Source organism: Chlorocebus sabaeus, chromosome 14 (genome assembly GCF_047675955.1).
Source record: "Chlorocebus sabaeus isolate Y175 chromosome 14, mChlSab1.0.hap1, whole genome shotgun sequence".
Classification (NCBI taxonomy): domain Eukaryota; kingdom Metazoa; phylum Chordata; class Mammalia; order Primates; family Cercopithecidae; genus Chlorocebus; species Chlorocebus sabaeus.
The window spans coordinates 61,733,637-61,977,429 of record NC_132917.1 but is presented as its reverse complement, the minus strand read 5'-3'; the positions used below and the strand labels follow the sequence as shown (position 1 = coordinate 61,977,429).

At 41.1% G+C, this 243,793-nt stretch overlaps 1 protein-coding gene and 1 long non-coding RNA gene across 5 annotated transcripts; one reads left to right on the top strand and one right to left on the bottom strand.

The window, feature by feature from the left end:
- Positions 1-2,355: 2,355 nt before the first annotated feature.
- COMMD1 (copper metabolism domain containing 1) lies at positions 2,356-231,818 on the bottom strand. 2 transcript variants are annotated; one of them, XM_007970491.3, is made up of 3 exons: positions 231,603-231,818; positions 135,460-135,741; positions 2,356-2,581 (listed from the first exon to the last, which is right to left on the bottom strand). In XM_007970491.3, exons 1-3 carry the CDS (start codon positions 231,780-231,782, stop codon positions 2,471-2,473), a joined length of 573 nt encoding a protein of 190 aa, XP_007968682.1. In that variant the 5' UTR covers positions 231,783-231,818; the 3' UTR covers positions 2,356-2,470. The 2 variants fall into 2 exon arrangements, with proteins under 2 accessions (XP_007968682.1, XP_072879134.1); XM_073023033.1 differs by lacking the exon at positions 231,603-231,818 and adding an exon at positions 212,343-212,423.
- On the top strand, positions 171,268-201,400 carry LOC119627245 (uncharacterized). Of its 3 annotated transcripts, none has more exons than XR_012095301.1 (5): positions 171,268-171,652; positions 185,042-185,148; positions 188,720-193,907; positions 196,005-196,092; positions 199,976-201,400. It is a non-coding gene; the product is annotated as an uncharacterized lncRNA (long non-coding RNA). The 3 variants fall into 3 exon arrangements; XR_012095300.1 differs by lacking the exon at positions 171,268-171,652 and having other exon boundaries at positions 182,850-185,148; positions 188,720-191,623; positions 193,740-193,907; XR_012095299.1 differs by lacking the exon at positions 171,268-171,652 and having other exon boundaries at positions 182,850-185,148.
- Positions 231,819-243,793: the final 11,975 nt, after the last annotated feature.

The window sequence follows — 243,793 nt, the reverse complement described above, 5'->3', positions numbered from 1 at the left end:
ACATTAGATTGATGGGCCATTAACTGTTCTTAGTAGGTTTCTGTATTTTCATAATAGACTATAATAAACATATATACCTTTGATAATAAAAAATTAAAAATCATCAGTAAATATAAAATATACCCTGTTAGAAACAACTTGCATTCAGAAGTGCTTAGTGTTAAATGTGGGGACCACCTTCAACAACCAGTTTTTTGGTTTTCTTTTTAATCCTTGAAAACGCAGTATAGATTAACTATAGTTCTTCCAATGACCTAGGGTTTGGGAATACAATTTTAAAAGCCCATGGCCACTCTTGTAGCTATTACTTTCATGGGATGACCTAAACAGAGCTTCAGACTATGACAATGATTTCCTCTCCTTGTGGCCCATGTGCTGTTCCTTCACACTTCCACAGACTTCCATGGGATATGTGAGTCAATCCTAAGGTGGTAGCTCTAGTTATTCCATCCAAGGACATCTGGAATCCGATTATCTGATGAGATATTCTATTGCTGCATTTACAGCAGGAGACCTTATCAAAATTCTCCTAGATTACATGACAGCAGCCCTGGGAACAGAAGGCAAGTTGAAAATAGTTTTCTTTTTTTTTCCAAACCACATTCCTTTCTTGAAACTATTTACAGTACTGTTTCAAGATGTTTTCTGAAGGGTCCACAGGGGCCACATTGAAAACCTTCTGGTTATTGTTTGCTAACTGCTGGGATGGTTTTAATCAGAGAAGAAGTCAATAATTTCAGCTTGGATGTTGGAAGAGCTTCTGAAATGTCTCCAAACTGATTTAGGAGAAACTGCTTAACAGAAGAGGACTTATTCCTGTCCTGAAACAAACTCATTAGCATGGACATATGCTGTAACCACAGACCAAGAGAACCACATTTTTTGAACATATTATACCCCAAAGGCATCTTAGATTTCTAAATATTATCAGTATCAGATGACAAAACCTGTTCAACAAGGACCATAGCCTCAATATGCTGGTTGACAGCCTCCTCCTTTGGAATATTCTTGGTGTTTGGTAACTTCTCTAGTAGGACCTAGTTTTTATTATACTAGTTTTTCTTAAAGAAATTTTTTGAAAGGGGTTTTATTTTAATGACTCAGGTAAAATTTTCTGAGGTAAAAGACCTCACGTCAATCTCAGCAGACATCTGCCCCTTCCCACGATCCTGACTTGAGGCAAGTGAAGGGAGTCCCTTTGTTGTGAGACCAATTTAGTTCTAGGTTCCAGAAAAACCTGAGTCTCAGTAGTTCAGATCAAATCAGCTGCCCCAGATTTAAGCAGAACTAATTCAAATGCCCAAATCAGTTTCAGAAGCATCTCAGGTTTTAACTGGGGTCAGGTATATCTTTTCTAGGTTAGGTAGGTGCTCCTATGCCTCAGCTAAGGACATAGCACTTTGAGCAGCCCTATATTACATGATAAAAGCTTTTTTTCTACTTTAAAAATAATTCCTGCATGATTTATCATGTATAAATTCTTAAAACCCCACCCAGGACAAACCACTATATCAAGGATTTCCACTGTTGATCCCTCTCGCCCCAATCCTATTGAATCCAAGTCTCTGGGGATAGGGCCCTGGAAGCCTGCCTTTTTTTTTTTTTTTAATGTAAATACTTTTCTCACACCTGTAATCCCAGCACTTTGGGCTTTGGGAAGCCAAGGTGGGAGGATCGCTTGAGCCCAGGAGTTCCAGACCAGCCTAGACAACATGGTGAAACCCCATTTCTACAAAAAATACAAAAATTAGGCCGGGCGTGGTGGCTCACGCTTGTAATTCCAGCACTTTGGGAGGCCGAGGCGGGCGGATCACCTGAAGTCAGGAGTTCGAGACCAGCCTCAACATGGAGAAACTCCGTCTCTACTAAAAATACAAAATTAGCCGGACATGGTGGTGCATGCCTGTAATTCCAGCTACTCAGGAGGCTGAGGCAGGAGAATTGCTTGAACTTGGGAGGCGGAGGTTGCAGTGAGCCAAGATTGTGCCATTGCACTCCAGCCTGGGCAACAAGAGTGAAACTCTGTCTCAAAAAAAAAAAAAAAAAAAAAAAAATTTCCCGAGAGTGGTGGCATGGACCTATAGTCCCAGCTACTTGAGAGGCTGAGATGATGGGAGGCTCGCTTGAGTCCAGGAGCTTGAGGCTGCAGTGAGCCATGACTGCACCACTGCACTCCAGCCTGGGTGACAGAGCAAGTCTCTGAATTTAACAATAACAACAAAAAAGTGAATGCTTTTACAAATACCCCTTATAACATTTATGCACAATGAAAAGTGAGAACCTCTGCACTGGAACAACTGTAAGAGTAAATGAAGGCTAGAAAAAAAGAAATCTCAGCAAGCAGAGGCGGGAAGATTGAATGCGAGGATTTAATACCAATGCAGGCACAAGAATTTTTTTAAAAAAGGTCAGCGGGGAGGGATCATGAACACCTTGGTTTCAACAACTCCAACTGCTTCATACGTCATCTTCAGTTAGGCTGGCTGATCAGTGTGCTGATACTTTCTTCTACCTCTGACAGCGTCTTCAGAATTTGGTTGACTTTGACCTCATCAAATTCCAAACACAGAAATTCAGATTCCTGGAAAACATAAAAGGATATTTTAGAGGGAAACCACAAGATAGCCAAGGCCATCTGGCATGACCAAACTCAAAATACCGAGGGTCCCAAACCAGCAAGCCCAGCTCAGACCTTAATATCGAAGTGATATTTTACCCAGCAAAGCATATCCACATAATGCTCTAAATAAAAGTGCTTTTATGATGGTGTTTCGTATTAATAAATAAGAGGCGTACAAATATCAGATGTTCTCACTAGGAGACATATGAGAAGCTCTTTCTCTTTGTCATCTCATTTGATCCTCCAATAATTTTTAAGGTAAGAACTTGAGTAGTTTTAAAAATGAGGACCCTGAGGCACAAGTAGTTTTAAAAATGAGGACCCTGAGGCACAAAGAGGTTAACCTGTACCAAAAATAAATGCCATAAAAAGGCAGAATCAGATGGTGAACTCTCAGCTCTGGATGACTCCGAAGTCTTTACTGTCTCCACAGCACTTTGGGTTACAAAAATGAAGAGAATTTTGACTGACTCTGATGGACTCTGAGTTAGTCTGGGAAGTGAGCTAACTTGGATTTAGTGGTTATGCTGGAAATTGTGACAAGTTGCTTGGGAAACATGAGCCAGATAACTGAGAGATAACCAGATCTTGAACTAGCAACAAACATTTCTGGGGCCCTTCCACTTGCTGCAAGCCAACCCTCCTCACAGCTCCCTTAAATACATTCCCTCTGTGAGGCTTCGTCAGTCAATCTGACGAAGTTAGGTAGATGGTAGATACCAAAAAATAAGATTTTGTTTTTCCCCTCTATTACTTTCCCCCTCCATACTGGAGTGCAGTGGCATGACCATAGCTCACTGTAGCCTCAAACTCCTGGGCTAAAGCGATCCTCCCACCTCAGCCTCCTGAGTAGCTAGGACTACAGGTATGCACAACCACACCCAGCTAATTAAAAAAAAAATTTTTTTTTTTTTTGTAGAGACGGTGGAGGGGCAGGGCTCAGTATGTTGCCCAGTCGTAAGATCTCTGAGTTATGGTAGCAGGAATTTCATGTACACTGGACAAATTCTACATCTGCATTATCTTGAGAGATAAGGATATATTTTATGTATCTAAGAGCAACTACATTCAAAATCCTTAAGAACAATAATCAAGTAATTTTAGAGCAGTATGAATCCTTACAGAGCATATAATCCAATTGCCTTGTTTTCTAGATAATTAAATTAAGCCCCAGGCATGATAAATGATGTGGCTAATTAATGTACCTCTGTTGATGACAGTCACCAAGTCAATGTTCTTTTCTCTGTATTTTCCTCTCTAACTACTGAAAAGTATCAGAATATACCAGCCCCAACTATGCCACTCTGGCATATAGGTTATTTTGCACTGAAGGCAATCGAGACTTAACAGATGGAAAAAGAAGTCTTGAGTTTCCCTTATCTGGCCAAGAGCAGAAACTTCTAAAAAATGAGAACTGCCAGGCCAGGCATGGTAGCTCATGCCCGTAATCCCAGCACTTTGGGAGGCTGCGGCAGGTGGATCACTTGAAGCCAGGAGTTCAATACCAGCCTGGGCAATAATAATGAAACCCTATCTCTAAAAATAAAAAATAAAATAAAATAAAGTCTGACATGGTGGTGTGCACCTGTAGTCCTAGCTACTTGGGAGGCTGAGGTTGGAGAATTGTTTGAACCCAAGAGGTGGAGTGAGCCTAGCAACCTGGGTGAGACCTTATCTCAAAAAAAAAAAAAAAAAAAAAAGAGTGAGAACTGCCATAAATCCCTCTCTGGGGAAGTTTTATGGGCATGAAAAAGATGGAAAGCTGACACCATGATGAGTCTGCACAAACCTTAGTAAAATAACTCTTTATCTACCATTAGATTCACCATATATTTAATTCCCATAATTTACCACCTTTAGAAGACCAAACCCTTTTTCCTTTGTCTAGTCATAGTCACTTCTCTCCACAATTTATCTTCCTTTGTTAAAATGGTATGCAAGCTTTCAAGTCTAACTGCCTCTTTGGGTTTTCTTTTTTTTTTTTTTTCTGTTAAGCTTGTGTGCATACAAAATTAAAAATACTGACATCAGTAAAATTTGTAATTTTTTTTTCTCCTGTGAAACTTTTGTCAGTTTAACTTGCAGGCCTTATACACGAACCTAAGAAGGCAGCGAAAAAGTTTTTCCTCCCCTACAATACCATGGCATTTCCTACCCCCATCTCCAAAGTGATGGGGGTAGGAAAGGAAAGCCAACAAGCTTCTTCAGAAGGAGGGTGTCACTTTGCCATCAGCTAGAATAATATTCAGGAGTTGATTTTGCTGTTGCTAAGCTGCTAAGCTGAGTCTACACGGATGGCAGTGAATATCCCCCAGGGAGAAGTAAGTACAAAGGGAAAGAAGGGGCCTCTCGGATGAAAGGCTTCCAACGAGAGGGAAGGCAGCTCTCCTTGCCTACAGGTGTCCTGTCCTCAAACATGTATTTGGATAGGAGAGAAGTGCAGTCTCATATGTGAGCTTAGAAACTTTGACGAGTTTTCATTTGGTCCAAAGCAAAAACCAAGTTTAAACAAAGAAAGAATACTGATAAGTGTTCAAGCTGTAGGAGGGGTTATCTCCTTTGGGAAAGAAAAGCAAATTTATGACAAATTAGGCTGTTCAGTTGGCAAAATTCAGAACAGGTCTCAGATGTGAAAGCCTGTTCTTCGTTCATTTTCACTGAGGCCTTTAGTTTGACTTTAAAACAATATTTTTTTTTTTTTTTTTTTTTTTTTTTTTTGAGATAGAGTCTTCCTCTGTCACCCAGGTTGGAATACAGTGGCCCGATCTGCAACCTCTGTCTCCCAGGTTCAAGCGATTCTCCTGCCTCAGCCTTCTGAGTGGCTGGGATTACAGGCGTGCACTACCACACCTGGCTAATTTTTGTATTTTTTTTTTTTTCAGTAGAGACAGGGTGTCGTCATGTTGCCAGGCTGGTCTCGAACTCCTGACCTCAAGTGATCCGCCTGCCTCGGCCTTCCAAAGAGCTGGGATTACAGGCGTTAGCCACTGCATCTGGCCTAAAACAATTTTTTAAACATCTGGCCTTGGACACAATAGTCTAGAAATTAGTGATTACCAGTAAGTAACATATATATTAAGGACATGGATAAAAAAGATGATGTAGCTTATATTTCACCTCAGTGAAAGTAAGTTACAGTAATAAATCACCTGGTTTTCTATTTATAGGCAAAGAGATTACCAGGAACAATATTCATAGAGATAGGAGCAACTGAGTAAAGCTTGTTTATAAATAGCCAGGATCTTTTCTGACTAAGGGATTATTAGTTTGTTATAGGTTTCAGGACTCATTTGTGATTGGACCTCTATGTATGAATGAAGCTCAGTTTATTTTTGAGGGATGCCAAATACTAGAGAGAAAGAGTGGGCTAAATAAAGAAGTCCAAAGTTAAACAGATGTATTTGCCATCCCAATCTTCACCTTTCTCCCCTTGAAATAATAACACATTAACAGCCTTCAAAAGTGACACATAAACATACATGACACATACATGACACTTGAAATTGTTTACTTACAACTGTATTACACCAAGGCCTACTTTCATCTAGTTATGCTATCAAAATATCTTATAAGGAATTCGAGAGCCTTTAAACTGGGGCTTAACATGTAGACATTTCTTCACATTTTGCATTTGGCTGCGGTACCCTACGGAGAATACATCTGATGCACTTGAAAATATATTTAGAGGCCGGACGCGGTGGCTCACGCTTGTAATCCCAGCACTTTGGGAAGCCGAGGCGGGCGGATCAGGAGATCAGGAGTTCGAGACTAGCCTGAACAACATGGTGAAACCCCGTCTTTACTAAAAATACAAAAATTAGCCAGGCGTGGAGGTGGGTACCTGTAATCCTAGCTACTCAGGAGGCTGAGGCAGGAGAATTGCTTGAACCTAGGAGGCCTCTGTTCATTTGCAGTGAACTGAGATCGTACTATTGCACTCCAGCCTGGCGACAGAGTAAGACTCAGTCTCAAAAAAAAATACACACATACACACACACACACACACATATATATACATGTGTATACATATCTTTACAAATGCAGATGTGGGCTAGGGGTGGTGGCTCATGCCTGTAATCCCAACACTTTGGGAGGCTGAGGCAGGTGAATTGCTTGAGCCAGGAGTTTCAGACCAGCCTGGGCTACATGGTGAAACCCCATCTCTACAAAAAGTATAAAAATAAGCTGGGCATGGTGGCATGTGCCTGTAGTCCCAACTACTTAGGAGGCTGAGGTAGGAGGATCGCTTGAGCCCAGAAGGTCAAGGCTGCAGTGAGCCGAGATCATGCCACTGGACTCCAGCCTTGGCAACAGAGTAAGACCCTATCTCAAGAAAGAAAGGGAAAGGGAAAGGGAAAGGGAAAGGAAAAGGAAAAGGAAAAGGAAAAAGAAAAGGAAAAGGAAAAGGAAAAGGAAAGGAAAGGAAAAGAAAAGAAAAGAAAAGAAAAAATGATGCCTATCAAGCCAGAGGCAGAAGGTACAAGAGCAATCTGAAACACTTGTTACTTTTTTCATGGTCATCTTGGGCTTAAATGGTGATAAAAATAAGAGATGATTCGACTAAAATTCCTGTATTTAAGTATCTGAGTCAATAATCAAACTTGTTTCTTTTCAGTAAAGGATGCAGTATGGAGTAGAGTCAGAATGTGGTTAGCAGATAAGCAAGCACATCATTATCAAGAACATGTACTTTGTGATCCTGGGGAGTACAGCAGTATATTAAACTCAACAGTTTAAATAGCCATTCCAAATTACAATGGAAAGCAAAGGCAAAATATTCAAATTTTTGTCTCTCCAAGTGGAAATTTTAAAAAGTCACAAAATCCTATGACAAAACCCTTGAGAAGATTCTCTCTCCAAACCAACAAAAAAACTGAGCCAGCTCTAACACTTCCTGAGAAGGCCATCTCACATATTCCTAAGCAACTCCTTCCCTGATAACCACTCAACACTCCTCAGGGAACTCTTACTGGTCAAGCCTAAATCTTTAATGCTTTAGTTTAAACTCACTTGCTAGCAAGGTTAGAGAGTAGAATTGATTATTAGTCTACAGAATAACTGAAGGCTGTTAGTAAGCAAATGTTTGGTTTTATCCATCTACACACCATAACCTCTTTGTGTATAATTGTCCATTTTAAAAACTTCCTTATCTAGGTCCTGAGCAACTCTTCTGCAAAACAATACTACAGTGACAAAATGCTTAAAACAGAAAATAAAAAAGACTTATCACATATTAAATATTTAAATAGAACCATTTAGAACAAATTCAACATAAAATAAACAGTCCTGTATTTTCTGCAGTAATACTACTTTCCATGCAAAATTTTCACAAAGCTTTATCCCCTAATTTATGGATCATATTTAGGATTATAATATAACATTGGCAATGTTGGCTCTAATGTCTTGTGTTTTCTTTCAAAAATGATAAAAGTTGGGGGTAAAAGTCGGGGGATGGAGGGTGAGAGTGGGAACGGATGCCTTAGAATTTCACTAACCAATACTGATTCAAAAAGGCCACATAAGTGTGCACCTGTAATCCCAGCTACTTGGGAGGCTGACATAGGAGAATCGCTTGAACCTGGGAGAGGGAGGTTGCAGTGAGCCGAGATTGCGCCAATGCACTCCAGCCTGGGCGACAGAATGAGACTCGATCTCAAAAAAAAAAAAACAAAACCAAAAAAACACATAAAGCTGGCTATGTTTCATAAAGCTTATTACCCCAGATTTTTCTTTTAATTTCATTTGTTGACATAAAGGGACTCTTTACTGAGCACAAACTTTGGCCATAAAGTCTATCTGGACTGTCCTTCCATATGCTTAAAATAACCCTTTGACCCACAACTCTGCAACTGTCTTCTGTGTTTAACCACAGCGGAAGGAGGGGAGAGAAAGAGAAAGAGGAAGAGGGAGAGCAAGCGCCCAAGAAAGAACACATATGGCAGACATTAAAATTGGCAATGGCTCCTTGAAGGGCAATTATATAATAAATAAGAAACCCAGTAGCACTGAACATTGCCTGCCAGAGAAGTTCAAAACATCTTCATAAGTAAACCTGTGTTCACCACTCATTCCCACACTTCTGTGGCTTTCTCACAACTATCATTGATACTGCTCCTTTACTTCAAGAGACAATGAATCCCAGAAATAGCGTCTCTGTAGCAAAAGATCATCCAACTTCCTTCCTAAGGAACCACTGGCCCCAATTAAAATTTCATATTTTCCTGAAAACTGTGCTGATTATTCTCCATTTGTCCTTTCATATTCATTATCTTCCCGTCTCTGTCTTATTCCATGTCCTGTGAGGCTGTTCTCAAAAAATTGTGTCACCCCTTACAGTTGGGTTCAGGCAAGAGGAGAGAGAGGTTATTATATTAATTCCTCTGATATTTCCAATATTTTCTATGTAGGGTATCGTTTCTTCATTTCCTATTTTATTTACTGGTCTCAATCACTATTTCTTCTGGTTCACAAAGCCAACAGTACACACAAAGCTAAGTCTCTTTAGACTGCTGAAACATAGAATCACCAAGTACAAACTCCAAGGTTGAGCACAGCAAGGATTGTCATCATGCCTAGGTTGGTAAGAAGGTTGCCCTCCAAGTATTAAATAATAGGATAAGCTAGAACCAATATTTGATTTTTTCTATTATCATTTGATACTGAAAAATTTTTTTTTTAGTTGGAGTCTTGCTGTCACTCAGGCTGGAGTGCAGTGGCATGATCTCGGCTCACTACATCCTCTGCCTCCCAGGTTCAAGCGATTCTCCTCCCTCAGCCTCCCAAGTAGCTGGGACTACAGGTGTGTGCCACCATGCCCAGCTAATTTTTTGTATTTTTAGTAAAGACGGGGTTTCACCATGTAGGCCAGGATGGTCTTGATCGTGATCCACCTGCCTCAGTCTCCCAAAGTGCTGGGATTACAGGCATGAGCCACTGTGCCCGGCCTTGAAATATCTAATATGGTAGCACTTTGATATCTAAAGAATGAAAGGAAGGAAAGGAGGGAAGGAGGGAGGCAGGCAGAAGAGTAGGAGAAGGAGGAGGAGAACAACAACATCACAACTAAGATGAGATTTCATTAAGAATTTGCTCTTTAGTTTAATCAATCCTGCTTGTCAATTTTTACTTTCGTTTCAATTGCTTTTGGTGATTTCGTCATGAAATCTTTGCCTGTGACCATGTCCTGAATGGTAATGCCTAGATTTTCTTCTAGAGTTTTTATAGTTTTGGGTTTTACAGTCTTTAAGCCATCTTGAGAATTTTTTTTTCTTTCTTTTTTTTAGACAGAGTCTCACACTGTTGCTCGTGCTGGTGTGAAGTGGCACCATCTCAGCTCACAGCAACCTCTACCTGCTGTGTTCAAGCAGTTATCATGCCTTAGCCTCCCAAGTAGTTGGGACTACAAGGCGCATGTCACCATGCCTGGCTAAGTTTTGTACTTCTAGTAGAGATGGGGTTTCACCATTTTGGCCAGGCTAGTCTCGAATTTCTGATCTCAAGTGATCTGCCTCCCTCAGCTTCCCAAAGTGCTGGGATTACAGGCATGAACCACCATGCTCAGCCTCATTTTTTTTTTTTTTTTTTTTTTTTTTTGAGATGGAGTCTCACTCTGTCTCCCAGGCTGGAGTGCAGTGGCACAATCTTGGCTCACTGCAACCTCTGTCTCCCGGGTTCAAGCAATTCTCCTTCCTCAGCCTCCTGAGTAGCTGGGACTACAGGCATGTGCCACCACACCTGGCTATTTTTTTTTGTATTTTTAGTAGAGATGGGATTTCACCATGTTGGTCAGGCTGGTCTCAAACTCCTGACCTCAAATGATCTGCCTGCCTTGGCCTCCCAAAGTGTTGGGATTACAGGCGTGAGCCACTACACCTGGCCCCCTGGCCTCCTCTTGAGTTAGTTTTTATATAAGGCATAAGGAAGGGGTACAGTTTCAATTTTCTGCATATGGCTAGTCAGTTCTCCCAGCACCATTTATTAAATATGGAATCCTTACCCCATTGCTTGTTTTTGTCAGGTCTGTTGAAAATCAGATGGTTGTGGATGTGCAGTCTTATTTCTGGGTTCTCTATTCTATTCCATTCATCTATGTGTCTTTTCTTGTGCCAGTACCATGCTGTTTTGATTATTGTAGCCTTGTAGTATAGTTTGAAATCTGGTAGCATGATGCCTTCAGCTTTATTCTTTTTGCTTAAGATTGTACTGGTTATACAAACTCTTTTTTGGTTCCATATGAATTTTAAAATACTTTCTTCTAATTCCGTGAAGAATGTCAATAGTAGTTTAACAGCAATAGTATTGAATCTATAAATTACTTTGGGCAATATGGCTGTTTTCATGATATTGATTCTTCCTATCCATGAGCATGGAATGTTTTTCCATTTGTTTGTGTCCTCTCTGATTTCCTTGAGCAGTGGTCTCCAGTTCTCCTTGAAGAGGTCCTTCACTTCCCTTGTTAGCTGTACTCGTACATATTTTATTCTCTTTGTAGCAATTGTGAATGGGAGTTCATTCTTGACTTAGCTCTCTGCTTGCCTGTTGTTGGTGTACAGGAATGCTTGTGACTTCTGCACACTGATTTTGTATCCTAAGCCTTTGCTGAAGTTGCTTCAGCTTAAGAAGCTTTTGGGTTGAGACGATAGGGTTTTCTAAATATAGGATCATGTCATCTGCAAACAGAGATAATTTGACTTCCTCTCTTCCTATTTGAATACTCTTTATTTCTTTCTCTTTCCTGATTGCCCTGGCCAGAACTTCCAATACTATGTCGAATAGGAATGGTGAGTGAGGGCATCCTTGTTTTATGCCGGTTTTCAAGGGGAATGCTTCCAGCTTTTGCCCATTCAGTATGATATTGGCTGTGGGTTTGTCATAAATAGCTCTCATAAATGAAACTATCATCAGAGCAAACAGGCAACCTACAGAGTTGGAGAAAATTTTTGCCATCTATCCATCTGACAAAGGCCTAATATCTAGAATCTACAAGGAACTTAACTTTACAATAAAAAAAAAACCATTAAAAAGTGGGCAAAGCGCCGGGCGCGGTGGCTCAAGCCTGTAATCCCAGCACTTTGGGAGGCCGAGATGGGCGGATTACGAGGTCAGGAGATCGAGACCATCCTGGCTAACACGGTGAAACCCTGTCTCTACTAAAAAATACAAAAAACTAGCCGGGCGAGGTGGCGGGTGCCTGTAGTCCCAGCTACTCGGGAGGCTGAGGCAGGAGAATGGCGTAAACCCAGGAGGCGGAGCTTGCAGTGAGTTGAGATCCGGCCACTGCACTCCAGCCTGGGTGACAGAGCGAGACTCCGTCTCAAAAAAAAAAAAAAAAAAAGTGGGCAAAGGACATGAACAGACACTTCTCAAAAGAAGACATTCATGTAGCCAACAAACATGAAAAAAAGCTCAACATCACTGATCATTAGAGAAGTGCAAATCAAAACCACAATGAGATACCATCTCATGCCAGTCAGAATGGCAATTATTAAAACGTCAAGAAACAACAGATGCTAGCAAGGTTGTGGAGAAATAGGAATGCTTTTACACTGTTGGTGGGAATGCAAAATTAGTCCAACCATTGAGGAATATGGTGTGGCGATTCATCAAAGATCTAGAACCAGAAATACCATTTGACCCAGCAATCCCATTACTGGGTATATACCCAAAGGAATATAAATAATTCTATTACAAAGATACATGTATGTATATGTTCACTGCAGCACTATTCACAATAGCAAAGACATGGAATCAACCCAAATGCCCATCAATGATAGGCTGGATAAAGAAAATGTGGTACATACACACCATGGAATACTACGTAGCAATAAAAAGAAACAAGATAATGTCCTTTGCAGGGGACATAGATGGAGCTCAAAGCCATTATCTTCAGCAAACTAATGCAGGAACAGAAAATGAAGCCATTATCCTCAGCAAACTAATCCAAGAACAGAAAACCAAACACTGCATGTTCTCACTTATAAGTGGGAGCTGAACAATGAGAACACGTGGACACAGGGAGGGAACAATACACACTGGGGCCTGTCAGGGGTGAGGTGGGAGGAGGGAGAGCATTAGGAAAAATAGCTAATGCATGCTGGGCTTAATATGTAGGTGATGGGTTGATAGGTGCAGCAAACAACCATGGCACACGTTTACCTATGTAACAAACCTGCACATCCTGCACATGTACCTCAGAACTTAAAATAAAAATTTAAAAAAACAGAGAATTTGCATCAAAAGTCCTGGATAACTGAAACATGGCCTTGTTGCTATAACCTGTTTTTATACAATGGATAGCTTATGCTGTATCTTAAAACAATACTTAACAAAAAGAAAATGTGTGACATAATATTTTTTCTTTGGTCTTTGACAAAGTTTCTTTTAACCAATAAATATTACTACCAATGGTCCTTATTCAGGCCATTTTTATCTAGATGCATTCTCATTTCAAACACAACAGCCAATAAGTCCCACATCTACTATGTTCAGAGAGCATGCTAACAAAAGAGAAAAAAATCATACTGCAAATCACAATGCAAGTCATCCTACTGAGGCTGAAAAAGGACTGACATCAGTCAGTCTAGGACTGCAACTTAATTACTGAGCAATTAAATTAAAATAACTCACCCCCAAACTCAATAGATACCCACATGATGTTGAGAGCCATGTGGGACTAAGATAGAGTCTGCAGGAAGTAACAGAATTTACTCTAATAAATGAACAGAGCAGTGCCTCAGCACCTACCAGGTGCTTTCAGAGCCACAGAATCTTCTGGAGGAAGTGTTTATCCGTATTCTCACAATCTCCCAGAAAAGGGCTAAGTATTACAGTATTAGTGTAATACAAAAACATTAATCATCACTGGAAAATTACTGATTTTTCTGGAGATGTCATACAGGCATTTCAAAGGATTTTTGTCAGGACAGCTGATGACAGTGTTAGAATACTTAAAAACTAAAAAGACTGCATTCCCATAAATTCTTTTATTCAAAAATAAACTTTACAAGAAACATGAACTTTCAAATGACTTACTAGAAACTCAAGGAAGAGACATTTGGTATCTAGGAAATTTCAGATCTATTACTGATGTAAGTTACTGCTAAACAAATCTAAATGATCAGCTTTCCAAGGGACACACACAAGTTTAATATAAAATGGCAAAACTGGGAGGCCAAGGCAGGTGGATTGCTTGAGGCCAGGAGTTTGAGACCAGCCTGGGCCACATGGTAAAACCCCATCTCCACTAAAAATACAAAAATTAGCTGGGCTTGGTGGCACAAACCTGTAATCCCAGCTACTCATGTGGATGAAGCACGAGAATCACCTGAACCCAGGAGGCAGAGGTTGCAGTGAGCTGAGATGGTGCCACTACACTCCAGCCTGGGCAACAGAGTGAGACTCTGTCTCAAAAACAAACAAACAAAAGGCATTTTTAAAAAAAAATAACATCAGATCTTAATTATTCAGCAATTAGCCAGGTCCTCTGCTGCTTGTCTTCCCCCTCCTTTGTTGGTCCATCTTTTAGATATTTCCACAAGATGGAAAAACAAAGTGAACTTAAACTGGTTAATCTGACCATATCACAGCAGCTCTGCAAAACATTTTCCAGAAAAGGAGATAGGAGCTATTGGGAGGAACTTGATTTTGTATTTTTAGTAAAGACAGGGTTTGACCATGTTGGCCAGGCTGGTCTCAAACTCCTGACCTTGTGATCCGCCTGCCTTGGCCTCCCAAAGTGCTGGGATTACAGGTGTGAGCCACCGTGCCCAGCTGGGAGGAACTTTAACCGTGACTTCACACTACTTTGGAAAATCATACCTTATGGTGCAATTAAGGCAGAAAAATATTTTAATTCCCAAATATTCTCCTTCCTTCGATGACTAGGACTACTGTTAGTAGTCCTTGTCAGCCTAGATTATGTTTTTAAAACATAAGTACTCTCAGGAGAGGTCATTAACACCTTTCTATTACTTAAAAATCAAGAGATTTATTTTATCCCAGGAAGAATGAACCATGAAGTCTGCCTTAAAGCATTAAGAGGGACTGGGGCTAGGGGGTGTAGGACCAAACCCCGCAAAGCACAAGATACAAAATAATCAGGAAAGTAACAAAGGCAAATCCCTCTCCTTACTCTATAATTCCTATCAGATACATACACAGATCCATAGGTAAAATATTTTCAGTTACTCAGATTCTCTGATCCATACGCTCCATGCCTGCCTTCTTTCCTTTCTTTCTCTCCTTCTCTTCCCTTCCTTTCCTTTCCCCTTTCCTTTCCTTTTTTTTTTTTTTTCCTTTTTTTTTTTTTTTTTTTTTTTTGACACGTCTCACTTTGTTGCCCAGGCTGGAGTGCAGTGGTACAATCTTGGCTCACTGCACCCTACGTCTCCCGGGTTCCAGCGATTCTCCTGCCTCAGCCTCCCAAGTAGCTGGTACTACAGGTGTGAGCCACCATGCCCAGCTAGTTACTGTATTTTTTAGTAGAGAAGGGGTTTCTCCATATTGGCCAGGCTGGTCTTGAACTCCTGACCTTGTGATCTGCATGCCTCAGCCTCCCAAAGTGCTGGGATTACAGGTGTGAGCCATCGTGCCCGGCCCATGCCTTTCTTTTTTAAAAATATTTTTTTTCTTAAGGGGTCTTGGTATGTTGCCCAGGCTAGTCTTGAATTCTTTGGGTCAAGCAATCCTCCTGGCTTGGCCTCCCGAGTAGCTGGGATTATAGGTGCATGCCAACACACCTGGCTTCCATGCCTTTCTAATCACTCAGTTACCAAGGCTGCTAGGCATCAAGAAAACCTAGGGAACCTTACAAAGGGGGCATTAGCAAGATAATCTCAATAAAAACCAAAGTCTGAATTTACACATACACACACATACCCTACTGCTGCTGTGCTTCCATTTTTATCTGCAGGCTCAGGGCCTGTGCGCTAACAAGGCAATGAGACTCTAAAAACACTATCCATTCAAAGTTGTTTAAATTTCCAAGAAGAGAGAAAGTGGGACTGTGCCAAGAATAGGACCCAGAGGTTCTTCTTTTGGTTTGAGATTTCTTGGTTAGAAAAAAGCTAGAGCCATAATTAAGCTAGATAGATATTCCTGTCCTGCCAATATGTGGTCAAAAGGAACATGTATTTTGGCCCAGGCCACCCTGCCTTGTTTCTGAAAGGGAGAAAATAGTTTTGATCTTGCAAGAATGAGTGGTTCTTTGGTTGGATGAATTATGTACAGCTAAACCAAGAGTAATCACTATTCTTTTTCCCCTAGAGATTTCAAAGCAGTCTGACATACACTCTGTTCCCTGTTATAGGCCAGTGGATAAAAAAAGGTAAAGGTACCACCAATCTTTGTTTCACTACTAGAAAAACAAAAAAGAAAAAAGAAACCTAGAGATTTTCCCCAATTATGTGAAGCCCAGAATTTCCCACCTCTTTGATTCAACCTGTCACCACCTAACTCCTGACTCACATCTGACTCCTGAGTTTTGATACTTTCAAACCCAATTGGTATACATTTAACAGGGTAGAATGGGAACTAATTAGAAATACCTGATTCCATATTGATTTACATAAGCACCAGGACTTAAGCATTTACAAAGGGATTTTAGAAACATCCAACAAAATAAAACAAAATGTAGCCAAGTTATATAAATACTAAAAGTTAAATACAATTAAATAACTGGCTAATTTCTCATGCATTAAAGGGCTGTAAAAAATTAAATATGGCCAGGTGTGGTGGTTCATGCCTATATTTCCTAGCACTTTGGGAGGCCTATGCAGGCGGATCACTTGAGCCCAGGAGTTTGAGACCAGCCTGGGCAACATGGCAACCCCATCTCTACAAAAAATACAAAAAAATTAGCTGGGCAGGGTGGTGGGTACCTGAAGTCCTAGCCAACCAGGAGGCTGAGGTGGGAGGATCACCTGAGCCCAGGAGATCGAGGCGGCAGTGAGCTGTGATTGTGCCACTGCACTCCAATCTGGGTGAGAGAGTGAGATCCCGTCTCAAAATAAATAAATAAACAAATGGCTAATTTCTATGTTTTTTCTTTTTTTTTTTGAGATGAAGTCTCACTCCTGTTGCCCAGGCTGGAGTGCAGTGGCACAATCTTGGCTCACTACAACATCCATCTCCCTGGTTCCAGCAATTCTCCTACCTCAGCCTCCCAAGTAGCTGGGACTACAGGTGCATACCACCACGCCTGGCTAATTTTTGTATTTTTAGTAGAGACAGGGTTTCACCACGTTGTCCAGGCTGGTCTCAAACTCCTGACCTCAAGTGATCCACCCACCTTGGCCTCCCAAAGTGTTAGGATTACAGGCATGAGCCAACACACCCAGTCCTATGTTTTTTCAAAACATCACGTCCTAGTTCATTTTACAACTTCTCATTCTAGGCAGGGTTTTTTTTTTTTTTTTTTTTTTTTTTTTTGAGAAACAGTCTCACTCTGTTGCCCAGGCTGGAGTATAGTGGCATGATCTTGGCTGACTGCAACCTCCGCCTCCCAGGTAGGTTCAGGTGATTCTCCTGCCTCAGACTCCAAAGTGGCTGGGATTACAGGCAAATGCCATCCCACCCAGTTAATTTTTGTATTTTTAGTAGAGATGGGGTTTCACCTCATTGGCCAGGCTGGTCTTGAACTCCTGAACTCAAGTGATCTGCCTGCCTCGGCCTCCCAAAGTCCTGGAATTACAGGTGTGAGCCACTGTGCCTGGCCTTTAGGGAGTGTTTAATGATTACCTGTTAAGATTTTCTGTATTTTGCTGGGCGTGGTGGCTCATACCTGTAATCTCAGTACTTTGGGAGGCCAAGGTATGTGGATTGCCCAAGCTCAGGAGTTCACGACCAGCCTGGGCAACATGACAAAACCCTGTCTCTTAAAAAAAAAAAAAGGGCCGGGCGTGGTGGCTCAAGCCTGTAATCCCAGCACTTTGGGACGCCGAGACGGGCGGATCACGAGGTCAGAAGATCAAGATCATCCTGGCTAATACGGTGAAACCCGTCTCCCCAGCTACTTGGGAGGCTGAGGCAGGAGAATGGCGTAAGCCCGGGAGGCGGAGCTTGCAGTGAGCTGAGATCCGGCCACTGCACTCCAGCCTGGGCGACAGAGCGAGACTCCGTCTCAAAAAAAAAAAAAAAAAAAACAAAAATTAGCCAGATGTGGTGGCGCATGCCTGTAGTCCTAGCTACTTGGGAGGCTGAGGCAGAAGGGCTGCTTGAGCACAGGTCAAGACTGCACTGAGCTGTGTCTGCGCCACTACACTCCAGCCTGGCTGACAGGGCAAGACTCCATCTCTAAAAAAAAAGAAAGAAAAGAAAAAAGAATTTTCTGTATTTTGAAAAACTTTGGCCGAAAGACATTTGGTTAAAAAATTATTTTTAGGTGCTCTGGTTTGTGTGTGGGAACTCATCTTATTTTTGGCTAAGTAGAACTAGTTCCCATATGACAATGGACAGCATACCTGAAGAACAACCACTGAAGAGCTGAAAGGCAAATCACACTGAACGAGAAATAAATTTCACTTAAATCTCAAAGAAACCAAAATGACAAAACTCTTAGCACATTAAAAAGAGAGTGCTGTTGATTTTAGTCTGAAGTTCAGATTAGGGTCCCTCATCATTCCTGATGAGGTTCATTCTATTTGCAACAACTCATTTGCAAACAACTTTGATAAACAAACTACAATATATTTACATGAAAGAAACGAGAGGAATTGAAGAAAAAAAAAAATCCACAGCTGCGTGCAGCGGCTCACGTCTGCAATCCCAGCACTTTGGGAGGCCAAGGTAGGTGTATCACTTCAGTCTGGGGAGTTCAAGACCAGCCTGGGCTACATGGTGAAACCCAGTCTCTACTAAAAATACAAAAATTAGCCAGTGTGGTGGCACACGCCTGTAATCCCAGCTCTTCAGGAGGCTGAGTGAGGCAGGACGACTGCTTGAGCCCAGAGGTCAAGGCTGTAGTGAGCTGTGATCGGGCCACTGTACTCCAGTTTGGGCAACAGAGTGAGACACTGTCTCGAAAGGAAATAAAAAAAGAAAAAATAATAATAATAAAAAAATAAACAATGTCATCCAGAGCTGCCTGAACAGATGCACATCACTATAGGCTGAACAAAATATGCAATAGTACTTGCTTTCTAAGGATGATAATCTACAGATTAAGTCGGGGAAACATCATAATACATCTAATATGAAAACAGGAACACAGCATCAGCGATGAATTTGAAACTCCTTGGCAGAGGAGGAAAGCAGAAGTGGTACTAATCAAACCAATTCTGGGATTGCAGTTCTTCTCCAACAAAACGGAACACCAACTTGTTCTGCCATCTATCTATTCCTGGTTTTCTCAGTGTGGTTTCTCGAAGTTAACTCATGACAGCACCATTAGGCGGAAAGAGGCATAGTCAGAAAGTAGCCTTTCTCTTGACCCTTCTCTAAAGAAAGCAAATAAAGCTATGTAAGGAGGGCAAATGTTGAAATGACCAAGGATAAGAGGACTTTCAAATTCAGAAAATGCTGATTTGGGGAAAAAAAGTTTTGGATTTTGTTTTTGTTTTTGTTTTTTTTTTTTTTGGCTGGGGTGGAGTTGTATGGGTTGTGAGCATTAATTTTATTGGGTTTCCCACTGCAAAACCTCTTCCTATCTGTTTATATCTCTGTTTATATATGAGGCAAGGTGGCCTCTTATTCTCTGTATTAGTTTGCCAGGATTGCCACAGCAAAATATCACAGGCTGGGTGGCTCATGCAACAGAAATTTTATTTCTCATAGATCTGGAGGCTAGAAGTTCAAGATCAAGGTGTCAGCAGGTGTGGTTTCTCCTGAGGCCTCTCCTTGGCTTGTAGATACCTTTTTTCTCTCATGGCCTTTTCTTTGTGTGCAGGTACAGCTGGTGTCTTGTGTGTGTGTGTGTGTGTTTAAGGACACAAGTCATTTTGGATTTGAGCCTCTCTCCCCCTGCCCCACAGTCTCATTGTAACTTAACTGCCTTTTTATGTGTTTATCTCCAAATACAGTTACATTCTGAGGTACTGGGAGCTGGAATTTCAATATATGAATTTTGGGGGGATGCAACAAAATATTCCCCAGTGCTTAGAGGGTCCTGTGCTTATCAAGCATCTAGTGTTTGTGGTTGATGGTGATGATCTCACACCTATTTCCTGATTTGCTGCCCATATGATACAAATAATAATTTCTGGTATTTAGTCCAGAAATAAGAAAAACACACACAGACCAAAGCTATCTGCTTAACTGCCCAGGTCTGACAGCCCAGTTTGGCAGAAGCCATATCTGGTCTCACCCTCATTGAACTTGATTTTGAAATGTAATTTAATTTACGGGGACTGCCAGGATAAAACCTGTGAGGAAGGGGATTAGAAAATGGCACAAAAGAAATCTCTCCTAATCCCTACAACGAGATCCTATTAAGTGCCTTGACTGCCATACTATATCCCAAAGTCTAGCCCTGAAGACTAACTTAGGATCTGGCACAGCATCCTGAGAGAGAATAATATGGGAATGAGGGATTAGGAGAAAGGATTGTAGTCATTGCATGAAGTTAGTCACCAATCTCTCTAGCTCAAATAGCTTCATGCAAACTTCTGGAGGTGGTGTTAGGCAGACAGGAAGATAGGAGGTTGCTTTATTATCTAAAGTTGAATTCTGACATCACTTGGGTTGCTGGGGCCTTTGTTCAAATGCAATAATCATCCCTCACATTAACAATGTGCCTCACAGTTTAGAAAGCCCTTTCACATGCATGATCTCATTTGATCCTTAGAACAGAACTGTTAAACAGGAAGAGATCAAGCCAGAAGGTAAGGCACTTTGAATAACTGTAAAAATGACAGAATTTGCCCATCTAACCCAAAGCACATTCTTTCAGTCATATTTGGCAGAAAGGTTTTAACAGAAAATGCAATGGACTTTAAGGGCTTTGATATACTTCTAATCTAAGTTAGGGAGGAAAAGAAAGTAAGACCACATTTACTTAAAATTGCACACAATTCTATAAACTTGGTTTAAAAGTTCCATCCTTTACAAAAGACAGAGTAGGTAGTCAGGTCCCAACTAAGGAAGAAACAGACTTTCTTACTTGGACACCACTCATTCTTTGAAAGCAGTGGAGAGAATAGAAAAGTTGGGGGCAGGAGTAGGGGGCAGGGTACAGGAATCATTTCTGGACCCTTGGGAAAAACGAAATGCCTAAAAAATGAAAAGCCACTAAAGAAAAATCAGCACGGAATACAGAAGTAGGAGAGATTTTGGAAAAGTCTGACAAATTGGAAGACATTAGCAAATTCAGGGGGAGCCAGAAATCACACAAAATAACAAAAAATAATGATAATGATAACTAACAATGGTTAACATTTATTCAACACATATAAAATGTCAAGCATTATGTGAAGTGCTGTACATGTGTTATTTCAGTTAGTGAGAATAATTTTATCCTACTTTACAGATGAGGAAAGTGAGGAAAGATAAGGAGTAATTTGTTCAAAGCCACACAAGTCGTAAGTAGCAGAGCTGGTTTTAAACCCAGATCTATCTGGCTTCAGGACCTGAGCGCTTAACTGTTTCACAATCCTGACTCACATCCATATAGAACATAAACGCCATCATTAATAGTCACTAAGTATACACATGTAAATGTTATTCTAAGATTCAGTTAACTTTAAGAAAGACTCAAAGGAAAGCAGGGTATTGCCAGTCTAACACTCACAGTCAACCTTAAGTAGCCTATAAAAACCACTTTATGGACAGGCAACGAGTACATCCATTTTGGTAGATTTCTAGCATCAATGTAGCAGTGTGATGGCAGCAGCCCGGCTGAGTTAATATGTGCATGAGACCCAGGCAGAGAAGCATGTTATAAAGACACTCAGTTCCTATTATGAGGCAAGGTGGTCTCTTATTCCTTCTTTCTGTGGGTATGTGTGGGGGCAAAGAGGAAGGCAGGGAGGATCCAGTATATAGCTACTTATTACCATCAGCAGCAGAACTGGAGGCAAGGTTCATTTTTGTCGTTCTTTTTTTTTTTTTTTTTTTTGAGACAAAGTTTTCGCTCTTGTTGCCCAGGCTGGAGTGCAGTGGTATGATCTCGGCTCACGGCAACCTCCGCCTCCTGGGTTCAAGCGATTCTTCTGCCTGGGCGTTCTGAGTAACTGGGATTACAGGCATGTGCCACCACACCTGGCTAGTTTTGTATTTTTAGCAGAGATGGGGTTTCTCCATGTTGCTCAGGTTCGTCAGGCTGATCTGGAACTCCCAACTTCAGGTGATCCGCCTGCCTCAGCTTCCCAGAGTGCTGGGATTTAGAGGCGTGAGCCATCACATCTGGCCCTTTTTTTTTTTTTTTTTTAAATGAGACAGAGCCTCGCTCTGTTGCCCAGGCTGGAGTGCAGTGGCGCTATCTTCACTCACTGCAACCTCCGCCTTCTGGGTTTAAGCAATTCTCCTGCCTCAGCCTCTCGAGTAGCTGGGATTACACGCGCATGCCTCCATGCTCGGCTAATTTTTGTATTTTTAGTAGAGATGGGGTTTCGCCATGTTGGCCAGGCTGGTCTTGAACTCCTGACCTCAGGTGATCCACCTGCCTCAGCCTCCCAAAGTGCTGGGATTACCGGCATAAGCCACCGCACCCAGCCAAGAAAAACATCTTAACTACAACTTAACATAGTTTCTCTGTAAAATTATAGTCTCTGTTTATCTCACCAACTTGGTTTGGCAACTTCTTTACCAATGGAGGAAGCAAGAACAGAATATAGTCCTAGCTGAGATGCCTTAGTTGAGTTTTGCTGGTTTCTGAAGAATTTTAGCCACACTTATAAAGTGTAACACTTCTGAAATACTGTTGTTATATAATTTCAAGCACATAAAAAATACAACAGGGCCGGGTGCAGTGGCTATGCCTGTAATCCCAGCACTGAGGAAGGCCAAGGCAGACGGACTGCTTGAGCCCAGGAGTTCAAAACCAGTCTGGCAACACGGCAAACCCCATCTCTACAAAAAAACACAAAAATTAGCTAGGCATGGTGCCTCACGCCTGCAGCTACTTGGGAGGCTGAGGTGAGAGAATCAATTGAACCCAGGAGGCAGAGGTTGCAGTGAGCTAAGATCACGCACTCCTGTCTGGGTGATAGCAAGATCCTATCTCAAAACAACAACAACAACAACAACAACAACAACAACAACCCCCCCCCCAAAAAAAACCCACCAAAATTATGACTCTCCTATATTCTACCCAGATTCACCAATTGCTCAATTGTTTATATTTTACTTTGCTTTATCAGTCGTTCTCTCACACACAACCACTTGGAAGTACATGATGTTATGCCCCTTTATCTCTAATTAGCTTAGTATATATGTCCTAACTTACATAGCCACAGTTATATAATATTGACAAATACTATCTAATCCAGTCTATATTCAAATTTTATCAAATGCCCCAGTAATACCCTAAATAAACTTTTTCCCAGAATCAAATCTATAATCACACACTGGATTTAGATGTCATAACTCTTTTATCTTTTACTCACACTATTAGTCCCACATTGAATGTCCTCACTACTTCTTTATCTTTCAAGGCCTAGATTAAGTTCCATTTTCTTAATGAAGATTTTCCTGATACTCCAGTCAAACAGGCCTCTCCCTCCTCTGAAAACTAGTGGAAAATTTAATGATCTTATAAACGTGAGAAATATTGCACACTATGTGTGTGTGTGCCTAATCTATTGACTAGCTCCTCTTCCCAGTGATTAGTGAACATAGGCTTTGAAATCGTACAGACCTAAACGGAAATCTAAATAAAGACTCCACCGCTTTCTAGCTGTGTGGTTGGCTAGGTTTTAGTTTCCTAATCTGCAAAAGAGTGGTTTTAACTGATTTAACAAATAAGGTTGTTGTGAGAATTTAATGATAATGCATTTAAAGCAACTTCACAGTTTTTTTGGTGGTAAAACTGTGTCTTACACCTCTGATTTTTTTTACCATAGTATCTCATACTCAACAATATTAAAAAATATTGGCCAATTAAGCACTATCTCTGTTTACTTTCCCAAAGGGAAAAATAAGTGCTTCACTCTGACACTAATGCACTGCACCCCTGGCAATCTAGTCTGACCAAGGAACCTCACCGCCAGTCTGAAATCTGCAGCAGTATCCTGCTTCCTGGATGTTCCTAATGGCTACCTCCTGATACCCTGCTGCTGCCTGTACAACACATGCATTGGCTAGTGGAAGAATACCAGAGGCATCAGAGTCAAGTGTGTTCCTTTCCTCCAAGCTCTGGGCATGACGCTGGCCAGTGTAGCAGAGTGGAGAGTATGACAGGGCACCAAACACAAACAAGACTCCAGTCTGGAGCAGCTGAGAACGTGAGCCTGCTTAGGGGACTGCTAATGAGCACTGACTAAAAGCAGGGTCCAGAGCTCAGGTGCAAACTCTGTCTTTCCTATCTACCCATCACTGGCAATCCTAAGAAAGAAGAGGAGAGTATTCAAATCAAGCAATTTTCTTATAATCAAACTGGGAGATAATTTTAATATTCAAAAATAACACTGAAAAACCAGGAAGTCCACAGTTAAAACACCACTCACAGTTCATTTCCATAATTCCCCTGCCCTCTTGATAACAGCCCGGGAGGTGGTATGCAGAACATTTCCAATCTATTGTTTTAGTATAATAATCTCATCCTCTCCACCTCTGAGAAAATACCAATAAAATTATTCTACTTATGTTCAGTCAATCCTCTATGTAAGAGATTAGAACACAACAAAACAAGAATTACAGCAGCTGCATCAATTCTTCAAAGTACAGAAGTATAAACCCACCTCGAGATTTGGGATCAAATATAATTTGGGGTTTTCTATGTTATTACTCAAGTATTCTATCATTTTGCTGTTTTTCCTTCTGTCAATCAGGACTTCAAATGAAAGTAAAATGCTACCTAGGGATAAAAATATAACATGAAACAAACCAGAAAAATCCCTGAATCCTTCACTTCAAACTGAGAGGACAGGCCTCCAGCAAAGCTAATGGAAAATTATATCCTCATAAATGGGCTGTAATGAGGGTTTACATTTGCCATCTGAAAAGAGAAAAGAAAATTCTAAAGCAAAGCCTTTATATTTCTCTTCATTAATGAAGAGTAAAAATACTGTAACACAAATATAAAATGAAACTTCCAATAATTCTGCCATTTATAGAGCAAAGGCCCTAAGTCTGAGTCTGCCCCTGAGAAATACTTATTAAACAACTGCAGGCTAAATCAACATGACGACGATGAACATACTATACCCTGAAGGATGTTAGCATCTATTTCTTAGAATATAATGTCTCAGGCCAGGCGAGCACAGTGGCTTATGCCTGTAATCCCAGCACTTTGGGAGGCCAAGGCAGGTGGATCACCTGAGGTCAGGAGTTTGAGACCAGCCTGGCCAACACGGTGAAACCCCAACTCTACTAAAAATACAAAAATTAGCTGGGTGTGGTAGTGGGTGCCTGTGATCCCAGATACTCAGGAGGCTGAGGCAGGGGAATCGCTTGAACCCAGGAGGCGAAGGTTGCAGTGAGCCTGGGTGACAGAGAGAGACTCTGTCTCAAAAATAAAAATAAAATAAAAATAAAAACCATAATGGCTCTATCGGAAATTTCCAGAAAATCATATATACTTTTTTTTTTTTTTTTTTTTTTTTTTTTGAGACAGTGTCTTGCTTTGCTGCCCAGGCTGGAGTACAGTGGCACAATCATAGCTCATCATAATCTTGATCTCCTGAGCTCAAGTAATCCTCCTGCCTCAGTCTCTTGAGTAGCTAGTACTACAGGCACTCACCACGACATCCAGCTAATTTTTTTATTTTTTATTTTTTTGTAGTGATAGAGTCTTGCTATGTTGCCCAGGCTAGTCTTGAATTCCTGGCCTCATGTGACCCTCCCACCTCTGCCTCCCAAAGTAGGGGGACTATAGGCATGGGCTGCCCAGCCCATATATTCTTTTGTAGACATTGTTAATTCAAGGAGAAAAATCTCTTCTCAGTTCACTTCACTGCATCACTCACGAGATCTTAATATAATGCTTAAAAGTTCAGTATATTTAGAGCATTTTGAAGATTAGGGTTAGAAAAGAGTCTTTGCATGTAAATGCTGTTCTGCTAAACATTTTAACTACCAGCTCTGTTTTCTTCAAAACAGGTACTTGGCTCTTAATAGTGACAAACAGTCATGTGAAAGACTCCTGGGGCGTGACATTGTTCTGGAGAAACAAAAAAGTTCTCACGTTAGGGAACAGCACCAACTGCTTCAGGCTATGACAAGCCCCAAAACATAAATCCCTTCCTGCATGTTTTTACAGTGTTACTTAACATCCTGAGAGCTTTGTGCTCTTCCAAGAGTCTTTTTCTCTCTGTAAGGAGGAGGCACACTGTTTGCCCTCTTTTCCCGTCTTAAGAGAGGTCTTTATTCAACATGACCACCCACTGCACTCAAATATTTGGAATCAGAAAAGGCCAGGTTCAACCATGAAGAAACTGGCAAAGTCTCAGGACTAAACAGTAAGCCCTTCTTAACTTTTTAAAATCTGGATTTCTGCACTTGCTTTTCTTGAAAATAGTAGACTTGCTGATGTACTGGTTCAAACACATCAGTGTATCTTCCTCACCTACATTACCAAAGAACTTACCATGTAGAAGGCTTCTTACTGAAGTCCTGAATCTGACTATGAATACAATTTAATAAAGCAGTGCTTCCCAACCTCTCTCACTTCATGGTACACACAGATCTTGAAAAATGGCACCTCTTTGAAAGCTCTGAACTAAAGGGACTTGAAAGTATTGATGACTACTAATGGGACTATTGGGGCTCAACACCACCCCGCCAAAGCATGGCACTTTGGCATGCTGAGTACTTTTAACTAAAAGAGACTGGATGGCCCCAGAAGTAGCCTCAGAAGCCAAGCCTCTGACTTTCTCCTGCCCTCCTGTCTCCCTCCCCTCTTTCCCGTTTCAAGCATAGAAACCAGAATTCTTCTTCCCCAGGGTGGGTCACAGAAACTAGAACCCCTCTCCCTCAAAGCAAGCCATAAAACCTAAAAAGGTCACTCTCTCCCTTCTAAACCCTTATTCCAGAGGGTCCTGCCCCATATCTGGGAGGAAGGAATGCTACACAGACAGGCCAATAAGAATCTGAACAGAAAGGCCTTGCTGAGTTTCCCCCCTCAGTCTATTACCATTAGAATATACCCTACGTACATTTCTACGCAACTGTCCATTCTTTATCATACCTAAGCATAAAAACAGACAGTTTTCCCTATGTCTTGGGATCTTCATTCTGAAGCCTCCCCTGTCACATAAAGCTTTGATGAAATAAATTTATTACGCTTTTCTCTTGTTAACCTGTCCTTGTTGGAGTGTCAGCTGTGACCCTTATGATGGGTGAGAAAAGGTATTATACTTTTTCCATCTTTACAAGGCTCAGGATATGCCACCCCAAAATGTGCCTCATTAGCATAAGGATTATTTTGAGAAATTTGTAAGTGAAATGCACATCTATAGAGGAAATCTCCATTCGTAAAGGTGTCTCCCTCTCTGCACCAGGAAAAGAAAGATGACTAAATCACTAGAGAATCAATAGAGAATACACAGACTTAAATCTGCATTAATAAACCTTACCTTTGTTTTATGGTGCTTTTTGTGGCCATCTTAGCTGGGCCTTTCCTCACTCTTTTTTTGTTTCAGAGAATGACAGTATTTAAGCCTGATGTTTACCCCTTTGAGATCTACCCTAAAGATTTACTCATCTCTCTGGGTTATTTATCATATATACAAGAGGTATATGCTAGTAAATTTCCATTTGTTTTTCTCTTGTTAATCTGTATTTTTTGAAGGGTGTCCCAGATAAGAACTCGTGAATGGTGGAGGAGAAAATTATTTTTCCTCCCCATACTACAAAAGGTTAAAGTACAAGCAGAATTGAGAGAAAGGTATACAAAGATAAACATATTTGCCATTTAACACGGAGACTTTAATCACATAAACATAATTGTCTCAACTTCATGTGGCTCAGGGTCAATGTCCACATTGCCTCACAGGGCTGATCACTCTTCACTTCCGTCAGACCTCAAGGAGAAAGGGGATGTCAGAATAGCAGCCAGCATTTGACTTGGGGCAGTCAGTTGTCAATGTTAAGAATCACAAAACTGTAAGTCAGTGAATTAGGCATAAAAAACTAAGTGTCCTATACCTGCCAGGCATAGTCGTAGACAATGGGGATTCAGCTTTAAATAATAGTGTCTGCCCTTCAGCCAGCTGTGGTGGCTCATGCCTGTAATCCCAACACTTTGGAGGCTGAGGCAGGAAGATTGTTTGAGCCTAGGAGTAGATGACCAGACTGGGCTATATAGTGAGACCCCATCCCTATAAAAAAATCAAAAATGAGCCAGGCATGTTGGTATACCCCTGTAGTCCCAGATACGCAAGAGGCTGAGGTGGGAGACTGACCCCAGGAGGTCAAGGCTGCAGTGAGCTGTGATTGTGCCACTGCACTCAGTCTGGGCAACAGAGACCCTGTCTCCCACCCCCGCCAGAAAAGGGCAATTTCAATAGATTATGTAGGGCTAGATGTGGTGGCTCACACCTATAATCCCAACACCTTGGGAGGCAGGAGGATCACTTGAGGTCAGGAGTTTAAGACCAGCCTAGGCATGTGATAGCAAGACCTCATCATCTCTACCAAAAAAAAAAGATCAAGATCATGTAGATTAATACTTTTCATGTCATGAGAAAACTATTAGCCACCTCCCAGGCAGTTTATTCAAGGGAATAAAGACAACGGAATAAATTACAGATAGAGGCTAACCCAGTTCCAAAATTCAATTCTCACATTCTTATCTAGTTGTTAGGGTTAGTGGAGTCACCTCTGTCCTTTGATAACATACAAAAACAGGATGACATCATTTATAGGGAGATCATGAAGACCTAGACAGTATAAAATTACAAAGCACAAGACCAGAAATCAGAAGACTGAAGTTATAGGATCTACTTCCAATTCTATCACCTAATACTCATGGGAATTTACATAATTAACTTAAAACTCTTGGAGCCTGACTTTCTTCATTTATTCTATCCCACTTCATAGGGTTTTTAGAAAGTTTTAAGAAGGCAATAGAATAAAAGCACCTGAAAATATTTAAAGCATTGGACAAATGCTAACTATAACTGACTAATCAAAATGTTTATAAGAAGACTCAAATGAGAAGAGATGGGCATAGCTACATTTAAGACCAAAATGAGTTCCTGCTCCTGTATATTAGCTGTTTTAAAACCTTAGCTTCCATTCTATTGTCCCCAAGAGCTTTGGAGGAAATGGATCCCAAAAAATGATATCAGGGCTTACAGAATGCTTTTTGGTGATTACCCTCAACCTCACCAAGCCAGATCAGAAAATTACTTTCTGAAAGGTTTTTCATTTCTTGGTATGCTAATTACTTTCAATTAAGAGATAGGAAATAAGTATGAAGTCACTTCTCTTAGCTATTAAGTCATTATCAAGCACCTTGATAATCTCTGTTCTTCTTGGAATACTGCCCTTTTGGGTATCTCTATCTTAAATTCAATTGCCTGTGGGACAGACAGGCCAAGTAGAGAGTTAAAGCTGGCTGGGGCAATATGGGGAGAGTGAGGAGTGGTGGGACTGAAGTGCTGAGTACAGTATCATCTAGAAGGATAATAACTTCTCAGCTCTAGCCTGTTATTTACAGAAAAGTGGGCCCAGTGTTGCCAGATCTTTGTTATTTCAAAAGATTACGGAAATTACATTTTGTGACACACACCCAATTTTATTTTATTTGCACAATGTTTACAGTTATCTAGGTTTACTACAAATGGAAGGATATAAGAGCATACCACTCCAAAATATGCCACCTTCGCAGAATGATTTTTTTGAATTGAAGGCAATTGATAAACAGGAGAAATGCTTTGCCTAAAAGCAGAACATAAATCTCCTTTGTGGAAATGTCCCTACTTTTTATACAGGAAGGGCAAAATGACTCTTAATCACCTGAGATGATTCTAGAGTCTTCTTATTATTAGCTCATAGATGGCAAGAGAGAAATCTGCCTAACAAACCTCCCTAAAACAACCCCTATATTTACCTTCCCTAGAAAGATCAAACCCCTTTTTTGTCTTGTACATCTCCACAATTTACCACTTTTTGTTAAAAATGGTACATAAGATCTCAGGCCTAACCACTTTAGGTCTTCATTTTTTTTCTATGAAGTCCTCCACATGCACATGTAATAAACTGTTTCTCCTGTTAATCTGTCTTCTGTCCGTTTAATTGGCAGGACCCCAGACACTGAAACTACAGGGCCGAGAAACATTTTCTCCTCTCCTACAAAAATTATAGTGCAGAATTCTCTGGCTGTGAAAGGATGAGTTATGTATTTAAAAAGTATTTTGCCTAAAATACTTTTAGGCATTGTGATGCCAGTATATGTAATGCCAATGTATACTTTATCATTCTGATATGGGGAAGTAAATATTAAGCAGGGCTTTGCAAGCTAGAGATGGGAGACAGTTCAGGCTGGGCAAACATAATATGCAAAAATACTGAGGTAAGAAATATGGCTGGCATGCTAGGGGGATAAACAGACTCGTTTTGCTGAAAGATAGGATTCCTTTTGAGAAGGAATAGGGCATAGGTGGGAAAAAATGTGAAAGACATTGAATTCTAGAGTTTTTTATAACCTTTAAAGGAAAGTCTGTAGATAATGGAGAGCCATTATGAGGAAGGGATCACTATATTTCATATCTTGTCGAGGGTTATGTGTTACTGTTCTTTCCATTTTTTCAAAAATAGAAGATAAAGCTGAATGTTGACACATAAAACTTAGAGTTCTAAAAAATTCCCAAATGAATGCCAGTTTAACCAACCACATTATAAGTAAATACTGTTGGCAATGTGGTAGTCAAGGCTTTCAAAGCAAAAATTAAATGATCTCAAAGAGGCTATTTCTTTCTAATCAATAAAAACATTTAGAATTTAAAACCCAAAGAAAAGACTACTGGACAGTTTGGCATTTTGTCAGGTTCATCATCGGGCAGAGCTCTCTTCAACCTGCCTGAAAGTTGTCAAGAAGCTGGATGGAGAAGACTGGCCTCATAAAAGTCTTCAACCAGGTACAACAGCCCCAGAATGCATTGCCATCCATATTCACCACGTAGAGACATGCCTCCAGCAGCTCATGTTTCAACCTCAGAGCCACTTTTGTTTTCTTCTGCAACAAATGATTCCGGGGCTACCAGTCGATACTCTCAGTAAAAATTCCTAGAGACAAATGGCCAGGAGAATAGAGCTACTGACCCTCACCTTTACCTGCAACACTAAAATACCAAATTAAATGAACTTTGTTCTTTTACAGAAAAATCCTGGAGGACAGAGTTGAAAAAGCAATATACACACTGCTAAATCACTTAAACTTTCCTATAAGACAATGAGGGAACCATTAATGAATTTTGCCTAGGTAAATAACATGATCCTTAAAATTTTAAGGATTTTAAGGAACACTAACCTGGTGGTAATATTCAATATGGCTTGAAGTGGTGAGAAAGATCAGAAGCAAGCAGGAAGACCAGCATAAGCAGATGTAGAGCTGGCAATGAATGAGCATGGTAGACCTGCAGAATAGTGAGGAGGCAAGTCTGGGTCTCACAGGGCCTAGGGACCCACCAGGAACTGTTGCTACTCTTGTAAGCATGTAGATTAATATTTTTCTCCACCCTTCCTTGTTTCTTGATTTACAGTCTCTCATACACACGAATGTGCACTTTCCACGTAGTCTTGCTTCTACTTACCAATTCTTTTCTTTTCTCCCTTCCAGAAAACTTCTGCAGTATACAGATGGCCAATAATTAATACCTTAACTCAAATTCTATGTGACCTCTGTTTTGGTGCTCATCACCACCTGGCAGCTTCCCTAAGTCTATAAGTTGAAAATCGTGAGATGACTCTATGTGTCAAAAACTATTCTCTCTGTCTGAGAGAAACTCATCACACCAAACCATGAAATACGTGTTTAGAGTGTGGACAGGTCACCCCCTATTCAGGGTCTCCTCTGATCTAATTAGCTGAGGCCAGTAGTAGGGTTGAAAAGCTGGCATGCGCTACCATTCACACAGCAAGGGTATAGGGAAAGTAGCTTCCTGTAGGTCAGCTGAAAGGGTAGGACAGACAAAGATACATATCTTTTGCTATAGCTCAGAAAAAGCAGAAAATAGAGCTACCCTGAGTAGAACACAGAGAATGTTAAAAACCAAGAATGTTAGAAGTGATGGCCATTTAAGGTTAGCAAATACATATATAAGATTAAATGGTACTGATAGAAACAAATTGACTATTTGACTAAAAATGATGTATATGTGCCCCTTGGTCCAAGCAAAGTGCCATATATAAAGAATTAGTTTCACCCAAGTGAAAATTGTTCATTTTCTGCCAGGCACGATGGCTCATGCCTGTAATATCAGCACATTGGAAGTCTGAGGTTAACAGCATCGCTTGAGTACAGGATTTTGAGGCTGGACGTAAGCTGTGTTCACACCACTGCACTCCAGCCTGGGTGAAAGAGCCAGACCCTGTCTCAAAAGAAAAAAAAAAAAAGTTCATTCTCTAACGTATTTCAAAGGTATTTTAAATATAATCCCTGACATAGTTTGGACATGTGTCCCTGCCCAAATCTCATGTTGAATTGTAATCCCCAGTGCTGGAGGGTTGATGCTGTCTTTGCAGCAGTAAATGAGTTATTGAGAGATCTGGTCATTTATTATTTTATTTTGAGACAGAGTTTCACTCTTGTCGCCCAGGCTGGAATGCAGTGGCACAATCTCAACTCATTGCAACCTCTGCCTTCCAGGTTCAAGCGATTCTCCTGCCTCAACTTCCCGAGTAGCTGGGATTACAAGAGCCTGCCACCACGCCCAGCTAATTTTTGTATTTTTAGTAAAGACAGGGTTTTGCCATGTTGGCCAGGCTTGTCTTGAACTTCTGACCTCAGGTGATCCACCTGCCTCGGCCTCCTAAAGTGCTGGGATTACGGGCGTGAGCCACTGCACCCGGCCCAATCTGGTCATTTAAAAGCGGCAATCCCTCCCCTTCCCTCTCGCTCATAAAAATTGAAGTTTCAGAGATCTGATGTTCTTATGATTTTCTAAGAACTTACATATTATGTAGCATTAATAACACATTTTAATAAATCATATTTAAGTTTAATAAATGCTATTTACTTTTAATAATTATATATAGCTAAATAATCTGAAACCCAAAATACAAACCCCAAAAATTAGTATAGGCAAGGAAGGTGACAGACAAGCAAGGATTTCAATAGAAATTAAAACTCATAGCAAGCAATTAAGCCCAGATTCTGACAACCATAATAAGAGATTTTTCTGTTTTCTTAGAATTTTTTTACAATTCAATCTACTATTATGTTATATAAATTTGCTTTTTTTTCCTTTCTTTTTTTTTTTTGAGACAGAGTTTTGCTCTTGTTGCCCAGGCTGGAGTGCAATGGTGCGATCTCAGCTCACCGCAACCTCCACCTCCCAGGTTCAAGCAATTCTCCTGCCTCAACCTCCCAAGTAGCTGGGATTACAGGCATGCGCCATTATGCCTGGCTAATTTTGTATTTTTAGTGGAGACGGGGTTTCTCCATGTTGGCCAGGCTGGTCTCAAACTCTTGACCTCAGGTGATCTGCTCACTGAGTCCAGTCATAAATTTGCTTTCTTTACATGGCTGTTTCTTGAACCTAGAAGACAGATTCTGTTTTGTTTACAGTTTTATCTCTAGCACCTAGCATTGTGCCTGGCACATAGCAGGCACTTCTAAATGATGACTGACTGGCTTGTGGGAAGAACATAAGAATGGAACAAAGTAAGGGATGTGTTTGTTGTTGTTGCTTTTTTTGAGACGGAGTCTCACTCTGTTGCCCAGGCGAGAGTATAGTGGCGTGATCTTGACTCACTGCAGCCTCTGCCTCCCGGATTCAAGCGATTCTCCTGCCTCAGCTTCCTGAGTAGCTGGGATTACAGGTGCCCACCACCACGTCCAGCTAATTTTTGCATTTTTAGTAGAGATGGGGTTTTACCATGTTGGTCAGGCTGGTCTTGAACTCCTGACCTCAGGTGATCCACCCTTTTCGGCCTCCCAAGGTGCTGGGATTACAGGCATGAGCCACCACACCTGGCCTGTTGTTTTCTTCTAAACTTGTTGTAGAGATGGGGTCTCACTATGTTGCCCAGGCTCACTGTGAGCTCCTGGCCTCAAGTGATCCTCTGCTCTGGTCTCCCAAAGTGTTGGAATTACAAGCGTAAGTCACTGTGCCCAGCCTAATGGATGCAGTGAATATTGCTAACCCATATTATTATCCTGTAACAAGCTTCATCAAAAAGAATTCTGATGGGCTGGGCAGTGGCTCATGCCTGTAATCTTAGCACTTTGGGAGGCTGAAGCGAGTGGATCCCTTGAGCTTAGGAGTACAAGACCAGCCTGGGCAACAAAGTGAGACCCTGCCTATACAAAAAATACAAATATTAGCTGAGTGTGGTGGCATGTGTGTGCAGTCCCAGCTACTTGGGAGGCTGAGGTGACAGAATCGCTTAAACCTGGGAGGCAGAGGTCGCAGTAAGCCGAGATCATGCCACTGCACTCCAGCCTGGGTGAGAGAGCCAGACCCTGTCTTGGGAAAAAAGAAATACTGATGGCACACATTACAATTGTAATTATTGAGAATAATTTACTATAGATGATACAAGGTTCCATTTCTGTTTATGTTGCTGATTTCAGGAAACATGTATAAAGAAGCAAATTTTTCAAAAATTTTTGAAATTGCTCAACTGGTCTGCCCAGTGAATTATAAAATTTAACTAAAAGTTGAAAGCAAAGATGACTACATGCTAAGTTCTATATATGGTGTACACCCAAAACAAACAAACTCATGATAGCGTGGAAGAGATGTATACACTGCAGGGGCCAAGAGCCCTCTGAAAGTTCACTGAAAAAAACCACTGACATGGGGCAGATTAATAGAAGAAAAGACAGACAAATCTATTTAACCTGTATTCACAGAAGCCTTTACAATGGAGAGCCAAAGATACAGGGGAAATTTTCCATTTTTATGCGTAGGTTCAACAAAGTATGGAAGAGGTATAGAAATATGATTGGACAAAAAGGGTCTAACACCAAAGAATCTAAAACTAATTGAGTGGAGAAACCCAGCAAGGCCTGTCTGTCTAAATTCTTCTCGGCCTCTCTGAGTATGCATTCCTTCCTTCTGGGTGTGGGACAGGACTCTCTGTGGAACCAGGGTCTTATGGCCTACAGTCAAATAAGGGAGGTCAGATAATTTCTTTATGGCCAGTTTTTACATAGAAAGGCAGAGGGAATGTTAGAGTAATACTTTTAGGTTTTATGGCTGGCTTTGGGGACAAGGAGTTCTGGTTTCTATGACTCGCCTTGGGGAAGAGGGATTCTAGATGCCATGGTCAGCCTTAGGGTAGAACGGGACTGAGAGACAGGAGAGCAGGGGGGCAGGAGGTCAGAAAAACTTCTGCTTTTGAAGCTTTCATTTTGGGGTATTGTTTTCTGAGACCCAGCAATACACAATGAACTACAATTTGAAGTAAAAGGTCGAAGATATAATAGAAAAGTTCTAGTTCAGACAGTCCAAGTGATACAGAAAAAAGGGAAAAGGTTTAGTTTATGTATTTGAGTGCGTATTAAGTCTGACTGGAGGAATTAAGAGTTTCATGAAAGAAATGGCATCTGTACTAGGATTTTCATAAGAAATATAGGAATATTTTGAAGCAGAGGGAATATCAAAAGTACAAAAATAGTACAGAGGGTGTTTATATAAATTTTTAAAGTCTAGTCTCATGGAAGAGGAGTTCAGGTGATTTATAGTCAACGTGAGATATCATTAGGCATTAGGACTTCATACTCCAGGTGATGGGAAGCTATGATACAATAGGAAATATATATGGTCTTTGTTTTATGGCTCCTAAAATCCTTGGAATCTCATGATAAGAGTATCTTTCGTACGCTAATGAGATGAGTGGTGGCTGGAGGCCCCTAGATAGCTTCAAGATGGGGCTGGTAGTCAGAAAGGCCAAAGCATGATTTGAGGGTTAGAAATTTCAGTCCTATAGGCTGACCTTCAGGGAGAGGAGAGGAGATGGAGATTAAGTCAATCACCACTGGCCAATGATTTAATCAATGGTGCCTACATAAGAGAGACTCCATAAAAACCCTAAACAACAGGGTTTAGAGAGTTACCAAGGTGGTGAGCACACTGAGGTGCTGGAAGGGTGGTGTACCTGGAGAGGGCATGGAAGTTTTGAGTTCCTCCTCCATACCTTGGTAAGTAAAGAACTTTACTTCATGAGCTATTCTAGCATATTACTGAACTGGGGGTAGGGATCATGAGAATGCCCAATTTGTAGCTAGATACAAGTGTGGGTAACCTGGGGACCATATATATTTATATATAGAGAGAGGCAGGGTCTTGTTCTGTCACCCAGGGTGGAGTGCAGTGGTGCAATCAGGGATCACTGCAGCCTAGACCTTCTGAGCTCAAGTGATTCTCCTGTCTCAGCCTCCTGAATAGCTAGAACTACAGGTGCCTGCCACTATGCCCAGCTAATTTTTTAAGTTTTTTGTACAGATGGGGTCTTGCTATGTTGCCCAGGCTGGTCTTGACTTTTGGGCTGAAGTGATCCTCCCATCTTGGCCTTCCAAAGTGCTAGGATTACAGGTGTGAGCCACCATGCCTGGCAGGAACTCAATACTTTTGACTGGCATCCAAAATGGGGTTAAGACCTGTGGGGTCTCCACTAACTCTGGGTAGTATCAGAATTTAATTGTAGAACACCCAGTTGGTATTCAGAAAATTTGAGAATTGGTTGGCATGCAGGGGAGAAAAAACCTATACTTTTGGTGTCAGAGGTGTTGTGAATAAAAGCCAAGAAAAGCCAATGAGGACTAAGCTCTCATTTTTTTTTATCTTGCCCAAATTCCTATCTAAGAGATCTGGGGAGTCATGTCTTACAAACCATAAATTCTTATCAGATGGGTTTTATTTAACCCTATATGTCATGACTTACTTTCCAATCTGACTCTGGCATAATGTATGAGACAGGTAAAAAAATCAAAATATTTAACCCCAAAACATGTTTCTCTGCCGTATCTTGAAAATGTCCCTGCAAAGCCATCCTTTGTGGGGGAAAAAACCTGCATCTGTAAAGAATCTCTATTAACACAGCTAGATCTTTTTCTTCCAGGCCCTCCCAATCCTGAAGAGATTAGCTAAAGTCTAGTACCTTTTAAAGATCTGAATAGGAAACATTTTTCATCTATTGTCTCTAAGGACAGCTACTCTAAGACTTCAAAGGAACCTTGGTCTCCACAATCTTTTATCTTAACCTGAACATTTCCTTTCTATGGATCCTAGGTCCTTAGATAAACTCAACCAATTATCAACCAGAAAATGTTTAAATTTACCTACAGCCTGGAAGTACCTCCCTGAGCCCCCTGCCCTTCTCCCCGCCCCCTGCCTTTAAGTTGCCCCGCCTTTCTGAACCAAACCAAAGTATTTCTTAAATGCATTTGATTGATGTCTCATGCCTCCCTAAAATGTATAAAACCAAGCTGTGCCCTGATCACTTTGGGCACATGTTCTCAGGACCTCCTGAGGGCTGTGTCATGGGCCATGGTCACTCATATTTGGCTCAGAATAAATCTCTTCAAATATTTTACAGTGTTTGACTCTTTTGTTGACAATAATCTGGTGCCCAAACACGTGGGGCCACAGAGAAGACTCAGGACCCTGAAGGAGTTGCCTGAAACCGGAGCGAAGGTACTAGCAGGGGCCCACTGAAGCCTCACCGAGTTCTAGCTTCTCCTCTGGTGAAACTGTTAAGTCCTCCTGAGTCCTGGACCTCCCATTTTTGTTGATGCTCCTTGATTTATTCTGAGCTGTTTTTTTGTTGTTTTGTTTTGTTTTTTTTTCTCTCTCTCTCTCTTTTCTCCTAGGAAGTTGGTTAAAATCTTAATTTTGGTTTCAGAGATGTATTCAAAACAGTCTTTCTTCATTGCCTTTTCTCTCAAAATTAATCTCAATTGGCTTGTCTGTGCACACTTTGCTGAGGAACTGAACTGATACTTCTCGTAAGTAAATGAGAGAGTGAGTTCCTCAGCTTCGAAGAGAAAGGGCATTTTGCTCCTCCCAGCCAAAAGGTGCCCCTGGGTGACCGGGGACCTCGTGGGAGTGTCTGGGGCATGCAGCAGTCCTATAGGAAACTCCCCAACAAATATTAATTTAAGAAGGCTTGTCCAGGAAACGCATGTAAGGGCTAGTCAGCCAGTGTTTTGAGCCCTCTCAGAGGTGACAGACCTCTGAAGAGAGAAACTGAGACACGTAAGAGGGTAGAAACGACCCAGTGTTGAAACACTGTAAAGTGCTGCCCACAAGCAGCACATATCATCCACCACACAAAAGCCTTAGGCCACAGGTCAGTTGCTCTTAAAAAAAAAAAAAAAAAAAAAGAGAGATGGCAAATAAACCCACCAAAAGAGAGGAAAGGCAAGGAGAGCAGTCTCCAGCAGGCACCCCAGCTGGGTTTATGTTTAATAATTATGGTGCCTTGACTTGCAAGTATTTATGTAAATGGGAAGATCTTACTAAAGATGACCTAGGTCTAAGGTTTCCAAAATGGGGAACTTTTGATCTCCCTAAATTGGTTTTCGTGTGTGCTAGATTAGAAACATTGGCTCCCAAATCAAAGTAAATGAATGGGAATCATACTTAGCTGGCACCTAGAATCATCAAAAAGAGGAAACGATAAGCTTGCCTCCCTTCAGGAAGTTAACAAAAAAAAATTTTGAAACTGTCTCGCCACTTCTGAAATCAGGAAGGCTCCAGAAACTGTCTCCCTTTCTGCTCCTCCTGACTCTCCGCTCTCTCAGAACTTCCTTGTCCAGACAATTTCATTTTTCCTTCTCCCTCCCCTACTCCCTTGCCTCAAGCCACAGGGGGGCCAGAAATAGCTGGAGAAAATAATATAGTAGTTGCTCCTTTTAGGGGAAAACCTATAGGCAGAGGGGATCCTAGCATAATGTACGCCCCCTGGACGAAATCAGAGTTAAAGGCCTTGGTACCTGGATTCCCCGATCGGACTAAAGATCCATTTGGGTTTGCTAAGAAATTCCAATTAACACTTAAGACTTATGATCCAGGGTTCTCTGACCTGTATCAGCTGATTGAGTTACTGGTCCCCAGAACAAAGCCGAAGAATGGTTTAGAGTAGCAGATTGGAAACAGCCTTTAGAAGATTTTGACAAAACAGATGTTGCTGGAAGACAGAAATGCAGCGAGCTTTGCAATCGCCTCTGTGAAACTGTACCACAGGTACTCCCCAAGGTTATAGATTGGGCAAAGGTGAAACAATGTAAAATACACCCAAACAAAATCGTGCCTGACTTTTATATCAGGTTTGAAAAGACATTCAAACAGTTTTCAGGAATACCCCTGGGGAAAGTAAGTTACACCTCACTAAATTCTGGGTTTATGCAGAGTTTAGATAAGGAGTTAGCAAACCTAAAAAAGAGGAATAAATGTGGCTTGGGCTTCCTTGCCCACCGGCCACCTAGTCAACCCTAGCTGAGCTAGCTGTCACAATTGTTAAGAAAGAAAAGGAGGCCAGGCATGGTGGCTCATGCCTGTAATCCCAGCACTTTGGGAGGCTGAGGCGGGTGGATCACTTGAGGCCAGGAGTTCGAGACCAGCCTGGCCAATATGGTGAAACCCTGTCTCTACTAAAAATAAAAAATTAGCTGCGTGTGGTGGTGCATGCCTATAATCCCAGCTACTCGGGAGGCTGAGGCAGGAGAATCTTGCTTGAACACAGGAGGCAGAGGTGGCGGTGAGCCAAGATCGCGCCATTGCACTCCAGCCTGGGCAACAGAGTGAGACTCTGTCTCAAAAAAAAAGAAAAAAGAAAAAGAAAAGGAAAGAGTCTCTAAAATCATGAGTTTACAACTAAAACAACTTAGCAACCAAGTTGGGAGTTTGCAAGGGTCCCATGGTCCCCAGAGATCTAAGCAACCTCCAAGAGGAAGCAATTTGCCACTATTGCAAAAAGAAAGAATATTTTAAAAAAGAATGCAAAAAACTTAAATGGGCTCTTGCATAAAGAGAGCTAAGAGCCCCAGAGGAAGGCACCAGAACAACTCAAAAACCAGAAGAGGGATGCTCTGAGGGAATAGAGAGGGTTTCCCCCCTACTTCTAACTAATACTTTAGGAGAAGTAGAAATAGCCATAAATGGGGAAAATACCAGAGCCCTTGTCGACACCAGCGCTACACTGTCGGTCCTCAAGCCTACCTTGAGTAAAATCCCTCTCCCTCGGAGTAAAGAAAAAGTCCAAATGGTAGAGTTTTCAAACTCTTATTATAGCCTTTAAATCAAATCCCCTTCAATCTTAATTAGGAGAACTAGTGGGGCATCACCTTTTTCTTATAGTAGATAGTGCCCCCATACACATACTAGGATGGGATTTCCTAGAGACCCATAATGCTCACATCTCATTTTCACAGAAGGGAGAAATGATTCTCAACTTGGGAGATGCAGAAGACTTTACAAAAGCCCACATGTATATTATGCTTGTGAAAGTTAATCAAGATTCTGGACAGGAAGAATTAGAGCCTTTCTTATCTAAGGTACCAGACTCCCTATGGGCAAACTCTTCCATAGATACTGGGAGAATTCAGTCAGCAATCCCTATAGAGATAACCCTAAGTAAATCCAAACCCCGGCCAAACATAAGGCAATATCCCCGAAGACCTGAAGCCTTACTAGGAATCAAACCAAGCATTCAGGACGATTTAGACAAAGGACTCATAATACCCTGCACCAGCCCTTGCAATACACCAATTCTCCCAGTTAAAAAGCCAAATGGGAAAGGCTGGAGATTTGTTCAAGACCTAAGAGCTATAAATAAAACAATAATTCCTAGACACCCTGTTGTTCCTACCCCCTACACCTTATTGTCCAATATTCCTATCACTGCCAGCCACTTCTCTGTTATTGATTTATGTAGTGCATTCTTCAGCATACCTGTAGAGCAAAATAGCCAGTATCATTTTGCTTTCACTTGGGAAAATCACCAATACACGTGGACAGTCTTACCCCAGGGCTACTCAGAAAGTCCTACTTATTTTTCTCAAATACTAAAGCCAGATTTAGATGACACTAAATTTCCAAATGAATCTAGTATGTGATTTATTGTTACGCTCATCCTCCCTACCAAAATGCAGAGAAGATACTGTCCACCAATTACAATGGCTTGGTTTTAGGGGACACAAAGTGTCAAAAGATAAATTACAATTTTACCTCCCCAAGTTAAATATTTGGGACATATGATTTCCCCAAGGGGGCTATTAATAAACGCTGAGGGAATCTCTGCTATTATGACCTTTCCCCTGCCCAAAACTAAAAAACAATTAAGAGGATTCTTAGGGTTAACAGGCGATTGCAGGAGTTGGATTCCAAACTACTCCTTAATGGCCCAACCCCTATATAAAAATCTAAAACAGACCCAGGTGGACCCAATCCACTGGGAAGAGGGGGAAAAAAACAACACATAGAAGATCTAAAACAGGCTCTCACCCAAGCACCTGCTCTAGGTCACCCCAATTACAGTCTTCTTTTTACCCTCTTTGAACATGAAATAAATGAGAATGCTCTAGGAATATTAACTCAAAAACATGGTGACTTCTTGTTGAGAGCTGTTCATTCTAAAATGTAGTGAAATTCAATCTAGTTCTGCTGATAAAGATCATCAGTTTTGAAAGGTTGCTGATTTTTCTCTTCCCTCTTAGTTTTTTGCCCAATATATGGAGAAGAGTAACAGTCGATCTTTTTTTTTCTTTTTCTTTTTTGAGATGGAGTCCCGCTCTGTCGCCCAGGCTGGGGAGCAGTGGCACGCCCGGGTTCATGCCATTCTCCTGCCTCAGCCTCCCGAGGAGCTGGGACTACAGACGCCCACCACCACGCCCAGCTAATTTTTTGTATTTTTAGTAGAGACTGGGTTTCACTGTGTTAGCCAGGATGGTCTCGATTTCCTGACCTCGTCATCCGCCCACCTCGGCCTCCCAAAGTGCCGGGATTACAGGCGTGAGCCACCGCGCCCGGCCCAGTAACAGTCAATCTTAACATTTTGTTTTTATTGTTTTTTAATAAAGCTGCTAGGCAGTGGTGCAGCATTCCTACCTAGTGTCATAAAAACAAAATACTTACATAGTTTTCTTAAAATGTAGGAATGACATTACATTTTTAGGAGACAGTTGCTTTGCACTACTTAACTCTTTTCCATATATTGTGATACAAACTTTTGAATATGGAATCTTACTATTTGAATAGAAATGTGCATGTATGATACACATACTTAAGCATATGTGTGTGTGTGTATATATACATATATATATGCATGCTGTGAAACTTGACTACACAACATAAATCATTTTTTAAAATTCCAGGAATGGGTAGTCTGATCCGGTGATTATCCTTTTGAGGCTAAATAGATTATTATCTTGTTATTTAGGTTTTTACTCCCAGTAGCAAGGCATTCTGAGTCAGTCGCACTCATATGATTATTGTTATTTAAAACTAAAAATAAAGGCTGCATTTTCAAAGATAAATTGGAGATTGCTATTGGTGAAACAGAGCCAAAATACTGAATCTGATATACATATAGGTTTCTATAGGAAGATATAGAGTAATTTAGAATTTGGAGATTTAATAACCAGGGCTACCCAAAAAAGTGACTTGATAACATGGTACCAATAAGTAAGGGATGCTCTCTCGGTTTGAGTTTGCTACTTTCAAGATTTTAACTTCTTAGGTCATTAATCAAAATTACTGTGTAAGTTAGCCAATAGAATTTTTAGGTTAAAACAACAGATGAGGGGTTTGTGGAGTGTTTAATGTCATGGGCATTTTTAGTAGCATAGACCCTTTGTTCTGCATTTGAATGTCGCATATTTTTGTCACAGCTAATCTTCCCTCCCAAGTTTGCTATTCAAATCAAATGCCTGAATGACATTTCTGGTAGTTTGATGTATTTTTTGAGGAAGTTTGTGATTCCAATGCAGGTGTCTTCATTACCATTTCCTCTACACTGCAGAAGAAGCAAAACTCCTTTGTGAGAATTACTGCACATGTGTATGGGGAAAATAGTTCTGAAAGGCTAGAATGATACAGGTGAGCAAAAGAAGTTGGTCAGCTTGACTATGGAGTGGTGGCAATAATCTCTAAACATTCCAAAAGACCATGAGCTGAACCTAAATTCCCTTGGAATCTGAAGAGAAAAGGAATATCAAATTGCCATTTGAAAACTGACCAGCTAATCTGGACCTCAGAGACAGATCAGCCAGTGGCCCAAAGCCATTTCAAGTACAGAAATTGTATTGAGACTACAGCTAAATAAATTTGAACATTAAGTATAATTTTTCCACTTTTCCTCTTTATAAGCATATTTGTAAACTCAAAGCTGAGCAGAAGTGATTTTATTCTCTCAAGTTCGATACTGAGTTGATTGACTGCTCCCTTACCCCTCACTCTTCCCCTTCCCTTTCCTAAGGTAATAGTGCACAATTTAGGTTAATTTTGCTTCCGAATTTGAATAAAAAACCTAATGCCATGGATTTTTTTTCTTTTGCAACACACCTGTTTATCACCTTGTTTAAATGTAAATGTCCCCTCATGCTTTTTTTTTTTTTTTTTTTTGAGACGGAGTTGTCGCTCTGTCGCCCAGGCTGGAGTGCTGTGGCCAGATCTCAGCTCACTGCAAGCTCCGCCTCCCGGGTTTACGCCATTCTCCTGCCTCAGCCTCCCGAGTAGCTGGGACTACAGACTGAAATAAGCTTCCTTTTGTAAAACAACCACAACCACAACAACAAAATATGGTGACAATCACGGCCCAACTTGTTATTTCAGTCAACGGTTAGATCCAGTTGCAAGGGGGCACCCTCCTTGCCTGAGGGCTATACTGGCTGCAGCCACCTTATGCAAAAACATCAAAGAATTTGTCCTAGGGTCCCCTCTGACCCTAGGGTGCCCCCAACTCTGTGAAATCTCTTCTAAGCTCTCACTACAGTCAACACTATTCTGTTAGCTGCTTTGCCTCTTATGAGGTACTCCTGCTTTCTGCCCCCAACATCATTTTGAAGCACTGTAACACTCTTAACCCTGCTACCTGGCTCCTGCTTCCAGGTGAACACCAAGAGGAAGAGGAACATGACTGCAATCTACTAACCAATATCTTACTCTCCCCTAGGGAAAAATTAGAGGAAACTCCCATAGAGAATGCCGAATTAATGTGGTTCACGGATGGTTCCTATTTAAGGGACAACCAGGGGCATTACCAGGCAGGATACGCCATCACTTCCATAACAGACATAATCAAAAGTGCCCAACTCGAAGGAATCAAATCAGCCCAGATGGCTGAATTAATAGCATTAACTAGAGCTTGTAAATTAGCTAAAGGAAAAGTGGCAAATATATATACTGACAGTCAATATGCTTTCGGAGTAGTCCATGATTTTGGCATGCTATGGAAACAGGATTTCTGACCTCATTCGAATAGCCCATATGAAATGGGCACCAAGTCTCGGAGTTACTAGAAGCAATTCAGATGCCAAAACAACTTGCAATCATAAAAATTTCTGGGCACTCAAAGGATAACACTCAAGAAGCAAAACGAAATAATCTACCTGATGCTGCAGCAAAGAATGCTGCCCTAGGAAAGATGGCCTGTCCTGTATGGCAATGTAATTTTCATCCTACAAATACCCTCACTACAATTCTTTTACAATATCAATAAGCATCTACCCCTCAAGAGAAATGGAAGGGAGGTATGTTTGACCCAAGTAAAAAATTATAGATAGGGCCTAACAAAAAACCCATAATTCCCATAGGTGCACAGTTGCCTTTCCTTCATTTTATTCACAAAATGACTGATTGGGCCTCTGAAAAAATAGTATCATGGGAACACAATACTTTTGGAAACCATCCCCCATGGTAGCCCAAAAAGTATACTCTTGATGTACTATATGCCCAAAACCGAACCCTAGCAAGCCCTTACATGGCTCCCAAGGTCATTTTCCTTTGCCAATAGGACTTTTTGAAGTATGGCAGTTGGAGTTTATCCAGATGCCACCATTGCAAAATTTCAAATATATGATGGTTTTAGTTTGTATGTTTTCTCATTGGGCAGAAAGATTTCCTTGTTGGAGGGCTACCACCTTAACAGTAGGGAAAATTTTGTTAGAATCATTCCAGTTTGGGGAATTCCTTCTGAACTGCACAGTGATCATGGGACTCATTTTACTGGACAAGTTGTTCCATCCATTTGCAAAATCTGGCCGATAACACAACATTTCCATTGTGCCTACCATCCCCAAACCTCTGGGTTGGTAAAACGGACAAATAGCACAATAAAAACTCAATTAGCTAAGCTGACAGAGGCTTTCAACCGCCCTTGGCCAAAACCCCTCCCACTCATCTTGCTTAATCTTAGATCAACTCCTTTTCAAAAACATTGTTTATGGCTCTGTGAAATCGTAACAGGGAGACCTAACAAATAAAACAAAGCTGGTAACAGAATCTTTCCACAGTGAGCTCCCGGGGGCTGATGACCCCAAAGACCACGGATTACAGCCAGGTGACTTTGTATATTGAAAAAGACTCCAACTGAAGGATTCCCCACAACCCCACTGGAAAGGACCTTATCAGGGACTTTCAACTCTCGCACTGCAAAGTTAAAGGGAGTCACTTCTTGGATTCACATTTCACTCCTAAAACCAGCACCTCATTCCTGACCACCCCTGGACTTCTGAACCAGTCTCTGACACCTGCCTGCGAATCAAGAGAATACTGGAGGCTCAGCCAGTCTCTAGAGCTACAATGAAAGCAGACACACTTCCAGAGACGCTGGACCACGCCAGTCCTCATGAACCCTAAAATAACTCTCATTCTTACTTTCCTTGCTATAGAATATTGCTAAAACCCTGAATGTTTTAACTGAGACCCCTAAGAAGCTGTTTGGGATCGATGCACTCTCTTCCTTGGTATAACTTTCTAAATGGGTGCAGCTATACATTCCCTTGCTAAAGCCTTGTTCATTCTCATTCCCACAATCTCCTCTGTCTGCCTACCCCACACTCCTTCTCTCTTCAGACCTGAAAATTTCTCCTGGTCCTCTGTAACCTCAGCAATCTCCCTGCAGGCAAAGCCCACATCATTTGGTATGATATAGATCAGGATGCAGTGAAGAGTGTTATACAGAACAGCACCATTCTAAACATTCCCCAAGGTGTCCAGTTTTTAGGGTACCTCTATTATAGGGCTGCAACCAAATATGACGCCCTGCAGGAATACTTGCCTAACAATGCCTCAGGACGATCACTGAGAGGGTCTAACCAGGTAGAACACTGCATAACAATAGATATTGGGGATTATCAGTTGAGGCAATTGCCTGGTTACAATGGGAAAAATCTAGCTGCCTCCTGTATAAACTGCCATAGCATGGCCTGCCCAAATAACCAACAGCCCTGTGCTTGTGGCTGGATCCTCCTATCCAGCACCAACCACACTGACCCTACCCTTAAAGAACTATTTATGGTCAAGTGGTGGACAGAGGTCCCTGACAGCACAAATTCCACCCTAAGGCCAGGGTGCCTCTGGGAAGCATTATGGAATACCCAGACATGGGCTTACTTAGGTGTAACCTCCACTCACCTAACAATTGTTTGGGATACCCAGCAGTTCTGGATTGACTCCATTTATCCAAATTGTACAAATGCCATCAGTATACAATGGCAACAACATCCTGGTGGATACACCAAAATTGGCCACCCAAAAAACTAAAGTGCGACCTCACTGGAGGAGTTGGAGCTGGGCTAGGTATATTGGGGCAAGCCGAATTCATGACTAATGAAAAGAGACATTCTTTAGAAAAAAATTCCCTATCAAAAATAGGCCACATTGAAGGAATGCTATTCCAAGAAGGAGGAAAAGGATGGGAAGCTGCTTTAAAAGATAATACAGACTCATCAAATGGATAGAAGAAACCAGACAAACCATGAAAACATACTTCCAAACTCAAAGATGGGAACAAGCATGTACTCTTACCCACCAGGGGCTCATGTCTATTTTACTACAAATGGAATCTGAGGTGGCTATGAAGCAATGGCCTACAATCCTCAGTTCTGAGGCACAATCCAAACACCTGTGGAAAACATATGGTCCACCAAACTTATGGAGATTTTTGGACGGTAAATGTGACCTTAAACATTGTATTCTCAGAGCACAGGCACCAAAGTTAAATGAGGGTCAAAGGTACTCTGTTGTCCAACTGGCAGGCGTTGGGACTATTATAAACAATACAAGAATACTCCCCCTGGGAAATAGGTGGGCTATTTTAGCTGGTAATAACACATGGCATCCCATCTCCCTTTCAGATTGTGAAAACAGAAAAGGAGAATGGCTATGCCCTCAAACTACTTGGAACCCTGATTTTTCCCAAACTTGGCCTCTAATATCCACCCCAATGGGACATAACATCTGGTATATGGGGAAGGGCCACTTCTGTTGGGAGGGACAAAAAAACAACATTGTAGAATTATATGACTTCTCCTGTAACAAAACTTCCTTTTCTCTTCCAAGTACCAGTATATGGTGCAATACAAAAGTGGTTGGAAAAACAGACTTGTCCACTGTTAACAAGTCCTATGACAATTTAGACATTGAGGACCAGGTGTTCCTTGCATTTGATTTATACCCTCCTCAGGATGTTATATCTATGGAGACAAATTGGCCAGAAGAGACATTAAATTTATTAGATTCTGATTTAGTGTCAGTCCTACAACCCTCAAATAAGATCTATCATAAGGTTCAAATGACCCTTGATAAGGAGGGTAAACACATTGTGAGCCTGATCAAAGAATATGATAATGCATGCAGTGGTTTTTTTGGCTGGTTAGGTTGTTTACTGCCCTCTGACTCTACCTATAACCTTCTTGGACGCCTAATCTTTGCTATCTTTATGGTATTTGTCACTGTATTAGGATTAAATATCTCTTGTAAATGTTATGCCAGATACAGCAAAAGGAAAAGGCATAATTAAAGAACTGGATCATGATAGCTCACTAAATAAACATGACCTGGGATTTTTTTTTAGACTAAACCCTAGGCCTGACCCATCTCACCCCTTAAACTATTGGCTATTACATCAGGTTAGACTGTGTGATCCCCCAGTGATCCAAATCACAGGTATTTTAAAACTACTGCTACCAACCAGACTACTCTAGGAATGAGCCTTCCTAGTGCCGTGGGACCTTGCCAAATGACCAAATCAGACAACTCTAGTTTGTTGGCCTGCATATGCATTCTCAGGAACACTTTTTGGCCAAGAAGAGGGACTGAGGACAAAGCTCTCATTTTTTACCTTGCCCAAACTCCTTTCTGGGGGGCCTACAACCAGAAATTCTCATCAGATGGGTTTTATTTAACCCTATATATTGTGACTTAATTTCCAATCTGACTCTGGCATAACAAGAGACGAGGAAAAAAAAAAAAAAATTTAACCCCAAGACATGTTTCCCTGCCATATCTTGAAAACGGCCCTGCAGGCCAGGTGCGGTGGCTCACGCCTGTAATCCCAGCACTTTGGGAGTCCAAGGCAGGTGATCACCTAAGGTCAGGAGTTCGAGACCACCCTGGCCAACATGGCAAAACCCCGTCTTTACTAAAAATACAAAAATTAGCTGGGCGTGGTAGCATGCTTGTAATCCCAGCTACTTGGGAGGCTGAGGCAGGAGAATCGCTTGAACCTAGGAGGGTTAGGTTGCAACGAGCCAAGATCACGCCACTGCACTCCAGCCTGGGTAACAGAGTGAGACTCATCTTTAAAAAAAAAAAAAAAAAAAAAAAAAAGAGAAAATGGCCCTACAAAGTCATCCTTGTAAGGGAAAATCTGCATCTGTAAAGAATCTCTATTAACACAGCTAGATCTTTTTCTTCCAAGCCCTCCCAATCCTGAAGAGATTAGCTAAAAGTCTAGTACCTTTTGGAAACATTTTTCATCTATTGTCTCTAAGGGCAGCAACTATGAGACTTCAAAGGAACCTTGGTCTCCACAATCTTTTATCATAACCTGAACATTTCCTTTTCATGGATCCTAGATCCTTAAACTCAACCAATTGTCAACCATAAAAATGTTAAAATTTGCCTATAGCCTGCAACCTCCTCCTCCCCCACTCCTTTGAGTTGTCCTGCCTTTCTGAACCAAACCAATGTACTTCTTAAATGTATTTGATTGATGTCTCATGCCTCCCCTAAAATACATAAAACTAAGCTGTACCCCCACCACCTTGGGCACATGTTCTCAGGACCTCCTGAGGGCTGTGTCACAGGCCATGATCACTCATATTTGGCTCAGAATAAATCTCTTCAAATATTTTACAGAGTTTGGCTCTTTTTGTGGACATCATTAAAGAGTTGTCAAATGGTCAGGTGTATATTTCAGAAAGCAATATGTAGGACTAGAGGTAAATGAGTAGAAACCAGAAAAAGAGGACTTGATCTAGGGTAGTGGCCATGGGAGTAAATGGGTTGGTACACAAAATACTGTAGACATATAGGACTAGGTAACCAAATGAACTATAGATGAGGGAGAGAGAAGTAATGAAGACCATTTATATTTCCAGCCTGGGTTATAAGTTTGATGGCAATGCCATTAACTGAAACAAGAAACGGGGAAAAACATATTTGAAGTAAAAATGTCATATTGAGCTAAAAGTGCCCACAGTACATTTATGTATCAGTGCTTACGATGCAGTTAAAACATGTAGATCTGAGTTTTTGAGAAAAAGGGAGAGCTAAAGACATGAATGTGGAAGCAGCTCACAAGGAACTGAAAGCAAAGATAGTGGGGCGTGGAGGGTGGATATGATTTTCAAGTGAAAGCCCAGAGAGACAAGAAGAAAGCTAAGGCTGGAAGAGTATTTATAAGACAAGTAATGAAGTACCGAGGAAGACATCAGTGAAGAAGACAGAAAAAAGAAAGGAAGGGGAAACAGGAGAGAGCAGTGTCAAAGCCAAAGGAGGAAGGAGAGATCAAAGTTTCAAATATAAGTGAATTAGAATGAGAAATAAAAGAGGATGTGGGCTCTGGTAGTTAAAATGTTACTCATGACTTTTGCCAGAACAGTTCAAGAAAAACAGTGCAAGGAAGAAGATGGTTACCCCTGAGACTCAGGAGTGAATGGGAAGTGAAAAAGTAGAGACAGTGAGTATAGACTATATTTTAATGAATTTTGAGAGTAAGGCAAAGGGTCTCCAATTTCTCATTAGAAAACACGGATATTATCTCCCTACTAACATATGGTGGATGCATCAGAAGGCATTTTTATGAAATTTATCAAGGTTTTTTTTGTTGTTGTTGTTGTTTGAGATGGAGTTTCACTCTTGTTGCCCAGGCTGGAGTGCAATAGCAGGATCTCAGCTCACTGCAATCTCCGCCTCCCAGGTTCAAGTGATTCTTCTGCCTCAGCCTCCCGGGTAGCTGGGATTACCGGCTCCTGCCACCATGCCCAGCTAATTTTTGTACTTTTAGTAGAGACAGGTTTTGTCATGTTGGCCAGGCTGGTCTCAAACTCCTGACCTCAGGTGATCCACCTGCCTTAGCCTCCCGAAGTGCTGGGATTACAGGCATGAGCCACTGCACCCTGCTTATCAAGGTTTTTAATAGGAAAATACTTTTATCTCAGAAGAGTGTTTGAAAATAACATTGGGTCCTGTTTTTCTACAAGTATGCCAAGTAGAGTTTTCTAATATAAGGATTTATTATCTACCCTCCATTTGCATTCAGTCCTTTCTTTGATAAATCCTGAAGCAGCCATGACCCTGACAGACTCTACCTCCAAATCATTAAAACGTTAGGGCATGTGAACAATAATTATGAAGAATTTCAGAAAGACTGACATATATTTTCATTCAGTAATTTTGTTGAAGCTTTAAAAACACATTTTGCTGTTTGGAGAACATTATTCAGAAATTCTTCTAATATTAGGCCGCGTGCAGTGGCTCACACCTGTAATTCAGCACTTTGGGAGGCCAAAGCAGGCGAATCACTTGAGGTCAGGAGTTTGAGACCAGTCTGGCCTACATGGTGAAACCCTGTCTCTACCAAAAATACAAAAATTAGCTGGGCATGGTGGCACATGCTTGTAATCCCAGCTACTTGAGAGGCAGAGGCTGCAGTGAGCTCAGATCGCATCATTGCACTCCAGCCTGGGCAACAGAGGGAGACTCCGTCTCAAATTTAAAAAAAAGCAAAAACAAAAAAGAAATTCTTCCAATATTAGATTGCTGTTTTACATACAGAAATTATCTTTATAAAGAGTTAACAATGTAAGCAACCTGTACCCAAAATAAGTTTTGGATCCTAGGTTCACTGTCTAGTTCTGGGGAACATTTAAGAACAAAGCACTATTCACATTGAGGACATTTAGTTTATAAATAATAAATGGTAGTGTGTACATTTTTTTTTGTAAAGTCTTAAATATTTTTGATGAGACGGGCCCATTATCATTAAGTATTTATCAAGCATCTACCAGAAATGCTTAGTCAAACATGAAGGGCACTAACAGGAACAGAAGGGAATTTTTTTTTTTTCCCTTGAGAAGGAGTCTCGCTCTGTCGCCCAGGCTGGAGTGCAGTGGTGCGATCTCGGCTCACTGCAAGCTCCGCCTCCCGGGTTAACGCCATTCTCCTGCCTCAGCCTCCCGAGTAGCTGGGACTACAGGCGCCCACCACCACGCCCAGCTAATTTTTTCTATTTTTAGTAGAGCTGCGGTTTCGCCGTGTTAGCCAGGATGGTGTCGATCTCCTGACCTGGTGATCCGCCCATCTCAGCCTCCCAAAGTGCTGGGATTACAGGCGTGAGCCACCGCACCAGGCAACAGTCCTTATAGTTCTAAGAACAGCAACTGTGAACTTAGAGAGGGCTAGAAAGATTCAGAAAGTTTTTAAAATTTGTCCCCACCTTTGCTTTTAACTCTATGTGAAGGAGCTTCTAACCTCTTAAAGACCACAAACTACTTCTGTAATTAGGGTTATAGTTATTTGCCTGCTCACTTCAGAGGGCCATTTGAGAATTATGAGATAATATTTTTATAGCTCTTTTAACTCCACAGATGAAAGGCCCTAATTATTAATGACCAGTAGACTTATTCCCTTTCCTTTTGTTTTCTGGCAGGTGACTAGTGGAATTATTCCGATGTCATTTTTCCTACTTAGGTTTCCCTAAAGTCTGTGCTTGGAAAAGGATACCAAAAGAACAACCCTTTAAATATAAGTCTCAGTTTGTCTAATCTAGATGTAGGCCAGTTAGAACAGTCATGGAGCCTATGTAAAGCATTTAAAAGAATACTACCAAGACAAGACATGTTATAAAAATAATAGTCCTCATGTAGAGAACAAAAAACCATTCAGAAAGCAACTGATGGTGACATATTTTTACCTCATTACAAAAAAAGACCAAATGAGCCTTTTTGAGAAGTCACAAAATGAAATACAGTTGACCCTTTAACAATATGAGTGTGAACTGCATGGGTTCATTTATACGCAAGTTTTCTTACCCCTCTGCCACCCCTACAACAGTAAGATCAACCCTTCTTCCTCCTCAATGTGAAGGATGAGGATAAAAAGCTTTATGACGATCTACTTCTACTTAATCAATAGTAAATATATTTTCTCCTTTTTTTTTTTTTTTGAGTCTTGCTCTATCACCCAGGCTGGAGTGCAGTGGGTGCAAATCTCAGTTCACTGCAAGCTCCGCCTCCCGGGTTCACAGCATTCTCCTGCCTCAGCCTCCCGAGTAGCTGGGACTACAGGCGCCCACCACCACGCCCGGCTAATTTTTTGTATTTTTGGTAGAGACAGGGTTTCACCGTGTTAGCCAGGATGGTCTCGACCTCCTGACCTTATGATACGCCCGCCTCAGCCTCCCAAAGTGCTGGGATTACAGGCATGAGCCACCGCGCCCGGCCTCCTTATGATTTTCTAAATAACATTTTCTTTAGTTCACTTTATTATAGTATATATAATACATAACACATAAAAGATAAGTGTTAATCATCTGTTATGTAAGGCTTCTGGTTAGAACTTAACTACTTCTGGCTATTAGTAGTTAAGTAGCAGTAGTAGTTAAGTTTTTGAGTAGTCAAAATTATATGTAGATTTTTGACTATGCTGGGGGTGGGGGAGTTGGTGTCCCTTAACCCCTTTGTTGCTTAAAGGTCAACTGTATTTAATAATGAATTGAGAAGTCATTGTGTAAGCCATGTGCTCCCCTGACTTACGACAATGGAAGTTGTGTTTAGAGCTGACCCTATGAAGAAAAACAAAACAGTACAAAAACAACCCAGGAACCAAAGTTTTAAGAATTGCTTTAATTAGGAGAAAACAGAAAGATGTTTAATTAAATTTTTTAGAAGCCAGAATTTCAGTAGCCAATCAGACTGAGTACTCTGCAATGTGTTCATTGATGAGTGGTCAACAGACAGGAATAGCTCCATGAAAACTAAAATTCTTCTAGTCTCTAGGACCTAAGAATATTTTCTGTCACTCCCTCTGTTTTGGTCACACCTTTCTCAGATGCTGGATCCCTTATACACTTGAGTATCATCCATAAATCTCTATACTCTAAAAATCTCTCCTTCTTCCCCTTGGGCAAAACTTGTTTAAAAATTCACCCACAAACAATTCTTGACAACAATGTTTAATGTGAATCTAATAAAATCTCTAGACTTACCTTTCATCTTACAGGAAACAGAGGAACAAAAAAAAGTTGAATGACAAAATGAATAAGTAGGAAGTAAGGCATTCTATAACAACACTGACTTAGACACTTCAAGAGAGACAGAGAGAAAGAGAGAGACAGAGAAAAGACTACTGTAGATGAGTAGGATTATTCTAGATCAGAAGTTTGTGGCAAACTTCAGCTCATGGGCAAGTCTGGCTTGCTCCTATCTTCTTCTTCATTAAAGTTTTATCAGAATATGGCAAGGCTCATTCATCTTCACATAATCTGTGGCTGCTTTTAGGCTACAATGGCAAAGTTGCATAGCTGCGACAGAGGCAATGTGGCACAAAAGCCTGAAATATTTATTACCCAGGATTTTTTTTTTTTTTTTTTTAAATTGAGACAGGGTCTTATTCTGTCACCCAGGCTGGAGTGCAGTGGCACAATCATGGCTCACTGCAACCTCAACCTCCTAGGCTCAAGCAAACCTCCCACCTTAGGTGCTGCCTCGAGTAGATGGGACTACAGGCATGTGCTAGCACACCTAGCTAATTTTTAAATATTTTGTAGAGATGGGGTCTCAGTATGTTGCCCAGGCTGGTCTCAAACACCCGGGCTCAAGCCATCTTCCTGCTTCAGCCTCTCAAAGTGCTGGAATTACAGGTGTGAGCCACCGTGCCTGGCCAAATTTAACAAAGATGTCTCCTAAAAATGGGGATGCTAAAAAGGGGAATTGGATAGCTGATATCAAGGAAGGGAAGGAAACTTGTTTCTTTTTTTTTTTTACTGTATATGGTTTTCTAATTGTTGATTTTTTTACATGTGCATATATGTTACCTATTTAAAAAGCTAAAGCTTAAAACCAACCAACCTATGTTCAAAATCAAAACAAAAAAATTCTTCTGCCTCAGGCTCCTGAGTAGCCAGGACTACAGGCATGCACCACCACACCCAGCTAATTTTTGTATTTTTAGTAGAGACGAGGTTTCACCATGTTGGTCAGGCTGGTCTTGAACTCCTGACCTTGTGATCCACCCGCCTCGGCCTCCCAAAGTGCTGGGATTACAGGCATGAGCCACCGCACCCAGCCAATAGAGCCTAAAAATTTTAAACTGTTGTGGTTACACATGATCACAAAGCTGGACAGGGACAGAAAGCGAAGAAATGAAAGCTTCCAACTTGACTGGGAGAGCCAGTCCACTGCCCACAGACCACGGGGCATGTCATCTAAAGGAAAGACAGAGGTGTGGGAGACAACCTAGCTCCAGGTCCTCCAGCAGCTCCTAGTTCCTGCTGGTGCCAGGATTACCACTCGAGTGTTCTAAGGTCTCCCCGCTTCAAATTAACAGAGATTAAAGGGATACAGAAACAATGCAGTATGAGAACATTTATGAGATTCTGGTTCAGGTATCAGCAAAGTATGTATGCCTTTAGAACTGGAAAAAGTCTATGTTCTGTTCTTCAACATCACAGAGACATAAAAAATTCAGCATTGCAAATCAGAAATGTATACAAGCTTTTGTAATTTGGTCACTTTTCAGGTGAGAGACGTCCTATATCTAATTCCTAACCCTCCATCCAGTGATAAATATCAAATTAATGGATACAAGGTTAACTTTGTGGTCCAAGCATAAATGTAGTATATACATTTCAGTGACATTTTCTAACTACCAAAAACGGGAAATTAGATTCCTGACTTATACTCTATACAAATTCCTAGTAGGTTACAAATTTAATGTTAATGCCAAAAACAAACAGAAAAACCCAAAACAGAATGGTTTTAGAGATCTAAAAAGAATCAGGAAACCTCAAATAAAAGCCTAAGATTGACATATTTGAATATCTAAAAATTGAAATTTTTTCTGAAGAAAAATCATTAACAAAGTAAAAAAAGCAATAAACTATAATACATAATAGATTTTAAATTCCTATAATTCAAAAAGCTTTTATAAATCGATAAGAAAATCATAAATCATCCAAGAGAAAAAGGAGGTATAGGATGTGCACAGGCAATTCGTAAGAGGAAATCTAGATAGCTAGTAGACATGACAACAGACTCAATCTCACTGGTGGACAAGGAAATGTAGAGCAAAGCAACAAGGGATAGAATTTTAAAAAAAATTCTAGATTGGGCCGGGCGCAGTAGCTCACACCTGTAATCCCAGCACTTTGGTAGGCTGAGGCAGGCAGATTACCTGGGTCGGGAGTTTAAGACCAGCCTGACCAACATGGAGAAACCCAGTCTCTACTAAAAATACAAAATTAGCCAGGTGTGGTGACACATGCCTATAATTCTAGCTACATGGGAGGCTGAGGAAGGAGAATTGCTTGAACCCAGGAGGCAGAGGTTGCAGTGAGCCGAGATGGCACCATTGCACTCCAGTCTGGGCGACAGTGAGACTGTCTCAAAAAAAAAAAAAAATCTAGATTCAGAAAAACTAGAGCATAACATTCAGGGATGGTAGAGATGTAGGCAAAGGAACAATCTGATATGTTGCTGGCAGAAGTGTGAACTATTACAACCTTCTGAAAAGTGATCCAGCAGTAGCTATTAAAATTAACACATGTATACCTTTGCAACAGAAATCCTAATCCTAAAATCAGAAAACAAAAGCACCAGTATATAAGGGTATATATACATATATAAGACTTTTTTTTTTCTGGTTTGTAGTAGCAAAAACACCAATAAAAACAACAAGGTAGAAACATCTTAAATGTCATTAACATCTTGCCCAGAACATGGAATAAGTATTATGCAGCTATTAAAAAAGAAACAATGTTATACTTGTATGTACTGAATTGGAGAGTTGCCCATGATCTATTCAGTAAAGCAACTTGCCTCAGTAATATATATAATACAGCCAATTTTAGTAAAAAAAAAAAATCCAACTATCATCCAAAACTCTGTAAGTATGATTATGTTTGTATTTGCAGCAGAAATGATGTCAAAGAATACTAATATTGGTAGAACTGGGGATATCTTATTTAAATTTTGTGTATTTTTGTATTTTTCAGTAGTTTTATGAATATGTATTCTTTTGTAATTTTTGAAAAGGAGCTTGACAAATAAAATTTACTGAAGAGTTCTTTATCCCATTTAGTGACTATTTAAAGAGAATTGGGACTATGAACTCCTGTTCCTCTGCTGGAAGTCAATTCCATTCAACAACTTCCCCAGTGATTTCTCCCCTGACCACAACATGGCCCAAATGTACATCTCAGGCACCAATTAACAAATATCAAGTATACAGGTTATCCATTTACTCAAAGTATACTTATTTTCAGCCAACTCTACTGGGTACTAGGGACAGGGCAGTGAATAAGGCAGGTACAGTGCTAGTATTCATCTTTTTTATTTTTTATTTTTATAGAGACAGAGTCTCCCTATGTTGTCCAAGCTGGTCTCAAACTCTCAGGCTCAAACCATTCTCCTGCCTCAGCCTCCCAAAGTACTGGGATTACAGGCATGAGCCACTATTCCTGGTCCAAGTCTTCATCTTCATTCTGGTTTCCTTTATGGACATTCTTTGGAAGCATATTGTTTATATGATTCATACCATAGGTAGGTACAAGAGCAAACCACATAGATGCCAGCCATTACTACAGGAGGAAATCTGAGGTGCAAAACTATTCACATTTTCCAGGAAGTATAATTCTTTGAGGTGCTAACTTTTGGAAAGATTATATTCAGACCTTTTGGAAAGATTATATTCAGATATAATACTTTCCAGTGCTTCACATTCCACCTCTCCCTATTTATTTAAAAGCTATATAAAAGCCCTATATAGCAATTCTCAGTGAATTTCCAGTTCAATTCATTTTTTTCTGTTGACATCTGACAGACACCAGCAGAGAGAATTTTGCCTTAAGCTTGGAAAGTTCTTGCTTAAAGTGATGTCTCCAGGAATAAAGTCTGAGGAAAAGTGGTTTGTTTCTAAGTATGTACTATGTCCATTCACTATGCTACCTAAAAAACACAAAAAATGTAAACCCAAGATAAAATTCGAACACCCCTCTAACCATCTGAATGGATTTCCTCCTCAGTCAGGGTGTCAGAGGTGTTCAAACCAGAGCAACTCCATCTTGAGTGAGGGCTAAGAAAATGAGGCTGGGACTTGCTGGGCTGCCTTCCTAGCATCTAGCCTCCAGATGTTTCCGGTTAAGGGAACAGATTGATAATATTCGCTAAACAGACCCAGACTTGGGAGTGTTCTAATATCCCAATATATGGGGAGCAAAGGCATTCCTAATTTTGCTTTAAAGATGATAATATTGATTCTTGCAATTATCACAAACCCTTGTAGCAAGATCACATCCCCCCACGATCTTTTTATCCTGTCTATAAACAAGCACTGTGCCCAGGGTGGATGCATTCCTTCTCTTTCAGGAACACCCTACTCTGTTTATGGAGTAGCTGTACTTTCACTACTTTACTTTCTTAATAAACTTGTTTTTACTTTGCACTGTGAACTCACCCTGAATTCTTTCTTGCGTGAGATCCAAGAACCCTCTCTTGGGGTCTGAATCAGGACCCCTTTCCTGTAACAAGGGCACTTGTAAAATTTAACCTGAAAGACTGGTTCAGGACATGATGGGAGGTGGGGGTCAGACATGCCTCATTATACCTCCTGGCATTAACATCAACACAGACTTTAAGTCTGAAAAGAAACATTTTACAATCTGTTCTCTCTAAACTCCACCACCTGAAGGCTTCCTCTGCAAATAAGAACTTTGGTCTCCACAATTCTTTTTTTTTTTTTTTTTTTTTTGAGACAGAGTCTCGCTCTGTTGCCCAGGCTGCCTCAGCCTCCCGAGTAGCTGGGACTACAGGTGCGTGCCACCATGCCCAGCTTTTTCTTTTTTTCTTTTTTTTTTGTATTTTTAGTAGAGACAGAGTTTCACCATGCTGGCCAGGCTGGTCTCGAACTCCTGACCTTGTGATCCACCCACCTCAGCCTCTCAAAGTGCTGGGATTACAGGCGTGAGCCACTGTGCCTGGCTCCCCCTTTTTTTTTTTTTTTTTTTTTTTTTGAGACGGAGTCTCACTCTGTAGCCCAGGCTGGAGCGCAGTGGCGCGATCTCAGCTCACTGCAAGCTCCACCTCCCGGGTTCACGCCATTCTCCTGCCTCAGCCTCCCAAGTATCTAGGACTACAGGTGCCTGCCTCCATGCCCGGCTAATTTTTTGTATTTTTAGTACAGAGGGGGTTTCACCGTGTTAGTCAGCATGGTCTTGATCTCCTGACCTTATGATCCACCTGCTTCAGCCTCCCAAAGTGCTGGGATTATAGGCCTGAGCCACCGCGCCCAGCCCCACAATTCTTTATCTTAAGCCAGATATTCCTTTCTGTTGATCCCAGGTCTTTATATAAACTCAACCAATTGTCAAACAGAAGAATTTTAAATCTACCTCTAAGCTGGAAGCCCCACCCCACTTCAAGTTGTCCCATCTTTCTGTACCAAACAATGTATTTCTGAAATGTATTGCATTGAAGCTTCATGTCTCCCTAAAATGTATAAAACCAAGTTGCACCCCAACCACTGTGGGTTCTCAGGACCTCCTGAAGGCTGTGTCATGGGCCATGACCACTCTCATTTGGCTCAGAATAAATATATTTATTTATTTATAAATCTCTTATAATATTTTACAGAGTTTGGCTCTTTTTGTTACAAAGATTAGGTCCCTGTCCTGGAATTTGCAATCCCACAGAAAAGAGAGAAATATAAATAGATCCTGTCCATAATGTGAAGTAAAGTATGACAATAGGGATGTGTGGGAGGCTATGCAAGTTGCCTATGACATGCATAACAATGTCAATGCTGTTTGGTTGGCAGACTCTAGAAAAAGAAAATCCTAATTTGAGAGATAAAAATACCTTCAACTGAAGTGTTTTTCCCTTCCACCTGTCACTTCTCAAAATAGAAAGAGGAAACTAATTTGGTTAACCCTGTGTTTAATCTTCACTATTTGTTCCTTTTATAATATTAATTCTAACAAGTATACCTAACAAAATAAATGTGCAATTTTATTACAAATTGGAATAAATAATATTTCTTCCTTCTCTTAAACCAAATTAAACAGAGCAAATCTGTTTACAGTAAATAACTGAACACCTTCCATTTGATTCTGCCAAGTTACATCAATCTTTCCCTTCTAATAATTTTCTTTTTTAAGACAGGGTCTCACTCTGTCACCCAGGCTGGAGGGCAGTGGTGCAATCATAGCACACTGCAGCCTCAATCTCCTGGGCTCAAACGGTCTTGCCACCTCAGCCTCCCAAGTAGCTCGGACCACAGGAATGAGCCACTATGCCAGGCTAACTTTTTAATTTTTATGGAGACAGGGTCTTGCCATGTTGCTCAGGCTGGTCTCAAACCCCTCCCGGGCTCAAATGATTCTCCCGCCTTGGCCTCCCAAAGTGCTGGGATTACCAGTGGGAACCACTGTGCCCCGCCTAAATACTCTTAATAAATACTCAACAAGTCACTCGTTTGTCTCGGTATATGCCCCTGCTTTCTCATTCCTTTCCTTTGGTTTTACTACTTTTTTTTTTTTTTTTTTTTTTTTTTTGAGACAGAGTCTTGCTCTTTCACTCTGGCTGGAGTGCACTGGTGTGATCTTAGCTCACTGCAACCTCTGCCTCCCGGGTTCAAGTGATTCTCGTGCCTCAGCCTCCTGAGTAGCTGGGATTACAGGTGCACGCCACCATGCCCGGCTAGTTTTTGTGTTTTTAGTAGAGACGGGGTTTCACCATGTTGCCCAGGCTGGTCTCGAACTCCAGGGCTCAAGTGATCCACCTGCTTTGGCCTCCCAAAGTGCTGGGATTACAGGCATGAGCCACTGCACCCGGCCACTGTTTTTACTACTCTTTCAACTTGACCTCTTCCCCAACTCTGTTGTCTCCTATCTACCTATTCTTCAAGGCTTAGGCCAAAGACATCCTCTTTTACGCATCCCTCTCAGATGCCAATCTCACCACCTCTTGCCTCATCTTGGTCCCTCTCAGCATTTTATCTGTCCACTCTCCTGGCAATCATCCTTTCCCAACAAAGGCAACATTATGTACATCACAGCTCTTTTCCACCAACAGGAATCTGATTCATTATTGCATCTACACAGTATTGTGAACATAGTAAGCATTCAACAAATTATTGATCTGTTAAGGGATAAAAAGATGACACTTTGTACCACAGTCAGACAGAGTCAGAGAAAATGAGAGAAGCCGAGTCCTTTTGCAAAGCTTGCAGATGCAGCCAGGGTGGCTAAGACACTGGGAAAGGAATATTGCAGCAGCAAGGTCTTTTCCATTCCCTTTATTATATTCTCCCCCTATAGAATTCAGAGAAAAAGGTCTAGAGAACTTACAACAGAGTGGTCTCAGACTGAGATATTCTAGCAATTCTGCTGGAAAACCTCTTTCTCTAAGACTTCCAAACCATTATCTCTAAGACTTCCAAACCACATTGCCATGTGACAACATATGGTTCATACAAATCAGATGTCAAGAAATTTGCTTAGTTTTTATGTCAGTTAGCATTTACTGAGCTGCTACACTAAGAAGTTCTGCCACACACTTAAAACATGTGTGTTAGTGTCTGAATCGTGAGTTGTAGCTCTCAGAATGGGGTGGGAGCCAGAGGTCTGGGGCCAGGGTAGCAGAACTATGAATGGAATTTGAGTTCTAGTTCCTCACGAATTATGAAGCCTTCGGAAATTCATTTGGGAAACTCATGAATCCAGTTTCATTCTGTTCAACTACAAAAGAGGAGTTACAATGCCTACCTCATATGATTATATCCAGAGATAATTGAGACAGCATAAATAAGAGGCTCTAGCCAGAGGATGATACATTATAGATGGGCTTTTAAAATTTTTCTCGTAAACTCAGATTCCTTAACGATCAAGTTGCAGGATGGGAGTGAGGAAGTGGGGGTAGTGACTGTGATAAACTGGAGACATTCTAAACTGCATTTAAAACGGAACAGCCACTATTCCATCTTAGCCAATTACTGCTATAGAGGAACACGGGCCCAGTGATGTTTTTATTTTTTTTTAAAGAGAAGTTGGAAAGTTCACATTAATGTGAATTCTGTTTTTTTGAACACTGACATGTAATTGAAATTTTTGAAAAACATGTGCACCAGGCCAGGCATGGTGGCTCACTCCTGTAATCCTAGCACTTTGGGAGGCCAAGGTAGGTGGATCACCTGAGGTCAGGAGTTTGAGACCAGCCTGGTCTATGTGGTGAAACCCTGTCTCTACTAAAAATACAAAAATTAGCTGGGTGTGGTTGCGTGCGCCTGTAGTTCCAGCTACTAGGGAGGCTAAGGCAGGAGAATGGCTTGAACCCGGGAGGCAGTGGTCGAAGTGAGCCAAGATCACACCATTGCATTCCAGCCTGGACAAGAGTGAGACTCTGTCTCAAAAACAAAAACGAAAACAAACAAAAAAAAACACAAACAAAATGTGCACCAAATGAAGCATCTGTTAGCCTAAAAGTGTAAGCCATCAGCTTGCAATCTATGCCTTAATGGCTAAGAGGGAAGGGAGAAATGACAAATATATTAATAGTTCCCCTGCTAGAAGCTCCAAAGACTTGGTGAGAGTGGAAGTTAATGCCTAGTTATGATTTTACCACTTAGTTCTTGTTTTTTCCTGTGCTGTGAAAAGGATAATAGATAAGATAGATTAGACGAACTAGATACTGCTGTTCAGAGACAATCCCAAACACAGAAAGCAGCAACTCTGCATACTGTTTAGCCTCCTGAGTTTAGAGTGTTGTATAATACAGAATTTGACTGGTTTGTCCCAGGTTCCTGGTAGAAAGCATCTAAACCTTGGAACTTCCCAAGTGACCAGGAGGGTGTTTGTTATTCATGGTGGGCCCTGGTAGTGTAAACTAATGAGCCAATTCATTGTGGGCCCCCAGGGAGCTCATGCTAATGAGATAACTCAGGATGAGGGGTGGGCCAAGCCAGAAAGACCAACCAAGTGATTACAGGAATGGGGCTTTGAGCCACTTAATATTAGCCCAACCTCAGGACAGAGGAGGGCTGAAGACTGAGTTCAATCATACGGCCAACCTTCAATCAATCATGCCTATATAATGAAATCTCAATAAAAATCTTTGGACATGAGAGTCTCAATGGAGCTTCCTGGTTAATTAACACATCGATGTGATGGGAGGGTGATGTGCCCTGATTCCAAAGGAAGAGTGCATGGAAGCTCTGTGTTTGGAATTCTTCTAGACTTCACCCTATTGTTTCCTCATTTGGCTGGCCCTGGTTTGTATAGTGTTAAGAGAAAAAATAAACTGTAAAGTATTTTAAAGAGGTTTATTCTAGCTAGGCATGTTGGTCCATGCCTTTAATGCCAACACTTTGGGAGGCCAAGGCAGGTGGATCACCTGAGGTCAGGGGTTAAAGACCAGCTTGGCCAACATGGTGAAATCCTGACTCTACTAAAAATACAAAAATTAGCCAGGCATGGTGGTGGCACCTGTAATCCCAGCTACTTGGGAGGCTGAGGCAGGAGAATCACTTGAACCCAGGAGGCAGTGAGCTGAGATCATACCACTGCACTCCAGCCTGGGCAACGAAAGTGAAACGTCATCTCATAAATAAACAAACAAACAAACAGACAGACAGATAAATAGACAGATAGATTCATTCTGGGCTGATTTGAGGGACCATGGCTCAGGGTATAGTCTCAAGACATCCTGAGAAAGTATACCCAAGGCAGTCAGGTTACAGTTTGGTTTTAAACATTTTAGGGAAATGGAAATTACAGATAAGGTATACAGGTAAGGTTCAGCCCAAAAAGGCAGGACATCTTGAAGTGAGGGGTTACAAGTCATAGGTGGGTTTTAGGGATTCTTTAGTTGACAATGGGTTGAGAGAGTAAAGCTATTGTCTAAAGACTTGAGGTTGGTAGAAAGGAATGCTTAGGTGAAGATAAGAGGATGGTGGAGGTCAAGGTTCTTGTTACATAGATAAAGCCCCATAGGTAGCAGGCCTCAGAGAGAATGAATGGTAAATGTCTGTTTTTAGAACTTAAAGGCATCAGACTCTCAGTTAATCTCTCCTAGATGCAGGAAAGGCCTAGAAAGGGAAGGCCCAGTTGTATTAATAGAGATTCTCTACAAACGCAAATTTCCCCCACAAAAGATGGCTTTGCAGGGCCATTTCAATAGGTTAGCACTGTGGCAGCCATCTGAAAATATGTCAAAGAAATATATTGTGGGGCTGTTTCCTGTCTGTGCTGCTGGGACTGGGAACCCATCTGGTGGTCCACACAGGGCAGTGACACAGAATTCTTTCATTGCCACTTTGCCAGCTGGGCTCGCCACTGGGCTTGCTTTCCCCACTCGGCCTGGCAGACTGCACTCAGCTAGCACTATCAGCCTGAATCCCATGTCCACCACAAGTGAGCAAGACATGGAGGGCAAGGGGTGTGTGAGCGAGTGAGTGCAGGGTCCATCCATGGTGCACGGCCAGGCACGCTGGCTGCTGTAGCAGGGCAGACAGCTTCAGACTCCAGGGCAGACAGGCATGAGCTCCGTACAAGGCTGTGGCTGGACCAGGCGTGCCTCAAGCAGCTTCTGCCTTGGGCACTAGCATCTAGATGTGGGGAATGCAGTGGTGCCCGAAAATTCAGTGATGCCAGCAAATGTGGAGCCCCAAGGGAGCAGAAGCATTGCTGCTCTTCACTCCTGTGGTCTGGCAGACAAGAGCGTGTCACTGCCTGCAGCTTGGTGAGCTGGCCAGGAACATGTTACAGCACTTTTCATACCCACCATTCGGCAGGTCCCAGGTTCTTGTCCCATGTCCAAGAAGAATGAGGTTATGTGGACAACTGAAGAGTGAGCAAGGTGGAGAAGAGTTTTACTGAGTGACAGAACAGCTCTCAGTGGAGAGGGACCTAAACTGGGTAACCCCTACCTGAAGGCAGGTAGTCCCAATGCGTGGCTGAGTCCAGGGTTTTTATGGGCTCAGAATGGGGGAGTAAGTGCTGATTAGTCCGTGGATGGGCCTAGAAAAGCACCATTTGATTGGTTAAAAGGCATCGAGGAAGTCCTCACTCTGGTCAGGGACTTTACCCAGAACTGGTAGCTTTGTTTTCAGGCTTTAATTTGTCTTTGGTTTGAAGGTTGGGTTTCACCGGGAACCTGCCCCTGTTTGCCTAGGAATTTGTCTACCTCCTGTCACTATCAGCAGCATGGGGAGGTGGCTCATAAAAGAATATATATATATACACATACACACACACATATATATAGTAGTGTGTGTATATATATATAGTGGAGTAAAATATTTTTATTTTCTTCAGGGTCTACTATCTGTCATGTGATACTATACTACAGTGAGGTTGGAAAGTAAGCCACATTATACTGGGTTAATTTAAAAAAAAACATTTAACAAGATGTTTATGGTTTGAGGGTGTGGCTGAACACTTGCCTTGCATGGGCTTAGGTCTTATTTATAATTTGGTATCTTACTGCCATAAAGAGTCATTTTATCAGTCATATGATCTCTATTTTAAACTTAATGCTAATCAGTTGTGCCTAAACTCCAAAAGGGAGGGCATATAATGAGGCGTGTTCAACCTTCCTTCCTATCATGGCTGGGAATTTAGTTTTTCAGGTGGCTCTGGGGTTCCCACGGCCAAAAGACGGTCTGCTCAGTTGACCGTGGGGTGAGGGAGGCCTAGGATTTTATTTTTGATTTATAATAGTTGATTTTTATAATTATTTTTTCATTTTTAAAAGTTTTCTTCCAGTGAATGGATCACAATAGTTTATAACTAAACTGTAATCATAAGTAGAACTGGCCCCTCCATATGTCAGAGGCATTTGAACCAGAGCAACTCCATCTTGAATAGGGTCTGGGTAAAATAAGGCTGAGACCTATGAGGCTGCATTCCCAGGAAGTTAAGGCATTCTTAGTCATGAGATGAAATAGAAAGTTGGCAGGAGACACAGGTCACAAAGACCTTGCTGATAAAACAGCAAGTGGTAAAGAAGCCAGACAAATCCCTCCAAGACCAAGATGATGATAAAAGTGATCTCTGGTCATCCTCACTGCTCATTATGTGCTAATTATAATGTATTAGCATACTAAAAGATACTCTCACCAGCAACATTACAGTTTACAAATCCCACGGCAACGGCAACGTCATGAAATTACCGTATATGGTATAAAAGGAGGAGGAACCCTCAGTTCCAGGAATTGCCCACCCCTTTCCCGGAAAACTCATGAACAATCCACCCCATGTTTAGCATATAATCAAGAATAACAATAAGAATAAGCAGCTGACTAGCCCATGCCTCTGCTCTGCCTATGGAGTAGCCATTTTTTATTCCTTTATTTTCTCTTTTTTTGAGATGGAGTCTTGCTATATCATCCAGGCTGGAATGCAATGGCACAATCTCAGCTCACTGCAACCTCCATGTCCCAGGTTCAAGTGATTCTCTTGTCTCAGCCTCCCAAGTAGCTGGGACTACAGGCATGCACCACCACACCTGGCTAATTTTTTGTATTTTTGGTGGAGACGGGATTTCACCAACTTGGCCAGGCTGGTCTTTAACCTCTGACCTCAATTGATCTGCACACGTTGGCCGCCCAAAGTGCTGGGATTATAGGCGTGAGCCACTGCGCCTGGCCTATTCCTTTACTTTCTTAATAAACCTGTTTTCGCTTTATTCTATGGACTCATCCTTAATTCTTTCTTGCCTGGGATCCAAGAACCCTTTCGGGGTCTGGATCAGGAGCCCTTTCCAGTAACACATATACATGGGTTTCACATCCTGCAAACACTTTGTTTCCTTTTCTTTTATCTTTTAGTTGTTGTTTTTTTTTTAGAGACAGGGTCTTGCTCTGTCATCTAGGCTGGGTTGCAGTGGCATGATCACAGCTCACTTAAGCCTCAAACTCCTGAGCTCAAGTGATCCTCCTGCATCAGCCTCCACAGTAACTGGGATTACAGGAAAGCACCACCATGCCTGGCTAATTTTTAAGTATTTTTTTTAGTGATAGGGTCTTGCTATGTTGTGCAAGCTGGCCTCAAACTCCTGACCTCAAGCAATCCTCTTTCCTCAGCCTCTCAAAGTGCTGAGATTACAAGCGTGAGCAAGTGTACCCAGCCAACTATATTTTTGATTTACTACTTGTTGGGAAAAAATCACTAGTAAGTGGACTTGTGCGGTTCAAATCCATGTTGTTCAAGGGTCAAATGTATAGTGCTTTGCTGAGTTCTGTGAGTTGTTCTAATTATAAAGCCCGAAGGGGGCTTGAGGGATCCCTCCAATTTATAGCCAGTTGGTCAGAAATGAAGATGGCCTGGGACCCCAACTTGCAACAGGCATCTGAAGTGAGGGCAGACTTGTTGGGAACTGTGCCTCTAACTTACGGGGTCTATGCTAACTTTGAGTGGTTAGTATCAGAATTGAAATATTGCAGTATATTCTAAGTCTCTAAGTTGAAGACTTACCGCTATTAACACATTTTGATAGATCTAAATTGTTGATGCCAGAAAGATTTTCAATCTCAAGAATAATCGAGAGCCAACAATTTAGCTTATAGTCTGAATTCAACAGCTTGTATCTCAGCCACAAGTGATAATGTTAGGAAAAGAAGTGCCAAATGTTACACTGAGAAGACAAAGTCAACTTGGAAATTATCTCTCTCTTAAAGCAAAATAAAAAACTGACATTTAGTCTCCCTTGAAAACTTCTTGTTATAAGTCTGCCAGCCAAGAAATACAACCAGTGAGGATTTGTCCTTCAGGTCCCAGAAAAATGTACTGTTACTTATTTTTGGTCAACTTTAAGTCCTTGTCCTACCCACCACCTGCATCAATTCTGTTCCCTTCAATTAATATCCCACCCAAGTTTCTACTCCTAATACTATCTGAGCTCTAATTATTTTAAGTCAAATAAAGTGCCTGGTCCTAATCAATGAGAACTCCTCCTTCTGTCACATTATTTCCTATCAGATTGTTATTTTCGCTGTCTTACTGAAAATCTTCAAATCTCCCATATTTGCCTCTTTCCTTATTCTACAAAGTCCTAAAACACATAGAGTTAACATCATGTTAAAACTTGATGTTGGCCGGGCATGGTGGCTCATGCCTATAATCTCAACACTTTGAGAGGCCAAGGCAGGAGGACAGCTTGAGCCCAGGAGTTTGAGTCCAGCCTGGGAAACACAGTGAGACCTTGTCTCTACAAAACAAAAAAACGCCAAAACAAAAAATTTGATGTTAACACCACAAAAAGTAAAAATAGAACCAGAAAATATCTGCCTTTGTTATACAAAGCAAAGTTTTCCTAAATCCCCTATATTATAGCTCTAGACAAAATTATTTAATATAGTTGGATTTATTGATTGACAGTGGTATTCCCATTCTCCAACAAGGTCTTTAGTATCTTTTCACCTATCTTAAGTTTATAATACCACTATCTTTGAAGCTGCTGCACCTTCTTTCCCAATTGCATTCTCCAATCTTACCCTTAGAGGTAACTACTATCCTTGTAGTAACTGTCAGCAGTCATTTTGAATTCCAGCAGAAGTTGTTAATTTTGATGAAGTCTAATTTATGACTTTTATGGATCATGTTTTTGGTGTTATGTCTAAGAATTCTTTGCCTAACCCCAAATCACAAACATTTTCTGTTTTCTTATTTTGTTCTGCAAAGCACATTGTTAAGAGAATGAAAAGCCAGAAACTGGGAGAAAATATTTGGGAGAGGTTTTATAGTTTTATGATCCATTTTGAGTCAATGTTCGTATGTGGTTCAAGGTCTCCTGCTCCCCTCAACACATACAGGTGTCTAACTGTCCCAACCCTATTTATTGAAAGAAATATATCCTTTCTTCGTTTAATCATCTTGGTTGAGAATCAATTGACCAAATATCTGTAGGTCTAGTTCTGGACTCTATATAATATTATATTATATTAACTGGGACCACAAACTGAATGCCTTTATCTGGTGGCTACATTGTGATCAGTGTGTTCCTTCATTGGCAGGAATTTAATAGGGTAATCAGCATAGAAAATGGGATTAAGAATTAAAAAAGATCAATTCTAGTAAAAGTCCCGTCAACAATGACCTTGTCAGGGCACACAACACTATACCTCAAAATATGGCACCTTGGCATACTGAGTATTTTAAGCTGAAAGAAACTGTGAAAAGCTTAGAAGCAGAAAAGTCTCTGACCTCTCTCTAGAAGATCCTCAAAGTGACAGGTGTCTTACCCTATATGCAAAGGAAAGGAATCTTACAGAGAAAAGCCAAGAAGAATCCAAGCAAACAGACCTTGCTTAGTTACCCGCAGTTTATTACCACAGGATCATATGTCCACTTTTGTCCAATCATACTTCTAAGTAACTGTCCATTCTTCATCAAACCTAGGCATAAAAAATATTTTTCCCTGAGTCTGTCTTCATTTTTGAAGGCTTCCATGTCATGTAAAACTCATTTTTGAGTTTTATATGACAAATTTGCAAGCTTTTCTCTTGTTAATCTGTCTTGTTATGAGGCATCAGTCATAAACTTTTTTTCCCCTTTAACTTAAAGTCATACAACTCCATGGGGGTTGGGGAAAATAATGTCTAACAACAAAAGACTGTTGAAGGTCAAGTAAGCAAACAGGAAAACACCTAGAATGAAATACACAAATAGAAGATCTGTTCCGATTTTTCATTTAGAAGACTAATTTTAAGTATTTATAAAGACCAAGTTCCATATTTTTTTCCACATCTGATATTGAAACTTGAACCGAGGATTTTTTTTTCCTTTTTTCTTTTTTTGAGATGGAATTTCGCTCTTGTCACCCAGGGTGGAGTGCAGTGGCACCATCTCAGCTCACTGCAACCTCCGCCTCCCGGGTTCAAGCGATTCTCCTGCCTCAGCCTCCCAAGTAGCTGGGATTATAGGCGTGAGCCACCATGCCTGGCCTGAACCTAGGATTTTAACAATAACAAATAGCCCATCAATCTATATAGCTTTAGGCCGGGCACGGTGGCTCAAGCCTGTAATCCCAGCATTTTGGGAGGCCGAGGCGGGCAGATCACATGAGGCCCAGGAGTTTGTGACCAACCTAGCCAATATGGTGAAACCCTGTCTCCACTAAAAATAGAAAAATTAGCCAGGCATGGTGGTGCACATCTGTAACCCCAGCTACTCAGGAGGCTGAGGCGCAAGAATTGCTAGAACCCAGGAGGTGGAGGTTGCAGTGAGCTGCAATCCCGCCTCTGCACTCTAGCCTGGGCGACAGAGCTAGACTGTGTCTCAAAAAAAAAAAAAAAAAAAAAAAAGAACTATATAGATTTGATCTTGCTTTAGGTTGGGCGCAGTAGCTAACGCCTGTAATCTCAGCACTTTGGGAGGCTGAGGTGGGCGGATCATAAGGTCAGGAGCTCAAGACCATCCTGGCTAACATGGTGAAACCCCATCTCTACTAAAAATACAAAAAATTAGCCGGGCATGGTGGTGGCCGCCTGTAGTCCCAGCTACTCGGGAGGCAGGAGAATGGCATGAACCTGGGAGGCGGAGCTTGCAGTGAGACGAGATCGCACCACTACATTCCAGCCTGGGCGACAGAGCGAGACCCTGTCTCAAAAAAAAAAAAAAATTTGATCTTGCTTTGCATCCCTGATCAATCATTACAGAAGTGAAGCAGCTGTAGTCAAAATTTCCCCTCACTGTTCCCTGAGAGTTTAGGCATTTTCATTATCACTTTCATGCAGACATTTTGCCCTCTTTTCCTCCCTCAACCTAAGTATAGGTATCTGAATGCTAAACAAAGATCATTTTAAGAGCTGGAGCACAGTAGTGGGGGGGGGGGGGGGGGGAAGTGGAGTAGGGAGTATCTGTGGGTCATTTTAAGAAATAACTGTAAGATTAGAAATGACAAATAATTCAAGAATCCAGTTGTCCTCTCTCCAATTTTATCTTTCAGAAGAAATAAGGACAAGTACCCTTAGTCAATTCAAATTAAACCCCAGTAATGCCAGTTTCACTGCCTAAAAATAGCCAGATTGAGTGGGAAATTCTAATGTACCTCTGGGGTGCTAAGCTGAAAGACCCAATTTCTACACCTGGGTCTGTCTCACACTCCTTCCATTGTGATTAGCTATTTCACATTCTTATTTCTTTTTCTCTTATTTTTCTTTCATAGCTTTCAAAATTCTAATTTAATTAAACCACATAACAGAATTCAAATCATTACAAAGAGGTTTCCAGTTAATTTCCTCCTAAATTACATTGAAATATCTACATTAATTTTTGCTTTGAGGTATGTATAATCTATCAAAAGTTTCACCCTGAAGACTTTTACTAAAAACAAACGAACAATTACAATAAACATCATACCTTCACGATCTAAATGGTACTATTTCTGATAAAGCATTTGAAATGAAAGCAACAACTAAATTCCAAGTTACCTTTAAAGTAAGTATATATAAGGTCCAGGTGTGGTGACACATGCCTGTAATCCCATCAGTTTGGGAGGCTGAGGCAGGGGGATGGCTTGAGCCTAGGAGTTTGAGACAATACTGGGCAACATATGAGACTGTGTCTCTACGCACACACACAAAAAGTAGTCAGGTGTGGTGGTGCACGGCTGTTGTTTCAGCTACTCAGGAGGCTGAGATGGGAGAATCGCTTGAGCCCAGGAGGTCATACCACTGCTCTTTAGCCTGGGTAACAGAGCAAGACCCTATCTCAAAAAAAAAAAAAAAAAAAAGTATGTATAAAATGTAACTATTGTACTTTACTGAGTCATGGTGGCCTGAAGTTATAAATAGTTTTGTTCATATGTTCTGAATCTATCTCTGCATGCTATTGATAGAATTTCAAGTTTCATCGCCCACTTACCCAGGAAAATATATCATATATATGTTTTTGAGACAGGGTCTTGCTCTGTCACCCAGGCTGGAGTGTAGTGGCACAATCTTGGCTCACCACAGCCTCAACCTCCCGGGCTCAAGCCATCCTCCTGCCTCAGCACCTGTAATCCCACAAGTAGATGGGATTACAGGTGCTTGCCAACATGCCCAGCTAATTTTTGTATTTTTTAGTAGAGATGGGGTTTTGCCATGTTGCCCAGGCTGCTCTGGAACTCCTGGATTCAAGCAATCTGTCTGCTTCGGCCACCAAAAATGCTGGAATTACAGGCATGAGCTACTGTATCTGGTGCAGCATATATTTTTATGATGACAAATATTGACACAAAAAGGCTGTGTTCCTTTGACTTAGATATTTGCTTTCCTTTGACTTATATATTTGCATCCATCCACGCAGAATAACTTTAATAATACTATCTGAATTAAAGTAGATGGAGACATTAGTTTCTAAGAACATGGTACGCAAATATTCTTTAAAAAAACTTTAAAAAACATTTAGAAAGGTTAAATAAATACATCTTTTTAAATAAATGGCTAAGCTCACAAAAAAAAGCAAGAGGGCCAAGAACAAAGAGGGAGTTGAAAATCAATGGATTTTACCGATTACACAAGACAGAAGACAATGCCTGAGGGCTATACAAGCCAGAGAGGGAACTGAGACTTCTGTATGAAACCGTAACCTTCAGAGAGCTTTCTCCTCAGCAAAAGAATGAACAAGTCAAAAATCTACTTAGAAGATAACAAAGAGATCACATGAGCTCTCAATCAAAAATTATAAAACACAGGAATAAGAAAGCTACTATGGGCTGGGCATGGTGGCACACTCCTGTAATTCCAGCACTTTGGGAGGCCAAGATGGGTGGATCCCTTGAGGTCAGGCATTCGAGACCAGCCTGGCCAAAATGGTGAAAACCCGTCTCTACTAAAAATACAAAAATTGGCCAGGTGTTGTGGCACACACCTGTAATCCCAGCTACTTGGGAAGCTGAAGCAGGAGAATCGCTTGAACCCAGGAGGCGGAGGTTGCTGTAAGCTGAGATCATGCCATAGCACTACAGCCTGGCAAGAGTGAAACTCCGTCTCAAAATAAATAAAATGTTAAAAAATAAAAATAAAAAAGCTACTATGTGTGATAATAAACAGAAACAAATAACAGCATTTAGACCTGTAAGAACTTCACAAAATGGAATCAGATACAGAATAAAAATTATTTCATTCTATTTTATTTTTTGAGACAGGGTTTCACTCTGTCACTCAGGTTGGCATACAGTGGTATGACAGTGATGTGATCACCACTCACTTCAGCCTCAACCTCCCAGGTTAAAATGATCCTCCTACCTCAGCCTCCTGAGGAGCTAAGACTATAGGCGTATGCCACCATGCCTGGCTAATTTATATATATATATTAGAGACAGTGTCACTATGTTGCCTAGTCTGGAAGAATATATTATTTTAAATGACCAGATATGAAAAAAAGCCAAATAGAATTTCTTGAAATGAAAATATAATCACTAAATTGAAGTCTCTAATCTCAAAGAAAAATGCTAAAAATGCCCACACTGTTGTTTATACAAAAGAGTTTAATTTCTGCATAGAAAATTCTAGAAACATGCAGGTCAAAAGTACCCAAAAGTAATTAATTAATGTAGCAACACTACTCTAAGAAATACAGTCCCATGCTCTGGAATTTGTATTTTGACTACACCATAAGAAAAGCTGGCCGGGCGCGGTGGCTCAAGCCTGTAATCCCAGCACTTTGGGAGGCCGAGACGGGCGGATCACGAGGTCAGGAGATCGAGACCATCCTGGCTAACACAGTGAAACCCCGTCTCTACTAAAAAAAATACAAAAAAACTAGCCGGGCGAGGGTGGCGGGCGCCTGTAGTCCCAGCTACTGGGGAGGCTGAGGCAGGAGAATGGCGTGAACCCGGGAGGCGGAGCTTGCAGTGAGCTGAGATCCGGCCACTGCACTCCAGGCTGGGCGACAGAGCGAGACTCCATCTCAAAAAAAAAAAAAAAAAAAAAGAAAAGCTGTCTTGTTCACTCTTTCACTCATTTAAGAAATATTAGGCCGGGTGCAGTGGCTCATGCCTGTAATCCCAGCACTTTGGGAGGCCGAGGCGGGTGGATCATGAGGTCAGGAAATCAAGACCATCCTGGCTAACACGGTGAAACTGTGTCTCTACTAAAAATACAAAAAATTAGCTGGGCGTGGTGGCACACACCTGTAGTCCCAGCTACTCAGGAGTCTGAGGCAGGAGAATCACTTGAACCCGGGAGATGGAGGCTGCAGTGAGCCGAGACTGCGCCACTGCACTCCAGCCTGGGCAACACAGTGAGACTCCATCTAAATAAAATAAAATAAATACATAAATAAATATTGAGCACCTCCTATGTGTTAGACATCAATAAAATTAAGAAATATTTATCATCTATCAGTACTAAATTGAGAGGTGATACTTACTTTATAGTTATAAAGAAGAATTTGATTTTTATGTCGAGGTTCAAACAGATTAAACGACTAAGAAATTTGCCAAGATTGTGGAGATTTCTATTTCTATGCTTAGAAAAAAAAGTATGACTGGAAATCAGAATATTTATGTAGCCAATAAACTATGTCTCAATTTCTCATCTATTAAATGCTGACATTGCTTGCTATATTTACTTCATAGAGAAATTGTAAGGAAAACACAAAAACAGTTGTGAATAGGCTTTAAATGTGCTACAGAGATACAAGGTATTAGCCAAATAATGTTTTAAAAAGGAAAACAAAAAGCCAACACATTTATTTGATTTGTCCTGTACATGCTGATCTAGGAATATTATGTTTTAAAAGAAAATCTTAAACGAAAGGACAGTGTATTAGTCCATTCTCACACTGCTATAAAGATACTACATGAGACTGGGTAGTTTATTTAAAAAAGAGGCTTAATTGACTCACGGTTCCACATAGCTGGGGAGGCCTCAGGAAACTTACAATCATGGCAGAAGGGGAAGAGGCCCGTCTTACTCGGCGGCAGGCAAGACAGAGCACAAGCAGGGAAAACTGCCTTATAAAACCATCAGATCTCGTGAGAACTCTCTCATTATCATGAGAACGGCAAGGGGAAATCACAACCACGATCCAATCACCTCCACTGGGTCTCTCCCTCCACATGTGGGGATTATGGACATTATCATTCAAGATGAGATTTGGCTGAGGGCACAGCCAAACCACACCAGACAGCATTGAGACAATTTTCCATAGGGCTCTCACATTTCTGCAAATTTTGTGAGCAGAAGCACAGACTGCCTTTCTTCCAATCTATGTTTTCAATAATGTTAGTAGAGTGAGCAGCCTTGGAAGACAGAGCAAGTGTCACCCTCCAGAGCAGAGGTCAGGTGTACTTACTGTCTACTATAATAACATCCCTGACCAGGAGTCAGGATTCCTGTCCAATAAGGTACCCAACTGCATGTGCAGGTATCACCTGGACCTTTATGCACCACTTTGGTAGAACTGGGGCTCAGGCAAAAGGCACAAATGCTGATGTTCCGGCTACTGCCACTACTGTGGGTTATAAAGTCTTGCAGAGCTGACCCAGGAATCTTGTAACTTCTGCCAACATCCATAAAACCATGGAAAACTAACTTGTTAGCTTGAAAGTAGGGTACACACTCAGATGCTTCACAGTTCTTGAGATAAGAACCATAGCAATTCATCTTTATCTTTAGCATAACATATTAAGTAAATGGGAACATATTGTTTCAAGCTTAAGAACTCTTTAACAACCCAATGAGGTCATCACAGTAAACAGTTTATTCAAATATCTGTATTCTATTGCTCCAAGATAGTCTTCGGTGGCCTTCCAGCTCAATATTACTATCTACCAGGCCACTTCAGCAGAGCCAACCCAATAGTCATTATTTCCTCACAGAAATATTTACAACTCATTTATTGCAGCACTACTCACAACAGCAAAGATATGGAATCAACCTAAGTGTCCATAAGCAGATAAAGAAAATGTGGTATATATACACGATGGAATACTATTAGGTCATAAAAAAGAACATTATGTCATATGCAGTAACATGGATGGAACTAGAGGTCATTATGTTAAGTGAAATAAGCCAGGCACAGGAAGACAAATACTGCACGCTCTTACTCACATGTGGAAGCTTAAAAAGCTGATCTCATAAAGGTAGAGAGTATAATGATAGATACTAGAGGTTAGGAAGGATGGGTATGTGGGAGGGAGAGGAGATGAAGAGAGGTTGGTTATTAGGTACAAACATACAGATAAAAAGTATAAGCTCTCTCCTTGGACAACAGAGTGACCACAGTTAACAACAATATATTGTATATTTCATAGTAATTAAAACAGAGGACTTGTTCCCAACACACAGAAATGATAATACTCATAGTGATGGACACCTCAAATATCTACTTGATCTTTATACATTCTATGCTTGTAACAAAGTATCACATGTACTCCATGAATATGTAAAATATTACACACCCCAAAGTATATATATTTAGGACTTAAATTCCTCATTCCTGGCTTTCCTTCACTCCTTTTGAAGGAAATGTTTTTATAATGTTAGATGCAACTTAGTATTTGAAACATCATTTTGCGTCCATAGAATGAATATAAGTTGTAAGAACAGGAAAAAAACCAGCACAACGTAAAGCAAAAATCAAAATGTAAAGAACCATGTATATTTGAAAACTTTGTCAGTTCTAAACCATTTTAGTATCTAGACATTTTTCCTCATAAACACATGCCAACAGACACAAAAAGATCTAGAGGAGATCTATATAAATGCATGCTTGCTAGTGGAAAAACAACCCAAAGTGCAGAACTCAATTAGAGTAAATTTATTACCCAGGGATGGTTCAGGTGTGATGTGTTAATAGTTTGTCATTACTCAACAACAGCTGGTTAAACAGGTGTGCCTTTGTGGCTTGTTGCTCTGTGTCTTATAAATTGAGTACAGTTGGTAGGCAATGTATTATTTTACTACTAGTTGATGATGACACAATATTACAAGTAGCAGATGTGTTACTAGCAGCACCCTGCCAGGACAATGTTTAAAGACCTTAACAAATCTCATAAATTCACAAGCTCCCTAGGACCAAAATAATCCAAAAACAAACTGCAATATACCTCTGTTAACCTTTGATGAGAATCAAGTAATTTTCTAAAAACTGAGTTAATTATATAGAGATACATGTTACTGATATTAACAGTATCCAAATATGTGTGTGTGTACATACATATATCTTGGAAATATAAGACTATAAGCACCTAGCACATTGTTCTATTTTCAACAAGTAGCCTCTGTTTTCCATTAAGTACTGCTTTATATTTTTCATTGAGTTTTTGTTCTAACTCAAATTCTATCGGTTCAAAAGGATGTTTCAAATACTAATGTAAGCTGCATCTAACTTTTATTTTTTTTTGGCCTTCCTGTACTAATAAAGACTTCAGCTTCTAACATAGGGTCTCATTCTGTCACCAAGGCTGGAGTGCAGTAGTGAGATCACAGCTCACTGAAGCCTCAACTTCCTAGGCTCAAGTGATCCTCCCACCTCAGGCTCCCTAGTAGCTGAGACCACAAGTGTGCACCACCACACCCTGCTAATATTTTCTTTTTTATTTTTTTGAGATGGAGTCTTGCTGTGTTGCCAGGCTGGAGTGCATGACGCGATCTCGGCTCACTGCAATCTCTGCCTCCTGGGTTCAAGCGATTCTCCTGCTTCAGACTCCTGAGTAGCTGGGATTACAGGCGCCTGCCAGCGCACCCAGCTAATTTTTGTATTTTTAGTAGAGACGGGTTTTCACCATGTTAGCCAGGCTGGTCTCGATCTCCTGATCTCATTATCTGCCCACCTCGGCCTCCCAAAGTGCTGGGATTACAGGCGTGAGCCACCATGCCTGGCCACTCTACTAATATTTAAAGTTTGTTTTTTCTTTTGGTAGAGACAGGGTCTCCCTATGTTGCCCAGGCTGGTCACGATCTCCTGGACTCAAGCAATCCTCCTGCCTTGATCTCCCAAAGTACTAAGATGACAGGTGTGAGCTGCTGTGTCTGGCCTAACATCTGACATTTTATAAAAAGCACTTCCTATAATACTACTACTGTGGAAAGCTATATGGAGATACTGATAAATCTTAAGACATAAATGAACAGAGATAGTTGTTCCTTTTTATTTTCTTACTAGCAAGTAATGGATTAATTGGTTTTATTTTTTCACTCTTGTCTCAGGGTTTTTACAGGATAACAATTTGTAATAAGTTATTTATTAGGCACAAACCACTGGTCACGAACTGTAGGTACATTTTAAAAAATCTTCAGTATCTAGGTCAGGCATGGTGGCTCATACTTGTAATCCCAGCACTTTGTGAGGCCAAGCTGGGTGGATCACCTGAGGTCAGGAGTTCGAGACCAGCCTGACCAACATGTGAAACCCCGTCTCTACCAAAAATACAAAAAATTAGCCAGGTGTGGAGGCAAGAACCTGTAATCCCAGCTACTCGGGAGGCTGAGGCAGGAGAATCGCTTGAACCTGGGAGGGGGAGGTTGCAGTGAGCTGAGATCGTGCCATTGCACTCCAGCCTGGGCAACAAAAGCGAAACTCCATCTCAAAAAAAAAAAAAAAAAAATCCTCAGTATCCTCAGGAGTTACAATTGGCATCTTATAGATGAGAAAATCAAGGTTAGAAAGAGCTAATGTCATTTGTCCAGATCATACAGCTACAAGCAGTAGGACCAGGACTCAAATCCAGGTCAGTTTGACTCCAAAATCCTTGCTCATTTCACTAGAGCCAGCTATTTAATTTTTATTTTTTATTTTTTTGTTTCTGTTTTTGTTTTTTGCTGTAACTGTCTATTCACTAATTTCACTCCTTCCCTTCCTTGGGTGAAACTGAAATTTATGTAGCCATAGTTCCAACTGCATTGAAGGAGCTAAATTTAGTATTAATACATTGACAAACTAAGTTGATACAGGTTACTGTAGATACTTTAAAAAGACACAATAAAGTCAAGGATCATAGAAGATGTGACCTCAGTTTTTCCTGGAATACTTTCTGTTCTTCTTCTTTGCCTATTGATTTTTACATTTGCAGGATTGAACTCAGGATGTCAGCCTTCCATGACATCCCCAATCTGGGTTAGATGCCCTCCTGTGATGCTTTAGCATCAAAGATATTTGTTTCTTAAGTTTTTAAAGGAAAAAGTTAATGCTGAAATCAGAGGAATCTGGTTAATGCAAGAGTTGAGACTACAGTTTCGGTCTCTTGACACACTCAGATTTCCCCTGTTAATCATGTTGCTTTTTTATGTCCAGTTTTTAGTAATGGATATAGAATATCAATGACAGCTATGTCCCTGGTGTCTAGAATCCCAAGGAGAAGAACTCTAAGGCATTGTTTGAAGTCGTCTTTCTCCATTCCCTTTTCCAAGAACAGGTGTAGGTGGCTTTTTTTTCTTTTAACATTAAAGGAAAATGTTCTACTTTCACTAATGATGGAGTACCTTATATTTACCCTATCATTCCACAAATGAGAATTACAAAAACTGGACAAAACAAAACAAGAACAAAAACTATCTGAAGGCACTGAAAAACAACAGCAGACACAAATTGCTGCAGAGGTGACACCTAGAAATGGCATCAGCTGGGAGAGTTAACTGACCTCCCCCCCGCTTTAAAAAATTTTAAACAGCTTTTTGCCAATGGCAGGCTTCAGTGAGTGCTGGGTCAGGTAGTACTATCTGCAGTCTTACTGGCTTGAGGAAACAAGAGTGCAGCATTTAAGACACTATATCAGCCAGAAATGGAAAGGAAATCCTCTGAAGAAAGACAACCACACATGCTGGGCATGGTAGCTCACGCTTGTAGTCCTAGCACTTTGGGAAGCTGAGGCAGGCGGATTACGAGGTCAGGAGTTTGAGACTAGCCTGGCCAACACAGTGAAACCCCATCTCTACTAAAACTACAAAAATTAGCTGGGTGTGGTGGCAGGTGCCTGTAATCACAGCTACTCGGGAGGCTGAGGCAGGAGAATTGCTTAAACCTGGGCGGCGGAAGTTGCAGTGAGCCAAGATTGCACCACTGCACTCCAGCCTGGGCAATACAGCTAGACTCCGTCTCACAAAAAAAAAAAAAAGAAAGAAAGCCAGCCACACATAAACCCACACTCTGCATATAAACTCTACTGAGATTTCTGGCTGACAAGTAAACTCTGAATGTACAGGACAGATTCTAAGAAGCCCAGATAAAGTTAAAATATCTGAACAGAAGTTTCAGCAGGTACCCACTGCAGGCAAGAGAGAAGTTGGAGTTAAGACTCAGTCAAATTAACTGCCTGCAAACACAAAAAAAATCAACATTTCTCAGAAAATCATAATAGAATCCATAATATCTACAATGCAGCATTCCCAATGTCCAGTATACAATACAAAATTATTAGCTATATAAATAAACAGGAAAATATGACACTCAAAAGAAACAGTTGGAGACCAAACTTGAAATTACCTAGGTGTCAGAATTAGCAGAGAAGGCTACAGTGATAACTATGATTAAGGATGTAAAGAAAAAAGATGTTTGAAAATTAACACACAGGTAGGAAATCTCAAAAGAGAAATAAAAACTATAACCAAAACAATATTCTAAAACTAAAAAATATATTTGAGGTAAAAAAGAAAAAATTCCCTAAAAGGTGAAAACAGCAATGATGGAAGGGTCAGTGAACTAAAAGATAAATGGAAAGAAATTATCCAGTTTGAAAAGAGAGAACAAAAGATTGGGGGAAAAAAACAGGGCCTGAGAAACATGTGGGATGCAATATTAAAAAATTTAACATCTGGCCGGGCGCGGTGGCTCAAGCCTGTAATCCCAGCACTTTGGGAGGCCGAGACGGGCGGATCACGAGGTCAGGAGATCGAGACCATCCTGGCTAACACGGTGAAACCCCGTCTCTACTAAAAATACAAAAAACTAGCCGGGCGAGGTGGCGGGCGCCTGTAGTCCCAGCTACTCCGGAGGCTGAGGCAGGAGAATGGCGTAAACCCGGGAGGTGGAGCTTGCAGTGAGCTGAGATCCGGCCACTGCAGTCCAGCCCGGGCTACAGAGCAAGACTCCGTCTCAAAAAAAAAAAAAAAAAAAAAAAAAAAAAAAAAAAAAATTTAACATCTGCATATTGGACTCTCATAAGAAAAAGAAAGGGAAGAGCAAAAAACTGTCTTTTGCTGAAGACAAACAACAAAACTGTTGCTTGGCTGAAACTCCATATTCATGAAAAATATCCATCAAGAATAAAGATGAAATAGAGATTTTCAGATAAGCGAAAACGAAGCCAACCCCCTGCCCAACATACCTGCACGACAAGAAATGCTAAGGGAAATTCTTCAAACTAATGGGAGACAAAACTAGATGGCGAAACAGATCTTCAGAAAGAAATGAAGATCAGTGGAACTGATAAATATGTGGTTAAATATATAAGACCATGTTTCATTCTCTCCTCATCTACTGGAAATACATGACTACTTAAAGTAAAAGTTATAATACTGAAATACAGGGTTATTACATTAAGAGAAAAAACCATGACAACTACTGCATAAAAGAAGAGTCATAAACAGAATTCTGTGGTTGTATAATTCTTGAAGTTTAAATTAAATGGTATTGTTTTATTTATTTATTTTTGGAGACAGGATCTCATTCTGTCACCCAGGCTAGGATGCAGTGGTATGATCTCAGCTCACTGCAGCCTCAACCTCTCAGGCTCAAGGGATCCTCCCACCTCAGCCACCTAAGTAGCTGGGACTACAGGTGTGTGCCACCACAACCAGCTAAAGTTTCTGTATTTTTCATAGAGGCAGGGTTTCACCATGTTGCCTAAGCTGGTCTGGAACTCCTGAGCTCAGGCAATCCACCCACCTCAGCCCCCCAAAGTATTGGGATTACAGGCATGAGCTACCACCCCAGGCAAAAGGGTATTGTTTTAATTCTAAGTATACTGTGAGACGTTAAGAATGCATATTGTATATAGTCCCAGCTACTCGGGAGGCTGAGGAAGAAGAATGGTGTGAACCCGGGAGGCGGAGCTTGCAGTGAGCCTAGATTGCCCCACTGCACTCCAGCATGGATGACAGAGCAAGACTCCATCTCCAAAAAAAAAAAAAAAAAGAATGTATATTGTAATCTCTAGTGCAATCCTAAAGAAAGATGTAGCTGTAGCTAAAAACCCGAGAGAAATTAAAATGGAATTCCCCCCCCCAAAAAAAATTCATTAAGCTGTAAGAAGTAAAAAAAAAAAAAAAAAAAAAGGATAAACAAGAATAAAAACAGAAAGCAAAACAGTAGACCTAAATCCAACCATGTCAACATACTAAACATAAATGGAGAAAGCACTTTAAAAGCAACACTGAATTATCTACAATAGATGCACCTCAAATACAAAGACAAGTCAGAAACCGGTTGGAAAAAGACATTTGATGAAAACGTAAGTATAAAAAGGCTAGCTTGCGTCTATAGTCCTAGCTACTCAGGTGGCTGAGGCAGGAAGCTCTCTTGAGCCCAGGAGTTCAAGGCTGTAGTGGGTTATAATTACACCTGTGAATAGCCACTGCACTCCAGCCAGGCAACTTAGTTCCTTTAAAAAAGCTTCTTATGGCATAATGTTTCAGGGGGAAAAAAATGGGGAGAGACTATATTATTTTCAGATTTATACTCCAAGATAGAGTATTACCAGAAATAAAGACTGATATTTCTAATGATAAAACAGGACAGGCATAGTGGCTCATGCCTGTAAACCCAGCACCTTGGGAGGCCAAGGCGGGAGGATCGCTTGAGTCCAGGAGGTGGAGACCAGCCTGGACAACACGATGAGACAAAAAAAAAAAAAAAAAAAAAATTTTTTTTAATTAGCCGGGTGCCGTGGCTTGCACCTGTGGTCCCAGCTACTAGGGAGGCTGAGGTGAGAGGATCACCTTAGCCTACGAGGTAGAGGCTGCAGTGAGTCGTGATCACACTACTGCACTCCTATTTAGATGACAGAGTAAAACCCTGTCTCCAAATAAAACAGATAATTTATCAGAAAAATATAATCATAAATGTAGATATGTCTGATATAAAGCTTCAATCTTTAAGAAGAAAATTTGTGGCCAGGTGCAGTGGCTCATGCCTGTAATCCCAGCACTCTGGGGAGGCTGAGGCGGGTGGATCACAAGGTCAGGAGTTCGAGACCAGACTGACCAACATGGAGAAAACCCGTCTCTACTAAAAATACAGAATTAGCTGGGCATGGTGGCACAGTAATCCCAGCTACTCAGGAGGCTGAGGCAGGAGAATCTCTTTAACCCAGGAGGCAGAGGTTGAGGTGAACTGAGATTGTGCCATTGCACTCCAGCCTGGACAAAAAGAGGGAAACTCTGTCTCAAAAAAAAAAAAGAAAAGAAAACTTGTTGTTATTTAATACCCCCTCCTTTTTTTTGAGACAGGGTTTTGCTCTGTCACCTAGGCTGAGTGTAGTGGCATGATAATGGCTCACTGCAGCCTTGACCCCCCAGGTCCAAGCAATCCTCCTACCCCAGCCTCTCAAGTAGCTGGGACCACAGGAGTGCACCATCATGCCTGGCTATGTTGCCCAGGCTGGTCTCCAACTCCTGGGCTCAAGCAATCCCACCTCAGCCTCCCAGTGCTGGGATTACAGGTATAAGCCACCATGCCTGGTCTTAAGAAGAAAATTTGAAGGCTGAAGTGAAAGGACTGTGTGAGTGCAGGAGTTTGAGACTAGCCTAGGCAACACAGTGAGACTCTTGTCTCAAAACAGAACAAAAAGAAGAAAATTTGAGAGAATTAAAGGCAGAAACAGATTTTAAAAAAATCTCTATGATTGTGAACTAACATCCTTCTCATAGTAACTGAAATAATAAATAGATGAAAAAAGAATCAGTATGGACATAGATCATGTGAACAGCACTATTAACCAACTTAATCTAATTGACATTTGTAAAATACTACACTAACAACTCCACAAAATTGTTCTTTTCAAGTGTGCATGGTCTGTTCACCAATACAGATCAAATGCTAAGTCAGAAGGTAAGTCTCAATAAATCTCAAAAGATGTATTGTAAACTTACATAGAGTATGTTCTCTGAGCATAATGAAATTAAATCAGAAAGCATCAGTAAGATACCTAGAAGAGCCCCAAGTATTTGGAAATTTAACATAATAGTTTAAAATAAACCATGCTCGAATGCCACATGCAGTGTTTGGAAAAAAAATAAAAATAAAAACAAAATACACCATGGGTCAAGAAGAAACCACGAAGTTAATTAGAAAATATTTTGGACTGTGGTGGCTCAAACCTGTAATCCCAGCACTTTGGGAGGCCAAGGTGGGAGGATTGCTTGAGCCTTGGCATTTGAGACCAGTCTGGGCAACACAGGGGGACCCTGCCTCTACAGAAAAACAAACAATTAGCCAGGTATGGTGGTGCATACTTGTAATCCCAGTTACTCGGGAGGCTGAAGCAGGAGGATAGCTCAAACCCAGGAATTTGAGGCTGCAGTGAGCTATGATCATGCCATTGCACTCTAGCCTGGGTAACAGAGTAAGACTCTATCTCTAAGAAAACTTAAAAATAAATAAATTATTTTGAACTGAATGATGAAATCCAACACATGAAAATGTGCTAAATTTTAAAGCAGTGCTCAAAGAGAAAAGCTTTAAACAAAATTCTTCATAAGGCCAGGCGCGGTGGCTCAAGCCTGTAATCCCAGCACTTTGGGAGGCTGAGACGGGCGGATCACGAGGTCAGGAGATCAAGACCATCCTGGCTAACACGGTGAAACCCCGTCTGTACTAAGAAATACAAAAAAACTAGCCAGGCGAGGTGGGGGGCGCCTGTAGTCCCAGCTACTTGGGAGGCTGAGGCAGGAGAATGGCGTAAACCCAGGACACAGAGCTTGCAGTGAGCTGAGATCCAGCCACTGAACTCCAGCGTGGGCGACACAGTGAGACTCCATCTCAATAAATAAATAAATAAATAAATAAAATTCTTCATAAACACACAATCTTAACATTAGCAAATCAAATCCATTAATATATCAAAAATATTACAAATCTTGAGCTAATAGGGTTTATCCCAGGAATGCAAGGTAGTTTAGTAACATCACACATACACACATATATAGGCACATATATATGGATATTACATTATCATTTTTGGCTATGAGATCATATATATAATCCAGGTCAGTGGTCCCCAACTGTTTTGGCACCAGGGATTGATTTAAGGATGATTCAAGTGCATTACATTTTTTGTGTACTTTATTTCTATTATTATCACATTGTAATATGTAATGAAATAGTTATATAACTCACCATAATGTAGAATCAGTGGGAGCCCTGAGCTTGTTTTCCTGCAACTAGATGGTCCCATTTAGTTGCAGGATTGGGGGTGATGGGAGACAGTGACACTTGAAGTGTGTTGCTTATGTCCAGTCTACTCTGTAACAACCTCGTTTTGGTTGCTGTCACTGCAGAAAACGCTGCTTCACAAAGAATGTGGGAAACAGAAGCAGGCTTTTGAGTGCATTTGTGGCAATCTCAGAATATTCTGCCTTGACTTTAACCCAGAATGTATGGAGATTTGAAGTTGTCTCAAACATACTTTCAAGGCCTCTGTCATTTGCAATCTCAAGCAGTTAATCCTCTTCTAGCATGGACAAAGTCAATTCACCTGGCTTATTCACAAATGGGTGGTGGATCCATTCCTTCCCAATTCAGGGGTCTTTTGTGGTTGGGAAGTAATGCTCAAACTCTTTTGAAAGCTGAGATTGGTGATCATGCACCAGCTGGGAGAAAGAAGGCCTTGGCTCAATCTCTCTCAAAATCTCTGCAAATGTTTGAAACATGTCAGAAATCCTAATGTTCACTCATCGCCCCCATAATTCCAGTTTGGCTTTGAATGCAACCACTTTATCTGCCGATTTAAACACTGTCATCATTCTCCTCTGAAGTGACAGATTGAGTTCGTTGAGCAGGTTGAAATGTCACACAAGCAAGTTTTGCCACCCATTCTGTGTCACTGAGATGTGCTGCCATTGGTGACTGTTTTTCTAAAAGAAATGTCTGGAGTGGCTCTCGTAACTCAAAAACTCTGGCCAGTGAGGGACATTTATAAAGCCACTTCACTTCTATGCACAAGAGAAGATGTGTGTGCTCTGCATCTATCTCCTCACAGAGCTATGTGAACATGTAGAGGCATGTATTTAAATGTGGATGCTAGTTTTAATCACATCCTGCAAAATGTTAAGTTCAGGTGACATTTTTCAGCTAGCTAGCCTTTCTCTATGGATGACACAGTACATAGACTCACATTCGGAAGCAAACTCTTTGACCCAAGTAGTGAAACCAGAAAGCTGTCCAGTCATGGCAGCCACTCTGTCTGTGCATATGCTGACACAAAATGACCAATTCCGTTTTCCTGATATGTAATCATTCAAAGACTTGAATAGTTCTGCAGCTATGGTGTTGGTTAGCAACAAAAGTGCACATAACATATCCTCATGCACATCCTCCTGAAAAATATAGTGCACAAAAACAAGCATTGTTGCCTTGTCAACACCAGTAGACTTGTCAACCTGGATTGCATGCCACAGTGACTCATTAATGCTCTCTAACAATTGTGTCTCAATATCCTCTAATCAATTCAACTACTTATGGTGCTAGCTGAGAGGTACACGTGCCAACTTCTGAACTGTGCCCTCTCCTGAAGGTTCAAAACAAATGTCCTTAGGATCAACTCTTTACCAATAGTAAAGGGCTTCTTAGCTTTAGCAATGCGGTTAGCTACTAAGAATGATGCTCTCAATGCAGACACATTTGAAGTGGTGGCCTTCAATAATTGCTTCTGTTCTTTGTGTTTTTTTTTTTTTTTTTTTTGAAAAACTCCAGAGGCTTGTCTTTTAATGCAGGGTGCTGGGTCTCCACGTGGCAAAGCAGTTTTGAAGGTTTCATGGCTTCAATGATAGCCCCGGTAGCCACATATACAAAGTGGGCTTGGAGAATGTGAATCACCTGTTGCAATGAACCTGTAATTTAAGTAGAACTCTTGGTATTTTCTTTTAAATGCAGCTTTCTTTTTTGCTGGCAGTCTTAGAGTCTTCTGCTGTCTCATCACTGGGTCTTTCCCTCTTTTCAAAGAAACTCTTGCTTTTTACTTATTTTGGCTAGAGTTAGCTTGTGGGCTAACAAAACTGTCAGTGACACAAGTGCGCAGTGCAGGAAAAGAGGCTCTCTTCATTCTTTTTTCTTACAGTTCAAACCTTAGACCTCAGCTCATTAGCCTCAAAAACCATTATGTAGATGAAAGTTGAGAAGTAATATTGTTTCTTCTATCCACTAAGAAAGCAAGGTGGAAGTATTGCCCTATTTTTTTTTTTTATTGCATAAAACCCTACTAATAAAAATTTGACACTAAAAAAAATCCAAAAATAAATAAATCAAGATGAGTACCTCCAAAAATATTGAGCAAATTATTTCCTATTAGCTGGTCTTGGTCTTCATTTATTTTCCAGAGACCCCAATTTCTTAAAGTTCCAAGTTCTGTTTCTATGGATAGTATCCTGCTCCTACACTCATCTTCCTCTCATTATTTTGTGTCTCACATTTTAATACTCTGATGTATTCAGGGGGTGAGACAGGCATCAGAATTATAAAAAGTATTGAGAATGATACTTTTTGTTTTCTGTTTTTGAGACAGGGTCTCTCTGTCACCTAGGCTGGAGTGCAGTGGTGCGATCACAGCTCACTGCAGCCTCAACCTCCTGGGCTCAGTGAAGGCTGAAGTGGGAAGTAGCTGGGACTACAGGTGCACGCCACCAAACCCAGTTAATTTTTGTATTTTTTGTAGAGATGGAGTTTTGCCATGTTGCCCAGGCTGGTCTCTAGGGCTCAAGAGATTCACCCACCTTAACCTCCCAAAGTGATGGGATTACAGGTGTAAGCCACCACACCCAGGCCAAGAACGTATTTTTGATCAGGGTAGGTTTTATACCTAGGACTCTGAAGACTGGAAGAATCTTCCATAAACCATGACCACTAGTTGGCTGTCCCTTTAGCCCAAATGATAAAGAAACTGCAGTGATTAGTGAAAAAATAAACTCTGTAGTGGTATATGGAAATTCAAAAAGAGAAGACAGATTATGTGAATATGCGAATACATAGCTCATATCAGGAGATATGTACCTTTACCCTTCCTGCATCCTACTACCTGACCTGTGTGTCTTGGGTTACAAGGACAAGGACCATACCCAAGGAACAATGGAATAATCTGATGGAAAAGTCTAGGACCCTGAAAATGTGTGGAACAGAGCCTATCTCTGTACTTTTACATAAAAGAGAAATAAACTTCTATATTTTTCTTCTAATTTTAATCTATGTATTTATTTAAAGACTGGGTTATAAGACTGGCTAATTTTTGTATTTTTGGTAGAGACGGGGTTTCACCATGTTGCCAAGGCTGGTCTTGAACTCCTGGGCTCAAGCGATCCACCAGTGTCAGCTTCCCAAAGTGCTGGGATTACAGCCATGAGCCACCGTGCTGGGCCAGTTTCTATCGTTTTAAAGCCTTTGTTAATTTGGCTCTCTATTATTTGCAGCTGAACTTAGTCCCAACTGATACAGTAGGTAAGGAGAAACAGGATGGTTAAGAGATTCCTTTTGAGTGAGCTGTAGTCATCTCATTGAAGAAGACTGAAAGAGTGGATGACAATTATCTGAGAAAGGAGATGCAGAACTTTTTATTACTATTCCTCCAATATAATGTGGCAGGTCTGAAGAGCCGTTTGTACACAGAGTGAACTTGGCTTAGTAAATGAGCTAAGTCCTTGGCATAGTCACCGAATGCTAATAGTTGCTATAAAGCCTAATCACATTGATAACTGGATAGAATACGTGAGCTTACTAAACCATTAACATGCTTTACTGAATATACAGCTTTTAAAACCTTTGGACTATTTATAGTGTTGTTTTCAATCAATTCCAGGAGGTCCCAATGGAACCAATTATGATATAACTATAGGAAACTTAAAAATTAATTCCTGAAAGAGTCAGACCTAAGAAAATCCAGATAACAATCACTCATCAGTGCAACAGGGCTAACTAACCAATGGGATACATTATGTAATCTACCGCAGAAATTTGTCAAATTAAAGAAACTATCAAGACGCTTGAAAGAGTAAAGTATCAAAAGACAAAGACCAGGCCGGGCGCGGTGGCTCAAGCCTGTAATCCCAGCACTTTGGGAGGCCGAGGCGGGTGGATCACGAGGTCAGGAGATCGAGACCATCCTGGCTAACATGGTGAAACCCCGTCTCTACTAAAAATACAAAAAAACTAGCCGGGCGTGGTGGCGGGCGCCTGTAGTCCCAGCTACTTGGAGGCTGAGGCAGGAGAATGGCGTGAACCCGGGAGGCGGAGCTTGCAGTGAGCCGAGATCGCGCCACTGCACTCCAGCCTGGGTGACACAGCGAGACTCCGTCTCAAAAAAAGAAAAAAAAAAAAAAAAAAAAAAGACAAAGACCAAAGATGAGGAGAAGAAAGTCTGTCATCAGTCACTGACATTTTAGATTGATAATTAAGATGCACATATGAAAAAATATTAGTTTTCAGAACAGCAATAACATTTCTTACTTTATAAAATGACTCTACAATTTTTCTTTAAACATGATGCTTTCTACAAATTACGAGTTGAGATTAGAGAAGTATGTATGGTTTACTGAACCCTCAGAGATCTCAGATGGCTTATAAGTTACATGGAGTTTTAAAATAATAATAATAATAGTAACCCCTCCAGAGTGTAAGTTAATTTCTTGTCAGTCTAGAAGCCTATCATGAGATAACACTGAGCCTATCTAAGGTGAGCAGATAAATAAATAAAATATAATTAAATAAAATATAAATAAACTGCATTAGAAGCATAGAGCAAAGGGTAATTTTCTCTAACAATCTGGAAACTTCTTTACAGTCTTCTCATTAGAGGGCATTTCTGAATTAATAAGTAAATGGAAAATAAGATTCAAAACAACAATTTCACCTACAGATTTTAAGTACCTGCACATATCAAAGCAAACTTGTACTTTAACCACATATTTGTTAAAAAACTGCCAATTTTAAGGAAGAAAAGGGGTTCTGTTTGTTTCTGTTTTTGTTTTTGATTCACGAGTGCCGATCTTCTTCTGAAAAGGTATCTCTTTAAGAAAAAAAAGTTCATGTTCTTCGACTAGGTCAAGTTTCAGAACATCAGTCATGCATCTTCAAGGAGAAACAAAATCAAATTTAAAGGGACTGACTTTTCTCATTTTAGTTTTTCCCAATGATAAATATATTTTTAACTATCACATGACATAAGTCAGCTTACAAATGAAGTTTCTACAGCAAGGCATGTGATCTTTGATCTCTCTAAGCAAGCCTCTTCCTAAAGGAGTAAAAAATTCTTTCCTGAAATGAATTATTCAAGGCTGAATAACAAAACATAGTAGTAGAGAAGACAAGTGAGAAAACTATAAAGGAGAATTTTTTTCTTCCCTTTTTCCCTAACAAAAGCAAATAAAAAGTTGTATAATGCATACAGTGTTTTAAGAACATTTTTAATTGGTGCTTAGGATAAAATAACTGAAAGATACACAAAATACTAGCAACTTCACTGAGATGGCAGACATTATTAGTACTAGAGATTTCTATTCTGTTTTTCAAATTTTTTCCAATATTAGTTTTGTCACTTTTATAATTAAAAAATGAAATTACAAGTAAATAAAAAGCCGGAAAATCTTTTAAAAATTATTGTCTTCTTTTTGGTTAAAGTGATACTTAAAGCACACTTATTTTTGCAATGATCTAATGCTTCATCTGGACTTGCCACCCAGAAGCTTCATAAAAATGCATACTCTCAGACCTCCCCTCAGATGTACAGAATCAGTAGCTTATATTTTAATAAGATTCCCAGGTGTTTCATCTGCATGTTAAGCCAGTGAAGCACTGTTATAGAGATTCATCCAGAAATACCTATCTTGATTCCTTTCTAAGTCCTTCCTATGTCAGTCCAAACTGATCATGTTTTTTTGATTTATCTTAGATATATTCATGCAATTTCAGTAAAATTGACAAAAGATAATAACAATATATTAATCATACCACTAAATTTAGGGCAATTTAAAAAAAAAAAAAGAGTTCCAACTTCAAACCTTAGCCATTATCCCCTACTACGTTAATCACTCCATTGAAATGGACCAAAAGCAGAATATAAATTCAGTATACCAGAGGAACTTTCCATAAAGTCTGAAACCTACTAATGAGGAAACACTAGAACCATAAGATGGTATGATATTGCAGTACTGGAATACCTGAGTAAGTGCTGCCTCTACCTTATAAAGGCCTGTTCAACAATATTAATTTTTCAGTTACTTTGAAATGTCCACCAGTCAACCTTGGTAAGACTGACATTTTGAGCTGGAAAACTCTTTGTGGTGGGGCTGTCCTGTGCATTATGGGAGGTTTAGCAGCATCCCTGTCCTCTATCCACTAGATATCAGTAGCATGCCCCGAGCTGAAACAACCAAAGATGTCTCCAGACATTGCCAAATATCCCCTGGGGGACAATCCCTCCTCCCAAACCCCCAGGATAATCCACTCATCTAAAAAAAGAACAACTATCTGATAGTAGGCCTGCCAATATAGGTCAATAATCGTATTTGGGATTTTCCCAAAAAGAGACATCTAAGAGCACAGCTGAGTTTTTAAAATTATACACACATTTGTGGGATTCCTTTTGAAAGCTCCAGGAGAGCAAGGGCTAGGTCTTTCTTTTTTTTTTTTTTTTCCTGGTAATTATATTCTTAGAAATTTCTGGTCCATGATAAGCATCTGGGTTAAAATATGTAGATACCATATCCTTAGTATCGGGCAATTAATTATTATTCAATTTTCTGGTTAAACTTGCATTTCTATTGCATGTAATGTGATTTCTTAAATGTATTTCCCTCACCTATTTTAACTAGAAAAATACTAGTTCAATAACATCTAAAAATTATTAAGACTATGATGTGACCAGTAACCACTATATCCAAATCCATTAGGACTCTTGTAACAGGAGGCATAGTTAAGGGAAGAAAGGACACTGTTGTGAAAAGTAGAGGTGCTGTCAGCTGTACGTCCAGGTTGCTCTCTCATTGCTTGGCTTATTTTTCAGAAATCATCCCAAGACCTCATGCTCTAAGAAATGTTTTCCAAATACTCAAGACAAGTAGTTTTGAAAGCTTTTTTCTAAGGCCAGAGACTTATTTTCAAAATCTGATTACATGAATGCCAATTATACATCAATTAACAACAACAACAACAACAAAAACGGGAAAAAAATCTGCTGAAAACTATGAACGTTCTAGAAAAACACAGGTATAAACTTTACCATATAATTTCAGGGAGTTTGTAAACCCCTTAAAATCTATCAATGGACAATCGTCTCTCTCATTCTTGCATGACCATTAATATTTTACTGTCCATAGTCCATAGCATAACATTTAGCAATTCAAGTATTGAAATTTAGTTCATCATTCAAATCAACTTAAAAATCATGTGGCTTCTAGTCTGTCAACTGGGCAGCTTGGATGGTGACTCCAAGACTCTCTTGAAACAGAACGCAGTCATGTGTCACTTGCAAGTATACATTCTGAGAAATCATTTGTTAGGCAATCTTTTTGTTGTGTTAACATCACAGAGTGTATTTACACAAATCTAGGTGGTATAGGCTATATGGTATATGGTATGGCCTATTGCTCCTAGGCTATAAACCTGTACAGCATGTTACTCTACAGAACATTTTGGGCAACTGGAGCACAATGGTAAATATTTTATGTATCTAAACATAGAAAAGGTACGATACAGTATAAGAATACAAAAAATATACAGTGTAAAAATACAGTATAAAAAGATTTTAAAATGATATAAAAGAAAGGGTATTTACCGGCCAGGCGAGGTGGCTCATGCCTGTAATCCCAGCACTTTGGGAGGCTGAGGCAAGTGGATCATGAAGTCAGGAGTTCAAGACCAGCCTGGCCAACATAGTGAAACCCCATCTCTACTAAAAATACAAATTAGCCGGGTATGGTGGTGGGCGCCTGTAGTCCCAGCTACTCAGGAGGCTGAAACAGGAGAATCATTTGAACCCAGGAGGCGGAGGTTGCAGTGAGCCAAGACCTCACCATTGTACTCCAGCCTAGATAAAGATACACAGTGAGACTCTGTCTCAAAAAAAAAAAAAAAAAAAAAAGAAGAAGAAAAGAAAGGAAAGGGCACTTACCATAAATGAAGCTTGCCGGACTGGAGGATGCTTAGGTGAGTCTGTCAGTGGTCAGTGTACGTGAAGGCCTATGACATTACTGTATACTACTGTAGACTTTATAAATATTCTACACTTAGACTACACTAAATAAATTGTACTATAACATTACGACAGCTACAGTGTCACTAGGCAGTAAGAATTTTTCAACTCCATTACAGTCTTATGGGACCAGCGTCATATATGCAGTCTGCCATTGACTAAAAGATCATTATGGGACACATGACTGCATATGAGCAAAGTGTTCATAAATTGTAAAGGACTAGCAATATGCAGACTTAAGGTATGTTCTTCATTTCTGTCTTCCCAACCAGATTGTAAGGGACTTGGGAGTAGGGACTGTGTAACTCTCCTGAATACTTTTTGGTATCCAGCAAAACTGAATAAATGTTTCTTAATGTCTTCTTTATCAAGCAAGGAACTCTGGCTCGTTTCTGCAGTTTGGGGTGGTGGTAGGAATAATCACCACTACTTTGCATCCAAAGATACCAGAGAGAAACCAAACATTTCATTTGCTTCACAAGAACTTCATTTGTTTAGTCTTAATCTTTGTAAATCATGTATTAGTTCACCTACTCCAATGCTGTAGCTATTGCACAGAGTTAATGTGACTGCTTTATAAAACATAAATTGGAGAGAGAAAAAAGAAATGCATTTGTTTTTTTTTCCTCATTAGAAACTGCCATCTGCTAAATTCTCTGAATCATCTTGTCAAAATTCATTGAAGGAAAATAAACTGTGTTCAGAGGATCAAGACAATATAGTAGGCACAAGGATTCATAAGCTCTTCTCTTTAATTTCTTCAATGAATGTTTCATGGTACATTCTACTCTAATTTTAATTTTCAGGCAGAAAATAGTACTATATAATGAACACCATGATGTACACAAATCCCAATTCTCTCACAAGGCATTGGGCTCTGGATAAATTCTACCCATCTCAAGTAACGATTTCATGAACTCTTTGCTTGACTAGTCACATTTACCTTGACTTTTAGTTACTTAGCACTTTTGTCCACAATATCATAAATTTTATTGATCAGAATTGCATATATAAGCACCTGTCTTATCCATAGCCAGACCAAGTTCTTTACTTTTCTGTACCTTTACAGCGTAGAACTATTTTTAGCACTTGCTGAAGGACAGTTAGAATAAAGTTATATGACTTAAGCAGGACTCAATTTCTTTATCTGTAAAAACTATATTAATAATCTTGAGCTGGGCGCGGTGGCTCAAGCCTATAATCCCAGCACTTTGGGAGGCCGAGACCGGCGGATCACGAGGTCAGGAGATCGAGATCATCCTGGCTAACAAGGTGAAACCCCGTCTCTACTAAAAAATACAAAAAACTAGCCGGGTGAGGTGGCGGGCGTCTGTAGTCCCAGCTACTCGGGAGGCTGAGGCAGAAGAATGGCTTGAACCCGGGAGGCAGAGCTTGCAGTGAGCTGAGATCCGGCCACAGCACTCCAGCCTGGGCGACAGAGCGAGACTCCGTCTCAAAAGAAAAAAACAAAAAAACAAACAAACAACAACAAAAAAATCTTGAAACCACCTTTGCAAAATTATGACAGTAAAGGAAATCTGACATAGTTGACTCCATCTTGCTTCTGACCTCCAAGCTGTCCTCGTCATTCCTGGACATAGGCCAGGCTAACATTGGGAGGAATTTATAATTTAACTTGAGGCCAGGAGCAGTGGCTCATGCACGGAATCCCAGCACTTTGGGACACCAAGGCAGGCGGATCACCTGAGGTCAGGAGTTCGAGACCAGCCTGGCCAGCATGGTGAAACCCCATCGCTACTGAAAATACAAAAATTAGCCAGGCATGGTGGTGGGCACTGGTAATCCCAGCTACTCAGGAGGCTGAGGCAGGAGAATTGCTTGAACCAGGAGGCAGAGGTTACAGTGGGCTGAGATGGCGCCATTGCACTCCAGCCTGGGAGACAGGGCGAGACTCTGTCTCAAAAAAAAAAAACTTGAAAGTAAAGATGATAATAGGAGGCCAGACTTGGTGGCTCATGCCTGCAATGCCAGCACTTTTGGAGGCTGAGGCAGGCAGATCCCTTGAGGTCAGGAGTTTGAGACCAGCCTGGCCAACATAATGAAACCCTGTCTCTACTAAAAATACAAAAAAAAAAAAAAAAAAAAAAAAAGAAGGAAAGCAAGCATGATAACAGTCCCTCTCTAAAAAGAACCCCCGCCTTGCTCAGAGACAAAAAACCGCCTTTGTAAGACTAATCAAAGGCCACAAGAATAGGATTATGGGATGGGCCTGAACTCTGCTAAGATGTAGGTATAGTTTCTATAACTCTTTACTGCTCAGGAGCCATGTGGCCAGAAGTCACAAGATTTGCAATTTCCCCAAGTGTTCCTATAGATAACATCACTACTGTACAATCTAAGATTAATTTTTTAAAGATGTTTTTCAGATCTACCCCACCAGACCTGTGATTCACGGCTCAACTGGTCCTGTGGCTCCACCAGAGATGGACTCAGCACATAAGGTCAGTTTTTCCACACCCCTATGATTTCATCCCTAACCAATCAGCAGCACCCATTCCCTAGCCCCCATCCACCAAATTGTCCACAAAAACTCTAACCTGCAGGCCTTTGGGGAGACTGACTTGAGTAATAACTCTGGTTTTCCCACATGGCCAACCTCATCAAATCGTTTCTCTACTGCAATGCCATGGTCTCAGTGAACTGATTTTTGTCTGCTCAGCAGTGGGGAAGAACCCATTGGGCAATTACAATCTTAGTTCCCCAATGTCTGTAACACAGATCAAATTAACAAAACTATGACGATAGAAGCTCTTTGATAGTTTATTAAGGAAGAAAACGGTCTTTTTTTTTTTTTTTTTTTTTTTTTTTAAGTTAGGAGCTTGCTCCTTGAAGATTCTACAAATGATCAGAATCTTATTCTCACCAAAGAATCGTTTCTTTGGTAGGTGAAGGGAGAAGGAATGGAATGCATCCCATTAATGTAACTTTTCACCTTTCTTTGACACTGGCTGCTAGCCCACAATGTTTGGTTGGGCTAGAAAACAAATGTAAAAAAGAAACACTAATCCCAATCCTTAAATCTATTCTGCAAAGATGCCAGGAAGACAAATAAGTTACTTATAAAAGCAGGAAGCTTTTTTGGAGGAAACAAACTATAAAAGCAAAATATATTAAAGAACTATTTTCACATTCTAAATTCTGTGCCTAACTTCCAGTTTAAATTGGTAGCTTAAAAAACAGAGGTCAACACATAAATCGGTAAAAGGATCAAGGCAGAACACAGAAATACACAAACAGCAAATGCAAGAGATAAACCAGGAGGTAGATTAGGTTATCAGACATAACATAAAGATCTCTCCTTCAAAATGACATCTCTCTTCTGACCTAATGTTACGAAGACTAATTGAGCAGAATGAAGGGTTGTTAAACAGTCACAAACTTAAGTAAACCTGCAAAGTAAAATCTAGTCTTGGTTAATCATAATCAAGAAAAAGAATAAACAAATTGATTATAAATTGGCTGCCAAAGTTTGCAAGGGTTTTGGAATTCAGTTACTGACATATTTAATGTAAACAAGAGGGAAGCCAAAAGACAAAAACACCACCTGGAGATTAGCAGCAAGAAGGTCATAAAAACAGCAAAGTATAAAACTTTACTACATGAGGATCACGATTTTTGTGCAGAAAATGTATGGAATGCCCCTCTCCCCCACCTCACGGAAAAACAAAAATATAACAAAAACAATATGACAGATATTCCTCAATGTCACAGTGAGTGATACAGGACTATTATAAACTGACACAGCATCAGGAAAAAACAGATATAGAGCCTAACCAGAAACAATGAAATACACATACCAAAAACACCAGCAAGATACATTCATAAACAAATGGCTTAATGTTCTCATGGTTACCAAAAAGCAAATTACCACTGATTTTATAAATGTATACAGGATCCTCTCTCAGAACAGCTAATTTGCTTCATATTCATCATTAACATTCTTCTTTCAATCTGTACTTAGTCAAGGTAGTTAGTAAGATTTTAGAGGAGAGTTATTAGTTTAGGGAACTAACATTCTAGAGAGAATCAGTTAGGCAAATCCTTACCCAGAATCAGTTGCCTCTCATAACACCTGAACCTCACTCAGTTTGTCCATTAACGCAACAAGTTTATATTTGGCACCACTAAGCCTACTACTGTCATAAGCACCTGTGATGCAAAAAGGAATAAGACCTGGCTGGGCTTGGTGGCTCATACCTGTAACAACAACAACAAAAATTTAAAGACTTTTCTTTCTTCCTTATGAGACTGAAAAATGACTCCCAACAAGGTTTGGTCCTAAAAAATAAATATATAAAGAACTGAAGGAAGGGCAGCTAACAAAGAAAGATGAAATAGCAATGAACTCAAGTCTGATATTTGAAAGAGATACCCCTAGACTCCCTAGCCATTAGTAAGTAGAAGTAGCTTCAGTGAATAGTAACTGCTGTTCTCGTTTAATCTCCAACTGGCCAAGGTACGAACTATTACCTTTGCCCAAAGCTATATCCAGTGTCGCTGGCTTAGCTGGTATTTCCAAAGTCTGACTTATGGACAAATCTCAAGATGATGATAGGCCTTGGCATCTTTGAATAAAACAATGTGTATTTAGTGGGTGGAAGACTGTAGACTCAGAGTTTCTTAGTCCAAAGTTAGAGGATACTTGACAAACTTCTCAACTGTTTAAAACTTCACAGAAAAATAGGTTTGAAGTATTGTTTAGCCTTAAAAATAAAAGACGTTATTTCAATTTCTTGTAAATACCTTCGGAGACAAAGGCTTTAACTGACCTACTATCTCATCTGCATCAAAGGGTTGCACCATTACCTCAATGGCAGCATACGAAATGCATAAAAGAGGCCGGGTATGTGGTGGTTCATGCTTGTAGTCCCAGCACTTTGGGAGGACAGGCAGGCAGATGGCTTGAGCTCAGGAGCTCAAGACCAACCTGGGCAACATGGTGAAACCTCATCTCCACACAAAATACAGAAAGAATTGGCCAAGTGTGCCCAGCTACTCGGGAGGCTAAGGTAGGAGGACTGCCTGAGCCTGGAAGGTCAAGGCTGCAGTCAGCCATGATAGCACCACTGTACTCCAGCCTGGGTAACAGAGTGAGACCCTATCTCGAAAAACTAACAAAATGCATAAAAACACCTCAATAATTACTTTTCTATTAATAAAACTGGCAAAAGAAAACACACATCAACTTTACAAATGTAATTTATTTAACAAAAAAACTACAAGTTGTTTTCATTATTAACAAATCAAGAGATTCATAATTTTTAATCTAGAGAGTAGAAATGAATTAATTTAAAATAAACTAAAGCCATGAATTAAAGAAGTTTCAGTCTGAAACATATCATATATTAGATGATGGCACCTACTGACTAAATGTAATATTGCATTCCTATATAAGTCATGAATATCTAGAGGAAGAGCAAAGTTTCTGGTGGCATGGACCGATAAGATACTCATAATATTCTAGGGGTAGAGTACAGCAGTGTGAAAAAGAAAATAGTGACCAATGGGCAAGAAAAAGGCTGGGCACAGTGGCTCATGTCTGCAATCCCAGCACTTTGGGAGGCAAGGTGGGCAGGTCACTTGAGGCCAGGAGTTTGAGACGAGCCTGGCCAACACGGCAAAACCCTGACTCTACTAAAAATAGAAAAATTAGCCAGGTGTGGTGGCTCACACCTATAATCCCAGCTACTCAAGAGGCTGAGGCACGAGAATCGCTTGAACCCAGGAGGCAGAAGTTGCAGTGAGCCGAGATCGCTGAGTGACCCTGAGTGACACAGCAAGACTGTCTCAAAAAAAATAAAGCGGGGGAGAAGGGAGCAAAGAAAAATTCCTCTACTAAAGACTATGACACAAGCAAAAAGTAAACTGACAGGGGTATACTAAAACCCTCAGCAAGGCAAATTGATCTTGGTGATATATAATTCTAAGAACTCCAACCTTAATTTTCTTCCTGAAGTATTTTGTCTTTTGGGTTTTCATTTTTAGGGATATTATGTCTAATTTCACCATGAAAAACACAAGTAGGTTTCACTTGACATAAATTGTTTTAAAAAGAAACTATACTCTGAAAAGTAAAAGATTTTATAAATGATTTTTTACTGAGAGAGAACATAGGGAAAGAAAATGAGTTTTACACCAGGGAGAACTGTACTCAACCCTCTAGCCCTGCTACTAACTTGTATGGCCTTTTGTCTTCATTTATTTACCTTAAAATATGTTTTTTAAGAACTGGCACATCAGAGGTACTCTTTCTATTTTTATTTTTTAAGACAGAGTCTCACTGTCACCTAGGCTGCAGTGCCAGTGATGCAATCATAGCTAACTACAGCCTCAACTTCCTAGGCTCAAGTCATCCTCCCACCTCAGCCTCCCAAGCAGCTGGGACTACAGGTGCATGCCACCATGCCCAGCTAATTGTTGTAATTTTTGTAGAGACAGGGTCTCTCTATGTTGACCACGCTAATCTCAAATTCCTGGTCTCGAGCAATTCCCCAAATCTTGGTCTCCCAAAGTACTGGGATTATAGGCATGAGACACCGTGTCCAGCCAAGAGGTACTCTTAACAAATGGCTATTGTTGGGATTGCTAACTATATACATTTTTCCCAGGAGGGCCTTTGGGCAATAAAACTAATGTTACTATGCCAGAAAATACTTGACCAGTTAGATTTCATAGTTCCTATGGAATTCCTGGTTCTAAGGATATTTGTGTTTAGTAGAAAGAGCTTTAAATAAGAAAAAAAGAACACTTCTTTTTAGGTATTTAATTTTCTTAACTTCCAAAACAGAAAATACTACCTGGCATATCTCACATCTAATACTCCACAAGCAGATATGTTCCTTCGTCAGACAGAATTGTGCTTTCCTCTATTTCCATAATTACGTACCAGAAACTGGCCAGCAATACTTGAAATTGCAACTTGGGCTATCCAACCCTGGTGGTATGATGCTAGAGCAGCTTACTCCCCCTGATATTTAAGAGGCATATGCTGTGCAAGAGCTAGAAAATCAGCCAGCACCACCTAACCATAAGGTGCTATTCTCACTTCCTCTCTGAGTCAAGTTTGCTAATCAACTCCTCAAAGAAAGGCCATAGTGATACTCCATCAGGTAAAAGGGAAGAGCACAGGCTTGTTCTCTTTAAGGCTGGGACAGCTGCCAGGACTTTTCTGAGTAAGACCTACTCTTTATGTGTATCCTTGTAATCATAAGATGTAGAATGTAAATGAATATATGAGCTAGGGATGGTTTCCTTAAAAAAAGTGAAGTGTATATTCTCTGCTTGAAGGAAAGGAGACAGGAAATAGCATCCAACCCAACTACAGAGTAACTTAACAGCAGTCAGATTCAGAAAATGTGCTAACCCAATTTTCAGGCACAATTTTCTGGCCCTGGAAGGCTGGAAAGGCTGGAAATCAATGCAAGCATCCTGAACTTGATTTCTCTTGGGAATGGCAGAGAAAGTTAAAGTTTTCTCCAAATTAAGCTTCATTTATCTACTTATGTTCTTAGAAACTGTAAAGGAAAATCAATGTAAGTTTTTCAAAATACATACACACAACTATATATGCTGTGTATGAGTATACATAAACTGTCTTTCATTAGAAATGAAATTTTAAGGAAGGTGGCCAACAAATCTAACATTTAAAAAATAAGGAAACAGACTAGGAGCAATGGCTCACGCCTGTAATCCTAGCCCTTTGGGAAGCCAAGGCAGGCAAATCACTTGAGGTCAGGAGTTCAAGACCAGCCTGGGCAACATGGTGAAACCCCATCTCTACTAACAATACAAAAATTAGCCAGGCATGGTGATGCATGCCTGTAAGCCCAGCTACTTGGGAAGCTGAGGCATGATAATTTGCTTGAACGCAGGAGGCTGAGGTTGCAGTGAGCCAAGATCATGCCACTATACTCCAGCCTGGACAACAGAGCAAGATTCTGTCTCAAAAATAAATAAATAAATATATAAAACATAAAAAATAAAATATCAAAAAATAAAACATTTAAAAAGGAAACAATCATGCCTAGATAACAGAAAATTGGAAAAAAGAGAGCCATAAGTTATTATGATAAACTCTATAACAAAATTCAAAGCCATTTTCAATTTCTCAGTCATTGGACTATTGCTGCTATTATTAACAATATCTTCATTACTTAATACATTTTGATTCATCGCTTTTTGCTTATTTCTGTTGTTGTTGTTGTTGTTGTTGTTATTGTTTGAGACAGTCTCACTCTGTCACCCAGGTTGGAGTGCAATGGCACCATCTCGGCTGACTACAACCTCCGCCTCCTGGGTTCAAGCAATTCTCCTGCCTTAGCCTCCCAAGGAGCTGGGATTACAGGTGCATGCCACCATGCCTGACTAGTTTTGTATTTTTAGTAGAGATGGGGTTTCACCATTTTGTCCAGGCTGGTCTTGAACTCCTAACCTCAGGTGATCCGTCCACCTCAGCCTCTCAAAGTGCTGGGATTACAGGAGTGAGCCACCATGCCCAGCCTGATTCACCGGTTTTTAAAACCACTATCCAAAGACAACTCTGTGAGGTAGATAAAATTAGGTCTATTTTATATGCGAAAAACTGAGAAAGATATGTTAAGTGACTTATCTAACACTACAAAACTAGTTAATGGGACAGCCAAAACTGGAACATAGGTCTTCTAACTCCTAGATCTTTCTACTAATCCAGTGGTTTCAAATTTTATTTTAGCCCCAGAATCCTCTTTCAAACTATTTTTTTGTAGAACCCCACTAATTTAACAGATAAAATTGGAGCTCCTCCAACTAAAATAGCTATTAGGGCCAGAGCCATGTATATTTCAGCTGCCTCCTCCCTCCCCCATGATGGGCTTTGAGACTTCTGGGTAACATCATAACTCCAAGGAGCAAAATGTAAACCATTAAAAGTTATCTCCCTAATTGCCCAAGGAAATCCATAAAGTTCTAATCCAAATATGAATAAGACTAATAACCAGTAAAATGGTACCTCTCGCAGCTACCATATCTAAGACTTTCATAATCATAAATATATATTAATAGAAACAAAAGTTATATCCCATATATACCATTCCAAAGGTTATGGCCACATGGAGTTTACTAATTACAAAACTGCTCCTATGCACTGTGTGATAGAATGGGAAGGAGCTGGGCAGGGTGTATCCCATTTCTTTGGCAATATTACCATCTCATTTACAATTCTACCTAAGCTATTTGTTTCCCAAGTTAAATATAGATACCTTCCTTCAAATAAAATCTTATGCAGAGAGCATCTTATGAGCTATTCTACTGTAGTTAAATGAGGCAGGGGGCAGGCAAAGCCAGACAAGCCTCTCCAAAGCAGCCTAAGCCTCTTGGAACATTACGACAGAGGCATGACTAGCAAAAATAAAGGATTATTTCCAAGTTTCCAAGTGGTTCTTGAAATGCAAATGGTGAAGAGCATACACTGTTGATGGACTGACATCTGAAAAAGGAGAGGCAATAATACCTGATTTATAGGCATAAGTAAATATACTTGAATGCAAAGTACAACAAAAACTCATTGTCCCCAATTAGCCCAATAAACCACTATATATCACTCTTCTACAAATGGCTCATGAAACAACAAGAAAGTATTATTTTAAAAAGTCCTACCACAAGAGTATGAGCAGTAGTCAACAAGCAGGTTAAGTTTATTAATCCTAGGGGCCAAACAGAAAGTAAATCTTATTTTATCTTTGAAAATAAACCTTAAATTCAGAATAAAACCAAAGTGGAAGTGATGGATGGTCTATGTATACAACCACCAATGAGAGGCTACATCTACAAAGCATCAGGAACATTAGAACTGATGTCAAAGTTTAAATCATATAAGGTCAGGAAACAACAACAACAAACAAAACAAAACAAAGTCCCTTACATCAGCTCCAGAGGAGCCACTATCAGCTACACTTCTAACTACCAAAGACATACCATCCAATAAATTAGCGGTTATGCCTAAAACCATATCCTGCAGTTGTAATACACAATAATTCAAAGACTATGTGGTCTTCAAAAAGAACAGCAAACTGGAATGTAAGTTTGTTTTCTCCTTGCCTATGCTACAAGTTACCCATGTGAGCTAAAAAGCAAGTATTTTTTTTCTCAGCCTTTTCGTTTGTTAAAAAAAGGGATTCTACCGAGATTGCGCCATTGCACTCCAGCCTGGGCGACAGAGCGAGACTCCGTCTCAAAAAAAAAAAAAAAAAAAAAAAGGGATTGTAACAGCTGCCCTACTTACTTCACAGTATTGTTGCAAGGATATGATAAAACAGTGTCCATAAAACACAATTTAAAGCATTATCATGTAACTTGTCCCTGTGAAAGATATTCATTTTTACCAACCAATCATAACAAGTAGGTTTATCTTTGTTGACTAAACTTGAAAAGATTCCATATTAATTTAGCTTTGTTGTCTCAAGAAGAAAAATCCCTACACCTTTTTTCTAAGAAACCATCCTTTGTTTTTTTTTTTTTTTTTTTTTTTTTGGTGACAGGGTCACACTCTATCACCCAGGCTGGAGTGCAGTGGAGTAATCTCGACTCAATGCAGCCTCCACCTCCCAGGATCCAGACATCCTCCCACCTGAGGCTCCTGGGTAGCTGGGACTACAGGCACACGCCACAACACACAGCTAATTTTTTGTATTTTTTTGTAGAGACAGAGGTTTAGCATGTTGCCCAGGCTGGTCTTGAACCCCTGAGGCTCAGGTGATCTGCCCACCTCAGCCCTGCAAAGTGCTGGGATTATAGGCATGAGCCACCATGCCAGCCCTTTTTTTTTTTTTTGAGATAGAGTCTCGCTCTGTTGCATAGGCTGGAGTGCAATGGCATGATCAAAGCTCACTGCAGTCACAACCTCTTGAGCTCAAGAGATCCTCCCACCTCAGCCTCCCAAGTAGTTGGGACTGCAGGCATACGCCACCATGCCCAGCTAATTTTTGTATTTTTTGCAGAGAGTGTTTCACCATGTCGGCCAGGCTGGTCTTGAACTCCCAGCTCAACTGATCCACTTGCCTATGTCTCCCAAAGTGCTGGGATTATAGGCATGACCCACCACGTCTGGCCAAAAAACCATCCTACCTTGATTGCTACAGCTCATATGCATACTCTGGCTCTCTCTCAACACACAAACAGAGAACTGGGAATCCTCACCAATCAGAGGTCACTATCAATAAAAACTTATTTCAATTTCCTGAGCAGTTTTCAGTTGAGCTTTGAATTCTAGCCTAATAAATATGTATTGGAATAAAGGGAAAAGAAGTATATTGTGAAAACGTCTAGATAAACCATTAAATGAGAGGTGCCATTTTTTTTTTCTTTAAGTATCAATATACAAAAAAACACTATTCAGTTAAACTTACAGTGAATGCCTACTTCACTCTATCCAAGGCCCTGTGCTGCAGAGGTTTGTGCTGTAGTAGTGTGGACCTGCAAGCTTAGATCTGCACAAATTTTTATCTAAATCAAATACTGAAATCATGTCCCAAACTTCCTACATGCCTCACAGGAGGAAACATAAGAATTAAACCTGTGAGGCCGGGCGCGGTGGCTCAAGCCTGTAATCCCAGCACTTTGGGAGGCCGAGACTGGCGGATCACGAGGTCAGGAGATCGAGACCATCCTGGCTAACACGGTGAAACCCCGTCTCTACTAAAAAAATACAAAAAACTAGCCGGTCGAGGTGGCGGGCGCCTGTAGTCCCAGCTACTCAGGAGGCTGAGGCAGGAGAATGGCGTGAAGCCAGGAGGCGGAGCTTGCAGTGAGCCGAGATCCGGCCACTGCACTCCAGCCTGGGCGACAGAGCGAGACTTCGTCTTAAAAAAAAAAAAAAAAAAGAATTAAACATGTGAAATAATTATGTCTTACACAGAATAGTCATTGGATAACAGTTTTTGGCTGTCAGGAGAGCAAAGATGATGATGATGAAGCAAGTAATTTGAGTCTCATGCTGCTAACAGTTTCACTCATCGCTTTGTTCTCCTTAATACACGTCTGAACTGAAGCTCTCACAATCTAGTATTCAGAAACATAGGATGAGACTTTTTTTTTTTTTTAAACTGTTTCCCCTTAGAAATCAAAGGGCAAAGGCAAGTCAGGTATTTTGTACATTGAGAAAACCTTACCAGTCATCCATACACATAGTGACTGGCAATTATACTGTGTATTTTATACTACAACAACTTCCTGGTCAAGGTAAATATGGCCCAATTATAAAATGATGAGTTGAGCCCTAAATATGTGAAAACATTTAGATGTTCATGAATAGTTGAAGCAAAAATGGCAAAATTTTAGCAAGTATTGAAATTAGTGGTAGGTACATGAGTCTTCACTGTATTTTTCTTTTCTTTTCTTTTTTGAGACCGTCTCACTCTATCGCCCAGGCTGGAGGGCAGTAGCGTGATCTCGGCTCACTGCAACCTCCGCCTCCCAGGTTCAAGCAATGCTCCGGTCTCAGCTTCCTGAGTAGCTGGGATTACAGGTCCCTGCCACCACACCTGACTAATTTTTGTATTTTTAATAGAGACAGGGTTTCACCACATTGGCCAAGCTGATCTCGAACTCCTGACCTCAGGTGATCCACCCGCCTTGACCTCCCAAAGTGCTGGATTACAGGCGTGAGCGACCATGCTCAGCCACGTGTGACTATTAATGGAAACAATCAAAGTAAAACAGTCTCCTACCTAACATTTCTACTCCAACAGACTGAATTTCTAAATCCATAATCTCTTTTAATACATTTTTTTTTTTTTTTTTTTTTTTGAGACAGGGTGTTGCTCTGTTGCTGAGGCTGGCTCACTGCAGTCTTGACTTCCCAGGCTCCAGCAATTCTACCACCTCAGCCTCCCAAGTAGCTGGCACTACAGGTGCACACCACCAGCCTGGCTACTTTTTTTTCCTTTTTTGTAGAAATGGGGTCTCCCTATGTTGGCCAGGCTGGTATTGAACTCCTGGCCTAAAGCAATCTTCCTGCCTCGGTCTCCCAAAGTGCTGAAATCACAGGCACAAGCCACTGTGTCCAGCCTCTTTTGATACATTTTTAACTTCAGTTTTCATCATAGATGTAGAGGACAAGGTGGGCAGTCACACCATTTGATGGGTTTCACGCTATCTAATATAACCACTAGCTGAAACCTGGAGTTCAAATTTAACAACTAAATGTAGTAGCTTGAGAGCAGGGCAAATCAAACAAATATTTGAATTATTTATACCTAATGTACTTCTTTTTAAGAAGTAGCTTAAAAAATTTTTTTTTTACCTTTAGAGATGGGGTCTTGCTGTGTTGCCCAGGCTGGTCTCATACTCCTGGGCTCAAGCAATACCTGCCTCAGCCTCCTGAAGTGCTAGGATTACAGGTGTGGGCCACTGTGTCCAAAAAGTAACTTTTAAAAAAGGTATTTTTCTGTTCTCTCCCAAGGCTATCCTAATTCAACATTTTCATTCCAAAAAATATGTCAGATTTGCCTTTGTTCATTAACTGAGGAGAAAGGTAAATAAAAGCAAAATGAAAGCATGTCCTGTATCAGCAGAAATCATCTTAAAACTATGGTTTCCTCATTCATCTCTAGTAGGATATTACTCTTTATGCCAGATATTCCTGTTTCCAAAGAAAAAAAGAAGTAAATCAGGTCTGGTAAAATTACTTCCTTTTTTTAGGCTAGTACAAAATAGTAACCAAATACAGCTAAGTCATAAATGGTTCAAAAATCTAAACATAAGATGTAAGTTAAGGTACATTTATTTATGTCTGTTTTAAAGAAGCTAAACTGGCCGGGCATGGTGGCTCACGCCTGTAATCCCAGCACTTTGAGAGGCCAAGGTGGGCCGATCACCTGAGGTCGGGAGTTCAAGACCAGCCTCACCAACAGGGAGAAACCTCCTCTCTACAAAAATACAAAAATTAGCTGGGCATGGTGGCACATGCCTATAATCCCAGCTACTCAGGAGGCTGAGGCAGGAGAATCGCTTGAACCCAGAAGGTGGAGGATGCAGTGAGCCAAGATCACACCGTCGCACTCCAGCCTGGATGACAGGGTGAGACTCTGTATCAAAAAAATAATGAATAGGCCGGGCGCGGTGGCTCAAGCCTGTAATCCCAGCACTTTGGGAGGCCGAGACGGGCGGATCACGAGGTCAGGAGATCGAGACCATCCTGGCTAACACGGTGAAACCCCGTCTCTACTAAAAACACAAAAAACTAGCCGGGCGTGGTGGTGGTCGCCTGTAGTCCCAGCTACTCGGGAGGCTGAGGCAGGAGAATGGCGTAAACCCGGGAGGCGGAGCTTGCAGTGAGCTGAGATCCGGCCACTGCACTCCAGACCGGGCGACAGAGCGAGACTCCGTCTCAAAAAAAAAAAAAAAAAAAAAGAAAAAAATAATGAATGAATAAATGAGAGAAAGAGAGATAGAGAGAGAGAGAGACAGAGAGGAGAGGAGAGAAAGAAGCTAAACCAATAGAAAAAGAGCAGGAAGGGGGAAATCTATAGGGATGTATGAGGTTCTACCAAAGTAAAAAATTATCAATTTCAAAGAACATGCCTGAAGCTTTGAATGGCAGATATGACTTTTTATATACATGAGTCAATGGTTTGTAGGTTTTTTCCCTTAATTTTATTTTGTTTTAGAGACAGGGTCTCACCCTGTTATCCATGCTGGAGTGCAGTGGCATGATCATAGCTCACTGTAGCCAGGAACTCTGGGGCTCAAGTGATCCTCCCACCTAAGCGTTCTCAGTAGCTAGGATTACGGGCGCATGCCACCACACTTGGCTAAATCTTTTTTTTTTTTTTTTTTTTTTTACATTTTCTGTAGAAATGAGGTCTTGCTTCATTGCCCAGGGAGATCTCGGCCACCTGGGCGCACGTGATCCTCCTGCCTCAGATTCCCAAAGTGCTGGGATTACAGGCGTGAGCCACCACACCTGGTCAGGAGTCAGCAGTTTCTGTCTCAGTCAGATTTGAAGTAACTCTTCCTATGAGCATATTTACAAAATTCATACAATCTGGATAGTTCTTAATTACCTGACAATCAATCACAAGCATATTCTGAGTCTTTTATACATGTTCAGTACAAGATATATAACACACAATTTTATACTCAAAACTTTTCAAAAATTTAACTAGGGAAATAAAAAACTGTATGAAGTGCTAGATTGTGTTATACATACTAAAGTGCTAAAGGCATATAAAGGAAAGACCAATGTAGCAGAAAAGACCGTTTCACAGAAGCAACAATCAACTAGGTGTTGTTAATGTGACAGTGGATGTTCTCAAAAGCAAATTTAAAGGGAGCTAAAATAACTCAGTTTCTGAGATGTCAGACAGAGATAATCTGAGTAAAGAACACTGGAATCCCATCATACTAGCCTTTCCCTGTATGATTCATTAGAGATCAAATTCCAACTTGATCACATTCCTGAGAATGTGGAACTATTTTTATTTTAAAAGCCACTGATAACCACAAAGGTCTTCAAAATGAAATTCATGCAAATCTAGCATCATGAAAACAAGTAATCAAACAAAATTTACTTTAACATAAACAACAGGCCCCCAGAGAAAAGATGAGCCCAATGTAAGATGACAGATACCCTGGCTCCTCAGTTTAATGTGAAACGAAAAACCAGATATGAGTTAATCCATTTTAATTACCAACAACTTTCACTGGTGAAGCACAGTTAGAGACAAGCAGTATTTTTAGTCTGTATCCTACCAATGAGTATTATGCTTCTTAACAGCTTCAATCAAGCCAATTAATGGGATAGAAAAAATATCTATGATCTGTAGCAATAGAGTTGGGCGCTTAAAGGATCAAACACAAAACAGTATCTACTGAATGCATTCCAATTTCTAAGTGAACTTAATTTAAAAAGAAAAAGTAGTCAACAAATGTAGTATCATTTATTTAGGATTTAATTATATTTTGTCTTCTGTTATACAGAGGCCTGGCTCACTAGAATTGGGGCTGGTTGTGTCTAACTAATGTGAGAACTTAAGGGGCTGGAGACTAAGGTCAATTGCCAAGAGAGATAAAAGAGTAGTGAGGCAATGATCAGCATGGCCAGAATATAGAGAATTCAGAGGTTTTCTAAATCTAAAAGCAAATCTGAAAGGTTTACTTTGCCTACATTCTCTCTCTTATTAATCATTTTGAAATTCTATTTAATGATACTAAGGATCATCCCTTTTAAAAATAATTGGTACTTTATCAAACTAATACTAAAACAAGAAGCACCTGTATCTATAAACTGTAAACCTAAATCCAAACCCGGGGGGTGTAAATGAAAAAATTTTAAGAGGTTACACAGTCACCTAGAGCATTGTATTTTTACCAAATTGTAAAATATATTGTGTTTCTTTCTAAAATTCAAAATAAATGGTAAAATAACTAATATATTTTGGATATTATCATATAAATACTCAAATAAATGTTAAAGCTGAGGCTTCTAAAGCTTCAGCAAACATTTTAAGTATACAGTCTGTTAAGAGACTGAATACGAGAAGAGATAAAAAGTGATGTTTAGAAAAGGTAGAAAATAACACAACAACATACGAAGAATTCTTGCCAAGAAACGGAACCTGAATCTCATAAGCCTCTAGATTAGCAGAGTTCCCAACAAGGGGCAATTTTTGCCACCAGCAGACATTTGGCAATGTCTGGAACACTTCTGGTTGTCGTAATTGGTGGAGGGGGTGCTGTTGAGTAGCAGCTAGAGACCTGCAGTGCTGCTGAACATCTACTGGAGCTCAGAAAACAATTCCCAAACTATAGGCTTCAGAAGCAGCTGCAGAAGCTAAGTTTTTCTCTCACTTCTGCTCTCCTATCTCTCAGTCCCATTCTCCCCCGAGGTCAGCCACAGAAACTAGAATCTCCCTTCCCCAAGGTGGGTCATAGAAACCAGAACCCCTTTCCTCAAAAGCCAACCATAAAGCCTAACAATAACCTGTGTAAAAATTGGCCATAAAGAAATGAAATGACCTACCTTGTTTGATTGTAGGCCATAAGACCGCCATCCCAGAGGGGGCCCTGCCCACATCCAGAAGGAGGAAATGCATGCTCTGAGAGGGCAAGAAGAATCTGAACAGACAGGCTTTGCTGGGTTTCCCCATTAAGTCTATTAGCATTAGATCATACTCTTTTTGTCCAATCATATTTCTGCATGGCTGTCCATACTTTGTTGGACCTAAGCACAAAAATGGACAATTTCCCTATATCTTTGGATCTTTGTTCTGAAGGCTCCCATGTATACACTTTAAACAAATGTGTATGCCTTTTTTTCCTATTAATCAATATGCTTCTTGTCAGTAATTTTTCAGCAAACCACTGGGGTCGAAGGGCTTGGTTCCCAAACATTCTGCAATGCACAGGACAGTCCTTCACAACAAAAAAATTATCCAGTACAAAATGCCAACATTGAGAAGTTGAGAGAACCTTTTCTAGATCTAACAGGAAATACAGAGGTCAGAGAAACATGCTACAGAACTTCATGGGGATGCAATCAGCAAAATCCAGAACACAGGAAACTCTAATTTTCTTTTTAGATGCGATAATGGTTACTATATCGTGGTTATATATGTAAAGAGACAAAGTTTCCCTTTAAATGATTAAATGATTTTTGGAGTTTGCTTCAAAATAATCCAATGGGCAAAGAAATATAGATGAAAACAAGAAGGGATATGGGTTAATAACCGTTGAAGCTGGGTAACAGGAATATAGGTACATTATATTATTTTCTTTATGCTCATATAATGGATACATTATATTATATATATTTTTTGTTTTGTTTTAAATTTCCATAATACAAAATTTAAAAGGGGGTAAAAAAAAAAAAAAAAGCCTCCATATATCAAGACAAAATTAGAATCTAATAAAGTGAAATTAGATTTATCTAAATGTGTGAACTTTATGCATACACATATCCTGTTGTATTCTCGGGTTTGTAACCTTGATACCAATTGGTAACTGTGCCCAAAGAGTATAACAATTAGATTTGGGTATCTAATTTAAAAAACAATATGTACATCTCATAATATTATTAGCATTTCTATTCTTAGGTAGAGTGGATATCTAGTAGTATCTCATATATATGAATCTTCTATCTATAACCATTTACAAACATTACAAAATAATCATATGGTAGCTAAAGAGAATTCTAGCATCCCTTTGGAGAGTCAACCATATCTTCCTACCTATCTCATAAATTGATGGTGAAGCCAATTTCCTCTATTTTCTGGCAACCGAATGCTACTAGTAAGAAAGACTATTTAGATAAAAGTAGCCTGTAGACAAAAACTGGCAGTTTATAGGACATCAGTGCTCTCACAATAAAAATGAACTTAAATAACTGAAATGAAGTACTCATCAAGCAAGTGTTCATACATTTAGAACAAAATCAGGAAATACTTTAAGTGACTACAATAAAATAATTTGACTATATCTCATTAATGAAATGTATTCAAAGAACAGTCACCAAAGACAACTGTAATACTAAATTTTATAATCCATTCAATGTAGTAGAATATAACATCCTTTTGGGGAAAAAAACCCATCCAATAGCTTTATTAGCGTCATTATTTTAATCCTTTTTATTTTCCTTTTTTTTGGAGAAAGGCTCTCATTCTGTCACCTAGGCTGGAGTGCAGTGGGGCAAACATGGCTCATGACCTCCCAGATTCAAGTTTTTGTCAAAATCTTCAGTTAGAAGGAAAATAGTACTGCTTTTGAATTACAAAAGACATAGTTACAGTTTGGATAAAGCATTAAAAACTAATTTTTAAAAAAATGTTCTGCTAAATTATTACAAAATATTAAAGTGTATCAAGACTCACCCCTACCCAGTGAAAGTTCAGAGAAAGCGATCATCTATCTTCTCTCAGAAAACAACACACTTTCCTTTTATATTGAAAAAAAGAAGACCTTACTGCAAATCTATGCAGAAGCTTAAAGACAGAGTAATCATGCTAACAACCTGTCCTCTGCAAAGATTCTTACACAAAGCCACAATCACTGAAGTCAGCTGGGTAGCAGAAATCTCCACAGTGGCAGTTAGTTGCTACTGTATTCTTCCTAAATATAGTAGTCACTGAGTCTCACTTCTAAAGTGAAGAGGACTTTCTATTCAATTGTTTTCTTTAACGCACTGAACAGGCTAACAGTGACTATAAAAATTAGGAACTAAATTTGGTTGCTATTATTACCCATTTTTAAAAGAAGGCATAGAAGGCCAGGCACGGTGGCATATGGCTGTAATCCCAGCACTTTGGGAGGCCAAGGTGGGCAGATCACTTGAGCCTAAGAGTTTGAGCAACATAGCAAGAAATTGTCTCTTTAAAAAAAAACAACAAAAATTAGCCAGGTGTGGTTAGTCCCAGCTACTCATGAGGCTGAGGTGGGAGGATCGCTTGAGCCAGAGAAGTGGAGGCTGCTGTGAGCCGAGATAGTACCACTGTACTCCAGTCTGGGTGACAGAGCGAGACCTTGTCTCGAAAAATAAAAATAAAAAATAAAATAAAATAAAATAAATTAAGGCATAGGGACTTGCAGGCACTGCTGTCCTTTATTGTCACAAAATCATAATGAAGATTTAAATGTCTCCAGAATATGCAGAGTAATGCCCATATTCAATATGGTTCTAAAAGAGATGTTCCAGTGTTGCCAGTAACTTTTACCTACTTGACAAGTGTGACAAAAAAATTATGAGTGAAAACAGCCCTATGTAGGGCATGTTACTAAAAACAATTGTCCTTCGTAGAATAATTGCGTATGCTGTTATAAACATTAGCAATAACAGAGTCAACTCATTAGATCAAATTACTACAGAGATGGTAAATATTAGAACCATGATTTTATAAACTCTTACAACTCTTGATTTTTGTATTAGCCAGAAGAGAAACACAAGCTCATAATGTAGAATGCTACACCTATACAGTCCACATAATTCAGAACTTAGGCAAGATATAATAAGCAATATTAAGAAAGAAACTGCTACACTATCCTATATTAATGATTGGGATTTACACTTTTAGGCTAGTCATTTTTTGACAAAACTGAACAAAAGTTTCACATGATATCTTAATAGTACTAAGATAATGGTTATCACTAAATACAAAAAGGATTCAAGTATATACAAAACCAAGTGGTATCAAAATAAGTAGCAAAAGAGAAAATATGAAACTAGAAACCCTAAAAAGAATAAGTTACAATGATATTAGACAAGCTTTGGAAAGAATGAATACACATATACATGCGTTTATACACATTATATTATATTTAATTTTCAGAACAATCGTTAACAGTGTATGTTACTATACTGTCTTAGGAGTGAGAAATCTGAGGATCATAATGGTGTGGAGACATGGCTGATTACTATCAGAAGTGGGATTTAAGTCTAGGAATGTCAGGATCCAGAATCTACCATCTTTGTCCTATACCTTTTGTGACAATGTCATCTCCCTAAAGAATACAGTGGCTTTGGTATCAAGGGGTAAGGTATACCTCCAAGAGAGGAATGGCTAAAAGAGAGATTACTAACCACATAGTGATATAGTTTGGGTATTTGTACCCACCCAAATCTCATGTTAACATGTAATCACCAACGTTGGAGGTGGGGCACGGTGGGAGGCGTTTGGGTTGAGGGGGCAGATTCTTCATGGCTTGGTGCTGTCCGCACCACAGTGAGCGAATTCTCAAGAGATCTAGTTATTTAAAATTGTGTGGCACCACCCACCCTTTTCTCTTGTTCCTGCTCTCGCCATGTGAAGTGCGTGCTTTTCCTTTGCCTTCCACCATGAGTAAAAACTCCCTGAAGCCTCCCTAGAAGCCAAGCAAATGCTAGCGCCATGCTTCCTGTACACCCTGCAGAACTGTAGGCCAATTAGACTGCTTTTCTTTATAAAGTACCCAGTCTCAAGTATTTCTTTACAGCAAAGCAAGAACGACCTAATACAGCAACAGGTAGCTGGATGGGTTGCTGAGTTTTTATAAAAGTCTGACTGGAATCAGGCCTGTGTCTGAATTCTGGCTCTACCTTCTACTAGTTGTATGATAATTCACCTCTCCATGCCTGTTTCCCTAAGTGCAAAGTAGGTAAAAGAACAGTGTATCCTGGCCAGGTGTGGTAGCTCACACCTGTAATCCCACCACTTTAGCAGGCTAAGGCAGGCAGATCACTTGAGGCCAGGAGTTTGAGACCAGGCTGGCCAACACAGCAAAACCCCATCTCTACCAAAACTATAAAAAAAAAAAATTAGCCGGGCATGGTAGCACACGTCTGTAATCCCAGCTACTCAGGAGACTGAGGCAGAAGAATGGCTTCAACCTTGGAGGTGGTAGTGAGTCAAGATCGTGCCACTGTATTCCAGCCTGGGTGACAGAGCGACACTCTGACTCCAAAAACAAAATAATTTAAAACACACACACACACACAAAAACAGTGTATCTCCATTCATCTTTTACTTACCTGTCAGAAAGCAAATGACATTAGTATTTTTTTATTATTGACTTAGCATCCCTTCTCTACTTTCTGCCTTTGGGGTTGAGTTTGTTTGATTTTGTTTGTTTGTTTGTTTTTTGAGACGGAGTCTCACTCAGCCTGCCTCCACTCAGGCTGGAGTGCAGTGGTGCGATCTTTGGTTTTTGTCCAGCCTGTTTTTTGTTGTTGTTGTTGTTTGTTTGTTTGTTTTTTGAGACAGAGTCTCGCTCTGTCCCCCAGGCTGGAGTGCAGTGGTGCAATCTTGGTTCACTGCAACCTCCACCTCCCGGGTTGAAGTGATTTTCCTGCCTCAGCCACCCAAGTAGCTGGCATTACAGGTGTGTACCACCACGCCTGGCTAATTTTTGCATTTTTGGTGGAGACAGGGTTCTTGGCCAGGCTGGTCTCGAATTCCTGACTTCAGGTGATCTGCCCACCTCAGCCTCCCAAAGTGCTAGGATTACAGGCGTGAGCCACCTTGCCTGGCCTTTTTTTTTTAAAGCATCAAGATTGCACAGGAAACAGGAAAATTGTAGTTTGCTAAGAAAGAACAGAACAGAACAGAACTTACAATACCATTAATGACTGCTTCCTGTTAACTACCCATATGTACCAATTATTTTGAATTTTTAAACCTGAGTGGAGAGAAAAAGAAATTACAGATCCGATGGCATCAGATAAATTTGTGTAGTAAAAAAATCTTATAAGGCAAATATTCTGAATTTTCAAAATAAGGTAGCTCACATTACTTACATAAGGTAACATTACATTACATATTTACAGAAGCCTATAAACAAACAACACTCTTAAGAGACTAACTAGGTCAAAAAGGTCTTGTGTAACTTTTACTTTATATAAGCCCCGAAAAAGATATGCGGAGATATTCATAAACAACTTCAAAGTTCCTCCTGAAAGATTCAATACAAAATTCCAGTTTAACGTTGTTGGAATGTAACCATCAATAGCAAAGGATGTATATATAGTATATTACTCTACGGAGTATAATCACATACATTATAATGGAATTTACTAGGCTTGCAATTAACACATTAACAATCTTGTAGGCATTTCCTTTAATTAAAGAAGATTCTAGGTCTACCTTTACTTTTTGCACAGTAAAAACAAAAAATACAGTAGTGCCCCTTTACCCCTGGTTTTGCTTTCTGCGGTTTTGGTTACCCATAGTCAACTGTGGCCCGAAAGTAGGTGAGTCTGGTACAATAAGATACTTTGAGAGAGAAAGAGACCACATTCACATAACTTCTAGTATAGCATATTGCAATAATTGTTCTATTTCATCATTATTGTTGTCAATTTTTTACTGTATCCCCCAATTTATAAATTAAACCTAATCATAGACATGTACGTATAGGAAAAAACAGTACACATAAGGTTTGGTACTACCTGTGGATTCAGGCATCCACTGGGGGTCTTAGAACAGATCACCCTAGGATAAAGGGGAACTACTATAAAACACTACCTCCAGCAGATTTAAGCCCAAACACAGTAGATTTCTTCCACAATTTCATCACCTAAATACTGCCAATTATAGAATAAAACAAATACGAAGAGCATTTTATGATGAGAAAATAATAATATACATGTTTATTCATAAATTTGAAAATCTGAATATCTTTTTAGGAAAAAGAAAACAAGCAAAGCATTTTCACTACAGAAAATTTGGAAACTACTGAGGGGTAAAAAGAACTACAGATATCTGCCAGGTGCGGTGTTTCACACCTGTAATCCCAGCACTTTGGGAGGCAGTCAGAAGTTCAAGACTTGCCAGGCCAATGTGGTGAAACCTTGTCTCTACTATAAAACACACACACACACACACACACACACACACACACACACAATTAGCCAACATGGTGGTGTGCGCCCGTAGTCCCAGCTACTCAGTAGGCTGAGGTGAAAGAATTGCTTGAACCCGGGAGGCAGAGATTGCAGCGAGCTGAGACAGCACCACCGTACTCCAGCATGAGTTACAGAGGAAGACCCTGTCTCCCAAAAAAAAAAAAAAATCATCACCATGACACCTTTCATGTATTTTCTTGTGGTACTTCCCATGTAAAATATTTATTTATTTATTTATTAAATTTGAATTATGATGAACAACATTGTGAATATACCAAAATGTTGTTAACGGTATTACATGTAGTTTACCACAATTAACCTTTTTTAAAAATTTAGATTATACTATGTATGCAATTCTGTATCTTGCTTTTACTTCCAGTGAACTTCATAAACATTTTCCAATACTGGTCTGTAAAAACATTGATCTTTAAAAAATGACTGTAGAGTATTACACAGAGTAGATATAACTGTTGTATAGTATTCTCCTGTTCTTCCCCTTCCTCCCATTCATTCCTCCATTATTGGACATTCAGTTGTTTCTAATTTTCTACCACATAAATTCCACAATAGGCCGAGGGCCATGGTTCATGCCTGTAATCCCAGCACTTTGGGAGGCAGAACACCCAAGGTCAAGAGTTTAATACCAGCCTGGCCAACATGGTAAAACCCCGTCTCTACTAAAAATACAAAAAATTAGCCAACCGTGGTGGTGTGCACCTGTACTCCCAGCTACTCAGGAGGCTGAGGCAGGAGAATTGCTTGAACCCAGGAGGTGAAGCTTGCAGTGAACCAAGACTGCTCCACTGCACTCCAGCCTGGGTGACAAGAGAGAAACTCTGCATTTAAAAAAAAAAAAAAAAAAAAATCCACAATAAATATTTGCATATATAAATATTTGTAGAATCTTGGGTTGTTTCTTCAGGCTAAATTCCTATGGGTACCTCTTCTTCCTCACAATACACACATTCGGTTTTTCTGTTTGTTTTGGATTTAACAAATGTTTACATACAGTGTTAAAGGCTACTATGTCTTCCCTTATTCCATTTTCCTTTTTCCACTCCTCAGGGGTATCTACTATTCTAAATTTTGTGTTTGCATTCTCATGCTTTTTAAAATTTTTATTTGTTTATTTTTTTTGAGACGGAGTTTTGCTCTTGCTGCCAAGGCTGGAGTACAATGGCACGATCTCGGCTTACTGCAACCTCCACTTTCCGGGTTCAAGCGATTGTCCTGTCTCAGCCTCCTGAGTAGCTGGAATTACAGGTATGTGCCACCACGTCCAGCTAACTTTTTATTTTTAGTAGAGATTGGGTTTCACCATGTTGGTCAGGCTGGTCTCGAACTCCTGACCTCAGGTGATCCGCCGCTTCGGCCTCCCAAAGTGCTGGGATTACAGGTGTGAGATTTTTAAAGTGAACTGGATATTCTGAAAAGCTTTCTATAAATGGTGTCCATGAAGTACATTTACTTCCCTTACTACTTAGGAATGAAACTCAGCGACTGGCACTTACACTGGACTCTAAACGATCCCTGACTTTAAGCCTCACTCATCACCTCACTCTTTGATTACATTTCAGGTTCACAGACATGTTTATCTTTCCTTAATGTGGCTAAGTCTTTTAAATTTCTACATTTATCTATCATTTCTATTAAAGTAGAGGGAGTACAAAGTATGAATTTACAAAAATCATTTTATTCAGAAGTACTCTCCAATTAACTGTTTTTTTTTTTAAAGTGATATGCAGCTATTGATTTGGCCAAAAAAAAAAAAAAGGTAAAACTAGAATTAAAACACATTCCAAAGGCTATATCCAAACATTATTAAAAATACTTTACTCTTATGATTTGTTTGTTCACCAAGTGCCTCAACATACACTGGTCTCAGCTTCACGTAAAAAAAAAAAAAAAAAAAAAAAAAAAAAAAAAAAAGAAGCACCAGTAAATAATATTAGAAGACTCATGTTAAAATATCTAACTTACAGTTTCTAGAACTATCCTCCTTTATAACCAAAAATTCAAAAGAAAAAAAAAGAAGCAAAACCAAATTCCAGGAACTAGGGTTAAACAACTGTCTTGAGTCTGACACAGGAGTTAAAAACTACATTATAGAAAATCTCCTAAAACCTGTATTGTATACAATTGTATACTATCTGTCCTCAATGCGTAAGAACAGACATATAGGCCGGGCGCGGTGGCTCAAGCCTGTAATCCCAGCACTTTGGGAGGCCGAGACGGGCAGATCACGAGATCAGGAAATCGAGACCATCCTGGCTAACACGGTGAAACCCCGTCTCTACTAAAAAAATACAAAAAACTAGCCGGGCGAGGTGGCAGGCGCCTGTAGTCCCAGCTACTCGGGAGGCTGAGGCAGGAGAATGGCGTGAACCCAGAAGGCGGAGCTTGCAGTGAGCCGAGATCGCGCCACTGCCCTCCAGCCTGGGCGACAAAGCGAGACTCCATCTCAAACAAACAAACAAACAAACAAACAAACAAAAACGTACACAGTAGATTAAAACACTGTGAAACTTCAACAACAACAAGACAAGCCAACTTTTGAAAGAATGTATGACTTTAAGCATGCAACATTCTTTACCATGGCATTCTTTATGTTTATACAGGGTAAAGTTACATAGACTTGTCCTTCAACTTTGCCTCTGTAGTGGTGTTTTTTTTTTTGAGACAGAGTTTCACTCTTGTTGCCCAGGCTGGAGTGCAATCGTGCGACCCCAGGCTGGAGTGCAATGGTGTGACCTCGGCTCACTGCAACCTCTGCCTCCTGGGTTGAAGCGATTCTCCTGCCTCAGCCTCTCAAGTAGCTGGGATTACAGGCACACACCACCACGTCCAGCTAATTTTGTATTTTTGGTAGAGATAGGGTTTATCCGTGTTAGTCAGGCTGAGTCTCAAACTCCTGACATCAGGTGATCCGCCCACCTCAGCCTCCCAAAGTGCTGGGATTATAGGCGTGAGCCACTGTGCCTGGCCTTGTGTGGTGTTTTCATTCTTCAGCTTAATACAAAAGCTAATGACATAAACATTAAGATATAAAAGGTATTAATCTGCTTGACTTAAAGAGTTTATTATGAAGAGAAACTGGAAAACTTTCCACCAAACCAACCATGTTAAGAAAGTGAGGAGGCCAGACCACTGTCAGTACTTCTCTGATCCCGTACTTTCCATTTCTCCAATCTTTGACCCCCTCCAACTTTGTCTCTCTCAGTCTTTTTCATTTGCTTATTAAAGACACACATTTCTCAAAGCTCCACTCTTAGCTTTCCTTCTGCTCCTCAATAATCTCTTCAACTTCCACTGAACAAATGCTCAAGACTCCCAGACCTCTCATTTTGCCAAGTCTACACCACTGTAACAAATACTCAAATTTCCAAACTCCTAATAAATATCTCAAGAGCAGTTGAACAAAAAGGAGCCAGAACTTGCTGGTTTTGAAGATTCCCAGTCTCTCACATGCAAAAAATACTAAAATAAAAAATGGCTTCCCAGCAAAATTCAAATCCCAAGCACTGTCAAGAAAACATGATGTGGCTGAGGACACAGCTACAAAATTCAACCTTGGTAAGATCCAAGATGATGCCTCTGTACTATTCAGTTAGACAAAAGGCCTCCTAAAGATTTTAAAGGTGTGACTTACAGAGTATTTTAATCAAAGAGTAGAGTTTCTAAGAAGCTAAAAGCTATTGCCCCTCAGTGGAATTTCAAGAATCAGAATGGCTTATCTCAAAGAGATTTTTGGGTGTGACTTTTGTCTAATGAAGTGAGCCCAAATATTAATGGGAGACCCATAAGGTTTTGAAGAAAGTTATATTGGCAGAAACACTGCCCATTTCAACTGAAAGAGACAGAAATAGTACAAAATGAAAAGAGGGCCTTGGACTCCCAAACATCTACAGGTTGGAAGTGGATAGAGGAATGTACACAGCTGGCAAAAAAAAGCCTACTTTCCTAGTTTTCACAGAAAAGAAAAGAAAACTCAGAGTGTGAAAACAAAAGCCCAGAAGGTCGAGCTAAGAGCCATAAAGAATTATTTCCAGATCTTAATTTTAATCAAGGAATTACCAACCTGTGCCCAGCTGAATTTCAAAAATGGTGTGACATAACGACACCTTTGTACCAACATTTTCCCTCTGCTTGAACAAGAACGTCTACACTAGTTATCACACACCTGGCCAACCATTGTATCTTGGTTATGTGTGGGGCAAACAATTTGCCTCTTTAGTTTCACAGGTCTTCACATAGAGAAGTAATGTACTCAAGGAGCTGAAGAAACTACATACACCTGAAGAGTCTCATCCAAAACTGGACCTAATTTAGATGACAATATCCTGGACTGTAAGCTGATGCTATAAATGAGAATTCTGCAGAATATTAGGAACGGGTGAGTATATTCTGCACATGGGATGAATGTAAATAATCTGTGGCCGAAGAGTGTATTGTGGAGATTTAGAATATGTTCACAAATTCTCTGACACTTCCTTCAAAATGTAGACCCAATCTTCCCTCCTCTTGAGTGCAGGCTGGACTGACTTGTTTCTACAATAAAAAAAAAAAAAAAAAAAAAAGCAAATTCTGAAGAAGAGAGTAGGGAGAGAGAAAAATAGTAACTTTTCAGTGTAGAAATCTGATAAACGCTATCTTAACCAAGTGGTAAGGGTTAACATCAACAGTGACAACATGTGGATTGCATCTATTGCCTAACATGGTGTGACAAGAAAGCTACTTCAGCTCTGTTGTGTTCTTTCCCAAAATCCATTACTATGGTCTGAATGTGTTCCCCCAAAATTCATGTGTTAGAAACTTCAACCCCAGTGCAGCAGTGTTGGGAGGTAGGGCCTCTTGGGAGATGTTTAGATCATGAGGGCTCCACTCTTATGAATGGATTAATGTCATTATGAAAAGAGCTTGTAGGGCCGGGCGCAGTGGCTCACGCCTGTCATCCCAGCACTTTGGGAGGCCAAGGCGGACAGATCCCTTGAGGTCAGGAGTTTGGGACCAGCCTGGACAACATGGTGAAACCCCATCTCTACTAAAAATACAAAAAATTAGCTGGGTGTGGTGATGGGTGCCTGTAATCCCAGGTACTTGGGAGAGTGAGGCAGAATTCCTTGAACCCAGAAGGCAGAGGTTGCAGTGAGCTGAGATCACGCCACTGCACTCCAGCCTGGGCAACAAGAGCAAAACTCTGTCAAAAAGAAAAGAGAAAGGAAGAAGGAAAAAAACAAAGGAAGGATGGGAGGGAGGGAGGAAGCGAGCTTGTAGGAGTGAGTTTGCTCTCTTCTATTCTTGTACCATGTGAGGATACAGTGTTCCCGCCCTCTGGAGGATGCAGTATTCAAGGCACCCTCTTGGAAGCAGAGACCAGGCCTTTACCAAACACCAAACCTACTAGCACCTCAATCTTGGACTCCCAGCCCACAGAACTATGAGAAATTAAATTTCTGTTCTCAAAAAGTTACCCAGGCTCAGGTATGCTGTTACAGCAGCACAAAACACACTAAGACACCTACAAACCAATCTAACCATGAGAAAACAGACAAGCACAGGTTAGAGGACACACTATAGGATACTTGGCTAGTATTCTTCAAGACTGTCAAGATCATTTCACAATGTACATATATATCAAAATATCAAGTTTTACACCTTAAATATATACCATTTGAATTTGCCAAGTATATCCCAATAAAGCTGGGAAATAAACAACTACAATGCTCATGAAAAACTGAAACAGTGATCTGCCATGACTGGGAGACATGATAAGTAAGTGCAATTTAGTTAGTTAGCAATTTAGTGGTAGCTTGGATTTGATCCTGGAGCAGAAAGGGAGTATGAATGGAAAAACTGCTGAAATAGAAATAAAATCTGGAGTTTAGTTAGTAACAAAATACTACTGTTAGCTTCTTATTTTGACAAAAGTACCTTTGTATCATATTGGTTTTGTTTGTCCAGCATGCTTAATTCCTTTGGTGAACTGCTCCTCACTTATTCCCTGTGGTATCAGCTATCAATTTACACCTTCCCTAAATTACCCTAATTCCAATAAACAGTGACTTCTCCCTGGGTAGCCATGTGCCATGTGACCTAAGCAGGGAAAATAAGAATCCACCTTTCATCAATATACACGTGTTGGGAAGACGGAAGTACCTGAAAAGATGGATATGGGCCTGCTACCCATGATCTTACCTCCACATAAAGTCAGACTTTTCTTTTTTAGATAGGTCGTGCTCTGACGCCCAGGCTGGAGTGCAGAGGTACAATCATGGCTCACTGCAGCCTCAATCTCCCTCCCAGGCTCCAGTGATCCTCCTACCTCAGCCTCCCAAGTAGCTGGGACTACAGGTGCATGCCACCATGCCCAGCTAATTTTTAAAACTTTTTGTAGAGAGGGGGTCTTCCTGTGTTGTCCAGGCTGATCTTGACCTCCTGTCCTCAAACAATCCTCCTGCCTTGGCCTCCCAAAGTGCTGAGATTACAGGCATGAGCCACCATGCCCAGCCTGAACTCAGCGTTTTTAAAGAATTACATGAACAGAGCCACATAACCAAGAGATACCTTCATTTTTCTTTTTTTTTTTTTTTGGAGACAGGGTCTCACTCGGTCCCCTAGGCTGGAGTGCAGTGGCATGATCACAGCTCCCTGCAGCCTCGAACTCCTGGGCCCAGGCAACCCTCCCACTTCAGCCTACCAAGCAGCTGGGACTACAGGTGCACACCACCACGCCCTGCTAATTTTTTTTTTTTTTGGTAGAGATAGGGTTTCACTATGTTGCCCAGGCTGGTCTTGAATTCCTGGGCTCAAGTGATCTGCCTGCGTTGGCCTCTCAAAGTGTTAGGATAACAGGCACAAGCCATTGCACTCAGCCTTTAAATGATATTCTAAGAAGACTAGGCTGTTTTCTTTAGACTAGGCTGTTTTCTTTAGACTAAGGAAGTGTGTGTGTGGAGGGAGGCCAGTATCACAGGATCAAAGATCAAACTCATTTTGTGATTAACACTGTTGCATTCACTAGGTTTATCATAATTCAGTTCAGGCTTTTTGTACTGTATCCACAAGACTATAAAATGGCTCATTAAAATTCAGATATATTTCCTCTGTTATTGACTTAAAATCCACTTAGGTTAATAACTCTGGCAATAAAAAGGAAGTTTAGCTTATTTCGCAGTTAATATGAGCTGGTTCCTAGCGACTACCACTCATTAACGTCTTGGGTGATAAGAGCTCTGTTTAATTAATTACGCAGAGTTATCTAGAAAATTCAGAAACACGATAAACTTACAACTTATCAGCTTCAATTTCAGAAGTCCTATTTTCTGTTTCCCTAGTAGCATAAATCATTTTTTTAAAATCCATACAAAATTTTAAGAATGGCCTCATATCATATGAAAAAATTAACTCAAGTGGATCAAGGACCTAAAGCCTAAGAGTGAAAACTATAGAACTCTTAGTAGAAAACACAGAGGAAAAGTTTCATGACATTGGATTTGGCAATGACTTCTCGGATAGCGTACCAAAAGCACAGGCAACAAAAGTAAAAATAAACTGGACTACATCAAAATTTAAAACTTTTATGCATCAAAGGATATGATCTGGAGGGGAATGAAAACTCAGACCGGAAGAAAATATTTGCAAATCCATATATCTGATATGTGATTGATATCCTGAATATATTTAAAAACTCCTGCAACTCAACAACAACAAAAAAACAACGAAAGTGGGTAAAATGGGTTCAGGTGTTCGGTGTAAGAAAAAAAAAAAAAAAAAAAAAAGAGGCTGGGTTCAGTGGCTCATGCTTGCAATCCAAGCACTTTGCAAGGCTCAGGCAGTGGCTTGCTTCAGCCCAGGAGTTCAAGACCAGTCTGGGCAATATGGCAAAACCCCGTCTCTACAAAAAATACAAAAAATTAACCAGGCATGGTAGCTTGCACCTGTAGTCCCAGCTACTCAGGTGGCCGAGATGGAAGGAGCACTGGAGTTTGGGAGGCAGAGGTTGCAGTGAGCCGAGATTGGGCCACTGCACTCCAGCTTGGGCGATAGAGCAAGACCCTGTCTCAAAAATAAATAAATTAATTAATTAATAATAAAAAATAATAAAAAAAGAAAAGAAAAAAGAGGCCAAGAAAGAAAAATAAAAAAGATTTTTGAAAATGGGCAAACCTGGCTGGGCGTGTTGGCTCACGCCTGCAATCCCAGCACTTTGGGAGGCCAAGGCAGGCAGATTGCCTGAGGTCAGGCATTCGAGACCAGCCTGGCCAAAAGTGGTGAAAGCCTGTCTCTACTAAAAATACAAAAATTAGCCAGGCGTGGCGGTGTGTGCCTGTAATCCCAGCTACTTAGGAGGCTGAGGAAGAGAATCGCTTGAACTCAGGAGGAGGAGGTTTCAGTGAGCCGAGATCGCACCACTGCACTCCGGCCTGGGAGACGGAGCAAGACTCTTGTCTCAACAAACAAACAAACAAAAAGGGCAACCCCAATAAGCACATAAAAAAGATGTTCAACATCTCTAATTATTGAGGACTTCAACTCAAAACCACAATGAGATACCACTTTATATACATTAGGATGACAACTATAAAAAAAAAAAAAAACAACCCTAGAAACTAACAAGTGTTAGTGAGGATGTATAGAAATTGGAACCTTCATGTACTGCTGGAAAAAAACCATAAAATTGAGCAATCTCTGTAGAAAATAGTTTGGCAGTTCCTTAAAAAGTAAAAACATAGAATTACCATATGATCCAACAAGTCCACTTCTAGCATGTACCCAAAAGAATTAAAAACAGAGACTAAAATAGATATTTGTACACCCATGTTCACAGCAGATTAGTCACAGAGCCAAAAGGTGGAAACAACTCAAATATCCATCAGCAGATAAATGGATAAACAAAATGTGGTGTATGCACACAATGGAATATTACTCAGGCTTTAAAAGGAATGAAATCCTGATATGTACTACAATAAAGATAAAAGTTGAAGACACTATGTGTAAAATAAACCAGACACAAAAGGACAAATATTGTATGGTTCTATTTATGTGAGGTACCTAGAATAGGCAAATATATAGAGAAAAAAGTAGAAAAGAGGTTACCAGGGGCTGAAGAGAGGTGGAAATCGGGAGTTACTGTTTAATATGTACTGAATTTCTGTTTGGGATTTAGAAAAAAAAATCTGCAAATAGATAGTGGTGATGGTTATACAATATCATGAATGGTTCGGATGCACTCCAGCTTGGGCGATAGAGCAAGACCCTGCCTCGAAAAAAAAAAAAAGAAAAGAAAAGAAAAAAGAGAGACAAAAAAGAAAAGAAAGAAAAATAAAAGAGATTTTTTAAAATGGGCAAACCTGGCTGGGCATGGTGGCTCACACCTGTAATCCCAGCACTTTGGGAGGCCAAGGCTGCACTTTGGGAGGTGCAGGCAGGAGGACTGCTTGAGCCCAGGACTTCGAAGCTACAGTAAGCTATGATCATGCCGCTATACTCCAGCCTGGGTGGCAAGACTGCCATCTCTTAAAAAGGAAAACCATCTGTACTTAATACCACTGGACTGTACTTAATACCACTGGACCGCACATTTAAAAATGGCTAAAATGGCCAGGCGCAGTGGCTCACACCGGTAATCCCAGCACTTTGGGAGGCTGAGGGGGGTGGATCATGAGGTCAGGAGTTCAAGACCATACTGGCCAATATGGTGACACCCCATCTCTACTAAAAATACAAAAATTGGCCCAGCATGGTGGTGCACACCTGTAGTCCCAGCTACTTGGGAGGCTGAAACAGAAGAATCGCTTGAACCCAGGAGGCAGAGGTTGCAGTGAGCCAAGATTGCACCACTGCATTCCAGCCTGGGTGACAGAGTGAGACTCCGTCTCGGGGGGGGAAAAAAAAAAAGTTAAAATGGTAAAATTTTATGTTATGTATATTTTACCACAATTTTTTTTAAAGTACTAAGGATGGGCTTGGGCCAGAGGCCTTCTACATTTATCTTGGCAATAGAGCAGTGGCATACATGGAATGAAGCCCAGAGCCAACCAGCCAGTACACACATACTAGACAAACACAGGCAGTTCAACACTGCTGGGCAGGATACACTGTTACCCCTGAGTTTAGGACAAGGGACTTACATCCAAAAATTGCTTCCAAGTCCTCTTAAGGCTTGGCTTCCTGGCTTCCTCTCAAGCACCCCATCTGTCCACAAGAATAGAAACAGACAGCCTGAACAGCTGAAAGAAGTCCAACACCAGGGGCTGCATGCTGGCAAGCTACTAGTCAGAGGCTGAGGACTTCAGCAGTGCCAAAGCCCTGCTCTCACAGGGTCAATGAATCTGCGAAGACATTCATCTTTCTCTTTTTCTTTAAATCATTTTATTGAGTATAGTATACATAAGAAAGGACACATCATAAGAAAAAATGATTTTCTTTTAAAGTCTATAAAAAATTTATGTTCAGTAATCTCAAGTGCATCTCTTTGTAAGTTAAGAGTTTTAAAAATAAAATTACTTCAGTACAAACAACATTTTCTTAACTGCCAAACGTTAAATGATTTCTTTTATATTTTTTCCCCAAGTGGAAGGGGTAATTATAGCTATCAGAAAACTCAAGTTGTATATTAGACGGTCAACACTGCAATAAGACTGTTTAACAATGACCAGGATTACCAAATTATGTTAACATAGTCTTATAAGAAAAAACAAGGTGTTATCTGTGATTCTCACTTTCTCTAATTCTCTACATCCCTTCCAAGTCAACTCAAAGTAACTCACCCATATTCAAAACATACACTCTACCTGCTCACTTCACTTCATTAAAATTACCTTTATTTCCTTGCTGTTATCTCACCTGGACCACTGTGAGAGCCCAGTAAGTGGCCTCCTGCTTTCACTTTTTTCCCCCTACAATATTGATTTTTATTAGTTATCCCTGGGTTTGACAAACAAGTTTTGGAACATATTATTATTAATAAAAAAAAGTTTGTAAAAGAAGGGACCTGTCATAAATGAGAAACAGAGATGGAAATGTGCAATAGAGATTGTGAGAAGTTCACATAAAGTCATTTCTACTATTTGTTGGAGTGGAATATTAATATTGGCTCCATTCATTTCTGAACACCTCATCTTATTAAGAGAATGAAGGATAACAGGTTTTCTTTTTGTTGTTTTGTATTTTGTTTTTCCTTGAAATCCCATTTTACCTAATTACCATCACATGGAGGTCGAGGCAAAAGAGAACTGCTTTTAATGTGCAAAAAAGCAATTCCAACCTTAGTGATATTTTCCCCCTAGGATCTCAGTATCCCAGTACTGAGATCCCAGTAATCCATTCTCCATAGGTGAATCAAGGCAATCCTATTAGAACATAAGTCACATCACATCTTTCCTTGTTTGAAACCCTCTAATAGCTTCCCATTACACTTAAAATTCTAAACAAGGCTAATTTCTTGCCTTGGCTGCTCCCTCTGCCTGTATTTTGTGCCCCCAGATCTTCCTGGGGCTGCCTCCTTCTTGTCATTCAAAGTTCAGCTCACCTCAGAGAAGAAATCTTTCTTCACTCAAATTAAAGTAAAGCCACTTACTTTGAGGTGGGGTCTGGGCATCTTAATTTCTGCCTGACCAACATGGAGACACCCCCGCTCTCTACTAAAAATACAATATTAGCTGGGTGTGGTCGTGCATGCCTGTAATCCCAGTGGTATGATCTTGCCTCACTGCAACCTCTGCCTCCCAATTCAAGTGATTCTTCTACCTCAGCCTCAGGCATGTGCCACTATGCCTGGTAAACTTTTGTATTTTTAGTAGAGACAGGGTTTTACCAAGTTGGCCAGGCTGGTCTGAACTCCTGACCTCAGGTGATCCACCTGCCTCAGTTGCCCAAAGCACTGGGATTACAGGCATGAGCCACCACGTCCAGTCTTATTCTTTTTTCTGTTATAAACTTTAAGCATTGCCTTCTATAAATTATACCTTTAAATTCAACTGTAAGTTGAAGACCGTAACTTTAGAACACAAACTATTATGGAACATGTCTTAGAGCTACGAAAAGAGTTGACTCATTCAGAATTAAAGTTTAAGTAAATTCCATGTTCTAAATCTGATATAAAATATGAAATGGAAAATTCCTTTATCTGTTTTTAAAAAATTATTCTAGGCCGGGTTCAGTGGCTCACGCCTATAATCCCAACACTTTGGGAGGCCGAGGTGGGCGTATCACTTGAGGTCAGGAGCTCGAGACGAGCCTGGTCAACATGGTAAAGTGTTGCCTCTACTAAAAATGCAAAGATTAGCCAGGTGTGGTGGTGCATGCCTGTAGTGCCAGCTACTTGGGAGGCTGAGGCGGGAGAATCGCTTGAGCACAGGAGGCAGAGGTTGCAGTGAGCCAAGAGTTTGCCGCTGCACTCCAGTCTGGGCAACAGAGGGAGACTCTGTAAGTAAGTAAACAAACAAACAAACAAATAAAAAATGTATTCTAAACTGATTTAAGTATCTTCAAGCTGTTACATTTTACCAATCCCTACTGACAAATGATAGTTGACTGTCTATCAGAAAACTAGTTTCACTAATTTCTTTGGAGGCTTTCCTTTAGTACATTATTAAAAGTAAAAATCAACCTTAAATACAAGAATTATCAGAAACAAATTTGTATTGCTTGCATTACAGCTTATATAACCAAACACGATATCTGTTCCCCTTGGTAGCTATTTGGAGTAAGACAACATGATCTCAAAATGGTGACTGAATGTTGATAAAATAAAATGGCATTTTACTTAATCCCTATATCCTACCCTTACAAATCCCTCCATGTATTTACACACATACACAGTTATAAACAAATATATATGTGTGTTTGTATGAGAGAAAGATTGTGTGTGTGCATGCGCACGCAACTTTGCTGCTTCCCCTATGACACAAAGCAGATAGCTGTGGACGTTCCTCAGGCTTGTAAAGCTACAATGGTACATGATCAAGCTCAGTATAAACTGATTTTATTTATTCATTCATTCATTCATTCATTTAGAGACAGGATCTCACTCTCTGTCACCCAGGCTGGAGGGTATTGGCACAATCACAGTTCACTGCAGTCTCGACCTTCTGGGTACAAGGTATCCCCACTCTACCGAGTAGCTTGGATTACAGACGTGCACTATCATGTCTGGCTAATTTTCATGTTTTTTGTAGAGATGGGGTCTCGCCATGTTGACCAAGCTGGTCTCAAACTCCTGGGCTCAAGTAATCTGCCTCCCTCAACCTCTCAAAGTGCTGGCATTACAAGTGTGAGCCACTCTGCCCAGACATAAACAGATTATTAATTATAGGTTTTAGCAGATTCTTACTCCTTATTTACTAGCTAGAATTACAAAAGGAGATCAGTGTATAGTTATGTGTAGCTTAACGACGAGGATACATTCTGAGAAATGTGCCATTAGGTGATTTATTGTCTGAACATGATAGAGTGTACATACACAAACCTAGATGGTGTAGCCTGCTATACACCTAGACTATAAGGTATAGCCTACTGCTTCTAGGCTATAAACCTGTACAGGGCATTACTGTACTGAATACTGTAGGTGACTGCAACACAATGATAAGTATTACATTTGTGTAATTAAACATATCTAAATATAGAAAAGGTACCTTTAAAATACAGCATTATCATCTTATGGGACCACTATCCTGTATGTGATCCATCAGTGACTGAAATGTCATTATGCAGAGCATTATTGTCTTTATTTCAAAAGAAATTTATAAATTAAAAATAAACGAATACCTTCCCTTGAGATTAGAGGTTTATCTATGTTTCAGACAAAATTGCTGGGTTTTTAATATACAGTCCAACCTATTTTGATTCTGTAATGTATGATCAGTGCATATCCCCCTCATCTAATTGCTTATAAATGACAGGAGTGAACACATGAGTTGGTTAGAAAAAACAACTAGATCAGAAAATATAAAAATCTGTCTTCCTCTATAGGTCTGCTGAAAACTCAACCCAAAACTAGAGAAGTACTTGAACTAAAACTTACTTGAGAAAAGGCAAGAACATTTGCCATTAATAAATACATTAAAAAACAATAATGAAAAGAACTTTATATTTTGGGATCTCCACATGCAGGCATCTTAAAATGTATGTGCAAGAACAATTCAGTACTAAATGGTTCAGTACTGAGACTGAGTCTAAATGTTTCCTCACAAAATGTCCCTTTGGCCTTGAAGGACAAGAAGTCATAAAAGAAAACACATCTTCATAAAATACCCAAATTTAAGCCTAAAAAGAAGAAATAAGCATAAATGAGACTCCACTAACGGTATAAATTACCATCCCTTCTCCGCAGTTAGTGTTTAAAAAAAGAAAACACTTCTATTATAATTTCTACTGAAGTTCCAGGAAAGGAAAACACAACAAAGGTGTTAGGTGAGCAAATATAAAACATTTCTGAAGACATATGCCTGATTCCAACAGTCCTCATGGCTCAGATCTCACAGTGATTTATGGCCAAATACGACAGGATTTCAGTCTCATAAGCAAAGCACTTGATGTTCATCTTTTGGATATAAAATATTCACCTTAAAGCTTTCTGCATGTTTTTACAATTGAATCATGTTTTATTTTTGCAAAATTTTTACTTCTGTTGGAAAAAAATTCACTATAAGCAAAGTAATTGCGTCAGTAGTTCCTACTCATTTTCTCTAGTTTTGCAGATTTCAATTAAGGTATACTGCCTTAGTTATTTCTCTATTACTTTGGCTTCCTCATATATCAAAGGATACTGCAATATATACTGTGGTTTAGAAAACAAGGTTATGTATGTACTTGGCTGCCGATTTTCAAATGTACTTTTTAGACCAAAGAAAAGTAATACAGACAAACTGAACAGGACAGAGAAATTTAAATGGGGAGTGAGGGAAATGAAAGAAATCCACCTTCACTAGTTCCTAAATAAATAATTCCAAGCGCTCTACAAATTACGTCAAGTAGAAGCAATATGCCAACATATATTGACTTCTTGACATAAAAATATGACACCAAGTTCTATTAACACATCAAATCCAATTATTTCAGCTACCTTTAACATAGTGGTTCTCAACCCTGAATTCTGAAATCATCTGGGGAGCTTTAAAGAATAACGTTACCTGTGTTCCACCCCCACAGATTCTTATGTAATTGGCCGGGGTAAGGCCTGAGCATCAAAATGTTTAAAGCTCTGAATGTGATTCTTATGTGTGACCATGGCTGAGAACTACTGCTTTAAAATGACATACACTGAAGACAGTACTTTAGTTGTCCTGGGTGACACAAATAGACATACACACACACCAGAGTTCAACAAAAAACGGGTCACCCTTCTTGGAAGCAACTTCTTGATATCCTAGGATCGTTAATTCTCTCACAAGCTCATCCAATGTCAGCAGTGTGAAAACAACTTTGATGTGGGTGCCTATAGGTGTTCTAAAAATTGGGCACTTGATTTAGTGGAGTATTTCATAAATAACACTAACCTAGAAGTTGGCCTAAAGTACTAACCAAGGATCGAGTTCTCACAAAAACATTTCCTGTAGGATGTGGGCTGTATATTTTACTGCCAGTCTAGGTTCTATTATTGTTTACTTTATTCTTTACAACTTTTCTTGACTTCATGTATTTGTATTAAAAAGGATTTTATAGGCCGGGTGCAGTGGCTCACGCCTGTAATCCCAGCACTTTGGGAGGCCGAGGCGGGTGGATCATGAGGTCAGGAGTTCAAGACCAGCCTGGCCAAGATGGTGAAACCGCCGTCTCTACTAAAAATACAAAAAATAAGCCAGGCGTGGTGGCAGGAGCCTGTAATCCCAGCTACTCAGGAGGCTGAGGCAGGAGAACCGCTTGAACTCAGATGGCGGAGCTTGCAGTGAGCCCAGATTGCGCCACTGCACTCCAGCCTGGGCGACAGAGTGAGACTCCGTCTCAAAAAACAAAAAAAAAGGATTTTATGGGCTGAAGTACAATATCAATCATTTTCATTGTGACCATTTCTTTACTACTTTGAAGTATGTGATATACAATAAACTGCACATAATAAAGTATACAATTTTATAAGTTTTGACATATGTATACAATCATTGCTACACTTTTTTCTTTTTTTTTTTTTTTTTTTTTCTCCCAAGACACAGTCTTACTCTGTAACCAAGGCTAAAGTGAAGTTATCCGATCTCAGCTTGCTGCAACCTCTGCCTTCCAGGCTCAAGTGATTCTCGTGCCCCAGCCTCCTGAGTAGCTGGAACTACAGACACACACCACCATGCTCGGCTAATTTTTTGTATTTTTAGTAGAGACAGGGTTTCACCATGTTGGCCAGGCTGGTCTCAAACTCCTGACCTCAAGTGATCTGCCTGCCTCAGCTTCCCAAAGTGCTGGGATTACAGACATAAGCAACCTGTAACCTAAAAACCTATGATAGTACTAATGAAATAATATCATAGCTTTCTAGGAGTCTTAAAATAGATATGTTTTCATATTCCTTCCCAAATGTTAAATATAGACAAAATGAAATAAGCACTACTGGCAGGATAAAAACTAAATAGCCGATATAAATGGCTGGTAAAACTTAGATATCCAAGTGTACTTATTATACTTTTCTAATCTGTTGGATTTGTGTGTGTGTGTGTATAAAAATATCTGTCACATAACATAATGGTTAAGAGAACAGATGAGTGTTTTTTTTTTTCTGAGACAGAGTCTCGCTCTGTCGCCCAAGCTGGAGTGCAGTGGCACGATCTCGGCTCACTGAAAACTCCACCTCCTGGGTTCACACCATTCTCCTGCCTCAGCCTCCCGAGTAGCTGGGACTACAGGCGCCCGCCACTACACCCAGCTAATTTTTTTGTGTTTTTAGTAGAGACGGGGTTTCACCGTGTTAGCCAAAATGGTCTCGATCTACTGATCTTGTAATCCACCCACCTCAGCCTCCCAAAGTGCTGGGATTAGAGCCGTGAGCCACCGCGCCCAGCCTGTTTTTTTTTTTTTTTTTTTTTTTTTTTGAGACAGTCTCACTGTTACCCAGACTGGAGTGCAGTGGCGCCATCTCGGTTGACAGCAACCTCTGCCTCCTGGGTTCAAGTGATTTTCCTGCTTTAGCCCCCTGAGTAGCTAGGATTACAGGTGCCTGCCACCATGTCCAGCTAATTTTTGTATTTTTAGTAGAGATGTGGTTTCCCCATGTTGGCCAGACTGGTCTCGATCTCCTTGCCTCAGATGATCCACTTGCCTCAGCCTCCCAAAGTGCTGGGATTACAGGTGTGAGCCACCAAGCCCAGAAACAGAACTCACTTTAGGATCAGACAAACTAGTCAACAAGTACAAGTAGCATAAAAAGGTACTCCAAATTTAAAATTTTTCTTTTTTTGCAGCAGGGTCTCCCACCCAGGCTGGAGTGCAGTGACGTGATCTCTGCTTACTGCAACCTCCACCTCCCAGGCTGAAGCCAATTCTCCTGCCTCAGCCTCCTGAGTAACTGGGATTACTGGTGCCTGCCACCATGCCCAGCAATTTTTGTTGTTGTTGTTTTGTTTTTTTGTTGTTGTTTTGTTTTTGTATTTTTAGTAGGAAAGATGGGGTTTTATCATGTTGGCCAGTCTGGTCTTGAACTCCTGACCTCAAGTTATCCACCTGCCTTGGCCTTCCAAAGTGCTGGGATTACAGACATGAGCTACTGCGCCCGGTGAAAATTTTTTAATGAATTATCTTTTTTTTTTTTTCTTTTTAAGTGGAATCTCACTCTTGTCGCCCAGGCTGGAGTGCAGTGGCTCGATCTCAGCTCACTGCAACCTCTGCCTCCCGGATTCAAGTGATTCTCCTGCCTCAGCCTCCCAAGTAGCTGGGATTATAGGCGCCTGCCACAATGTCTGGCTAATTTTTGTATTTTTAGTACAGACAAGGTTTCACCATGTTGGCCAGGCTGGTCTCAAAGTCCTGATCTCAGGTGATCCACCCACCTTGGCCTCCCAAAGTGTTGGGATTACAGGCGTGAGCCACTGCGCCCGGGCTGAATTATCTTTTATTATTTAAAAAAATTTTTTTTTGGAGACAGAGTTTCGCTCGTATTGCCCAGACTGAAGTGCAATGGCATGATCTCGGCTCACCACAACCTCTGCCTCCCGGATTCAAGCAATTCTCGTGCCTCAGCCTCCCGAGTAGCTGGGATTACAGGCATGTGCCACCATGACCAGTTAATTTTTTATTTTTTGTAGAGACGGGGTTTCTCCATGTTGGTCAGCTTGGCCTCGAACTCCTGACCTCAGGTGATCCACTCACCTCGGCCTCCCAAAGTGCTGGGAATTACAGGCATGAGCCATCGTGCCCAGCCCTGAATTATCTTTTAAATTAAAATTAAAGTCAATACACAACTGCAAACACTGAAAAATCTAAAGAAACTATAAAAGAAAATATGTGAGAAAATCTGACAGCTCAAAAATACTCTCATCATTAAGAAGAAATAAATTTCTATTGTAGGATATAATAGAAGCACTTACTTATTTATCTGAAAATAAATGTGATTAGCTCATTCAGTGACCTGGGTTTTCCCTTCCTAATTACCAATTTATTTTTTTTTCCCCAAAAGACATAAACCAGATCATTAAAAGTCTGAGCTGGCAGTCATCTGGAACGCAAAGTGAATGACTTCAAGAAAAAACATATAGACATTAAAATTATCTGCCATAATGACTACTGAAACTGTTGGGGAAAAAAGCACTGTACAAGTTTAAATTGCAAATTATTTGTGACCTCAAGGACAGAGATAGCACATTTAGGGGTCTTTAGGAACAATGTATTAATGTAAATTAAGATACACTGCCTCCTATCCCTGACTGATTATTAAAGATGACTGGATGAGATTGTGCTGCCTAATCCAAATTCTTGGTCTTTATTTATTATCTCTATTATTGCCTTGGAAATTCTAACCAAATGCCAAGGATTTTGAGATCTAACCAAATGCAGTAGTGGTCAGCTTCTGAGCAATCACGTTATTGGCCCATTCTGTTCTTCTGAGACAGCTGCCAGGACCTGAGGCTAGTTTCCAGACTCTGTCCACAAGTAAGAGTATCCAAATTTTCAGATGATTCTACCTCTGAAAAAAGGATTCTAGGAAACAGTGTCTTTTCCTATTGCTGTTATTGCATAAAATAAATCTGAATGAACAAGCTAACATGTAATGAAAAATATAGTTTACAAAGGAAAATTGACTTAAGTTTAACTCACCTGTCCATATTTGCCTAATTCCAGCTCTATAATGGCAACAGGCGTGTGTATTTGAGCTGAATGCCTTGACTGAGACTTGCCATCAACTCTCCAGCTCAGGCCCCGAAGCCCGCTATTCCAGCGGCTCTGGTTCATGAGGCTCTCACGGATTTTTGTCTTGTGGCTCTTCCAGAATTTGGAAATGACAGCAGCTTGGTCAGATGTGATCCCACCTTGCTTTTTGGTTTGAGCAGTCAAGAATGCTTCCAGCTGGTTGAAATCCATGTCTGCAGACGCAATAGACTATAAAGATGACAGAAAAAGCAAATAATTTGAATTTAGTAGGTAACTAAAAAGGATAGCTTCTTAACTACAGATCATATTTTGAGTGACTCTTAAATCACTGAAACAGGCCAGACACAGTGGCTCACGCCTGTAATCTCAGCACTTTGGGAGGCAGAGGCGAGATCACTTGAGGTTAGGAGTTAAGAGACCAAACTGGCCAACATGGTGAAACTCCATCCCTACTAAAACTACAAAAATTAGCCAGGCATGGTGGTGCATGCCTGTAATCTCAGCTACTCAGGAGGCTGAGGCACAAGAATCGCTCGAACCAGGAGGTGGAGACTGCAGTGAGCCAAAATTGCACCACTGCACTCCAGTCTGGGTGACAGAGAGAGACACTGTCTCAAAAAAAAAAAAAAAGTCACTGAAATAAACTTTCATAAAAGGTCATCACAGGACAGTAAGGAGGCCAGGTACGGTGGCTCACACCTATAATCCCAGCACTTTGTGAGGCTGAGGTGGGCAGATCACTTGAGGTCAGAAATTTGAGACCAGCCTGGCCAAAATGGTGAAACCCCATTCTTCTACTAAAATTACAAAAGTGGCCGGGTGTGGTTGCGCACACCTGTAGTCCTGGCTACTCGGGAGGCTGAGGCAGAAGAATTGCTTGAACCCAGGAGGCAGAGGTAGCAGTGAGCTCAGATCACACCACTCCACTCCAGCCTGGGCAACAGAGCAAGACTGCACTGGAAAAAAAAAAAAAAAAAAGTGGGTAGGGGAGGGGGTAGACAGTAATGAGAATAAGCTCTTTATAGCAAAAATACAAATACTCCGTTTGGAAACATCAAATATCAGAAAAGCTACTGTTAAAAATTCCATGTCACTCAATTCGGTATCAATAACTAGAATATAATTTTTAAATATCCAGTTCTATGGTGGGGAGATAAAACGAAAATTTTTTTGAAGTAATAAAACAAGCCAGGTGTGGTGGTGTGTGCCTGTAGTCCCAGCTACTTGGGAAGCTGAGGCAGGAGGACAGCTGGAGCCCAGAAGTTCAAGTCCAGCCTGAGCAACAGAGCAAGACCCTGTCTCTAAAATAATAATAACAATAAAACAAAAGAATTAAATTAATTGGTTGTCTAATAAAAATCTCACATAATTTCACAGTGCCTTATAGCCAGGCTTGGTTTGATATACTTCAACCGTATAATGCCTTATCCATATGATGCACTAAGTAAATTATTAAGTGAATGTATTATCTTAGCTTTGAAGTCCATCTTCAGCCAAACAGCTCATTCACAATAATACTACTGTGAAATTATTTACTACTTTATACTTTCCCATAAATTTTCAAAAGTTAATTGCCATTGAATCTGGGTTCTCTATTCTAGTATCCAAGAAAACACAGTAACTGAATATAAGCTCAAGCATAGTAACATGCCTTAAATTTGCACAGTACTCTTTAGCATACCATAGCATTTTCACATCTACAGGCGTACTTCATTTTATTGTGCATCACTTTATTGAACTTCATTATACTTCACAGATACTGCATTTTTTACAAATTGAAGGTCTGCAGCAACCCTATACTAAGGAAGTCTATTGGTGCCATTTTTCTAATAGTATATGCTCACCTTGTGTCTCTCTGTCACATTTTGAAAATTCTCATATTTCAAACTTTTTCACTACTATTTATATCTGTTATGGTGATCTGTGATCAGAGATCTTCAATGTTACTATTGGAATTCTTTCAGGGCACCATGAACCATGCCCATAGAAGACAGATAAACTGATAAATGTCTTGTGTTCTGACTGCTCCAACCACTGGCCATTCCTTCTCTTTCCCTCTCTGCAAGCCTCCCTATGACCTGAGACACACAATATTGAATTTAGGCCAATTAATAACCCTACAATGGCCTCTAAATATTCAAAAGAAAGAGTCAAACGTATCTCATTTTAAATCAAAAGCTAGAAATGTTTAAGCTTAGAGAGGAAGCCAAGATAGGCTGAAAGCTAGGCCTCCTGTGCCAGACAGCTAGCCAAGTTGTGAACGCCAAGGAGTTCTTGAAAGAAATTAAAAGTGCTACTCCAGTGCACACACAAATGACAAGAAAGCAAAACAGAGCCAGGCGCAGTACAGGTTCACGCCTGTAATCCTGGCACTTCGGGAGGCCGAATCGGGCAGATCACTTGAGGTCAGGAGTCTGAAGCCAGCCTGGACAACATGGTGAAACCCTGTCTCTACTAAAAATACAAAAATTAGCTGGGCGTAGTGGTGCACACCTGTAATCCCAGCTACTCGGGAGGCTGAGGCAGGAGAAATGTATGAACCTAGGAGGTAGAGGCTGCAGTGAGCCGAGATTGCACAACTGCACTCCAGCCTCAGCCTGGAGGACAGTGTGAGACTCTGTCTCAAAAAAAAAAAAAAAAAAGCAAGCAAGCACAACAGCCTTCTTGCTGATATGGAGAAGGTTTTGGTGGTCTGGACAAAAGATCAAACCAGCCACAACCTTCCCATAAACCAAAACCTAATCGAGGGCAACGCCCTAACTTTCTTTAATTATATGTAGGTTGAGAGAGGTGAGAAAGCTTACAGAAGAAAAGTTTGAAGCAAGGCTGGTTCATGAGGTTTAAAGAAAGAAGTTGTCTCCATTAACACAAAAGTACAAGATGAAGCAGCAAGTGCTGATGTAGGAGCTGCAGCGAGTTATCCAGCAGATCTAGCTATTTGATGAAGGTAGTTACACTAAACAAAAGATTTTCAATATAGATGAAATAGCTCTGTATTGGAAAAAGATACCATCTAGGACTTTGTTTTTTGTTTGTGAGTTCTCATAAAGTAGGACTTTCACAGCTAGAGAGAAGTCAATGCCTAGCCTCAAAGACAGGCTGACTCTCTTGTTAGAGGCCAATGCAGCTGGTGACTTGAAGTTGAAGCCAATGGTCATTTATCATTCAGAAAACTCTAGGGCCCTTAAGAATGATGTTAAATCTACTCTGCCCATGCTCTGTAAATGGAACAACAAAGCCTAAACAGCACATCTGTTTACAGCATGGCTTGCTGAATTTAAAATATTCAGCTGAATTTAAAATACTCACAGTGGGCTTAATATTTTAAGGAAACCTACTGCTCAGAAAAAAAGATTCAAAATATTACTACTCACAAACAATGCATGTAGTCACTCAAGCGCTCTGAGGGAGACGTACAAGATGTTATTTTCATGACTGCTAACACGGCATTCATTCTTCAGTCCATGGATCAAGAAGTAATTCTGACCATCAAGTCTTTTTTTTTTTTTTTTTTTTTTTTTTAAGAAATACATTTTGTGACCAGGCATAGTGGCTCAAGCCTATAATCTCAGCACTTGGGAGGCCGAGGTGGGCAGATTGCTTGAGCCTGGGAGTTCGAGACCATTCTGGGCAACACGGCGAGACCATGTTTTTACAAAAAATACAAAAAAATCAGCCAGGTGGGGTGGTACACATCTGTGGTTCCAGCTACTTAGGAGACTGAGGTGGGAGGATCATGTGAGCACAGGCAGTCAAGGCTGAATAAGCCAAGATGGCACCATTGCACTCCTGCCTTGGCGACACAGCAAGACCCTGTCTAAAAAGAAAAAGAAAAAGAAAGAAATACATTTTGTAAGGCTATAGCTGCCATAGACAGTGATTACTCTAATGGATCCAGGCAGAATAAACTGAAAACCTTCAGGAAAGGATTCACCATTCTATATGCCACTAAGAACATTCATGATTCACAAAAGAATGTCAAAATATCAACATTAACACGAGTTTGGAGGAAGTTGATTCCATTCCTCATGGATGACTTTGAGGAGTCCAAGACTTCAGTGGAGGAAGTAACTGCATATGTGGTGAAAATAGCAAGAGAACCAGAATTAGAAATGAAATCTGAAGATGTGATTGAATTGTTGCAATCTTATGATCAAACTTGAATGGATAAGAAGTTACTCGTTATGGAGGAGTAAACAAAGTGGTTTCTTGGTATATAGTCCTAGTAAAGATGCTGTGAACATTGCTGAAGTGACAACAAAGGACTTAGAACATTACAGAAACTTAGTTGATAAAGCAGCAGTAGGGTTGGAGAGGACTGACTCCAACTTGAAAAAGGTTCTACTGTGGGTAAAATGCTATCAAACAGCATCACATGATACAGAGAAATCTTTCATGAAAGGGAGAATCCACAGATGCAACAACCTCATTGTTGTGTTATTTAAGAAACTGCCACAGCCACCCCAACTTTCAGCAATCATCACTCTATCAATAAGCAGCCACTGACATCAAGGCAATTCAAATTCCACTTCTGACACACACACACACACACACACACACGCACACATATTTAGAAAACAAAAACAAGATATCAAGGCAAGACCCTCCATCAGCAAAAAGAATATGACTTGCTGAAGGCTCAGGTAATCATTAGCATTTTTTAGCAATAAAGTTTTTAGGTTTTTTTGCGGAGAGAGATGGGGTCTCTGTTACCCAGGCTGGAGTGCAGGGGCACAATCATAGCTCACTTGCAGCCTCAAACTCCCGGGCTCAAGTAATCCTCTCACTTCAGCCTCTTCAACAGTAATAAAGTATCCCTTAACTAAGGAATGTATACTGCTTTTAAAGACACAGTGCTATTATACACTTAATATAGTGTAGTATAATATGGTATGGTACAGCATAAACACAACTTTAATGCACTAGGAAACAAAAAAATTCATGTGACTCGCTTAATTGCATTATTCACTTTATTGTGGCCACCTGGAAGCAAACCCATGGTATTTCCGAGGTATGTCTGTATTACTACATTTGACCCTCATAATCAATTTTCAAAGGCAACGGGGTAGATAATAGTATTATAACGCTCTTCACTCTCAACTTATAGAAAAGGAAACTGAAGCTTCAAGCAGCCAACTGATTTTTCTGAAAGCACCGTGAGATAAGTGTAGGGACAAAGCCTCAACTGTTAAGCCAGGTTTCCCTCTGATTATTTGTCACAAGTGACTACATAGAGAAGTAGACTCGGTATCACCACCACTGAAAAAAATGTAAACTGGTACATTCTGCCAACAATGATACAGAGATGCCAGTCCCTAATGAGTAACTACAATGCTTCAGTTGCTGGCCTTCAGAGATCCTGAGAGATCAATGATTTGAAGAGTATTACCACAAATTTTTACTTAAGGTTTAGATGTTTGAGTGAGGAACATGTAAATGTTATCAGAACTTAGAGAGCCAACAGTGAATAGAAAAACTGAGAGATAAGATAGAGAAGGCAGTCTGCAGCCAGATTAAAGTGTATCAAGTTTAGACATTGTTATATATACACAATGAGGGGCCACTAAGGGCTAGGTAACTGGAAAATCATGATGCAATGTGTGGTTTAGAATGCCGAATTTGGCCAGGTGTGGTATCACATGCCTGCAGTCCCAGCTACTCCAGAGGCTGAAGCAGGAGGATTGTTTAAGCCCCGGAGGTTGAAACCAGCCTGGAAAACACAGCAAAACCCTGTCTCTCTTTTAAAAATGTTTTTAATTAAAAATTTTTTTTCTAAACTGAATCTGATAACAGTAAGTAGTTGGACTGAAGTGGGAAATTATCAGAGGGCTAGAGCAATGGAGCCTAGGGGAGGACAGCAGCAGTTAATAACTTAGTCCCAAGAGTAAGCCTCCCCTTGCCTCTTCTTTGCTATGCCCCTATCTGCTAGTGGCCATGGGGACTGGCATAAGCTCCAAACCAGACAGATCACAATGTCCTCCTTTCTCTGGGCACACTGACTGGTCTAAATGAATTTCCCAATTTAGGGCAGGAGAAATGGTCTTGTCTTTTTGGGTCATAGTATAAGAAGGACATGAGGCTGGGGTTACAGACAGCATTTTCTTGAACCTTTTGGCAAAAGCATGTCTGCAAGAAAATAGAATGAAGCCAAGGAGAGATGAGAGTGGATTTTAATGGGGTGATATCCCTGTTTTACAGTTCCCAAGAGCCTGGTTCCTGCAGGCCTTCCTGCAATTCTATAATGCTATCTCGGCATCCTTCCTACAGACAACCCAATATTCCATCGACTATTCAAGGTAGTTTGAGCTGTATTCCTATCATTTGGAACCAAGAGTCCTGACTAAAAGAGGGTGGTGGCGGTGGGAACAGAAGAATGTAAAGGTAGACAACACAAGGTAGAATACAGGTAAAGCAAGTGAGACTGGAGCTGAAAGAAAAAACAATATGTCTTTCATTTCTTCATTAATATAAAAAATTGTATGGTAAATATTACAACCTTCTGGTACATTAAAGATATTTCACATTACAATTCAATAAACATTTACTGAATATTTGCCTATTTACCAGAAAGCAGGACCCCAAACCTCTGGCTATGCCAATCAATACAAATACAGGCTGGGCATGGTGGCTCACACCTGTAATCCAGCACTTTGGGAGGCTGAGGTGGGCAGGTCACCTGAGGTCAGAAGTTCAAGACCAGCCTGTCCAACATGGAGAAACCCCATCTCCACTAACAATACAAAAATTAGCCGGGTGTGGTGGCAGATGCCTATAATCCCAGCTACTCGGGAGGCTGATGCAGGAGAATCGTTTGAACCCAGGAGGTGGAGGTTGCAGTGAGCCAAGATTGCGCCACTGCACTTCAGCCTGGGGGACACAGCAAGACTCCACCTCAAAAAAAAAAAAGAAAGAAAAAAAAGTATTATTTTGTATAATATACTTATAATTAAGTAAAATTATTTCCACTGGCACCTTGCTTCACAATGTTATGTCACAACTCAGGTAATTTGTATCATTCTTCTTCTCAAATAATATCAAGAGATACCCATTCTGATATAATTTCATCTGTGACAAAAGTTATTTTGGTTGGGTTCCAGTCAGTAATATCTTGAACTAGGGTCAATTCATCCAAATTTAGAACAATTAAAAATTAAATGAGAAACTGATTTGGGTTTGGGTTCAAAGTCATCAATTTTCATTTAAGAAATGCTTGAATAGCCACCATAAAACAGATACTGTTCACAGCACACCACTTCCATCTACTGGCAGCCTAAGCTGACAGCCTGGTACTCATCCTTTATTCTTCTCCCTCTTCCACATCTTCAATCAGTGGTTTTCAACACTGGCTGCACATTAGAATCCTGAAGTACAATTTTAAAATATCAGTGCCAGCTATTTTCCCAGAAATTCTGATTTCTAGGAATTATAGAGCAAAGCCTAGGCATTGGTATTGTTTAAAAGTTTCCAAAGTGATTCTGGCAGGCAACGAAGTGTTAAAAACAAATGCTGGCAGTAAAATGAGTTTGAAAAGAAAAAAGAAAAAGAAAAACAAATGCCTGTAACTTTCAATTGTCAAGTTCTACTGATTGTTACATCTGAAATAATTCTCTAATAATATGTCCCCTCTGGTTTGTCCCTACTAGCTGGTAGAAGCACTCACTATCTTGAACCTAAACTAAGTGTGGACTCCCTCCAGTCTATGTTCTATACCACCACCAAAGTGATATATCTAAAATATAAATATAGGATGCTGGCACTTGCTTGTTTCAAGTTATTCCATGGCTGCCTATTACTTGCTTCAGTGGTGGTCAGGCAGGATGATGTGAAGCACTCTCCTAGGAGGTATAAGGTAAGTTGTACATAATATAGTTAGCAGTAGTAGTAGTACAAGTATTGAAGTTTGTAAAGAGTTTTATAAGTATAAATCAGAGGGTTTTCAAAGTATCCTTATATTAAACAATTACCTCCCTCATTTTAACTGTTTACTTGACTGGAAGAAAAAAAGAAAATTACAAACACAGGAACTCTGCAGGGAACTATATCATGCATGTATTACTATCATGCACATGTTAAATGTGTCACAGAGGAATAAAAATTTGAAAACTGATAAAACAGAACAGTGGTTCTCAACCAGGTAGTATTAACCTCCCAAAGGCACCTGAGAAATGGTGGAGGCTACATTTGGTTTCACAGTAATTGGAGGGAGTGCTGTTGGCATTAAGTGAGCAGGAGCTACGGATGCTCGGCATCCTTCGATGCCCAGGAAATAGGAGTTGGCAAGATTTCTGTAAAAGTTGTAACCATCTGTGGCATATTCCTCCCCTTTTTGTACAACTCTTTAAAAATGTAAAAACTATTCCTAGCTCATGGACTATATAAAAACAGGCAGTGTGACCTGTGGGCTGAAGTTTGCAGACCCCTGACCAAGAACATCCCACAGGACAAACAGACCTGTGTCTCACATGACTTTGCAATGTCCCATCTGACATTGTGTGGAAAAACCCGTTTATAATTACTTGAGCCTAGAAAGTAAGTATTTTGTTTTACATAAAAAAGTATTTTTTCAGCCGGGCGCGGTGGCTCAAGCCTGTAATCCCAGCACTTTGGGAGAACGAGACGGGTGGATCACGAGGTCAGGAGATCAACACCATCCTGACTAACACGGTGAAACCCCGTCTCTACTAAAAAAAAAAATGCAAAAAACTAGCCGGGCGAGGTGGTGGGCGCCTGTAGTCCCAGCTACTCGGGAGGCTGAGGCCGGAGAATGGCGTGAATCCGAGAGGCGGAGCTTGCAGTGAGCTGAGATCCGGCCACTGCACTCCGGCCTGGGCGACAGAGCGAGACTCTGTCTTTAAAAAAAAAAAAAAAAAAAAAAGTATTTTTTCACGGTTTTAATAAACACCAAATTTTCCAGGAATGCAATTAATACAACTTGTACTTTGACTTGGTTGGAACTTAACAAACAGAATATTAAGTATTTTGAAAAATCTCATTACCAGTGACCATACCATTTAAAATATCTTACCTACCAATACAACACATTTTATATACCTGCATTTCTTGCTGTGTATTCACAGTAATTCTATGTACAGGTACAAGCATCTGATTAATTCATTACATGTTCTAATGATATAATGCTTAAACATTTATATTTTAAAATATATATTTCAAATTATGTTGTTTTAGATTTCTTATACTTTTCCTTTGTGTTACATTTATGACATCATATTAGAAACTATGTGTTGGCCGGGCGCGGTGGCTCACACCTGTAATCCCAGCACTTTGGAAGGCCGAGGAGGGCAAATCACAAGGTCAGGGGATTGAGACCATCCTGGCTAACACAGCGAAACCCCGTCTTACTAAAAACACAAAAAATTAGCCGGGCATGGTGGCGGGTGCCTGTAGTCCCAGCTACTCGGGAAGCTGAGGCAGAAGAATGGCGTGAACCCGGGAGGCGGAGCTTGCAGTGAGCCGAGATTGCGCCACTGCACTCCAGCCTGGGAGATAGAGCAAGATTCAGTCTCAAAAAAAAAAAGAAATTGTGTGTTAATTTTATTATATGTGAATTATAATTAAAAGAGTTCCTTTTAAGGATTATCAAGGAGCATTAGAAAATATTTACTATAAAAAAAAAGAAACACTGGACTAGATACTTTTGAGAACCACTGAGCATCAAGTTCAAACTCAACGCAACAGGCCCTGGCTTATCTTTCAGTATCTATTTTATAACTTCCTGCCTCCCGCACTGGACAGACTCAAACAGCACTAACCTGTTTGTAATTTCCCGACTAGCAATCCCAATATGATGTTTCTATGTGCCTCTGTTCGTGCTGTTCTAAATGTTCTGAAATGTCTTATCATCACCTTCGTCAGATTAATTGCTATTCGCCATTCAAGAGTCAGTTCAAGTATGGCTTCTCCAATACTCCTCCTCTCCTAGTAAGGTAAGTGCCCCCTTTCTCTTCCAAAAATGCCCTAATATCTCTATCCCTGCACTTACCTCAATGAAATGAAATTATGTCAAAAAGTCTATTTGACCCAACAGAGTCTAAACTTTCAGGGCAGAGTCTATGTATCTCTGCAAATATATCATCTAACACCTTGAAGTAGAATTCATATTCCAACAAGCATTCATACTGTATCAATAATATTTTAAATCAAAAATTCTAAATGCTGCAGATCAATATTAAGTCCAGAATTATTTAAAGCTACCAACTTCTTACTTTACAAAATTCTCTCACATACATTCACAAACCATAAACTTCTTTAAGATAAGAGTAGAAAATAATTCAGGGTGCTGATTTCTGTTTGCCTAATCTAGCCTAGCAAATTAGCAAGGAGCTCAGAGTCAAAAAAAAAAAAAAAAAATTTAGGCTAGGATACTAAAGAAAAAAAAGACTTTGAATGAAAAATGAAAATATAATTTATCACTTTTTTTTTCTTTTGAGACAGGATCTTGCTCTGTCACCCAGGCTGGAATGCAGTGGCACAAACATGGCTCACTACAGCCTTGCCCTCCTGGGCTTAAGAAATCCTTCCACCTCAGTCTTCCGAGTAGCTGGGACTAAAGGTGTGTACCACCATGCCTGGCATATATATATATATATATTTATTTATTTTCTAGGCAGAGAGATTTATATATATATATAAAATCTTTTTTTTTTTAAATAAAGACAAAACGATATGGTTTGGCTCCATATAATCTTTTTTTTTGTAAAGACAAAACGATATGGTTTGGCTCTGTGTCCCCATCTAAATCTCATCTTGTAGCTGCCATAATTCCCACGTGTTGTGAGAGGGACCCAGTGGGAGATAACTGATTCATGAGGGCAGATCTTTCTCATGCTGTTCTCTTGATAGTGCATAAGTTTCAGGAGATTTGATGGTTTTAAAAATGGGAGTTTCCCTGCACAAACTCTTCTCTTGTCTGTCACCACTTAAGACATCCCTTTTTGCCTTTCACCTTCCACCATGACTGTGAGGCCTCCCCAGTCATGTGGAACTGTAAGTCTAATAAACCTCTTTCTTTTGTACATTACCTAGTCTCAGGTATGTCTTCATCAGCAGCATGAAAACTGACTAATACACAGGGGCTCACTATGTTGCCCAGGCTGGTCCTGAACTCCTAGACTCAAGCAAAGCAATCCTTCTGCCTCAGCCTCCTAAAATGCTGGGATTACAGGTGTGAGGCAGTGTGCCCAGTCTCTCTGAATTACTTCTTTCAACTCTTGTCAAACTATAATTATCTCTAAATAAAAAGCTTAATTTAAGAAAAAAATCTATACTAAATTCTCTGACCTCTAGATTTAAATTCTAAGTCTTCGATATGGTTTACAAGAAGACTCACAGTTAAGAACCTTCTCCCCTTCTCTAGCTTCATTGCTCTTCATATCCCCCTACCTCTTAAAATCTTCCAATCATTTGTTCTTCCTACCATCGCTACTGAACTGCTTTTAGCTCCTAAGTGTGCATTCTATCTCTATCCTCTTGGCCTTTGCCTAGGCTGTTCTCTCTGCCTAGAAAATCTTAGTTGCTATTCTTTTATCCCCTTACCTTGTTGACACCACCTCTTTCTTCAGGCTTTGATATAGATCTTACTTTTTACATGAAGTCTTTCCTTAACTCCCAAATCTGGGACAGGGGCCTCCTTCTAGATTGCCTAGTAAACTAGTGGTATTTATTAAAATTCAGGGTAGCTGCCAGGCCTATATCTTGCTCCAAAGGTCATTGCCTTCTTATTTAATATTTAATCCCCAAGGTCTACAAAACTGACTGGAACATAGTAGGTGCTCTATAAATACATGTTGAAGGGAAAGCAGGCCGGGTGCAGTGGCTCAAGCCTGTAATCCCAGCACTTTGGGAGGCCGAGATGGGCGGATCACGAGGTCAGGAGATCAGGACCATCCTGGCTAACACGTTGAAACCCTGTCTCTACTAAAAAAAATACAAACAACTAGCCAGGCGACGTGGCAGGCGCCTGTAGTCCCAGCTACTCGGGAGGCTGAGGCAGGGGAATGGCATAAACCCGGGAGGTGGAGCTTGCAGTGAGCTGAGATCCGGCCACTGCACTCCAGCCTGGGCGACAGAGCCAGACTCCGTCTCAAAAAAAAAAAAAAAAAAAAAAAAAGAAGAGAAAGAAAAACTATGGAATACAGTGAAAAGATCAATAGTTGCCTGGGTGCAGTGGCTCATGCCTATAATCCCAGCACTTTGGGAGGCCGACATGGGTGGATCACTTGAGGTCAGGAGTTCCAGACCAGCCTGGCCCACGTGGTGAAACCCGACTCTATTAAAAAAACACACACAAAAAATTAGCCACGCATGGTGGTGTATGCCTGTAATCCCAGCTACTCAGGAGGCTGAGGCAGGAGAATCACTTGAACCCAGGAGGCGGAGGTTGCAGTGAGCCAAGATTGTGCCACTGCACTCCAACCTGGGCGACCGAGTGAAACTCCATCTAAGGAAAAAAAAAAAAATCAATAGCTGCCAGGGTTTGGGGGCAGGGGAATGGAGAGATAATAGGTGGATCCCAGAGATTTTTGGACATTGAAACCAATCTGTATGATACTATATGCCAGATGCATGTCATTATACATATGTCAAAACCCACAGAAGTTACAATATCAAGCATGTACCCTAAGATAAATGATAGACTTTGGGTAGTAATCATGTGCCAATCTTGGTTCACACATTGTTTAACAAATGTACCAGTCTAGGCCTTGGAAGGCAGAGCAAGATGGCCAAACAGAAGCCTCCACCAATCATCCTCCGTGTCAGAACACCAAATATGACATCTACATAAAAAAGCACTTTCACAAGAACCAAAAATCAGGTGAGTGATCACAATACCTGGTTTTAACTTCATATTGCAGAAAAACAAACTGAAGTGGGTAGGAGAGGTCCTTGAATTTCTGACACCACCCTTCCCCCATCCCCCAGCAGCAGCCAACTAGAAAGAATCTGTATATTTGGGAGAGGGAGAGTGCAGCAATTGTGGGACTTTACATTGGAACTTGGTGCTGCCAACACCAGGCAGAACTCAGCCAATGTCCACAGAGGGTGCATTTAGACTGGCTCTAGTAGGTCAAAGCAGGATTGTTCATCTCAGAAGCCAGAACTTGAGTTCAGCAAGCCTCACCACAGAAGGCTAAAGAGCTCGGGGGTCCTCAATAAACAAAAGGTATTCTAGGCCACAGGACTGAAACTTATAGGAAAGTCTAAAAGCTGTGCTGGGATCAGAGCCAGCAGAGTCAGGGGACACATGACCTAGTAAGACACCAGCTGGGGTGGCTAAGGGAATGCCTGCATCACCCCTCTGCCAACCCCAGGCAGCACAGCTCACAGCTCACAGCTCCAAAAGAGACTCCTTCCTTCAACTTAAGAGGAGAGAAAACAGTAAAGAAGACTTTGTTTTGCAACGTGGACACCAGCTCTGCCAAAGTAGAACAGTGCAGCAATCAGAGTCGTGAGGCCCCTACTCCAGGCCCTAACTTCTGGACAACATTTCTAGACAAACCCTGGGCCAGATGGGAACCAGCTGACATGAAGGGAAGGATCCACTCCTGGTGGGATTCATCACCTGCTGACTAAAGGGCCTTTCAGCCTTGAATAATCAGCAGTGGTAACCAGGTAGAACATGTTGTGGGCCTTGAGTGAGACTATGAAACATGCTGGCTTCAGGTGTGACCTACCACATTCCCAGCTATGGTGGCTATGGGGAGAGACTCCTGCTTGAAAAAAGTAGACGGGAAAATAAAGGTACCAGCTTAGGTACCAGCTCTGCCACAGTAGAGAAGAGCACCAAACAGACTTGAGGTCCTCAATTTCAGGCCTTGGCTCTTAGATGAAATTTCTGGACCTATCCTGGGCCAGAAAGGAGCCCACTGCCAGAAAGGGTGAGTTGCAGGTCTGGAAGCATTCACCACAAGCTGACTGAAAAGTCCTTGGGCCTTAAGTGAACATTGGCAATACTTCCTATGGGCCTATGATGCTGGCAGTCATAGGCAGAGGCTCTCCTGCCTGGGAGAAGGGGAGGAGAGAGTGGGAAAGACTTTGTCTTGTGGTTTCGGTGCCAGCTTAGCTGCAGCAGAACAGAGGACCAGGTAGATTCCTAAGGTTTACAAACCAGGCCATGGCTCCCAGACAGCATCTCTGAAACCTACCAGGGCTCAGGAGAACTCGCCTCTCTGAATGGAAGGATACAAGCCTGGCTGGCTTCACCATCTGCTGATTATGTAGAGTCCTAGGCCCTGAGAGGTAGCCAGGCAGTGGTTACAGTGGGCCTTGGGCAAGACCCAGTGCCATGCTGACTTCAGGTGACCCAGCACAGTGCCAGTGGTAGTGGCCACAGAGGTCCTTGTGTTACCCATCCCTCAGCTCCAGGCAGTCCAGCACAGAGAAAGAGACTGTTTGGGAAAAAGGGAAGAGAACAAGAGTCTCTGCCTGGCAATAGAAAGAATTCTTCCAGATCTTATTCAAGACCACCAAGGTGGTACCTCTACAAGTCTGTAAGAACTTCAATGATGTTGGACTTGGGGTGCCCTTAATGCAGATACAACTTAGATCACAACACCCCTGTCCTTTCAAATACCTGGAAAGCATTCCCAAAGAGGATGAGTAAAAACAAGATGTACTAGATGGTGAAGACTATAATAAACATCTAATTCTTTAATGACTAGACACTAATGAGAATCCACAAGCATCGAGACCATCCAGGAAAACATGACCTCCCAAAATGAACTAAATAAAGCACCAGGGGCCAATCACAGAGAGGCAGAAATATGTAATCCTTCAGGACAGAAAATTCAAAATAGCTATTTTGAGGAAACTTGAAGAAATTCAAGAGAACATAGAGAAGGAATTCAGAATCTTTCAGATGAATTTAACTACAAAATGGAAATAATTAGAAAGGATCAAAAGGAAATTCTGGAGCTGAAAAATGCAATTGACATAATGAAGAATGGATCAGAGTATCTTAAAAGCAGACTCGATCAAGCAAAAGAAAGAATTAGTGAGCTTGAAGACAGGCTATTTGAAAACACACAGTCAAAGGAAACAAAAAAGAAAAAGAGGCTGGGCACGGTGGCTCATACCTGTAATCCTAGCACTTTGGGAGGCCAAGGCGGGCAGACTGCCTGAGCTCTGGAGTTCAAGACCAGCCTGGGCAACATGGCAAAACGCAGTCTCTAATAAAAATACAAAAAAATTAGCCAGGCATGGTGGCGTTCGCCTGCAGTCCCAGGTACTCGGGAGGCTGAGGCATGAGAATTCCTTGAACCCAGGAGGCAGAGGCTGCAGCAAGCTGAGATCATGCCACTGCACTCCAGCCTTGGCGGCAGAGCAAGACTCTGTCTCCAAAAAAAAAAAAAAGAAAGAAAGAAAGAAAGAAAAAACAAAAAGAAGAAGAATGAAGCACACCTACAAGATTTAGTAAATAGCCTCAAAGGGCATCTCTAAGAGTTACTGGCCTTAGAGAAAGTAAACAGAGACACAGGTGTAGAAAGTTTATTCAAAGGAGTAATAGCAGACAACATCCCCAACCTAGAGAAATACATCATTATTCAAGAACAAGAAGGTTACAGAACATCAAGCAGATTTAATGCAAAGAAGACTGCCTCAAGGCATTTAGTAATTACGCTCCTGAAAGTAAAGAATAAAGAAAGGATCCTAAAAGCAGCAAGAAAAAAGAAACAAATAACATGCAATGGAGTTCCAACACTTCTGGCAGCAGGCTTTTCAGTGGAACCCTTACAATCTCACGCCAGGTAAGACTGGCATGACCAAGTGCTGAAGGAAAAAATAAAAATAGAAAAACTTTATACCAGAATAGTAATCTCTGGAGAAAATATCCATCAAACATGAAGAGGAAATAGATTTTCCCAAACAAAAGCTGCAGGATTTCATCAACACCAGACCTGTCCTACAAGAAATGCTAAAGGGAATTCTTCAGCCTGAAAGGAAAGGATGTTAATGAGCAACAAGAAATCATCTGAAGGTACAAAACTCACTGGTAATAGTAAGTACATGAAAAAACACAGAATATTATAATACTGTACTGGGGTGTATGAACTACTCATAATGCGAGTAGAAAGACTAAAAGATGAGCCGATCAAAAACAATAACTACAACATTTCAAGACACAGTATAATAAAATATAAAATAGAAACAAAAAACAGCTAAAAAGCAGGGAGACAAAGAGTTTTTACTAGTTTTCTTTTGCTTGTTTACGTATGCTATCAATGCTAAGTTGTCATCAGTTTAAAATAACGGGATATAAGATATTATCTGCAAGCTCATGGTAATCTCAAATCTAAAAACTGTGATATAAAGGATACAGAAAAAATAAAAAGATATTAAAACATACCATCAAAGAAAATCATGTGCACTAAAAAGAAGAAGGAAGAAAAAAAGGGAGAGAAGACCACAAAACAACCAGAAAACAAATAACAAAATGGCAGGAGTAAGTCCTTACTTATCAATAGTAACATTGAATGTAAATGAACCAAACTCTCCAATCAAAAGACATAGAGTGACTGAATGGATTAAAAAAACAAGATTCAATGATCTGTAGCCAAAAAGAAACACACTTCACCTATAAAGACATACATAGACTAAAAATAAAAGAATAGGAAAAGATATTCCAGGCAAATAGAAACCAAAAGGGGCAGAAGTAGCTATACTTATATCAGACAAAATGGATTTCAAGATAAAAACTACAAAAGAGACAAAAAAAAAAAAAAAAAAAGGTCATTACATGATAAAAGAGCCAATTCAGCAAAACAATAAAACAATTTTAAAAATATATGTGCACCTGACACTGCAACACCCAGATATATAAAGCAAATATTATTAGAGCTAAAGAGACAGACCCCAATACAATAATAGTTGGAGACTTCAACATCCCACTTTCAGCATCAGACAGATCATCCAGACAAAACTCAACAAAGAAACATTTGACTTCATCTGCACTATAGACCAAATAGACCTAATAGATTTTACAGAACATTTCATCCAATAGCTACAGAATACATACTCTTTTCCCCAGCACATGAATCATTCTCCAGGACAGATCACATGTTAGGCTACAAGCCAAGTCTAAAAAACATTCAAAAAACTGAAATAATATCAAGTATCTTCTTTAACCACAATGGAAAAAACTAGAAATCAGTAACAAGAGGAATTTTGGAAACTATACAAACATACAGAAATTAAACAATATGCTGCGGAATGACCACTGGGTCAATAAAGAGATTAAGAAGGAAATTTAAAAATTTCTTGAAACAATAATGGAAAAACAACAGGTTGAGCACGGTGGCGAATGCCTGTAATCCAAACACTTTGGGATGCCAAGGCAGGTGGATCACCTGAGGTCAGGAGTTCGAGACCAACCTGGCCAACATGGAGAAACCCCATCTCTACTAAACACACAAAAAATTAGCTAGGTATAGTGGCACACGTCTGTAATCCCAGCCACTCAGGAGGCTGAGGTGGGAGAATCGCTTGAACCTGGGAGGCGGAGGCTGCAGTGAGCCGAGATCACACCACTGTACTCCAGCCTGGGCAACAGAGCGAGACTGTCTCAAACAACAACAACAACAACAACAACCACCACCACCACCCAAAATCTATGGGCTACAGTGAAAGCAGTACTAAGGAAGAAGTTTATACCTGTAAGTGCCCATGTCAAAAAGAGGAAAAACTTCAAATAAACAACCTAATGATGCATCTTAAAGTATTAGAAAAACAACAGCAAACCAAAACCTAAGTCAGTAGAAGCAAAGAAATAATAAAGATCACAGCAAAAATAAATGAAGTTGAAATGAAGAAAACTATACCAAAGATCAACAAAATGCAGTTGGTTTTTTGAAAAGATAAACAAGACTGACAAGCCTTTAGCCAAACTAAGAAAATACAAGATTCATATAAATAAAATCAGAGATAAAAAAGGAAACATTACAACTGATACCACAGAAATGTAAGGATCATTAGAGGCTACTGTAAACAACCATATGCCAATAAATTGGACAATCTAGAAGAAATGGATAAATTCCTAGACACATACAACCAATGAAGACTGAACAATGAAGAAATCCAAAACCTGAATACACCAATAACAAGTAGCAAGATGAGCATGCATTAAAAGCTGTGATAGACCGGGAGCAGTGGCTCACGCTTGTAATCCCAGCACTATGGGAGGCCGAGGCGGTCGGATCACGAGCTCAGGAGATTTGAGACCATCCTGGCTAACATGGTGAAATCCTGTCTCTACTAAAAATACAAAAAATTAGCCAGGTGTGGTGGCGGGCGCCTGTAGTCCTAGCTACCCAGGAGTTCAAGACCAGCCTGACCAATATGGTGAAACCCCATCTCTACTAAAAATACAAAAATTAGCCCGGGGGTGGTGGTGTGCGCCACCACACCGGGCCCAATGTCAACTTTAATATCAAAGCAAAACAACTCTATATTTTTACGTAGTAGTAATACATCAATAATACAGACCTAATGGAAACATCTCTACAAAAAAGAAACTACAGAATTTCTTTAGAAACAATTGGGTTCCAAATGCATTTTTAAAAATTAGCAGACTGGCCAGTCCCAGGGGCTCACGCCTGTAATCCCAGCACTTTGAGGCGGGCAGATCACCTAAGGTCGGGAGTTCAAGACCAGCCTGACCAACATGAAGAAACCCTGTCTCTACTAAAAATACAAAATTAGCCAGGCATGGTGGCACATGCCTGTAATCCCAGCTACTCAGGAGGCTGAGGCAGGAGAATCACTTGAACTCAGGAGGCGGAGGTTGTGGTGAGCTGAGATCATACCACTGCACTCCAGCCTGGGCAAAAACAGCGAACTGTCTCAAAAAAAAAAAAAAAAAAAAAAAAATTAGCAGACTTTATTTTTTACAGCAGTCTTAGACTCATAATAAAATTGAGCTCAAAACTACAGAGTTCCAAAAGACCCTCCCAAACACACACAGACACAGCTTACACCACCATTAATATCCCACATCATGGCCAGGTGCGGTGGCTCACGTCTGTGATCCCAGGACTTTGGAAGGCCGAGGTGGGTGGATCACGAGGTCAGGAGTTGGAGGCCAGCCTAGCCAACATGGTGAAACCCCATCTCTACTAAAAATAGAAACAATTAGCTGGGCGTGGTGGCAGGCACCTGTAATACCAGCTATTCGGGAGGCTGAGGCAGGAGAATCGCTTGAACCTGGGAGGCAGAGGTTCCAGTGAGCCGAGACCACGCCACTGTACCCCAGCCTGGACAACAGAGCGAGACTCTGACTAAAAATAATAATAATAATAATAATCCCACATCACTGTGGTACATTTGTTACAATAGATGAACCAATACTGACACATCATTCTTTACCAAAGCCTATAGTTTATATTATGATTTACTACTAAAAATCCTGTGTTCCACCTCTTCATCCCTCCCTTTTTCTCCCACTATAGTAGTACATAAATGTTACTTAGATTTAGTTGATTAATCATCCTCTTCAGTTCAGCTATATCCTTGGTGATTTTTTGCCTGCCACATCTGTCCATTACTGATAGGAGTGCTGAAGACTTCAACTATAACTTCTCTTGCTCTGAAGTCTGTTCAGTCTGAAATTAATGTAGCTACTCCCACTTCCTCTTGGTTAGTGTCAGCATGGTGTATCTTTATCTTTTTTATATCTATGTTCTTTCTATTTAAAATGGGTTATTTATAGACAACATATAGTTAGTTGGGTATTTGTCTTTAGATTCACTCTGACAGTATGCATTTTTTTCTTTTTTCTTTTTTTAGTTACTCTATTAACTGACTTATTTTCCTTTTTTTTTTTAAGCTACTCTAGTATGCATTTTAATTGGTATAAAACATATGAGATGCAAAAAACGATAGAACTGCAAATAAAAACTGACAAATCCATTTTTATAGTTGGAGAATTCAATACCCTTCTATCAGTAACTGACAGATCCAGTAGGCAGAACATAGCTGAAATGAACACCACTACTAATCACCTGGATCTAATTCATATCTACAAAATATTTCATCCAACAGTAGCAGAAGATGCATTATTCTCAATCTCACATAGAACAATGACGAAGACAGACCACATTCTGGGCCATAAAACACCTCTTAACAATTGTAAAAGAATAGAAATCATACAAAGTATGCTCTTAGACCTCAATGAAATTAAACTAGAAATCGAAAACAGAAAGATGGCTGAAAAACCACACAATACTTGGAGATTAAACAACACATTTTAAAATAATATATAGGTCAAAGAAGAAGTGTAGAGAAATTTTTAAATATTTTGAACTAAATAAAATGAAAATACAACCTATTTAAATTGTAAAATGCATCAAAAGCAGTGCTTATAAAGAAATTTATGGAAAGATCATATAAGAAAAATCATACAATTCTACCAATAGATGCAGAAAAAGCAACACCAAATGTTGACAAAAATGTGGAACTGGAACTCTCATCCATTGCTGGTGGGAGTGGAAAATGGAATAGCCACTTTGGACAAAACTCTGGCAGTTTCTTAAGAAACTAAACATACTCTTAACATATGCATACGATCCAGCACTCTCCTTGGTGCCTCCCGAAATTAGTTGAAAAACTACATCCACACAAAAACGTGTACATGATTTTTGATAGTAGTTTTATTCATAATTGCCAAAAGTTAGAAGCAACCAAAATGTCCTTCAGTAGGTAAACAGATAAATAAAACTGGAGTATATCCAGACAAAGAAATATTATTTGGTACTAAAAGGAAATAAGCTTATCTAGAGTTCCCAAAGAGGAAAATTACTGACAAATAATTAAAACACAAAAAAAGAAAGAAATGACCTATCAAGGCATGAAAGGCCAGGAAAGAATTTTAAATGCATCTAATTCAGTGAAAGAAGCCAGTCTAAAAAGGCTATATATTGTATCATTCCACCTAGATGACAATCTAGAAAAGGCAAAACTGGGAAGATAGTAAAGAGATCAGTGATTGCCAGAGGTTCAGGAAGGAGGAGGGAGGGAAAGAAACAGCTGAAGCGGCTGGGCGCGGTGGCTCAAGCCTGTAATCCCAGCACTTTGGGAGGCCGAGACGGGTGGATCACGAGGTCAGGAGATCGAGACCATCCTGGCTAACACGGTGAAACCCCATCTCTACTAAAAAATACAAAAAACTAGCCGGGCGAGGTGGCGGGCGCCTGTAGTCCCAGCTACTCGGGAGGCTGAGGCAGGAGAATGGCGTGAACCTGGGAGGCAGAGCTTGCAGTGAGCGGAGATCTGGCCACCGCACTCCAGCCTGGGCGACAGAGCGAGACTGTCTCAAAAAAAAAAAAAAAAAGAAACAGCTGAAGCACAGAGTGAACCCTAAAGTAAAAAATGGACTTTAATTAATAATAACATATCAGCATTGGGTTATCAATTGTAATTAATCTGCCACATCAATGCAATATATTAATAGGGGAAACTGTGCAAGGGGGAGGAAGGGGAGAGGGTTTATGGGAACTCTCTGTATTTTCCATTCAGTGTTTTCTATAAATCTAAAACTGCTCTAAAAAATAGCCTACTTCAAAAAACTTTTTTTTTTTTTTTGAGATGGAGTCTCGCTCTGTTGCTCAGGCTAGAGTGCAGCAGCATGATCTCAGCTTGCTGCAACCTCTGCCTCCCAGGTTCAAGCAATTCTCTGCCTTAGCCTCCTGAGTAGCCGGGATTACAGGCTCCTGCTACCATGCCTGGCTAATTTTTGTATTTTTAGTAGAGATAGGGTTTCATCATCTTCACCAGGCTGGTCTTGAACTCCTGACCTTGTGATCCACCCGCCTCTGCTTCCCAAAGTGCTGGGATTACAGGCATAAGCCACCGTACCGGGTCAAAAAAAACCATTAATAGATACAACATACATGAATTTCATAGATACAATGCTAAATGAAAATAGATTCAGAGTGTCTACTGTATAATTCCATTATATAAAGTTCTCTTTTTTGAGACAGTCTCACTGTGTTGCCCAGGCTGGAGTACAGTGGCTCACTGCAACCTCTGCCTCCTGGGTTCAAGTGATTCTCTTGCCTCAGACTCCTGAGTAGCTGGGATTACAGGCATATGCCACCACACCAGGCTAATTTTTGCATTTTTAGTAGAAACAGGGTTTCACCATGTTTGCCAGGCTGGTCTTGAACTCCTGACCTCAAGTGATCTGCTCACCTCAGCCTCCCAAGTGCTGGGATTACCAGCTTGAACCATCGTGCCCAGCCCCATTATATGAAGTTCTAGAGCAAGTAAAACTAACCTATGAGAACAGAAATCAGAAGAGTACTTACTTGAGGCAGTGGTGGGGTTGACTGGGAAGAGGCACAAGGGAATTTTCTGGGGTGTTGATAGGATGATGGGATAACAGGTGTGTGGATTATACAAATATACACATATTTAGAATTCAAACTGAAGACTTAAGTACTATCATATACAAATGGCACTTGATTTTTTAAATAGCAAAAAATAAAAATAACCTCTTACACAAAAGAACACCATTCTTCAAATTCAGATCAAAGACTGAGATTTTGCAAAGCAAAATACATACTGACATACTACATACTGACATATTACTGACATGCAAAGCATACTGCTAACAAAACAGTATGAAAAATATGTAAGAAGGCCGGGCGCAGTGGCTCATGCCTGCAATCCCAGCACTTTGGGAGGCCGAGGCAGGCGGATCATGAGATCAGGAGATCAAGACCATCCTGGTTAACACAGTGAAACCCTGTCTCTACTAAAAATACAAAAAATTAGCTGGGCGTGGTGGCGGGCGCCTGTAGTCCCAGCTACTCAGGACGCTGAGGCAAGAGAACAGTGTGAACCCGGGAGGCGGAGCTTGCAGCGAGCCGAGATCACGCCACTGTACTCCAGCCTGGGCAACAGAGCGAGACTCCGTCTCAAAAAAAAAAAAGAAAAAGAAAAAGAAAAAGATATAAGGAACTCCTTCAAACTGAAAAACAACAACATAGAAATCTAACCAAACATATGAACAGACAATTCAGAGAGGAGGAAACCTAAATGATAAATAAGTGAAAATATTTATTAGCTCAACCTAATAATCAAGACAATGACAATTAATATAATTTCCCCTCCATTATACTGGCAAAAATAAAATGCCCCACAGTAGTAAATACTGTTTCTCCACATTCTCACCAGCATCTCTCAAATACTGTTGTTGGAAATATAACATTTTGGAGATTATCTACCAAATTTTGGCATTAACTATAAAAATTTAAGATTTATATATTTTAGCCAGGCACGGTAGCTCAAGCCTGTAATCCCAGCACTTTGGGAGGCCGAGACAGGTGGATCACAAGGTCAGGAGATCGAGACCATCCTGGCTAACCCGGTGAAACCCTGTCTCTACTAAAAAATACAAAAAGCTAGCTGGGCGAGGTGGCGAGCGCCTGCAGTCCCAGCTACTCAGGAGGCTGAGGCAGGAGAATAGCATAAACCCAGGAAGTGGAGCTTGCAGTGAGCTGAGATCCGGCCACTGCACTCCAGCCTGGGCGACAAAGTGAGACTCCGTTTCAGGAAAAAAAAAAAAAAAAAATTATATATTTTAGAACAAAGCAACTCCTCTGCAATGTAAAAACCTTAGAGGAACTCTTGTATCTAGGGACTACAAGTTCCTGTACAAAAATGGTTATTGCAGCAATGTTGGTAACAGCAACAAATTAGAATTAGCCCAAATGTCCAAAACAAAAAAGTGAATAGTGACAGCCAAACAATGGACTAAAATACGGTAAACAAATCAGAACTGTATCTATCAGCATGGATAAAGCACAAACACCAAACTTGAACAATAATAACAAAAAAAGCAAATTGCAGACAAATACACAAAGTAGTATTTCATATAAGTATACTACTTAAATGAAATTTTATAAGGGCCAGGCACGGAGGTTCGCACCTGTAATCCCAACACTTTGGGTGGCCGAGGTGGGCGGATCACTCCTAACTGAGGTTAGGAGTTTGGGACCAGCCTGGTCAACATGATGAAACCCAGTCTCTACTAAAAAACAAACAAACAAAACAAAGAAATTTTGTAAGATGAAAAATACTATAAACATATACATAACAAATATGTGAAATTATGCATGAGACTGATAAGCACCTAATTCATGAGAGTTTTGAGGAGTGCCAACCAGGTATTTTGTAGAAGGTCCCTCAACTGAGATTTGCCTGATGTTTGCCTCCTAGTTAGACTAAGGTTATGTGTTTTGGGGAGAAAGAGCACAGAGATAAAGTGCCATTCGCATCCCACCATATCAAGGATATGTGCTATCAACATGGCTTATAGTTGTTAATCTTGATCACCTGGCCGAGGCAGTGCCTGTCAGGTTTCTCTGCTATAAAATGCTTTTTTCCCATTTCCATACCCTACTTCTTAGAAGGAAGTCATTACACACAACCCACCCATAAGAATAGGGAGTTATGCACCACCTCCTTGGAGGCAAAGTATCTACATAAATTATTTGAAATTATTTTATTCAGGTCTATAATATATTAAAACAAGCAAAAACGATCTGAGACTTCTTGCTTCCCACCTCCACACAAAAAGGGAAAGAAAAATAATACCAGCAGTATAATTAGAGATCATTTTTATTTTCTTCATTTTTCATCATTCCCCAAATTTTCTTTAATGAGAATTTTCTACTTAGATAATGAGATTTGTTTAAACTATGTCTACAGTTATTATAATCTTAGAATTATTTATCTCAGCAGTTTTTTTGCTTGTTTGTTTTTTTAAACAGTCTTGTTCTGTCACTCAAGATGGAGTGCAGTGGCACGATCTCCGCTCACCGCAACCTCTGCCTCCTGGGCTCAAGCAATCTTCTTACCTTAGCCTCCCGAGCAGCTGGAACTAAAGACATGTGCTACCACACTTGGCTAAATTTTTAAATTTCTTTGTAGAGACAAAGTCTCACCATATTGCCAAAGCTGATCTCAAACTCCTGGACTTAAGCGATCCTCCCTGCTTGGCCTCCCACAGTGCTGGGATTACAGGCATGAGCCACCGCTCCCGGCCTCTCTCTCTCCAATTTTGCTCCACATCAAAAAAGTAAAGAAAACTTGCTAATCTAATAAATTTAGCTTACTTTGAAAAATCTTGGTTCTTATGATCAAGAATAAATACTGGGAGCTGAGCACAATGACACATGCCTGTAATCCCAGCACTTTGGGAGGCCAAGGTAAAAGGATCACTTAAGCCCAGGAGTTCAAGACTAGCCTGGACAATTGTGGGATATGATGAGGTTTCTCTTCAAATAATCTGATCAATCTTTTATTCTTTAATTCATAGTACCCCCACCCACACCTTTTTTCTCCTTTTTCTCCTTTTTTTCCTTTTTGTTAGATGCCCAGGCACATCACAGTACCAGGCATTATCAGTACCAGCTCACATTCCTTTCCTTATTTGGAAAGAGGACTAACTTTCTAGCTCATTACAGACACCCTTCCCCTTCCTCTCCACTTTCTTTTACATGCCCACCTTATCTTAAAAAATCAAATGTTTAGCCAACCGGGATTAGTTTAGATTGTACGACCCGACCCTGGCCAATAAGGAAAGGGTACGGGGCAGGACTTGTGTCAGGAATAAAGGCTCTCGTGCCCCTTTGTTCAGATGTGCTCTCACGGCAACTGGCCAAGGAGGCACGCCTCTGTGCAGAAGTAAAATTGTTTTGCTAAGAATCCTTTGTTCAAGTGTTCAATTTCCTTAGGATTTTGAGCGCTATCCCTAACAACAATATAGTAAAACTGTGTCTCTACAAAAAATACAAAAATTAGCCAGGCATGGCGGCACATGCCTGTAGTCCCAGCTACTCGGGAGGCTGAGGTGGAAGGATTGCTTGAGCCCGGGAGATAGAGGCCACAGTGAGCAGTGATTGTACCACTGAACTCCAGCCTGAGCAACAGAGACCCTGTCAGAAACAGACAAACAAAAAAACAAAAACTGGAGATATGAATTCTATGACTAAAAGGCAATAGTTCTTAAATACACACCAAACATAACAGATAAATGAATGCAGCCTAATAACTTGTAGCTGTTTTTTTTTTAACAAACTAGATAAAATATTGTCAAATAAATAACTTCTAGAGTATCTTATTGATCCAAATACAAAACAACCTGGAGTTTAAGTAATCCGATTTTTCCAAGAAAGAAAAAAAATTAATCATAGGAAATATTCTTTATCATGGTCAGTATTTCTAGTAAGTCATACACAGTTGGCCCTCTGCATCTGTGAATTCCACATCTAGGAATTCAACCATCTGACGGCCAAATATTCAAAATAAAAATCTGTGTCTATAATAAACATGTACCAACCTTTTATTCTTATCATTATTCCCTAAGCAATACAGTATAACAAGTATTTACACAGCATTTGCTGTTTTAGGTATTGTAAGTAATCTAGAGATAATTTAAAGTATATGGGAAACTGTATTTTGGTTATATGCAAATACTACACTATTTTATATCAGAGACTTGAGCATCTGAGGATTTTGGAAGTCCCAGAACTAATTCCCCATGGACACCAAGGGACAACTGTATATCCTTTTTAATAATTTTTTTAAATGCAGAAAACTCTTATACACAAATAATATATTTATCATTCTTCTTTTTTTCTTTTTTTTTGAGATGGAGTTTCACTCTTGTTGCCCAGGGTGGAATGCAGTGGTACGATCTCAGCGCACTGAGACCTCCACCTCCCAGGTTCGAGCGATTCCCCTGCCTCAGCCTCCCAAGTAGCTAGGATTACAGGCGCCCACCACCACACCCAGCTAATTTTTTGTATTTTTACTAGAGATGCGGTTTCATTATGTTGGCCAGGCTGGTCTCGAACTCCTGACCTCAGGTGATCCACCTACCTTGGCCTCCCAAAGTGCTGGGATTACAGGCGTAAGCCACTGTGCCCAGCATTATCATTATTCTCCTTCTGCTTGGAAATAACTCTTTTTCCACTTACACGGGAGGTTTTTAACACTGCAAGAAAAAAAAAAACATATTGCTGGATTGTACCAAGGAAGTTGTCTGAATAAAGGATAGTTACATGACTGGGCGCAGTGGCTCATGCCTGTAATCCCAGCACTTTGGGAGGCCAAGGCAGGAGGATCACCGGAGGTAGGGAGTTCAAGATCAGCCTGACCAACATGAAGAAACTCCGTCTCTACTAAAAATACAAAATTAGCCGGGCATGGTAGCGCATGCCTGTAATCCCAGCTACTAGGGAGGCTGAGGCGGGAGAATCGCTTGAACCCGGGAGGTGGAGGTTGTAGTGTGCCGAGATCGTGCCATTGCACTCCAGCCTGGGCAACAAGAGTGAAACTCCATCGCAAAAAAAAGGAAGAAAAAACAAGGATGTTTCTTCAGTTACTAAGTTATAGCCAGGAAGAAAAAATGACTGGAAATTCAGTAAGATAATACATGAGACATAAATATTTGCTTCTCCAGTCACTTAATGGGAACCAGTAATTAAGAATATCAGAAAATTATGCACTTCTCCAATTTCCATCAAGTAAGTAAACTGGAACACATCACACAGATTTAAATTCATCATGACTTATGAAGAAAACAGACTGACAAGCATATAAAGCTACCAAGAACTAACAACAGTTCAATTACTACAAAAAATTCTCACAGTAACCAAAAACAAATCTGTAGTTGTCAACAGTTCTGTCAAGGTTCCAAGAACGCTCTATGTCATAATGTGTAGATGTGTTCTTTAGTGGAGCCTATAAAATACACAGCACTGCCAAGTTGAGAGCACAATTAAATTAAGACCTTGAGAAAGTAAAAGCAATTTGCCTCTGGTGACTATTAAGTTGTTAGTAATGAGTCTTAAAGAGAATATTTTTTTAAGTCCTGATTTATTCCATCAGAATTTCTTCCTCGAAAAATATAAATTTATACAATTAAAGATCAAATGCCAGGTCAAAAAAACTTAATTATATTTCTATAGCCTCCAGAATAAAAATTATATAATGATCTAAAGCAAGTGAAACTGTCCAAAAGAGTTTAGGTAAATAAATATTTTATAAAGCTCTTAAACATTTTCTTGTTTGGGGGAAAAAAAAAAACCTACATATCAAAACCAGATGTAGTCCCAGCTACTCAGGAGGCTGAGGCAGGAGAATCACTTGAGCCCAGGAGTTCAAGGCCACAGTGTGCCATGACTGTGCCTATGAATACCCACTGCACTCTATGCTGGGCAACACAGCAAGATCCTGTCTTTAAAAAAAAAAAAAAAAAAAAAAAAGACTAAATAAGATTTCCCTTGAAATTGGTTTCCTTACTGAGAATTGAATCTCAAATTGTTTATGCCATTATTTTAAGTAAAAACTGAGGCCAGGCATGGTGGCTCATGCCTGTAATCCCAGCACTTTGGGAAGCAGAGGCAGGTGGATTGCTTGAGCTCAGGAATTTGAAACCAGCCTGGGCAACATGGAGAAACCTCAACTGTACAAAAAATACAAAAAATCAGCTGGGCACGGTGGCGCGCACCAGTGGTGACAGCTACTGGAAAGGCTGAGGTGGGAGGATCGCTTGAGCCCAGAAGGTCAAGGCTGCAGTGAGCCAAAATTATGTCATGGCACTCCAGCCCAGCAACAGAGTGATACCCTCCCTCCCTCCCCACACCAAGAAAAGGAAAATGGTCTAAAACTCTATGTAGATAATAGTCCAAAAAGAAAAGCAAACTGATTTTGTCCTTTCTTTTCACCTTCAGTAAATTCGTGAAATGTGATTTACTATACAATTAGTTATAACACAGTTTTACTGTTTCAAATGTATTTCTCTGGGCTTCAATTTCCCTAAAATTAAGCAAAGGGAATTTGCTATATGAGCTGCATGTGCCCCCAAGCAATTACATTCCATATTGCTACATCTATAGGTTGAGCCACATAAATACAAACTGTATTCAACTGTTTTGGACTTACAAGTATGGTAATTCCAAATGGTTCAACCTTACTAAATCTCTTAAATTTTATTTTCCCCTATAGACTATCTTTGGCATCACTCGGTTTTTGTTTTCTTTTTCTTTTTTTTGTTTTGAGATGGAGTCTCACTGTGTCACCCAGGCTGGAGTGCAGTGGCACAATCTTGGCTCACTGCAACCTCTGCCTCCTGGGTTCAAGCAATTCTCCTACCTCAGCCTCCCAAGTAGCTGGGATTACAGGCACCACACCCAGCTAATTTTTATATTTTTAGTAGAGATAGGGTGTCGCCGTGTTGGCCAGGCTGGTCTCAAACTCCTGACCTCAGATGATCTGCCTGCCTCGGCCTTCCAAAGTGCTGGGATTATAGGCATAAGCCATAGCACCCAGCCTATTTTCTTAAAATACAGCAAAATGTTTAACATTATTATGAAAGTCAGTGATGAGCGTCAGTTCTCAACTGACATTCAGGATTGAATGTACTTTATTAGATATTTTTTAAAGCAAAGAAAAAGATGATACTCTGATATGGAAACCCTCCTAAATCACTATTAATATTTCACAATTCATATTTTGGAATATTCGCAGAATTTGTACTAGTCCATTCAGCTTTATGACCCCACTTATTCTCAGCTTATAGTCTGTGGCCTAAGTTATAGTTTTCACCACCTGCCTACTATGTATCAGGCCCTGTCCCAATCCCTCAAATAAGATGAACAGCATATGGACCTGCTTTTGAAGAGCTTTCAATCTGGTTATGTAACCAAGAGCTCAACATCCTTGGCTTTCCTGATTTGCTAGAAAATCTAGAGCAATGCTACCCAAAGTATGGTCTACATATCAGTGCCAGACCACAAGCTTTCACTACCAGTTCACCATGAGGTAATTATAGAAACTGAAAGTAAACATTTAGAACCTTTTGTGGCAAAATGACTATTTTTACGTCAATTAACCTAATAATCGGAATGTATGTTTTTATGTATTTCTGGTAAGGAATTGAACATTTTTTAAAAAAAACAAAACTGGTCTTAAACAGACTGCTTCTTAAATGTAAGAAACACTGCTGTGAGGGTAGACAGATTAGAAGGTTCTGCTATCTTTTCAACTTAGGTCTTCTGCATTTGAAAGTCAAAACACTCGTTTCCTATTAGACTTCATCAACTGGCCCCATTTCCGCTATAATAAAGATCCTGGTTACATTTCGATAAGGGAAAAAGAAAATCAAGAAGAAAATAAGATGCTGGCTATGGAAGTCAGGAAGATAAAAGTTACCAAAAATAAGAAAAGAGAAAAAATGTTACTGCCCTTCATGGAAGAGAAAGGAAAATACTTCAAGTTGACAGTAAATTTTTAAAAACCACTGTTGTGTATGCCTGAGTCTTCATAGATGGAAAAACAAAACAACGATCTAATATTTTAAATTTCCCAATTTACATAATTTAACAATTTGAAAATACCAAAAGAAGGAAACTGTAGCCAAAACAAGACCTATGGAGTACATAGGCAACTTCATTTCTCACAAGTCTGTATAATTAGTCCTGTTTCTGCCACCTGTGATAAAATAATAAGGCTTCTATTTATCTGATGACCTAGGACATTACTGGAGCCTTTTAACATGAAGTCCAACTTTGTTTCATTTGGCACAGCTAAAAATAGAAGTGAGATGAAATACATTTTAAAGGCAAATTCATATTTCCTATTATTAGATTTAATACACAACCAACTGGTGTTTCAATTGGGTATTACTGCCATATTCTGCATGCTAATTTAACAAATTTACATACTTTTAAAAAATAAATTTATTTGGTTTCATAAGTAAAATCTGGCCAAGGACAGACTCACCTCTGGATGGCTTTCAAAGCTCAAAGATTCTATGTGCACCTACTATGTAATAATCATCATGCAAAGAAATTTCCAGTTTACTGGATGCTGTAATGACCCATGAAGGGCAGGCAGTTTAATAGTAAACCAAGCCTCAAATCTGGCGATAGGTGGAAATGGGAAAGAAAGAGTACACAGTATTAGATTTGGTATGGACTCTGGTTAAATATATCCATAGCATGTAACAGAACACCTATGACAACTGAAGATTGAATATTCACAATTTCAAAACAGTCTCAAGCAATTGGGAACAGCTCTGACGTATAGAAAATGACCATTGTGCTCAGATATAAATTTGAATCATGTGTACTAGGAGGTATGTTTAACTATAAACCTAGCCAACTTCCCAGCATATTCAAGGCAGCTTTATAGAATCAACTTGCATCATTAACGAAATCAAGCCTTGATACTTCAATATCAGTAATACTTTTATGTATGTCTGAAAATTCTTTAAAAAGTTTTTTCTTAAAAGCGAAGAATTAACAAAATATTAACTTAAAACAAGGCAACTGAGGGAGAATCTCCATGTAAGAAGAGTAGCTGGACTTGGAGGCTCCAAATCCTGCTCCTGAGATTTATCTTGCCCCTGATAACTCAACCCCTTGCAGCAACCATTTTTGCACATTTAGTAACCACTCCAGTACATCTGTAAACCTTTATCCCTAACTCTAACTGCTTAAGGTTTTTCTTGGCCATGTACAAGATTTCATACAGATCAGAAAGAGTTGGTCTTGATCACCAAATTTTTACTGAGTGTCCACAAAGCCCTATACTATGCTAAGATACCCACTCTTAAAATGTGCTTACAGTCTAGTGGGAGGCCTACATATGACATTTATGACTTTCTTTTTTGAAGTAGTTTTAGCTCTGGTTTTTGCGAAGGTTGTGTTTGGTATCTAGGCCTAGCAGACAGATCATACTGTTAATCCAAATAGTCTCCTCTAATAAGTAACATATTTTATCAGAAATTGCCATCTTGAAATTACAAAATTAAAAAATTTTTCAGAAAAATTTTACATAAAATTTTATTTCCATGTTTATGCTTCCATATTAATAAAAACCTGATCACAGTAATTTCAAAATTTTTAATTATAACTCATCTATAGCAAAATGAATAGCACCCAGCCACCTGCTATTCTAAATATCAACACAATATTTATGTAGATCTTAAACACTCTAAAGTTAACTAGTTAAAAACATAAAAGTCAGGTAACAAAGGGTACAGAAAAAGTGCTCAATCTCTCAAATCTCTCAATTCTTTTTTTTTTTTTTTTTTTTTTTTTTGAGACAGAGTCTCACTCTGTCACCCAGACTGGAGTGCAGTGGCGCAATCTCAGTTCACTGCAACCTCCGCCTCCCAGGTTTAAGCGATTCTCCTGCCTCAGCCTCCTGAGTAGCTGGGATTACAGGCCTGAGCCACCACGCCTGGCTAATTTTTGTATTTTTAGTAAAGACGGGGTTTCACCATGTTGGTCAGGCTGGTCTCAAGCTCCTGACCTTGTGATCTGCCCACCTCGGCCTCCCAAAGTGCCAGGATTACAGGCATAAGCCACCACGTCCAGCCTCAATTCTTTATCACAAACACAAAAAATGAAAAATATAAGACCGGGGTGTAGTGGCTTATGCCTATAATCCCAGCACTTTGGGAGGCCAAGTGGCAAGGACTGCTTAAGCCCAGGCGTTTGAGACAAGCCTGCGCAACATGGCAAAACCACATCTCTACAAAAAATTAGCTAGGCATGCTGGTTGCATGCCTGTAGTCCCAGCTACTAGGGAGTATGAGATGGGAGGATTGCTAGAGCCCAAGAGGTCAAGACTGCAGTGAGCCATGATCAGGCCATTGCACTCCAGCCTAGGCAACGCAGCAAGACCTTGTCTCAAAAAAAAAAAAGAAAAGAAAAAGAAAAAGAGAAAAAAGAAAATATAGGGAAAAGAGATGAGAGAAAGAACAGAAAAGAGTAACCAATTGTTGCAACATTTAAGTAAGATGATTGCTATGGCAGCTGAGAAGCAAGCAATTCCCACTGGATAACTACAGAAATAAGAAATGGGAAACACTAGCTATTTCCGACTGAAAATAGGGAAACAGGTCAAAAATCTGTTGGATTTTGGAAAACAGGTTGGAAACTGAAAAGACTGAAAATCAGCTTACTTGGCCCAGCCACCATCCCAGTCTTCCACCCTGGTGGAAGACTGTAGCTTTCCATTCTGGAGAGCGAAGCAGAGGGCTCTGGACTCAAGGATCTCAGGCACAACCGAGGGAAAGAGACTCATTCTGAAAACTGGTAGGTAAAGTGCAATTCTACATGCTGATGACAGGATGCCCAGGCCTCTTTTCTCCTTTGACTCTGCAATGCAATTCCGATACAAACTACCAAGACTCAGGCCTAACTTTACAAGTTAAGAGTATATCCCCCTAAAAGAAGATACCATTTCTGACACTAATCACAAGCTTGAGGGTTCCCAAGCCACCTTCACTTCTAAACAACTGGCCAGACTGGGAACGGTGGCTCACGTCTACAATCCTAGCACTTTGGGAGGCCAAGGCAGGTGGATCACCTGAGGTCAGGAGTTCAAGACCAGCCTGACCAATATGGTGAAACCCCATCTCTACTAAAAATACAAAAATTAGCCAGGCATGGTGGTGTGCACTACTCAGGAGGCTGAGACAGGAATATTGTTTGAACTGGGGTGGCCCAGGTTGCAGTGAGCCGAGATGGTGCCATTGCACTCCAGCCTGGACAACAGAGTGAGACTCCATCTCAAAAAAACAAAACAAAACAAAAAACTGGCTATAAATTCAGGGGTTCACACTACCCTCTCAGGTTCAATAATTTGGTGGAACAACTCATAGAACTCAGGAAAGTCCTATACATACAAATATATGTGTGTGTGCGTGTGTGTGTGTGTGTGTGTGTGTATATATATATATATACACTTTTTTTTTTTTTTTTGAGACAGGATCTCACTCTGTCACCCAGGCTAGAGCACAGTGGCGTGATCTCGGCTCACTGCAACCTCCGCCTCCTGGGTTCAAGTGATTCTCCTGCCTCAGCTTCCTGAGTAGCTGAGATTACAGATGCATGCCACCACGCCCTGCTAATTTTGTATTTTTAGTAGAGACAGGGTTTCACCATGTTGGCCAGGCTGGTCTTAAACTCCTGACCTCAAGTGATTCACCTGCCTTGGCCTCCCAAAGTGCTGGGATTACAGGTGTGAGCCACCAGGCCCAGCCCAATTATAGTTTTATTATAGCAAAAAGGACAAAAATCAGGACAAGTAAAAAAAAGAGATACCTAGGGCAAGGTCTGGGAGGAGCCCAAATGTGAAGCTTCTGTGGCCTTTCCCTGTGGAGTCAGGACAAATCACCCAGCTGGCACACAGATGCAATAACAATATACACAGACTACTGTTCACCAGGGATTCAGGGGTTCCCACAGAGTTCTGTTCACCAGGGAAACTCACCCAAACTTCAGTGCCCAGAGATCTTATTGGGGCTGCATTACGTAGGTATGAATGACTGAATAACTGGTCACATGATTTAACTCAATCTCCAGCTACCCCTTGTCCTCCCTGGAAGTCAGGGTGATATTGCATGGGTGAAAGCCCCAATCCCTTAATCACAGTCTTTCTGGAGTTACCAATCACCATCCTGTGTCATTCATTAGCATAAACTATCTAGGGGCTCGCTATCAGTCACCTGGTTGGCAAAAACTATCAAGTATGATCTGAGGGGCCTAGTGTCAATAATAAAGTCACTCCTATCACTGAAGAAATTCCAGGATTTAAAGCCTCTGTTCTAGGAACTAGAGCCAAAGGCCAACCACATTCTTTATTACACAACAAGCTCCAAGAACACTGGCAGCTGGACTTCCAAGCAGGAGTAGTGGAAAATTCCTCTCTGAGGAGCAATCTGACCAGGAAAATAAACTTAACAGATACTGACTGTAAGGTATATACCTCAGCATCATATGACTAAGTTCAGTAGGTCTTAAGCTATGCCCATACTCCCAAGGCTTCTAATCAACCTCTTAGTGTATCACTCTTTAATATAAATGACAGTAAAGAAGCACTATTTGAAGAAAACTCCAATGTGAAAGAGAACAAAATAACAGGGAAAAAAATAGAAATTCACAGGAACAAACAATTCAGGGAGTTTTTTAAAATTCAAAATATGACCTATAATTAACATTATCAGAAATAAACAAGAGACCACCTACGTAACAAGTACCAACTCCCTACTTGTTTAAAGGAACATTAAAGACAAATGAGAAATTAATATCTGGAAATAAAACAGCAGAAATGAAAAATTAACACAGCAGGGTAGTTGAGAAAATTTCTAGAATGATAGCCAAAAAGGCAAAAAGATAAAAATAGAATAAATGAAAAAAAGGAAGAAAATTAAAGAAATCAAGCAAGAAGGCCCAACCATGAATAATAAGAGTTTCAAAATTAGAATGGGGAAAAATATGGTGTGGAGGAAATTATTCAATAAATTATATAAAAAATTTCTCAGAATTGTGAGAAATGGGAAAGTTCTTCTTCAAAGATTATAAAAAGTCACAATGTCTTACTATAAGATTGCTATCCACTCTTACTCTATATATATGTGTGTGTGTGTGTGTGTGTGTGTGTGTGTGTGTATTCCAAATCAGTTGTCCTAGCTTGCTCTGGCATGCCTGAACAGAACTAGACAAGTCCCGGCCAATAGTGCATGCCATTCCTTATTTGGAGATGCTTCCTTAACTATCCCTGGGCAACTTCCTTTTCTTTCTTTGTTCTGTTACCCTTGCCCAATTAAAAAAGTTTTAAACTAATAGCCAATCAGGTAAAGTGTAAAATGTGAGGTCCTATTCCAGCCAGTGGAAACTGGACACAGCAGTAGGGTTGATGTGTCAGGTTATAAATAACTCTGTCTCCTTTGTTTGGCGTGCTCTCATGGCTGCACAGCTATTGAGTAGCATCCTTTCTGAAGAAAGTAAAGCTCACTTTGCTGAGATCATTTGTTCCCACATTAATTCCTTTTTTTTTTTTTTTTTTTTTTGCGACACCAAAAACTTCATTCCCAACAATTTGGTGCGCCAACATGGGGCTACCATTCCCTTCTAGGGCAGTCTCTTGCCCTCCCTCATGAGGAGGCGCCCCGCTGCCCTTTGCAGCAGCCCTGGAGAGAAAAGAGCCAGGACTCACCTGGTGCAAGCAATCTATCTGGACTCTCAGCAATGCCAAAAAGGAGTAGCTTACCAACTCGTGGATATCAGGGGCCTCAACCAGGTAACCTCACACGCGAGCCAAGGTAGGAAACTTTGCAAAGGGCGACAAACTACTTCCTTGGCGGTCTACTTCTGGTGGAGGGGCTGAACGAGTGCAAAGAACCTCCAGAAGCGAAAGGCACGGGAGGAAGGTTACCTCCGGCGGGGGAAGGAAAGGAATTGCAGAGCAATTAGGGTCTAAGGTCAAATGGCTTGGGAAAATAGGATAGCCCTAGACATGATGTTAGCTAAAAAGGGAGGTGTTTTGTGTAATGATTAAAACCCAATGCTGTACATTTATTCCAAATAACACTGCCCCCAATGGGAGCATAACCCAAGCTCTACAAGGACTTAATGCCCCATCAAATGAATTAGCTAAAAATTCTGGCATCAGTAACCCCATTTCAAACTGGTGAAAGAGTTAGTATGGCAGATGAAAGGAAACTATCACTTCAATTCTCACCTCCTTAGCAATTGTATTAAGTATACTCCTTCTTGTTGGTGTATTATACCTTGTACTCGAAGGCTAGTGCAGAAACTCATCCGTACTACCCTTGCTCATCTATCCCCAACTCCTCCCCGACCGTATTCAGAAAGACTGCTCCTTCTAGAGGATCAGGCCAAACAACAAAGTCAAAACATGCTAAACAAATTTGAAGAGGAAGTATAAAATAAAAAGAGAGGGGATTGTGAGAATGGGAAAGTTCTTCAAAGATTATAAAAAGTCACAATTTCTTACTATAAGATTACCATCCACTATTAGTGTGTGTTTATATATACATACACATGCGCACATGCGCGCGCGCGCGCACACACACACACACACACACACACACTCCAAATTGGCCGTCCTAGCTTACTCTGGCATGCCTGGACAGAACTAGACAAGTCCCAGCCAGACAGATGCCTCCTTAACTATCCCTGGGCAACTTCCTTTTCTTTCTTTGTTCTGTTACCCTTACCCAATTAAAAAAGTTTTAAACTAATAGCCAATCGGGTAAAGTGTAAAATGTGATGTCCTATTCCAGCCAATGGAAACTGGACATAGTGAAAGGAGCTGGGCACATTCCTCAGCCCCGGGCTCAAAAACTCCCTGAGCCTAGTACAAACACATCCCATCCTCCCATCCCACCACATATCTCCATATATCTCTCAAACTCCCTGAGCCCAGTACAAACACCACCTGGAAAGTCTCCGATAAGGAGACAGCCGTTCAAGGTTTTACTGAAAGCGCGGGAACCAAAAGAATTTCTTTGTTCCCCTGTAACTTTCGGGCTATAAAAAGCAAACGCTCGCATTGTTCGGGGCCCTCTTGTATGCTGTGGAATGGAGGGACTAGGTTCGAACTTGTAGTAAAGATCCTTGCCGCTTGGCTTTGACACTGGACTCTGGTGGTCTTCTTTGGGGAACAAACGGTCTGGGCATAACAATAGCAGTAGGGTAGACATGTCAGGTTATAAATAACTGTCTCCTTTGGTGTGCTCTCATGGCTGGACAGCTTCGAGTAGCACCCTTTCTGCAGAAAGTAAAGCTCACCTTGCTAAGAGATCATTTGTTCCAACATTAATTCTTTTTTTTGTAACACCAAAAACTTCATTCCCAACAGAATTAAAGGACATGAGTTTCCAGATTCAAACTATGTGATTATGGGTATGATGTCACAGCCATGAAGAAATTAGCCAGTTCAGTAACAGAGCTTTTATGAACAAGATGTGTATCTTTGGAAAAGTTGCTTATTTTTCTGTCTCAGTTTACTTATCTGTAAAATGGGGAAATAACTAGCTAGTAGTCTTATAAAAATTAAATAAAATTACATCTATAAAATGCCTACCCTAAGGTTTAAAACTAACTAGGGTTTCAATAGATATTAATTGCCTCCCCTTTTATTCCTGTTACTTATGTATTATTTCCTAAAAATAATCTTTTTACAGTATTCATAGTTACATATACTATTAAGGTTTCCATTGAACATGGACCTTCCTTTCCTTGTCCTAGCATTATTTCCTTTCCAGAGAATCTTTACAAGTTACCGAAAAAAACGCTAATATTATTATTTTTATATAAGACATCAAGATTTCCATGCATACATACACAAATGATATGAAAAGACAATTCACATGAGAGAATGTACAAATAATAAACATGTGGTGAAACAATCATAAACAGTAATAAAACAAAAGGAGATGTAAACACTCAAGTCACCATTTATAACTAAATGAGCAAAAATAAACAAACAATGCTAACCAAAAGCAGTAAAACTAGTACAATGAGTTAAGTATAAAGTGAAAAATCTGCATGGAAAGCAACATTACAAAGTAAAATCAGTGTTCATAGCCTTTAATCTAATAACCCCACTTCTGAGAAAAGGCCCCATTAAAAAACGCAACAGATGCAAAAACTGTGTACAAAAGCACTAACTGAAGTATTATCTACAAGAAAGTCTAGAAACAATTCAACTGTGTTCTAAACAATATGGTATGGCAATATAATATTAAAGTCATCATAAATAAATACTATGAAAAAAGTTTTTCTCTAAAAAAATTACTAAAACTATAGAAACATAAATTTCTGAAACCAAACATTTATGATCTAACACATTCTGACAGCAGCATAATGAAAATAAGGTCTGTTCCCAGAAAATCTATGATAGAATTGTCTATATGTGAGTATGAAAATCAGATAATTCATACATTATGACTGTGTACTAAATAAAAATAAACATATGTGGCAGGGCAAGGTAGCTCACATCTGTATTCCCAGCACTTTGGGAGGCCAAGGTGGGTGGCTCATTTGCGGTCAGGAGTTTGAGACCAGCCTGGCCAATATGGTGAAACTTTGTCTGTACTAAAAATACAAAAATTAGCTGGGTGGTAGTGGCGTGGATCCCAGTTACTTGGGAGGCTGAGGCAGGAGAATCACTTGAGCCTGGGAGGCAGAGGTTGCAGTGAGCCAAGATCACACCCCTGCACTCCAGTCTGGGTGATGGAGTGACTCTGTTTCAAAAAATAAAATAAAAAAAAAACAGGGACAGGGTATGGTGCTCATGCCTGTAATGCCGGCACTTTGGGAGGCCGAGGTGTGTGGATCACGAGGTCAGGAGTTCAAGACCAGCCTGGTCAAGATGGTGAAACCCTGTCTCTACTAAAAATACAAAAATTAGCCGGGTGCAGTGGCAGGCGCCTGTAATCTCAACTACTCCAGAGGCTGAGGCAGGAGAATCACTTGACCCAGGAAGTGGAGGTTGCAGTGAGCTGAGATCGTGCCACTGCACTCTAGCCTGGGTGACAAAGCAAGACTCCATCTCAAAAAGCAAAAAATAATAAAATAACATATTTTAACAAAGACTAGAAAAAAATTGTTAAAATGAAAATTATTTTGGTAGGAAAACTGAATTCTGGATATCTAATCTTTCGCCAAAATGGTCATAAATGTTTTTGTTATAGGTCTGCATGCTTCCAATATAGTATAAGCCAGTCTTCATGATTTTCAGCAATTTAATTTTGTTGCTACTCAGTTGACATAGGGCATTGTGCACACGTGTGTATATGTATGTGAGTGGCTTTTCCATGGAAAAGAAAGCAAGGTATCCTCATTGCTCCAAAAGGCTTAAAGAAACAAAAACAAACAAACAAACATAGAAATATGTGTTCTGTACAAGCAGTAGTGATGAGGGGAAAAAGATTCGGATTTTAGATGCCCTCACAGCTTCATCAAAGCAACCAACAGTAACTTCCAAAGTGGCTAGAAAAGCTTGCATCTACCAATGAACCTGAGGGTGCTCTCAATAGCAAACACCTACAGGTCTGCATTTGCTTTGTTCAAATTTTTCCAAGCATTTGAAAACACAATATAGGCCGGGCGCAATGGCTCACACCTGTAATCCTAGCACTTTGGGAAGCCGAGGCGGGTGATCACCTGAACTCGGGAGTTCGAGACCAGCCTGACCAACATAGAGAAACCCCATCTCTACTAAAATACAAAAATTAGCCAGGCATGATGGTGCACGCCTGTAATCCCAGCTACTCGGGAGGCTGAGGCAGGAGAATTGCTTGAATCCAGGAGGCAGATGTTATGGTGAGCCAAGATGACGCCATTACACTCCAGCCTGGGCAACAAGAGCAAAACTTCATCTCAAAAAAAAAAAGAAAGAAAACACAATACAGAGAACGCGGTTTGTGGGCACAAAGAGGGGAACAACACATGCTGGGGCCTATCAGATGGTAGAGAGTGGGAGGAGGAAGAGGATCGGGAAAAATAACTAAAGGGTACTACGCTTAATACCTGGGTGACGAAATAATCTGTACAACAAACCCCCATGACACAAGTTTACCTATGTAACAAATCTTCATATGTACCCCTGAACTTAAAATGAAAATTATTTCATCTGTTTTCAAATGCAGCTAATAATGCTCATCTTAAATGACAGTCACAAGATTCAAATGAGAAAATATTCTAAAGCATGCAATAGTACTAAGCACACTGTAGGCACTCAAGAAACATTTTTTTTCTCCTTTCCCTCACTTAGGGTTATTCTATGTGCTTTTCCAAGGGCAAATAATGCTTTGCAAATCTTTAAACTCTTAACAGGAATGAAGAAAAGAGTTTGGATTGTTAGAGAATGGATTTAATAATAAACTCAAATTCCTAAAATAGAAAGAATAGTTTGCTTGTGTTTTTATGTCAAAGAAACTCAGTAAAACACTGGCAGATGGCATGCCCTTTTCCTTTCTTTATAAGTTTCCTCTTGTTGGTTTGTCTTTGTTTTGTGACAAAGATTTTATAGACTATTGCCACATAATTTTTTTTAATGAAAAAAAAGGAGACAAAGATCCCAGCTAACATTAATTTCTGCAGATTCCAACTTAACCAGCAATGGGGTCAATCCAAAAACTGAACTAAGCATCTTAGGCAAAAAACAGAAAACCACAGTCACAAAAAAGACTGAAAATTCTATCCTTATAAAGAAAAGATAGGACTTTACTCAAATTAGATGGCAATATTTTAGTTATAAAGCTATATAGTTTCATGGAGTTGATGGGGTACAGGAAGTGCTACCCCAAAATATGTCATCTAGGCATTTTGGAAAACAGAAGCAGAAAGACCACTCTCACAAATCACGCCCAAAGTCTCCAACAAAGCAGGTCATAAAACCTACACCTGTAATCCCTGCTACTCAGAAGGCTCAGGTGAGCTTTAAACACCCCACTGCACTCTTGGGCAACAAGCGAGATTGCATCTCTTAAAAAAATTTTACACACACATACACTCATACACACACATACATCCATCTTCCTTCAGTTAAAAGTATGCACTTTCTTGCCGGGCGTGGTGGCTCACGCCTGTAACCCCAGCACTTTGGGAGGCCGAGGCGGGCAGATCACGAGATCAGGAGTTCAAGACCATCCTGGCCAACATGGTGAAAACCCATCTCTACTAAAACACAAAAAATTAGCTGGGCATGGTGGCATGCATCTGTGGTCCCAGCTACTCGGGAGGCTGAGGCAGGGGAATTGCTTGAACCCGGGAGGCGAAGGTGGCAGTGACCTGAGATCGCGCCACTGCACGCCAGCTTGGTGACAGAGCAAGACAGTATCTCAAAAAAACAAAACAAAAAAAAGTATGTACCTTCTTTCAAGTAAAAGTTACATGGGGCCGGGCACAGTGGCTCACGCCTATAATCTCAGCACTTTGGGAGGCCAAGGCGACAGATCACAAGGTCAGGAGTTCAAGACCAGCCTGGCCAACATGGTGAAACCCCGTCTCTACCAAAAATACAAAAAACTAGCGAGGCGTGGTGGTGCACACCTGTAATCCCAGCTACTTGTGAGGCTGAGGCAGGAGAATTGCTTGTACCCGTGAGGCAGAGGTTGCAGTGCGCCAAGATCGCGCCACTGCATTCTAGCCTGGGCAACAGAGTGAGACTCCATCTCAAAAAACAAAAAAATCACAAGGAATTTTGAGGTGCTAATATTTAATGCATCTGAACAATTATTTTATCTACTATACGTGATAGTATAACCAAGTTGTCTGATACAGATCTGTGGAATGGAATTCACAGTCAAGAAATAACCAACCCATTTTCAAAAAGCTGATAAGGCAATTCAATGGGCGAATGGATAGTCTCTTGGACAAATGGGACTGGGACAACTGTGTACCAACATTCGAAGAATATAAATTAGACCTTGTTTCTCAACTTTTCATTGTTGCAACCCTAAGGAATCTTTCTAGACATTTTTAACCTAATTGTGCCTTCCCTCATGAAATGGTAATACCACAGATAAACTGTGTATCTGTTTATGTGCTAGATATACCCAGGCTTTATATGTAAAAACAGTAATATTCTTTCATTCCCTAAGAACCAGGCCAGGCACGGTGGCTGACACCTGTAATCCCAGCACTTTGGGAGGCCAAAGCGGGTGGATCACCTGAAGTCAGGAGTTGGAGAACAGCCTAGCCCACACGGTGAATCCCTGTCTTTACTAAAAATACAAAAAATTAGCCAGGCGTGGTGGCGGGCCCCTGTAATCCCAGCTACTCGGGTAGCTGAGGTAGGAGAGTCACTTGAACCCAGGAGGCGGAGGTTGCAGTAAGCTGAGGTCGTGCCATTACACTCCAACCTGGGCGACAAGAGCAAAACTCCACCTCAAAAAAAAAAAAAAAAAAAAAAATCAATTCTTGTCCCTGTTGAAAATGCATGAAAATTGTAACTCACACACATACAAACTCAAAATGAATCAAAGACAAAAAGTAAAAGCTAAAATTATAAAGCTTATAGAAAAAAAAACAGAGAACTCTTTGAAAGCTTTGGTTAGCAAAGAATTCTTAGATACACCACCAAAAGCACAACCAATAAAACGACAAACTGATAAACTGTACTTCATCGAAACTGAAAATTTATGCAGTTCAAAAGAAAAGATGAAGTTAAAAAATGAAAAAAGCCAGGTACAGTTGCACATGCCTGTAGTCCCAGCTACTAGGTACTAGGGAGGCTGGGGTGGGAGGATCACTAGAGAGAGAGAGAGAAGAATGGGAAAGAAGAGAGGGAGTGAGGGGAGGGGCAGGGTTGGAAGGGATGGGAGGAAGGAGAAGGAAGGGAGGGATGGAAAGAGGAGGAGTGGGAAGGGGAGGTGTGGGAAGGGGAGGTGTGGGAGGGAGGGGAAAAGAGAAGGGAGGGAGGAGAGGAAAGGGGAGGGAGGTAAAAAGGAAGGAAGGTAAGGAGGGAAAGGAAGGAAGAAAGACAAGACAAGCCTCAGATAGGGAGAAAATATTTGTAAATTATGTATCAATCTGATAAAAGACTAATATCCAGAATATATTTTCTTAAAAAGCTTTAATATAGCCAGGCGTGGTGGTGCATGCCTAATATCCCAGCTACTCAGGATGCTAAGATAGGAGGATCCCCTGAACCCAGGGAGGTTGAGGCTGCAGTGCTCCATGATTGCACCACTGCATTCCAACCTGGGCAACAGAGTGAGACCCTGTCTCAAAAAAATAAATAAATAAAAATAAAACTCTAATAACAATGCAAATGACCCTAATTTTAAATAGGCAAAACATGTACTTTTTATTTTCTATCTTTTATCTTTTGTAGATAGGTGTCTCACTATGTTGCCCAGACTGGTTGAGAACTCCTGGCAATCCTCAACCTCAACTCTAGTAATCCTCCTGCCTCAGCCTCCCAAAGTGCTGGAATTACAGACATGAGCCACCACGCCCAGCAACAAAACATTTAAATAGACATTTCACTAAAGAAATATGGGAATAATTAATAAGCACATAAACAGAACTCGGTCATTAGAGATGTGGAAATAAGTAATTTAAAATCTCAGCTGCTAGGCCGGGCGCAGTGGCTCAAGCCTGTAATCCCAGCTCTTTGGGAGGCTGAGACAGGCGGATCCCGAGGTCAGAAGATCGAGACCATCCTGGCTAACATGGTGAAACCCCGTCTCTACTAAAAATACAAAAAACTAGCCGGGCGAGGTGGCGGGCACCTGTAGTCCCAGCTGCTCGGGAGTTTGAGGCAGGAGAATGGCGTAAACCCGGGAGGTGGAGCTTGCAGTGAGCTGAGATCCGGCCACTGCATTCCAGCCTGGGCGACAGAGCGAGACTCCGTCTCAAAAAATAAAATAAAATAAAATTAAATTAAAATAAAATCTCAGCTGCTGGAACGCCAAATTATTTTGAGCCTTAAAGTCATGTGATTTATAGGGCTTAAGTCACATGACAAGTAGCTATAACCGAGGCAGCTGCAAACCTGTTTCTTTGATTATACTATCCTTTATCTTTACCTACAGTTTATAAAATGTTGCAAATGACTAAAAGATACCAAGGAAGAATCCTCTCTTCACTGTTGATCTTCATTATAGATTAACTTCCCTCTTAACCTTCTCACACAAAGAATTCATGACTATCACACTAAGAGAGAATGTTAAATACATTATTTTAAATTGGAAGGAAAATGAAAACCAGCTATAAAGAAAACAAAACAAGCCATGGGAGGGAAAAATGCAAAATGTAACTAATTAAACTGCTATAACTCATAAACCAGCCTTGTATAGAAAATGCTATACTCCTACCAAACTTCTTTGTTTTCTGCCTATATAAGCAAAAACTTACTTCAGAGCACTGACTCCATTTCTCTGGAGTCTCCCGGACAGCCATTCCCAGCTTTTCACTTGAATAAACTCTTTTTATTTTGAGACAGAGTCTCACTCTGTCGCCCAGAGTGGAGTACAGTGGCACAATATCGCCTCACTGCAACCGCCGTCTCCCGGGTTCAAGTGATTCTCCTGCCTCAGCCTCCCAAGTAGTTGGGATTACAGGTGCCTGCCACTACGCCCAGCTAATTTTTTGTATTTTTAGTAGAGACAGGGTTTCACCATGTTGGCCAGGCTGGTCTCAAACTCCTGACCTTGTTATTCACCCACCTTCGCCTCCCAAAGAGCTGGGATTACAGCTCTTAGCCACCGCACCCAGCCTAAATAAACTCTTTAAAGTGGATTTTGATTATTTCAGGTTGCTAGAGAAATGCAAATAAAAACTATAATGATACAGCTACTATGTAACCCACACAAAAATTAAAAATAAAAAATTATTTTAAAACTATGAGGTACTACTGCACATCTATTAGAATTATTGAATGGTTTGTATGTATAGATAGTATGTATATGTATTTTCCTACCTCCAAATGGTATTAACCAATTAATAAGAGCTCTATTCTAAATAGCTCAAAGAAAAATAAATGCAGCCGGGCACAGTGGCTCACACCTGTAATCCTAGCACTTTGGGAGGCTGAAGTGGGCGGATTGCCTGAGCTCAGGAGTTCGAGACCAGCCTGGGAACATGGTGAAACTCCACCTCTACTAAAATACAAAATAAATTATCCAGTGTAGCAGTGTATGCCTGCAGTGCCAGCTACTCGTGAGGCTGAGGCAGGAGTATTGCTTGAACCTGGGAGGTGGAGGTTGCAGTGAGCCGAGATTAGAGCAAGACTCAGTCTCTAAAAAAAAAAAAAAGAAAAAGAAATGCTTACATAAATTAAATAATCCTAAAACTCTCTCAGAAACATAAAAACTAGGCTGGGTATGGTGGCTCACACCTGTAATCCCAGCACATTGGGAGGCCGAGGCTGGCGGATCACCTGAGGTCAGGAGTTCGAGATCAGCCTAGTCCACATGGTAAAACCCTGTCTCCACCAAAAATACAAAAATTAGCCGGGCATGGTGGCACGCCCCTGTAATCCCAGCTACTCAGGAGGCTGAGGCAGGAGAATTACTTAAACTCAGGAGGTTTCAGTGAGCTGAGATCATGCCACTGCACTCCAGCCTAGGCAACACAGTAAGACTCCATCTCAAAAAAAAAGAAACTAACCCCAGTGTTTTGCAAGTGTTGGCAAGGATCTCAAATAACTGAAACTTTTATGAACTATTGCTAGGAACGCAAAATGGTGCAGTTATCACCATCGTTTCTGCAGTTTATCAGTTTCTTTAAAAGTTGAACATACACTTTCCATATGTTCAACCATTTCACTCCTAGGTATTTACCTAAGAAAAATGAAAGCACACAGGGGAACTGAAGTTATCACTTAAATCAATCTCTCCAAAGGCTAGGTAGAGTTTTTATGGAAAATTTGGTGGGCAGGGGGCTAGAGAATGAGTGCTGCTGACTGGTTAGGGATGAAATCATAGATTTATGGAAAACGTTCCTTGTGGGCTGAGTCTGCCTCTGGGTGGGGCCACAAGACCAGCTGAGTCAAGAGTCATGGTTCTGGGTGGGGGTCAGTCGATAGCCATAAAGTTTGAAAAAATCTCAAAAGACCAATCAATAGGTTCTACATTAGTGATGTTATCTACAGGAGCACTTGGGAAAGTCACAAATCCTGTTGCCTCTGGCCACAGGACTCCTGAGCAGTAAAGGATTATAAAAACTATGCCTATATTTTAGCAGAATTGAGACCCCTCCCATAATCCTAATCTTGTGGCCTTTCATTAGTCTGACAAAAGTGGTTTTGGTCCCTGAGCAAGGAAGGGGTTAAGTTTAGGAAAGGAATATTATCCTTGCTTTCAAGTTAAACTATAAACTAAATTCTTCCCATGGTAAGCTTGGCCTATACCTAGGAATGAGCAAAGACAGCTTTGAGGTTAGAACCAAGACACAGTCAGCTATGTCAAACTTCTTTTACTGTCAAAATTTTGCCACGGCAGTTTCACAAATAGTCATATAAGCCTTATTAGATCATACAATGGACTAATGCTCAGCAATAAAAAGGAATGAACTATTGATAGAAGAAACATGAATGAATATCAAGAATAATTATGCTGAGTGAAGGTAGCTAGACCAAAAAAGAGTCTTGGACGATTTCATTTATAAAAAACTGTAGAATAAGTAAACAAATCTATAGTGACAAATAGATCACTGGTTTCCTGACAGGGATGGTTTCGGGAGAATCAGAAGGAGAAATTTTTAAAGGGACACTGGAGAAATTTCCAGTAGTGATAGACATGTTTGCTATCATGTTAATAGTTTTGTGGGTACATTCATATGTCCCTTTATCAAATTATATGCTTTAAATATGTACAGTTTAGGCCGGGCGCGGTGGCTCAAGCCTGTAATCCCAGCACTTTGGGAGGCCGAGAAGGGTAGATTACGAGGTCAGGAGATCGAGACCATCCTGGCTAACACGGTGAAACCCCGTCTCTACTAAAAAATACAAAAAACTGGCTGGGCGAGGTGGTGGGCGCCTGTAGTCCCAGCTATTCCAGAGGCTGAGGCAGGAGAATGGCGTGAACCCGGGAGGCAGAGCTTGCAGTGAGCTGAGATCTGGCCACTGCACTCCAGCCGGGGCGACAGAGCCAGACTCCGTCTCAAAAAAAAAAAAAAAAAAAAAGTACAATTTACTGTATCCCCATTATACAGCAATAAAGCTGTTAAAATAATGAAAGTTCCAGGTAAGAGTTTTAATATATTTTAGAAAGATTTCAATATTAGGGGACCTACTTAGATCCACAGAGTTGGAATAAAGATTATTTTAAAATAAAAGTAATTTGAACTGAAGATGCAGAAAGATTTTTTTTTTTTTTGAGACAGAGTCTTGTTCTGTCACCCAGGCTAGAGTGCTGTGGCGCAATGTCGGCTCACTGCAATCTCCATCTCCCAGGTTCAAGTGATTCTTGTACCTCAGCATCCCAAGTAGTTAGGACTACAGGCACGCACCACCATGCTTAATTTTTGTATTTTTAGTACAGACAAAGTTTTGCCACATTTGCCAGGCTGGTCTTGAACTCCTGCCCTCAACTTATCTACCCGCCTCCACCTCCCGAAGTGCTGGTATTACAGGGGTAAGCCACTGTGCCCAGCCGCAGAAAGAAATACTACCTGAACTTTCCTTATCCAACTTCCCTCTGGAAAACCCAGCTGTCATTAACCCTCTCTCCATGGGAGTTTCCTGGAATTCAGCTGCCATAGAAACAGTCTGCCCATTGCCACTGGCAGCAAAAAGGCCAACAGAACCATCTACACCTTCCGATTGAAGCCCTAAATCCCTCTCCTCCATTTTAAGTTGGTAAACAGTAGTTCCTCCTTATCTGCAGTTTTGCTTTCCCTGATTTCAGTTTCCTATGGTCAGTGAAGAACTGAAAATATTAATTGGAAAATTCCAGAAAGAATTCATAGGTTTTAAATTGTGTGCCAATCTGAGTAGTATGATGAAGTCTTGCACCCTCCCACTTCTTCCTGACCTGGACATGAATCCTCTCTTTGTTCTGGGTACCCACGCTGTATATGCTACCCAAGGTCACTTAGTAGTCTTCTCAGTTATCAGGTCAATTATTTCAGTGTCACAGTGCCTGTGTTAAAGTAACCATTGTTTTACTTAGTAATGTTCCCAAAGCACAAGAATAGTGATGCTGGCAACTTGGATATGCCAAAGAGAAGCCATAAAGTGCTTCCTTTAAGTGAAAAAGTGACCTTAGTGTTCCTTGGCCAGGGTTCAGTACTATCAGTGGTTTTGGTCATCCACTGGGCTCTTGGAACATAAGGGAATCCCCTATTAATCCATAGGGGATGAGGGGGAACTACTGTATAAACCTTTTATCTGACTATTGAGTGAATTACTCATCACTGAGCACTCCCATGACACATATAAATAAACTTGTCTTTTCTCTTATCAACCTGCCTATTATCAGATAACGTGCAGGTCCCCAATAACTAAACCCAAATTGGAGGAGGGAAAGTTTTCCTCCCAACAGATTTGTCAATGAGGTTGGGATGGTTGGGATTCTCTGCTTATTCTGAAAACTGCAACTGACATCCCAGGACCTATGACCCAGCCAGTGAAAATAAACATTTTACCTGTCAGACCCTAGATCTCTGGGTCCAGCTGAGCAAGGATGTTAAGAGGCTCTGCTTTCCTTTTCTAAAAGGGATTTTCCAAAATTTAGATTTACAGAAGAAAACACTTTAGGAACTAGTTCTTTAGGTACTGTCACACTTGGTTCAAGTACTCTTATAATAGATCCTTTCCTTCTCAGGGATAGCGACAGTGTCCTGTTTGTTTCATTTTGTGTCCTGAGACCTTGGCTTGGATCCAGAGACTGCATTCTGTTATTGGTTTTCTACCCGTCAGTGGGTCTATGTCTGCAGGCAGGCAGCCAGTGGCCTGGGGGCCTGAGATACTTTCCTATGGACCATGCCAGCTCTCAAGGGAGTCTGTCTAAATAAAAGATCTCAGTCCATAAGGGCCTGCGTCATCTCTTTCCTTGCTGCCTTGCTAGTACTAAAAAATCCCATTTCAGCATCACCTACCCAGTGTCAAAAGTATCTCACTTTTGTTGGAGGCCACAGACACAGGTTTTCACAACCACCATTCTTTTTTTTTCTTTTAACTGAATCTGCCTTGATCTGGAATTGACAAACACTATTCTTATTTCCTGCAGCGAAAAAGATTTTTACTTCTTCTCTCTTTGGATATCTTTGGGAATGACTTCGGATCAGGGGCTCCATCTTCTGCACACTTTTTGGGAACACCTATTGCATCCATGGGGTAAGCCATAAAAAGGCTTATAATTTCAGTCACATTTTGAATGACTGTGCTCTCTGAAGCTGGGTTAGAATCTAAGGCTTCTTTGTTTGGAAGGAACTCATTGGGCTGGAACTCTTCTTCCCAGTTTTGGTTTTGAGCCTCTCTGTACTCGTCTCAGGCTAGTTCTCCCTGGGCTCTTTGTTTTAAGGCTTCTCTGTTCTCTACACTTTATCCTGCTCTTCTCATGGGAACTTCTCAGTCAACTGAAACCCCCTTTCTTGTCAAAAGTCTGCTGACTATATGCTCTGCCACTGCAGCCCTAGCTCTTTCCCTTCCTTTCTTGTTGGCATAACTTTACTAAGCATAATTTAGAACTTCAATGGCTTCATTTTTAAAATTCTGCTTTAAGAGACAGGGTCTCGCTATGCTGCCTAGGCTGGTCTCGAACTTCTGGGTTTGGACTCAAATGATCCTCCTGCCTCCACATCCTGAGTAACTTATTTTATTTATTTATTTATTTTAACTTATTTTATTTTATTTATTTATAGTAACTTTATTTATTGGGCTTACTCATAAAATAAGTTAATATATTTATTAGATGTTTAAGATCATAAATGTACAGATGTGATTTTAATCAAATTGAGTCTGTTCTGACAAACTATTTCAACAATAATTGTGTTTCATAAGTCTTAAAAGTAGAAATAAGATGAGCCCTGGTGCATGCCTATAAGCCCAGCTACCTCAGGAGGCTGAGGCGGGAGGAATGCCTGAGCCCAGGAATTTTGAGAACAGCCTGGGCAACATACAGCACCCCATCTTCAAAAAAAAAAAAAAAAAAGTACAAAAAAAATTTTTTTGCTTGTTTTCTGTTTTTTGAGACAAAGTCTCACTCTGTCGCCCATGCTGGAGTGTAGTGGCACCATCTTGGCTCATTGCGACCTCTGCCTCCTGCGTTCAAGCAATTCTACTGCCTCAGCCTCCTGAGTAGCTGGGATTACAAGCACCCTCCACCACATCTGGCTAATTTTTGAATTTTTAGTAGAGACGGGGTTTCACCAATTTGGCCAGGCTGGTCTCAAACTCCTGACACTCAGGTGATCTGCCCACCTCGGCCTCCCAAAGTGCTGGGATTACAGGCGTGAGCCACCGCACCCGGCCTAAAAGTACAAATTTTTTAAAAGAAAAAATTATTTGCTCAAAGGTTGTTCAAAAAATAAAAATAAATGAAAGTCTTTCCAAAATCTGTTTGGTAATTTGAAACCTTAAGTTATACTAAGTGACAGGTATTCATTGAATATATAGATTGTTCTAAGTAAAATAAAATGCTGAAACAGTTGAGAGACACGACTAGCTGGATTTCCTAGGCTAAGAATCCCTAAGCCTAGCTGGGAAGGTGACCGCATCCACCTTTAAACACAGGGCTTACGACTTAGCTAACACCTGACCAATCAGGTAGGAAGGAGAGCTCACTAAAATGCTAATTAGGCAAAAACAGGAGGTAAAGAAATAACCAATCATCTATTGCCTGAGAGCACAGCAGGAGGGACAATGATCGGGATATAAACCCAGGCATACCAAACTGCTACCCTCTTTGGGTCCCCTACCTTTGTATGGGAGCTCTGTTTTCACTCTATTAAACCTTACAACTGCACGCTCTCCTGGTCGAGCTGAGCTTTTGCTCGCAGTTCACCGCTGCTGTTTGCCGCTGGCACAGACCCGCCGCTGACTTCCAGCCCTCTGGATCCGGCAGGGTGTCGGCTGTGCTCCTGATCAAGCGAGGCGCCCACTGCCACTCCCCATCAGGCTAAAGGTTTGCCATTGTTCCTGCAGGGCTAAGTGCCTGGGTTCATGCTAATCGAGCTGAACACTAGTCACTAGGTTCCACGGTTCTCTTCTGTGACCCACGGCTTCTAATAGAGCTATAACACTCACCGCATGGCCCAAGATTCCATTCCCTGGTCAAGAGAACATGAGGCTTGCCACCACCTTGAAAGCGGCCTGCCGCCATTGTGGAAGTGGCCCCCCACCATCTTGGGAGCTCTGGGAGCAAGGACCCCCAGTAACACAGTTACTAAACATGTTTAAATTATACATGCTTTTAGCTACTTATTTTTATAGAGAAACTAAAGATATTTGGGTCTCTTAGTAAACATCTACTTTTGACCACATTGAGAAGTTTTATTATGAAAAAGTTTATATTTCTAGAACATGTGAAATGCTATATTCATAAAATTTATTAATCTGCTAAAAAAAATGCTGGTATATGACAGACAATTCATGACTACTGCCTAGATTTCCCTGTAAAATAAAGATTGTTAAAAATAATGTATATATGTAAACAAAACTACTAGAAGCAATAACCGTGAAGGAAAACAACTCTATTAAAAGTATCCAAGGAATACAAAATAAGTTTTTGTAGCTGTTTAAGAGGTGTTGAAAGGTTGTTCCAGAATGTGAAAGAGGAAAGGACAAAAACCTGAAGGAATATATGAAGTTATAAAGGAAATGTGGAACAAAAAAACAAAAGAAAAAAACCATATTTTATATGGTCGAGCTGGCTAAGACCGAATGGGTTTATTTATGAGGTTTTAAAATTAAAGCTTTAATATCAATAGTGTATTGATGTAAAACTAGAGTTCAATTTTCTCTCTCAAGGGACTAAATTTCTTGGATTACTAATCTGCTCTTTATGAGAGATTGTGTAAAAGATTTTTCTTTACTTTTTAAGTAATCTGCCTAGGAAACAAAGATTCTGTGTCTTATTGGAATAATTTCCAGTGCTTTATTATATCCCTATTTAAGAGAACCAAGTCTTCTTTTAAAAATGTGACCTGGGACCCTATTTAATCAAACGTTCGAACCTTTTGACATTTTGCCTTCTCAAAATCAAATCCTAAATAAAATCTTGATCTCAAACTTGAGATTTTTCCAAAGGGCCCCTGGAAAATCTCAAACTTGAGATTTTTCCAAACGGCACCTGGAAAATCTCAAAGGGTTTGTTTTTTCATCTTTTAAAAAGAGAGATGTTAAAAATAACTAGGTTTTCCTGAACTTATCTCTGATTAATTTTTTAAATTAGGTTTATTTGATATGTTAAATTGCATGGGAAACATTGTAGAAGTGATGCTTAACCTTCTCTAAGTTATATCTGTGTGAACCAAAAATAAAATTCAGAGGCTCCCACAACCATCTGACTGCACTCCTTCCTCGGTCAAGGCACTCTAAAATTTAACCAGAAAGACTGGTTCAAGCCATGAAGGGAAGTGGGGGTAGGACATGCCTCATCATACCCTTCCAGCAGCAACATTAATGCAGACCTTAAGTCTGATAAGAAACATTTACAATCTATTTTCTCTAAAACCGGCTACCTGGAGGCTTCATTTGCAGGATAAAACCTTGGTCTCCACAACCCCTTATCTTAACCCAGACATTCCTTTCTACTGACAGTCAACCAACTGGCAATGAGAATGTGTTTAAATCTGCCTATGACCTGGAAGCCCCCACTTTGAGTTGTCTGACCCTTCCACATCAAACCAATGTAAATCTTACATATATTGATTGATGTATTATGTCTCTCTAAATTGTACGAAAGCAAGCTGTATCCTCACCACCCTGGGAACATATCATCAGGACCTCCTGAGGCTATGTCGTGGCTGCGTCCTTAACCCCGGCAAAATAAACTTTCTAAATTCACTGAAACCTGTCTCAGATATCTTGGGTTCACATTTGGCAACCTGAAAGGGCTTCTGAGTGGAAGTGCCCCTGACCTTTGACAAATCGCCTATTTGTGCTTGGTACCAGCTTGAGCTATCTTTACTGCTCAAACCAAGAGGATAATTGGCTGAGGCCTGGGAGGCCCCACGCCAGAGAATCCCTGATCTCCCAAAATTTGGTCAAGATCTAAAGTTTATTTTGTTATACAACTCCTTTTTCTGAAATTTTACTTGCTCCAACAAGGAAGGCAAGTTCTCCTGCTTCCATAATGATGCAAGGCAGTTAGCTGTCAGGCCTCTGAGCCCAAGCCAAGCCATTGCATTCCCTGTGACTTGCGTGTATATGCCCAGATGGCCTGAAGTAACTGAAGAATCACAAAAGAAGTGCAAATGCTCTGCCTCGCCTTAACCGAAGACATTCCACCACAAAAGAAGTGAAAATGGCCGGTCCTTGCCTTAAGCAATGATATTATCTTGTGAAATTCCTCTTCCTGGCTCATCCTGGCTCAAAAAGCTTCCCCACTGAGCACCATGTAACCCCCACTCCTGCCTGCTAGAGAACAACGCCCCTTTTGACTGTAATTTTCCTTTACCTACCCAAATCCTATAAAATGGCCCCACACTTATCTCCTTTGCTGACTCTCTTTTTGGACTCAGCCCGCCTGCACCCAGGTGAAATAAACAGCCATGTTGCTCACACAAAGCCTATCTGGTGGTCTCTTCACATGGACGCGTATGACATTTTGGTGCCATGACTCGGATCAGGGGACCTCCCTTGGGAGATCAATCCCCTGTCCTCCTGCTCTTTGCTCTGTGAGAAAGATCCACCTATGACCTCTGGTCCTCAGACCAACCAGCCCAAGGAACATCTCACCAATTTTAAATCGGGTAAGCGGCCCCATTTTTACTCTCTTCTCCAACCTCTCTCACTATTTCTCAACCTCTTTCTCCTTTCAATCTTGGCACCACCCTTCAATCTCTCCCTTCTTTAATTTCAATTCCTTTCATTTTCTGGTAGAGACAAAGGAGACACGTTTTATCCGTGGAACCCAAAACGCCGACGCCAGTCATGGACTGGGGAAGGCAGCCTTCCCTTGGTGTTTAATCATTGCAGGGATGCCTCTCTGATTACTCACCCACATTTCAGGGGTGTCTGACCACGCTGCGGGGACGCCTGCCTTGTTCCTTCACCCTAAGTGGCAAGGCCCGCTTTTCTGGGGGAGGGGCAAGCACCCCAACCCCAACCCTCCCTGTCTCTACCCCTTCTCTGCTTTTCTGGGGTAGGGGCAAGAACCCCGACCTCTTATTTTTGCGCCCTGACCTTATTTTTGCACCCCCTCTTATTTTTGTGCCCCAATATCTTATTTTTGCACCCCAATACCTTAGTTCCGCACCCCGACCCTTTTCCCGCTTTTCTGGAGGGCAAGAACCCCCGAACTCCTTCTCTCCAGATCTCTACTCTCTCTTTTCTCTGGGCTTGCCTCCTTCATTACGGGCAACCTTCTACCCTCCATTCCTCCTTCTCCCTTAGCCTGTGTTCTCAAGAACCTAAAACCTCTTCAACTCACACCTGACCTAAAACCTAAATGCTTTATTTTCTTCTATAATACCGCTTAACCCCAATACAAACTCGACAGTAGTTCCAAATAGCCAGAAAACAGCACTTTTGATTTTTTTCCATCCTACAAGAGCTAAATAATTCTTGTCGTAAAGTGGGCAAACAGTCTGAGGTGCCTGACGTCCAGGCATTCTTTTACACATCAGTCCCTCCCTAGTCTCTGTTCCCAATGCAACTTGTCCGAAATCTTCCTTCTTTCCCTCCCGCCTGTCCCCTCAGCCCCAATCCCAAGTGACGCTGAGTCCTTCCAATCTTCCTTTCTACAGACCCATCTGACCTCTCCCTTCCTCGCCAGGCCGAGCTAGGTCCCAATTTTTCCTCAGCCTCTGCTCCCCCACCATATAGTCCTTTTATCACCTCCCCTCCTCACACCCGGTCTGGCTTACAGTTTCGTTCCACGACTAGCCCTCCCCTACCTGCCCAGAAATTTCCTCTTAAAAAAGTGGCTAGAGCTAAAGGCATAGTCAAGGTTAATGTTCCTTTTTCTTTATCTGACCTCTTCCAAATCAGTTAGCGTTTAGGTTCTTTTTCATCAAATATAAAAAACTTAGCACAGTTCATGGCCTATTTAGCAGCAATCCTGAGACGCTTTTCAGCCCCAGACCCTGAAAGGTCAGAAGGCCATCTTATTCTTAATATACATTTTATTTTATTACCCAATCTGCTACCAACATTAAATAAAGCTCCAAAAATTAAATTCCAGCCCTCAAACCCCATAACAGGACTTAATGAACCTCGCCTTCAAGGTGTACAATAATAGAGGCAGCCAGGTAGCAACTTATTTCTGAGTTGCAATTCCTTGCCTCCACTGTGAGACAAACCCCACCCACATCTCCAGCACACAACTCCAAGCAGCTGCCAGTTCCTCCAGAACCTCCTCCCCAAGGAGCTTGCTACAAGTGCCGGAAAGCTGGCCACTGGGCCAAGGAATGCCGGCAGCCCGGGATTCCTCCTAAGCCGCTTCCCATCTGAGAGGGACCCCACTGGAAATCGGACTGTACAACTCGCCCAGCAGCCGCTCCCAGAGCCCCTGGAACTCTGGCCCAAGGCTCTCTGACTCCTTCCCAGATCTTCTCAGCTTAGCAGCTGAAGATTGACGCTGCCCCATCACCTCAGAAGCCTCCTGGACCATCACAGACACTTTGGGTAACTCTTACAGTGAGGGGTAAGTCCGTCCCCTTCTTAATCAATACAGAGCCTACCCACGCCACATCACCTTCTTTTCAAGGGCCTGTTTCCCTTGCCTCTCCATAAATGTGGGTATTGACGGCCAGGCTTCTAAACCTCTTAAAACTCCCCTCTACAGTTCTCATAACTTCCAAAATCTATTTTTCTTTCCCCAACCTTTGCTCAAGACAACGCTTATGCTGATTAGGTAGCTAAAAAAGCAGCCATCAAAAGGCATCAGATCCCATCGCTCAGGACAATGCTCATGCTGATAAGTTAGCTAAAAAAGCAGCTAGCATTACAACTTCTATCCCTCAGGGCAGTTTTCCTCCTTCACATCGGCCACTCCCACCTACTCCCCGCTGAAACTTCCACCTATCAATCTCTTCACACACAAGGCAAATAGTTCTTAGACCAATGAAATTATCTCCTTCCAGCCTCACAGGCCCATTCTGTTCTGTCGTCATTTCATAACCTCTTCCATGTAGGTTACAAGCCGCTAGCCTGCCTCTTAGAACCTCTCATTTCTTTTCCATCCTAGAAATCTATCCTCAAGGAGATCTCTTCTCAGTGTTCCATCTGCTATTCTACTGCCCCTCAGGGATTGTTCAGGCCCCCTCCCTTTCCTACACATCAAGCTCAAGGATTTGCCCCTGCCCAGGACTGGCAAATTGACTTTACTCACATACCCTGAGTCAGAAAACTAAAATATCTCTTAGTCTGGGTAGACACTTTGGATGGATAGAGGCCTTTCCCACAGGGTCTGAGAAGGCCACCGTGGTCATTTCAGACACAATTCCTCGGTTTGGCCTTCCCTACCTCTATACAGTCTGATAACAGACCAGCCTTTAATAGTCAAATGACCCAAGCAGTTTCTCAGGCTCTTGGTATTCAGTGAAACCTTTATATCCTTTACCGTCCTCAATCTTCAGGAAAGGTAGAATGGACTAATGGTCTTTTAAAAACACACCTCACCAAGCTCAATCACCAACTTAAAAAGGACTAGACAATACTTTTACCACTTTCCTTTCTCAGAATTCAGGCCTGTCCTCGGAATGCTACAGGTTACAGCCCATTTGAGCTCCTGTGTGGACACTCCTTTTTATTAGGTCCCAGTCTCATTCCAGACACCAGACCAACTTAGACTGCACCCCAAAAAACTTTCATCCCTACTGTATTCTGTCTAGTCTTACTCCTATTCACCATTCTCAACTACTCATAAATGCCCTGCTCATGTTTACACTGCCGGTTTACACTGTTTCTCCAAGCCATCACAGTTGGTATCTCTCAGTGCTATCCCAAACCGCCACTCTAAATTTCCTCTTAAAGTAAATAAATGATCTTTGCTGGCAAGGCTATGCTGAACCTCCTTGGGCACTCTCTAATTGGATGTCCTAGGTCCTCCCAATTCTTAGTCCTTCAATACCTGTTCTTTCTCCTTCTCTTACCTTGTGTCTTCCATTTAGTTTTTCAATTCATACAAAACCGCATCCAGGCTGTCACCAAGCATTCTATATGACAAATGTTTCTTCTAATGACCCCACAGTATCACCCCCTACCACAAAATCTTCCTTCAGTTTAATCTCTTCCACTCTAGGTTCCCACGCCGCCCCTAATCCCGCTTGAAGAAGCCCTGAGAAACATCGCCCATTCTCTCTCCATACCACCCCCCAAAAAATTTTCGCTGCCCCAACACTTCACACTATTTTGTTTTATTTTTCTTATTAATATAAGAAGGCAGGAATGTCAGGCCTCTGAGCCCAAGCCAAGCCTTCACATCCCCTGTGACTTGCACGTTTATGCCCAGATGGCCTGAAGTAACTGAAGAATCACAAAAGAAGTGCAAATGCCCTGCCTCGCCTTAACCGAAGACATTCCACCACAAAAGAAGTGAAAATGGCCGGTCCTTGCCTTAAGCGATGATATTATCTTGTGAAATTCCTCTTCCTGGCTCATCCTGGCTCAAAAAGCTTCCCCACTGAGCACCCTGTAACCCCCACTCCTGCCCGCCAGAGAACAATGCCCCTTTTGACTGTTATTTTCCTTTACCTACCCAAATCCTGTAAAACGGCCCCACACTTATCTCCCTTTGCTGATTCTCTTTTCGGACTCAGCCCGCCTGCACCCAGGTGAAATTAACAGCCATGTTGCTCATACAAAGCCTGTTTGGTGGTCTCTTCACACGGACGCGCGTGACAGCAGCTAACTCCTTTCTGGAGTTTGAGTTTTTTCCTGCTTCTGGGATAGTAGAGAGCAGTCTTCCACCTGAGACCCATTCCTAGGTAAGTAGGTGAATTGGGCTTTCATTTGGCTAAAGTTACAATTAACAATCAGCTGGTCTTAATTTTGCCTTGCCATTAGAGTACTCAGTAATCATATTGTTGGGTTTTTGTTGTTCTGGTCTTTCTCCCATCGGGTTTGACCAGCTCCAACTCTAACCAACTTGGCCAGATCTGAGTGAGAATTCCAATTATGGGGAACAAGACATCTGAATTGGCTAAAACTCCTTGCAGCAGCAAAAAGGAAAAGCAAAACAAAACCATGCATGTGGTTTCTGTCTTTGCTTCCTGTCTTTTCTTCCACCTTACTCCTCCTTCCCCTTCCCCTTCCCCTTCCCCATCTTTGCTACCAAAAAAAAATCTAGAGAAGCCTTCTATTAACCTGAACCCCTTAAAGAAGTCAGAACAAAGGCACCACTTGCCACTTTTTGGGATGTCGTGTTTTCTTTATGGAGTTTTCAAGAGTAATGGGCAGATGCTTTTAGGTCTACAGTTCTGCTTTCCTGTATTGCACTACCTGATTCTTTGACTTTTGGAGATACCAGAAATTACCTTGTACCATGAGAGGATTTGGCTTTGGCATGTGTAATGGCAGATGAGAGCTACAAAGTTAAGAGTGGCTGAAGATGGTTTACATGAAGTGGTCTTAGCTGGTTTAGCTGAGCTCCCAGGAAGTTGTTGTCTAGGATCCCAATTCTAGTTCAGAGGTGCATTCCTATTATTATTATCATTACTATTGTTGTTGTTGTTATTATTTTGAGACAGAGTCTTGCTCTGTTACCCAGGCTGGAGTCCTCTGGCACCATTACGGCTCACTGCAGCCTCAACTTCCCAGGCTCCAGAGATCCTCCTCTTCAGCTTCCAGAGTAGTTGGGACTACAGATGTGTGCCACCATACCCAGCTAATTTTTGTACTTTTTGTAGAGACAGGGTCTTGCTATGTTGGCCAGGCTGGTCTTGAACTCCTGAGCCCAAGTGATCCACCTGCCTTGGCCTCCCAAAGTGCTAGGATTACAAGCATAAGCCACCACACCTGGCCCAGGGGTGCATTCTAAAGAGTCTTCTCGTTGCCTTTCCTCCTGAAATTAATCTCGATTGGCTTGTGTGCACGTTTGTGTGAGGAACTGAACTGTCATTTTCATAGATGACAGACTGAGTTTCCTCAACTCCAAAAAGAAAGGGCATTTTGCTCCTTCCAACCAAAAGGCAACCCTGGGTGACTGGGGACCAAGTGGAAGTGTCTGCAGGGTTGACCCCCTACAACGTGCAGCAGCCCTACAGGGAACTCCCAAGAAAATTAGTTTAAAAAAATTCTTGTCCAGGACGTACATACAGGAGCTGGTCACTGCCTTTTTTTTTTTTTTTTTTGAAACGGAGTCTTGCTGAGATGCCCAGGCTGGAGCACAACAGCAGGATCTCTGCCCACTGCAAGCTCTGACTCCCGAGTTCAAACAACTCCTGTGTCCCAGCCTCCTGAATAGCTGGGATTACAGGTGCGTGCCACCATACCGGGCTAATTTTTGTATTTTTAGTAGAGATGGGGTTTCACCATATTGGCCAGGTTGGTCTTGAACTGCTACCTCAAGTGATCCACCTGCCTCGGACTCCCAGTTTGGGATTACAGGTGTCAGCCACTGCACCCCGCCTCATTCCTCACTTTGAGCCCTCCTGGTGGTGCTGGACGTCTAGAAAGAGAAACTGAGACACATAAAAGGGCAGAAATGACTCACTGGTGACACACTATGGACTCCCACCCACAACCAGCACACTTTGACCCACTCCACTAAACCTTAAGGCACAGCTCAGTTCCTCCTTTTCAGAAAAAATGTGGGAAACAAATAACCTAGGAATGAAAAAACACAAGGAGAGTGGCCTCTCGCAGGCACCCTGTTTGGTTTTATGACGCCTCTACTTGAAAGTGGTTGTGTAATGGAAGAGCATGCCACGTTTTCTAATACTGCAGCCAGTTACACATTAGAGGTCTGTTCTTGTGCACATTTTAAACTGATGAGCAAATTACATCAAGAAAAATGCAGAGCCCGAAGGTCAATCTGCAACTATAAAGTTGCTAAGTTCTCTATCTCTCTGCTTTCTTTTCAGCCTGCTTTAAGTCTGCTGTTACTTTTCCACTGAGATAAAATCCACTGTTTGCATCCAACCATCTCTTTTTGCTATTGTTTGCAAACTGGTAAGTCTCTATTAATATCTCATGGCTAGAGTTCTGAAGCATAAACTACAAGAACTTTGTATGAGTATATATATGTGTGTTTAGGTGTATGTACACATACTTTGTTATGTGTTTTTGGCCACAAGGTACCAGATTGGCTTAAAGATAAAAAGTACTCATAAATTAACAGCCAGACACAGTGACTCCTGCCTGTAATCCCAGCACTTTGGGAGGCCGAGGCGGGCAGATCACTTGAGGTCAGAAGTTCAAGACCAGCCTGGCCAACATGGTGAAACCCCACCTCTACTAAAAATACAAAAGTTAGCCGAGCGTGATGATGTATGCCTGTAATCCCAGCTACTTGGGAGGCTGAGGCACGAGAATCCACTGGGAGGTGGAGGTTGCAATGAGCCAAGATCACGCCACTGCCCTTCAGCCTGGGCAACAGAGTGAGACTTCATTTAAAAAAAAAAAAAGGCCAGGCACAGTGGCTCACCCCTGTCATCCCAGCAGTTTGGGAGGCCGAAGCAGGCAGATCACAAGTGCCACTGCACTCCAGCCTGGGTGACAGAAAGACTCTGTCTCAAAAATAAACAAACAGCCAGGCACGGTGGCTCATGCCTGTAATCCCAGCACTTTAGGAGGCCGAGGTGGGTGGTTCCCCTGAGGTCAGGGGTTCGAGACCAGCCTGGACAACATGGTGAAACCCCATCTCTACTAAAAATGCAAAACTTAGCTGGGCATGGTGGCACATGCCTGTAATCCCAGCTACTCAGGAGGCTGAGGCCAGCTGCTTAAACCTGAGAGACAGAGGTTGCAGTGAGCCGAGATTATGCCACTGCACTCCAGCCTGGGTGACAGAGCAAGACTGTCTCAAAAATAAACAAACAAACACATACAAGGATGTGTTTTTTGCTAAAGAAAAAGTTTTCCCCTAGTTAAGAGACTATGTAAGCGTCACTTTAAAATAAAGGAAAAATTGTACAAATAAAACTAAATGGATAAAAAGAAAAAGTATGCCAGGGCAAATAAAGTGGTTACCAAGAAGATAGTCAATATTGGGGAAGGGCAAAACCAAGTAACTATTAAAACCAGAGGGTTTAATGTAAAGGAACTGTTCTGTTTCATAGATTGGTATCATCAGCTTCTGGAGAAACTTTTATAATAATGGACTGTAAAAATGACCATTTTAAGGACAAAATCCTTAATTTTAAATGCTACAGAATGAAAGAGCTTGTTTGGATTAATGCAGGACCCACAGCTCACTATTAAACAATCACTGATGAATGTATGTGATCCAAATGCACAGGAAGTTATTCCTGAGAGAACAACCAGCCTAGTGGACCAAATAAATGCCACTGTAAGGTTTGCCCCGAGAAGGGGACTTCCTGCCTCCCCCTATAAAATACCAAGTGGAGCACCACAGATGAAACAGTTGATATGCTTCATATGCAAGCCACATAGGACTGGCTTTATAATGACCGGAATATTCTCCTACCTAATATGTCCATAACGCAGGTCATGTTATATCTGGAGGTTAACAGGGCCCCTTTTACATGGGTACCCCTCCCACAGAATCATATGACTGCTTGAGAGGCCTTATCAAATTTGCTGTCCCTCATGGTCTTACGCATGCTTACACCTCATGGCCAGGCAAGGTGGCTTACGCCTGTAATCCCAGCACTTTGGGAGGCTGAGGCAGGTGGATCACCTAAGGTCAGGAGCTCAAGACCAGCCTGGCCAACATGGAGAAACCCCGTCTCTACTAAAAATACAAAAATTAGCCAGGCATGGTGGCGAGTGCCTGTAATCCCAGCTACTCAAGAGGCTGAGGCAGGAGTATCGCTTTAACCCGGGAGTCAGAGGTTGCAGTGAGCAGAGATCACGCCACCACACTCCAGCGTGGGTGAGACGCCATCTCAAAAAAAAAAAAAAAAAAAAATGGGGGTCATTAACAAAAAAAAAAAATGGGAAAGGAAAAAGGGAGTCAAAGAATTCACCCCAGAAAAGTGATAGAAATTTTTGGATGCTTATTCACTATTTGCCCTAGATTGGAAAATGTTTTTTAAAAAATCAGAAGGCAAAGGTTATCATGAGAAAGCTGACATTGTCTGGGGCAATGCTGAGGCAAATTAAGATAAAAATTTGACAAAAAGGCCTGAGTCCCTTGGCTCAACTCCCTGCTGGGAACCCAAACCACCCCCCCCCCCCGCCTTTTTTTTTTTTTTTTTTTAACCAGAAAAGGTAAAATGATCTGGGGGTAGAAAAGTTCCCGGGACCAGAACATAAAAACATACAGGTTTACAGAATTAAGAAATCTGAGATGTTTAAATAGACTTTATGTAAGGTAGTTGTGACTCCTTTTACCTAAATGTCTTATGAAAATGGGTACTGTGTGTGACTGGGAGATGTTTTCCCTATCTAGTACTATAAAACTGAAGGCAGGTAAATCTGCTTATTGACAAATATTAACTGAACTTACTAAATGGGAACTAGAAAGATTGCCTTAGCCCACAAAATATAGGGGAGAAGCTGGAGTGCTAGACAGGACAAATCCTCCACTTTGTAGCCTTTTGTGGAGCATTTATTGGGACTTATGACAAAAAACTGTGAGTACTTCCCAATAACAACTGCTGGACTAGAGAATTTCTACTTGAGGGACATTTACTGCCTTGTTATGGAATGTTGGCTGGAGCTACCCCTATGCTAATAGAAATAAAGGTGTTCAAAAGATTTCCATGATAAAATTAAAATGGTTTACACAGGCTCTTGCTACCTCGGAATACAAGAAGGAGATACTCACAAACAAGGACACTCTTTTTGTCCCTAGTACTGATTCTAGCTATCTGAGGAGCTGCTAGATTCTACAGTACCTGATAGTTCCCATGACCTGTTTGGCTTGTGAATGGCAGTTCTGAGTTGAACAAACATCTTGTTTGGAAGGCTGCTGCTCTGGTTAAAGAACGGTCCAAAAAAATTTTTTATAGTTATTTATAGTTTAGACCATTTGGGTGAAATATGTTTTTGTAAGCAAATTTACCTTTCTCTCTGAATTATCCAAAATTCAAATTGTGATTTTATGAAAATATAGTTATTTGCATAAGTTCAGTAAGAGTCTTTTAGAACAAAACAATTGGAGACACTGGTTATTTTACCAAGACTTTGACTAAAATAGTATACTTTTAGGTAAAGTTCAGCAAAGTCAACTTGAAAGGAGCCTATATAGCCAATCAATTCTTTTTTTTTTTTTTTTTTGAGATGGAGTCTCGCTCTGTCACCCAGACTGGAATGCAGTGGTGCGATCTCCGCTCACTGCAAGCTCCGCCTCCCGGGTTCACGCCATTCTCCTGCCTCAGCCTCCTGAGTAGCTGGGACCACAGGCGCCCACCACCACGCCCGGCTAATTTTTTTTTTTTGTATTTTTAGTAGAGATGTGGTTTCACCGTGTTAGTCAGGGTGGTCTCGATCTCCTGACCTTGGGATCTGCCCTCTTCAGCCTCCCAAAGTGCTGGGATTACAGGCTTGAGCCACCGCGCCCGGCCAAGCCAATCAATTCTTGCCGCACTTTATGTGAATAATCAGGCAAAGTATAATAAGCCTAAAACTTAATTTGCATACAAATTGATCTTACTATAATTTCTCTTTAATAGAAAAGGAAGTCTAGAGAGAGAAACTGTTTCAAAGGAAAAGTATAACACTTGACACTAACTTTTGTTTTTTTGAGTGTAGACTGAATTATGAATTATTTCTTGGACACAATAATCCTCTAGAGTACCAGATTATAATTTTTCTTCATATCTTTAGTTGGTGCCCTAATGAAAGAGGTTCCCTTTTCTGTTCTGACATACAAATACTCTTTTGATTGTCACAATATTAATGTTATTTATTTCTCATTACTTAAAAGGAAACCAAAATTATGGTATTCTCAAAACCAGAGATGCCAACCTCTCTTATTTGGCATCCTGTTAACCAGTGGAAGAGATCCAAGTTACCGGCGGCAAATCTGTACAGGTCCACAGCAACTTGAGTCCTTGCTTCTTCACGAGAAAGAATCTGACTGAGGGGCATAAAGCAGAAAAAGAGACCAAGGCAAGTTCCAGAGCAGGAATGGAAGTTTATTTGAAAAGGTCTTAGAACAGGAAAGCAAGTGTGCTTGGAAGAGACCCAAGTGGGCACATGAAGGTTAAAGAGAAAAGGTCAAGTGCCCTGTTCAACCGTGATCCTAGGAATTTTATAAGCTCGCCTCTTTCCCATGTTTCTTCCTTTAGAGCGGGCTTTCCACTTGCCCAGTGCTTTCCTTATCCTTTGGAAATGAACACACGCAATGTATTTAGGGAGTTATAAGCACACCCATCTGAGGCTTCCTTCCCTTTTCCGGTGAAGTGTGCCCCCCGGAAGATCATACCTCACCAATTTTTTTTTTTTTTGGTCTCAACATGCATGCCCAGGAAGTTGCTCCTCCGTGGGGCCTGCATTCAATTAACATTTTGATGATGTTAACAGGTGTGGACCATCAGGACCATCAGCCTCTCCCTGGTGCTGCCGAATTATCATTTTTAGACAGGCAATGCGATAATTGCTGAACCATCTACCCGACATTCTAGTTGTTAGAGGAGAGCTCTCTCTGCTGCCCAGCTCATGTCTAACCACCTGTAACAATCCCACTGAGCCCAATCTGTTTTTCACTGCAAATGCCTTACTACTAAGACCATATAAGCACCCTCCCTCTAGGCCCAGGGACTGTTACATGAGAGTGTAAGGGCAAGTTTTGAGGGATACAATTAGGTCAAGGTCAGACCCTTCAAATCAAGGATATGTACAAAGATGCCTGAACAGCTGGTAAAAGAAGAAAATAATTACTGACAGGATAACGATACCTTACGACAAAGCCTCCTGGGTATGAGTTGTACAGATATACATATTTTTTTAAATTTTTTCAGAACAATGCTTGTTTTGTATAGCTAATTGCTATAAGTCTGTAACTAAAACCAAGATTACATACTAAAACTAAAAACAAGATTGAGCTATGGCTCAATGCATAGTATAGAAGTTAAAAATAAGTCGGTTTTGTAACCTCACCTTTGGCTTTTTGTTTATTGACCTTCTACTTAAAAAACAAAATTAATAATAATTTTAAAGGGTAATGAATGCCTGTCCATGTCTATTCCTATCTGGCTTAGAATAATTAATTGGCCATAAGTCTTGTTCACTCTAAGTTTCTCAGTCATAGGGAAGGACAGGATAGACCAGGGGCAGGCAGCCATGCCATCCCGGCAACACTGTGGGACAAAATTAAAATCTGGTAGCCACTGATGTTGTCTCTGGCAAATCTTGGTCAAAAGGGGGAAAATTTAAAGGCTCTCACAACCATTTGAATGCACTCCCTCATTGCCCGGGGCACTCACTCTAAAATTTAACCAGAAAGACTGGTTCAGGCCATGAAGGGGAAGTGGGGGTAATTATCATACCCCTCCAGCACTAACATTAATGCAGACTATAAGTCTGATAAGAAACATTTAAAATCTATTTTCTATAAAGTCTGCTACCGGGAGGCTTCCTTCATCTGCAGGATGAAGCCTTGGTGTCTACAACGCCTTATGTTAACTCAGACATTCCTTTCTTTGACAATACATCTTTCAACCAACTGCCAATCTGAGTATGTTTAAATCTACGTATGACCTGGAAGCCCCCACTTCGAGTTGTCCCACCCTTCCAGATGAAACCAACGTAAATCTTACATATATTGACTGATATGTCTCCCTAAATTGTATAAAAGCAAGCTACACTCAGACTACCCTGGGCATATGTCATCAGGACCTCCTGAGATTATGTCATAGGCGGGTCCTTAACCCTGGCAAAATAAACTTTCCAAATTGACTAAGACCCTGTCTTATATTTTGGGTTCGTATCTATATGAGAAAATGTTATTAATATAAGTACTCCAAACACTGTATGGAAGGCCAGGTCTGGTGGCTCACACCTAAAACCCCAGCACTTTGGGAGCCAAGGCGGGAGGATCGCTTGAGCCCAGGAGTTCAAGACCATCCTGGACAATAAGGCAAGACCCTGTCTGCTTTTTAAAACAACTACATGAAGTTTCTAGAAATTTGTCAACGCACTCACTGTCCATAATATATTCTGATATAATGTTATCAATCATAATTCCAGTTTTTATCTTAAAATGTTGTATGGCACAGAAACAACCAAATTTCTTTGTCAACTCCATTATTTTGATAATGAACTCTAATAAAATCTTTAACCATGGCCATTGTAGGTCTTTTGTCATTTACATATAATTACTCTTATATTCAAATGCTTCCCTGAAAGCTCACAATCAGCTACAAGCCGGAATGCTTCATAATCAACATAAGTGACTGCCTCAGAGACCCATGGAAAGAATTATATAGGTACTCTAGGGTATGGATTTCTCATCACATTGCTTACATAACTTTGAAATCATACCACTGGACTGAGTAGGAATTTCCAGAACCCTACTAGAGAAGCTAATAGGTGCATCCAAACTGATAACCCTCATCTAAAATGCGAATGAAAATTTAAAAAAAAAAAAAAAAAAAACTGGGCTGGGCTGGGCATGGTGTCTCAGTACTTTGGGAGGCCAAGGTCGGCGAATTCCCCTAAGCTCAGGAGTTTAAGACCAGCCTGGGCAACATGGTGAAACCCCATCTCTACTAAAATACAAAAAATTAGCCACACGTGGTGGCACGCACCTATAATCCCAGCTACTTAGGCTGAGGTGGGAGAATCGCTTGAACCCTGGAGAAGGAAGTTGCAGTAAGCTGAGATAGCTCCACTGCACTCTAGCCTGGGCAACAGAGTGAGACTCTGTCTCAAAAAAACAAAAACAAAACGATAACCTAAGATCAAGCATATGTTCAATTATCATTCTTGCTGCACTTATATAAATAATTAGACCAAATTTAATAAGATTACACTTGTTCTGTAAACAAGAGTAGTCTTACTTTTATCTTTGATCATACCAAGGATGACTATACAGAGAAATTTTACCTTTTTTTTTTGAAACAGAGTCTTGTTCGGTCACCCAGGCTGGAGTGCAGCAGTGTGATCTCGGTCGGCTCACTGCAACCTCCACCTCCCAGGTTCAAGCAATTCTCTTGCCTCAGCCTCTTGAGTAGCTAGGATTACAGGCACCTGCCATCATGCCCAGCTAATTTTTGTATTTTTGTAGAGAGGGGTTTTCGCCATGTTGGCCAGGCTGGTCTTTAACTCCTAACCTCAAGTGATCCACCCGCCTCAGCCTCCCAGAGTGCTGGGATTATAGGCATTAGCCACCACATCAGGCCAGAAATTTTACATTTCAATAGAAAACTACAACCAGTCTGGGTTATCAGACTGTAGTTCTGTTGTTTGTCTCTGAGTTATTTTTCACCACTCTGTAAACAGGATCCTGCTGTCTTGCATATCTTGTCAGTAATTAATGTTTCCAATTTTTCTCCCACCCTCCTGACCTGAAATCACTAGGAACTAAAACCTGACTGCCGGGATCTTTATTGAGACTCTAGCTTCTCTTGTCCCAAAGCCCTACAAGCTGAAGCTGTATGACTTGATATAAACTAAAAGAACTTATTCATACAACCATTTTGGCCACTCGGGAAGTTCACTGAACACCCACATCTTCCATGCTCTGCTCCAGGAAATAACCTTGTTCTTCTCCTGTTAATTTGTCCTTTGTTACAGGAATCTATTCCAATTAAGAATTTATCAGGCGACCAGGCACAGTAGCTCATGCCTGTAATCTCAGCAATTTGGGAGGCCAAGGCAGGAGGAATGCTTGAGCCTAGGGGTATGAGACCAGCCTGGACAACATAGCAAGACCCTGTCTCAATTTAAATAAAAAAGAAAAGAACCAATGAGGGTTGAGAGAAAAATAGTTTTCCCTCTCTATACAGATAAACCAGTGACTGCTGTACTAACTAGCCCCTTTTCCTTTTTGTTTGCCTCTCAATTTCACATCCCTTTCTTGCTTAATTGAAATCTGTTTTGTTTTCATGACAGCCTACCATTGAATTAATTGAAATTTTTTTCATTCCGTAACTTAAACTTGTTAAGCCTTTATGAGGCAGGGTCTCCCTGTGTTGCTCAGGCTGGTCTTGAATTCCTGGGATCAGGCAATATTCCTGACTCTGCCTCCCCAAGTGCTGGGATTACAGGTATGAGCCATCACACAGGGCCACTCATTAAGCCTTTCAAAAGACAAAAATAAGTTTTACTTACAAGTTTCTTCCTTCATTTTGATACTCTAGAGGAGCATTCAAGGCTTCAAATGAGTTTTCCCTCAAGCCTGACGCAAAATTCATTTTCTGTGGACATCCCATGGTTCATTCTTTATGAAAACCCATCCCCACGGCCCTTCCAGGACAGATGTCCCAACTGTCCCACTCAAGAGATACTAATAACTGGAACTTATTTTTCATTCTATACTACCTCTCACATTCCCCCACCACCCCTAGACACACACCCCTATCTCAAATTAATTTTGTATTTAAACATGTATAGTTGTGGATGCTTAAACTGGATTTAGGTATTTTGGACTATACCAAAAAAGAAAGGCCAGGCGTGGTGGCTCACACCTGTAATCCCAGCACTTTGAGAGGCCGAGGTGAGCAGATCACCTGAGGTTCGGAGTTTGAGACCAGCCTGACCAACATGGAGAAACCCCATCTCTACTAAAAATACAAAAAATTAGCCGGGCGTGGTGGCACATGCCTGTAATCCCAGCTACTTGGGAGGCTGAGGCAGGAGAATCGCTTGAACCCGGGAGGTGGAAGTTGCAGTGAGCCAAGATCACACCATTGCACTTCAGCCTGGGCAACAAGAGCGAAACTCCATCTCAAAAAAAAAAAAAAAAGAAAGAAAGAAAAAGAAAAAAGAAATACAAAAACAAAAGTTGCTTGTTGTCGTTGTCCCTTTTTTTTTTTTTTTTTTGAGACAGAGTCTCGCTCGCTCTGTCACCCAGGCTAGAGTGCAGTGGCACAATCTCGGGTTCAAGCCATTCTCCTGCCTCAGCATCCCAAGTAGCTGGGACTAAACGCACCCACCACCATGCCCAGCTAATTTTTTTTTTTTTTGTATTTTTAGTAGAGACGGGGTTTTACCATGTTAGCCAGGATGGTCTCGATCTCCTGATCTTGTGATCTGCCCACCCTGGCCTCCCAAAGTGCTGGGATTACAGGCGTGAGCCACCGCGCCCAGCCTCATTTTCTTTTACTGTAACTGAATACCTGAGACTGAGTATTTAGCTCACAGTTTTGGAAGCTGCAAAGTCCAAGGTTGAGGGGCCGTACCTGCTGAGGGCCTTCTTACTACTATGGCAGAGGGTATCACACGTGGGAAGAGGTCAAAAGCATGGCAGCTCAGGTCTCTCTTTATCTTCTTATAAAGCCACCAGTCCCATCATGGCTCACCCCTACATTGATACAGAAGGGCTGGGTTCTGGCTAAACCCCACCCTTAAGCCTGGAACCACAGCACTAAGTGAAAACAGCTGACCTGGTTTTCTGCCCAAATGTTGACTTTTTGTCCTGCCACATCCTTAGCCCCCACACCTCCACCGCCCTGAAAAAAAAAAACACTTCAGCTGGCAGAGCAACACAAGCAGCTGAGTGTTAGGGATACAAGCGGCTGAGCAATAGGGATACAAGGGCTGAGCATTGTGGATACAAGCAGCTGACTGGCAAGCAGAGAAGAAACTGAGCATCAGAGACTATGGATAGATGCAGCTAATTTCAGATGTGCAGCTTTGGAGAGGGGCCCAGCCAGAGAGAGCTGGGCTTCAGGGAAACATCACCTTCTTCCCACACAATCCCCTTTCCAACTCCGCATCCTGCTGAGAGCCACTTTCATTGACCAATAAAATCCTCCACATATACTACCCTTCAATCTGTTCATGTGACCTGATTCTTCCCAGATGCCAGACAAGAACCCAGGTGCCGAGAGGGCAGGGGCTGCCATTCTGACCCTCGACTGAGCTGGCTGGCACTTAGTCATCCTTGGACAGGAGAGCTGAAAGAGAGCACTGGCTGTAACATGCTTGGATGCTGCTGCGGGGTCCACACAGAACCTATTCCCGCCAGGGAGGAGCAACCAGCTGCTTCCAGCATTCATTTGCTCTCATTCCCGCACTTGCTCACATGCTCCCTCATGCAAGGGGTTGGGGCACATGGCAGCCAAGTAAACAAACACCCCTGTCACAAGTACAGCAAGGGGATCAAGGGAATTATCCCATCTCACCATGACCTTTTCTAATCCTAATTACCTCCCAAAGACCCCACCACCAATCAACATATAAATTTGGGAATTAAGTTTCCAACATACGAAATCTGGAGAACACACTCAAACCATAGCACTTATTCACTTGTTCTTTCTTTGCTTCTTATAGTGCCAACCTCTCCTACATCTATGGTGAACCAAGAAATGGAAAAAAAAAAAAGAATATAAAGCCAATGGTTCTTTTATTTACACCTCTCATTTGAGCTCCAAGCACAGAATATAGCTGCCTGTCTTACTACTGAGGGGCCTGTAAAACATAAGTGGTATCCGAATCTCTTGGCAATTCAGACGACTGAAATAACCGCAAGGAAATGGCATGAATGGAAGTACTGACTTTATAAATCCACTTGTGCCTTTTGTATACATTTTATCCAAAGAACTTTGCAGATTTAGACATTACTGTTAGAGAATAATAAGAATGTAAGCAGAGAGGGAAGAAAAGGCCAGACACGGTGGCTCACACCTGTAATCCCAGAACTTTGGGAGGCCAACACGGGCGTGTCGATTGAGCACAGGAGATCGAGGCTGCAGTGAGCTGAGATCACGCCACTGCACTCCAGCCTTGGTGACAGAGCAAGACCCTGTCTCAGAAAAAACAACAACAAAGACCATGGAGTCTTTCAAAGTCTCAGAGGCATACAACTGGGATAGAAATCCTGCAACTACCATCCTCCAATGCAAAGTTCCTTTGGTACGTATCTTCTCAAAATTCTAATTCCTCAAAGCTGTCTTTCCTAACTGAAACTAACATTTTTCACTAAGCCTTCTGGAATTTTACCCAATTGTCAACCAAGTCTCCAATAGCCTTACTGACATATCATAATTTGTTATCCTAATGTCTCAAAATGAAGTCACTTATGTCAAGTAGCATTGAGCCCACAGTAAAGCTGTTCACCCCCTCAAAGCCATAAACATATAGGTAATGGACTGAGGTAATAATATAGCACCTACTGTTGCCCATTACCATCCAACACCTGAAATGAACTCATAAAAAGTGAAACAAAGCTGAGATAATGAAGAATAGACCAATCTGAGGAGGATCATAAAAGCAGCAAGAATAAGGCTAGTCCAAGACACCTTTAGAGGCTCTGCCCATGAGAACTTCGAGGACTTCTTCCAATTTTGGCAGCTGCCACTGAAGGCTTTGCCAAAAAGAAGCAGCAACCCTCCTATGTGATCAGCATCCAAAGGACTTCCAAGACCCATTCAACTTGTCTGTCAGCATATTGTTTTCCCAAGCCATTTCTGTGTTCCATTACTCTCCCTTATTTTATTTTTATTTTTATTTATTTTTTTAAGACAGGGTCTCACTCTGTCACCCAGGTTGGAGTGCAGTGGCATGATCTTGGCTCACTGCAACCTCCACCTCCTGGATTCAAGCGACTCTCTCACCTCAGCCTCCTGAGGAGCTGGGACTACAGGCATGCACCACCACTCCTGGCTAATTTTTCTAATTTTTGTAGAGATGGAGTTTCACCATGTTGGCCAGGCTGGTATCGAACTCCTAACCTCAAATGATCTTCCCACATCGGCCTCCCAAAATGCTGGGATTACAGGCACGAGCCCCGACACCCAGCCTATCCTCCTTTAATTACTGCCTGTGTGTACGCTGAATGTTAATTACATATTTGACAGTCACAATAAGCCACAAGTTTGAGCATATATAATTGGTTATGGAGCCACTGAGAAACCTCACAGCTTCAGTATGAGTTAGCATACCTACGTAGTGTGAACCTAATTAATGTAACACTTATCGTATCTGAAACTTGTTTCTTCCCCCAAGAACCCCAAAGACACACACTGCCTCAGTTGCCTCTGCTTCAATGCTTCAATTCCATGCCTATCAAGCAATCTTCCAGCTATTATCTTAGTATTCCAGGTGACTTAACATTTAAAAAAGGTGTCTTAAACAATGGATACAAATAATTCTGATGGATAGGTGAGCTCAAACCACACACACACACACACAAACAACCCTCTGGTTTATCCAACAGTCTCTTAGAAGTCTCTTGCTATTTTTTATTTATTATTTTTCTTCCGAGACAGAGTCTTGCTCTGTCGCCCAGGCTAGAGTGCAGTGGCATTATCTCAGTTCACTGTAACCTCCACCTCCTGGGTTCAAGAAATTCTCCTGCCTCAGCCACCCGAGTAGCTGAGATTACAGGTGTGTGCCACCACAACTGGCTAATTTTTGTATTTTTAGTAGAGATGGAGTATCACCATGTTGGCTAGGCTGGTCTCGAACTCCTGACCTCATGATCCGCCTGCCTCAGCCTCCCAAAGTGCTGGTATTACAGGCATGAGCCACCATGACCAGCCTTAGAAGTCTCTTTGGATCATTCTCTTAGAGACTAATGAGCTCTGGATGCCAGAGCAAAAGAGGTTTATAAAGTATCAATGCAGAATCCTGGTCACTTTACAAGTTCTGCCAACCAAAGACTGACTGTCCTGGCAGTCAGCTGGCTTCCCCCTCAGAGAATTTCTCCTTTTCCTGAACCTCAATAGCAGTCACTTGGACTTTTCATAACATCTGGACATAATTACACAGACAAGGTTGTAGGGGAGGAAAAATATCTTTCCCTCCCCCTATCTCAGGTTTACGGCTGAGTCCCTTATGATAAAAAACAGGTGAACAAAAGAAAAGCACACAATTTTTTTTTTTTTTCTTGAGACAGGGTCTTCCTCTGTCACCCAGGCTGGAGTTCGTGGTGCAATCACAGCTCACTAGCTCACTACAGCCTTGACCTCCCAGGCTCAGGTGATCCTCCCACCTTAGCCTCCAGAAAAGCTGAGACCACAGACATGCGGCACCATACCCAACTAATTTTTTGTAAAGACCAGGTCTCATTATGTGGCCTAGGCTGGTCTTGAACTCCTGGGCTCAAGTGATCCTCCCGCCTTGGGCTCCCAAAGTGCTGGGATTACAGGTGTGAGCCAGTGCACCTGGCCTTACAAATTTAAGTTATATATGACACAGGTGCTTTCATAAGTGTAGATTTGAAGAAACAGTTGAACCTGAGTATTGTTATGCTAGGTTTGATGGAGAGAGGAGAGTCATGGAGAAATATGATAGGGCAAAAAAAGTATGATCTAATGGTAATAAACTAGGGGAAATTTATTAAAGTCCATTTGCTGAGACTCTTCTTGGTGTCTATGTGTCTTCAGAGTTAGAGATGTTCCTTTCTTCTAGGTATAAGAAGGACACCTCTCTGTGAAAGTTGCAGATAGCAAGATGAAATTAACTTTTGCTAGACCCAGACAAAATAGAGCTGGGAACGCCCAGAGAAGAGGAGGCCCATGCTTGTCAGATAAGAACAGTTTCCAAGGACTTTCTAAAAGTCGTTCTGTGTCCTTCACACATCTCCTGCTTTGATAAGGTTTATCACTAGACATTCTTTAGGACTGCAGTAATTCAAATAATTATTGAACTGGAAACAGTTATCTCGGACACGTAATTCAGATAAAATGTTTTCAGAAGAACACTTGCCCAGTAAGGGCATCTCCACCAATGAACTGATAACAACTCTGGCTTTGAACCTCTGGAACCAATGAACTCCGTTCCTAAGCAGCTTATGTAAATCTCTTTTGCTAATAAAAGCTTCCCTTACCCTTCCCTCATGGAATGCACTGGTGGCTTGCCATTCCATGCATTCCAGGTTATAATCCTTATTTCTACTCCTCAGTAAACGCAACATGTATAGACATAGTTTTTTCTAGCATCCTTTTTTTAAGATTGACATCTCAGATGAGGATCTTGGGACCTGCTTCAGGGGACTAGGGCAGGAAAAGGTGTGAGAGACCTTCCTGTTTGGCTATTTTCTCAAATGCCTTCAGCCTAAAAAATATTCAAGGCGGGTTTATAGCTTATCACAACCAGTTACAAATTTATTTGTTCCTTCTCCATTCCCACTGCTTCACTTGACTGGTCTTAAAAATGAAAAAAATATGTCAAGGTACAACATTTTGGGGTAGCATGTCCTGGATCCTATAAAGGTTGTATTCCTGAAAATGTCAATATGTGACAAATTCCTTTTCCAAAACTGAAAAATGTATGCTTAGCTCTTCAGGATACTGCAAATAGATATTAAATAGCTCCCCAGGCTAGGCACAGTGGTTCACACCTGTAATCCCAGCAATTTAGGAGGCAAAGGTGGGCGGATCTCTTGAGTCCAGGAGTTTGAGACCAGCCTAGATGACGAAATGAAACCCTGTCTCTACCAAAAATACAAAAATTAGCCAGGCATGGTAGCACACGCCTGTAATCCCAGCTACTCAGATGGCTGAGGCACAAGAATTGCAAACTCAGGAGGCGGAAGTTGTAATGAGCCGAGATCGCACCACTGCACTCCAGGCTGGGCAACAGAGAGAAACTCTGTCTCGAAATAAATGAATAAATAAATAGCTCCCTGCTTTATATTACTTCTTACAGAATTTGTTAATTAAAATTTACAAAAGGTTGCTATCACACTGGTTTTTAAGAAAAAAAAAAAAACTGGCCAGGCGGGGTGGCTAACACCTATAGTTCAAGCACTTTAGGAGGCTGAAGAGGGCAGATCACCTGAGGTCAGGAGTTTGAGACCAGCCTGATCAATATGATGAAACCCCGTCTCTAATAAAAATACAAAAATCTGCCGGGCGTGGTGGCGTGTGCCTGTAATCCCAGCTACTTGAGAGGCTGAGACAGGTAAATCACTTGAACCCAAGAGGCAGAAGTTGCAATGAGCCATTGCACTCCAGCCTGGGCAACAAGAGTGAAACTTGGTCTCAAACAAAACAAAACAAAACAAAACAAAACAAAACCTTCAGAAGGCCACTGTTTTGGACCAATCTACTCCACTAGGTCCCAACAGACAACACTAAAAATAAAAATGGAGTCACCCACCCTAAAGTTCACATCACCACTAATAAAACTAAGTTGTTATCTGACCCAAGGAATGAGGACAGAGTCAGAACAGCCAATTTCCCCAAAAGGCCAGTTTCAGTCTTCAATTAGCATGAGAATGAAGTTTCCTTTGCTTCGATCCTTAAACAAAAAAAGGTAGCCTGAAGTAACCTGATGTCAATTATTTTTCTATTGTTCTATCTCCCCATCACTGCCTTACAAGGAAAGTAACTTTTTGAAATGATCACTCTGCATTTTATTCTTTGTTTCTGCTTTATTCAGCCCTTTCTGCCTATAAAACCAACCCCCTCTGCTCAATTCATGGTAACATTTATTCTATTTTATTGAATGAAGTGTTGCCCAATTTCAGAGTTGCAAATATACAATTGAGATTGTTAAACCAAAAGTGATTGAGGCAAGTCTCAATAGATTAGAGGTTTATTTAGCCAAGGTTGAAGATGTGCCCAGGGGAAAAATAAAACACAGAGGCACCTGTGACCTATACTTTTTCCAAAGGAGGTTTTGTGAACTTTGGCATTTAAAGAGTAAAGAGCAAGCAGGAGAGAGGAATAAAAGAAAGAACAGGTAGGCAGTGAGGCAGATGGTTACATTCTTGTGAAACTCCAATTAGTCTCAGAAAAATCTATATTTTACATGAGAAAAGAGGAAGTAAAGGAAAAAGCCAACTATGTATTGTCTCAAGCTCAGTACATCTACATTTTACATAAGATAAACGTGAAAAGAGAGTAGAAGAAATGAGGCTATGACATGGGGTTGTGATATTATAGCTATCGATTTGGCAACAAAAGGAAAATTGTATTGATGACTCAGATCCCAAGTTTAACTTTCCCTTTTGCACAGTGAGTTTTGGGTTCCAATATTCTATTTTTCTTTCTTAAGATCTTTAAACCAAATTAGTTGTACTTTTGACAGATTATCATCGTGTCTGAAAGTATATTCCACTGTAACTGGATATGGCTCTCAAAGACAAATAACTAAAATCTAACCTTCTAAAGGGGACAGTCTTACTTGTACATTATTTACGCAAATTAATACGTTTAATTTAAAAAACACTAACTCACCAGGCGCAGTGGCTCACGCCTGTAATCCCAACACTTTGGGAGGCCGAGGCAGGTGGATCACGAGGTCAGGAGATCAAGACCATCCTGGCTAACACAGGGAAACCCCGTCTCTCCTAAAAAATACAAAAAAGCCCTTGTCTAGGCTCCACAGTGAAGCCAGCAGACTTCACTTATAAGACCTTGCTGCGATAAGCAAACCCCAATTACAAACCATCCAGACCCCACGGGGGAGGTCATAGGAAGCATAAACAAACTTTACCTACACCATCCTGTAATAAACGTCACAAGGTGATATGTGGCAAAATTAACCAGCAAACAAACCGCAGATGCAGCCATACCAAAGAACTCCCTCAAACTCCCCTCCCCAAATAAACCCCTCATTCTGTAAGCTTGGTGCTGCCTCCTCTGTCTGTGATGGAGCAGCCAGTAGGTTAAGGGGACACCCTCTCCCGTCGTCCTTGTCAACAACAGTCTCTTCTTCCTCTACCCCCCTCCTCTCCTCCATTCCGTGACCTCAACGCTCTCGGACTCCATTCAGAGATCTGTTCTAAGAGGCTTATCTTTCACTGCAATACCGCATGGCCTCAATATCAATTGGACAATGGCTCCCAATGGCCCGAAAACGACACTTTACCACTTTCGCCATCGCAATAGGAAATGGTCTGAGATTCCTTATATTCGGGCTTTCTTAACTCACTGTAACTGCCATTCCCTCTGTCAGTCCGGTTCTACTTTCCAAATTCTCTTCACCCGCTCCAAACCTGACTCGCCTCCTCCTCCCCTCACCCCAATAGCCCTAGCCGAGGACTTCTCCTTTGATCCCGCCGATTTCTCCCCTCCTCAACATCCTAATCCTGCACCGAACAGCATGACCCCCTACCATATGCCTCCGCTCCAGCTCTACCTCTCTCTCCCCCTCTCTCCCATCATCCCGCCTCCAAGTCCTCCCCATCTCCACCACTTACTCGTTCTCAAGCCCAACACGCCCAGCAGCCCACTGCCTTGCTTCCTCCCATTTTTCTCCTGTCCACTTTCCCCTCAGAGAGAGATGCTGTATAGCTGGCTAAAGAAATCAGAAATTTAATCAAACCTTACAAGGGGTAAGAGTGGGTGGCTCCATACAGTCTCACCAGTAAGTAAACCCACCTGAAACACTGCAGAGTGACATGATTTGGCAGCTACACTGAAACAGTTCACACTTCACACTATTGGAGAAATTCTCTTTCTAGACTCCACCTGTAACCCCAGCACTTTGGAAAGCCAGGGCGGGTGGATGGCTTGAGCACGAGTTCAAGACCAGCCTGGGCAACATGGCAAAACCCCATCTCTACAAAAAATACAAAAATTCACTGGGTGTGCTGGTGCACATCTGCAGTCTCAACTACTCAGGAGGTTGAGGCAGGAGAATGGCTTGAGCCTAGGAGGAGGAAGTTGCAATGAGCCGAGATCACGCCACACTGCACTCCAGCCTGGGCAATGCCAGACCTTGTCTCAAAAAAAAAAAAAAAAAAAAATTCTCTTTCTAAATATAAATCTGAGTTTATGTCACTTGCCCAATTAAAACTTTTTTACTGCCTCCCTGCTCCCCACAAAATAAAGTCCAAATGTGTCAGCTTTCTTGACTATCAGGTCCCCTTTATCATCTTATCTCTCATAGTTCACAGTGACCTTGGTATCCTTGAACTCAACACAGATTTCTATAGTTACATGTCTTAATGTTATTCTTCCTATACAGAACCCCTTATTCTGTTTGTTGAAATATTTCCTAATACTAACTTAAAAGCTGTTACAGTCTAGTAACTGTTATATCCTAGTAACTGCTATATCCTATTACAACTCATTCATTAGGCTTTTATTTTGCTTTCAATTCTAATCATTTAGCTAGATGTGCATCTCTCCTAGTATTCCTTGAGAAATTCAGTGTTTTCCTCATCTGTATATGCCCCTCAATACCTAGCACTATATTTTACACAGTTTAATGTATACAGGAATGAATTAAGCACTATTTACCACCTGACTAAAAGGAATACAATTCTGCATCATCCATCATTTAGTTTACCCACCCAGACAGAAGAAAATTAATGACTACACCGAATCTAATGAAATATTAAAGGTTTATAATTTAATAATTTAAAAATCTTGATAGATATCCCATAAAAAGTGGTAGTTTCTGTTTTTGAGTCCACTAATCAAGTAAGCTTCCAAATCTTCATACTCCAAATGCGTAAAAGAACAGCTTAGTATCTGCTTCAGCAAAATCTCTTGAGGCTAGATATCTTGAAAGCAATTTGCTGCCTTCCACATTACCCAAGTCTGATTACAGAACATTACATTAGGATTATATTAAATTACACTGTTATTCAACAAAAAGATCTACAATTTTAGTCACTCCAGAACAAATTTACATGCTAACCCAGAAACCATGCAAAGCAAAGTCAATGGTGGTTCTATGAATAATCAACTTAATTATTTTCCCCCAAACAGATGTATATCCCCCTTTGTTATCTTTCTCCTAAATACTGGATATATAATCTTTGGCCAAAAGCCTGTATGCGGTCTTTAAAAGTAATTACAACTAATAGTATCTGTGGAATTACTTCACATTTGTCTATTTTAATCAATTTCAAGTTGCATAAAGTTACATAAGGGGAAAGAACTAAACCTCACAAATTTTTATAATAAAACTGCCACAATCCTAGGCCGGGCATGGTGGGTCACACCTGTAATCCCAGCACTTTAAGAGGCCGAGGAGAGTGGATCATCTGAGGTCAGGAGTTTGAGACCAGCCTGGCCAACATGGTGAAACCCCGTCTCTACTAAAAATACAAAATTAGCCGAGCGTAGTGGCTCATGCCTATAATCCCAGCTACTCAGGAGGCTGAGGCAGGAGAACTGCTTGAACCCAAGAGGCAGAGGTTGTAGTGAGCCAAGATCATGCCATTGCAGTCCAGCCTGGGTAACAAAAGTGAAACTCCATCTCAAAACAAACAAACAAAAAATACCTGCCACAATCCTATAAAAATAGGATAGAAGCACAATCTTCAAAACCAGATTAACAAGGTCAAAGTCCGCTTTTAGGGTAAAACTTAAGAATTTTCCCTGCGTTGGCCCAGATTTCTCCAAAACAATTCCACATCACAGTTAAATGCCAAAAATCACCAAGTTTTCTAATATCATAACACAAAACATTATAAAACCAAGACCTAGTCATTTTCTGTATTAAAAGCGCTATAAAACTAATTATTTTCTATGATTTGTCTTGTATAATCTGTTACTATAATAAAATGGTAACAAATATGTTCAAATCCAAAATACTCTACAGAACACATCGACGGAAAAACAGTCCTCTTATCGGTGGTCCTGGAAAAAAAAATTTAAATACAGAACAAGAATAACTGTAAAGTTAAATAATGGTTTAAAAAACCAATCTTCTGGTTTGCACCTCTAAGAAACACAATGGCTGTTTCTTAGAGATCAAGGTTGTTTTTTTTTAATCATGCAAACAGGCAGTTAAAGAAAGGTGAAAGCAAACTGTCAATCACCATTCCCCCAAAATAATACTGGGTTGGTCTAGTTCTCAGAAACAATGACCAACAGTATATATTCAGATTCAATATTCAATATTTCTGTAAAAGACTAAACCCAAGAATTTAACACTTTTTTTTTTTTTTTTTTTTTTTGAGACGGAGTCTTGCTCTGTCACCCAGGCTGGAGTGCAGTGGCCAGATCTCGGCTTACTGCAAGCTCCGCCTCCCGGGTTCACGCCATTCTCCTGCCTCAGCCTCCCGAGTAGCTGGGACTACAGGCGCCCGCCACCTCGCCCTGCTAGTTTTTTGTATTTTTTAGTAGAGACGGGGTTTCACCGTGTTAGCCAGGATGGTCTCGATCGCCTGACCTCGTGGTCCGCCCGTCTTGGCCTCCCAAAGTGCTGGGACTACAGGCTTGAGCCACCACGCCCGGCCGAATTTAACACATTTTAAATGGTTACAAATGTTTACTTCTATAGTACTATAATTGAAGATCAAAAATATATTTTTTAGGCCGGGCATGTTGGCTCACACCTGCAATCCCAGCATTTTGGGAGGCCAAGGTGGATGGATCTCTTGAGGTTAGGATTTCGAGACCAGCGTGACCAACACGGTAAAATCCTGTCTCTACTAAAAATACAAAAATTAGCCAGGCATGGTGGCACGCACCTGCAGTCTCAGCTACTCAGGAGGCTGAGGCGGGAGAATCATTTGAACCCAGGAGGTGAAGGCTGCAGTGAGCCAAGAACGCACCTCTGTACTCCAGCCTGGGTGACAGAGTAAGGCTCCATCTCAAAAAAAAAAAAAAAAAAAAAAAAAAAATTATATATACACACACACACACACACACATATATACACACATACATATATATATATATAAACATATATCTCCCCAGGATTTTCTCTAGGAAAAATCTTTAAGGGTTAGGATTCCTTCTACACTCACTGGAAAATCAAAACAAATTTGGATCCGTTGTCAAGTGGCTATTTATGACACAAGCAGAGCACTAAATGTTCAAGATGCTTCTAAATTACACCCTTCAGTACTAGAAGCTCATTGTTACTGGCTTTTATTCTTCCAGGTTACTTTTACCCAGTAACTTACTTACCATCTCAGTTCTCATCATTTTAAATAGGACTCCTTTCTTCATCAGCAAGAGGAAAAAATAACCCATAATGAAGCACCATATATATTTCCTATTAAACACTCTATGCAACACCTTAGCCTTTAACTTCATGGGAAAGAATTTAGCCTTTTCTAGAGGAACACTTTTGGCCAGCTCAGAAATGTAAGTATGGGACAGTCTCCAGAAGTAATTACAAAGTTTAAAAAAAAAGTATGTTCTTTCTTTCCCTCTTTATTTTTAGAACCTTCTCTGCAGTACTGTTGATGGTCCATGGAGCCTTCTCTTGGGAAAGAGTACTTGATTAGCATAGTATCCAACTTCATTGCACAAATTAACATTTTTGTGTAAAAAAAAATTATTGCTCAAGAATCAGAATTGCTTAGAGGTCATCTCTTATAACCATAGCCCTACTACCAGCTGAAATTCATAGGTCTACAACAGGAGAATAATTCCTGAGCCTGTGGAAATTTAAATGACATAATAATAAAGAAAAAAAGAAAAGACAGAAAAATAATGCACTAGCTGTATTAGATCTTTTTCAAGTGATCCTTCTGCACATCCTCGACCTCTGGGGCTCAAGTAATCCTTGGCCTCCTGCCTCTTGAGTAGCTGGGACCACAGCTGTGGGCTAGTATGCCTGGCTAATTTTTTTATTTTTTTGTAGAGACAGGGTCTCCCTATGTTGCCCAGGCTGGTCTCGAACTCCTGGGCTCAAGCAATCCTCCCACATCAGCCTCCCAAAGTGCTGGGATTATAGACACGAGTCATTGCACCCAGTCTGTACTAGACCTTTAAAGAACTATTGGAGAAGCTGTAAAAGATGAGACAAATGATAGTAGAGGTATACAACTTAGGGAGGAAAATATTCAAATTTATTTAATTATATGCTATGCAGCTTCAAAACAAAACAATTCTCCGTTATAAAGGCATTTAAAAGAAGCAAAACTCAGGGCACCAGTTCCTACCTCACAATCTATTTGTATGGACAAAGCAGATCCAAATTAAATGATATAAAACTTGTAAAATCAATCTGTCTGTGAATAGATAAAAATTGGTTCTCTACTCAATGGAAAAAAAAAAAAAGCGATGAAACCTGGTCGACATGGCAAAACCCCACCTCTAAAAAAAAAAAAAAAAAAAATACAAAAATTAGCTAGGTGTGGTAGTGCATGTCTGGAGTCTCAGCTACTTGAGAGGCTGAGGTGGGAGGATCACTTGAGCCCAGGCAGCAGAGGCTGTAGTGATCTGCGATGGCACCACCACACTCCAGCCTGGGAGACTGAACAAGACCCTGCCTCAAAAAAAAAAGCAAAACAAGAAAAAGAGTCCAAGGCCAGGCACGGTGGCTACCGCCTATAATCCCAGCACTTTGGGAGGCCAAGGCAGGCAGATCACCTGAGGCTGGGAGTTCAAGACCAGCCTGACCAACATGGAGAAACCCTGTCTCTACTAAAAATCCAAAATTAGCTGGGCATGGTGGCACATGCCTGTAATCCCAGCTACACTGGAGGCTGAGGCAGGAGAATCGCTTGAACCCGAGAGGCAGAGGTTGCAGTGAGCCGAGATCGAGCCATTGCACTCCAGCCTGGGTAACAAGAGCAAAACTCCATCTCAAAAAAAAAAGGTTAATCGTACAAATAAAGCACAGGTAACAGAAACCATCTCCAAATTTCTAAAATTATTGTTTTAAACATTTACTTGAAACATAAATGTTTGTCAAAGATGAAGCATAATAGAAGTCCAAATTTATAAAAACTATATTCTAAATTAAGATAGAGCTAAAAATGTGGGTGTTTTATTAAGATGAAAAAAAATCATGACTTTTTTTTCATGTTTCTGCAATTTAAGGATCCACTCCACCAGACTGCATCATTTATACCTTTCTCTTGGCATTTATCATATATAAGATAGGGACAGTGACATTTACCTTGTATACAGAGCAAGGTTCAGCATATTAGGGGTTTAGTATGCATTTAATAGGTAAATCAAAGATAAACATTTCCTTTAAAATCTCCTTACTCAGCCACTCCTTTAACCCAAGTCAAGGTTCCAGGCCCAGAATAGTTGCTTTGAGAAAAGGAAAACCAAAAATAGATTAATTAAATGGGTTTTGCCCTAAACTAAGAAAAAAGAAAAAAGATTTACAGGACATTTGGCCTCATTACAGGTCACCTGCGTCTATTAAAATACTCTACAAATCCCAACTGGATAATCTGCAATTGCTGCTTTATCATGTGATGTCCAGTGATATAAAAAAGTAACATCAGTCATTTGTCTATTCTTCAGAGAATGAAGAATATGTCTCATGTATTGCCATCTAAAGTCTCAAAAACGTTCAGTGAAATTAGCAAAACTTAGTTGCTTAAAAACTAGAGAATTAAAAGGAATATATTTATAGAACTTTAAATTTTCCAGAAAATGGTATTTCTAAATTTAAAAAATCAAGTCAAATATTTAGACATCTTTTTGGATAAGACATTTTTATTGTTGAGTAGCCAACTTTTGAGCATTTTCTGAACTAGAAACATTCCAGAGAAGGAACATTTCAACATGATGTTGCTTCTAGCATATTTTATCAGTACATTGGCAAGCCGATATTCCACTGCCACCTACAGTAGAAAAACAGAATTACTGTTTATAGGTAAGGATGTAGACAGAATACAAACGAAACTTAAAAGTATGACCTAAGAAACCAGTCTCTTCTGTTTCCTAATATAAACACTTTAAGACTATATATTTTACATCCATTATTTTATACTGAAGTTAACTTTTTATTAACATATGCTATCCAAAAATGTATGAGTGAAGTTTCTCCTTAAATTCACTCTAAAATATCAAAAAGGTTATACATAATAATATTAATACCATTCATTAATAATGCCATTCTTTGATTTTAAAAAACTCATCACTAACGCATAGTGAACTTCAACCATTTTGTAAACCTGATACCAAATGCACTTTTTCTTTTTTTTTTTTTTTGAGCTGGAGTCTGGCTCTGTCTCCCAGGCTGGAATACAGTGGCACAATCTCAACTCTGCCTCCCGGGTTCAAGCGATTCTCCTGCCTCAGCCTCCCCAGTAACTGGGATTACAGGCACATGCTACCGTGCCCAGCTAATTTTTTTGTATTCTTAGTAGACACGGGGTTTCATCATGTTGGCCAGGCTGGTCTCAAACTCCTGACCTCAAGTGATCCACCCACCTCAGTCTCCCAGAGTGCTAGGATTACAGCAGTGAGCCTTTGTGCCCGGCCCCAAATGCACTTCTAAGCTTCTGTTTTACTGCAAATGCTTTCCATAAAAATTTTCCAGGTATTTAGCAAGTAGGATCAAATTTTGCTTTTAAAATAATACATACTACATATGCAAAACATCAAACTACTGGAATATTTAAAATATAAAGAGGCATATTCCTCTGTAGGCATTTAGCTTCTTCACAATTTACATCACACCCCAAAATGTCTTAGCAATACAATGTTTCTCAAAAGCCTCTAAAAAGAGCTTCGAGTGCTGGGAATGGACTAAATGGACTAAAGCTACAAATGGACTAAATTCCTAATACTACATTCCTAATAGTGCATTTAAAACTCACAGTTGAGACGATTAAATTTTTAAAAAGCTAAATACAGGCCAGACATGTTGGCTTATGCCTGTAAACTGAGCACTTTGGGAGGTCAAGGTGGATAGATCACTTGAGCCCAGGAGTTCAAAACAGCCTGGACAACATAGGGAGACCTTGTCGCTAAAAAAAAATTTTTTTAATTAGCCAGGCATGGTGGCACGTGCCTGTAGTCCCAGCTACTCAGGTGGCTGAGGTAGGAAGATCGCTTGGGCCTCAGAAGTCAAGGCTGCAGTGAGCTATGATCACACCACTGCACTCCAGCCTGGTCAACAGAGCTTAACCTTATCTTTAATCAATAAATAAAATTTAAAAAGCAAAATGCAGAAAGTTATGTATAGTATACTCCATCTTGTGTTTGAAATAAAGAAGAGATTGCTGGCTAAACATAGTAGTATATTGTTCTTGTGAGAAGATAACTCTCGGAAATTTAAAACATCATCAAATGAAAAATTCAATTAAAAGGCCAAAAGAGGCCAGGTATGCTGGCTCAGGCTTGTAATAGCAGCACTTTGGGATGCCAAGGCAGGAAGATCTCTTAAGTCCAGAAGTTTGAGACCTGCCTGGGCAACATGATGAAACCCCGTCTCTACAAAGAAATACAAAAAAATTAGCCAGGTGTAGTGCCACACACCTGTAGACCCAGCTACTCAGGAGGTTCAGGTGGAAGGATCACTGGAACCCGAGAGGTCAAGGCTGCAGTAAGCCATGTGCACACCACTGCGCTCCAGCCTGGGCGACAAAGTGAGACCTTGTCTCAAATAAATAAAAAAATAGGCTGGGCACAGTGGCTCATACCCGTAATCCCAGCACTTTAGGAAGCTGAGGCAGGAGGATCACTTGAGCCCAGGAGTTGAAAAGCAGCCTAAACAACATAAGACCCCATCTCTATTTTATTTGCAATAATCAAAAAACTAAATAAAATAAATAAGTTAAATAAAGGCTACAAAAGGCCAAGTGTGGTGGCTCATACCTGTAATCCCAGCATTTGGGAGGCTAAAGAGGGAGGGTTGCTTGAGTCCAGGAATTTGAGATCACCCTGGACAATACGGGGAGATCCTGTCTCTAAAAAAAGATAAAAATAAAAAAATTAGCCAGGCATGGTGGTGAGCATTTACAGTTCCAGCTACTCAAAAGGCTGAGGTGGGAGGATTGCTTGAGCCCAAGAGGTCAAGGCTGCAAGTGAGGCATGATCATGCCACTGCACTCCAGCCTGGGTGGCAGACTGAGACTATGTCTCTCAAGAAACTTTTAACCAATTTTTAAATTTGTTTGAAGGCTAGAAGATAAAGTTAAGGAAGTCAATCAAAAAGTGGGAAAAAAAAACACATGAAAAATGGGGTAGAAAATAAGAGAAAATTAGAATAATATGTCTAGGAGGTCTAACATTTGAAAAATCAGAGTGCAAGAAAGAGAATAGAAAAAAAAAAAGATAAAATAATCCGGGCTGGGCGTGGTAGCTCACACATGTAAACCTAGCACTTAGAGGGGCCAAGGCAGGCAGTTCATTTGAGCTCAGGAGTTAGAGACCAACCTGACCAACATGATGAAACCCCTTCTCTACTAAAAATACAAAAATTAGCCAGGCATGGTGGCACGCACCTGTAATCCCAACTACTTGGGAGGATGAAGTAGGAGAATTGCTCAAACCTGGGGGACAGAGGTTGCAGTGAGCCTAGATCGCACCATTGCACTCCAGCCTGGGCAACAAGAGCGAAACTCCATCTCGAGAAGAGAAGAGAGAAGAGAAGAGAAAGAAGAGAAAAGAAAGGAATTCGGCCAGGTACAGTGGCTCACGCCTGTAATCCCAAACATGAGGCCCAGTCGGGTGGATCACTTGAGGCCAGGAGTTTGAGACCAGCCTGACCAAGATGGTAAAACCCCATCTCAACAAAAAACACAAAAATTAGCCAGGCGTGGTGGTGCACACCTGTAATCCCAGCCACTCGGGTGGCCGAGACACGAAAATCGCTTGAACCCAGGATGCAGAGGCTGCAGTGAGCCAGTTTGCCCCACCACACTCTAGCCTGGGCAACAGTGCGAGATTCTGTCTTAAAAAACAAAAACAAAAAAACCCTCAGAAAACAAAAACAAAGTGCTGTGATACAGGCATGAGCCACCTCGCCCAACCACAATTATTTCTTATAATCTTTTCTTATTATCATTAATATCTTATTACTATTTTTTGTTTGTGTTGAGACGGAGCCTCGCTCTGTTGACCAGGCTGGAGTGCAGTGGCGCGATCTTGGCTCACTGCAACCTCCGCCTCCGGGGTTCAAGTGATTCTCCTGCCTCAGCCTCCTGAGTAGCTGGGACTACAGGCACACGCTGCCATGCCTGGTTAATTTTTGTATTTTTAGTAGAGACAAAGTTTCACATGTTGGCCAGGCTGGAGGTCATTTTTAATTTACTACAGATCTCACAAGTCTAAAGAACAAGCTAGTGAAATTCCTCAAAGGGACCAAACAGCAAATAGTGCCCATTTCCAGTTTTTAGATATTTATCAAGTAACCAATTTCAAAACATAATTTATATATTTTTTCCAAATATTAATAAACATTATGAGTTTGAGAACAGATGTTTGGAGCAGAGGTTAGCACACCACACTTTTTTTTTTTTTTTGGAGATGGAGTCTCGCTTTGTTGCCCAGGCTGGAGTGCAGTGGCACGACCTCAGCTCACTGCAAGCTCCGCCTCCCAGGTTCACGCCATTCTCCTGCCTCAGCCTCCAGAGTAGCTGGGACTATAGGCACCCACCACCATGCCCGGCTGATTTTTTGTATTTTTAGTAGAGACGGGGTTTCACCACGTTAGCCAGGATGGTCTCGATCTCCTGACCTCATGATCTGCCCACCTCGGCCTCCCAAAGTGCTGGGATTACAGGCATGAGCCACCACACCTGGCCACTTTTCTCATTTTTTTTGAGATGGAGTCTCGCTGTGTTGCCCAGGCTGGAGTACAGTAGCATGATCTTGGCTCACCACAACCTCCGCCTCTCAGGTTCAAGCGATTCTCCTGCCTCAGCCTCCCAAGTAGCTGGGACTACCGGCGCGCACTACCATGCTCGGCTAATTTTTGTATTTTTAGTACAGATGGGGTTTTATTATGTTGGCCAGGCTGGTCTCGAACTCCTGGCCTCATGATCCGCCCACCTTGGTCTCCCAAAGTGCTGGGATTACAGGCATGAGCCACTGTGCATGGCCACTTTTTTGCTTTTAAATTTTTAGAGATGGAGTCTCCCTCTGTCGTCTAGACTAGAGTGCAGTGGCTATGCACAAGCATGACCATGAATGCCCTATAGCCTTGAGTTCCTGGGCTCAAGCAATCTTGTCACCACAGCCTCTGGAGTAGCTGCTACTACAGGCCTGTGCCACCATGTGGGTCAGCAAACTTTTTCTGTAAATATTCAGATGGTAAATATTTTTGGCTTTGAAGGTCACATGACCTCTATCACAGCCATTCAACTCTGTTATTAGAGTGGCTAGAGCTACTACAGACAAGACGTAAATAAACCAGCATGTAATCATGTTACAATAAAACTTTTTTTTTTTTTTTTTTTTTAAGATGGAGTCTCACTCTGTCGCCAGGCTGGAGTGCAGTGGCATGATCTCAGCTCACTGCAACCTCCGCCTCTCAGGTTCAAGCGATTCTCCTGCCTCAGCCTCCTGAGTAGCTGGGACTACAAGCACATGCCACCACTCTCAGCTAATTTTTGTATTTGTAGTAGAGATGGAATTTCACCATGTTGGCCAGGATGGTCTCCATCTCTTGATCTCATGATCTGCCCACCTTGGTCTCCCAAACTGCTGGGATTACAGGCGTGAGCCACCACACCTGGCCTACAATAAAACTGTATTTCTAAAGATAGGCAACAGGCCAGATTAGTCCCACAGGACACAGTTTGCTGACCCCTGGTTTAGAGTACTACATTTCCTAGCTTTCCTCTTATAGTAAGTGGTATATGTTTTCTCTCTATGCCAATCTTCTTTTTTTTTTTTTTTTTTTTTTGAGACGGAGTCTCACTCTGTCGCCCAGGCTGGAGTGCAGTGGCCGGATCTCGGCTCACTGTAAACTCCGCCTCCCGGGTTTACGCCATTCTCCTGCCTCAGCCTCCCGAGTAGCTGGGACTACAGGCGCCCGCCACCTCGCCGGGCTAGTTTCTTAGTAGAGATGGGGTTTCACCGGGTTAGCCAGGATGGTCTTGATCTCCTGACCTTGTGATCCGCCCATCTCGGCCTCCCAAAGTGCTGGGATTACAGGCTTGAGCCACCGCGCCCGGCTATGCCAATCTTCTTAATAGCAATCTCCACATTTAAACACTCTCAATTCATTCTCTTATTCTACAAGCTTTTACTAAGTGCCTACCACATGCCAGACACAGTATTAGGTATAAGGAATAAAGAAGAAACAATAACAATAATAAAGTCCTGCCCTCTTAATACTTACATTCTAGTAGAATAGTTAAGAAATAAATAAGCTGATAACTACATAATATAATTTCACGTAATACTAAGTATGAAAAAAAAGTAAAGCCAGGTAAAAAGAAAGAGGAAGGAAGGATGAGGGTCTTTATAATATAAGTCAGGAAAGAACTCATAAGAAATGACGTTCAGGTAAAGAATGAATTAAACAAATGAACAAGCCATACAAATATCTACAGGAAAAACATTTCACATGTTTAAATAAGGACAAGATTAGAGTGCTGGAAATGAGAAAATGACATCAGAGAAGTGAGTAAGGGTAAGATCATGTAAGGACTTGCAGCCTAGGGCAAAAGGACTGAATTTTATTCTAAGTTTGATGTGAAGCCAGGAACATGAAATGGTTGAGAGCAGGAGAGTAAGGAGGTATAATGCACTTTTTTAAAGGATCACTGGTACCTATGCAGAGGACAAATCGTAGAGGGCAGGAGTGGAACAGGAAGGCCACTATACGCTGTTGCAAGTATTTCTAGACTTCTAAAATAGGATCTAGGCAGGATGGCTCATGCCTGTAATCTCAGCACTTTGGGAGACTGAGGCAGGAGGATCACTTGTGGTCAGAAGTTCAAGGCTACAGTGAGTTATGATTGCACCACTGCGCTCCAGCCTGGGCGACAGAGACCCTGTCTCTAAATAAATAAATAACAGAGTTTTGCTCATTGCCCAGGCTGAAGTGCAATGGTGCCATCTCGGCTCACTGTAACCTCCACCTCCCAAGTTCAAGCCATTCTCCTGCCTCAGCCTCATAAGTAGCTGGGATTATAGGCACCTGCCGCTACACCCAGACAATCTTTTGTATTTTTAATAGAGACGGGTTTCCGCCATGTTGACCAGGACGGTCTCAAACTCCTGACCTCTGGTGATCCGCCCACCTCGACCTCCCAAAAGTGCTGGGATTACAGGCATGAGCCACTGAGCCCGACCTGGATAAATTAACATTTGATTGATATAACTGAGTACCACAGCATACAAATTAGTAACAGACAACACGAAATGAGAATTTTCATTAAACTTTTTTTTTTCCTGAGATGGAGTTTCGCTCTTGTTGCCCAGGCTGGAGTACAATGGTGTGATCTTGGCTCACCGCAACCTCCACCTCCCAGGTTCAAGCAATTCTCCCGCTTCAGCCTCCCGAGTAGCTGGGATTGCAGGCATGCGCCACCACATCTGGCTAATTTTGTATTTTTAGTAGAGACGGGGTTTGTCCATGTTGGTCAGGCTGGTCTCGAACTCCCAACCTCAGGTGATCCGCCCGCCCTGTCCTCCCAAAGTGCTGGGATGACAGGCATGAGCCACAGCGCCCAGCCTAAAAGTTTTTATTTAAAGTTCCAATGAGGAAATACAAAATTATCACCAGAGGGCAGTAGTGAATACAGACTAAGGTATACAAAAGGTGATGGATCTTCATAGTTAGATTATGCTCTTTCAGTAAACTGGGATTTACTGGAATTCAGCATATCCACAAGCTTAACAGCAATAACAATAAACATTATGCAAACTCATACCTATAAGAAGTTGAATTATAATGTGAGCAAAAAAAGCAGATTAAAATAGCAGTGTTGGGCTGGACACGGTGGCTCACGCTTGTAATCCCAACACTATGGGAGGTCGAGGAGGGTGGATTGCTTCAAGTCAGGAGTTCAGGACCAGCCTGGCCAATGTGGTGAAACCCCGTCTCTACTAAAATATAAAAATTAGCTGGGTGTGGTGGCGGGTGTCCGTAATCCCAGCTACTCAGGAGGTTGAGGCAGAATTGCTTCAACCCAGGAGGTAGAGGTTGCAGTGAGCCAAGATCGTGCCACTGCACTCCAGCCTGGGAGACAGAGCAAGACTCCGTCTCAAAAAAAAAAAAAAAAAAAAAGAAAAAGGCAGTGTTTAGCAAAACAAGAGTATTTATATATAGGATGTCATCTCCCTAAACACACCATTCCCAATTAATTGACTTCATTACTCCTTAGGGTCTACCCAAAAATAAAAATTACAGCAAGTGAATGGCCAGCTTCACGTATCTACAAGCAGATGAAAGGTTTGTCCTTTTGTGATTAACAGGTAAGGCTAGAGAGAGTCAATGTCCCAGTCGAGTAGGATAGGAGGGTTCCATTCTAAACAGAAAACAGAACCAGTACAAATGCCAGGAATCACTACATAACACCTTGGCACACAACATGAAAGTCAGAGAGAAGGGCTACAGCTCAGGGAGCACCTGAACCTGAAACATGGCCTGTGAAATATATTGCCAGGCAGTTGGCAATAAGGAGGCTGTTAACACGTGTGTCCACTGTATCCACTGCTGAGAGTTATTTGTCCCGTCCTTCCTTCCTTTGCTTCTATCCTGTTGTTATCCTTCATTTTCACTTTCTTCAAAGACCATGATATTACATAGATCATTGGAAGTATGAACTCTGTTGTCATTATACAAAAAATGTATATCCTGCTTAAGAGCAGGAATAAAAGTTAGAAAGATTATAAGAAGAGAAGGTTGTTTCATTTTTTTCTTGCCTCCTCCACCAAGACTCTACATTGGTTACCTCCATATTGTGATCAAACTGGACTATTCACCATTTCCTGAACCCGCTCTTTTCCTGCCCCACCCATGCTGTTCTTAACTCAGAATGCTGTATACGCTACCCTTCATCTCAGTCTAAAATATGCTATACTCTCTTCAGAAGAAGCAAAAATGGCATCTCCAAGAAGCCTGCCAGAAAGAACTGAGATCTCTTAATCTATCTTCAGGTGCTTACTCACAATTTTATTTACAAATACAATCACATCCTTGCATCATGCTTATTTGTGTATGTTCCCTCTTACTGCAGATAGAGGTTCTATCTGCAAAACCTTTCAGTGTAAAAATTATGTTTGTGCCAGGCACGGTGGCTCACGCCTGTGATCCCAGCACTTTAGGAGGCCGAGGTGGGCAGATCATCCGAGGTCCGGAGTTCAGGACCAGCCTGACCAACATGGAGAAACCCCATCTCTACTAAAAACACAAAATTAGCCAGGCGTGGTGGTGCATGCTTGTAATCCCAGCTACTCAGGAGGCTGAGGCAGGAGAATCGCTTGAACCTGGGAGGCGGAGGTTGTGGAGAGCTGAGATCACGCCATTACTTACATCCAGCCTGGGCAACAAGAGCGAAACTCCATATCAAAAAATAATTTAAAAATAAAAATAAATAAAAATCATGTTTGTTTTTTATGTTTTCATAACAATTAGAGAAATTTGGCTGGGCTCAGTGGCTCACGCCTGTAATCCCAGCACTTTGGGAGGTGGAGGCGGGTGGATCATGAGGTCAGGAGTTCAAGACCAGCCTGGCCAAGATGGTGAAACCTCGTCTCTACTAAAAAACAAAAAAATTAGCCAGCCATGGTGGCAGGCGCCTGTAATCCCAGCCACTCGGGAGGCAGAGGTACAGAACTGCTTGAACCCAGGAGGCGGAGGTTGCAGTGAGCCGAGATCACGCCACTGCACTCCGGAGCGAGACTCATCTCAAAAAAAAAAAAAATAATTAGAGAAATTTAACCCTCAGTGTTGCTTTTAAGTTAAATAAAGGCTAGATGCAGTGGCTCACACCTGTAATCCCAGCACTTCGGGAGGCCGAGGCAGGCAGCTCACGAGGTCAAGAGATCAAAACCATCCTGGCCAATGTGGTGAAATCCCGTCTCTACAAATATTACAAATATTAGCTGGACGCGGTGGTGCATGCCTGTAGTCCCAGCTACTCGGGAGGCTGAGGCAGGAGAATCATTTAAACCCAGGAGGTGGAGGATGTAGTGAGCCGAGATTGCGCCACTGCACTCCAGCCTGGCAACAGAGCGAGACTCCGTCTCAAAAAAAAAAAAAAAAAAAAGAGTTAAATAAAGATTGGAACTGAATGTCATCCTGAGCCCAGGGTTTCAGCCCTAAGTAAAACAATCAAAGGCATATCCCTTCATTCCTCAGACTAATCGGCTGTGCAGAGGTTGTGCTGCGAGGCACCTGCAAATCTTCTGTTGCCTACTCCCAACACCAAGAGAGCCATGCCAGCTCCACAACACAGAACCACTCAAAAACTTCAAGTATCCTGGATATTATTCAGCAATGTATTTAAAATAAAGTAAAGCCGGATGCAGCGGCTCACTCCTGTAATCCCAACACTTTGGGAGGCCGAGGCAGGTGGATCACCTGAGGTCAGGAGTTCAAGACTAGCCTGGCCAACGTGGTGAAACCCTGTCTCTACTAAAAATAAAAAAATTAGCCAGGCATGGTGGTGGACACCTGTAATCCCAGCTACACAGGAGGCTGAGGCAGGAGAATCACCTGAACTTGGGAGGCGGAGTTTGTAGTGAGCGGAGATCACACCACTGCATTCCAGCCTGGGCAACAAAAGCAAAACTCCATCTCAAAATAAAAATAAATAAGAGAAAGAGTTTTCAGGCAAATTCTTCTCTGGGTATCCTGCTGTTTTATCTCCTAACAAAACAAATGAATCAAAATGTGGTCCACCTAGAGAGGAGAAGTACCCCCCAATGTTTGGAGATTCTAAGGCATTACCTATACATGTGCTGTTGTCTCTTAGCCAGAAGAAGAGATATAGGCCTCATCCCCATAAGAGACCAAACACCTCAAAAACCCAGATGTCAAATTTTCTAGGAAACTCTCTCGGACTGCTCAAAGAGTAAAATTTGATAGAAATAGGAAGCATTCAGCCGGGCGGGGTGTCTCACGCCTGTAATCCTAGCACTCTGGGAGGCGGAGGTCAGGAGATCAAAACCATCCTGGCCAACATGGTGAAACCCAGTCTCTACTGAAAATACAAAAATTAGCTGGGCGTGGTGGCGGATGCCTGTTACCCCAGCTACTCGGGAGGCTGAGGCAGGAGAATGGCTTGAACCCGGGAGGCAGAGATTTCAGTGAGCCGAGATCGGGCCACTGCACTCCAGCCTGGCGACAAAGCAAGACTCTCTAAAAAAAGAACGGAAATAGGAAGCATTCACTAGTGATTTATGATTGATATCAACTAAGATTACTTAGAAAGTCTAGAATCACACCTGAGATATTACTCCTTACTTTTCATTTGCTTTTTTTTCTGGATTCAAATCCCGTAGGCAAAATCAGTTTTAAAAAATACAGAAGTGCCTTTTTAAAGAATAAACAGTTTCGAAAAAACAGCAAATTCAAAAGGATAGTGGATTAAATTTCAACATTGACTTTAATCAAAACGTAATTTTAGGCTATTTAGATTCCCTGGGCCTGTTTCTTAAACCTTTACGATGGGTGTCCACTATATAAGGTTTTTTTCAAGAAACAAATGAAACAACATGTAAAACATCTCAGCACAGTTCCTAACACATAGGAGACCTACAAAAGTCAGTAATTCTTTTCATAGTCTGTCTCTAGAGTACACTGACACTAGATTCATTCCTATAACTAGCTCTCGGTCTAAACAGAGTTGTCCAAGGCCGGGTGCCATAGCTTACGCCTGTAATCCCAGCACTTTGGGAGGCTGAGGCAGGCGGATCACAAGGTCAGGAGTTCAAGACCAGCCTGGCCAGTATGGTGAAACCTCGTCTCTACTAAACATACAAAAATTAGCTGGGCATGGTGGCGGGTGCCTGTAGTCCCAGCTACTCGGGAGGCTGAGGCAGGAGAATCGCTTGAAACCGGGAGGCAGAGGTTGCAGTGAGCCAAGATTGCACCAATCTCGAGATTGCGCCACTGCACTCTAGCCTGTCTCAAAAAAATAAATAAATAATAAATAATAAAAAAATTTAAAAAAACTAGAGTTGTCCAATATGATGGTTATTAGCCATATGTGACTACTGAGCACTTGAAATGTGGCTAGTCCGAGATATGAGCTTTAAGTGTAAAATACTGGATTTCGAAGACTTAGTGAAAAAAGTAACAGAAAATCTTGTCAATATTCTGTATATTGATTACATGTGAAATGATAATACTTTGGATATTCTGGATTAAATAAGATATATTATTAAAATTAATTTCACCTTTTTGGTTCACATATTTCTATTGGACGGTCTAGTCTATACTTTGACTTCAAGCTGGTAATTATGCTCTCTTAACCATGCAGTGGACTGCTTGACAGATGTCACTCGGGCTAAGCCGCCCCTTATCCAGCAGACACTCATTTTAACGCTCCCAACTTCCACAACCGGGGAAAGCTAGCGACCTAAAACTCTTAATTTAAAAAAATCCAGATCCCACAGATCTGCTGAGGAAACGCGACTGTTACCAAGAGACACAGAAGAGATGTCTTGAAGGAAAAATCCCCGTGGGTGTCAGTCAGTCCTACCGGGGGACTGGGAACTTCAGCATAAAAAGGTCACCCTTAGGAAAGTGAGAAGGGGCGACGGAATGAGCAAATCAGAAGGAGCCCAATGTGGAGCCCACGGAGTAGAGATCTGAGAAGGAAAAGCCTTTCAGCTTGTGGGGACGGGGGAAAGCGAGGGGGAGAGTCTGAAGCCAGCGGCCAAGGGGCTCTGCTCCAAGCCGGAGACTATAGAAAAGAGCTGTACCTTAAGAATCCCCCTCATCTTTGCCAAAAAGGGGCGGAACTCCTCGGGTGGCACCTCTGGATACAGCTGGCTCCGTAGCAGCTCCTCTGTGATGCCGGGGTGCCCGTGGAAAGTGTCCTGGGCTAGTGCATTCAGCAGCCCGTTTAGGGGCTTGCCGCCCTCAAGCTCACCCGCCGCCATGCTCTGCGAAAGCCCCGCCCCGCAACAGCTGAGACGTGCCCCGCCACGGTGGCCGAGAGGTGCCTAAATAGCCTGTGCAAAAGCACCACGAGGAAGCTGGAGGCAAGGTTTCCCCAGGGGTCAGAGTTAGCAGCTTACAGCTTTGCTCTGCAAAACCCATCCCCTCAGGATACCTCCACGGAAATATCCGTTTGGTTCCAGGAGGATCACTTTGCTTCCCCTGATCCCCTTCATCACTGCAGAGCCTACTGGAAAGAAAGATTGCTTGCAGAGATTATTGGAGATCGGGTAGCAGCCTACAAGGTTGGCAGTTTTAATTTTTAGATGGCTGTATCTCATTCCAGGCCTTGCCAACCCATTAGCTGAATAGGATCGATGACTCAGATTTAATCTCTGCCTAATCCTTACCTGTCATCCTTTGCTCCAGAAAATTTAACTATCTCCTGATTACATAATGTTTTTGTTTGGGTTGTTAATTGCCTTTTTATATACACTTGTCTTTCCAGCTAGATCAGTGGTTCTGATCCAATGTTCTTTTATATAACAAATATTTTGTTAACACCTTATTTACTATCCTGATATTAAATGCATAGCTAATAAACCTCCCACCCATATAATTTCAAAAAATCAATATATTATTCGCCATAAAATTGAATAAAGTACTGATACATGCTACAACATGAATGAGACTTAAAAACAGGGTAAGTAGAAGAAGTCAGACATAAAAGGCCAAATATTGGACATCTCATTCATATGAAATATTCAGAATAGACAAATCCACGGAGACTGAAAGTACTGTAATAGCTGCCAGAATCTGGAAGAGGGAGCGAATGGGTAGTGACTGTTCATAGGTACAGAGTTTCTTTGGGGCATGATGAAAACATTCTGGAAGTGGAAGCACAACCTTGTGAATACACTAAAACCCACTGAATTGTACACTTTAAAAGATTAGTTTCACACTATGTGAATATCTCAATTTAAAAATCAATTTAATGACCTAATTGTAATTTATCATAAAACTAAAAGGAAAGTAATTTATAATATAATATGTGTAAATGTTTGGGTACACCTATACTAGTTGACTAAAAGACATATAAAGTAGCCAGATGTCTGCATCTTTACATCTTTATGTAGAACCACCTGTGACTTCTACAAATGCAAATCGATACAGGTGTGCGGTATTGGTGACTCCAGAGGGAGGGCAGTTGCTTCTGGTAACATGATGTTCTGAAATGTGAACAACAGTTGGTAAAGTTTACAACAAAAAACACTCTCACTCTACAGTCATTGCAAAGCTGGAATATTCTGTATATATTAATGCTAAACTAAAAATACATTGTGTTGCTGGGCTCGGTGGCTCAAGCCTGTAATCCTAGCACTTCGGAAGGCTGAGGCGGGCAGATCACGAGGTCAGGAGATCGAGACCATCCTGGCTAACACCGTGAAACCCCGTCTCTACTAAAAATACAAAAAAATAGCCGGGCACGGTGGCTCAAGCCTGTAATCCCAGCACTTTGGGAGGCCGAGACGGGCGGATCACGAGGTCAGGAGATCGAGACCATCCTGGCTAACACGGTGAAACCCCGTCTCTACTAAAAACACAAAAAACTAGCCGGGCGAGGTGGCGGGCGCCTGTAGTCCCCGCTACTCGGGAGGCTGAGGCAGGAGAATGGCGTAAACCCGGGAGGCGGAGCTTGCAGTGAGCTGAGATCCGGCCACTGCACTCCAGCCCGGGCGACAGAGCAAGACTCCGTCTCAAAAAAATAAAATAAAATAAAATAAAATAAAATAAAATAAAATAAAATAAAATAAAATAAAATAAATTAGCCAGGCCTAGTGGTGGTCGCCTGTAGTCCCAGCTACTCTGGAGACTGAGGCAGGAGAATGGCATGAACCCCGGAGGCGGAGCTTGCAGTGAGCCGAGATCATGCCACTGCACTCCAGCCTGGGTGACAGGCTCAAAAAAATAAAAATAAAATAATAACAATAATAATAATACATTGTGTTTATATATAAAATGGAGTTTGATTTTAGGCTTAGATAATAACAAACAGGTTTTTCACCTTTATGAATATACCCTGCATGGGAAGATGTCATATTTCTGACCCCTCTCCCACCTATTCCATTCCTACCCTTCCTTCAAAGTGACAACTGAGGTTGGGCACAGTGGCTCACGCCTGTAACCCCAACATTTTGGGAGGCTGAGGCAGGTGAATCACCTGAGGTCAGGCGATCAATACCAGCCTGGCCAACATGGTGCAGCTCCATCTCTACTGAAAATACAAAAATTAGCCGGGCATGGTAGCATATGCCTGTAGTCCCACTACTTGGGAGGCTGAGGCAGAAGAATTGCTTGAACCCAGGAAGCGGAGGTTGCAGTGAGCTGAGATGGTGCCACTGCCCTCCAGCCTGGGGGACAAGAGCAAAACTTCGTCTCAAAAAAAAAAAAAAAAGTGACAACTGAAATGCCCTTTTCAAGGCAGTGCCACACTGTTGAGAATTTACTCATCTAGACTGTTTTAATTAATGTTTATCCAGTAAAGAGCCATCTCTTTTTTTTTTTTTTTTTTTTTTGAGACAAAGTCTTACTCTGTTGCCCAGGCTGGAGTGCAGTGATGCAATCTCAGCTCACTGCAACCTCCACCTCCCAAGTTCAAGTGATTCTCCTGCCTCAGCCTCTCGAGTAGCTGGGATTACAGGCATGCGCCACCACACCCAGCTAATTTTGTAGAGAAGGGGTTTTTTGTATCTTTTGTAGAGAAGGGGTTTTACCATGTTGGCCAGGCTGGTCTCAAACTCCTGACCTCAGGTGATCTGCCCACCTCAGCCTCCCAAAGTGCTGGGATTATAGGTGTGAGCCACTGTGCCCGGCCAGAGGCATTTTTTATAATAGAAAAAAATATATTTCTTTTCCTAAAATAATTTTATAAAAGGCAAATTCAGAGTTGCTTCCATGGCTCCAAGTAAACCAAACTTAGAGACAAACTATAGGTTGTTTTACATGTACTTACAGAAGCTGCAGAGAATGGCTGGTAGAAAAGAAAAAGCATTAAATGAAAGAGTGGCAAGCAGAAACAGCACTATTAAAAACATAATTTACAAATTACCCACCAGAAAGGCTGCACCTATTTATTTCTATGAAACCTTACTAACACTGACTGATATTATATTTTTAAATTTAATCTAATTTAATTTTTGAGACAGGGTCTCACTCTGTTGCCCAGGCTGAAGTGCAGTGGCACGATCTTGGCTCACTGTAGTCTCGACCTCCCAGGCCCAAGTTATCCTCCGATCTTAGGCTAAGTAGCTGGGACTATGAGCACACAGCACTGCACCCAGCTATATTATTCTTTATAACCTTTGCCATATGATACATGAAAAATATTATCTCACTTTTAATTTGCATTTCTTAAATTTTGAGAGTAAATACTTTTTTACTATATTTATTGGCTGCTTGTATTTCTTCCTATTTCCTTGTCCATTTTCTATAGGGGTTTCTCTCACTTCAGTGATTTTTTTTTTGAAGGTGGAGTTTCACTCTTGTTGTCCAGGCTAGAGTGCAATGGCACGATCTCGGCTCACCACAACCTCCGCCTCCCAGGTTCAAGTGATTCTCCTGCCTCAGCCTCCCAAGTAGCTGGGACTACAGGCATGCACCACCACGCCCGGCTAATTTTTGTATTTTTAGTAGAGACGAGGTTTCACCATCTTGGCCAGGCTGGTCTCAAACTCCCAACCTCGTGATCCACCCGCCTCGGCCTCCCAAAGTGCTGGGATTACAGGTGTGAGCCACCACGCCTAGCCACTTCAATGATTTCTAAGAGCTCTTTATGCATAGAAATATTAATGCTTGTTACCTACATGCAAATATTTTCCCCAAGTTTATATAGCCAAATCTAGGCTGGGTACAGTGGCTCACGAGGTCAAGAGATCAAGACCATCCTGGCCAACATGATGAAACTTCATCTCTACTAAAAATACAAAAATTAGCTGGGTGTGGTGGTGTGCACCTGTAGTCCCAGCTACTCAGGAGACTGAGGCAGGAGAATTGCTTGAACCCAGGAGGCAGAGGTTGCAGTGAGCCAAGATCGTGCCACTGCACTCCAGCCTGGCGACAGAGTGAGATTCCGTCTCAATAAAATAAAATAAAATATAGTAAAATCTATCAACCTATGTAGAAAAAGTCTGGAAGTTTATTCACCAACATATAGTGTATATCTCTTAGTAACTGAGGATGGCTTTCTGCTTACCTGATTTTTCTAAATATCTACAGTGGACATGTAATACTGTTGTAATAAAAAGTTATTTAATGAAAAAATTAAATAAGTAGTAGGTTCTTTTTTTTTTTTTTTTTTTTTTTTTTTTTTTTTTTTTTTTTTTTTGAGACGGAGTCTTGCTCTGTTGCCCGGGCTGGAGTGCAGTGGCCGGATCTCAGCTCACTGCAAGCTCCGCCTCCCGGGTTTACGCCATTCTCCTGCCTCAGCCTCCGGAGTAGCTGGGACTACAGGCGCCCGCCACCTCGCCCGGCTAGTTTTTTGTATTTTTTTTTAGTAGAGACGGGGTTTCACCGTGTTAGCCAGGATGGTCTCGATCTCCTGACCTCGTGATCCGCCCGTCACGGCCTCCCAAAGTGCTGGGATTACAGGCTTGAGCCACCGCGCCCGGCCAGTAGTAGGTTCTAAAACAAAATTCTTTTTTGTGGGGGGACAGGGTGTCACTCTGTTGCCCAGACTGGAGTAAAATGGCGAGATCTCTGCTCACTGCAACTTCCACTTCCTGGGTTCAAGCAATGCTCATGTGTCAGCCTCCCGAGTAACTGGGATTACATGTGCGCACCACATTGCCCAGCTAATTTTTGTATTTTTAGTAGAGATAAGGTTTCATCATCTTGTCCAGGCTGGTCTTGAACTCCTGGCCTCAGGTGATCCACCCACCTTGGCCTCCCAAAGTGCTGGGATTACAGGCATGAACCACCGTCCCCAGCAATAAAAATCTTTCAATGAAAGCTTTAAAGGACGTGTATTTTACATTACAGATAAAAGCCATTGCTTTTTAAAAAAAAAAAAAAAAAAAAAAAGTGTTTTGGTCAGGCACAGTGGCTCACGCCTGTAATCCCAGCATTTTTTTTTTTTTTTTTTTTTTTTTTGAGACGGAGTCTTGCTCTGTAACCCGGGCTGGACTGCAGTGGCCGGATCTCAGCTCACTGCAAGCTCCGCCTCCCGGGTTTACGCCATTCTCCTGCCTCAGCCTCCTGAGTAGCTGGGACTACAGGCGCCCGCCACCTCGCCCGGCTAGTTTTTTGTATTTTTAGTAGAGACGGGGTTTCACCGTGTTAGCCAGGATGGTCTCGATCTCCTAACCTCGTGATCCGCCCGTCTCGGCCTCCCAAAGTGCTGGGATTACAGGCTTGAGCCACCGCGCCCGGCCAATCCCAGCATTTTGAGAGGCCGAGGCGGGCGGATCACCTGAGCTCAGGAGTTCACGACCAGCCTGGCCAACATGGTGAAACACTGTCTCTACTAAAGATACAAAAATTAGCTGGGTGTGGTGGTGTGTGCCTGTAAACCCAGCTACTCAGGAGACTGAGACAGGAGAATCACTTGAATCCAGGAGGTGGAGGTTGCAGTGAGCCGAGATCACGCCACTGCACTCCAACCTGGGTGACAGAGTGAGACTCTGTCTCAAAAATAAATATAGGCCGGGCGCGGTGGCTCACGCCTGTAATCCCAGCACTTTGGGAGGCCGAGGCGGGCGGATCACAAGGTCAGGAGATCGAGACCATGGTGAAACCCCGTCTCTACTAAAAATACAAAAAATTAGCCGGGCGCAGTGGCGGGCGCCTGTAGTCCCAGCTACTCGGGAGGCTGAGGCAGGAGAATGGCGTGAACCCGGGAGGCAGAGCTTGCAGTGAGCCGAGATTGCACCACTGCACTCCAGCCTGGGCGACAGAGCGAGACTCCGTCTCAAAAAAAAATAAATAAATAAATAAATAAATATAAAAATAAAAGTGTTTTAAAATTTTTATTTTCCATGTTCACTGAATATGAATCTTAAACTTTTTTATATCACTAGATGCTTTCAGAATCTGATAAAAGCCTCAGACACTTTCTCCCCAAAATATAAACACACACCAAATGTAGCCTACAATATCTATGGGTTACTTTATCCCTCAGAAGTCTTTCCATAAGCCCCCTAGTTTTCCATGGGTCCTGACTGTACACTAAAAATAAAATCCTAAGCCTCCCACTGAGTGAACAGACCTCCTCTTGGCCAAGGGGACCCCAGAGAAACCTGAAAAATGGTATTTCTACCCATAACAGGAAGAGATCGGACATTCATCCTTCTACCTCCTCCCTTTCAGAGTTTAGACACAACAACTGACTGGCATTAATGTTAAAATAGGGATCATAAGACTCTGTGGCAATAAGATACCAAATTATAGAAAGACCTAAGGCCATGCAAGGCAAGGGTTAAATCATGCCTACAGGCCATCAGTCTTGCTGAATAGGTCATTTTGACGCAAAATATTGTGGCTAACTCTGATGTAGCATCCTTATCTTCAACATTTCTTTCTTCTGACTCCAAGTTTTAGACAGAGCCTTACAACTTTAACCAATTGCAAATTAAAGAATCTCTGAATCCACCTGTAACCTGTAAGTCCCACTTCAGCATATCCTGGCTTCTTGGACTGAACACCTTCCATGTGTTGACTTACATCTTTGCCTGTAACTCCTGCCTCCCTGAAATGCATAAAATTGTAATCTGACCACCTCAGGACTACTTACTCAAAGTTTCTTGGGTTTGTGTTTTTCCCAGGCTGTGGTCAGTCACATTGGCCCTGAATAAATGTCTAAAATATTTTACAGAGTTTGGTTTTTCTTTTAACATGGCTTAGAACTCCTGAGTACCCCCAGCTCTAATTAACCTTCACGAGAAATACATTACTCTTTTAGAAGCAAGTAAAAATACAGGCTGGGCACAGTGGCTCACACCTGTGATCCCAGCACTTTGGGAAACCAAGGTGGGCGGATCACTTGAGGTCAGAAGTTCAAGACCAGCCTAGCCAACATGGTAAAACCCTGTCTCTACTAAAAATACAAAAATTAGCTGGGTGAGGTGGCACACGGCTGTAGTCCCATCTATGCAGGAGGCTGAGGCAGGATAGCTTCAGCCAGGGAGGTTGAAGTTGCAGTGAGCTGGGATCACGCCACTACACTCCAGCCTGGGCGACAGAGCAAGAGTCTGTCTCAAAAAAACAAACAAACAAAACAACAACAACAACAAACATTGCTATCATTATTTAACTCCTACTCAAATGTATGTGTAGAAGAGGCAAAATTTTACCTCTGCCCTCTTAGGGTTTTTTGGCTGGACTCGAGAATTAAACTTACATTAAGACAGGTTAACAAGAGAAATACATACAGATTTATTTAATATTAAGTTTACATTGTTTAATATAATGTATGACACGGGAGCCCTCATAAGTAAATGAAGACCCACAAAAGTGAGAAAACTTAAATGCTTTTATATTAGGATGAATAAAGACAGGCAATGGCAGAAAAGTAACCAAACTATGTGGGGAGGCTAAAGAAGATAAAAAGTATTTTAACAAGGTCTGTTTGTACAGAATTTTCTCAGTCTCAACTTCCCATTCTTGACAATAAGAATGTTGCCTTCCTTCTGGTAACGAGAGGACATCTTCTATATGGGGCTTTTATCTCCTCCTTTAAGGAAGAAAAGGGGAAGAATCAGAGTCCCTTCTTGCACCCATTTTTTTTTTTAATGTGCCTTTAGCTCAAAATAATCCTTATGCCAAAGTGATATATTTTGGGATAGCATATTCTGCCACATATTACTGCCTGCCTGAGCCTACAGCATGTTCCAAAATATCAGTGAGCAATAAAATAAATTAATTCCTGTGCCACCAGGGGCTGCTATTGCCGATGTAACTGTTGAAACTTGGTAGCAGCTGCATTTTTAGAATGCCTTTCAAGCAAAAGGATCCAAGTACAAAGCTTTATTTTATTAACTCTCAAAACAACCTATTTTGTAGATAACAAAGCTGGGCATAGGCCTATTAAAAGAATTGTCTAAGGCAAGGAAACGGTAAGAAAAAGACCCTGAAGCCTTGATGCAAAGGGAAATTATAAATACCTAACTAAGCCTTCCTTGTAAACAGGTTTCCTTTCCATTGTGGCCAAATAGGTTTCCATTCTAAGTTCCATTAAGCAACTGGTCCCAGGCAAGTAATAAGTGTTTTTAATGAGGTTTTCCACCTCTGAAAACATTAAAATATTATATAAAATGTGAACTGAAATGTGTGCAAACGCAAGGGCACCAAAGTTTTACAATGAGCTCTACCTGCACTGTCTCCATTCTACTTTCTCCAATTATGCTGTTATTAACATTCACTCTTCACTCAACTGGTCACTCAACAGATTTTATCTTTTTGAGACACGGTCTCACTCTGTCATCCAGGCTGCAGTGCAGTGGCGTGATCCCAGCTTACTGCAAACTCAACCTCCCTGGCTCAAGCTATCCTTCTGCCTCAGCCTCCTACATAGATGGGACTACAGATGTGTGCCAGCCGGTCTAGCTGATTTTTTAATTTTTTTTAGAGACAGGGTCCCACCATGTTGCCCGGTCTGTTCTCCACCTCCTGAGTTCAAGTGATCCTTGCACCTTGGTCTCCCAAACTGCTGTGATTACAGGTGTAAGTCACCATGCCCTGGCCAACAGGTATTAGTTGAGAGCTTTTGCAATCCATTCTGCTTGGCTCCAGGAGATACAGAAATATTTGACTGTCTCTGCCTTAAAATCTTACATTCTGGTAAGGGAAAATTACATGTAAATAAATTATTAAAATACAATGGACTAAGAATTGTTATTACTTAGTACCTAAAAATAGCTATCAGGTTTGGTGGAAGAAGATTCCATTAATTCAGCTGCAGTAGGTCAGGAGAGGCTTAATGGAGAATATCAGAATATGCTGCAGGTGAAATAACTCATCCCTATATACGGAGGCATGAAACAGAGTGAGGTGTTGAGTCCTCTGTGAATAGTATAGCAAGAATGGAACCAGGACCCTAGGGTAATAAATCTGAAAAAACAGACAGGGCCTAGGTCACAGAGATGAAGAGTTTACATGTAATGGACAATTTTTTTTTTTTAGACAGAGTTTTGCTCTTGTTGCCCAGGCTGGAGTGCAGTAGCACAATCTCGGCTCACTGCAACCTCTGCCTCCCAGGTTCAAGTGATTCTCCTGCCTCAGCCTCCCGAGTAGCTGGGATTATAGGCATGCACCACCACGCTCAGCTAATTTTTGTATTTTTAGTAGACGGGGTTTTATCATGTTGGCCAGGCTGGTGTCGAACTCCTGACCTCGGGTGATCCACCCACCTCAGCCTCCCAAGTAATTTTTATACTTAATCATTGGGAAGTGTAGAGAAGGAAAAATCTTTCCCCTTCCCATCTCAGGGTTCTTGGCTGGGGCTCTGTAACAAAACACAACAAGAGAAAAGCATACAAATTTATTTAATATAAGTTTTACATGACACAGGAGCCTTCATAAGGAAATGACCCAAAGAAGCACTTTGAGCCATATGATTATACGCTAAGTGGGACAAAGAGTAGTAAATTGTGAAAATATGGACTTGGTCTAGGGTGGTTAATCATGGAGCAGTGACTAGGAAGATAAGAATTAGTTTAACAAGGTTTTTTAATACAGATTTTTTATGGCCTTGATTCCCCATTTCTGGTGTTAAGAATACCTTCTAGCTGGGCACAATGGCTCATGCCTGTAATCCCAGCACTTTGGGAGGCTGAGGAGGCTGGATTGCTTGAGGTCAGGAGTTCAAGACCAGCTTGGCCAGTATGGTGAAACCCCACCTCTACTAAAAACACAAACATTAGCCAGGTGTGGTGGGGGGCACCTGTAATCCCTGCTACTTGGGAGGCTGAAGCAGGAGAATCACTTGAACCTGGGAGGCAGAGGTTGCAGTGAGCCGAGATCAAGATGGTGCACTGCACTCCAACCTGGGCGACAGAGCGAGACTGTCTAAAAAAAAAAAAAGAAGAAAAGAAAAAAGAGCACCTTTCACACGTGAGTTTTATCTTCTGCTTCTGCTTTCAGGAAGAAAAAGGTAAGTCAGAGTGCCCTTTATGCATCTGCTGTTTTTTAGGTGCTTTTAACTCAAAATAATCAATAAGAGCCACAGTAGCTTATTTGCAGTGGTGTGTTCTCATCTACTTCAGGAGTCCCTAAAGAGTTGTAAGCAGAGGAATAATAACAAGATCAGATTTGGGGTTTTGTTTTTTTCTGAGATAGGGTCTCACTCTGCCACCCAGTGCGGTGGTATGAGCCTATCTCACTGCAACCTCGAACTTCTAGGCTCAAAAGGATCCTCCTGCCTCAGCCTGTCGAGTAGCTAGGACTACAGGTGCACATCACTGTGCCCAGATTTTTTTTTTTTTTGAGACAAGATCTCACCGTGTTGCCCAGGCTGATCTCAAATTCCTGGGCTCATGCTATTCTCCTGCCTCAGCCTCCCAAAGTGCTGGGATTACAGACATGAACCACCCCAACCAGCCAGATTTGAGTTCTTAAAAGATCCTTCTGTGGTGGTAGTGTGGCAAAGGAACTGGAAGAGGCCCCACTTCCCAACACTGTTGCATTGGATATTAAGTTTCCAATACATGAATTTTGGAGTGGACAAAGATATTCAATCCATAGCAGTTTCTTTTGATGGTGTCATGTTTACCTGAGTCTTTGTTATCCATGTAACTTTGCACTGGTGTTTATGTATTTAAAGGAACAAACACGCCGGGCGCGGTGGCTCACGCCTGTAATCCCAGCACTTTGGGAGGCCGAGGTGGGCAGATCACAAGGTCAGGAGATCAAGACCATCCTGGCTAACAGGGTGAAACCCCGTCTCTACTAAAAATACAAAAAATTAGCCAGGTGTGGTGGTGGGCACCTGTAGTCCCAGCTACTCTGGAGGCTGAGACAGGAGAATGGTGTGAACCCGGGAGGCAGAGCTTGCAGTGAGCCGAGATCGCGCCACTGTACTCCAGCCTGGGCGACAAGCGAGACTCCATCTCAAAAAAAAAAAAAAGGAACAAACACCTCTTCCAGTCTTTATAGACTAGTTTTACAAGGAAAAGGCCTTCTCCTATTGGGTCCCTGAATTGATGGGATTGTACTCAAATGGAGTTGGAGCTGGGTCCACAGTGGGGTCCACAGTTGGGTCCACAGTTGGCAAGCTTATTACCAGGGGCTCTAATGGGTGTGGATCCTGTCTGGTCCATGGGTGGACTGGACTGCCCCCAGGACCTTGGTCAGTAGGGCTGGTGTTGGGATGGTGGTCTGCAGACAATGGGCCTATTACCAGATGCAGAGACTGGCGTGGCTTCCTCCAGTTTCCTGGTAAGCTTCCTGCTAGATCACTGGGTGGGCCCTTGGGCAGGCAGTACTGGCCCTAACAGTAGTTAAGAGGGGCTGGAACCAAGTCACTAGGCTGCTTCAGGGTCCACAGGCAAGAGTGAAATCTGCAGGCCTGCTTCCTGGGGCATGGATAGTCATGTCACCCCCGGGTCTCTTCATGGGCAGGATTGCTCTCAGACCACAGTGAGGAGGGCTGGAGCTGAGACTTACAGTTGTTTCAGGGTCTGCTATGAAACTGATGTTGGTGGGCCTGTCACCTGAGACACAAGTAGTTATGATTCCTCCAGCTCCCTAAGTAGATGGTCTAGTAGCAGGACTAAGGCCAAAGAGGGTTGTAGCCAAGTCCACAGGGAGGTAGCACCATTTCCAAGACTGGAGCTGCAACCTCGATCAATGAGTCTGCTACCTGGGTGCAGTTCTGCTGTCTCAAAACAGCCTTCCTGGATCTTGGGCTCCACAAGGGTTTCACAGTCTCCTATTTAGTTCCCAAAGTTCCCAACAGAGGTACTTTTATCTGTGGACAGGTGAAAAGCTAAAAACTATTGTTGCTGTGGGGAGATACAAGTGA

Coding starts and splice junctions, on each gene's coding strand:
- COMMD1 (XM_007970491.3), bottom strand. CDS start 231,782: ATGGCGGCGGGTGAGCTTGAGGGCGGCAAGCCCCTAAACGGGCTGCTG. Junction 135,742..231,602: donor AGATGAGGGGGATTCTTAAG/GTACAGCTCTTT, acceptor TCATCTTTATAG/TCTATTGCGTCTGCAGACAT. Junction 2,582..135,459: donor AATTAGGCAAATATGGACAG/GTGAGTTAAACT, acceptor TATGTTTTCCAG/GAATCTGAATTTCTGTGTTT.